This window comes from Amphibalanus amphitrite, unplaced genomic scaffold (assembly GCF_019059575.1).
Source record: "Amphibalanus amphitrite isolate SeventyFive unplaced genomic scaffold, NRLGWU_Aamphi_draft 000298F_arrow, whole genome shotgun sequence".
Taxonomy (NCBI): Eukaryota; Metazoa; Arthropoda; class Thecostraca; order Balanomorpha; family Balanidae; genus Amphibalanus; species Amphibalanus amphitrite.
Window position 1 is genome coordinate 306,801 of NW_024881793.1, and position 285,546 is coordinate 592,346.

The window sequence follows — 285,546 nt, forward strand, 5'->3', positions numbered from 1 at the left end:
ATACCAAGTGCCTGCAATTGCATATTGCATAAGCCATAACGCCTTTACAAATCAATATATTATGCATCAGTGGCAGATCCAAGGGGGGCCACATGGGTCATGACCCCCTTGGTGCCCGGGGGCACCACAGGCCTGTCAGGGGCACCACCGGCCTAGTAGGGGCACCACCAGCCCGCCAGGGGCACCACAGGCCTAGCAAGGGCACCACGGGCCTGTGAGGGGCCCCACAGGCTTGTCAGGGGCACCCCAGGTCTGTCAGGGACACCAGAGACCTGCCAGGGGCGCCGCCGGCCTCGCAGGGGCACCATGGGCCTGTCAGGGACACCAGAGGCCTAGCAGGGGTACCACAGGCCTTACAGGGGCACCACCGGCCTTGCAGGGGCACCTTGGGCCTGTCAGGGGCACCACAGTCCTGTCAGGGCCCAGGGGCACCAGCGGCCTAGCAGGGGCACCACAGGCCTGCCAGGGGCACCACCGGTCTAGCAGGGGCACCATGGGCCTGTCAGGGGCCCCACCGGCCTCGCAGGGGGCACCACCGGCCTCGCAGGGATCACGGCATCACGCAGGGGCACCTTGGGCCTGTCGGGGGCATCACGGGCCTGTTGGGGGCACTTTAGGCTTGTCAGGGGCACCACAGTCCTGTCAGGTCCCAGGGGCATCAGCAGCCTAGCAGGGGCACCCTAGGCCCGCCAGAGGTACAGCCCACCGCTAAAGTAATGTAGGGTTTTACCAAACTCAACGGTTGGCTTTGACTGGCGATTGTTTAATGCGAAGTGATTGAAAAGAAGATGTCAATAGCTAAAGTTGCAGCTGCAAGGGTGACGATACATATAAGCTACATTCAAAGATTCATTGTAGTCTGGCTAATCGTTCCTAAGCTTCAGAAGCAGAACATACCCATGACTGAAACCCCACATTACTTCTGCTGTGGACTGTACCACAGGCCTGCCAGGGTCCAGGGGCACCACAGGCCTATAAGCAAGGGCACCACGGGCCTGTCAGGGGCACCTCAGGCTCCCGTGCCCCCCCCCCCCTCCCCCCCCCCAGATCCGCCAGTGATGCCACACCACGCGAAACACCGCCAACTACCAGCTGCCGCGCCATAAACACGTGCCAACAACAGTCTTTTTTTTAAGGTCGACTCCGCTCGCGCAACTTTTGACTGACCCTCACTGCTACTATATTGCTTCCATATTATGCTGTGGAAAGCTTTACTTCACCAAGTGGCTAAAAACCTCCATCAAGGTATATTTTCTTAGCAATTTTTCTGGCGTTTTGGGGGGGGCCAAACAGGCCACTTTAGGCCTTTGGGGGGGGCCATGGCCCCCGTGGCCCCCCCTGGATCCGCCAGTGGAGGTTAGGTCAGGTTAGTCAGGTATGATCAGCCCTCAGGTCACATTTTTATGGACACTAGGCAATTTAAAAACTAACAACCTAATCTCAGAGCACCCAACTAAACCTACACAACTACTAGCTAATAGCTATATGAATAAGTACCTACCTAGTACCTACTTGTGCCTACATCTCATACCAAGTCAAAATAAACTATAAAGCTCCTTGCTGGAAGATTACCCTCAGTGCCTACTTTTTACCCAAGCCCTGTGAAGAAAACTAATACTTCTAAGTTCTGAGTCATTTCTGGCCATCCACAGAAAGAAATGCTGACAGCTTTGCTATTGTATATTGGACCAATAATCACTCATGACTATGAACACATCATACGATCACATTGTTGCATGGATTGTATGTCATATTGACAATTCTTCTTATATCCTTTTTTCAAGAAATGCAAAGTAATGATGAACATCAAAGTAAACATTAAGCTGATTAAGTGATCCAAGCAGCAAGCTGTCTCCTCCAGTAGCAATGGAATGATTGTGTGTTTCATTTGCCAGACACTGAGTAATGCACATTACGACATTACCATTCTGCAAAGTAAAGCTGCCCGAGTTCATTCATTCTAGATTTTTCACTTGATAGTTAGCACAAATTAATCTTGCTGTTTTAAGTTATAATTCAATATTCACACCAATACATCAATATGCGTTCATCAGCCAGCATTTTCTGGCTTGATATTGCTCAGCGTGCTCTTCGATCAGTATCAGTATTGATCTCCTGCAATAGTATACCTTGTTTTTGGCCAATAAGCTCTTTCAATTTTACTTTTTCTTGCTGATAAGTGAGCCAGACCAACTTGCGTTTATCAACCAACATTTCCTAAATTCAACTTGATATTGCTCAGGGCTCAAGAGTCAGGACTCTGGAGTCTGGAGCCTTAGCCTCCTGGATACTTGGAATTGTTTTCAGTCAACATGTTTCTTTAATATGATATAATTCAATCACAAGGGATCCGAAACTTCCAACAAAACGACGTACACGAGTACGAAAACACCAGATGAACTTGAAAAAGGCCTTGGAACGGAACCACGCGGTGCTCCATTTGTTTGTTTACAATAATTGTAGTGCTGATGTATTGTTTTATGACTCTAGCGGTCGGCTTATAAAAATGAAACAATTTAACCAAATCTATTAGGCAAGTAATATTTTCCTGAGAGAACTGAAATATTTAAAAGCTAAACACTATGAAATACAGGAATCGGAACGAAAAAGTAACCTAAAAATCCAGCCTAATCACCGGATCCTAAAACTGCGACAAAATCAGCACTTTTCCCCGCAACTCGTTGTCCAGACGTAAATATGCACGACGTACACGAGTACGAAAACACCAGATGAACTTGAAAAAGGCCTTGGAACGGAACCACGCGGTGCTCCATTTGTTTGTTTACAATAATTGTAGTGCTGATGTATTGTTTTATGACTCTAGCGGTCGGCTTATAAAAATGAAACAATTTAACCAAATCTATTAGGCAAGTAATATTTTCCTGAGAGAACTGAAATATTTAAAAGCTAAACACTATGAAATACAGGAATCGGAACGAAAAAGTAACCTAAAAATCCAGCCTAATCACCGGATCCTAAAACTGCGACAAAATCAGCACTTTTCCCCGCAACTCGTTGTCCAGACGTAAATATGCCACCATGAACTCAAAGGCGTAACTTTATCTTTTGGATCTTTTCAGTTATCGACTCATGGCAGTAAAAATGAGTAAATAATGGAAAAATGATTTATTTAGACCAAGCATGCTGTTTCAATTTCAATGTGATTGCATTTTGTTCGAGATCTTGATTTATGGGATGGGTAATGACGTCATCAAATAATGACCCTTTTGCTACCATATCTGACCAAACAGTTTGTTATTGTAAATCGTTGTGAATCATGCTGGTGCTGTTACTGTGCTGCGCCATTTTGGATTGGGAGGCCTACATGTGGTAAAGGGGGAATTGGTTCGGGGAAGCGGCCGGGAAGGGACAATGGAGAACTCCTATGGCATAGGAGTCACCAACAAGTATTCCATCTTTTTAGAAGATGAGACGGATCCGTTTGAAACATTGGAAAATGTGAAGAAAGAAAAAGAAGAGAAAAAGGCGAAGGTGCCCGGCAAGGAAAATAAAAGTGCTAAAGCTTCTTCAGAGAAGGGCACCAAGAAGCCACCAGCAAAGGAAAATGTCTCTAAAACAGATCAACGCCAAGGTATGTTAAGTACAATAACTCAATCATTATTCTTGCTTTTCACAATGCGATTGTTGTGTAATGTGTTTGCCGCAACTCGCATTGAAACTTCAAAGGGCATTGAAAACTTGCATGAAATACTGCAAATAGGGTTGTCCTCACAATTTTGATACTGATGCTGCTTTTGGATATTTTTATAATCATGCTTTCAGCAGTTATTTTCGGTATATTGTCAAGATAAGGTCAGAACTACAATTGTGACGCCTATGATACAAATAGGTATGCAACAGCAGAAATTTTAGGTTTAAAGGGATTCCCGGGCAATGCACGTGGCATTGCCGCTACCTGACCGCTTGGAACAGCGTGAGAGTTCCGGTTAGCACCTTGGTCCACTGGATGTGGTGCTTAACCCAAACCAACCAACCAACCAACCTTAGGTTTAAAGGGACCCTCCCACCTTCAAAAAAGTTTATGAATTGGCATGAAAGTGATGTCGCTCGGTTCAGAAAGATCGAAAACGAATGTCTACCAAATTTCACCGAAAAATATTCACCGGTTTTCAAGATATTATACTTTTACTTTTGTTTACTTTTTTGGGATCTCCGCTGTTTCTAGCGACTTTATTTTAGAAGTGTGGCGTTTGCGGCAGATGTTGCGCGCAAATAGCATATACCACCACGTGCTACAAAATGTTTTAGTCAAACATTTAAAAATCGTTGGATATCTGCGCTGACGTCACACATTCAGAGGGGTATTCCTAAGCATTAGCCCCTCTGAATCAAAATGCTGCAATTTTGAAATTCAATATTTCCTATTTAAGGCATTTCTCGATGTTGTGAGTGCCGAAACCGGTAATTGTGAGCCAGGGACCCCATTTTGGCTATCCCAACTCAAATCTAATGTTAAGGTGGGAGGGTCCCTTTAAGGTCAGGTTAGGTTGAAGGTTTGTAGGCCTATATATGGCCTTGTGTTTTAGGTTGTAGGTTGGTAGGTTGTTAGGTTGTAGTAGGTTGTAGGTAAGGTTTGATTATCTTTTTTTTCTTTTATTTGTGAGACATGTAAGTATCAGTATCACTTTTGGATTCAGGATTTCAAATAATGTAAGAATATTAAAAAATTAGCCTTGAAATCTTCTTAGGATTTTATCTTGACATTTACTTTGATTTCTTGACATTTCATTGTTTCTGAAAGCTAAAACATAATGGTTCTGTTGTCTGTTAAAATATCAGAGATGTCTCTTCCACTAATGCTTCTTCAGCCTGAGCTGATACCTATGTGCCTACCTCTGATCCAAAGTATTGTTACTTATTTTTCTTATTTAATTTATTAAATCACTAAATTTTAACCTTTACCTATTTATGCAGGTGCTATGATATCTTTTCACTTATTGCACAATGCAATTTGCTTTGGTTGAAGAGAACAGGAAGGGATTGGTAACCATGCACCCATGGGAACTGAGCCAGTGCTACATTTTTGCTGACACTGTGATAGTCCTGAGTCATGAAATGCACACATCTGTTTTTTTTAACCATCTAATGTTTTCATCAGTATTTTGTCAAAGTTAATTAAGTTAACCTAGCAATTCTTGCAATCTGGAAAAAAACATTACTTTGGGACAAGGTGAGTTGACAAGGGACTATGTGATGGTAGTTTGCAACCCTGTCTAGAGAGGCTTTACTTTCACACTGCCTCTTCTTGATTTTCTCCATGTAAAAGGACTTCAATCAATTGCATATTGCATATTGTGCACAATTGCATATTGTGCTTGCAGTGAAATCAAAATGCTTTTTCAGAATGATTTTTTTTTCATTTTCCCTCAGAATGTAATGGATGTTTCATGGTCACAATCTGCCCAGCTCACAGTACCTATCCATCCCATCATTTCTACCATACTGACTAAGCAACCTTTTTTGTTGGTAAATTTGGAGCTCCACCAACTAAGTCTGATGTCCCATTCATGAAGTTTGATCCACAGATATCTGTCATTTCTCCATTCCCTCATTATCCTGAAGCATGATGACCCAGTCGTCGATGCTTCCTGTGACCCTATCTTTCCCCCCAGCGGCGTCAGGCGGCAGCGAGGCGGTGCGTGGCCGAGGCGGGCCACGACGGGGCGGCTCCGGCCCGCCCGGCGAGAGCCGCGAGGAGCGCAACAACCGGCGCAACTGGGACGACAGCCGGGCCGACAACGCCAGGTGAGCGGCCTGGTGGCAGATGACATTAGATGAGGTCTGATCTTAGATACAACACTGAGTGATATTTTACTGCCATTTTTTTTTGATCAGACAGTTATATTCCATCTGATGCTCTGAGGTGTTGGATAGAAAATGTGTAAAAATACCTTCTGAATTCTAAATGATTATCCCTCTGTCTTTCCAAAGCCAATCAAGGGACGTGAAGAAAACTGGAAACAGGTGATTTGTTAAAGTATTTTTAGTGATTACTTACATGTGTGCATTTCTGCATGAATTGGATATTTGTAGCTCAAGTTACCTTTCCTCTAAGCAAGCTTCATTTTCCGTCAACTAGCTGCGGCTGCTTCCACCAACTGCTTACCATTCCCCTCATTAGCGATTAGTCTCATAACGGGCGCTGGGGCGACTTGAGCCCGGTCATTTACCACGGGAATTTCAATACTCTTCCAACCTAGCCACGGACTGGTGATTATTCGATTTACTTTGTCACTCGATTCGGTGGCTTATTTTGAACGTATTTGTGCCTTAAGTGACTCGATGACATTCATCTAGATTGACGAAAGACGCTGCTCACCTCAAACGACCTCAGTTACGTCTTACATAGCGTGTTTGACTGAGCTACTCGCACTTTGCTATAGTAGCGGTTTGAATACTGACATCATCAGGCATTCCCTATCAAGTACCTATCACCGTGACATAGCCGTCAAATAATCGGAGTTGTTTGAGCCCATGCATGCAAGTTGCTTGTCATAGACATGATGCACGCACATTCTTTGTTTGCACATCTTGTTTGTTGCATACTAATAATGTTTTCGGTGTACTAACGCTTAATTACCATCCTATCCTGCAATGTCTTGTGTTGTACAATGTGTTTAGCCGACATCTTATGCATTTTCTGTTGAGTCGCATGCTACACAGTGTTCGTTTCGAGTTTACTTGGATTGATTCGAAATACCCTGTAAGTTTGGTAGATTTGGGTTTCACTGAAACGTGTTCTACAGTTACTGATTTAACCCTATTCCTGGCGGGGGGGGGGGGGGGGGCCTCAGGAGCCCCCCCCCTGAGGTTTTTTGGTTATTTCTCCCAAACGCGTTGAGCTAGGAAGCTCAAATTTTCTGACTTTTCCTATAAGGCTTCTACGCAACATGTCTGAAAATTTTGAGTTGATCTGACCTCAGGTCAGGTCACCAGAGGGACCCTACCTCAGAAAAGTTTGCAATCACGCCAGAGCTAGAGTTTTTGACCGGTCAATTTCTTCTCTTCAGGCTTTAGTTAGGGTACCAGTATGTGCAATTTGTATATCTCGGAACTTTGATATCGGTGACCTAAGGTCAGGTCAGTTTCGCGACCTCCCCATTATAAGTCAATGGGGGAAAAATCAACTCCCTGTTTTTACCACTAAAACGGGTCGGAATGGCCCCATATACCATACATGACTTCATATACGATCAACCTTCACTACCTTGAGGTCTGTTTTGCTGTTGGGCAGCTGTGAGGTCATGTGACGTCATCAAAGGTCACCAAAGGTTTTTGGCCAATAACTCCGTACAGGAACAAGATACAGACGCGTGGATGGTCTCATTGTGTTCAGCTCGTCAAGACGCATCGAATGATATACATGATGACCTCGAGGTCACGTGACCTGAGGTCAACCTTTGACCTTGACCTTTCGAGGTCAACATATATATCATTCGATGTGGATTGACGAGAGGATCACGATGATGCCCTTAGTTTGTTCCTATCTTGACTAATTAGAAAGTTATTCGAGAAAAACTCTCTCCATATCTAGCGCCGCCATTTTGACTTTTTCGACCCCTGTGACGTCATCTTTGACCTGACCTGAAAATGACCTAAGTAAAAATTGTAGACCTTGTCCATGCGTATCCGATGCCGTTTACCGCTTGTCGCTATCTTGCTTCGTTCTCGAGATCTCAGGGGGGGGGGGCGAATCGGCCCCCCCCCCGCCAGTTTCTTGTCCCGGCGGAGCCCGCCAGGAATAGGGTTAAGTTCCTAACGTAATCGTTCTTGTTTACTTACGCCCGTCGCTCGATCATATTCTGCTTCGATGCTTCGATAAGTCGTCAATGTTGTGTGGTTCAGCAGATGCGTTGATTCCTATGATTATATCCCGCAATGATTCAGCGGCTGATATCCAATTGCGGAACACTACGTCGTATAACTAATTTACTTTCTTGCGTTCCTTACCTCCACATTTCCACAATGCAGTCCTGAGTGTGGACATACTAACTATGAACTCTTGGATACCAATATTGTCGTGCCTTTGCTGAGTTGCTCACATGACCAGTACCGTAAGGTACTGGTCATGGGGACAGTGGGGACTATTTGAGACAGTGGGGCTATTTGAGACAGTATTTAAAATCGCTATAAAATAAAAACCACTTAAAATTTATGCTTAATTTTTTGCTCAGGCGATTTACTGCTCGATTCCACACCTCCCTGAGCAAAAATATCACACAAAAATCAAACAATCTTCATTTTATAGCTATTTTAAATACTGTCTCAAATAGCCCCACTGTCTCAAATAGCCCCACTTTAGGGTACATATTTCGCCGCTGTGCAGTTTGCACCTTCCGCCAGTCTATGTTACCGTTCCCCTTTCCTCTCCATATGACGTCCCGGCCCGAGAGCAGGCAGCCGTCTCTGTCCTCTCCACCTATCTGACGTCCCGCTCGTATCTCACAGAGAGGGCGCTCCGCCGGCTATCCGTCATTCCCGTGCCGCTAATGTATGTAGCCGTCCCCGCTCCAGCTGACGTCCCGCTCGTATCTCACAGAGAGGGCAGATCGCCGCTATCCGTCTTTTCCGTACCGCTAGAGTGTGTAGCCGTCCCCCTCTCCATCTGACGTCCCTCTCTCATTTACAGAGAGGGCGGCCCGCCGCGGTTCGGCGAGGGAGGAGAGCGGGGCCGTGGACGCGGTCGCGGCGGACCCGGTGGACGAGGCCGGGGCCGCGGCCGCGGAGGGTACCGCGAGTTCGACCGCCACTCGGGCAGCGACCGCAGGTAGGCCGTGGTTGATGGACATGGAGGGGTGATAGGGAATCGCTTGCAGGGATGTGGCTGCTGTTGTTCATATGATTCATCATTTCAGCTTTATCCTTGCAAAAGTGCAATTCACTTTTTATGTCTTCCCTCATTGATACAATGTGAAATATTTTGCGTTACGAAATGTCACAGCCAAACCTACCATGCGTAATGCATGTAGTTATTTACGTGTAGTGTTGTTCAGTGTTCGTCTCCGGTGTGCTGTCTCTGTGCTGCCTATCGTCTCTGACCCCTCCCCTCCCTATCTCCAGCGGCGTGAGGGCGCACGACAAGCGCGACGGTTTCGGCCGCGGCAACTGGGGCACGGTGCAGGACGAGGTAGCTGCCACGCTGGAGGCGCCCGCCGAGCAGCCGGCCGAACCGGAGCCTACCTCCACCGGCTGGGGAGACGACCCGACCCCGGCCGCCGGCGCCGGCGCTGACTCGCAGTCCGCGCCGGCCGACGCCGCAGCCGAGGAGCCCGCCGAGCCGGCCGAGCCGGAGGGCCCGCAGGAGCTGACGCTCGACGAGTGGAAGCGCCAGCAGGAGCCCCGCTCCAAGCCGCAGTTCCAGCTGCGCCGCGCCGGCGAGGGCGAGAACACTGCCCAGTGGAAGAACATGTACGAGCTGAAAAAGAAACGCGGCGAGGACGAGGAGAGTGACGACGAAGAGGATGCCGATGACGAGGTACGTGGTAGGATGGGATGATGATACGATGTTTTGTTATCGGGTGAGATAGAGGGTTGGGTGGAGGATATCGTGCCGGACTGGATAAACTGGGAATCCTGTGATTCTTGGTAGACTTTTGCATCCAGTTTTGTGCTGTAAGAGTAGAATCGTGGTGTTTTGCTTCGCAGGCTACGTGCGAATGTATGTGGGCCATGGTTTGGGTAGGATATTCGCTCGTCGTTCACCCTCGGTGTTTCAAGTCTAAGTTACGGCGTTTTAAAGTTCAAATCCATTACCTACACTACATCGTGTACTACATCGTTATGTCTAGAATCTCACGCGAAAGCAGACAGTGTAATACACTAGAAACAGACAGACAGTTCGTTACACATTTTAGGACACATAGCTTGGATAGCCTGCCGACTGCAGTGTCCGTGCATGGCTGAACGGGCAGAATGCGGCGGTCGGTGCACGCCGCTATCGTGGCTCGCTTTCCACGGCCGGCCGGCCGTCGCTTCCGTCCGCCGGCGACCAACTGCGCCACGGGGTGACACCCGTGACTCACTGCTCCGTATATTGTCGTTCGGCTCCGGTCCCTCGTACCTGAAGATTATGTTTGTGTTTGTCAACTTTTAGTTTGTTTTTCTTCATTAGTTCTCTCCCGTGCTGGCCTTTATCTTGGTTCGCCGTTCCTAACGATTCTATACGACTACGTGTTTGTTAATTTCTTTTTTTTTCTTCTCCGCGAATTAAACACATTACTCGATGGTATTGTGCAACACTTACCCGATCATTTCTGAACGCTCCTCGTCACAGTGTGCGCCGGGTCCGTTTACTGACTTTCCCTCTCCCTTTCCCGACAGGAAGAGGAGGAAGAGGTCCGTCACGGACGACCCAAGCACTTCGTTAAGGACATTGAGTTCACCTTCTCCGACGGCGGCCGGCGCGGCGGCGGACGGGGACGCGGGCGCGGCCGCGGCGGTTTCCGTGACGGCGAGGAGGGCGGAGGCTACCGTGGCGGCTACCGCGGAGGGCGCGGCGGTTTCCGTGACGGCGAGGAGGGCGGAGGCTACCGTGGCGGCTACCGCGGAGGGCGCGGCGGTTTCCGTGACGGCGAGGAGGGAGGAGGAAGCTACCGCGGCGGTTACCGCGGAGGGCGCGGCGGTTTCCGTGACGGCGAGGAGGGAGGAGGAAGCTACCGCGGCGGTTACCGCGGAGGGCGCGGCGGATTCCGCGACGGCGACAACGAGGAGGGCGGCTACCGCGGAGGCCGTGGTGGCTACCGTGGAGGTCGCGGCGGCTACGGCGACAGCGAGGAGGGCGGCTACCGCGGCCGGGGCGGCTACCGCGGCGGCCGCGGAGGCTCCTGGGGCGGTCGTGGCCAGGAGTCGAGCGATGACGGCGAGGATCGCGGCTACCGTGGCTACGGCGGCTACCGCGGCGGCGGCGGCAGTGGCGGGTACCGCGGCCGCGGCCGTGCGGCCCCTCGGCAGCAACACGCTCCCAAAGTGGACGACGAGAATGACTTCCCGTCGCTGGGCTAAAGCCCTCGCCACGCCGCTGCCGCCGCCGCCGTGAGCCGGCCGGCCGGGCCTCTGAAGCTGCAGGAGTTCTCCATGGTCCCAACCTGGCACGTAGTCCGAACCGGCCCCCACCGGGCCCCGGTCCCAATCGAATAACGAGAGGAAGACGGAGTGAGTGAGAGACGGTGTGCAGAGCGAGTGAGCGCCAGCCGCGGTCGGTGTGAGTGAGAGTGAGAGTGTCGGTGAGCGGGGTGCGGGCGGCGCCGTTCCGCCGAGCCGTGTCGGCTCCGCGGGATACGGGCCGCCCAGCACCGATACACATGATGGTCTCATTGTACGCGGAGGTGGGAACAGTTACAAAAATCCACGGCAATAACCGGTCCTCCCGCCGTCCCGCTCGCCAGTCTTCGCAAACAAACTGGAGCCAACGCATTACCGGTAGGGCCCGGTAGAAGTTCCCGCCCCTGCCGCTCGTTACGGTAGGATTCGGTAGAAGTTCCCGACCCTGTCGCTCGTTAGCTGCTGCTAGTCTGAAGGCCTTTTCTAGAGGGATAGTTGTGTGCGGAGTCGGAGGACTGATTTGCGACACGTTTTCGGGACTGATGCCGCGCATTTCTGTGACTGCTCCCAGGTCAGGGGCGGCAGGGATTGCTCGCCGCTCGGGCGGATTTTGAGCGTATCGGGTCGCATCAGGTCGCGTTTGTTGGCTGAGGCCGTGACGTTGTGAACTAACGTCTGCCAGTGGAGGCCATTTTTCGTCTTTCTGTGCGTGGGACGTGCGGCGCGGGCCTGTCGCTCCACCACCACCACGACTTTGTCCCACGGCAGAGCGCGCCCGCTGGTCTGATTGTGTTGGCGTGCCTGGCTCGGTCGGGGGCCGAGACCGAGTTTTGTATGGTGGAACATGCAGCGTACAATACAGTTCCAAACGATATCCAATGTGTATAGCGTAGGTGATAGGGAAGACGTTGAGCGGCCGCCCCTGGTCGAGAGGTGTTGCGAGAGGACGGCCCTCGGCCGTAAAAAATGTAATTAATCTAGTGGTGAAGTCATGGCGGCTGGCAGGCATGTACTAGCATTAAGCAATTGCAAATGAATGGGACCGTCTAGTCTTACAAAGCCTTGGCATAGTCACCACAGCCTTGCGTAATGCGTATAGTATGGTTTGCGTTTCCCATGGCTTGAACGTTTCTTATAGGTCAAGGTAGGTGCTCTTAGTTCTCTATATACCGTGGTGCTCTTTTGGCTTGACCATTGACCTCGGTAATAGGCAAGATCTGGGCAAGATCAAGGCCCGGCAAGATAGTAATAGCTGGTAATAGCTGAGTAATAGGCTTGAAACGCTACAATTCTAGCGCAGCAGAGATACAACTCTGTTTTATGATTCTGCTGCTAGTTTTCGGTCTAGTGACGTCAAACTGTTTTGCAGTGTTTGATACGTAATTATTATGAAATTATGCAAAATGCTGTTGACTTGCAAAGCGTCTAAGCACTTCTAGTGTGGCTGGTTTTACTTTTGTGCGGAACAACTGAATTCCAAAACAAAAACGACTGTTCGGATACGTGCGAGCTGGTATCCGTCGTGCTTGAGTACGCCATGAGTCAAAGAGCATTGAAAAGATAGAAATAAAAAATAGATAAATAACGAAACATATAAGCTACTCAATGTGTAAATTGTATATTCATTTATAATTTTTTATCCATACCTTTTGTTCAGAACAAATATATTTTTTTCCAATTGTTTCTTGTCTTCAAAATTTCTATGACGTCATCAAAACTAACTGTTTCAAACAGCTGATCAACTTGACCTACCTTGTTAAAAAATTAAAATCTTTTTGTTTATGGGCGGTTTCATGCAGAATGGGCGGGTTGCGAACGAATTTGGTGAAATGGATGGCCGTTTGATACTTATAGGCATAAAAGTTGTGAAAGTGTGCGCTTTGTTGTGCATACTGAAGCAGTTTCTGAAGTAGCTGCTCATGCTGACGTTGACATTATGATTAGGCATTAACCGAGAAGCTGGCATACCAGTGCTGTGTCAGTGTGTCGTGGTGATAAGTGGCTGGGACTCGCTGGATGACTAAGTGAAATTAGTATCATATCCTCCCGGTCATTATCATCATATGCAGCAGACATTGGTTTTGAATGTGACTGATAATTGCCAAGGTAAGTTCTAAACTCTAAGCCAGTGGTCGGCAGGCCCTCCGGGGTCGTGCCCCCTTTTCGGGCGCCAGGCAGGGCCATTACAGTCGGTGACACACCAGGGAAATAAGCTAAAATTAGAGCGCTCTATTTATTGCTCCCGCTACTTCACCGTCTCCCATAGGGTCCTGTGTTGAGCTGGTGTCGAGGCTCTAAAAATGACGCCGATTTTTGCACCCTTCTCACGAAAACCGCTCGGACCGCCTGGAAACTAATTGTTCCGCTCTAAAAATTTCATGATCGACGGGAAAATGAATGAGGAAAAGATTGGTCCTGAAATAATTCTGAACTCCCTGTAGAACATATCGAAATATGGCTGCAAACTAGGAGCATGTCAAAATCGACAAAACGATACAAATAAACTTACCGGGATTTTTTTATTTTCCATGCATCTGTGTATGAAATCAGTCGGTTTTTCGGAAAGATAATCTTCTGTTTAATAAATAATTCCACAATTGCAATCGAGAAAAAAAACATTTCTGCTGTGACGGCAGTTTTGGCATTGTACCAGTAGTGTGGCGTGCGCGGTGCTGCGTGGTCGTCGGGACGGAGTTGTGAGTATTTTCGGTGTTTTAAATGGTTGATGGCCATTTGAACCAGCTTTATATTATTTCCTACAAATTTTTGCATCAAATTATTGCTTTGAAAGACCATTGAAACCCCTTATCTCTTCATGAAACACGATCATATTTATCGTCGACGAAGATGGCGCGGGACCCAATGTGCGTTCCGATCGAAATAAATCGTAAATTAAATAATATTCGATGATAAGTATCATATTCTAGTGACACATTTTCATAAAATAAGGCATAAACTTTGCAAGGAAGTCAACATTGGATGATTGGATTCTTATTTTGCTCACATATCCTTGTGTAGTCAAATGGCTCAATTGTTAGATAAATGTAAGCATATGTTTTGCCTTGATGTTTGCTGTGAAACCACCCAGCCACTTGCTGGTTGAGTGGTTTTTGATAATAACCTGATAATCATTTCTCCTTTTCCTTAAAAGAAACTAAAATTCTTTTCAAAGTAATCCATTTTTAGGAAAGGCGGCTTGCTCATTGACATTTCATGTTCTTGTTTTGTTATTGCTGGCAGTATTTTGATACAATAATGCAATATGAATTTTTTGCAATAATAAAACCTAAGACAAACCTAGTTAATGTGTCAATCAAACACCCAACAGAAAGATTGTGAGTCCTTGTGAGTGTGACGTGAAGTAGAACATTCTATGAATGTGTTATATAGAATATCCCTAATTTTAAATTAATTTATTATTTGATACTGATAGCTGAGCATGTGAATTATGCCACAATATAATTTCATTTTCTGGTTTTGAAATAGCCGGCAGTATTTTACTTCAACAAATGTAATATACATGGAATACATGTTGTTATGTTATGTTAAAAGTAGCAAACAGAAGGGGCTGTTTCAGCAGATAATGTTTGTACCTTATGCATTACCTTTCTTTTCTGCAGGACCATGCTTCCGCTGGGTGGTCGACATTTGCCTCCTGAAGAAGTTGAGCAACATGAAGACCACCAGATGAGGTGTCTGCAGTTTATGTGGAACTCTGCAGACTACAAGTGTTATGCCAACCACAACCAGTGCTGTGATCATGGAGGCATGAACCTCATGACAACACTTCAGATTTGCAGTTGTACCAAAGTGTGATTCAAACCACCTGTGGCATCTCACTCAATGTGTGAACAGTGTGATCATTGTGCAGTGTTCAGCTGCAACTAAGACATTTATTAGTGACTTGTTTTGCAATTAGCCACCAAAAGCATTTTTGGGCTGGCTGCTGTAATTTGTTGTGCACTGCGCAATAGTGGTAGTGTTTTGTCACTTGTCAAGTTGTCAGTTGTGCATGTTGCATGTTTCTCTCCCCTCGGCCTTCATTATCAGTTAAGTTGTGAATTGGCATCACTCAGTCTCCCCAGATCTCCATTGACTGTCTGTCAACCACCTAACTTGAGATGGTATTTGCTAATAGTGTCAGAAAAGAAGTGATTGTAGACATTTTTAGGAATATGAGCTCCGTTTCATGCGTGTTGCAGTGGTCATTTTGTCACTTGTCCCATAGTGTAATAAATGGAAACTGTTGTTCCCTTTTCAAGGTACTCGCGGATGCAGAAAGCGTTGGGCCTAATTATTAAACGCACCCTTCTATCAGCGACGCACGAAATCGACAAATATCATCCTTTTTAGAGCAGGAGGAAACGAAAACTTGTGAACATAGCTGTACCTACAACAGTGCATAAGGAATTGGAATTCTGGGAGTTTTTGAAATTCGGAGAAACTCAAGTTGTCGACAGGTATGCCCCCTTGTACGTCAAAGACCGCCTAAAAAACAAACGTCTACAAATGAAGGCAGTATTCGTATGTTCGTTGTAATTGCAGCAGCCTAGCAACATGCATTGCGGTCCGATGGCGAATTACACTCGTGCTAAAAAAAACTATGCCGGTAACTGCCAACGTACTTGGTCGTAGGTGAGGAGAGGAAGGGTTATGTCAAATGTCAACATCAAAGAAATGGCTTCATCTGAGCTGTGCCTATTGTACATAATTCAACCAATCTATGCATTTTGTTTCTTGCTAGCTACTCATGCTTTCACTCCTGCTTCAGAGTAATCATCCCATATTGTACGTCTTAAGATATTGATTTCTATGGCAGTTCGCAATTGCTAGCCACGTCTCACCTCAGTTTGGTGGCCCCGCATCGGCCCACTCGGCCGCTCTAAAATTGACTTACGGAGGAGGATGGTGGCTTTTATTTTAGCTTCTCCGCTGACTGCGGGGAGCGCCGTCGCCGAGGTAGGAGCAATAATTAGCTTAAGTTTGGGACTAATTTCCACGCTTAATTAAGATTTTAATGTTATTTTAATTAATTCATGTTAATCTTTGACGCATTCTCTTTCTATTGATACCATCCACCGGCCTGAGAAGTACTGCCTTGCTGCGTAAGGGCCGATAAAAGATCACGCTTTTAGGGGTATCTCTTCAACATGGGGCAGGAGCAATAAATAGAGCACTCTAATTTTAGCTTATTTCCCTGGTATGTCACCAACTGATTACCCCCACCCTACCAGACACCATTGCATACACAACCGAGCTCACTGAAATGTCATACCTTTCCGTGACTCTTTGGGTATTTCGGGTATTATTATGTAAAAACGTCGGATCACGACACAATTTTACCCTCGAGCCGATCATTTTTTTTTTATCTGCCATAAAACATGTCATACATTGACAGAAATAACTGTTGACTTGTTAGGCAGTTGTTTCTTGAGATCATGGAAGGTCATAAAATTTCAATTCTAGAAGGTACAGCGGGTTCTGATCTGCTACACAATTGTCATTGACCCTTTGAAAGTCTTAAGTCACCCAATGGCCAAGGAAGTTAACCGTCACCCGTATTGGTGTTTTGCCAGCCGCTAATTTATGGGGGGGGGGGGAGAAATTCGTTGGACCCCTCTTTGTCGTTCGGCCCCTGATCAAGCATGAGCTTCGCGGAAAAAACGAGCGTGTTGCCCGTGACGAGAGGAAGCCGATGATACGCGATTTTAACCCGCGCCGGGCCGGTGCTCTGAGATTCCACGCCGGGCCGGGGGGGGGTGTCTGAACACTCCCTTCTAACTCGGCTCCTGGGCCACGTAGCGACACGCAGTAAGCGGCAATCGAAAGAATGTCCAAAATAAGGACGAGAACACTTCGGTCATTTTTGGGGTCAGGTCAAAGGTCAGGTCACCAGAGGTCACCAAAGGTAAAATGTTGACAACATTTTGGAACATTTTGGAAACTGCCAACGGCTATCTCGGGAACCGATAGAGCTACAGCGCCGCGGAAAAGCGCATTCGATAGCCCTTTTACAGGCCTTTCTGAATAATATCTCAGATTTGACCTCAGGTCAACGGTTTAGCCTCCAGAAGGCAAAAACTCCAAAAATAGCCGTTTTTACGAAAAGCGTTTTTTTCGGCGATAACTTTTGACTCAAAAGAGCCATGACATTACTTTTGCCAGCATCGTGTTCCTCTTGTCGAGACGCGTCGAATGAACTATAATTTGACCTTGAAAGGTCAACTTGAAAATTTGACCTCAGGTCAAGGTCATGACCTGACCGGAAAAGGTCATGTCGCATATCAGTCGATCCGCAACGTCGAGCCGAACACATCTAAAGCGTTTTCAGCGCTCTAGCACGCCTCTATCAGAAGTTATTAGCGAAAAACTGTTAGATTCTGTTCGTGACCTGAGATGACCTCGGGGATATAACAAGGGGTCACAGTTGCCATTTTCCGGTTCAGTGTGTCAATTTTACCTACATCTCGATGTTTGAGAGTGTCTAGAATGGCGTTCGTGCAAAACAGACGCTTTTCAATTTTCTCCCATTGACTTATAATGGAGATGCCGCAAAATGGACCTGACCTTAGGTCACCGATATCAAAATTCCCCGAGATATACATTTTATAGATACTGTTGCTCTTATGAATCGCTGAAAGTTTCAAGGCAATCGATCAATCGGTGTAGCTATGACGAACATTCTTATTTTTTCTGAGGTGAGGTCATTTGGCGTGACCTGGTGACCTGACCTAAGGAGACCTGGGTCTGAAATTTTCACAACATGTGCGGAAAAGATGCACAAACAGGTGTGACAAAAACGTTTTGAGATATCTGCGAAAAACCGCAGGGGGGGTGTTCAAACACCCCCCCCCCCCGCCCGGCGCAGGTTAAGGTCCTAGCTAGGTCATTGATTGACCTTCCAGGTCGGCTCAATGACCCAAAAAGTAGGAAAATCGAGACCTGTCAGAACTTCGTAAAGTGAGGATGTTGTGGAGCTTGTCGGGGTACTGATCACGAATTTTATCTAAGTTTTGACCACAGATGTCTTCGTGCATTTAGGCCAGGTCGGGTCAGGTCAGGTCAACCAATAGGCGTCCTGTCGGGTATTTATAGTAGGCATCAACAACCACTGACAGCTTCGTAACATGTTACGAAGCCACCAAAATTACTTGGTATATGTTCAAATGGTTGCGAAATTCTAGCTACAATGTATAAAAATGATAAACCTGTATTGAAAATGTCATCGCGATCGGCCGCTTTTTGCGCGGGTTATTCGCGAAAACCCGAGGAAAAGGGGGTCCCCTATAACTGCAAAGGTTAAAATTGGGTAGCAGCGTCTTCCTATCGTCACGGGTAGCACGTTCATTTTTCTATCGCAAAGCTCCAGTTCAGATTTCAGAGGCCGAGAGGCTGGGGTCCGACCGGCCCCTCCCCGTTTACGTTAGCTGTTATGAAAACGCCAATAGAGGGGCGACGGTTAGCGTTCGATCTTTGAACCCTGAGACCAAACAGGCGTGATGTATGTCCCATCAAGGGAGACATTAATTCTAAGATAAGGCTTTCTCAGAGGCCCCCATTACCCCCCGCCGAGGGGCTCCATTACCCCCAAAGGGGGCATGCCCCACCATTTGCCGACCCCTGCTCTAAGCCATCAGCTGTTGTTGATGCGTCTTCCGTTGACTCATTCAATGCTAGACTCGACAATCATTATTCACTGGGAACACTTCATGCATAGGCGGCGGAACGGGGAGGGCACCGGGGCACCATGCCCCCCTTTGATTTTGGCATTTTAACATAAGCCCTATGGGCGTTGCATGGAAAGAATGGGACCAAAAGTCGGCAGTGCCCCCCTCTTAATTGAAGGTGTTCTGCCGCTACTGACTTCATACACATGACCTGGACCCACCCTTATGACTGAAACACTTAACTCTACCCAACACAAGTCACAAACACTTGACAAGTCCGGATCCTAGAGACCAAGTGGCCTCTCTTAATTGCGTGCTTTATCAGCATAATTAAGTATAAGTAAGTGCTCCATAATTGATTAAGATCAAGATAAGGCAGGGTAAACCCAGGATTTTGGTACATGTGAAGATGAAGTCTAAGTGTTACCTGTGTAGTAGGTAGTGTAGTAGGTAGTTTGTAGACTGACTCAGTGTGCTTTATGTCTGTCTAGTGTCTGATGTGCCCATTATTGTTTTTTCACAACACTGGTGGTGCCCGGTGTGCCCTTCATTGCAATTTTGCAAGGCATGTTCTTACATTTTTCTCCAACCTTTTGCTGCAGGCAAAAATCATTTTCATTTCCATGCAAGTCCCTGGTAGAAGCAAGGCATATTTTGATTTCATCAATTTTCATGATGGTCAATATTCCTGGGCATAGATTTGCACCTCAGTAGGCACCTCATCCCAGTCACCTTCTAGTAAGGCACCTCATAGACTAGACCTAGAGCTAAAATGGTGTGCAAGCTTGACAAATCATTTTATAAACATTACAATATGTGGTTATTGGTGATCACCTGTGACAATTTGACAAAATATCATGTTGTGCTTGCTCTTACCTCATGCTCTTACCTCATTGGGTTCCATCAAGTCTGTAAGTAGGCAGGGAAGGATAGGCTAGAGGATAGACAGAACCCTACACATATAAGACGCGCCAGCCAGAAATTAAGCCGGTCATATGGTAATGTCATGCAAGACTTGACTGGAATCATGCTCCTAACAGGTTACACAGTGCTAACAAGTTTTGCTAGAATCGATAAGAATTTCCGATAAGTATATATAAGATAATACAGTGTACACCTATTTCCATGCTCATAGAGTTCATTCTGTGAAAGTCTACTGCACGTTTGAGCGCTGTGAGATAATACACGGATAATACAGTGAATACCTATTCTATGAACTTATAGAGTTCATTTTGCAAATGAGTGTTTATTGCACGCTTGAACGCTCTGAGATTGGGTGCGCAAACGGCATCCGGCGGTAAAGAGTTCCATAGCGGAATACATCGGACAGAGAAAAATCGCTTCCGGGTATCAGTGACGGTGGAGGGAATATGTATCTTATGACGATGGCCCCTGGTTCTAGAGCATGGAGGTGTGTGAAATAAGTCATTGGGGTGGATGCAGGACTGAGCATTAAATATTTTCCAATACAGGATCAGGTCAGCCCGCAGAAGCCTACCATACACTGAATATAGTTCCAACTTTTTTAGGCGTGTTCCATAGTCAAGGCCCGCCATGCCGTCAATATGTTTTGTCCACCTTCGTTGGACTCCTTCAAGCGCACGAAGATCTTGCACATACCCAGTGTTCCACAAGCATGACGCATATTCAAGAATCGGTCGGATATGAGACAAAAATAGAAAAAGCATAAAGTTAGCGGATCGACAAACTGTGGATTTTAAAAGACTTTCAGCCAGCCCCCCTGCCTTATGGACGGTAGCCTGTATATGATCGTGAAATTTAAGCTTGACATCGACAAGAACACCCAAGTCCTTTGCCTTTACTTCTACTGGTATCCGTTTTCCGTCTAGAAAGTATGAGGGTTGGTCCAGTCCTGCAGAAGATCTAGCAAAACGGAGTGCTACACACTTATCTGCATTAAAGTTAAGACCCCAAGACAAGGCTGTTGCATGAAGAATGTTAATGTCTTCCTGTACGTCTTGGCATGCAAGAACATTTACATCTGATCGACCATTGGAGTCTGTACAAGAATAGATTTTTAAATCGTCGGCAAACAGTTTGTAGTTGCTCTTTAGCTGGGATGCAATGCTGTTAATATAAATAAGAAAAAGGATGGGTCCAAGAACAGATCCCTGTGGGACACCACTCAGCACTGCTTTAGGCTGACTTGATTGGCCCTTGATACACACTCTCATAACTCGATCTTTAAGAAAGGAGGTTATCCACTCTAGTAATCTACTGCGAATCCCAAGGCTGAACAGCTTATCGATAATAAGGTCGTGCACCACCACATCAAACGCTTTGCTAAAATCAAATAGAATCACATCATTAACTGCACCTAAATCAGTCTGTCTTGACACCATGTCATAAACCAGGAGAAGCTGATCAACAGTAGATCTACCTGATCTAAAGCCAAACTGGTGAGGGTTCAGAAGTTCTTGGGATTCGAGGTAGGACATTAATTCTTTGCAAACTATCCTCTCCATTAGCTTGGATGGAACAGACGTAAGGCTTATAGGGCGGTAGTTGAGAGGGTTGTATCTCGCCCCTTTCTTAAATATTGGTACAACCAGAGAGGTTTTCCAGGCAGATGGCAAGGACCCATTCTGGAGGGATCGGTTGAGTATGAGAGTCAGAGGGTATGCTAGGTGAGTGGCACAGTTCTTCAGGAGAAGGGGGTGGATTTCATCAGGCCCCATGGATGAACTGCCATCAAGGTGGAGAAGACCTTGAAGAACTTGGTCTTGAGTCAAGGTGATGTTATCAAGCAATCCATCTGATTGCTGGTGAGGATGTGGATGCCTTGGGACGGACCTACTATACACAGAGGAGAAACAGTCTGCAAATTGGTCTGCCATGGATTTAGGGTCGTCACTGAGTTGGCCCGATTGCAAGGTGAGTGGGCCCACAGTGGGTCGGCCTGTCTTTTTCTTTCGAAGGTAGGAGTGAAGGAGCTTCGGGTGATCCTGGGATCTCAGGATAAGACTTTCTTCATACTGAGCTTGGGCTTTGACTGCATATGTTTTGCACTGCTGGTTAAGATTGGCAAAAGTGGCGTAGCTACTACGGGCCAGTCCAGAGTGGCGGCCAAGCTGCTTCCTAGCCGACTTATACTTAGACCAAGCAAGATGTCTCCGGTTAATAAGGCTAGTAGGAGGTCTGGTAGACCAAGGTGGCGTACAGGTTCTTGGGGGTTTAAGAGGGACACATTCAGTTGTCACCTGCTTGAGGATCATGGAAAATTTATTGTAGGATGCATCAACATCACAGTAAGCCAGTTCGAAGTCCCAGTTGACTTCGCTCAACAGTTGGTTGGCTAATCTAAACTTTCCTTTGTGCCAATCTCTCTGGTTAGGCAACTGAGTTTGTGGCATCGTGTCAGATAAGGCAGCGCTGTCAAATATGTAGTCAAAGGACACTGGGCAATGATCACAGCCTGGTAGAGGAGCCATAACACTGATGGATCCAATCCGATCAGGCTCAGTGGTGAGGACTAAGTCGAGGATATTGCCCGACCTGGGATAGGTTGCTTCGGTAACCCACTGGTGGAGGCCAAGGGAGAGACAAGTGTTGAGGAACATTTGTTCGAGGGGGGGACAGTGGAGAGACAGGCTGGACCAATCAACTGCAGGTAAGTTAAAATCGCCTAACAAGATGACCTCTTTGCCACTACAGAAGTTAAGAATGTACTCATTTAGCACTTGGTTTGATTCCATCGAATTTGATGGGGCTCTGTACACAATTAGTACATAGATATTCAGTAAAGTAATACGAAAGGAAAGAACATTTGCAAGGGGATGAGACACTGTGTCAAAAGTATGTTTATTATGAATATAGCAGCATACCCCATGCTTATATACATGCCCACTTGTATCATGGCGAATGAGTGAGTACTCAGGAAGTTCAACAATGGAACTGAGAAGATGAGGAAGCAGATGGGTCTCTGTAACACAAATAATGTCCCAACTATGCTTTGTGGCATCTTCCCTAAGCAAGTTGAATTTTGAAGGCAACCCATTGATGTTTGTCAACATAAACTTCATAACACTAGTATTTTGAAGGTTGCCAGTACAGTCTGGGATGGGCACTAGTTTCCCTGAGCATCTTGTGGGGGAGCTCCCCCAGAAGCAGAGGGCCGGGGGCCAGTTCTATTCTGGGGACCATCCCCGGCTGGATCCTGGGTCTGTGCAAGCTCCTCCCGCCTGGCCTTCCGACGGGCAAAAAGTTCTGCCCTTTGGGCATATGTGAGATCTCTGGAGATGTAAACGTCATTGTACTCTGTGTTCCGTAAGGTTTTTGCCTTCTCCAGCACAGTCCTGCGGAGTTCATCATCAGTGATTTTTGCTCGGTAGATACCGGTGTGACCTGAGATGGCAGAAATGTCAGAGAGACTGACCTTTCTGCCCATCTGCTGCTCTGTCAGTTGTTCAAACTTTACAGCAAGGTCACTACCAGAGGTTGCCTTTAGCCCTTTGATAATCACAGATTGTTTGCGTTTGTCTCGCTCCTTCATTTCTTTCAGCTCCTCGTGGACAATAGAACGGTAGTTAACAGCAGGCTGTTGCGGTCTGGGTTCTGTGGGTTGGAACGTGGACAGGGGGACCGAGGTGGGGCCCTGGCCAGTGGCTGCGGAGAGTGTCAGTGCCTTCACCTGATCAACCAGGTCTTTCACTGTACTACAGATGCCCTTGATCTGCTGAAAAAGCTGAGAAAGCACCTCACTGGCAGGGAGCTGGTCCACAGATGGTGACCTGCCCCTATTCATTCGACAGGTGGTACAGATAAATGAATAATGGATTGCTTAAATTCCTACCTATTTGTGACAGCTAAAAGTCATGGCCTTCTGTCATTAAAGAATATGATCATAAACACACCATTTCAGCAGGCACAAGCTAGTTTCAAACGCTTATCATTAGCTACTACCCATGGGTGGCTGCAGCAACACTAGACACCAGAGCCATGGCCTTGTCATGGCCCAGATTTGGCCAACACTCTGTCAGACTTTTAACTCTGGCAGTTTTAAATTGACATTGTGAAGAGCATGTCTGTCTGCACCTGAGTGGTGGGCAGTGATTGCCCAGCACCCAGCACTTTGTCTTTGTGGCAGGAATGCTGCTGCTGGTGTGGCTCCTCATGAGTGGCTAACTGACCACACACAGCCACAAGACATCGTCTCCAGATGACAATTTCAGATGCAGGCCAGGCCAGGGTCAGACATGGTGTATGTATAGTCAAGCCAGGTCTGGACTCTGGTCTGTTAGGCACTTCTGCCTAACTCTTCCACTCTCCACTTAGTCATCTACATTGTCTTTCTTCTGTTATATAACTGTCATCCATGAATCAAGTGTCACTGTCATTCAAGCCACCATTTGTTGGTGTTCCACAGGTGTAGCAAAGGCAGGCGCAGAAGCGATTCCAGTGGGCGCCATGTCTACACTAGTCACTAATGTGTCATCAGAATGGACACTACTGAATGTTGAATCATGAAAAATCATGCCACTCTCGAGTATACTTGCCAGAGTTCCAAGGAAAATGCTGCACTGCCAGTGTGCTAACTCTGGTGACCCCAGTTCTGGACATTAAAAAAACAAAAAAACAGATAGGCTCTGACTCTGACAGCAGCTCTGGCAGCTGGCTTCTCAAATCTCAGGTCTCACACGTCCCAATCTTGCCCATCAATTCATCAACCATTCATTCAATAATTGTCATGTCTGCCTGGTGGCTTAGTAGTATGTTGGACCATTGATAGTGAAGGGTAGTCACTTTGAGTCACTCCGGCGCCATACAATAATGAGACTCCTGACAGTTGTGTTCTGTTGTCAGTGTTAGCAGCCGTAGCCTTTGAAGGAGATGGATGGGGCACACTGAACTATTGTTCCTATCTAAATCCTCCCCAGCTCACACCTCACGGTATTTCCCGATCAGACGATAGGGGCCGGAACCTTCGCTCTAGCCTCTACTTAACATAGGCTCTGGCTCATTCGAAGCATTTATTTGAACATTCGAGCTAAATTCATTCGAGAAATCCTCATATGAAAAAATAATACTCATTATTCGGTAAGTCAGTAATGCAACTGAACGATAGAGTCGTCGCGAATCGGAAACTGATTCGTGTAAAATGACCCCCGCTTTGTGCCGCTAAGAGGGAAGACTCGTACACTCATTGTAGCAGCCAGATGTGATTTATGAGACATTACTGTACGACTACTCTCACGGCAGGGATCCTCTTATCCCGCACTGTACGGAGCTGAACGACTCGTCGGAACGTCGAATGGCGCTGGGCAAACAGTCGCTGTCGGCTGGCGCCACGCCATTAAACTCGCTAATTGAGACTCGTCTCAGTGGGATGCTGCCTATTTACGAGCTGTTTTGTGGAAGTCGTCTTTAATGAGTTCGGACAATGCCTGATGAATTAGTGAAGTCGACAACTTTTGGGTGTCAGACACGTGGTTTGGCGTACTATTAGAATCTCTAGTCTAAGGTCAAGCTTCGAGAAGAGGTGAGCGAGCCGCAGCCTTCTATGATTGACAATGCATTCTCCCCATCATACCTACCCGCCCAAGGAGATATTGAACGGCGAATCGGCCCGGGTCCCCGTAAAGCTGTCGCATTTGGTGAGCTCCAAACCTTTCCGATGTCAAGTGCTCTGATGGCTTCAGAGGGAGCGAAATGATCATGCCAACACAAACAATCAATGTGCGTCGCCTCTAAGCCAACTACATGCCAATAATACACCGTATCAACACGCCATAAGTAAACGTTACGCAGGCGACCTCTTCCGCGACCGGCTTTCTGTGATCAACTGTGGATCAGTGGTAGTTGACTGCTGCTTTTGCTTAATATTGGCTCGCATCCAGGCTGTAACACATGGATAACATGGTTCTCTCCTGAATCATTTTGGCTGCTAGATGATTTACTTGAACTCAGCGGCAGTGCCGGACGATTAGAGCGTGGCTTCCAATAACATCGCATATTATCATTAATCATTTATTAGGCCTGTGCCTTGCCTACTTACGATGTACCTAAAAAGTCACGTAATGTGTGGGCTGGTCGTATAAGGAATTTGTTTTGCTTTACACTTCATTACTGGTAGACATCCTGTTTATTTTGAACGGCATTAAATTGGGGTATTAATCTATTGGCTTCGATGTATATTTAGCTTGGAAGATTGCTTGCTTTTTATCGAAGCGTCTATATGATTGTGCTGTTAACGTCGCTCATCATTGAAGTTTGATTGTTTTCTTGTCAATTATCAGATAATGAATAACATTGTGTCCCCCGCCCGTCTTAGCTCGGCTTGGTACCACATCAAATATTTTATTGTTCGTCGAAATATTGACGAGGCTCCCAGCAGTAGAGTCGATTTAGTAGGCAGGAAACCTTCCAAGCTCTGCCGCGTGCACTGCGCTTGTCTGTGCGTCGTGCACGGAGCATCCCTCTCCCTCCCCTCCCCCCCCCCGGAGTGATAATGGCGTGCTTTGTCGACACTCCGAGATCCAAGGTCACTACAATGACAATGACTGGCTGCGCGTATCGGAGCCAGCGAGACGTAAATAGGAGACTGGCCGTCTCCGCGCAAGCTTGCGTTTGGTGGGAAACAGAGGTGCAGAATTTACCGAAGCAAAACCGGCCCCGAGTATTACGTCTATTACTGAATCGGAACTATTGAATAGGTGTGTGGTGTAAATCGACGTGACTATTAAGCATCCAATACCTAGTTCGGGTAACAAATCTAGCGATTTATCTACAAAGTACAATGCATTCCCATCGCCGAGCTTGGACCCAGCCAGGCCTTTCTTGGATCCCACGAGCTCCGTCGGATCTGGACTTGGACCTTTCGGTCGCCAAACTCTTGCATCACCATAGCGAACCCTTTCACTGTTTATAAACATCGTCCCCAATGCCGCTGCGCTGTTTGCCAGCAGTGTGGAGCGGTTTACGCGGTAGTTTTGGTGCGATTCCAGCCACCCCCGACTCTCCCCACCATAGACCGTTTGCCTGTCAGTGTCGGCAGCTGTCATGGCTGGCCGCGTTCTCAGATAGTGACCACATGGCCTCACAAATTCAGTTCACACTGTCGGCTATCGTGAACTAATGTAACACAAGTATTGTCGGATGACGACGTGAATTAAACACAGCGACTATTGCGCTTCCCCGCAGGTGACTGACAGCGCCATCAGAAGCCACGATGAACGTGACCGTTGCGGACGATAGCCCGAACGCGGCTCGGTGGAACGCCAACACCACTGTGGGCGTCAAGGATCTGACGTTCGACAGCAACTTCGCCTTCCTCATCATCTCGCTGCTGGTCGTCGCCGTCTGGGTCATCTACATCACGTTCTACAACTCGCGGCTGTTCGGCCTCATCGTCACCAGCATCGTCAATAGGTTTATCGACCAGAATGCCTACTTCAAAGTCGGTAAGTGCTGTTGGTGCTGGATGAAAGGAAGGCGTGGATGTTGTATGTGGAGTTGCAGCCTGGTTGACATACATGAATACTGGTTCTCACAAATATTTAACCAGCCTCGTGTGATGCTTTTTGCTTAGCGAGTTTGTTTGTCTTGTTTTGTAAACGTAAACATTAGTATGTTGATGTGTGTGTTTTTCTTGTCACTATCATACTGTTTCGGAATATGGATCGGAAAGCTGATAAATCTGTCGCTGGCAGTAAGTGGACACCGGACTGGTGCATATCGCAAAAAAACATTGCTGCATGAACTATTGAAAAACGCTCACCCGTTAAACAATATCAAATCCCTCCCGCTCCCCGATTCTCTTGCTCACAATTCGTTCTGTGCCCACGGCGGCAGGCTCGTTTTCGTTCTCGGTGCTCTCGGGCAAGGTAATGTTCCGCGATCTGGCCTACATCACGACCGACAGCACGGTGCGCGTGCAGGACGGCTTCTTCATCTTCCGCTGGTGGCGCGTCTACGTGCCCAAGGAGGCCTCAGGTTCGTGACGGCGCGGGGAAGGGAAAACTAAGATTATCAATACCACCATTAGTTTGATATGAATATTACGAGTATTGTATGATTGTATGATATGAAAAAAAATCAACACCTAACATTGTATAATTTGTATTTGTTAAAGATTTGCGGCCATAGGAAATCGTTTGATATGCTAGGGATCGATCAATCATATTCCATAGGCAAGTTCGATCGTTCTATTCGCGTTTGGCTCCTCTTTCGTAGTTCTCTTGCATCTTTCCGTTTCGCGTAACATTCATCTGACGCTATTTTCCGCGAATGGGGCTGTACCCTTTTACCCTAATCATGGATCCGTTCCGTGTTGCGTTCGACTGACGCCATCATCCCTCCCGTTCAGATCTCTCCAGCCGTGACACGCGCCTGTTCGTGGTGCTGAACGGTCTGGAGCTGCACCTGTACAACCGCTCCTGGGTGTACTCTCGGCTGGAGCGGCTGTTCGGTCTCGAGCAGCTGCTGCTGGGCCCGGACGGGGACGGCGGTGACCCGGAGGAGCCGCCCGATAAGGGCGGAGGAGGCGCCGGCTCTCCGCCGCCCACAGACGCCGAGGTGGCTGCTCTGGATCCGTACCGCAGCTGGAGAGACCTGGTGCCAGTCATCAAGGCGGATATCTCAACGGTGAGCGATGGACAAGATATGATGAGTGAAGTAGGACGTTTTGATGGATATTTTACATGCATTTTGTATTATGCATAGTTACGCAGTTGCCGCTCAGTGAAGCGCTACAACGGACGTAAATTAGATCAGCAAGCTTCAATATCTCGTGGCTCATAACATGCATATTTTTTCCGTTCCTTCAGTAATTGGCGATTTACAGCCTCTGATCAAAATTTTCATGTGTGTATATTACAGGAAGTGTCAAGACGCGGTCCTGTTTGTAGCATCCCAGAGTAATCGGATTTCTGTCCGTTAGAAATGTCTCGTCATCTACATATGTGTTCGTATGTATGCCACTCACGGACCCGCCCGTCCATTCCCAGGGCCGAGTGGTGTTCGGTAACCGTCTGGTGCCCACCACTCTGATCGTGTCGGTGGAGGAGGCCAAGTGTCTCTACTCGACCAAACCCTCCGCCTCGCAGTACGACCTCTTCATGCACTACGTCAAAATGACGGCCGAAAACTTCAAGGCAAGTGGGATTCCTCTCTGGTCTGGGAACTGCCGATTGTCTGATTCACAACTTGGGTTGAATGTTCTCAGAGCTCATGCTTAGCAAGTCCAATGCAAACGATATTCAGCTCACAGTATGACAGCCCAAACTATTTCTAACATCAATAGTGAATTGAGTTTCCTTTCCCTGCCTGCAATGCACATGTCCCAGTATTTCTCCATGAAGACTTCCCTTCCTGGTCTTGCCCCAACAAATTGTTTTACAGCCGCTCCAACTGGCCTCTAATTAGTATTCCTCACGCCGCTGAAATATTCCGGCCTCGAATGAGCGGAGGCGGGTCCCCGCTGAACTTTCCCCGGGCCCTGGGAGAGGGGGGGAGGGGGAGGATGGAGTGCCAGCGGCGGTCTGGTGCCCCCCGTTCCGCCGGGGGGCCGGTATGTGGATCGATTTCAAAGCCACTCGTCAAACCCGGCTGGTATGCGTCCCAGACCACCTGTGCCCAGACCCTGCCCTGCCGAACGAACGCCGAGCGTCGCCATACAGCTGTGTTTGCGCTATGCTAATTAAATGGTACCGCGGTGTGATTTTGCACATGGTGAGCAGAGTTTGGGCATTATTTGTGAGGCAAGGCGCTCATATGAGCATGCCATGTGAATACTTTTACTGATATTGCGGATTATGTTATGGAAATCTCTTAACGATTAATCATTAAACGCATACGAAGTAAGTCTTTTAGTGGAGCGATGCTATGTTTGGGTCTTCCACCACGTCACTTATTATTTTTTTTTTTTCACTTACCACGCAATGCACACATATTAAGTTAGCACATATGCACACGCCTCCTTTCACCACATCACCGGCTAAACCCGCTCCTACCACCCGCATCGTCCCCGGCCGCTATGTCATGATATCGACCACACCCGCCGAGCCTGGGACGGTGGTCGCCTGCGGCTGTGCTGGCTGTGGTTCGCCCACTCCCAGATTCCATGGGCTCTATGAAACTCAACGGTGTACGATAAAGTTACCGACCGCAAGGCCCCAACTGGCTTCACTGGGACTGTAGAATTAGGGCGTGAATGGTCTTACTATTAAGATACCAGTTAAACTATTCACAATTTTGGTTGTGAATAGTACGGAAAAACATAACGTTGATCCTGCTCTTACTAACCAAATGCCCTAGTTACGGGCCATTTTTTATTTTGGGATTGTCGGGATTATGGGTACGTTATGCTCATGATAGCAGGTGGGTAATATGATACACATTTGCGTCATGTTTGACTTATGATTCAGCTGCTTATTTTCCTTATTGCTCCACCATAACACGATAACTACCCCACATCTGTCACTTTCACTCAGTTGCTGGTCCCATGTATCCGGCCGTACGAATAATTCACCGGTATGGGACGTCTGCCATCCCGATGTTTGTCGGTACCGGAGTGATACGATCGACCCAATGATTGCCTGTTGTTCACCAGCGAGGTATCGAATGGTCGATGGTGGCGGTCTCCAGACTAGGAGAACGATCGGCGGCGGCGATTGTCGGCGTCGTATTGTTACACCGCTGCTTTTAATTGGAAATGATGCTGTTTGGTTAGCGGCGACGTCGCGTTTATTTCGACACAAACTCGAATGATACGCTTCATGTGACTGTCCATGTGAACTGTGAAATTTGTCATGGAGCATTGCTCACTTATTCTTGTTAATGCATGAAGCGTTGTCCATTCCGATGTGAATTCGACCTGTGTTTTATCTATTCAATCTCATTACAACCACTTATCAGTCTAACTCTAGCCTTGCTTTCATCGATCCAACATGACCCTGTCCCGATATAGCGTGACTCCCGTCGGTCTTCCTAACCTTTCTTAGCTTTACTTCCCATCATTTACCGAGCCATGCCATGCACCATATTCACAATATATCTTCCTCGTCCCCATCTGACCCTCATTCTACCTTTCGTAACCCCTTACGACCAGACATAATTCAAAACCGACCTCACCCGACTTTTTAGCCCTCACCATAACCATATTCCTTTTCCCCCTGCAGGTGATCATGGCTCCGTCTCGCAGCTACACGGGCCGTCGGGATGACCCGCCGCGCTACATGGGCGAGGGCTTTGTGGTACTTCAGTCCAATAACGTGGACATTTACGCGTACATGGACGTACCCGGCTGGGTGCCCGATGGCGTGGAGGAGACGGAGACTGAGCGGCTGGCCAACGGTGACCCGTGCGAGTCGCCGCCGCCCGTCTGCGGTATTGAGGTCAAGGTGAGGTCAGAGGTGGACTAGGGATGGGGTCTAATCAGAGGTTGAGGAGATTTGAGCAAGCATCCGAGAACTGTCGCTTAGTCGGGAATTCTAACGATTTATTTCCTGTTCCCTGTTTGCAATCACTCGCACTTTATGTTTCTCCGCGGTACTGACTCTCTCCATTCCCATTCCGTTCTCGCAGTGCGGCCGCGGCACCGACTTCAGCTACGGACCGTGGGCAGACCGGCAGCGGGACTCGCTCTTCCGGTTCTTCTTTCCGACCTCGTACGAGCCGCAGCGGGTGACGCCGCCGGCCAGACCCGGTCAGCGTCGGCTCCACCAGGCGCTCGATGTCCGCGTCAGCACTCTCTTCGACGCCACCATGGATGTGCTGTTCACCAAGAACCAGGTAAGGACACGTGCGCACGATGCCTTGTTGAGTTGTGGGCGAGACGGAGTTAGATGAGACGACGTCCAGAGCATATGTATGTACTGAACATTTAATGACGACGAGCATGGTGTAGAGAATAGTTAGTTTTTAGGTTCCGGCTGATTAGAGCCCTTTTAGCGGGTTCCGGTTGTATCGATCCTGGCTCATGTTTCTGTTGAGTCCAATTAGCGTTGGTGCTTGGGCTGCCAGACATACCGATGAGTATCTGTCTAGTCTGGTATTAATGTTGTCGGCTGCCGTTATGAATACCGAGAATGGGAGGATTCGACTTCGTTTGTGGCGAATAACTGAGGCGTCTTTCCTTGCATCTTATTCAAGCATGGTTGGTGAGAGATTTTGTACGTAGTCTGATCTGACGGCATTACTTTCGCAAACAGCCAGCATATCTGTCAGCCAGTACCCTCTCGCCGGCAGTTCCTTCTGACTTATCCCCACTGACCTAGTTGTCACTGACCTGCCCCCACTGACCTGACCCCACTGACCCGCTCCACTTCTCTTTCTCAGGAGACGAGCGCGATCCACATGAACTTGGGCCCCGGCTCGTACATGGAGATTACCGTGCCGTGGGTGGTGGGCGAGACGGGCTGCTGTAACCGGGTTATCGGACAGCTGCTGCACCTGGACGCCACTACTAGTCTGACGGTAAGGAGACTAGTCAGACTCACAGTCTGACAGCAGACTAACCAGTCTGGTGGTGGGGGAGACGGGCTGCTTTAACCGAGTCATCGGACAGCTGCTGCATCTGGACGCCACTACTAGTCTGACGGTAAAGACGGATTCATCTGACTCACAGTCAGAACAGTAGTCTGACAGCAGACTATCAGTTTGTTGGTGCGAGACTAACTTGTCTGGCTGTGAACAGACTTCTCAGTATGACGGTTAGAGGTCTGACGATGAAAATAGGCTCAGTCGGATAATCAGAACACCAATCATGACCGCAGAATACCGTGAGAACACGAGTCTGGCTGATACAACTCCTGATAAGCAGTCAAAAAAGTCTGCAGAGGATAGCACCACGACTCGGATCGTCAAACCGATTCGGCCGGAAATTGGTTTGATTCGTGTGGCGTCTTCTCACATTTTATTTGTTAGGTTTCAAGTGCTACGGATCCGTCTAAGGGCATTGCAAACTGTGTTTTTCCTTTGCTCAGTTTTGGGTGTAGTAATTTTACGCGTCTGCTCATAAGTGCATATTTAGTCGCGTGTTTGATTCTTTGTTTCTCTTAGTACCGGAATCTGCTGGAATGCGAGAGTCTGGAGTTCAACGTGTCCATGCACTACCCGATCTACTGGAACGAAAAGTGCGACTGGACCTTCTCCTTGACCTTCTGCAAAACTACCGCCTACTTCGTCTACGCTCACAAATACTTCCTTACTGGTGAGTGCACTGAAGAACTGCTAGTATATCGAGCAAAAATGGCAATGTGTTTGAACATTGAGTTTGAACAATGTGTTTAAACACCCGGCCTTAGTAGCCTGTAAGGTGACTTAGAACCAGAACAGCACGAGTCACTCTGATTCTCGGATCCTACCTGACGCCCTTCTCGGCATCATTACAGATCTACTGGACGACTGGTCAAGCTCCCAGCCTCCCGACCTGCTGCGGTTCGCCCCGTGCACCTGGAGCTTCCAGATGTTGTTTAAGGAGTTCGAGCTGATCACGCTCACCAATGCTGGCAACTGGATCGATTGTTCGTCTCAGTCGCCAGAGAACGGTACGGCAATTGGCGGGAAGGGATGGAGGAAGAACGGGAAGGGGGACGGGGAATCGGTAAAGTAAAATGGAAACAAAAGAGGGGTGATGAGGTCGGCTCAGCTGCTGGACCACCTATGAAATGATCAGACAGCTTGAATTCACATGGTTCGACACCAGACGGTGAAGTCTACATTAGAGACACCACCCTAATTCTGCTCGAGAGAAGGCATCTTCCCTTCTGCCCGCTTCTGTGTCAGCGCTTGCAGAGCTGCACTGTTTGACAGTGTTCGCTGACCGTTCCTTCCCGTGTGTGTCTCTCAGCGCACCTGGCCGTATGCGGTGACATGCTGGACTTGGGCTTCGACCTGCCGTTCACCGACTTCCTGCCAGAAACGGTGCCGTTCCTCTTCAGAGTCGAGGTCAGTTTTCACTCGGCTTCGTATACTTCAGTAGCCAAACATGCGGTCCGATGGTTGTGTGTAGCGTGCGGCACCAAACGGAGGATCCTGACGTGTACCCTAACCGTTTTCACGATTTCATTACTTGACTTTGTCTCAGTGGGACGTTTCCTGTGATTTGTATTTACAAATATGTGTAATTGTCTGTAACAGCCGCGTTTTTTTGTAGTATATAGCCGGCCTATCATGCTTGCCTAACCCTTGTTGTTTTCTCGTCGACAGGCGGAGTGTCTGGAGCTGCTCATGTGGCTGCCGGAGGTCCGTGCCAGCCGAGCCGTGCTCCTCTCGCTGGCCTCAAACGGCCTGGTCAGCGGTCGGGACGGCGGTACCTACACGCCGGGCGCGCCGGCCGGTACCGCTGCCACCACCGTCACCAGCGCCTCCACTTCGGCTACCGGGGCGGCGGCGGCGGCGGACGCGGCTGGGACGCCCGGCTCCGCCCCCGGCTCGGACGGAGTTGAACAGACGACGGCCCGCTCAGAGGGGGGCACTGTCCGGTGGAAGAACCTCTGCAAACCCAGGTGAGAGGAGCGCCGGGTGGCACGGCTCTTCCGTATCATGGTGCTGTGGATTGTCGGTACATGCAGTGTCTTCCATCATCTCGTATGTGTGATTTCGGATTAAACGGTGTCACGCCACGGCTTGACTCATCAAGTGCCATGACTCCGCGGTGCAAATGTGTATTTTATCTGTAAATTTCGTGCTCAACCTGGCCAATCATGCATCGCTCTAACAGGCCTCTTTGCTCCCTACTTTCATCTCCATCCTTCAGCTCCGGGTGACTGGAATGCTTGGGGGTCCCCCTCACCCCTGACTAACACCCGCCTCTCTTTCCCCTACAGCTCGGGTTGGGTGGACTGCTGGCGGGTGCCGGTTCTCTCATTACGTATCGGCTACACCTACCACCCAATGCCGCCGTTCGGCCCGTCACCGCAGGCCGACATCCCCACACCGGACAAGGAGGCCATCCTGCTGTCGCCGCTGCGCGCGCCCAAACGGAAAATGTCGCCGCTGGATACCGGAGCGGTATGGAAACTGGGGGCTGGCTCAGGTGGTGGGCGAAATATATCATGAGAAATACATTCACGCTCGTCATGAGTTGTCCGTGGTTGGAGGATTGGGTATTGCTTGAATGCTTGTTTGATTGACCGTCAAAAGTTTCTTATGGATATCTATTGAAGCTGACGACAATCATATTAAGTAAACTGTCAAAGTTAGCTAGAAGACTTGGCACTTCCCAGTTCCCAATTCTTTTCAATGTTCAACCGAACTGTTCGATAGTCTTCCATAGTAGTATGTCGCCCAGTGCCAGCTCTTCAAGCCTGGATCTCTCCCCAGCCACTGTCTGACTCTCCGTGTCTCTCCCGTTCCGGCAGCCGGTTACACGGGACGACTTTTGTCCGGACAGCCTGGCCCCCGACCACATCAGTGTCGACCTGGAACTGGGGCCGTCCGAACTGTTCGTATACGGAGCGCTCGTCGATAACATCATCAACTTCAAGGTGACGTGTTCTGGCGCGGTTTGTTTACCTGGTGCTATTTGTATGCAGAATCACCATGGTGATTACCTGCATATCATAGCGTTTGTGTGGAAGTCTGGTCAGTGAGGATTCTGGATTGCTCCTCTAATTTTGGTGACTTTGTTATAATACTATTTTCCGTTATATTGTCATTGACCGCTCGATATTGAAATATAAGTACATACAAGTCAGAATACGATGCAAGTGTGGTGGGCTGTTCAATCATTCTGGCATGTGCTTTTGTGGCAGCTGATATGCGTATAAACCGTCGAACTTCCAGCCCGTCAATATTCTCTGGCCCTAATTTCATAAGACCCAACTCACCACGTCCTCCCTTTCACCGTCAACAGGACAACATATTCGGCGTGTACGAGGCGTTCACGGACATGGCGTGCTGGCGGGACGGTCCTCCGGCCGGCTCCGGCTCCGGCTCCGCCTCGGGCGAGTCGATGTCTCCGCCGGCCGCCCCCACCGGCTCGCCGCCCGACAAACTGCAGCCCTTCGACCCGCGCAAGTTCCGGCCGTTCAAAGTCACCGTGGCCGTCACCATGCATGATATTAGAGGGCACCTGATGAAGGTGAGACGCCGGAGAGGCTAGAAGCTTTGAAACTTGTCAGTGTGGATCGTAAGGTGGTGAATTTATGTGAGCGCTGAGTTGGGTAATCTGAAAGCCCTATGCGGCTGGGAGATATGCTGAGCTACTGATAGATACAGATACAGATACAGATGTATTCAAAAGAAATCCATAAAATATGGCTTTTCATTCTTCTACGTCAGTTACAATGCGGACACAATGAGGACACATTTACACTAAACACACAAACCCATCATACATACACCAACTGCTCACAGCGCGTCAGCCGATCTCACGAGCCGCCTGACAGTACGGCGGAACCCAGGCTCGCCGGGAACAGCTTGCACACTGTTCAGTAATCTCACTCCCCGAAAACACATTCTCCTCCTTCCAGCTTCGGTACGAATGTTGGGGCATGTGATTAGCCCCGACTGTCGTGTTGCATGGGCATGCCTTTGGTCCGCTCTCGGTCCAATGGTGTTGTACAGGTACTCAGGCTGTCCCGTCTCAATTATACGCGCTAGCGCACACACAGTGTGGTAGGCAGCAAGCTGCTCTGCGTTCAGCCAGCGGAGCTCCTGCAGCGCCCCGCTGACATGGTCAAAGCGTCGTTTGCCCGTCACGACTCGAACACAAAAGTGAACAACTTTCTGAATCCGGCCGAGCTGGGTCACACCACATGTGCCGTACACGGACAGGCAATATCGCACCACTGACATCGCCAGCGCCTCCACAATCACCTTCAATGTCTGTTTCGGTAGCACGTGACGCGCGTGTGACAGCCCTATCAGAATACCCGTACATTTCCGTGAGATGTATGTCACGTGAGCTTCGAAATTGAGGTGACGGTCGATGTACACACCGAGGTTCTTGACCTCTCTCGAGTCGGTAATCATGTCCCCACTGATCCTTTGGGCATAATAAATAATGTCATGTTTCACAGACAGTAAACAGTTCAAGGACTGTGGAGGACTGTGAATCTTCGGCGCATCTTGTGACAAATGCTTATTGAATCAAAATATTTTAACTGGAATGTAGTTCGTACTGTCACAGCAATCGCAAAAATAATAAAATGTTTTTGACCTACGAGTATGTGGCACCTCCGTTTTTCACTTCTCCAACTTAGTTCGCTGAAACCCGTGCTCATCACACGTCGGTTGCCGTTCATTTCCAGAACTGCGCGCCGGGCGACCCTCCGTGTCCGACGCTGACCCTGGAGCGGATCGGGTTCGAGATGTCCAAGTCGTACTGGGAGACGCGGCTGCAGCTGCTGCTGTCGCCCATCGTGGCTGTGGTTCAGGACACCGTGCCGCGGCCCGAGCCGCACAGACACCTGGGAGAGGGTCACCTGGTGCTCAGCGGACTGCAGGTAGGTGAACTGGGGTCACTGGCAGGTACTGGGGGAGGGAGACTCAGTGGGCTGCAGTGTGAGGGCTCAGCGGAGGGCTGCTCGTATTGGGTAGGGGCACTGGTCGAGGGCGGCTGATACTAGGCGAGGGCCTGGTGCTGGCAAGGTGCTCAGCGGACTGGTTCTGTAAAACGTTGAATGTTTTGATGTCCCAGTTTGAACATATAATCACCGTCAGAGTTTTTTTTTTTCGGAACAGTCTAGCTAAGCTCTTGGGATGTGGCTTAGGACTTGGAGGATACGGAACTCACATAGGTTCCACAGCTATGACTTCTGGATGCGTATTTTATCTACAGGTGCGCGGTCACGCCATGTTTAGTAACCGCGGCAGGAGTGTCGGAACTGTCGAGTACAGCTGACGTATGTTCTGTTTATAACAGGTGCGCGGTCACGCCATGTTCAGTAACCGCGGCAGGAGTGTCGAGGAGGACACGGTCGAGCACGGCTGACGTATGTTCTGTTTATGACAGGTGCGCGTCACGCCATGTTCAGTAACCGCGGCAGGAGTGTCGAGGAGGACACGGTCGAGTACGGCTGACGTATGATCTGTTTATAACAGGTGCGGGGACACGCCATGTTCAGTAACCGCGGCAGGAGTGTCGAGGAGGACACGGTCGAGTACGGCTGACGTATGTTCTGTTTATAACAGGTGCGCGGCCACGCGATGTTCAGTTATCGCGGCAGGAGTGTCGAGTACGGCTGACGTATGTTCTGTTTATAACAGGTGCGCGGTCACGCCATGTTCAGTAACCGCGGCAGGAGTGTCGAGGAGGACACGGTCGAGTACGACCGCTGACGTATGTTCTGTTTATAACAGGTGCGCGGTCACGCCATGTTCAATAACCGCGGCAGGAGTGTAGAGGAGGACACGGTCGAGTACGGCCGCTGACGTATGTTCTGTTTATAACAGGTGCGCGGTCACGCCATGTTCAGTAACCGCGGCAGGAGTGTAGAGGAGGACACGGTCGAGTACGGCCGCTGACGTATGTTCTGTTTATAACAGGTGCGCGGTCACGCCATGTTCAGTAACCGCGGCAGGAGTGTCGAGGAGGACACGGTCGAGTACGGCTGACGTATGTTCTGTTTATGACAGGTGCGCGGTCACGCCATGTTCAGTAACCGCGGCAGGAGTGTCGAGGAGGACACGGTCGAGTACGGCTGACGTATGTTCTGTTTATAACAGGTGCGCGGTCACGCCATGTTCAGTAACCGCGGCAGGAGTGTCGAGGAGGACACGGTCGAGTACGGCTGACGTATGTTATGTTTATAACAGGTGCGGGGACACGCCATGTTCAGTAACCGCGGCAGGAGTGTCGAGGAGGACACGGTCGAGTACGGCTGACGTATGTTCTGTTTATAACAGGTGCGGGGTCACGCCATGTTCAGTAACCGTGGTAGGAGTGTCGAGGAGGACACGGTCGAGTACAGCTGACGTAGGTTCTCTGTGTCTATAACAGGTGCGCGGACACGCCATGTTCAGTAACCGCGGCAGGAGTGTCGAGGAGGACACGGTCGAGTACGGCTGACGTATGTTCTGTTTATAACAGGTGCGGGGTCACGCCATGTTCAGTAACCGCGGCAGGAGTGTCGAGGAGGACACGGTCGAGTACAGCTGACGTATGTTCTGTTTATAACAGGTGCGGGGACACGCCATGTTCAGTAACCGCGGCAGGAGTGTCGAGTACGGCTGACGTATGTTCTGTTTATAACAGGTGCGGGGTCACGCCATGTTCAGTAACCGTGGTAGGAGTGTCGAGGAGGACACGGTCGAGTACAGCTGACGTATGTTCTGTTTATAACAGGTGCGGGGACACGCCATGTTCAGTAACCGCGGCAGGAGTGTCGAGTACGGCTGACGTATGTTCTGTTTATAACAGGTGCGCGGTCACGCCATGTTCAGTAACCGCGTCAGGAGTGTCGAGTACGGCTGACGTATGTTCTGTTTATAACAGGTGCGGGGACACGCCATGTTCAGTAACCGCGGCAGGAGTGTCGAGGAGGACACGGTCGTGTACGGCTGACGTATGTTCTGTTTATAACAGGTGCGCGGTCACGCCATGCTCAGTAACCGCGGCAGGAGTGTCGAGTACGGCTGACGTATGTTCTGTTTATAACAGGTGCGGGGACACGCCATGTTCAGTAACCGCGGCAGGAGTGTCGAGGAGGACACGGTCGAGTACGGCTGGCTGCTGGAGGTGCAGGCCGGCACGGTCACCGGACGGCTGACGGCGGCGCAGGTACGGCAGCGTAACCGGGACGGGGTGGAGATAGGACTGTCGACTGTATCATGGTTCAGAGATACTTATTTTGCTGTTGTTTTGAAACTTTAACCCTGAAAGTCCGGCCGCTTCTTGTCAGTAATTGTGAGCGGTTTTGGTCTTGATCATCTTCGAAAGGCCATGGATTACAACAATGCAAGGATAATGCTCAACTTCGTCTTCAAAAGTCTGATTGAATGTGTATGTATAATTTGTGGCAGGTTCGGTATGACTGTAATGCTTTGGCTTTTCTGTTCTACGACGATACATCTTGTCAAAATGGCGCATGCAACTGTAGTGACTATCTAGCATCGGTGATGTTATCTCACCCTTCATTCCTCCGTTCTCAGATGTACCAGACGGTGACGGGCCTCGAGTCGTTCCTGCAACTGCTTAATGACCACGAGTCGGAGCTGCCGCCGCCGCCGGCCACCCAGCTGTGCCACCACGACACGGATCAGGAGCTGTGTGAATACACCACGCCAGAGGATAGGTAAGGAGCGAGTATACCACGACACGGACCAGGAGCTGTGTGAATACACCACGCCAGAGGATAGGCCAGGGGCGAGTTCACCAGTACACCAGGAGTTGACGACCAGGAGTTGAGCGAGTTACTACACCATGACAGAGGACAGGTGAGGAACTATTACACCACGACACTGACCAAGATTTGTGCGAGCACACCACGCCAGAGGATAGGTGAGTTCCTGCTCCAGCACACCACACCCAAATATGATAGTTAGTTTACATTTCGCCCAATGCCAGGTGGGTCATCGTCTGTTACGCTGCCTGAGAGTAATAGGACATGAATAAAAGTCAAAGTACAAGAGCTGTAGCCGTTATTTAGCTGAGTGACATGTCACTATTTATATGAATCACGACTTTCGACTCACTCGTACCTGGTTGATGTTTATTTCGACACATCCTCGTTTCCTCCGTCAGATGTCCATCGGCGGACGACATCAAGTACAAGATGTTCCGGTTCAGTCTGGACGCCCTAGACCTTCATCTGGTGGAGTGCGGCACCTCGCTCAATCTGCAGGTAAGGGGCAGGGTTGTATACTGTACAGCCCTCAGTGGGGCACCTCGCGCAGTCCGCAGGTACGGGGCCTGAAGGGCTACCCCGCACAAACTTGTGTGACACCTCGCTCAATCTACATTACTGGTACGGAACAGCAGAGCTGTTGTGCCAATTAGTTCTGTGGCCTTTTTCGATGCATGGCTGTTCAATGGTTTGTGCATTTGCGACCGGCTTCTTATAAGTTGTTGACGGTTTGTAAATGATTGCTGAATTAACCAATGTTAAACTCTTTTAGTAAGTTGTTGTGTCGTGAGATTTGTCCGTGTTACTTCATAGCTGAGACTTTATCTTGGGTTAGAGCTTGTATTGCGCAGTCAGTCGCACTACGTCGGACACACAACCTTGACAACAACCAGCCATATATGGGCAACAGAGAGGCCCCGTGAAAAAGGAAGACAACAACTGACACGTCCTCTAAAACACTGCAATAGCTAAAGTCCTGCCGGCCAGCTTGGTCAAGGCAAATACACAACACTCCTCCCCACTAAATTAAGCTCCAGCTTTTGAAATCACACGAAACCAATTTTAAGAAGCCAGCACACAGATCACATACATACATCTACATAAGCTTCGGCTACAGGTTGAGGCGTTTCACTGGTACCCGTGTCCGGGTGGAGCGCCTCAGCACCACTTCAGGCTCCGGCGCCGGCTGTCGGGTTGATAGCGGCGCTGGACGTCTCGGCGAGTCAGCGGCCTGTTCAGCAGCAGCTCCTTCGCGCACGGGCGTCGGCTCGCGTGCTGGTTCTTGTTGAGCTTCCGGGGAAGATGACAATGGTTCCTGCTCTGCAGACAGCGACTCAGGGCGGGCCGTCTCAGGAACAACGATTTCCCGTCGGATGCCTTCGTCGTCGTCTTCTTGCATAGCCGGACGCGGATGACGAGGAGACGCCATTGGGATTTTCAGCAACTGGTCGATGTGGCGCTTCCAGACCTGGTCATGTACAGTGGATCTTATTAGGATCTCCAGACGTAACTAGATGGCGTTGAGCCTTAGTCGAGTCCATGTCAAATTCAAGGAGAGGTCACTACCGAGCTGGGCCCGATGGGGAGGTGGGCGGGGAGGGGGGGCGGGTGGCGAGGTCACGGTGCGGGTGACCTGTCAAACAGCCCCGGCGCGGTGGGGCACTGCCGTAGGCAAATGGCGCACTCCAGTGTTGTTCCATATCGCGGTGGTGGGCCGGGCGGCCGTTTAGCTTGGCAGCTTGGAAGGAAAGGATAATGAGGCATGGTTTTGCTGTGGCCGGTTCACCTACTGTTACTTATGATGCACCCAGAGTAATGCAAATGTGGCGTTGATAATGCAGCTGGCAATGGAATGCTACCGAATGCTCCGAGCGCCTAGCTATAAGGATTAAGATTATTTATGTCTCCTGAAATTTTCATTGAATATAATTCAAGCACTAGAGAGATCGTATTCGTTCGCCAGTTTTTTGACCGGCTGGTGTTTCTTGCGTAGAGCGCCCTTGGGCAAATATTTAGGTGTAATGCAGGTGATTTTTTCTTTTGCTGGTAAGACGCCTTTAGGGTCAAATCAAGCAGTGGCGGCGGAACACCTTTAAGCCTCGCCGGCCGAGGGGGGGGGGGGGCGGGTGCCGCCCCCCCCCCATAGGGTTTTTTCGCGATAGCTCCGAGCACGCTGGCGATAGAAAGCTGAAACTTGGCATACCTGACCTTTGGTTCAAGCCGGATCTTTTGACACCAACCGCATTTTTGGGTCAGGTCAGGTCACTGACCTATGACGTCATAAGTGAACCTCTGCACGGTCTTCAGATGTCGCAACTTCGCAACGACCTCACTGCCAGAGGAGATGTCACAGGGAAATGAAACTTGCAGGATCTAGTATCCATTATGAGTCTCACAACTTGTATATCTCGGATTTTTCCTAAAGGTCATATGAGGTCAGGTCATTTTCGTGACCTCACCATTATAAGTCAATGGGGAAAAATTCAAACTGCTATTCTGGCGCCGGGAACGATCTCCAACTGTCTCAAGCACACAGAATCGTGATTTGATGCACTCCTTGCAAGGTTAGATGCGTCACTTTTGCAATGTTGACCTTGCGTGACGTCATTTATGACGTCATCAAGGTCATATTAGTTTTTCGTCAATAACTCTTGATCAAATTGAGCTAGCGAGTCGGGAAAGCCACCAATGGACTCAGGAAGACCTGCCGAATCGAATGATATGCGACATGACCTCTTTCGGCCAACTTCGTGACCTGGGGGTGCTGACCTGACCTTGACCTGAGGTCAACACCCCAAGTTGACCTGACCCGGACAAAAAGTATATCATTCGACGCGCCTGAGCGAGACAAACACGATGCTGCCAAAATCGGCGCTCTGCGGCCGTTTTTTGCGAAGTTATTCACCAAAAACTGAACCGTACCTTGGGGCACTTGACCTGACCTCAGAGGTCACCGGTTGACCTAGGACCTTAAAATCGGGTACCAATCTCTGCGTCTCGTAACGGCGCACACGCTCGTTTTTTCCGCGACGCGCTAGCTCCACCAGGGGCGAAACGGCGAGGGGGGGGGTCGTACCCGCCCCCCCCCCCCTCGGCCGGCGCGTATGTAGAAAACCAATAGGTCCGGCGAGGGTTAATGAAGTGGGGGCACTGCCGACTTTTGGTCCCATTCTTTCCATGCAACGCCCATAGGGCTAATGTTAAAATGCCAAAATCAAACGGGGGCACGGTGCCCCGATGCCCCCCCCCCCCGTTCCGCCGCCACATGAAATCAAGTCGCTAAGAGACGATGAGGAAAAGTGGACGGACGCCACATTTCTGTGCATGAAGTCTCGAGTTATAAAAAGCTAAAAGTTATTTTACGTGTAAGCTAAAAAACAATAAGATCAGTTAATAAAAATATTTGACCCGAAATTAACTTCTGTTTTGTCTGACCATGATTGCATGTATGACCCCGGTCCAGCCTGGTTCAACTCGGTCCAACCTGGTTCGGCTCCCCCTTTTTTAATATAAATTTGTCCCGAACCTTTTGAATGGAAGGAATCACAAGGACAGAGTCCCCGCTAAGCTAAGCTTGTTAAGCGTTGAAACTTGCCATCTACCCACCGATCAAGCAATTCCTGGTCTATTGCAGGCTATGGTTTTGAGGTTTAGTCTATTGCAAAATGGTCTATGGTTTAGAGTCCAAATTTTAACGTGCGCACATAGCCGCGCACGGCCGGTCCCCACGCTGACTTCGCCTGGCAGCGGCCTGCCACCAACCACAACCATACCCGTCAGGAGGCTAAAAAACGTCAAGCACACGTCGCGTTTCGAACCCGGACTTTTGCAACCGGGACGTGCGCCTTCACCACATGGCACATGGAGTCCAACGCTCTACCGACCGAGCTACCGGGACGGACATTTACCCTGGGGTTTCGCCTCGTGATATTGACAGACGTCAGACACTTTGGCCGAACTTTAGCCGAAACACTGAGCAAGCTGCGCAGGGCGATAGGTGCTCGTAGCGTTGAGGTTGGGTAAGCTGTGAGCTGAAAGCGATGTCGTGAGTTCGAGCCCCACTCCCGGGTCTGGTTTTATCCAGACACAACCAAAACCTTTCCTTCTACTGCAACACAGCTAAGCACGATGACATCTTTCCCCAATATCTTTCCCCAATACCCTCCCCAAAAGTCAAAATTATCGCTTATAAACGTTTAGCTAACTTTCATTTTTTAGGAAAATATTTTTGGTCATTTGTCTGGAGCCATCTCAACTCTTTTTTCTTTTCTGATTCTTTTCGACCCGATAAAACCCACCAAAACTGAACGTGCCAAATGAAAAATATCTAACTCAAATAACAGTTTAGAAAAGCCTCATCATGCATCATGAAAAGCATCATGCAACTATCGACTGAAAAGTTGCATGCTATGAATACGTCCTAGATTTCAATTATCATTGTTCAACATTTTGGCTGGAACTGACGCTGCCTCTGGCTTGCCCGTTTGTTTGAGATAATGATTCCCTTTAGTCGCGTTCTTGCCGATTCCACATGAACAGGATACCACCATACCGGAGTGAACGCACCCGCAACCATCATCCCCTCCCCTCAGCCTCGGCGCAGTGGCGGGCGGCCCTGGGCGGCCCACTCCCGGCGCTACGCACGCCCCATGCGCCGTGATACTGCGTCACTCCCCCTCCCTCCTTCCCCCACAATGACCGGTGACCTCACTTCCCTCGGGAGTTGGACTCGCCCTACCCCGACCGTAGCGCCACGTGGTGGCTCTGGAGATCTTAAATAGACCCACTGTACCTGAATCAGGTAGTGCTTGGTCCCTACCACATCCATCACCTCTCCCTCCGCCCATTTTCCGCGACCGCGGTAGTCTCGGGCGAGGATCGCGTCACCGATGGCAACCTGTCGAGGTTGACCATGACGTCGCTCGACTTGCGTTTGTTGCTTGTCCTGGATTTGAGAGGTCAAATCAGGCTTCAGAAGATCTAGCCTCGTACGTAGCTGTCGTCCCAACATCAGTTCGGAGGGCGTTCTTCCTGTAGTAGCCTGTGGAGTGTTTCGATACGCCATCAGAAAGTTTGGCAGGTTCATCTTCTTTCCACTTGTGGCCTTCAGGTAGCCCTTGAGACAGCCAACAGCTCGCTCTGCTGCTCCGTTCGTTGCGGGTTTGAACGGTGCGGTTCGGACATGCCGAATTCCATTCCGCTTCAAGAATCCTTCGAATTCCTTGCTCACGAGTTGCGGTCCATTGTCTGTGACGATTTGGTGAGGTAGGCCAAACCGTGCAAACACATTCAGGAGATACTCGATAGTCTTTTCTGATGTGATGTGCTTCATTGAAGCGATTTCCATCCACTTCGAGAAACTGTCGATGAGGACAACGTACAGCTTCCCATAACTGGGCCAGCGAAATCCAGATGGATTCGCTGCCACGGACCCTTTGCAAACTCCCATGGATGTAGGTCCGTACATGGTGGTTCAGCTCTCTTTTGACAGCATCCTTGGCATCTTCGCACTTCTGCTTCAACTTCTTTGTCCATGTTTGGCCACCAGACGTGCATCCTGGCCAGCTGCTTCATTCTGACCATTCCTTGATGACCTTCATGTAGTTCTTCAAGAACTCTTTCCCTCAGGTTCGGTGGAACTACCACTCGACAGCCCCACATTAGGCATCCTTGCTCCACCGTCAGCTCTGTTTGTCTGACCTTGAACGCATGTAGAGATTCTCCGACTTTGTCTGGCCATCCTTTGTTTACGAAGTTGACCACTTTTGCGAGCAGCGGGTCTCTTGTCGTCTCACGCTGGATCGCTGCAGCAGTGACTGGGTTGAGAGAACTCAACTGGCCAATCAGGCACACGGTGCATTCATCTTCTGGCGCACTTGAATTCACCACGGAGGTTCCTTTAGGTAGACGTGATAGCCAGTCTGCTACCGGTATCTGTTCAGACCTCCTGACTTCCACGGTGAAGTCGTACTCTGCCATTTTCATCGTCCATCTCTGAATTCGGCTTGCTGCTAACGTTGGCAGTGGCGTTTTGGGACCGATCACCTGAGCCAGTGGCTTGTTATCGGTTACGAGTTTGAAGTGACGTCCGTACAGAAACTGCTTCAGCCTTTCGAATGCCCAAACTATGCAGAGTCCTTCTTTTTCGATTTGTGAGTACTTCTTTTCATGTTCACTGAGTGATCTCGACACGTACAGCACAGGTCTTTCGGGAACACCCTGCACCAGGACTGCCCCCAGACCATGTGGACTGGCATCGGTGATGACAGTCACCTGTTCCTTCACGTCAAAGTGTCGGAGCACTCCAGCAGATGCCAGGCGGGCTTTGATTCTCGTGAAACTTTCTTCACATTCCTTTGACCACTTCCATTCTTTGTCCTTCTTCAGGAGTTCATTTAGTGGTTTCGCCATCTTCGACAGATTTTCCAGGAACTTGCTGTAAAACGTTACAGCTCCCAAGAACTCACGTAGTTCTCTTTGATTTGTTGGCGCGTTTGCCTCCAGCACCGGCTTCACTCGCTCGGGATCAGGTCGGATTCCGTTTGCACCCAATCGCACTCCCAGATAGCGAACTTCCTTCGCCATGAACTGACACTTTTCCTTCTTGAGGCGCAGACCGTTTGTTTTCAGGATCTGCAGCACTTCATCCAACCGCTTCAAGGCTTCTTCTTCAGTTTTTCCTGTGATAAGGATGTCGTCCAGCAGACATTTGACACCTGGTACTTTCTTCAAGATTCGGTCCATCGCTCTCTGAAAGAGCATTGGAGCTGACGCGACTCCATAGGGGAGCCTCAGCATCCGTTTCAGTCCGAACGGCGTGTTCAGGTAGCACAGTTCCTGACTTTCTTTTGACAACTTCATTTGCAGATAGGCTTGCGACAGATCCACCACAGATACGAATTTCGCAGGTCCGATGGTTGCCAGCAAGTCTTCGGTCTTCGGCAGAGGATGCACCGGTACGTTCAGGTACTGGTTCAGCGTCACTTTGAAGTCGCCACAGAGGCGTACGCTTCCATCTGGTTTGGGCACCACAACCAGTGGTGTTGCCCACTTCGGCGTTGGTTCATCATCTCGGAGATCTTCGATTACTCCCAGCGTCTTCCATCTTTCCAACTCCTTTTCCACTGCATCAGTCAGACTGTAAGGTACTGACCTTGCTGGTTTGAAGACGGGCTCTGCGTCTTTCTTCAGTTCCAGATCAGCTTCCTGACCACTCATTGTTCCCAGTTCATCACTGAAGAGTTCTTCATGTTCCTTCAGCACTTCACTCAGCTTCTTTATATTCTTTTGTGGTTCAGGTTTTTCTTTCACTTGACCAACCAGACTTGACCAGTTCAGCTTGATTTCATGCAGCCAGTTCCTTCCGAGGAGGCATGGACCATTTCCTCCCACTACATATACTGGCATCTTCTTCTTCATTTGACCTTCATACTGCACATCCACATCTGTCATTCCTCTGACAGGTATTTCATGTCCTGTGTACGATGTGAGCTTACATCTGGTATACTTCAAGTTGAGGCCTTCAGCCTGCTCTTCTGGAATCATGGTTACCGGACAGCCAGTGTCCACAATGAACGTGACGTTCTTCTCGTTGACAGCCATGTTCACTTTGATGGCTTCCTTCCCTTTTGATGTGCTTTGGTACACACACAGATTTTCTTCAACTTCATCATCTTGGTCTTCTTTTTCCACATTCAGCGTTTTTCCATTTCTGCACGCTGCTTTTAGATGTCCTTGTTTCCCACAATTGTGGCATCTGACGTGGGGTGGTACCCTGCAGAACTTGATCAGGTGGTTCGTTTTCCCACACCTGAAGCAATGTCTCCTTTCAGTTTTCTCCAACTTCCACTTCCTGTTTTCTTCATTGTTTTCATTTTTCCATGTCTTCCCTTGACCATTTGCATTTTTCCATGGCCTCTTCTCTTCATGGCTCTTTCTTTCATTTACATTCCATGGTTTCCTTCTTTCCTTCAGTGATTCATTTCTTTCTTTGTTCTGCCACTTCACCTTGTTCACTGCTTCTTCTTCTGCACTTTTTCCCATTCTTCTTACTTGTTCATTCACTGTTGCGTCAGTTGACCATATCATAATGGCACGCGATAGGGTCAGCACTCTTTCCTTGAGCATTGACTCCTTGACCTTGGAGGATGGGCACGTTGCCAAGAGCTTGTCTCTGATCAGATTGTCCATTTCCGAAGCTTCAAAATTGCATTTCCTTGCTTGCGTTTTCAGTTTAGCTACATACTCCTCTACCCTACCTCCTTCATATTGCATCATGTTGAAGACATGACGCTCCACTACCGTGTTCACTTGAGGCTTGAAATGCTTTTCCAATTGTGCTCTCAGTTTGACGTATGGGTCGGTTACATCAGCTATATCAGGCAGCGTATCAACAATTTCTTGTACATCCGGGCCAAGAAGATGCAGCACGATGTTCACTTTTTGAGCAGATGATTCAATATTTTGAGCACCCATGTAAATTTCAACTGATTTGATCCATTTACCAAAATCCTCACCTTTTTGCATACCCGGTGGCGGTGGCAGACTCGTAGCCATTTTAATTTCTTTTTGAGAGTTCAAATACGGAATTTAACCACTTTCACTTGTTTTTCTGGTTCCTTTTTCGCTTTCTTTCCTTTGTTACAACTCCTTATATCTTCATTTGCATCGTAATTCAGCTTTTCTTTCCTTGCGACAATTGTTGCGCACTTGTGACATTCCTTTAATCTCCTTTTAGCTCTTATTCATTTTATCTCAGCTTGATCTCACTTTTTGATTTCTTTATCTCGTTCGTCGTCGCCAATTTTGTTGTGTCGTGAGATTTGTCCGTGTTACTTCATAGCTGAGACTTTATCTTGTGTTAGAGCTTGTATTGCGCAGTCAGTCGCACTACGTCGGACACACAACCTTGACAACAACCAGCCATATATGGGCAACAGAGAGGCCCCGTGAAAAAGGAAGACAACAACTGACACGTCCTCTAAAACACTGCAATAGCTAAAGTCCTGCCGGCCAGCTTGGTCAAGGCAAATACACAACATAAGTCTTGTCAGCTTTTCACATATCTCACGAGATAATAGCGCTGTCGATCGGAGTATGACGAGTGATCGCCGCTGCTCCAACCAGCTTCTTGTTATGACCCACGCCGATCCTGCCATTCTCAGGTGGCTCCTTGCCGCGTCTCTACCTGTAACCTGTACGGCGAGCACATCAAACAGGGTCTGACCGTGCTGATCCCCGGCGTGGAGCTCTACAACTTCATCTGCGCCAACGTGCCGCCGCCGGGCGCGCCCGAGGCGCCGCCACTCTGGGTGGAGGCCGGCGCCGTCCGCCTGGGACCCATCATTGTCGACCTGGCCCTCAGCTGCGAGGACAAGTGGGGAAACCTGCAGGTCGCCCAGGACAAGTGAGTAATTAGGGCTGGAGGGGAGCGCAGTGGCTGGGGAGAGCGTTTCTAGTGTTGGATTTTCGCTATCGAATGTTTTTTTGTTGTATTGTTTGCGAAATTTAATTTTCCATTGTGTATATTCATTCTCCATTCTCAAGGTGTCGATTCTCCTCTGGATGAATTTTTCTTTTCCGATAATCATTTTATTTTCACCATAAATCCGTTCACATAAAGGTTTTGGTGACATTATTCTGGTAAGCGAGCACCCTTCAGCCCAATCTCTCAGCTCTCGCTCATCCCCCTGTCCCCTCGTCCACAGGTTCCTCCGTTTGCACGACGAGTCCCAGCGTCGTCTGTGGTTCCTCTGGGAGGACGCCGGCGGCCCGTCCACCGCCCTGGCAGCCGGCGGTAGCCCTGCAGAGCGCTGCGGCTGCGTCGGCGGCTGCGCCTTCTTCGGCCGTAACGCCAACGGGGCGCGGTTCTTCCATCCGAGCAAGTCGGACGAGGTGGACGGCATGAACCGGGCAGAGTACAGGTCGGTGAGGGAAGAGGAGGGGTTGAGTTGTGGAGAACGGAGTGGTTAGGCAGATGGGTCGGTTGTTTGGCGAAACGTGACTGCTGCATTAGTCAATGTTCAGTGTGCTGATTGGTGCTAGATTACGGCGTTAGCAAATTTATATAGCTTTTTTTGGTAAATATGAATGGTTTATTTTTAATTGGTTTTGTTTCTAGAATATGTTTTTTTTAATTGGTTTTGTTTCTAGAAATAGAATATTCTCCATCATCATCTCTCTTGCTCCCGCAAGTAACGGTATGAATAGGCCAAAGTGAATATCAAATATTTATTTTCAGGTCGTCTCAGCTGCTAGTTGCCACACTCCCCATAATTTGGTTCTGTGAATTTTTTTCTCTTGTTCAGCGTTATGTGACCTGACGTGACGTGACCTGACCTGACCTGACCTGACCTGACCTGACCTGACCTCATCTCTGTTTCCAGGATCTCAGATGCGGACGACGACCTGGGTTATGGCCAGTCCCTGCTACACCCGGGCCGACTGATGTTCGACCTACCGGCTGGTAGTCCCCCGGCGGCCGAAATGCCCTGGAGCCAGCCCCCGCCGCCGCCTCCGTCCAGTCGCGGGCCGGTCGGATCCACCAGTGTCTCCCCTCCGAGGGAGTTTGGTGCGCTCAGTCCTCCGGCTGGGGTAGATGAGGTGAGGGTAGCTCTGGAGTGGGCGGTGAGCAATCTGCGAACCCGCGCGGTGTGATTATGCGTCTCAGTCAGGTCAGGGCATGACTCGCAGACCGAGTTTGGAACGTTTGCGTATGCTTTGGCTCTATCGGATGAGTTGACGGTTTTTCGCTTTGCTGCCACCTTGTGGAGGTGATTTTATCCCCGGTAGATGCCTGTCACCGCTCGGCTTCCCCAGCATGTGCCTCCTGTGTGAGTGACTGACGGGCGGCCGGCGAAGGCTGACGCAGTCCCACGCCGTCAGGTGGACGCGGGGCCTCGCCACCTGTCCGACTCGCGGCTGGCGCTGCCCACCGCGCGCGCCGGACAGTCGACTCTCTCGCTGCAGACCCTGCCGTCAGTGGCGTCTGCGCCAGCGGCGGCCGGCCGGCGCGGCTCGCGTCACTCTCTGGCCTCCGTGGGCGCGGCGTCGGCGGCTGCGGCTCCCGGCGGACCTCTACGAGCCATGGCCTCGCTGGGCTCTGAACAGAGCGAGTACTCAGAACTGTACTTCTCGGCCGACGAGGACGGTCTCTCGTCGCCGCTGCCGACGTTCCAGACGCCGCCGTCGACGCTGCAGAGGGCGGGAGGAGCTGGAGAGAGCGGCGGAGTGGAGGAGGCGGACCGGCCGGCGGCAAGGATGGAGAACAGACCGGAGACGAGCAGACAGGTGCCGATGATAGGACGGTGGGCGGAGCTCACTGCAGGGGTAATGGCGTCTGTATTGATGGCGACGAATGGGGGTAATGGCTGGGTAATTTGACATGCTTTGGTTATTTTGGGGGTATGCTAAATAGCTTCAGTCAAAAAACGGGTTTTGACAGATACTTTTTACAGTAACCACACTAGCCTCGCTTATGCCACACAGTTTGATAGATGCTGCTTTGGCATGGTGTGCCGTGGTGTGTTGGTGATACTGTTTTGTTTTCTGTAACATATTTGTTTTGACCCCCCCCCCACACTTCCTTGCTTTATGGATGTGACTCACGCGTAATGAGTTCCATCAGCTCATAATACTTGACAACATTTACATACTTATGAACTCTCTGTATTCCATTTGACAATAAATGTTTTCGTTTGATTGCCATGTTTGTGTGTTCTTGACAATCGCCTTACTAAATATGCGTCATCATCCACCAATAATATTCAGTTGAGCAGAACATTAAAGCTTTCTTTCTTTTTCGTTGACCGTTCATATCACCTCTATCTTTTCTCCCTGACCTCCTCCCCCCCTCAGGTATCGTTTGACGCGCTGCGTCCGCCCTCCTCGTCCTCCTCCGGCTCCAACATCAGCTCGGGCTCCTTCCTGTCGGCGGCCTCTGTGGCCAGCGGCGAGGAGACCCTGCTGCCCGACATCAACACGGTGGACCTGGTGGCGCAGGTGGATCGACCCATCACTGACAGTCCCCTTCTGATGGCCAGCTACATCTACCACCTGGATCAGGTAACGCACGGCTGCGGCTGGAAGGAGAGTGGTATGGGCTGGCCAAAGGTGACCTTGGTCAGTTTGACTTCTGGCGCGCCGCTAGGATAGGTTTTCTGTTTATGGGAAGCTGTTATGTTTTGTGCAACGACTGTGGATTATGCGTTTACCTACTCATCCGCTATTGAAACGACTCGTGACTATAGTTGCTTTTCAAGTTTTTGAAAAATACTTGAACGATGTTTGGAAAAATTTGAATGTCTTAGAATCCAGGATGCCTATGAAAAGCCTGTCCCTTCACTGGCTTCCTCTCTCGTATTTCAGGTGGAGTGCCACAGCTGGTCTCGTCCCACGCCGCGTCCCTCGGCCTCGGACGGCATCTCGCTGCGGCCGCTGGTGCGCCGGCCGGACGGCGGCGTGACGTTCGCCGGCCGCCTGTTCTCGCCGGCGTTCAGACGGGTGACGCGCGGCTTCTCCCACATCCGCCTGGCCGCCGCGCCCGACAGTCCGGGCAGCGCCAGCCCGTCCCCGCCGTCCCCGCCCCGGTCAGAGCCGGCCAACGACGAGCACAAACTGTGGGACGTGTGGGAGAATGGTGAGTAGATATTATGGACAGATACGTACTGGGAAGATACATGGAAGGTAAATTTATGGATATAGGCTAACCGTCAGATTGGTTGTTTGATCATCGAAAGCACGGAATCTTTAAGTTTATTCCCTGGAATGAATTATAATTTTAGTCTCTGTTGATTGAGTAACAAATGCTGAGTCTGGTGGCGTTGGTTTCATCGCTATCGGACTGAATCTTAAACAGCTCAATAGGCTCTAAGTATGAACAGTGACGTCGGGAATATTGACTGTGCGGTATAAAATGTTACTCGCCAGGGTCTATCCCTTCTCACCGCCCCACTCGCTCTCTTTCGTCTCCGTTTTCAGAGCGCGGAGAGCTGGGAGGCGTGGTGGGCAGCCACGGCCGGCGCGGCGCCTCGCACACCACTCTGATCGTGCGTCTGAGGGAGGAGACGGACCTGGCGCTGTCACCCATTCTGCTGGAGGCCGCCACTCGGTAAGGGGCGGCGGATTCATGGGGCTGATGGGTTAGGATTGTCGCTGAAAGACTGCTGGAGAGATGGGTGACATGAATTGGAATCGGATCATACCACGCTTTTTTGTTATTCCATTTTTGTATTTATGTTATTGCACATACGAAAAATTTCTTGTGCGGTCTTAATGGCTATGTGCTTCTGGCCGATCTGGAATGTTTTTTGACTTGTGATGCCCATTCGTCTAATCGTCCCCTTATTGTCCACAGGTTCGTGCAGACCCTGGTTCCGGCCCTGTCTCGGATGCACCCTCAAACAGTAGTCAGCCGTCACCGCCGCTCTGCCGTCTCCTCTGTACTGGGCGCTAACCGTCTGAAGCGCGACCCGAACGTGCGCCTCAGCCTGCGCCGGGAGTCGTCCCTGCGCCGTGAGCCGGTGATTCTACAGCAGACTCATCAGCAGCAGGTGCAGGCGTTCGTCTTTGTACCCAGGGTGAGTGACGGAGGAGGTGGTTGGGTGGGATGAAGTTGTTGGATGCAGGGTTTTGGAGGTGGTGGGTTATTTGGGATTGGGGATTGCTGAACAATGCGAGTGTGGCACGATTTTTGGGATTTTCCAGCTGATGCAAATACTAAAGCTTCAGTTACTTTCTGATGTTGATCTCATAGGTTGCAATCACCGTTGCATGCCATGAGCGCAGTTCCCATCATCTCTGGTCTCTCCCCGCTATTGTTTCACCACCAGCCGTTCTGATGGACCATGACTGATTATCCTAAGTACACGCAAGCTGTTGCGTTCGTGAACCCCGATGAACTAACACATCCCAACGCCTTCTTCGGCAGGTCAACATCACCTTCCTGCAAGCTTCCATCACCGAGGAGACCATCTCGTTCTCGGCCCTGGACGACGTCCGTGACCTGACCTGTGTCAGCCTGGCGGCGCTCAGCATCGAGCGGCTTCAGCTGCAACTGCTGCAGCAGAGGCGTACTCAGAGGTCGCTGCACGTGCTGGCCAGAAACATGAACACCAGCACCAAGAAGCAGCACGGCAAGAAGAAGGCCAAGGATGTCCAGGTCGGTCTGAGGGGAATGGCATTGTGAGATGCCAGATAAGAAGTTAAAGGATGGGAATGGTTGCGTTGTACGCCGGCGTGAGTCTTCGACCACTGCGGGTAGAATCAGAGTGCATTGAAAGAATGGACCCAAAATTCATTTTTACGGAATCACGCAAACACGCTATTGGCGAAGGAATATATGGTGGTGACGTTTATGCTACACTGCGATGTCTCTGACGGGGTCATAATGAAGTACGTACTTCATTATGTAAGGGAATGTGGAATGGCGCCATTCTAACGTCTACCATCCCCCAGGTGACATACGAGCCATCGCTGGTGGAGACGGTCGACTCGGACTCTCAGGAGACGATGATCTCCGTGGACGTGGGTCGGTCACATCTGCAGATGCGGAGACTGAAGAATGACAGCCAGCTGCTCAAAGACGCCGTCATCACATCTATCCCGACCAACAAGGGCAAGGTCAGCGAGATGAGGAGTGGTAGAGGTGGCATGAGACGCTAGTAGTCGGGACGCCTGTCTCAGGCTGTCCTGAAGAAAGCTTTTGGAGCATTCAGGGCTTTGATCTTGGCCCACTAAGGCGCCACAATACTAGTAATCAGACTAATCGTTTCCGAACGAAATTATAGCGATCCTTTTGTCCTTAGAATGATTTTTTTCTGCCATCTGCTTATCATGACTATATGCCAACGCAAGACATCTTATTGCCAAATATTGTCAAATATGTTTGTTACGCACTGAACACGTGTTAACCTCTGCCGACCTGAATGGTGCTGAATCATGTGACCGTTGCTGTCCCGTTCGTCAGGTGTTCTTCACATACACCAACGTGCCGGCGCCTTTGGATGGCGACTTTGGCCAGCCGGGTCTGGAGCCGGGCAGGGAGATGACTGGATACGGCGAGGAGAAACTCGGTTACAACATGATGGAGGTGGGTGCTGACTGCTGAGCGCGACGCCGTCAGCAACTGGGTGGGTTAGTAATCTGGGGATGCCAGGCGGTCAGGTGATGAACTTTGAGCGTGGTTGTGATGTGGAGATGGGTTCGATGTGAGGATTATGTCAAACTTTATCTCTTCTGTTTTATTTTTTTCTCTTGCACTACCTGCACTGACAGTATATCGTATTCTAACGGTCCGCAAACAGTTGTAGCGCGGCATTTGGGTAACTTCAACTTCATCATGTCATTTTTAGTCTTCGGCTCGGCTTCCTCAGGTTTTACTAAACGTTTCCGAGCAGCGCATACCACGTCCTATAGAATATAGAGCTTTTACCCTTCACCCCGGACGCAGCTCACCACCGTCATTTCACCACCGCACATAAATGTTGCATAGTCATTTCACCACTGCTCTCCGCCTTCCATTTTCCCAGCTCGGTGTGGAGCAACTGGAGCTGAAGACGGTCCTGAAGCGTGGCGGCGGTACGGGGGTGTCCGGTACCGCTGCCGGCCAGGGTACCGGTACCAGTACGGGCCCTGCCGGCGGTACGGGCCGCGGTACAGACGACGAGCCGTCCCGCTCGCCTCAGCCGCCGTCGGCCAACTCTCGTACAGACGAGTCTGCCGGCAGTGAGGGCAAGGAGCGCACCACGGCGCTCAATGTGGATGTGCGCGCTGTGTGGGTCAACTGCGCCGCGCCGCCCAAGACGGCCGTCATGAGGAAGACTGACTACACCAGGTCAGTCATGTGGAAAGGTGATGAATACGGGATGGAAGGGTCACGAGCCCTAAGGGTCGAGAGGGCTTTAGAGGTCTGGTAATGGTGTTTGTCTTCTCACGAATATTGAGGGGAGCTGTATCGGTGCCAAAAGACAAACATCGGTTAAGTAAGCAAAGTTTCTATATAGTTCATTCGAGGCTGGTGAGCGATGTAAAGTTTACATGAGTGTTGCTGTTTTGTTTTCTCTCTCATGGACATTGAATATTATTCGTATCCATAGACTAATATCTAGACATTCAATCTTCCTTTTTTCTGTAAGCTTTCGCCTTATCACTAATCAATCACCCAGCGATCACTTATTCTCCCCCCCCCCTCCCCCGCCACACAGATCTGACTGGAACATGCTGAGCACCTCCTCGCCGTCGATAAACGCCTGGCTGAACCCGGCCAACCGGATGACGGGCGCGGCGCTGCAGATGACGTCGGCCCACACGCGCCGCCAGCTGGCCGTGATGGCGTGTCTGATGACGGCCGCGCTCGACCACCCCAACATACACGCCACGCCCAAGGTGAGAAACGGGATGGTGGGAGTTGATGGGACTGTCATGGATGATGGAAGTTAGAGAGTTGATGCTTGATGGGAAGCTTTGGGGCCGTTGACGATGATGACTGTTGAGTGATGACTACGTATTACGAGTATGAGTGAGGGAGCGGTGGGATATATTTATACATGTAAGTGCGACGGGAACTTCATGGGTAAGCATTCGGCAGCTCGGCATTTGGTGGAGCGTGTGTGTTTGGTGGTGATGCTGTTCAGGGATTATCGAGCCGTCATGAGTGTCTGCTATGTATTTGGGAAAATTTGATGGTGCGGACGCGGTGAGTTCAACTGGCGGACTTCTCATTAAAGTACGTTGTGCAATGTGCATTTTGCTCATTTTTACATACCTCACGCAAAAAAGATCTCAATGCCATTGTTTTTGCATGACTGATGAGTGAATGACGCCACCTCTTCCATTGATTGTCCCGCCGCCTGTGGTTGGTAACCGACACCCCACACTGACACTGACCCCTTCCTGCCCACAGAGCAAGTACTCGTGCGTGACGAGCGTGGCGCAGACGCTGCAGGAGGACCCGAGCTGCCAGCTGTGCAGCGTGCTGGCGCGCTACATCCAGCAGACGCCTCTGGCGGAGCTGGAGACGGAGCTGCGCGCCCGCTTCCTGCCCGACACGACCACTCTCAAACAGGTGCGGCGGGGGGGCGGTCGGAGCAGGGTCTGACCTTCCTGGAATGGCACAATATAACTGTATGAGGAAGACGACATGCCTGTTTGTGTGGCGTGATGGCTAGAGGGGCGGGGGGGGGGGGGGGGTTGGAATTGGACTTGCGTTAGGTTAGGATTCATAACTAATATTGCTTGGACGTCAAGGAGGGCTTTCGCTGCTCCTTAGTCATGTCTGCGACAAAATATGTCGAGTACCCATCGATATTTGAGGACACGGCCTTAGTCTGGTTATTGCGGATAGTGGTATACTATTTCCTTCACGGTTCTGTCTGTACCCATTTCGTGCGGGTAGGCAGTTAGATATTGATGCGTCTGTCTCTTTGTTTGACTAACTCTTGTCTCTGTCTCCTCAGGGTGTGTTGGTGCTGAGCCGCCAGTGGAAGAACGTGCTGTGGATGCCCTTCCTGCTGGGACACAAGTTCAAGGACCCGCCGGCAGTGCCCACCTTTCTTCATCAGCCGGCTTCCCGGGTAAGCGGTCGGATGGAGGGAGGAAAAGTGGCTGTGATTGGTTGAAATATCTGAATTAGATAGTTATGCTTGGCGCTTCAAATTTCAGTGAAGTTATGGCTACACATTTTCATCACTTTGATATCAATTTTGCTACAAACTTGTGCATAATTATACGATACAATTAGTTGTATACCAGCTTCCTGATCTCCCAACCCCTGAATTACTCATTGGAACACTGGTAATAATACTCCGTACCCCTGATTCGTTTCTACGGCAGGCTCCTTCTGTGGACGGAGAGGCTCGGCCCGATGAGGAGATTGATGAGCGTACCTGCCTGCTGGACATCCCGCTTCACTCGAGCAAACGTGAGTGATGATTGGTCGGGGTTGAAGTTGAAGTTGAAGTGCTTCCGGCCCTTGGCTGAAGCCATACGGGGGACGCCTCACAGGCGGCCCAGCCGCCTCAGGAGCTCCACCGGGGTCGAATATGGCTACGATAATACAGGATGGATAGCCTGGCCTGGGGTCGGGGCGGTATTGGAAAATTGCTGTGGTAGTACAGACTACAGTCATGGCTGGTTGATCTCGAGTGGCATTCATATATCCCGTCATCATTTCTTAGGCGACATGTTTTCTCTTGCCATTATTTCTCTATTCCTCTTTATCTGGTGCGAGTTGTTAGGTGGCATTGTGGCAGTCCCGCTGCGTGCCCCCCAGTTTAACCAGTTGCTCTCTCCCCGTTCCGGCAGTGCCCCGCTCTCCGTCGCCGGCCTCGGGGCCCACGTCGCCCATCTCTCCGGTCGGCGAGCCGCGCCCGTCGCTGCCCCACCAGCCGCTCCGCTCGGGCCGACATTCAGTCATGTTCCCACTTCTGTCGGCACACCTCGAGTCACCAGTGCAGGCTCTGGGCCGGCTGAACCGCGGCTTCAGTCGGCAGCAGGCCGGGGAGAGCAACCAGAGTCTGTGCAGCCAGCAGGGCGGTCCCGGGGGCACCGGCGGGGGTGCAGGGACAGTGGGGACGGCGTCACGCGACAGCCTGGACCCGCTCCAGGCCAGCCGACACGGGTCACTGCGGCAGAAGGTGAGATACTAGCCGACGGAGGGGGAGTGTGATGGATTCAATTCAACTGGGATGATTGCATTGTGGAGTGCCGTGAATCATTGAATGTAATCATAAAAGAAGGTGAAGGTGAATCTAATCCTGTGTCCGGCTGCGGCGTCACTACGCTCTTCGTTCTCTCTAACCACCGTCCGGCGTTTCCCCAGCCGACCGACGACAGCTGCGAGGACCTGTACAGCTGGATGGCGCGGCAGCAGGCTAACGGCGGTGCCGCCGACCACCGCTGCCGTCTGCCGCTCTCACAGATCAGGGTACGGACGTGCACCTTATCGTGTTTATGTGCTCTATAGTCATACCATACTTAAATGTGAATAGCCTTAGCTTCAATGTTGTCACATATTGTTACATGCTATTGCCCTGTGATATCTGGGTTAATCACTAGTGCGTTCGGTGTGACCTGTGACATGTCAGCTGATCCCTGTAGCCTAGTCTGTGATTCGCTGACACTTCTGTGAAGCACCTCCCGCTCGCTATGACCTCTTAACTGACCCCTGTCCCTCTCACCGTGACCTCTCAGCTGACCTGCCCAGCGCTGTTACCTGTGACTTGTGACCTGACCTGCAGTGTTCTAAAATTGGATATTGGTTGGGTGTGCCGATGAAGAAAAAAAAATCCTAGGATGAGAAAAAAAAGTAAATAACTGCAGTATTTTTTGCAAAATGGTGAAATGCCAATTTTTATGCCAACTGATAAACCAGGATTTCATGTCAGGGTCTTGACAGGGTGTGGAACAAAAGGATGTGGGTGCATCAACTGTCAAGTGACATGTGAACTGGCTGTTGGGAATACATGAAACTCTTTTCAGAGATGAAGTAAAGTCGGCCATTCATATTTTAGGGATGAAAATATTTTCCCCATTAGGTGTGATTTGCCACCAAAAAGGCTGAAAAATGGAACACTGCAGTGACCTGTGACCTGTGACCTCGCCGTGTACAGGACCTGGCGGGCGCGGTGGTGGACTCTGAGCACCAGCCGCTACTCAGTGTCAGCAGTGACGAGGATGCCGAGGTGTCGTCCCAGCCGCCGCCGCCCTCTGGTCTGCAGGTGCTGGAGGCACACCAGATCTTCGAGCCGCTCCTGGCCTCCGCAGGTACGTGGAACGGGGTTAGACAGTAACACTGTAATCACTGGCATCAGAAGGTACAAGAACCCATCAAACAACAGACATTGGACAATTACAGGGCAGCGTCGCAAGAACACTATTGTTAGTGTAGTGCGTGCGCTGTTTCAGACTGAGAACACTAGGGAAACCACAGTTGACATGAACGAACAATTGCTCACAAAAAAAGACTAAACAGTAGACAGACAGTGACGGCATTCGTCTAACCAGTACACTCAGCTCATAGAGTTCCTGGCGGTAGGGTAATGCAGTCCTTCGGTTTCGTTAGCAGCACATCGCACAGTACCGAACTTAAGCTCTCATCTGCCACGCTAGCAGTCTCACTACGCCAGTAGCATGGCTGACAGCACGACGGCGCCGGCCGCCGCTGCCGCTACCCACATTTTCCGTTGCCCGTAAAGGCTAGTAGCCGTGTTATTCACCACCGGCGCTCTCACGATCTCAATCCTGCCGTCCAAGTAGGGGTGAAGCGGCGAGAAGCGACGTACATAGGTGAGGACGATGTCGAGACTGACATCGTGCCGCTGCTGCGACGAAAGCATCTCCTGCTTGAGCATGGTGAAGCCGTCGTTGCCCACGGCTAGGTACGTGAACATGGCGATGTGGTAGATGGCCGTATCGTTGAGCGGTTTGTACTCGGGTGACGCACAATCCTGGCATAAGATGCGCACTGATACGACTCTCTCGCCTAATGGTTTGGTCATGTTGTAACGCACGCGCATACCGGAAATTTGCAGGAAAATTCCTACTCTGGTTTCATCTAGACTGTGCTCGAGCATTTTCCGGACGGTGGAGCCTCTGACTTTGACGATGTTTAGAGTATCCGGGTAGGGCAGCGATGCTGTGATGTCGGCCATCTTAAGCTTGCCGGGCTTGATACCTCGCCAGATGGCTCCAGAGTTGATGACCGCCGCTAACGTATGCGACATGCGCGTGCCGTAGTGACGCACATGCCATAGCATGGCATCTGTCATTAGATTTCCCAGGTTACACTCGGCGTTTGTACATTCATTGTCGCTGCCGACCAGCTCGACCCGTGTGCTACCGATCACCTGCTGCTGCCGTCGGCGCATCTCCTGGCGGTACTTGTCGAGCGACTTTTCTGTCTCGGCGTCGGCCGGCATTTCGTCGGTGAGCAGCACGGGCCCCGTATAGAAGTCGGTCACCTCGTCATCGACGTTGAATGTGACGTTGAGCACGCCCAGGTACTTGCCGTGTTTGTACATTTGCGCGATGAGCACCACCCGGCCGCTGGGCTGGATGACCGTGGTCGGGTAGACGTCCTTGGCAAACTGCTGGTCGTGAGGGTCGTCCGGCACGCCTGCCACCTGCCTATTGCGGATGTTGGGCCACAGAAGGGTGTGCGAGTGCCCACCAATGATGACGTCCAGACTGGGCACGCGGTGGGCGATCTGCTTGTCACGCTCGTAGCCGGAGTGACCGAGTGCCACGAATATTTTGACCTCGGGTCTGGCAGCGCGCAGCTGCTTGATCTCACGCGTCAGCGCCTCCTCCTCGTTTTCGAAGTGAGCCCACTTGTCGAACATCAACTTCTGTGTCAGCGGGGTGGTGTAGACGAGTAAGCATACATGCCGCGGGCCAAGCAGGCTATCGTAGGAGACGATGCGGTGCCTGGGACAGAGGCGGCGCAGCTCCTCTTGTAGCGTCACGTTGGCGACACCGCTAAAGTTGATGTTGGTGCAGACGAATATCTCGCCGATGGCGTGCAGAAACGGTACCAAACCGTCGATACCGTCCGTGAACTCGGCGTCCCCCAGCGTGAGCGCTGTGTACGGCATGTGCTTGATCATGTCGACAATGAGTCGCCATTTAAACTCTGAGTAGTACTGGTTGCCCTTGAAGAAGTCGCCGGAGCTCACGATGAGAAGATTCTTTGTAAATTGATCGTTTTCGATTATGTCCTTCACGTAGTGCACTGCTCTTGAAAATCCTCCGTAGCAAGTTTCCCGTCCCGGGTCAACGCATTTGTAACCGTACCTACTTATCAGGCCAAAATGGCTGTGAATGTCGTTTTGATGCAATATGGTTAGGTAAAATGATTCGTTCCGTGTGTCAACGAGTTGATGAAGTCGGCTGCTTAGAGAGGTTAAGCTGAATGCTTTTTGGTAAAGCACCATTATCAAGAAAAATGATAAGCTTATGGAGCCCATTTCGCTCTAACTTCTTAGTGCAGCGCAAGGCCATATATAGTGCAGCGTAAAGGTGCAGCGTAAAGGGATAGGAAATTTCCCGTGATGAAAGAAGATAGAAAATTAATGCTCCCAAAAAACGTGATCTGTTGACATGCGATTGATTCCATGAAAAAGTCTTCCTTAAAGGGAATAGTTCACTTTTGCGAAAATATTTTTTTTTTGCAATGGATTTATGATTTTTTATGCTCAAAATGATCAACAAAGAAAATAAAACCTTTTTATACAAAAATATTTTCTATATTTTAATATAGGAAGAACTATACAGTTTTGCAGGAGGGAAATGACCCGTGCAAGGCACATATTCCTCAGCAAGGCATCTTTTTTCGCGACGAGAAATGGAATATCTTAGCCTAGGGTGATCGTTGGGCCGTAAAGGCTCCTGATTGCGGCCTGTTGGTGCTGGAGGCGCACCAGCTATTCGAGCCGCCCCTCGCCTCTGCAGATGGATTGGACTTCACGGAGATGGACAATAACACTGTAATTACTGCCGTGTGCAAGTCAAAAGAAACGATCAAACAACAGACATTGGACAACAGTGGCAGCACCGTAGGTGCACCTGAATAAGGTGGGCTGTTTCACTGAGAACACAAAGTGAATCGCATGCGACATGAACGAACAACTCACAGCTGAAGACTTGACAGCAGATTCGGCAGTCGCTTCGATTGCCTATCTAGGCACACCAAATACTCGCGGGCGATTTGGGCAAGTGGGCACACATCAGGCGAATCCTAACATAGCATAACACTACCCTTCGTCCTGGTCTCAGCGCACTGTGCATCATGCTGTACCGAGCTCTCACTGTTATACGAGTAGCATGGCCGAGAGCAGGGCGCCGCCGGCCGCGACCGCCACCACCCACATGGTCCGGGAGCTGTATTGCTGGGTAGCCGTGTTGTTCACCACCGGCTCTGTCACGATCTCAATCCTGCCGTCCAAGTAGGGGTAAAGCGGCGAGAAGCGACGTACGTAGGTGACGACGATGTCAGTACTAACGTCGTGCCGCTGCTGCGACGAAAGCATCTCTTGCTTGAGCATGGTGTAGCCGTCATTTCCTACAGCGAGGTACGTGAACGTGGCGATGTGGTAGATGGCCGTATCGTTGAGCGGTTCGTACTCTGGTGTCACACAAGTCTGGCACAAGATGCGCACTGATGCGACTCTCTCGCCTGGTGGCTTGGTCATGTTGTAAAGCACGCGCATCCCGGAAATCTGTAAGAAAATTCCCCTTTTGCTCTCATAGACACTGTGCTCGAGCATTTTCCGGACGGTGGAGCCTCTGACTTTGACGATGTTTAGAGTATCCGGGTAGGGCAGCGATGCTGTAATGTCGGCCATTTTGAACTTGCCCGGTTTGATGCTCCGCTTGATGGCGCCAGCGTTGATTACTGCTGCTAGCGTATGCGACATGCGTGTGCCGTAGTGACGCACATGCCATAGCATGGCATCTGTCATTAGGTTTCCCAGGGTACACTCTGTGTAGGTGCACTCCTGGACGCTGCCGACCAGCTCGACCCGTGTGCTACCGATCACCTGCTGCTGCCGTCGGCGCATCTCCTGGCGATACTTGTCGAGCGACTTTTCTGTCTCGGCGTCGGCAGGCATTTCGTCGGTGAGCAGCACGGGCCCCGTATAGAAGTCGGTCACCTCGTCATCAGCGTTGAATGTGACGTTGAGCACGCCCAGGTACTTGCCGTGCTTGTACATTTGCGCGATGAGCACCACTCGGCCGCTGGGCTGGATGACCGTGGTCGGGTAGACGTCCTTGGCAAACTGCTGGTCGTGAGGGTCGTCCGGCACGCCTGCCACCTGCCTATTGCGGATGTTGGGCCACAGAAGGGTGTGCGAGTGCCCGCCAATGATGACGTCCAGACTGGGCACGCGGTGGGCGATCTGCTTGTCACGCTCGTAACCGGAATGACCGAGTGCCACGAATATTTTGACCTCGGGTCTGGCAGCGCGCAGCTTCTTGATCTCACGCGTCAGCGCCTCCTCCTCGTTTTCGAAATGAGCCCACTTGTCGAACATCAACTTCTGTGTCAGCGGGGTGGTGTAGCCGAGTAAGCATACATGCCGCGGGCCAAGCAGGCTATCGTAGGAGACGATGCGGTGCCTGGGACAGAGGCGGCGCAACTCCTCTTGCAGCGTCACGTTGGCGACGCCGCTAAAGTCGATGTTGGTGCAGACGAATATCTCACCGATGGCGCGCAGAAACGGCACCAGACCGTCGATACCGTCCGTGAACTCGGCGTCCCCTAGCGTGAGCGCTGTGTACGGCATGTGCTGGATCATGTCTACAATGAGTTGCCATTTAAACTCTGAGTAGTACTGGTTACCCTTGAAGAAGTCGCCGGAGCTCACGATGAGAAGATTCTTTGTAAATTTGTCGTGCTCGATTATGTCCTTCACGTAATGCACTGCTCTTGAAAATCCACCGTAGCAGGTTTTTCGTTTGGGGTCAACGCATTTATACCCATACCTACTTATCAAATCAAAATGGCTGTGAATGTCGTTTTGGTGCATTATCGTAAGGTAAAATGATTCGTTTCGCATGTCAGCAAGTTGATAAAGTAGGCTGCTTAGAGAGGATAAGCTCGATGCTTTTTGGCAAAGCACCATTATCAAGGAAATTGAAACCACTATTGATAAGCTTATGGAGCCCATTTCGATCTAACTTCTTACAACTTAACCATTTACAATGCATAAATAATAAGAGAATCTCGTGTATGTTGGTGGTTCTTGTTGCAACGTTCTTTGTTCTTTGATCTTTGTTCTTCTTGTTCTTTGGAACCTAACAGAAGAGCACGACTTCTTGAGCTTGTTAAATCCTTTGTACACGTAACATATAATTTCAATTTTTAACCTTTCTATGCGAGCTTTCATCTGTTTGGTCTAGGCTCTGACAAGTTTGGACCTTGCACGGACAAAAAGTCTTTAGAACCACGTGAGGTTTAAGATTAGGGGCTTAACATAACTACTAGCCATGGATCCAAGAAAACATGTGACGGCAATCCGTATTGTTACATTCATGATACATGACAACACAAAGTACATTGTAAAGTCCAAAGTAATCCAGATTGTTTTATGGTACTAGCCAAGGTACTAGCCTGTACCAAGCCTGAACTGTGCAGTCAAAAGGGTCGGCAAATTTTCCTTGTTGATTGAAGGTGGATAATTTTTGATGCCAAAAAACGTGATTTGTTAGCATACGCTTGATTCCATGAAAGTCTTCCTTTATTGTTTAGGCTACTTCAAACACTTTCGGCATCAGGGCTTTATCCTATAGTCTCTTACTCTTCTATCCACGATGCTCGTTGATATGCCAGTGCGTGTAGGCAAAGGATTATCAGATTGACGAGTCGACGAAACGGTTCCTTAATCCTCGGACCGACAATATGCGATGGGCTGAAACGCGCAAGTACCTATTGTTCTGCATTTAATTGCTTTTTGCAGCTGAATTCAAGCCAGTGCTGCTGAGTCCACTGACCACTCTACGGCAAGACCAGTAAAACGCTTTTTGGGCGAAGAATGAGCGGGCGAGATAGTGAGCCCTGCACGTGCGGAAGGGCGAGAGGGTACCTACTTCCAACGGGGCTTGTGCAAAGCGCGCTTCTAACCGGTCGCTAGCGGTGAGCCAAATTTGAACGCAATCGACCCAGCCGTTCCTGAGATCTGGAAGCGGCATTCTGCACGTGTGCACGTTCAACCGGGGTCCAAAATGACTTTTGCACGGCACCCTACTAACCGGTCCCCAACCGTGTACCAAATTTGAGCGCAATTGGCCCAGCCGTTCTCGAGATCTGGAAGCGCCCCCTGCACGTGCGCACGTGCAGTAGCACCCTAACCGCAACACATGTGAATGCATTGCCTGGTGGGTGCCTACCTGTATGCCAAGTTTCAGCGAAATCGCCCCAGTAATTACAGAGTTATTGAAATGGGAACAAATTTGGCACCTCTTCTTTTTGTATTTTGCACGTGCAGTGGGGGTCACTCACATAGATCAAGAGTAACCGACCATTGGTAGAAGGGATGCAGCTACCCTACAAAAATTACCGCAAGACAATCGCTCAAGCGGCCGCTGCTGAGATATGAGCCTCTCAAAATCACTACTTTTGCATAACAGCTTGAACACCCTTGACTTTTCACATGGCACGTGCCACGACGGTCACTGAGATGTGTCAAGAGTAGTCAATTACGGGGTAGAAGGGATGGGGCTACCCAGCAAAAAAGACCTCAGGCCAATCGGTCCAGCGGTTGCTGAGATATAATCCTCTCAAAAGCGTTACAGGCCGGGCCGGGCCGGGCCGCTCATACTGAGATTTTTCCGTTATATTGAAAAGACTTCGCTTCGCTCGCTGCGCTCGCTCGCTCGTAATAAGGCTTTGGAGCCCAGACGGGTAGACGGACGTGGCACCATTCGACGCCGATGGGCAACACTGCCACGTGCCACGTGGTGCCGGAGAAAAAAATGCACGAAATCATTTGTCAGGGCGGGCGAGACGGCAGGCGACACAGTTGTGAAACTTGCAAGCTATTATTTAACGCAACCTTCCGTGAACCAATATCTTTTGTGGTTCCCGACCCCTACCTTTATGTGCCAACTGCGCATGCTTGGAGCGGAACCGTTTTTTGTGTGTGTTTTACAAGGATCCTCTAGCTTCTGCGAAAGTTGAATTTTCGGCCTGAAAATTGCCACATTGGTAGAACGGTAGCGCATTAGTCATCCCAGCCTCCGCCGCCTTCCGGCCTGGAGGTGCTGAAGGCGCACCAGCCCTTCGAGCCGCCCCTCGCCTCCGCAGGTGGATTTGACTTCACGGAGATGGACAATAACACTGTAATTACTGCCGTTTGCAAGCCAAAAGAAACGATCAAACAATAGACATTGGACAACAGTGGCAGCACCGAATGTACCTGAAGAATCGGACTGCCTCACTAAGAACACAAAGGAAACCGCATTCGACATGAACGAACAACTCACGGCTGAAGACTTAACATCAGATAGACAGTGTCTGCATTCGCCTCGATTGCCTATCAAGGCACACCAAATGCGCGCGGGCGATTTGGGCAAGTGGACACACATCAGGCGAATCCTAACATAGGATAACACCACCCTTCGTCCCGGTCTCATCGCACTGTGCAGTGTGCATCATGCTGTACCGAACTCTCACCGCTACACGAGTAGCATGGCCAAGAGCACGGCGCCGCCGGCCGCGACCGCCACCACCCACATGGTCCGGGAGCTGTATTGCTGGGTAGCCGTGTTGTTCAACACCGGCTCTGTCACGATCTCAATCCTGCCGTCCAAGTAGGGGTGAAGCGGCGAGAAGCGACGTACATAGGTGAGGACGATCTCGAGACTGACGTCATGCCGCCGCTGCGACGAAAGCATCTCTTGCTTGAGCATGGTGAAGCCGTCGTTGCCCACGGCTAGGAACGTGAACATGGCGATGTGGTAGATGGCCGTATCGTTGAGCGGCTCATATTCTGGTGTCACACAAGTCTGGCATAAGATGCGCACTGAAACGACTCTCTCGCCTAATGGTTTGGTCATGTTGTAACGCACGCGCATGCCGGAGATCTGTAGAAAAATGCCTTCCTTGTTCTCATCGAGACTGTGCTCGAGCATTTTCCGGACGGTGGAGCCTCTGACTTTGACGATGTTTAGAGTATCCGGGTAGGGCAGCGATGCTGTAATGTCGGCCATTTTAAACTTGCCCGGCTTGATACCTCGCTTGATGGCGCCGGCGTTTACGACCGCCGCTAACGTATGAGGCATGCCGGTGCCGTAGTGACGCACATGCCACAACATTGCGTCTGTCATTAGGTTTCCGAGGTTACACTCTGTGTAGGTGCATTCCTGGACGCTGCCGACCAGCTCGACCCGTGTGCTACCGATCACCTGCTGCTGCCGTCGGCGCATCTCCTGGCGATACTTGTCGAGCGACTTTTCTGTCTCGGCGTCGGCAGGCATTTCGTCGGTGAGCAGCACGGGCCCCGTATAGAAGTCGGTCACCTCGTCATCGGCGTTGAATGTGACGTTGAGCACGCCCAGGTACTTGCCGTGTTTGTACATTTGCGCGATGAGCACCACCCGGCCGCTGGGCTGGATGACCGTGGTCGGGTAGACGTCCTTGGCAAACTGCTGGTCGTGAGGGTCGTCCGGCACGCCTGCCACCTGCCTATTGCGGATGTTGGGCCACAGAAGGGTGTGCGAGTGCCCGCCAATGATGACGTCCAGACTGGGCACGCGGTGGGCGATCTGCTTGTCACGCTCGTAGCCGGAGTGACCGAGTGCTACGAATATTTTGACCTCGGGTCTGGCAGCGCGCAGCTGCTTGATCTCACGCGTCAGCGCCTCCTCCTCGTTTTCGAAGTGAGCCCACTTGTCGAACATCAACTTCTGTGTCAGCGGGGTGGTGTAGCCGAGTAGGCATACATGCCGCGGGCCAAGCAGGCTATCGTAGGAGACAATGCGGTGCCTGGGACAGAGGCGGCGCAGCTCCTCTTGCAGCGTCACGTTGGCGACGCCGCTAAAGTCAATGTTGGTGCAGACGAATATCTCGCCGATGGCGCGCAGAAACGGCACCAGACCGTCGATACCGTCCGTGAACTCGGCGTCCCCTAGCGTGAGCGCTGTGTACGGCATGTGCTGGATCATGTCTACAATGAGTTGCCATTTAAACTCTGAGTAGTACTGGTTACCCTTGAAAAAGTCGCCGGAGCTCACGATGAGGAGATTCTTCGAGAATTGATCGTTTTCGATTATGTCCTTCACGTAGTGCACCGCTCTTGAAAATCCACCGTAGCAGGTTTTCCGTTTGGGGTCAACGCATTTATAACCGTACCTACTTATCAAACCAAAATGGCTATGAATGTCGTTTTGATGCAATATCGTAAGGTAAAATGATTCGTTCCGCTTGTCAGAAAGTTGGTAAAGATAGCTCTCTAGGGTGGATAAGCTGGATGCTTTCCTAATCAGTACCGTTAGTAAGAAAAATGAAGTCATTCGCAAAAGGAGCGATTCCATCTTTTTGAAGGTTTTTACGCCTCTAACATTCACTATGAATATATCGCTAGGGAATTTCTTGTACGTTGATGATTCTTGTTGCAAATCCTTCTCAAGAACTTGAAAAGAACTTTGTTTACTTGGTGTAAGTACTTGGGGACTAGACCAACAATTCCATGTTTTCACGTTTCTTTAGGTACTTTGATTTGTCAGTTTTTAGCCCTTGCAAAATTTGTACTGTGCATTGGGCCCAATATCACTAGAACAATATGAGGTAATAAATTAGGACTACTTACAGGCTTGGGCCCATGTTACCGTGTGGCCAATAACCCATGTGGTGTTAGGTCATTGACCTTAATCGAGGATAGCAAGTCCTCATGATGAAAGAACGCGAAAAATGAAAATTAGGCCCTCCAAAGAACGTGATGTTTTTGTATGCGTTTAATTGTGAGGAGGACTTCATTACGAGCGAACGAGCGAAGAAAGCGATGCGACCTTTGTTTTGCTATAACGGAAACGTCTTAGCATGAACTTCTCGGCACGGCCTGTAAGGCTTTTGAGAGGCTTAGGTACAGGGTGCCCCGAAATTGATGCGCGGTTGCTTTATGGCTTATGCTTAATAAATTATAAACAACTGGAACTTATGTCATGATTTATTTACTATTATAGTCCTTCCTTAGCCGCATACAATGCCTTAGGCGCTCTGGTATGTCACACATCAGGTTGTCGAGAGTCTCCTTCGAGACTCCACCATGCCGCTCACGCGTTCTGGAATAGTCCTAGCTGGCGGGCGGTAGCTTGCTGAGCTCTTGTTTGACCACCACTAAGAGGTTTTCGATCATGGACATGTCTGAACTATTGCCAGGCCATGTCCCCTCCTCTCAGAGGCTAAGATACCTACTTCGCTCAGCATCAGTCCTGGTCGTTCCTAGCGTGATGAGCCAGATATTTTTGTTGGAAAATGTCTCTGGGCATGTCTGGCAAAAGTTTGGCTTTGGTTTGTGAACTATTTTCCTTTCCCTGCTGCACCGTAGTTGTGTCAGTGTTCTCCATCACCTCGCTGACAAGTTATCGGCGATCACGGCCTGTCCCTGCGGCACCCGGTGAACCACAGAGAGGTCTCTGTAGCCCATCGTATTGTATTGTATTGTATTGTATTGTATATGCCCCAAACGAGAATCCCGAGCGGATTCATCACCGTCTCGACAGTGCGGCACCTCCGAGCTGATGTTGGGCCAGAACTGGGCATCGGGACAGTTAGGGACTTAGGAGAGCTCCAAGGGCGCCTCGTCACTAGAAACGTCATTTGCGACCAACATATCATAGCCTCCAGAAATTTTTTGTTCACAATGTGTAAAATTAATGCCCGGAGGGGTCCAGAAAGTTTGGTGACGATATCTGCAGTAGTTTAGGAGATGTCAACGGAAAAGGACAGGGGGAGGGGAGGGGGCGTTTTGGCTCCCCCTACCAGGCGCGGGTTAATGCTACAACGTGGATTATAACTTTTCCTGATGTAAGGTCACTGGACGTAGTCTGGTGACCTGAATCTGAAAGACCTGAATCTGAAGTTTTCATTTGTGCAGAAAAGACACATGGATTCTGAGATCTGTGTTCTGAGATCGAAATACCCCAGAGGAGTGTTCAAACATCCCTCCCCAGCAGAGCGCCGGTTAAAGAATTCGAGATCTACGTTTGAGGCACCCTGTCTTCCGTATCCAATTTCTGGAAACTTCAAACCCATTTTTAAGTAAGGCCGGGAGGCCACGATTCAGAGCCCTCTTTTGTGCAATACATTTAGTCAAAGCTTACTTGTATTCGTGTTTCCATACTGTTGATGTTGTCGTCACCGTTGACTCTGGCCGCGTTCGTCAGGTGTTCTTAGCGAGGTGCTCGGCGGTGACACGATTCTTCGTCAGCTGGGCAACTCTGTGAACCTGGTCTCCAGCCTGCAGTCTCTGAGGATCGACATATCGGAGAGCAGCAACGGAGCCAAGCCGCGCCGAGGTGGGGAACGCAGCTGATCGGCCGGCCAATGTTCGGCGTAAAGTTCAGCGCTCAGTTGTGATTTAGGTGTAAAGTTTTACATCAATGTTTGGGGCGAGCTGCAGAATTAAGCTTTGAGCTCTACTTCGCTCGTGCTGAATGCTCATGGAGTCATGAACTGCTTGGGGAAGAGGAAATATGCTCTTCGAGTTATTTCTTTGATCTCTTATCTCTCCCCCTCCTCACCTATTACTCCCATATCTCTCTCTCTCTCTTCTCTCTCTCTCTCTCTCTCTCTCTTTCTCTCTCTCTCTCTCTCTCTCTCTCTCTCTCTCTCTCTCTCTCTCTCTCTCTCTCTCTCTCTCTCCCTCCCCCTCTCTCTCCCTCCCTCCCTCCCTCCCCTCCCCCTTTTCCTATCCCTCCCTCCCTCCCCCTCTCTGAGCCACCTAACCCCGCTCGCTCCGCTCTCCAGGCCGGGCGCCGGCGCAGCTGTCCACCGAGCCGGCGTTTATCCTGCGCGGCGGACGGGTGGAACTGGACCTCAGACATGTGGCCGACACGGCTGTCGGCGAGTGGATCCAGCGACAGCCGAACGCCTTCGTCACCCGCCGGCAACTCAAACGGCACACCCAGGCCGTGGTCAACTTCACCGTGTGTGCCGACTCACTGGCGCTCAAGGTGTGTTGGGCTGGGGAGCGGGAGAGGAGGCTCTGCTGGTTTCATGGAAGTTGACGAACAAGGGACGGCTGTTCAGCTGAGTTCGTCTACCTTATAGTGATGTAAGACGCATGTGTCAGCCCATACAGTTTCATCGTGTCAGAGCACAAGCTTGCCGTCACATTCTATCATGGACACTTCTCGATCGGTCATGCCATGCCGCTTTTCTATTGTTTAAGCCTATTTTTCTATCGCCCACCATTCTTAACCCACCAATCACCCGTCTTAGACCATCGTTCCCTCAGCTGTTCCTTTCGTTCACCCTTTTCCACTCTTCCCTGACGAGCAGGTGAACATGCCACTGCTGCGCCTGGTGAACCAGATGGCCAGTGTCTACTGGAACGCCCGAGAGACCCAGCACGGTCTGCGCGCCGAGCGTCTGAGAAAGGCCAGTCGGCGTGGAAGGCACCGCAAGAATGACTCGTCCTCAGGTGAGAGGGCTCCTCAGGACATCCCGCCTGGCATGTACCAATCGGCTCCACCTTCCAAAAGTGCGTCTGTCTATGACACAACGATCTTTCCCGTACCGAGCCGCAACTGAATGGAATCGACTTCCAATAGAAACTACACAAACAGCGTCAGAAAAAGAATTCAGGAAAAAACTTAGGTGCAAAAACGCGTGAACCATACCAGCTCACTTGCTCAGGGATAGTATCACGGATCGCGTATACTGTGTAATGTGTAGTGTGTACTCTGTGCCTTGCTGTGCGCCATGTAGTGTATGTTACCGTACGTTGGCACCTTGCCGTGTACATCTGTGTGAGAATTTGTGTTTACATTACTGCCGTGTACAACTCTACTATGTTTAAAATGTCCTGAAAAACTGTTGGAACACGGACGGACATTTAATGTTAATACAATAATACGACATCTCACCTCTGGTAAAAGCACCCGAGGTTCTTTCATCCTCAGCTCAGGGTGTAAGAGAGTTAACCTGTCTAGATGAGGAATAATATTATTATTATTATTATTGTTTATTCAGCATCGTCATGCGACAAAAAGATACATACCCCCCCCCCCCCCACCCCACCCACCCACCCACACAGTTAATCAGCACTCAGGAGGTTAGTAGTCTTAACAGGCGCCGCGAGGCGCCTGTAGTTATGTAGTCGAGGAATGGGGAGACAAGTGTGCAGCAAGGTGTTTTCCTTGAGAGCACGGAAGTGTGGCATGTGCCTTTGCTTGAATATGCGAGTGACTCCTGCTTTTTTGGACTCCATACTAAATTGTTTCTTATTTACGATTACTTCGAGTATTGCAGTGGGGGTCTGTTCCTTTTTCGTTCTTTTTTCAGGCTCCTGGCTCGGCTTATAATTTTTTACTAAACAGACCCTGGACATTCTGTAGACGTTACCGTCGCGCCAGTTCCCTCACCGTCCGTGCCCTCTCCCACTCTCCGCAGGCTCGGAGGTGCCCGACCTCAAGTCGCCGGAGCTGCACGATGACCCGCTGGCTGTGCCCCTCTCTGCCGGAGGTCACAGCGGTTCGGACGGCTCGCTATTCAAGTTTCCACCGGCGCCGCTGCAGCTGCACGCCCGCTCCTCGGCCGAGCAGGGGTCGGCTAGGGACAGTCACGGTCAAGGTAAGAGGAAACAGCAACAGGCAAGGGCAGGGCAGCTGGGTGGTGGAGACTATAGGGCAGCAACGGTCAGAGTATTGGGTTGTCAGGAACATCAATGAATATGGTAAGAAGGCTATCATGGACAGATATGGACTTAACCCTCGCCCGCACATGGGGGGGGGGGGGTGGTTGCCACCCCCCCCCCCCAGGTAGTCTTTCTGCTCTGCACTCTACATTTTTAGAGCTAGAAGGCTGATTTTTCGTATAGCTGCTCCTCTATCCTTTCTTGAGGTCCACTGAAAATTTCAAGTTTCTGTGATTTTTGGTTTCGGAGATATGACCTTGTTTTTCAGGTCATGTCATGACCCAAATGGCCAATTCTCAACATCTTGCGCCTGCCATGGGCCTTGTGAGCTTTTGACACCCTGATTTCGGCCTTTTTTGCCAGTCTTACCTCCCACCTATCATGGAACATGTTGTTCGACGATGTACAGGGGTCAAGGTCAGGGTCAAGGTCAACCTAGGTCATCTAAGATAATTGCGTTTTAGGCAAGCTGAATTTACTTTTTGTGAAGTTTTTTGACTGCATTTTTGGTAAAAGCTTCTCAGATCATGATTTCATGTAATATGGACCCAAAACAATCGGTGCACACATCAGTATACACACAGACACACACAGACATACAAACACATATAATTGACCTTGACCTAACTTGACCTGAAATGACCTCAGCAGCAAAATTCTGGTCGGGTAGTGTGACAAAGAGGTTCTAGCTGGCTTGGCACCAGAAAACAGCATCGTCATCGGTATTTGATAAGCAGCGCACTTGATATCCAACGGTGACCCAAAACAGCAACATTTTTTAGTTTGACCTGACCTGGAAGGTCAATGACTGACCTGAGAAGGTAAAACTGGGTATCATTGGATTCGTCTCTTCCCAAAGAATCTTTTTGGTCTTTACCGCTAAGCTCTATCTCCAACAGGAACGAAATGGCGCGGGGGGGGTGGCAACCACCCCCCCCCCCCCCATGTGCGTTCTAGGATGGGAAAATGGCATGTGCGGGCGAGGGTTAATTAGTCCGTCCCAGCTCCCATGGCTGCAATATCGTTTGCTGATTGTTTCCTTCTGACCTCATTCCCCACTCATTGCCTCGCTCCCAGCAATCTCAAATTTCCCGCCTTCACCTTAACCCGCTCTGATCTCAGGTCAGAGCTCGCTGAAGACGGGTCACAGTTCGTCCTCCCCGGACGAACCCCAGACACTCACCCCGCCCTCCCCTGTGCTCAGGTCAGAGCTCGTTGGAGACGGGTCACAGCTCGTCCTCCCCGGACCGGCCGGAGGAGCGACCCGAGACGCCGCGCTGCTGGCGCACCGTCTATCACCTGCTCAAACTGTACGCCATCGTACCGGAGACCAAGACCGTCCGCAACAGGTGAGGAGACGAGAGGGAGGGAGGGTAGCGGCTGAAAGACAGGACATGTCAGGTGAAATACTCGGAGTCTGGGTGTAAGAGAGCTGCAGTGTTGCGCTTGTTATTTACCAGTGTTCTGGTTTTATTTGTCGGTGGCTCTTGGGGACTTTGTCCTGAGGCCTAATTCATGGTAGACTATGGTTCATTTGCAAGTTTTTTATTTTTATTTTGCTAATAAACGTGATCCGTGATTTATGATGATAGTTGTCAACCTATATCCTGCCCTCGAAATGATTTAGGGAATGTGACCAGCTGCACTGACTCACGCACACCGTTTCTCTCTCATCGCGTTTCTTCCAGCTGCCGCCTGGCCACCATCCACGAGCACTCGCCGGACCCGTACCGCGGCACTGGCAAGTACGAGGTGCTCAGAGAGTCGGCCGCCGATGACGCCGAGGCGGGTCTGCAGGACTCAGCAGACATGCCGCGACCCCAGTCGGCACCCACGCCGCCGCTGCAGCCCGGCCAGCCGCCCCCGCCACCGCCGCCGCCTCCGCCGCCGCCCAACACGGCGAGGAAGACCACCGATCAGCGTACGTGGATTGGGACAGATAGATGATATTCAGGGGATGTGCTGCGGTTTGGTGACGAAAGACTCTTGTTTTATCGATCAATAGTGTTCAGCTGTGCGTCTCAACATGTTTTCATTGACAAGTAGCTTTCACTTGTTAACCCTCGCACGACCAGGCCATTTCTCATAACACGAACGACCGGGGGGGGGGGGGGGGGGGGTTGTTACGACCCCCCCCTGGCGTTTCGAAACGGAAGGTCGTAGAGCTTAGCGGAAAAAAACCAACGGATTGCTCTCAACGAGATCTCGCGATTGGTGGTATATTTTTTGGTCCTAGGTCAACATTTGACCTACTTATGACCGGTCAAAGGTCAAATTTTCCGAAAAAAATCAAACTTTTTCAACTTTCCGCGGCGATTGCGGCAAAACGGTGGGAGATATCGACTTGAAACCTTCACTATCGTGTTCCTTGATCAATTCTCTATCGTTTGGTATGTATTTCGTTTCCCTAGCTCTAAAAATGGCGCGTTGGGAGCGCCGGAAGTCGGCAAGGTCACAGTCGGCGGCAGAAATTCGAAAAATCAAAATTTAATTTTTTGAAATCTGATTGTATTTTTGGATTTGGGAGGTCCATTTGCTCCCTATAGAAGCTAATATTGCTGCATATTCCCATTGAGGTGACAAGAATTAGCAAAATAGTGGTTCGGGCGCTTTTCAAAAATAGTACCGGACGCTGTTCCTCTTGTGACGTCATAGCTCCGTGACCTGACCTGACCCGGTCAATTTTCTTGCACCACACGATAGCCAATGCTTGCCCCAACATGCATGGGAAGTTTCATCATGATCCATCAAACAATGTGGGTATCACCGGCAGAAAACCTAGGGATTCGGCGCACACGTTTGGTAACTGTCGGCCGGAGGCTGTACCTCTTATGACGTCATAACTCCGTGACCTGACATGACCCGATCAATTTTTTTCGGCAAAAGATGCGCAAAGGTTGCCCCAGAGGGTATTGAAAATTTCGGCCCGCTACGACAAGCCGTTTAGCGTGCACTTCGAAAAAACCTCAGGGGGGGGGGGGGGTTGATAACCCCCCCCCCCCTAGGCGTTCTAGGGTTAAGTTGCGAACAATAACCTGACTAGTCTCATTCAACCATATCCTTTGAAAAAGCTGACGTCATTCCATGGATCTTAAGTTTCCAGCGATCTTACCTTACCAGCTCTCGCCGTTGTCTTATGCTGCCCTTCTCGCTCTATCATATTGCCCGTTCTCTCCACACAGGCCTGTCTAGCCGAGAGCTCACCCCTCTGCTAGTGTTCGGGGTCGCCAAGGTGCGCCGAACCCTAGTGGAGGCCTCTCTGAGCGGTCTGAGATTGGAGGCCGAGGTGCGAGAGGTGCAGGCGTCACTCACGGGCCGACACTACAGCCGGGCCGGCCGGCGCGGCCACCAGACCTCACTGACGGGACACCTGGGAGGGGTGCAGGTGGCGCTGCAGGAGCAGCTCGCCAGGGCGTCACAGTGAGTGAGAGAGGGAAGAGGAAGAGGAGGGGGAGAGGCCGGGTACTGCAGGAGCAGCTCGCCAGGGCGTCACAGTGAGTGAGAGAGGGAAGGCCGGGGATTAGGGTGGGGAGAGGGAGGAAGGGGAGAGGGATACTGCAGCCGGAGCAGCTCGCCAGGACGTTACAGTGAGTGAGGGAGGGAGGAGAGTGGAAAGAGGAAGGGGAGAGGAGGGGAGAGGGGCACTGCAGGAGCAGCTCGCCAGGGCGTCAGAGTGAGTGGAAGGGCAGGAAGGGGAGAGGGATAGGGAGGAAAGGCGATAGGGAGGAAAGGGAGAAGGGTACTGCAGGAGCAACTCGTCAGGACCTCCCAGTGAGTGAGAGAGGCATGATGTTGGGATGGGAGAGGTGTGAACATTTTGCGTGATTTATTTACAAAAAAAAATCATTTCTGACGGTGGTATTAAACCTATGATTGCGATGTCCGGCTAAAAATTAGTTTCACCAGCTTAGGTGGCTTTCCTCATGCAATCCTGCAATCACGTTTCTGTCGCTGGCTACGTCATGCCGTAATGTGAACTCAACCATTTTTTTTTCATGCCTCCATTTCGATCAGCTCTTGTGATCTCCTGCCCTTTTCTCGCAGGACGGTGGTCAGTATGACGGTGGCCAAGTCTCAGTGTCTCTACTCTACCGAGGCGCAGAAGAGGGCGGCGCGCGAGCGAAACTCAGCCCTGGTGACCATCGGTAACATCACCATCGACATCCCACAGCACCCTGTGGCGCTGCACAGCATGGTCACCCGCAGCAGTGCCCACCTCTCCAACACGCTCAAGGTCAGGCGGGTTGGTGTGTGTGGGATCAAGGGGGTGGCTCAGTGAGGAAGTCTGTGCTGCAGGGAGAGGATGATGGCCTTGTGGTCTTTGTTAGCTTTTGAAGCTGACCTTCAAGGGCTGACCTACCTTTTTTGACGATACTTATGGTATACTGTGTGGTCTTCAGTATTTTCTCCCGTCAGTATTTTTTTTAACAGTGCTAGTTCTGTCAACCTGCGACTCCGTCCCTCTGCTTCCGCCTCATTTCCGTCTCATGTGATTACAACCCTGTCTGAAGCCTTCCAACCAACGAACTCTCGCCCTCTCTGTCTGATCTGGTCGCTCGCTCGTCGCCCTCTCGAGTCCGCTCTCAAATCTGACCCTCCCCATCCTACCACAGGAGCTGCGCCACAGCCGCTCGGGCCGTCTGGTCCGCGCCAGCACGTTCACAATCGAGGACCTGGACACTCCGCCGTCGCAGCTGGGTAGACACAGGGATCGGCTGGCGCGGGACCTCACCGGCGGCTCGGTGCCGCCCGCCGAGCGGCTACTGCACCCGCTGGCGGTCCATTTCAGCATCGTGCTGCAGGTGGGGAAATTGAAGTGGAGTTGCAGGTGCTCAGGGGGAGGGTCAGTGGGTTTCCGTACCTTCTGGTGGTCCATGAAGGAAGGCTTTGCGGAGTGACTGGGGATAATATGGAGGGTGGAATCACGGGAGGCCGAAGAAGTGGTAAGGCTGCTTGGTTTTAAGTGATATTCAGAATGAGTGTGACAGTCGGCCTGTCTTGAACTATAAGCCGTTGAAGTATGTGCCTGGGTTTTACAATGACGAGTTTTATTATCGAATGGCAGATTTGAACGTCTTGGTCTAACGTCTCGGGGGTTACAAAGAGTATGCATCACAGTGCTGTGGATAGCGCCCATCTGCCCACACCCGTTCCGTATCTAACCTTTCTCTCCCGTCACCCTGGCAGAGTCTGTCCATCACGGCGGCGCTGCTGCCATCGCTGCAGGCCCAGTACAAGATGGACACGGTCACCAGTATGGGCGTCACCGGCTCCAAGGCCAAGTTCACCATCGACCTGGCTAAACACGACCTGAGTTTCCGAACCAGGGTGGAGGATCAGAATCTGCCGTCGTCGGCCTCCGTGGCGCTGCCGCGGGTGAGAACTGGGTGGCACGAATGATGGGATCGTGTTGGGGGAGGGGTGTTGCGAGTTCTGTGCCAGGTGGCGCTCGAGTTAGTTTGGTTTTGTGGGTCGAGTGGCGCTGCGACAAGCATTACTTCCCTTCTCCCCAACGGGGCTAGCTTCGTGATGAGCAGTTCGAAGCATTCAGACACTAGAGTTTGACTATTTTGTGAAGGGGAGGAATGCTATAGTAACTGGTTTGTGGAGTGGTTTGCGTAGAAAAATGAGCAAACCAAAATCATCTGTCAGAAGTGGGGTTCGAACCCACGCCCGCATTCGCGGACCAGAATGCTCGCCCGCTACCGGCGGGAAGGTGAACCTTGAGTCTGGCGCCTTAGACCACTCGGCCATTCTGACATGGAGGTGGGTGAGGCGATTAAATGCTACTGACTGATAGTGGCCTCGATGCTGATGCTGATGTTGCATGAATGACGTCAGACTCATTTATATGTTGCATTATTCATCATGCATGCAGCAATGCAAATTGCAGAGCATGAATGGCCTCAGGCGGCCCACGGCAGGAGACAGGGATAGCCTCTACCATATTCTGACTCTGTCCCTCTCTCATGCGCACATAACCATAGGCGGCGGAACGGGGAGGGCACCGGGACACCGTGCCCCCCTTTGATTTTGGCATTTTAACATTAGCCCTATGGGCGTTGCAGGGAAAGAATGGGACCAAAAGTCGGCAGTGCCCCCCCCCCCCCTCCCCCCTTAATTGAAGGTGCTCCGCCGCTACTGCACATAACGGCGGACTACATGAACTCTAGTCCTTCGTCAATCGTCAGCCTTTACTTACCGGCCTTTCCTGACACTCTTCTCCCGTCCCTCCAGGTGCACATATCGGCCGACTACATGCAGGAGGAGGTGGAACCGGGGCCGGTGCCGGATGGTGTCGAGGTCTGTCAGGGCAGCTACTTCAGCACCGAGGCAGAGATCGGCGCCCTCGAACACACGCTCTCGACCGACCTGCTCAACCACCTCGTCTTTGTACAGAAGGTGTTCATGATGGTGAGTCGCGCGGGCTTGTAAACTGAGAGGACGGTCGTCCTAGTTTACGTCATCCGATCGTGGTGATCGGGAAACGTGTTCCGTTCCGAGCACTCCCCAGCTACCAGGACTCTTCATCTCGCCCTCGCTTCCACACTCTTCTACTCATCGCTGCAAGACTCTGGAAGAAGACGAGGAAGCGAGGGCGAGATGAAGAGCCCTGATAGCTGAGGAGTGCTCGGAACGGAACACGTTTCCCGATCACCACGATCGGATGACGTAAACTGGGACGACTGTCCTCTCAGTTTGCTCTCCTCCGTCGAGCTCTCTTCAAGCTTTCTCGTCGTTTCCGTATTCTCGTCGTCGTCACCCCTCATGACCTTTCCTCCTCCCGTCTCTCCTTCCACAGGAGGTGAACGACGTGGTCCAGAAGATGGCCGGCCTGGACAAGTTCAAGTCGCAGCTGCTGGGGGAGGATGACGCGCCCGAGGAGCGCCCGCCGCCGCCGCCCTCCAAGCGGCCGGTGCTCTACAGCCTGCGGCTGACGTTCCGCGGCATACAGATCACGGCCACCACGCCGACAAACTACGCCGTCAGACTGGAGACGGGACTGACCGAGCTGAGACTGAGCAACAGGTCAGCTGAAAAGAGGGATGGTTGATGGGGTGTGGTGGGACAGCAGTGGCTAGTCAGCATAGGACTAGGGATGATACAGGGCAGGGAGAAGGTAGACCTTTTGGGTGAAGAAACGGAAGCATAGTCTTGCTGTTTAGCAGTCAGGGTGATGGGAACCAGAAACTTGTCTAATATGTGTTTGTAGTTTCTTTTACCGCTCCGAAATACAAGATCAGCTTTTATATACGATGTGTTATCGGTTGCAGTTAAATTATGTTCAACCCTCTCATACATTTTACATACTAGTAAAAGTTGTAACCTCTCTGATGTTTGCATGGGTCCTAAGTGTTTGCTCATGCTAGACATAATATTCAAGTGCCTATTCGCCAGTTCCACTGGGCCGATCTCCCTCTGTATAGGTTGTATGACCTGCTGACCGTTTCCTGCGCCTCCGTCCAGGTACCAGCGTCTGGGCACGGAGCAGGCCCGCGCCGTGCCGCTCTCACGTCTGTACGGCCGAGCGGAGCTGAGGCTGAACGTCAGTCTCGGACAGCTCATCCGGAACGTGGTGTTCGAGGAGGCCGACCCCGAGTTTCACCAGTACGCCTACTTCAAAACGCAAATCGGTGAGTTAAAGCGCTACGAGTGACAGGGTTCGGTGGCTGCCGTATTGTGTGGTGGTAAAGTTTGTACTCCGGGTCGGAGGTTTCGTAGTGTCCCAGTCGCTGCTCACCAACATAAACTAGAAGTGTTTTATAGTTATTTGCAATGTTTGTACTGATATGTAGCACATTCAGATGCTAATCCAAGCTGCCTTTTGTGTTCACAAATAGACAGCAATATACCGCAAGCCGCAAGGTCTAATGACGCTGATCTTTACTCTCATGGTAACCTTGTAAAGTAAAATAAGATGAAAATTACGCTCTGATTAGCTCTGAGGAAGCCGGCCCGTCATTAAAATAATATAGCACCCTCTTACTCCTCCCTGACCCCTCTCCGGTCTGACTAGCCCCACCCACTCCGCGTGTTTCGGCAGGTCTGAGTAACTCGTTTCACGCGGACGGGCCGGCGCCGGTCACCCAGGCCGACAAGGAGGTGGTACTAATCGCCCTGCGCCGGCCGCTCGTCTACGTACAGCCGATGGCTGTCGATAAGGCCATTCTGGTGTGGCTCAACTACAGAAACGCGTACGATTACTGGAGCGAGCAGAGACGGACGCTGAACCGGGAGGTGCTCACCGCGACTCAACAGGTTAGTGCATGAAGGCACTTATAGCCTGGTGGGTCGGTGGGAAACAGGGTAGTGTGTGAGTGTGGTAAGTGGAGTCTGTGGTAAGTGGAGTCTGTGGTAAGTGGAAGATCAATGTCGAATGTCGAATGATGTCTCATTTGGGGTTTCTATAGGTGGAATGAAATATTTCATGCTGATTATGAGAAATTCGCTTCTCAAATGTGATTTCCTACCCTAGCATACGCCACCATGCCCCTGATATAACCGGCGAAGGGTGAAGAAAAACGGGCGTTCGGATTAGGCAATATAGAAGAGACTAATGTGGACTTGGTGACGGAACATGATGCTCTGAGCCTCTGACGTTCGCCCTTCTCTCTTGGCCGGCAGGTGCTGGACAAGGTGCCCCACATCAGTCACATCAACGTCAACACGCTGCGTTCGACGCTGTTCCTGCAGGTCACTGTGGACGACCTCGGCATCTGCCTGCCCATCAACACACACTCAATGGTTAGTGGGGAGACAAAATTGTTAAACATAACTGTCTTCAAACAGAGCTGCAAATAGAAACGTTCCGAGATAAATATGTTTCTTCACCAGCTATCTCGCCTGCCTAGATTGAATCACCAGTTACGTGGCTTGCGAACTGTCATCAACCTTACAAACTTCTCACCCTGAACTTCTGCCAACACCCTTTTTCCTTCCAAAAGCTGTCACTTACCTTCTTCTCCTTGACTCATACAGATGGGCGGCGGCCAGATGGTGACTGACGCCGATTCCCCTGACGCCCATCACCACCCCTCTCTCCCTCTCTCTTACACAGATGGGCGGTGGCCAGATGGTGACTGACGCCGATTCCCATGACGCCCATGACCACCCTTCTCTCTCGTACAGATGGGCGGCGGCCAGATGGTGACTGACGCCAACTCTTGTGACGCCCATCACCCCCTCTCCCCCTCTCTTCGACAGATGGGCGGCGGCCAGATGGTCACTGACGCCGACTCTCGGGACGCCCTGGTGCTCACGCTCGAAGAAACGGCCGTCTCGGCCATGACCTGTGACTCGCTCATCTGCAGCGGAAGGTTCACCGGATTCTGTTTGCGCTTCGCCACCGACTTTGAGACGAGTCTGGACGACTGGAAGCCAGGTGAGTGACGAGTGAAGGGCTGGGAAGCTCTAACCGGTCGAGCCAGGCGGGTTAGGAGTTGGGTTTTCAGTTAAATGTGGTGGAGGTCACTGGCTCGCACAACGTTTTCGGATGCCTGTGTGGTTGAAGGCGTGAATACTCTAATTAGTAGTTACTCTAAAGTTATGTGCGAAAACCTACTGGAATGTCGCGAACTTTTTCATTTACGTGGCCAATAAAATGTGGTTTTGGTGTGCAATTCTCAAAATTATCGCGTTCCTTGGCTTTTTCAAGCCGACAATTTTTACGTGAAGCCAGTTGTTGCAAGACTGGCATTCTAGAAGCTAAAACTGTCTTATGACAATGGACGCGGTTGTTGGCAGAGGGCTTATATCAGCCGGCTCAGAGTGGTATGTACTGGAAAAGTCTCAGCTGTTGTGTGTGAGAGCATCCGTGTCGTCTCCCCGCACTGCATGCTTGTGTGCCGTGCGTACTCGCCAGCGCTGATGCCATGCCTATTTGAACATCACTTTCGCTAAAATGTGATCGTGCATTAACTGCAACCCCTCTTACTTTGCTTTGATACAATTGTTCACAGTACATTGTAATAATATTGTTCACAGGAAATTATTTACGATCTACGAAGCTGTGCATACCTTTGCACAGCGACCGCTTTATCATGTTTTCTCGCTGAATCGATGCTATCACTTTTTTCGTCTATTTTATCGAATTTATTCCGGGCACGTCACACTGAAATCGGTTCAGTTGATTTTGACATGCCTTTCGCCCTAAATGCAAATCTTCGGCTTGTTCAACGTCAACTTCTAGCAAAAAGTGGTCAGGCTTTTACCTGGCATCTAGCATGACGGTCTGAAAATGTGTCCGATTTGTTTAGCGAAATATTTGACATCGCTAGTGGACACGTTAGTCTGTAACCACTACTATCCATTGTATGATGCGCTAACACGATGTAGTTGAGTAGGTGTTGTGGTTAGTTATCAGTCTAAACCATCCGACATCCGTGTGCCTCCCACTGATCACTCTCAAATGCTGTGCTCAGACCAAGTCAGTGTTTCTCCGTTTCGTGATCCTGTGTTAAAACATCGCTATTCTCAGTCCAAGTCAGTGTTTCTCCGTTTCGTGATCCTGTGTTAAAACATGGCTATTTCATATCGCCATCCACAAAAAAAGCTAAAGCATCACCTCTCCCAGATCCAGTTATGTTTAGCATGACGTGACTGCCCAGTAGGGTTGTTAAAAAAAAAACGATTTTTGGAAAAGTATATGGGCTCATGGCTCATGTGGTGCGGTATTCTTTTCTCAGTCCAATGATACCCTTTTTTCCGAAAAGTCTTACTGCTAGGCGCTGCTCAAACGGCTTAAAGAGGACCATGTTACGCCCGCCGACCGGCCGGTGTCAATAAGGGCGAGAACTCGACGCCGCGCGCCGGCGGCAGCGCCTTATCGGCACCGCGCGCCACGGCATCTGCCGGGCGGCCGGCTGGGCAGGGGGAAGTTACAAGCGCGTGGTCTTATTGCACACGATCGGGGTGAGCTATCCCATGTTTTCGGGGCGGAAAGTTTCAGTGCAGCATCGGTGCGGCTGCTGCGGTGGTCTGTGTCGATGGTACAGAAAATAACTCAAACAGAGCTCAGAAAAGACTGAACGATTCAGGATAGTTGCCTCGAAACAATCCGTTTCAAGAATACAGCTGCCTTCTTAACGTACTGTATCACTTTTTAATTCTTCAAAAAGCAAGCTCTGAGCAATAACAGACTTCTTTGCATTGCTGTTGACAATTTAAGTTGCTTTTGGACGGTGGCTCGCAGCTCCAATATGCTGCCGCGTAACTCTATTCCAACGACGAAACGGCAACTTAGCGAGAATCGAAAATTTAACGTAGTAGGTACAACAGGAGCTGGCAAGGCTCCTGCATTGGTCTATCCGTCATGAGTGACATACCGGGGTAATGTGTCACGTCAGGGCAGAGCTGTGTTCTATGCCGGGTCTGGATTCGGGTCTTGATCGGCATCGGTGGGCACGGCCGCCCTGGCCGGACTGCCGGCGTCGCTTATGCTCGAAGGATTGGATAAACGGCGCTTTATAGGTACTCCGGCTAATGTCTCTACTCATGTCTCACTTCGTCACACTGTCAGGGTGGCCACCTGTCATTCCCGGACATGCTATGTTTTATTTCGGCCTGCTAATCTAAGTTAAACCTGGCGTCGATTCTGTTGCTTCAGCATTTGACATCAACGTATCTGCATAATGACATTGGTGACGCCCATGCTCGTCAAACCCACCCCCAAACTTGGACCGATGACTTCCGGGTCTCCATATTCTGTTCTTGTGCATTGCCAGGCTGCTCTTGCTGTACGTAAATCGTGAATTTTCGATTCTCGCACAGTTGCGCGTTTCGCCGTTAGATTTAAGATGCGTGGCAGCATATTGGGCGTGCGAGCCACCGTCCAAAAGTAACGTGAATTGTCAACAGCAATGCAAAGAAGTCTGTTATTGCTCAGAGTTTGCTTTTTAAGGAATTAACAAGTGATACGGTACGTTAAGAAGGCAAATGTATTCTTGAAATGGATTGTTTCGAGGCAACTAACCGGAATCATTCAGTCTTTTCTCAGCTATGTTTGACTTATTTTCTGTACCATCGACACAGACCACCGCAGCAGCCGCACCGATGCTGCACTGAAACTTTCCGCCCCGAAAACATGGGATAGCTCACCCCGATCGTGTGCAATAAGACCACGCGCTTGTAACTTCCCCCTGCCCAGCCGGCCGCCCGGCAGATGCCGTGGCGCGCGGTGCCGATAAGGCGCTGCCGCCGGCGCGCGGCGTCGAGTTCTCGCCCTTATTGACACCGGCCGGTCGGCGGGCGTAACATGGTCCTCTTTAAGCCGTTTGAGCAGCGCCTAGCAGTAAGACTTTTCGGAAAAAAGGGCATCATTGGACTGAGAAAAGAATACCGCACCACATGAGCCATGAGCCCGTATACTTTTCCAAAATTCGGTTTTTTTGAACAAGCCTACTGCCCAGTGCCCACCATTATGTTGCTCATTACAAGCAAGCCCAGACTTATCACTGACATGGCAGTCGGCGTAGTACTGTGCCGCACAAATTGGGACTATCCCTGTCTATAGAGCCTGCAGCTGTCTCTTCTGGCTGTGTTCTTTGGCTGTGTGCGTGCCTCGTTCGATACCCCTTCACTGACCTCTGCATACCTCCACTGTTGTACAGACACCGCGGACCCGGCCATCATGAACCTGTGCGTGGTCTCCGAGGGGACGTACGAGGTCTGCAGCCACACCGTCGGCATGAACCGAGCGTCGGCAGGTCAGTGATGGAGGGCGACTAACTGCCTTAGGCACTGTCACTAACATATAGCCACTGACACAGCATATCGTCGGCATGAACCGAGCCTCGGCAGGTCAGTTACGGAGAGAGGCTACCGCCATAGTCATTGGTCAGTGTCACTATTATACAGCAGAGCTACTGACACAGCCACGCCGTCGGCATGAACCGAGCCTCGGCAGGTCAGTGACCTCAGCGGCAGTCATCATCGGGATGTTCATATGTTGCTTAGCGATCTGCAGCTTTTGTCACAGACGCAGTCGCATCTCATGAAGTATCACTATCATTAACTCGTTATATTCAGTAGCGTCACATTTTTACGCTAACGTTTTTGTCTTTGTGATAAATGAAGAAAAAATCATCTTCGCAATCGTCGGAGTTAGTTCAGCTGTGGTAAGAAAACGCAGCTCTTCTACCTATCGGTATGCCGCCGTACACTAACAACCCCCCGCCCCCCCCCCCCTCCCTCCGTCCTTCAACAGAAGACGCCAAATGGGTGTTGAACGTCTCGTGGCAGATGGAGGGCGTGGACATCAACGTGGACATCAACATCGGTCGCCACCTCTCCGCGCTGGCCAACACGCTCACCACGTTCACTGACGTAGACGGCGAGGAAGAGGAAGAGGCTGCCGGCATCGGCTTCTCCGAGATCGACGGGCCCAGCAGCGCGCAGGTGAGGAGATAGTGACTGGGGAGAGAGAATGAGGTAAGAATTAGGGGTTGCATATTGTGACCTGAGGATCAACAGGCGGTAGGAAGACCGAGAGCTTGACGTGAATTGATGCGTTGACGGGGGCGTCGGGCTGTTTTGTGCATAAATATGTTTTCGTATTCTGGCGAGGTGTTCTTAGATGCAGCCGGTGACTGGGTTCCGCCTGATTATCTTTTACAACTTTGTCGGTGCTGATTTGACCTTTTCTGGCTCGATTAAACCATTTGTCATTAGATTTACCCGTCTCTTGTGTCCTCAATAATTACTGACCGATCGTCGTGTTCTCCTGACCACGGTAGCACCCGACGCTGACCCGGCGGCGCACCGTCTCCTCGACGGAGCACCTGCACTCGGAGCACCTGCTGGGCGATACCAGCGACCCGCGCAAACGCGCCAAACTGCTCGAAATGAGGATGAACGAACAGGCTAAGGTCAGTATCTACCCTCCAATCTGCTGGTATGATTATTTGTGATTCTGCGGCCAGTCAGGAGTGGTAGACACGCAGTTTCTCCTGTGTTTGCCGTGACAAAAATATTTAAGCAGTGATAACTGATAAGACTTATTAACCCGCGCCGGGCCGGGGGGGGGGGGGGGGGTTGAACACGGTTTTCTCCTGCGGTTTTTCGCAGATATCTCAAAAACGGCGCCACCTGGTCGGGCATCTTTTCCGCACATGTTGTGCAAATTTCAGACCCAGGTCGCCCTAGGTCAGGTCACCAGGTCACGCCAAGTGACCTCACCTCAGAAAAAATAATGTAGCTCGCCATAGCTACACCGATTGATCGATTGCCTTGAAACTTTCTGCGGTTGATAAGAGCAACATTATCTATAAAATGTATATCTCGGAATTTTTATATCGGTGACCTAAGGTCAGGTCAATTTTGCGACCTCTCCATTATAAGTCAATGGGAGAAAATTGAAAAGCGTCTGTTTTGTACGAACGATATTCTAGACACTCTCAAACATCGAGATGTAGGTAAAATTGACACACTGAACCGGAAAATGGTAACTGTGTCCCCTGGTTATGTCCCCGAGGTCATCTCAGCTCACGAACAGAATCTAACAGTTTTTCGCTAATAATTTCTTATAGAGGCGTGCTAGAGCGCTGAAAACGCCTTAGATGTGTTCGGCTCGACGTTGCGGATCGACTGATATGCAACATGACCTTTTTCGGTCAGGTCATGACCTTGACCTGAGGTCAAATTTTCAAGTTGACCTTTCAAGGTCAAATTATAGTTCATTCGACGCGCCTCGACAAGAGGAACACGATGCTGGCAAAAGTAATGTCATAGCTCTTTTGAGTCAAAAGTTATTGCCGAAAAAACGCTTTTCGTAAAAACGGCTATTTTTGGAGTTTTTGCCCTCTGGAGGCTAAACCGTTGACCTGAGGTCAAATCTGAGAACATTACTCAGAAAGGGCTGTAAAAGGGCTATCGAATGCGCTTTTCCGTGGCGCTGTAGCTCTATCGGTTCCCGAGATAGTCGCTGGCAGTTTCCAAAATGTTGAAATAGTCAACATTTTACCTTCGGTGACCTCTGGTGACCTGACCTTTGACCTGACCCAAAAAATGGCTGGTGTTTTCGTCCTTATTTTGGACGTTCTTTCGATTGCCGCTTACCGCGTGTCGCTACGTGGCCCAGGAGCCGAGTTAGAAGGGGGGGGTGTTCAGACACCCCCCCCCCCCCGGCCCGGCGCGGAATCTCAGAGCACCGGTCCGGCGCGGGTTAAATTGTCGGTCTTCGCCTAGCGTGATTTCAATAATCTTATGTGGGTAACTTTACCGAGCATTCTATAAGCCTGTGCCTAATGTTGTTCGGTCAAGCGCAGCCTTCCTCTTTCCCCCGTATCCTCGACGTCCAGTGACCAAAACATCGAGCAGGCAGACAAGATTGGCCCAAGTGAAATGGAACTGACACAGAAGAACATGTGATTTAAAAAGGAAGTGGGCTACAACATACAGACATCTATGTCTTCTTCTAGAGCCCAAACAACCTTGATTCTTGATTCAATGTGTCGCTGTATCTTTCAAATGATCTCTCCCGTCAGGTGGTGCACGAGCTGATGCTACACGGCGCCTCCAGGAAGGTTCTGGAAGAGGAAACGCGCAAACTGGAAGCGTTCGAGTCGGTCGTTTTCAAGGTACGATCCCGAATATCGTCCGACGATATTACTGTTTTGTCTGTGGGCGCACTGCTCTTTGGTAACAGGGCTGGGTGTAGTTCATAATGTGCATAATTATGTGACTAACTGCGCGTTGCGATCCTCTAAGCTCTCCTTCCCGTCGTTTTCAGGACTTCCGTCGTGACATGATGAAGCGGCTGCGACGCCAGAGTATCCGCGCCGGCACGGTCGGCAATAAGCTGTCTCTGGGCAGCTCTGCGCCTCCGGTAGCCGCCAGCCGAAGTCGTTCGACGCACGGCCGGCGCGCGGCCCGCTCCATGCAACTGCCCGGAGAGCGGCGGCCGGGGACCGCCGACCTGGCCAGCAGGTGCGGCGGAGGAAGGGGATGCGGGTGGCTGGGGAGGGATGCTTTTTATAAGGCTGGGATGTCACGTCACGGCAGGAAGGATTAGGGTGCTTAGTGGTTCCTATGGAATACCTAATACCTAGCTATTTATTTGGTATTTATTTGGTAGCTATTTATCTATTTAGTCACGATTGGAAGTCTGCTGTCTTGGATTTAACTAATGGCGCAAGACCGTTCTGGGTAAGTATGCACTGGTGTTCTGTCCTATTCTAACAAACTGATCAGACCCAAATTTCTTATTACAATTTTTGCGTGACTTGTGCTTCAATTTTGGATTTCCTGACTCTCATTGCCGGTTGTCTTATCGTCTTTTTATCCTAAGTGTCGTTTGCTTTAACATGCCCTTTGCGATATTTACTGCGTGCTGTCCTAGCATAACATCTCACCAATTTGGGGGCCGGTGACGTCTGGCTGCCCGAGGGGCTATTGCTGCTTGTCGTCCGTCACGCTGTCACTCATTGGTCGCACTCTGACGGGTTTGGGGTTTGGCTCTGGCACTTATTGGGTTACTAACGTGCCTGCAGTGTCCCTCGTCCAGTCTGCTTACGTCGTGAAGGGCCGAGCGGGAACGGTGCGCCAGCGTTAGGAACGACGGAATGATTCAGAACATTATTCTCCTCTGGCCAGAAAGTTTCTCTACTGATCGGATTATTTGGTTCCCTGATTACCTAATATGTAAATCGGTCTCTGGTATATTTTAATATATAAAAAACTATTCGGATTTCAGTCAAACAGCAGACGTCATTGCTTTCTTTAGTGTATCCAAGGTGTGCGGTGAATACATCCCCAACTTAAATTGAGAGAGCTCGCTGTCGCCGGCGCACCGTCCCCGCCTCCCACACGGGTACCACCGCCGCCGTCACCCCACTAACCTCTCCGCGCGGCCGTGTTGTCCTAGCGAGGAGAGCATGGTGCCGGAGCTGGGTGAGGAGGACTCGGGCTCGCCGCCAGCCCGCGTCACCTTCAGCGACACCCAGATCCTGCTGAGGTCAGACGACGCCGGATCGCCGCGAACGGCCCAGAGCTGACAGTAGTTGGACGGATTTCAGTGTAGTAGTCACTAGACAGATGTGCACATTGGTGGGAGGAGGGAGGAAGTAATGCTCTGTTATTGCTCAGGAAAACATGTGATTGAGACTGCTTGACCTCTTGTTTTCCTTTTTCTCTCGTTAGTGGAACAGTATTTTTTATGTAATTAGCTATTTGCTGCTGCGGATCGCGAAACACATTTTCGTTTCATTCCTACTTTGTTGATAAGCAAGCGTGTATCTACACATAGACTCGCATTTTAGTACGAAGTACATTTACACATGTAGCCTTAGAGTTAGAATATCCTTAGTCCACAGCATGGCCCTCATACCAAGCCTAAGAACATTTACCAAAAGCATGCTGCATGCCGGGTGTCCAACATGGCGTCACTTACAACCGCGACCCATCTTGCAGCGGGTCTGCTGGGTTTGCTAGCATTTGGCTTGCCATAACTTTCCCGTGGTTGGCGTGAACCATCGCTGGCAGTCCTGGCACATGCTCGTTTCTTCTTTTTTATGTCACACAGGCTTAATTGTTTTCGTGTGTTCATTTGCTGTTTTTTTTTTTTCGTCGTCGCCCGTGATGGCTGTTCAATTGTTCGTATATTTTTTTATTGGAACCCCAATTTACCTTCATACTGTAATTCGTTTGAGTGACCTGATTTACCGGCTTTACTATACAGATGTGTTGAATGTTTAATTTATTGTTCGTAAACTACCCTGCTTCTCATGCTAGAGGGTGACTTTACTTACACCACAAGCTCGTAAAATAACAAATAGATAGTGCGCGTTAATAACAACATTCCTTGTCAGTTGGCTAGTAGTAATCAAAGTCCCGACCGATAAAGCCGTCTTTCTGAACTGGGTACACCATGTTCAGCAAAATTCACATATGTCCCCCTTCCACTACCCTACCCCATTTCTCTGTTCAGCACTCATATCCTCCGCCTCTCCCGCCTTTCTTCTGGAGACTCGCCCGTTTCTCCCTCCGGCTCGCCCACCTCTTTCTCTTTCCCCTGTCGTCACTCCGCCCCCTTCTGACCCGTGACCTATCCCTTTCAGCCGTCACGCCTCCATTGACGAGTCGGACGAGCCGGTCCAGCCGGGCCCGTGGAGCCGCCGGCCGCAGCGCTCCACAGATAGTGTGGACGGACCGTCCCAATCAGCGGCCCACGGCTCAGATGGAGGGAGAGTCGGGGTCGAGGTCAACAGCGTCCCGCTCAGCGCCAGGTCAGTGACGGCGCGGCAAGAGCCGAGGGTAGGGATGCCTGCAATTATAAGGCTGAGTGATAGGGGAGGGTGGTGTGGCTCTTATTTTGTCACTCTCTGTGTAGTGAGAGCTTTTAGATGATTCGTGATATGTTATGGAATTGTCTCACCTTTCATCTAAATCGTGCCAAGCGGGTTTGATGTTAATGTTGCGCTATCATTGTCAAACGTTGGTCATGCCCGTGCGATCTTTCTTTGCTAGTAGGTGTAAAAGATATTCCAGATTGTAGCTGGATATTCCAGTGTTCTCTCCCCTTCCCACAACTCTCACGTAACCATCACCATTTTTCCTTCCCAGTGAGCTGGACGGCGTTGAGCTGCGCCGGCCTCCGCCGCCCGGTCTCGCCTCTCCGACCACACCCAAACAGGCGCCGGTCGAGCCCAACATCCACTTTGAGCTGGACGTGAAGGTGTTTGTCAGCTCGGGACAGTGCGCGCTGCATACCCGCGACCCGGCGCATCTGAGGACCGACACGGACGACCAGCTCAACAGGGATCAGTACAAACGGTAAGGGATCAGTACGAACGAGAGCCGCGGCCATAACGGGAAACGGTATAGCATTGGAGGCTTAATGCGTGGTCCGGCGGGTGGTCGTGAACTTATATACAATACATAATTATTGGCCTGTGTGCCCGGGAAGCCCAACCAGCAAAAGGAAGCGCGATATTTTGTTGATTCTCTTTTCCCCTATTTTGTTTCTATCTATTTTGTACATTTTTATCGGTCCCTGAGAACTGACCGCCCTCCTCGTCTTGTCCAGGCGCGGTCGGCAGCACTCTGGCTTCTCGGACGAGAGCACGCCGTCGTCGTCCCGTCGGCGCGGTGCCATGCTCCACAGTAGCTCACAGACGCGACTGAAGAAGGCCGGCACCACGCTCTCGGCCTCCATCGTCGACCTAACCATCTTCCACATACCGGGACTCGACGTCAAGGTGAGTACAACAGCCGGACCGATGTCGGTGGCTGCGTAGTTCAAGAGAGAGTGGCCGAGCTGCGATCGTCTTGAATGACGATTGGTAACAGCTCGAATCGCCTTGTTGAAATGTGCAATCAGCGTCTAGTGATGTTCGTTCGTTTTGATGACTAGTGATGGCTCGAATCGACCTGTTGAAGTGTCCTACGTCTGATGATGAAGGGTGGTGTTGACAGTCTTTTCTCTCCGCCAGCTTCACTACGACTCCAAAATGGTGAACGAGGCGCCGTCCCAGCGCTCGGCGGCGTTCGTCCCACCGACTCCGGAGTCCCCTCGCAGCGGCCCGGGGCTCAGTCCGGGCCTGATGCCCAGCGCCAGCTCTACACCAGGCCCCGGCTACAGCCCCGGCCCCGGACACGGCTCGGCTACCTCCGGCTACGGCTCCGGCACGCCCGGCTACGGCCCGAGCCCGCCGGCCGGCCGCGGCCGTACCCCGGGCCTGGAGCGGAGCGGCACGACGCCGAGCTTCGAGCGCAGCTCCAGCGCCGGCTCAGGAATGGGCTCGATAGGCGGCTCGGGCCGCCGGCCGCCGCTCTCCAAACGGGCCAGTCTGTTCGTGTGGGTGACCCTGCAGAGCATCCCGACCGAGACGGTTGTGTCGCCGCACATACTCGACTTCCTGGACCAGCTGTTCGAGTTGCTGCCGATGACGCGGGGTCTGAGCCTGCCACCGCCCTCGCCGGAGGGTGAGTGACGGAGCGAGACGCATGCGGAGGGACGGGGCTGATATGGAAGGAAAATGTCTGTTTGGTAGCATTGCATTCTTGCATCCTCTGGTTGTCATCAGCTGTGTCTGTCCGGCCAACAAAATGTGTTAGATACCTCCCCAAATCCCAATTGGATTATTGTTATGCTGTCCGATGTAGCGAAGGATTAAAGTTCGACAAGCGGATATTTTATTTGAGCATGTTCTGCTTTCTCGAATGACCAATTGATTTCTTATTTTGGATTATCTGGTAGGAATTTCGCTCGTGCTGACGCCCTATGCTCTTTGCAGAGGACACGACCGAGGACCCGTTGGCCGGGGCGCCGGGCAGCTCGGCCGGCTCCTTCCCCGTGGACGTCATCGTCTTCTTCCACATGCAGCCGTCCACGTTCCGCTTCTCGTGTCTGCCCGTCTCCAAAGTGGAGTGTCTGCTGCGACTGCCCAGCCTCGACCTGGTGTTCTCGTCGAAACGCTCCGACCTAGAGCTGATGTAAGTGGGATGCGAGGATCAACGCTGGATGTTTTCAATCGCAACGGTGGATTGGTTCTTTTAACATGGGAATCTAATTCATTTGTGAATAACCGGACGGCGATATGGTAGTCTTCTTTAGCTCTGTGTAGAAAAGCAGGTGATTTGTTCTTCTGATGGTTTCCCTGTTAATTATTTTTTGTTGTAGTTTTAATCTTCATGCCATGACAAGAGCGTTTCTTTGGCGTCTCCTCATGACAGTTCGCCTCACGCCATATTCTCTCCCCACCACAGGGAGCAGCCGCCGGCGACGCCGGCCCCTCCGCCGCCGTCCGCTCGGCGCCGGACCGGCTCCCGCACCGCCCGCGAGTCGGGCCAGACGGAGACCCCAGCCGGCGGCCTGAGCGTGACCGGCGTCCTGGCCGACTTCTCCCTATACGTGTTCCACCCGTACGGCAACAAGTACTCGGGAAAGGACCACGTGACCAGTCCGCTCAACGACACAGACCGCAAGGACTCGCTCAGCGTCAAGGTGGAGTTTGTCCAGTTCATCCTGTCGCGATCCAGGAAACTGGACATGGAGAGCGGCGGCGCCGACTCCAGCAAGGCGATTGTGAGATTCTCCAGTGAGTTCCACTTTGCCTGTTTGGTGGATGGTGATGCTTTTGATGATGATGGTCATTCGTAGCCATGCAGTCAAAATCGTAACTACTCCAAACACGTTCCACATATTTGTTGTATGTAACATAGGACTTGAGATTCTTTGTGCTTCATTTTTGCTATTCAGATTCATCAGTTGTTGCCACACCGCCGAAATAAATTTAGGCGCCTAGTTAATTTGACCACCCGCTTTGACCACGCTTTGCCTGTTCGCAGCCGTGATCGACCTGGGCTCAGCGTCGTTCAAGTACGACATGCGCCGTCTGACCGAGATCCTGGCCTTCCCCAAGGCCTGGTACCGACGCACCATCGTCCGCAGGATGTTCCTCGGTCAGTGATGGTGTGGGAGAGCGATCACTGATCATTGATCACCTTTGGTAAACCAGGCGGTTTTTGGCGCAGTCGTGAGCGTGTCTGCTTAGTTCGTATGAATAATGAAAACCTGTTCCGTTTATTCGACTCATATTGTTGGTACTAGCGGGAGCGTTTTGACATTTCTGAAAATAAATTGTCGCTGTTGCTACATAATATTCCAGTGCAGGCTAGCAGCCTGATAATGCTGTCAAAAAGTATGTTTGCATGTTGTCGCTGGTTTGGGATCTAAGGTACTTGATATCTGCATTGTGTAATGTGTAACCACTTACTACCAGACTGTGTATCTTCCACCCCTGCCGTCTGACCGCCGCCACTCCATGCCGCCACAGGTGACCTGGGTGACACGACGATCCCGGCCGAGTCGGACCGGTCACACTCGCCCGACAAACCTCCCGCGGCCGGCGGCGGCGGCGGCGGCTCGGCCTCCTCCCCTGCCGCCCCCGCCCCCGCCCAGGGCTCGGCGGCCGCCCGCTCACCCAGCGGCGCCGAGGTCCGGCCCAGACCCAGCAAACTACACGGTGAGTCGTGCTGCGGGCTAGTAGTACCGCAGCAGCTTGATTTTGTGATTCGGCTAATAGTTTGAGTCTGAAGGAAAGGCTCGTATGATTCAAAATGGACGTCATGATTTAGTGATTGCACTTATTTGTATTTTGATAAATTTAGGGAGTTCTTCAACTCAAATAAGGCCATCTTTGGAGCTTGTCTCATGCGCAGCTCTGCTTACCATCCCAAAACAACATGTCAAGACTTCAAGGCCAAGTTTGTAAACGGAAATAGCCACATTATTCAGTACCAGAGTACGTCCTTCTGTATCGGCTTACCCTGCAACCCTTACCCCCGCCTAACCCACAGTGCTGCAGCGTCGGCTGAGTCTGGACCCGGTGCCTCCAACACCCCAGGCCGGCGGCGCCGTGGTCTCCTCCTCCTGGGAGACACTCGTCCTGTTCGCCGTCAACTTCACCAAGCTCAACGTCCACATGAACATGGGCAACGTCATGGGAAACGTCACGTGAGTTAAGAGTTTGGGTACTCCGAGTGACGAAATAATAACGTACAGCCCTCTGCAAACTGCGTGGTAGGTATTCTTTTTTCGACAAAACCGAGAATAACGCGAATACTATGCTATCGGTCACTTAAAAATCGTAACAGCAAGACGCGCGAGACTCCGCACCTTAGATTTGCATAATCATCGTGTTCATTTTCCATCCAGTTTGGCAACAAAACCCAAAAGTTTATATTTGCCCCCAATACAAACTTTTGCATTTTGTTGTCAAACAAGGCGTATACCTTGTTTAGTGATAAACCCATTCGAAGGAGTAGAGCATGGCGCATCTATTTGCAGTGAGTTCCGACCGACTGATAGCATAGCCTTTGAGCTATTATCGGTTTTGTCGAAAAAAGAATACCTACCACGCAGTCTGCTGAGGGCTGTACATACAGGGTGGAAAGTAATTACGCGAACATACTTTTTCGTCTTCTAGTAATGAAAAAAACGGCGGTGACATAAACAATATATGTTTTACTTTATCCTTATCTAGTTGCGATGCATTGACATAGGCGTTCCGGCATGATTTACATCAGCATGTGAAGATCTGTTGGCTAAAGCTCAGCCCACACCTTATGGAGCTGTCCAGTGAGGTAATTGGTATTGGTGGCTCCTTGCAGCTTTTAGACGGTCTCCTGAGGAGTCATCTGGAGATTTTTAATCGAATTGAGGCCCAGGCGTTTCCCAGATCAGCTTTTGTATGTCCTGAAGAAAAACAGGTTCTCACAGCACCAGTATTGCGTTTTGTTGGCCGTGAAAGTAAGGATTTCACCAATCACGAAGAGCAGTTTCTTTGCGTCAGGCACAAAAGTGCGCTCAGTCATTTTGCCCCTTTCGTTGCACGGTGGATTAGACAGAGACACTCGTCTAGGAGGATGTTCCACCGGTTGTATACTTTATTTTTAGTGACCTTTTTTAGCGCTACACGCAATTCTGACACCACCCGGGGGCTCGTGACCCACTGATGTGTTCCTTTGCCGGATGTTTGAAGGTTGGGACGGACGGGACATAGGACGCAACAGCAGCCCTCAGAGCAGTTGTTCTGCAGGTTTGACGGATGAAACAGTTTCACAGATGTCTCACCCAACCACAAATCCAGCTGCCTGTCCTCCTCTGTCCATCTTTGATTGTCTTTGAAAAGCTTCAATTAACAATTCTGCTGTTAATTCGTGAATTTTGGTCATCCCGAGGGTTTGTACGACTTAATTTTCGAATTTTTTGCGTATTAATGTGCGAATCGTGATATCCTAGATCGGGTACCCGGCCAGAGTAAGCTATTTTGCCAGTTTTCGGGTCGACTGGCGTCGTTTTGTCGCCGACATGGTGACCACCCGCCCGGCGACAGAATTCGCCGAGGGGCTGCTGCCGCGGACGGCTTTGCTTTTTAAGTCCTCTCAAGTGTTATTATGTTAAAAAAAAAACGTATAATCGTGCAATGCTGGTGCTGAGACCGCTACGAATCCCTTCTCCGCCAGTCCAGCGAAAATAATCACAAACGCTTTCCCTGGCAGCTGCTCCAAATTGAGCTCTTTGCCCATTTCGGTCTTGTGCAGCGTATGGTGTCTGCACCATTTTAAGTCGAGAGGTGTTTAAGACCTTCCAGGTCATTGTTCAAAGTTAGGTCACTTTTGGTAGATGAGGCGACAACAAACACGACCAATTATGTTCCATGACAGCCCGTACTCATAAAAATGCTCCACTGACGGTCAAAATTGTAAGAAAATACATGTTCGCGTAATTACTTTCCACCCTGTACAAGAACTGAGCTCTGTTGTATTTTGGATGTATGACGTAAGGAATTGTGTAGATGCGTTGGAGTCAAGGAAGGTAGAACGTGCTTGACAATATTTTCGTCTATCCTTGCCTTTTGAACGTGAAGCTGAAGTGAAGTTACCCGAAGAGTACAAATTCGCTGTGGCCAGTAATCCTCTGGCAGACTCAATGCACCTACCTTGTGAGGATGCATTTCCGCCTTCAGTCAGTTGAATATCCTGTGTCGAGAGCTATCAACGTCCCTATCTGACTCACCATCCCGCTCCTCTCGACACACAGTTGGCAGACGAACGGTTTCACGTCCGAGGGCCGGCTGTCTATCGGAAGCACCGGCCACAAGAACATGTTCATCTCGCTCGGCCTCGGGGGCTCCTCGCTCGAGGCCAAGAGTGGCATAGTGGGTGGCAACGTTGAGGTCGGCAAGATCGACACCTACCGTGAGTCAGGAGCGGGACGTGGGGCTTTGGTTGGGTTGATGGGTAGAGACTAGAGAGGACGCTGGATGATGTCGCATGTGTCTGTGCACCTCTTAGTTGTTGACGCAGATTGGCTCCAAGTATAGTAAAGCATATATAAATTATGAAAGATAGTTTTTGTCGAATGAACGCCGATCACCACCATCATGTTCAAACTTATATTAAGCATCACATCCTGCCTGACTTCTCCACCTCCGGCTCCACCCCTACTCCGCTGCCACTGCAACCCTTACAACCTCTCCCCTCCCTCAGTGCACATTCTCGAGGACCCTGGAGTCGAGCCAAGCCACACGGTGGGCCTGAAGCTGCAGACGGTCGAGCTGCGCCTCGACTACATGGGCACCTCGGTGCTGATGGGCCGTGTGTCAGCGCTGGACGCCACTCTCCGGGACGAGTGGAGGATCACGCCGCAGATGGACGCTCTTCAGGAGGACGCCACCAAACGGTTAGAGTAGACGATCGCGCGAGCTTCGGGATTCTCCAAACGGAAGGGGTTGTGGAGGTTTAGTTGGGAGCCATTTTTCTTCTCTCCTTTCTTCAACATTTTGTTTTGCCTTCGTTATCTCGTCCTTGTCTTCGTTTCGTCATCAGAATAATGGGAGATATTTTCTACATTTTGTTATTTCTTTAGTCATTTTTTACTCTGTCGTCTTCTACCTCATCAATTTCACTATGCACATTTCTTCTATCTGAAAACCGAAAGACGCCTTCTGACCTGTTTCTCCCCCGTCCCGCTCACCAGGCCGGCAATGATTTTCATCCACTGCGAGGTGTCGTGGGACCAGCTCCAACTGATGATCTCCAAGTCAACCACCACCGACCTGATCAAGATGTACAGCAAGCTGGAGGAATTCTTCCTGCAGCAGTTCCAGAGCTCGCGGCGCGTCCTGATCGGACTGAACGAGCGGCCCAGCTCGGGCAAATCGTCCAGCCTGCGCGGACGCACCGGAAAACAGCGCAGACTCACAGAAGGTGGGCCGGGGGATTTACAGTGATGGGTCTAAATTAAACGGCCTACTGGGTCCAACGCTGGGTTTCCTGAAGACATTCGTGTTTTAAATGCGACCGAGTCAAGCCCATATTTTCTGCGAGGCTTATGAGTTTATGAGCTTCTCTGTTTTCACTCCTTCGACATTCTTCGAGATGCCAGAACGCCCATTTTTATACTTTCGCTGTAATTATAAATTTGCTGTCTAGTCTCCCACTGGCTTGCTAATTGCTATATCCACTTAGCCTCCTCACACCCTTCATCTCCTTCCCCAACTGTATGTCCCGCAGTGCTCCAGGAGACGGCCCAGCAGCAGAGCGACACGCGTCACCACCGGCACTGGCACCAGGCGCTGCGAATGGTGGCCGCTCTCAAACTGAAGACCTTCACCACCCGCCTGCCGCCGTCCGGCACCGTACTGGGCGGTACAATCGACATGCGTGGACAGACCATCTCATTGGCCTGCTTCCACGGGCTCAACTTCAAGTCCAAGAGCTGGGCGCTGTTCAGTCTGCGAGAGCCGAGCATCAACTTCTCGACTGAGAGCCAGGAGATCGAGACGGGAGGTGAGTGGGGCGGTGGTGGTTGGAACTTGGAAGAGTGACATAACTGACTTCGAAGTAGCCCCCGGTAGGATATATGGATGGTCGATTATATTCTTAATTTGTCGGTCGTTTTTTAAAATTTTCATTCGATATCATGGACTGGTATTTAATTTCTTAGAATTATGATCAGAAGGACTGAAAAAACGTACTTTAATTTGCTGTTTTAATGTATAGCTTTCTACTTTTTTTATAAATTTAGCTCGAATGTTTGAATGGACGGATTGACAGAGCCGGAGCCCACGCTAAGCAGAGCTTGTTGCGTAGACCCCTACCCCTACCGTCCGATCGCGCAATTCCGGGTAACGGGAGAATTTAGATGCCAAAGTTTAACGTGCCCTTCAAAGCCGGACACGGCCTGTCCCACTCAACTGACTTCAACTGGCTGCGGCTGCTCCCACCAACCGCAGACCATCCCCGTCAGGAGTCTCAAATATCGAGCGCCGGAGCGTCTCGAACCCGGGCTCTCACTACCGGGAGTCCGATGCTCTACCAACTGAGCTACGGGACAGGCATCTACAAATCTGGGTTCGATTCAGTGGAACGTCCCGTGAATAGCAGTGCTTAATAATGTCGTATCGGGCGGGTTCATGTATGTCTTCGTATCGTGATAACGTATTCTGAGTCGAATGGTTCCACCACCAGCTGTGTTGTTTACATTAAGTTATGTGTTATGCGTACCCTCCCCCCCCCCCCCCCACACACACCTGACTCTAACATCACCTCTCTCCCTCCCCCCCCCCACACATTCAGCGCCTCCTGACGTGCACGTGGTGGAGACGCTGTCCATCAGTCTGGGCCTGCTGTCACATCAGCCGACGGCCCGGCACGTCAGTATGGCCACGGTGACGCGCGTCACTCGAACCATCCTGTTCCCGCCGCAGTTCCGCACCATGCAGGTACGGGGACGGGGAGCGGGACGAGGCGGAAGGTGGGAAGGGAGAGTGACGGAGCTTCAAGGGACAGGAGTCGAAATGGGTGCTGTTTAAAACTAAGATGTTGATAGGCATAATTTATGTGAAAGAGAAGGTTTTACGATGATGGTGTTTGCATTGGCAGTGTGGTGATGATGGAGGCAAAGACTAACTAGATGAGCATCACTATTTGTGATAGTATGCAATTATAACCTCACCATTCTTTCACTCCCTGGGTCGCTCTGTAGACTGCACGTCCCACTGCCGCCCACTATTCTCTGACCGCTCTGCCTTCCCCACCATCCAGGAGTGGTTCCACTACACGTTCAGCACCAGCGAGCTGGACGAGGTGGAGCGCTTCCCGAGCCTGGAGCGGCCGCACTGGGACGGCGCCGGCAGCGGGGAGCGGCGCCAGTCGCGCGGCCAGGCCAGCCCACCGCCGCAGCCGCTTCGGCTGCATGACCACAACCACACGGCCGAGATCGTGTTCGCCCTGCCGCCCATGCAGATGCACCTGAAGACGGAGCATACGCAGAGCGGCGCAGAGCCGGATATGACCGGTACGTCAGTAGCGTTTTGGGCTGGATTTGATCGGTTTGGGGCGGCATGTAGGGATGAATCTGGTACATTGTGGGATACAGTCAGGTGCGCCGCACTATAATGTTTTGGGAGATTGTATCTGTAAAGAGGCTGTGTTCCGATTGAATTACTCCAGATGAGTTTCTGGCTATCTTCGAGCTAAAGCCATGCGAATGGCGAATCCGCTTTGTCAGCGTAACGCTAAGACTTGAGCCTGAGAGCGATATGCTATAGGGCTATTAAATGTTCTTTTCTGTGCTTTTTGTACGATTCATCAAACCTGTCTTAGATTGAATTATTCGGTTATATTTGTAGGCTGCTTCTAGTTTCTAGTTTCATGGCATTACCATAACTTCGTTCCCTTTTTCGTCTTTTCTGCAGCTCCCAAACCGGTGGTTGTGTGCAGTTTCGTCACCGAGTTTGAGGACCACATCTTCGTGACGACGGACGCGGAGAACTTTTTCTTCCTGCACGACCTGATTGACACCTACATCAGTCGCCAGCCGGAAGGCGGCGCCGGCGCCGGTGCGGGTGCCGGTGGCCGGCCGCGCACCGCCGACAAATCGGTACGTGGCCCAGCTCTGTCCGAGCGGAGGGACTCCCGGGGTATACGGGGTTTCAGACTGATACCTTTAACAAAACGTGACCCTGCCTACTCAAATGGTCTCCGTGGTGCGTTTGGTGCTCTTATAGTGGTGCAGGGGATATCGGGAAGAGAACATAGATAACGGCGAGGTTGACATGCCATTGAATGCATAGATTAGAACGTTTTAGTGCTGCTTATGGCGTGCTAAGTGCTGGATGCGTCCTATGTGCAGTTCGTCGATGTCGGTATTATTCCACTGTCCACTCTTGTGTGCCGACGGACATTCTTTACTACCTCCGCTCTGGCGAGTTGTCAGACTGTCCAGTCCACCCCATGTGTCTCCTTTATCCTCACCGAGCTCGCCGTTGCCGTTCATTTCTCATCTTTCCTAAATCTTACGTACTATCCAGTCACATTAGGCAAAAAGCCGTGCGATTTTTACATATTTTATTGTGCACTTTTCCACACTCCTTTCCATCACATGGCATGCACGTTGTACATCTGTGTTACAAAACATTACAAAACACCAATCGGTGAGATCACAAGTTTGACGATGCCGTTTCGTTTGGCAACAACGCAGTGCGAGTAGAAAACCGTCACAAAACGACACAACCCAATGGTAAACGTTGGCAATGCACCCGGTCCTCGGTACATGCGCGAGATCATTACACGATTGTCTGTGCGAAGTTCGCTCACCAGTCCCCGCCTGCGCTGACTCTACGCTGCTACTCACCTCATGAAGAAGGTGTAACTAGAGATCAGAATCTCAGCCTCGCAGCTGATAGAAGCCTGGCGGGGATAGAAGGCGCCAACACAATGCTCTATCCTCTGTATGCTATATCCTCTATTAAACATGTTCTATCTACGCACGCTAATCACAAAAGCTACAGTCACACACATCTTCATGTGATTGAGGCATTCTGGGCGAGTACAAACGAGATCAATATCGTTACATCGCAACTCCAGTACAAAGATACGTCTTGATGAAACAGCACACTAGTCTATGAGTGATTAGCAATAATGCTTTGCTCACACCAGCAAAATACGCATTGGGTAAAACGGTCTACCAACAATATTTTACTAACACTAAATGCGTTCTAAAAATGAGGGTGAATGTGCAAAAATAAATGATACATGCTTGATGTGGAGTGATGAAATCACAAGCCATGGTGAGATTTGAGCGACAATGAACACAATGGGCAGCCTCGGCTGTCACAGACTGACCCCCGATTAGGAGACTACAGCTCGGGCACCCCTGTCCGCTAACCCGGCTCAGAAGACGCGGTCCTGGTAGCTGGAGATGTTGTCCACCACAGCGCGCTGCTGCTGCGGCGGCTGCACGGCCGGCCGAGCCGGCATACCCCGCCGCGGCGGTGCCAGGAACTCAAACATGCTCTGTTTGTGCTGCTCCAGCATGCGGCCCAGCTCAGTCGGCATCGGGTCCGTCCAGAAAAAGTCGTGGTTCAGCGCCGTATCCGCGTCGATCCGCTTGGCCGGGTCGAGCGTCAGCATCCTGTCGAGGAGGTTGCACGCGTACGCGTCGCGCACGTACGGCTTCAGGCGCTCCTTGACGCGACGTTTCTGCTGTTTGGAGAGCTGCAGCTTGTTGTAGAGGTCGAGCTCGTCCACGCCCGGCCACACCTCGGGGCAGATGGAGCCGCACAGCTGCGAGATGAGCGTCAGCTGGTGCTGCTCCGAGCTGCCCTGCATGATGGGCGAGCGCGTCCACATCTCGGCCATGATGCAGCCGGCGCCCCAGACGTCCACCGGCGGGCCGTAGTTGCGCTCGCCGAGCAGCAGCTCCGGCGGCCGGTACCACAGCGTCACCACCCGGTTCGTGTAGCGGTTCCGCGTCCCGGAGATCTTGCTGAAGGCGCGTGCCAGACCGAAGTCGGCCAGCTTCAGCACGCCGTTCTTGGTGATGAGCACGTTGGCCGCCTTCATGTCCCTGTGCAGAATGTTGTTGAGGTGGATGTAGTAGAGTCCGTTCAGCAGCTGCTGCATCACCTTCTTGATCTCGCCCAGGTTGAATTTGACGTTGATGTTGGAGAGGAGGCCGGCCAGGTCGTGCTCGCAGAACTCGAACACCAGGTAGAAGGTGGACCGGTGCTTGTTGGACGCTTTGGCCTGGCCGCGGCAGATCTCCAGCAGCGAGACCACGTTCTCGTTCTTGAGCAGCTGCAGGATGCGGATCTCGCGCAGCGCCGTGATCGGGAACCCCTCCTTCTCGTTCTCCATCAGCACCTTTTTGAGCGCCACGATACGCGAGCGGTCCGTCTTGAGGCGCGCCTTGAACACCTCACCGAAGGTGCCCTGGCCAATCTTGGCCATAGTCTCGTATTTGGTGACGTCGTGGCAGAAGGGGTAGCGCATCGACTCGATGTACGAGTCGAGCTCGCGACTGCTGCCGCCGCCCATTCCGCCAAAGGTGGGCTGAGACATGGCGGTGCGCCGGATCGCCTGAGGGTGGAGAATTCCCGCTATTAGTGACGCATTTGGAGAGCAGGATGTGAGTTACACAGATATAGAACAATGGGTGTTCCCAGCCTAGATGATAGTGGTGTACGTTTTGATGACGTTGTTCAAGCATCCCTGGGTAGTTTTGAGGGCGCCGGAACGAAATTGACCATGACCATTGACCAATGTTCGTGGGTACGCGGGACGTTGTCGTCCGACGGGTGTTTGCCTTCAGAAGTTGACAAATGGGCATATATTTATGTTCGTCGTGCTAGCCGTAGCGACGATTAGCCAGACCGAACAAGGTGCTCGGTACGTCTGAATTTAACTGTATTCATATTTAGAAATATTTCCTGCTATATAATTTTCACCATTGCTGATGTTGGCAAAGTGTAGGTACCTTAGTTTTCGGATATAAATGATAATATTATTGTGATGAAAAATGACCTTATGCTCATAGTCATGATATAATATGATTTAGTTGAATTGAAATAAGACCAATAGAATCATTGAAATTGATGAAACAATGATTCTGTTGGTTTTATTTCAATTCAACTTAATCATATTATATCATTAGCATAAGGTCATTTTTCATCACAATAATATTACTAACGATGCTCAAACATACCATTGCTTACATCCAATAAATGATAATAATTGCAAAAACTGCACATCCAAAACATGTGCATTCAGTCTAAATAGTAACTGCATCAGTTTTCCTGGAAATGATAAAACTGGCATGCTTTCTGAAAACATGCAAAGAGGTCGACTTCAGCTAGAGCCAGGAGTCCATTCATGACACGGTTCACACGTGGTAAATTTTATCGTATTGGCAACAATCATATGGGTAGCATAGGCAGGTAGGTACTTATTTCTATGTTCCTTTTGGTGTGCAGTTACTGGCCTTTGTCAGGGATGTAGATTTCATATGTAGTTATGGTTAGGTACCTATTGTATAACACATTAGTCTCACACTGGTTCCAAAGGGCTTGTCATGCACAACGCACACTCATTACTTGAATCATTTGAATTTTTTTTTTTTGTTCATTGTTCAATGAATTTAAATGATATACACAATTAAATTCTATTGAGAAATCTGCATGGATGGAAGTATTGGTCATTACACATTACCTGATGCCTGATTATGACACATCAGTCTCACAGTGCACTGGTTCCAAAGGACTTGCCATTTCCAGTGCGGAGTGAAGACTCATTGGGTACAACGTTATCTCTAATCCATGGTACAACCTAGTAACACCTAGTGTACCTACCTACACCAGTTGGGGGAGGTTTGGTCAATGGTTGTCATTTTTAGCACATGCCATTTTTGGCAACCATGTGCTAAAAATGACAACGCTATCAGCTATTTTTAGCAACGATGAAGCCGATTTCACTCCTCAGCGAGGAAATCACGATTTTGGAAATACAAGCACTGATTTTGGAAAAGAAGTGCTGCCACCTGGTGCAAGAAGAAGAAACCAGCTTTAATATGGCCGTTGTTTGTATGGTAGTCCAGCATATTTACGTCTGGACAACGAGTTGCGTTGGAGAGGCCGGAAATAGTGGCGATTTCAGGACCGCAAGAATGGACCGTCATTGGAATGATTCTTTTTTAAACCGTGGATTGTTTTCAGCCGGAATTTAATAGTTACTACAAAATATTTTGTAATTACGTTTCCACCAAGAATGAATGCCATCAGTGCTAAATTTTTACTTGTATTGCATTTTGTCAAGAAGTATATAGTGCTGTTATATTGCAGTTTTAGCGCGTTTGTTACAAAATATGAAGCGAATAAACGTCAGTGTAATTCATTAGTGCCAGAAGTTAACTTGAGGGGAAGGGAAGCTATGCTAATTGCTCTTGTCCATCCACTAAAATTTATTAAATATTTTGCTTTGTGTATTCCAAAAGGAGAGGGAACTATTTCATTTGTGCCTTCATGTCAGAATTGATGGTGGATCATTAAATTTTCAACGCAGTTTACAAACAAGCATTTGGTCTTTCTCGTATATAAGCATTGGCTAAGAAAAGGTTGATCAATCCTGAAGTTCAGTCATCGTACCTCAACTTGGCAGCAAGATCCCCCAAGGACAGATGATATATTGTATACATGTCCTGTAAATCAAAGAAACAAGCATTTGGTCTTTCTCGTATATAAGCAGTGGCTAAGAAAAGGTTGATCAATCCTGAAGTTAAGTCATCGTACCTCAACTTGGCAGCAAGATCCCCCAAGGACAGAGGATATATTGTATACCTGTCCTGTTTATCAAAACATTTTTGTGCCTGCAAAGGCTTAAGTTATCTGGGGTGTGTTCGGAGTTAGGCCATATGGCCGTTTTTGTTGTATGTTTATGTGGAGATTGAATATAACTGTGACCCTGTGCTTGCTTGTATACTTACTAATTACTATGGTCAAACAGGGAACAGCACATTCACATAACATACTCACCTAGCACCTAACTCATAGCTGTACCCTGCAGGATCTGTACTTGTTCATGTCTCGAGCATTAACAAAGCACTAAAGTAGCTAAGTAATCATTTCCCACATTTCTGAGCATCTAACATGACATACAGCAGTGCAGAGCAGCTTCAAAGAAGAAACACTTTAAATGCACAGACTCGCACCAGCCACCCAATGAGCCAGTTCCTCAGTTGACTGTTTCCCTGGATGCAGCTTGGCAATGTGAGCTAACTTTTGGCAAGTTGAAGGTTAGCAGGTAAGATTGAGTTAGGGTGAGTACCTACCTATAACTGGGTGCTACTGCTATGCAGGTCTTGGGTAGGCTGCAAATATGTGTGATGATTGAGGCTAGGTCAGCTGTCAGGCTAGTCAGGAGTCTGCTCATTGCTCAGGTCACATTTTTATGGACACTTGGCAAATTAAAGGGATTATCAGGGTTTAAAAATTGAAAGGAATCGGCATAAATTTCCAATCAATGAACTCCCCAGACTCTGCCGATTCTAAATATATGCATAAAATGTAAATCGGTACCAAAATTTGCGAGATATAGCCGTTTCAAAATTGACAAAATTGTACTTACTCACGCAAAACAAGTACTTGGGCGGCCAAGTTGGCCCATCGCTAAAATGTAAACAAAGAGCAGCCTTGGGAAATTTCGCCAAGGCCGCCGCACCGCACTGGCGATTTCCGCAAGACTGTTTTGTTTTTGTCTGTTGTTTTTAGGGCCTTGCAACAAGATTTCAGTGCTTGGCATTGGATTTGGATATGAACAAATTGAAGATTTGCTTTTCAATAAGACAGCAAGAGTTATCAACATTGCCAAAGTTATTATATGGGTGTGATTTGAATAGCTTGTTTGCTGATCATCAAAATCTTGATGTTAATATCATTTAAATGTGAACAATTTTCAAGGGTAAATTTGAGTGTTTTATTTCAATAAATTGAAATGTAAGTGCATCAGGCACAAGAGCTAAGTTTCAATCTGATTATTTTGTCAAGAGTGTTGAATCTAATGTAACGTCTTGCGAGAAAGCTTACCTAAGTGACTGAAGAAAGCGCTACAGTTTTTCAAAATCAATGTTGATCTGTTTTTTTTTTTTTCTAAACAGGTTGTACAACATGATGTGACATGACCTCTGTGCCCTGTACGTCACCCCTGCTGCTGCAGCAGAGCCCCGGCTTCAACTATAGTTTGTTATGGGTGGGCTCTCCGTGAACGTCTTGGTGCGTTTCTACATATTGTTGCTGTGAAAGGACGGTACATGAAAAAAATATGTAACTTGTATGTTTTTTATTGCCCTGGTACCTACTTAGTGTATATTTTTGTTGTTTATGAGTGATAAATGAATATATTTTGAGGAAAATTGAGTCATTTCAGTTTTAGTTTGTGGAACAGAACAGAAGAAGCTGCTGAGTGCGGATCATGCTTCAATTGAGAGAATCATCCTCAGTTATCTACATATAAGCATACTTTGTAAGCTCCATGCATTTTGCCAGCTTCTACTTGCTAGTCAAAGTTGTAAGAAGGGTTAGGGAGAACAATTGGTACACATGCCACCATGTGCAATCACCAATCGAATGAACGTGAGGGCCAAGTCCTTCACACAGCATGGATACTTATGTATAGGTACTGCACTAATGTATAATGTTCATTATGTTCATATTAGCAACTCACCCAGGCAGCCTGCCTTGTGGTATTTCTGAGTTTAAGATTTTGCAAGACTCACACTAATCAATAAGGTAAATTATATTGATATGTATGGATGAACAATGTGCAAAGGGGTCGCACGTGCCTGCTCAGTGCTCAGCCATGGATGCACGTGCCTTCTCAACAATGGTCGTGCTTGCAGACATCTCCATGGACGAACAATGTGCAAAGGGGGGGGGCGGAGGGGGCGTGCCTTGCCTCCGCGGCCGCCTGTTGGCTCAGCCGCTGCTGCTGCTTGGCGCCGCTGCTGAGCGCTGCCGGAGACGCCGCTCGCTGCCGGAGCTGCCGGAACAGTCACCGGAGCTGCCGCCCGCTGCCGGAGCTGCGGGAGCCGGGCCCGCCGCCCATCTGTCAGGACCGCCGACGGCAGCACGCCCGTCTGTCAGTGCCGGCAGTGGACGCGCGCGGGTGCGCGCCGGCTATGGACGCGCGCGCGCTTGCGTGCCGACGATGGGCGCGCGCGCGCGCTTGCGTACCGACGAGGGGCGCGCGCGCGTGTATGCCGACCATGGCTGCCGCCCGCTGCCGGAGCTGCGGGAACCGGGCCCGCCGCCCATCTGTCAGGACCGCCGACGGCAGCACGCCCGTCGGTCAGGGTCTGTCAGTGCCGGCTGTGGACGCGCGCGGGTGCGCGCCGGGTACGGACGCGGCGTTCTCGCCGGGTAAGGACGCGGCGCGCGCGCCGGCTATGGACGCGCGCGCGCTTGCGTGCCGACGATGGGCGCGCGCGCGTGCATGCCGGCCATGGCCGCGCGCGTGCGCCCCAGCCATGGACGCGCGCTAATGCGCGCCGGCGATGGGCACGCACGTGCCTGCTCGGCAATGGATGAGCGACGAGCGTGCCTTCTCGGAAATGAGTATACATGCAGACATCTTCATGGATGGACGCTTTCAATATGTTCAATGTGTTGAGACGGATCTGAGTAAATTGGAGAGAAACTAGGATAGTTTTAGTCCTGCTCAACTGGTTCTGCCAATAAGTACAAACACCACCTTGCTGCCAACTGCTTACCAAATACCGCATCTGTTGTACCCTTGCATGATGCATATGTACATACAGAAACAATTACAGTCTGTTGAAATCTGAAAACATGCACTGCTGAGCACTGTGGATGAATCTGTATGAACCGTGTGGCCCAGCGAAACCTTCTGGACCAGGTTATAATTGACAGTGAATTAGTAATCAATCCTTGCGAAGAGAAAATAGATGATTGTGCCTTAGATGAGCATAATGAAGAAGCGTTCCTGAAGTTGAGTTAGTGCCTTTCCATCATCCATGCCAGATTGCCAAAACACACCATTTCAATACTGTCCCAAAAATATATTTCAAAACACTTATTGCATGGCTATACGCACCAGCTTACTCGGTCACCACACTCAAACCAAGGCCATATAAGGGTAGTTAAGTAGACTCAAACACAGTCTACTGATACAAACGTCACTGGTCTCAAGTCTGTGCTCAATGCACCAGCTTTTCACTACTCACAATACGTAAGGACTCAACGTCAGCCACCAATTTTCTACATCAAATTCACATCAGGTTTTCAAAGTAACAATGTATGTGCCACTTCTGTACTTTGTGCTACAAACACAGAATAAATGATATCAGTCAGCAATGCATTGCTCATTGTCAGCCAGTCTGCAAAGTCAGTCCGCAGGCTTTGCAAGTAAGTGCAAAGTCTGCGGAGATCAGTTGCTTTACACACCACCAATATCATGCTGCAATGTGCTCAAAATATGCCCATACACCAACCACAAAGCACAACCATGAAGCACCACTGATAACACTTATGATAATTTATTTATTTTGAGTACCTACCTACAGAAACAGAATGTCTCAAGGCCACTCGTGATCACTCCGAAATCTGCCAGTCGCTCAGCCTTGAACATTGACATTATTTCATCTGAAATATATTTTCTTCACTTGATCAAAGTTGATCTGCGTCATACATCTTTCAACGGATGTCTCGAATTATTAGTAACGTTCAGCACTTAGCATTAACATTACAATTTACAAATGATAGGTAACTTTGATTCAACGTTCCATCCAAGCTTCTTCATTGCTGGAGCTATATCACTTTCAAGTTTAATTGCTTGAACTAAGACATTCTTGAATTACACTCGGGATGAGCTTAGTTTGAAAGCACACAACATAATTTTTTAATTATTTTGATAACCCACAGGATATCCAGAAGCTACACGCACTTCAACTTGCACTGGCTACAAAGGCCACAAGTCTTGAACATTCAAATATGAATAGGAACAGCTTTGTTTCGCACAGATCTCGCACATGGCGGGATGGCGCCATTCCGTCCAACTCATACAGCCTCAGAAATTACAACAACACACTCAACTTACGGAATATCCGTCAAACAAATCTTATTTACGACGACACGAGCCAATGCTAACAACGCTTGCCAGTTGCGCTAGAGATATTGGAGTGGAGACGTCAGAGAAAAAAAGTCTTTAGATTTCTCCCATTTCCCCACGTAACGTTGAACGGCCATTGCGGCCTTATCTGGTATGCGACGGCCTTATCTGGCATAAAAAATATCTCTAGAAGTCTCTAGCTAGTGTTAAGCCTATGGACTTATAGGGAAATGTATCCGAGTACTTGGTACTGCCTCCTCCAGGTACTGGCTGGCAGACGGATCAACTTTGGAGGCCCACCATTTGGAAATTAGGCAATTTTGAGACGAATGACTTCGGATTGGGGCCTCAGCCACCTTCTTCTACACGTTTCACTGAGTAACTCCGAAATTTCGGAAAAAACCCTGATAATACCTTTAAAAAACTAACAATCTAATCTAAGCTAACCCGACTAAACATACACAACTACTGACTATAGGAACTAAGCACCTACCTACTTGTGCATACATCTCATACCATGTCAAAGTAGAGTTCCTTGGTGGAAGATTACCCTCAGTACTTTTTATCCCAGCCCTGTGAAGAAAACTAATACTTCAAAGCTCTGAGTCACTGCTGGCCATCCACAGGAAGAAACGCTGAGACTGAGAGCTTTGCCATTGTATATTGGACCAATAATCACTATCACGAATGACTATGAACACATTATATGATCACATCGTAGCATGGATTGTCACATTGACAATTCTACTATAATCCTTTTTCAAGAAATACAGTGATGACTAACATCAAAATCAACATAAAGTGGATTTAGTGATCCAAGCTTTCTCCTCCAGTAGCAATAGAATGATCGCATGTTTCATTTGCCAGACACTGAGTACCCGATGCACATTACAATCTGCATAGCATGAAGCATCTAAGCTGCCCAAGTCCATTCATTCTAGATTTTTAACTTGAAAGTTAGCACTAATTTATCATGCTGTTGTAAGTTATCATTCAATATCCATACCAATACATCAATATGCGCTCACCAGTCAACATTTTCTGGCATGATCCTGCTCAGCGTGCTCTTCAGTAGGTATTGCTCCAAGGTCTGCAATATTATAGCTTGTTTTTTGGCCAATAAGCTCTTTTAATTTTACTTTTTCTTGCTGATATATGAGCCCGATCACCTTGCGTTTATCAACCAAAATTTCATAACTTGTTCGAATCAACTTGATATTGATATTGCTCAGGAGTCAGGACCTCTGTCAGCCTCCTGGATACTTCGGATTGTAGTTCAGTCAACATGCTTCTTAAATATGATATAAGTCAATATTCAAAACATCCAACAAAACGACGCACAAGAGTAAGAAAACCACCAGATAAACTAAAAAATGGCTTTGGAAGAGAGCCAAGTGGTGTGCTCCATTTGTTTGTTTACAATGATTGTAGTGCTGATGTATTTTTAGGACTCTGAACGTCGGCTTATAAAAAATGAAACGTATTACGAAAGTTGTAAGGCAAGTAATATTTATCTGAAAGAACTAAAATATTCAAAAGCCAAACACTATGAAATACATGAATCGGAACGAAAAAGTAACCCAAAAATCCAGCCTAATCACCGGCTCCTAAAACTGCAACAAAATCAGCACTTTTCCCCGCAACTCGTTGTCCAGACGTAAATATGCGGTAGTCCAACGTTGAAGTATACCCTTTTTTGTGGCCCGAAGTTGGAACTTTAAATTGAAGCATCCGAAAATGATCGATATTGATCGAAATCATGATGTTGATGAAAAAAATAATATGTTAAAGGGACCCTCCCACCTTAACATTAGTTTTGAGTTGAGATAGCCAAGTTTGCGGCCAGGCTCAGAAACCACCATTTATCCTGGTCGCAACCCCCGCAGCTTTATGGTGTTCAAGAAATTTCTTCCCTTTACTTGCAGGGTGGGACCAGCGTGGTCCCTATCTCTTAACCATTACGGGAATCTGATGACGTCATCAGGCTTTCGAACGTCCGTTAAATGTTTGACTAAAACGTTTTGTAGCACGCGGTGGTATATGCTGCTTTGCGCGTAACAAATGCCGCACTTTCAAATAAAGTCGCTAGGAACAGCGGAGATCCCAAAAAGTAAACAAAAGTAAAAGTCTAATATCTTGAAAACCGATGAATATTTTTCGATGAAATTTGGTAGATATTCGTTTTTGCTCTTTCTGAACCGAGCGACATCACTTTCATGCCAATTCATTAACTTTTTTGAAGGTGGGAGGGTCCCTTTAAGTTGAGAGAGGAGGCCATTTTATCCAGATGCGGTGGTTTACTTCTTGAAATTATTTTTGCTTACGACGACTGCCATGTAATGAGGGATAATTAGCAGCCGTCATTAGCAAAAATAATTTCAAGAAGTAAACTACTGCATCTGGATAAAATGGCCTCCTCTCTCAACTTAAAATATTATTTTTTTCATCAACATCATGTTTTCGATCAATATCGATCATTTTCGGATGCTTCAATTTTAAGTTCCAACTTCAGGCCACAAAACAAACTACCATACAAATAGGATGGTAATTTTCTCAGCACTAAAAACCGGTCATTTTGTGGTATTTTCGGCAAAGCTAGGCATCTCCAGTTAATTTGAGGTATAACAGGGTCATTTAGCACCTAACCAGTTATAACACCTATTTAAGGGACTTAAGCACTACTTTTAGTCTAATTCGCAGTACTTTTAGTTTGAATGGCACCTAATGGTAGTCATTTCGCACTATTTTTGGTAGATGTTTAGGCATCCCTACTAAATCTAGAAAGATTTTAGTATATTATGGAGAAATAAACTACAATACTAGTCTGTACTAGCTACAGATTGCTTGTTGCCAGGTCGATTAGCGTCTGTTTCGGCGCATGCGTTTTGAGAGGACCGATAGGACGCAAGGCGCGCTTCTTGGACGGATTTGGCAAGGAATTTGGATAGATTGATTTACGTACAGCCTCAGCGTGTGCCGATCATCCTGCCTTTTCTTGTCCAAGAGTGAACTGAGCGAGGTTCTTAGCATGGAGATTGGAGAGTGATGACGATTTCCGCGAGGATGTTGGGTCCTACCGTCCGCCCAAGCGTACTGGTCCGCCAGTGCTGCTGTCTTTATCCTGTCAGGTTATCTAACGGCGCTATGGGCATGTAGATTGTAGCAGCTGTAGGTACAGCATTGCAGTAGCAAATGCTTATAATGTGCGGTGGCATTTTCCCATGCTTAGTAGGAAGCGCTCGACGTCCCTTCCGTACGTGTCGTGGAAGGGACGTGTCTGTCATTGACGCACATCAACTAGATGGATCTTGATTGTAGCATTTCGCAGCAGCGTTTTATCGTTCAGCGGCCTAACGCCTAGCCAGCTCTCATTTCGAGGGGTGGTACTTTGCTGAGGAGCATGAGTGGTCACGCTGCATCGTGAGCCAGATGAAGCCGGTGGGCAGACCGTGTACCGTACATTTGCGTACAGTACATGATTTTGTCCCACGAACCTAACCGATGCGCATTTTTGTCCACAAATTTACCTAATATATACCCAGCATGCCTATTAGTCGTTAGGGGGCAGCACCGGGCGTGGTGTATTGCGTAGAGGGCAGGACCTATGCAACAAAACTTGCTCCAATTCAGTTTTCATCGTGGAAGTAATACGCTGAATGGAGAATCATACTTTGATGTCTAACTTACGTACAACATAAAAAATAAATACCTCAAAGCTCAAGAATACTGTGGTCATAGCAGTAGCTCGTGCTCGGCAGTGAAATCATGAATAGTGCTCACATACCGGATTTAGTGCAAAATGAGCTACGACACACCCATTTATTATGCCAGATCTGGCATCGCCTCTATACTAACTAAAATAGTGCAGAATGACCGGATATACCTGTGTTTGACAGGAATTGCCTGCGAAAAGACGATAGTGCAAACTGAACTTATGATAGTGCAAAATAACTGAAATTTAGGTACTGAAAAAATTATCCCCCATACAAATAACAGGCATATTAAAGCTGGATTCTTCGTCTTGCACCAGGTGGCAGCACTTCTTTTCCAAAATCAGTGTTTATCTTTCCAAAATCTTCATTTCCTCGCTGAGGAGTGAAATCGGCCTCATCGTTGTCAAAAATAGCAGAATCGTTGTCATTTTTAGCACGTGTGACAAAAATAGCACGTGCTAAAAATGACAACGATTGACCAAACCTCCCCCGACTGACACTTATGGTTCAGTGAGTTATTGCTAAAAACTAGCCGCTGTTCCATTGTGTTGTTTATTTGAAATACTGCACAGTTGTCAGTTGCCATTTTGATTTCAACCAATTTATATGATATGCCCCATTAAATTGGGAAAATCTGCATGAAATTCCTGATCACAAATTAACAATAATATTCACTCATGATTCATGAAGATTGTATGAGAGGAATTAACTGGTTTAACTGGTGTTCAGGGTTTGTACAGGCTCAAGGTAAGGCAAAATTACAACTAATAAAAGAAAGTTAATTTATAAATGTACAGCAAGCTACTGAACGATCATATCATTTTTTAAATGTAGGAACATTGAATTGGGGCAAACTCGGCGCACTGGAATTTTTCACTTGTTCCTTTTTCACATAGTATTTTATTGAGTTATTCTTTAAATAACATATGATGCTTTTGCATGGCATCTTTTCTTAGTCAACATTATAAAAGTCATCAATTCATAATAAAAACTCACCACCGGCCAGCCGCGCAAACTAAACGCGCGCCACTTTCGGACGTAAACACCAAGCATGTGATAAACAACGGCGTCCTTGTTTGGCGCGCAACAAAATGACGTTACAGGTCCTAATTGGAAAAGCTTGGAATGTCAACTTTGAATGTGAATCAGTGCGATATTTCCCATTAATGACATTTTGGACAGCAAAAATGTCTGGATATTCCATGTATTCATTAGCCTGGTTTTGTATCCGCCCTTCTCATAAGGCAAGCCCAGTGGCGTCAGGCGTGGAGTGATTCGTACTTACGACCTCAAACTTTGTTATTGTTCCGTGGCCGTGGCCCTACATATTTTTCTATTCATCAGCATTATTTTTATTCCCGTCTGTCCCTTTTCACAGACGCCCCACCGCCGATCCGAGGGCCCGGTGTCTGCCTCGTCGACGCCGTCGACATCGGCGCGCTCCCCGACATCGGCCGACGGCGAGCACAAGGTCAACGACCCGACCCAGATGCTGCAGCAGGACTGGCGCGAGTTTGAGTGCCGCACCTGGCACCTGGAGCCTACGGTCAGGTGAGCTGACCTCGCCTTAAAAAGCCTTGATGTTGACCGGTCTGTACGTGGGTGTAGAAGTCTACTGTAGAAGTCTACCGTGACATTGACAATCTACAGTCCTGTAGATTGTAAATGTCACGGTAAGGGCTATTCAGTGTCGGATGGGTAGAAGAGTTGGGGTACCAATGTGTTTCTTCCGTGAATGCCGTGATGATGTCAGTTCTGTCGCTACCGCAGGCTGCTGTCATGGGCGGGCCGGCGCATTGAGCCGTACGGCGTGGACTTCATCCTGAACAAGCTGGGCTTCCGCCACGCGCGCAGTACGATCCCCAAGTGGCTGCAGCGCGGCTCCATGGACCCGCTGGACAAGGTGCTGGCCGTGCTCGTGGAGAGGACCGTCCAGGTGACCCGCGAAGGTCACTGACCTCGGCCAGGTCACCCTACTGACGGCGATCCTGGGCGCTGATTGGAGGCGAGGGTGTCTTGAACTCTTCACTGAAGGAGACGGGTGCTACCGTCGTGATGAGCTTTAGAAATGTCGTTGTGAAATCCGGACTTCAACTGTTGTGGTTCTTCCATTGGACACTGACAGAAGGACAGTGACTTGGTTAAAACGGACGCTAGTTGCGCCGCCGGAGAGTGGAGGGTGGTGCTAGGCTGTGCTGACGACCAACTGAGATTGATGAAAATAACATTTGTGTCGTCCGGTTCGGCTTCATTCGCCACTGTGATCGGCCCGCGCGACTCAGAGGCAGTGGTATGTTGAATCGCCGCGAGATACTTAATTAGCCGTTATGTTTGCAGAGGCCGCTAGTTATTATTGGTGCTTAAATATTATACCAACCGGAGTCATCATGTGAGGTTGTGATGGGGGGCCGCTCTCTGCGCGCGGCGCCGAATGTGATTGATCTTTTTACGAGATTATACTCGTGTGAGTGTCGCGCACAAGTCCAGTGTACAACGTCAGCCGCCGTGCTGTGCCGTGGTGCGTTCGCTCGCCGCCACCGCGTATGTTTCGCCGCCCGTAGCCGTCCCATGTATGTCCCGTGTCGATCAGTGATCCTATACCAGATTCCCGTCTCGTGACGACTGTATGTACCGCTAGTGCGCGGCGAAGGTGCTAGGTCGCCGGGCCGGCCTGTCCACTGGTTTTGTGTGTTGTCCGATTGATCTTAATGTCTGTATCCTGTGACCCGTTCCTGATCTTCGTAGGCCGACCGATGCGTCGATATTGAACCTCGCTCGGCGTCCGACGCCGGCTCTAGGAGCGAGCGATATTGTGTCTAGTCGCAAACCCTGCTCATCGTGTGTGATTTTGTCAGAGCTGCTAGAGGATAGTGATCGGGATGCTGATAGAAGCTTGGTTGTGGTGTTTGTGGAACCCGCGCCACTCCGAAAGTGCCGTAACAAAGGCACACAACTCACGGCGGGTATGTTTGTCACACGCGGTAATCCGCATCTGCTGTTGTTGAAATGGAAATGTGAACACATATAAACATTATTAACATGCTGTGCCTGGCAGTTTTACGAGGAACGAGTCTGAGTGCAAATGTACCGCCTCCGGCCTCCGTCATTCATCCGTCCTCGCCATCTTTCAGACAAACCATCCTCCCTCACGCTCTCTTTCCGGGCTGGCGGTCACCCCACCTGACTGAACCGGTGGATGAGGTCGAGTCCACGCCAGTACCCGTAAAAATCCTCATCCGGTGGTGACCGTTTTGGAGGCAGGCGAACTGTCCCAAGTCCCAACGGGGCAATCCGGTCCCTCCTGGGCCAATCCGGGAAGGATAGGGCACAACCCAATGTCTACGCCCAATCCTAGTATGTCCCAATATATACGGCCTATCCTAACATTCCATAGCCCTGCAATGGTCTTTTTTAGGCCGAAAGAGCTTCCTCTAAACAAAACAAATACCGGTTGGCGCTAGCGTATAGCTACGTATAGGTATTGATATGGACATGGTGTTGATTTCGCTCCACACGGGGCCGCGACGAAAGGCACTTCCTGCGAGAACCCATGGGGAGTGATCCAATGCCCAGCAAAGCCATGAATATCGATTCTTTTCTAGAGAATTTTGTGCGGATCTAAGCTCTTCCCCTCACTCCTCTCGGCTCTCTCCTCAGTGGCTGAGCTCCTGGACCTGGTTGCATGGGTTTGACGGAAATTCTACAACCCGAACCAAAAAGATTTATTATGTATAAATAGAAGATAAACGGCATATCTTAAAGTAGATAATGCCGTTATGACAAAATTGGTTAGGGTTTGGAATTTGGTAGCGGATTTTCTTTTTCTCATTCCTTTTCTCCCTAAGATATGCTTCTAAAAGAGTACCGAAATGAGTTGATTGCATTTAAGAGTGTTGATTACATCGTTAAACTATCAAGCAAAGCCTTTTTGGTGTGAAAATCTGAGGAAAATCGTTATTAATTCTGATACTACTTATATTCCGCTTGTCATTGATGTTCGTTGCCGATTTCCCAAAGATCGCAATCAGCTGACTGCGTGGCAGTTTGTGTGTTCTTGCGCCCTGCATGTTTGGTACGTCCGCAAATATTTGAAACGGTGAGTTTTGGGTATTTATTTGTAGTAGTTTTCGGTTTATCACTTTTTTCAATTTGCAGGTACAGCTCAGCTTCAAGACATCAGTTTTTGATTCGTTTTGTAGGCGCTAGAGCGTGAATCTATCCTGTTTGTGTGTGCCGGGTGGTCTGAAGCGCGCCATTATGGCCGTATTTTCGCTATCCCGTTTATCAAGGCGTATTTCTGCATTTTACAGTCATTTATGACTTTATTGATTTGAGCAGCACCTGAAAATTACTGATTGTGTCAATCCATTTCAAGTTATGATGGTTTCCTTCATATTTTTCCTATCATATATTGATCCGAAGCCCCCTGGTCCAGGGGGCTTCGGGTCAGTGCAGCTTAACTCCACATTCGATGTGTCTCGAAAGACAAAGATTCTATGTCGTTTGGCCAATACGTCGTTCAGCGGCCAGAGTGGAAAAAATACACGTTATGCCGAATATGTCCGGCGTAGTGGCGGGATTGCACCAAAAGTTTCAGTGCACGTCCCGCGTAGCTTCGCATGCGCCGAATTCAGCGCATGGCGGCGGACGAATTTTTCGGCGCAGGGCGGTCACATAATTTTTTGGTGAAAGACGGTGACCAAATTTATGCGGTACGCTGGTCAATCTAGCAGCAGATTCGCCCCCGGGCGGCTCTGGTGAGGTTTCGGGATGAGACCTCCCCGCCCCGGTCGTCGCGTGCTCGAACTGGTGAGCCGCTCGAAGTCAGCGGAGAAGCGGCTGCCCAGGGAGGCCTCAACCCTCAGCGTGGAGATAGCCGGTATCGAAGACCTTGTTGAACATCGCCAAGCGTCGTTAACCCGCGTCCTGCTGGGGGGGGGGGGTGTTTGAACACCCCCTTGTGGTTTTTCGCGAATATCTCAAAAACGGTGGCGCCTCCGCGCCGCCGTTTTCGGTACAACTTATCATACATCAATTCTACACATGTTGTGAAAATTTCAGACCAAGGTCATTCAAGGTCAGGTCACCAGGTCACTTGAAGTGACCTCACCTCATAAAAAGTTTCAATGTCTGTCATAGCTACACCGAGTGACCGATCGCTTTGAAACTTTCAGCGATCGCTAAGAGCAATAGCATGTACAAAATGTATATCTCAGAATTTTGATATTGATGACCTCAGGCCAGGTCAATTTTTCGACCTCCCCATTATAAGTCAATGGGAGAAAATTGAAATGCGCCTTTTTTGGACGAAAGACATTATAAACACTCCCAAACACCGAATTACAAGTGGTTTAGACACACTGAACATAAAAATGGTGTCCGTGACCCTTGTTTATGCCCTGAGGTCATCTTAGGTTACGAATGGTATCTAACAGTTTTTCGCAAATAACTTTTGATAGAGGCATGCTAGAGCGATGAAAACGCCTTAGATGTGTTCAGCTCGACGATGCGGATCGACTGATATGCAACATGACCCTTTCCGGTCAGGTCATGACCTTGACCTGAGGTCAAATTTTCAAGTTGACCTTTCAAGGTCAAGTTATAGTTCATTCGATGCGTCTTGACGAGAGGAACACGATGCCGGTGAAAGTAAGCTCGTACAAGGCTTGGGTCAAAAGTTATTGCAGAAAAACTGTTTCCGAAAAAAATCGGCTATTTTTGCAGTTTTTGCCCCCTGCAGGCAAAACCGTTGACGTTAGGTCAAATCTGAGGGAATAACTCAGAAAGGGCGTTAATAGGGCTATCGAATGCGCTTTTCCGCGGCGCTGTAGCTCTATTGGTTCCCGAGTTATGCGTTGGCTTCTTGGAAATTTTCGACATTTTGCCTGGAAATCGACGAAATTTTGCGTTCAATGACCTCTGGTGACCTGACCTTTGACCTGAACAAAAAATTGACCGAAGTGATTTCGTCATTATTTTTGATGCTCTTTCGAACGCCGCTTTCCGCGTATCGCTACGTGGCCCAGGAGCCGAGTTACAAGGGGAGGTGTTCAAACACCCCCCCCCCCCCAGCAGGGCGTGGAAATCCAGGACCCCCAGCCGGGCGCGGGTTAAGCAATGCTGCAGTGGGTTCCTGCCCACTGCGGTATCGAGGGGAATAAGAGCGCGGACGACCTGGCAAAACAGGCGGCCGTCCTGCCCTCAAACACCCACTCGCTGACCAGGGCGGTTCACTGTGCGGCCTCGCATCAATGGCGCGACAACTGCAGCTCAGAATCACTATTCAAGCCACTCCTCGGGAGCACGTCGCCGCTCCCTATCCCCGGAGCGGACCGAGAGGATGCCGTTTCGGTGCATCAGATGAGGGCGGGCCACTGGGGCCGCTCGCTCCAATACGGCACCGAATCGGCTGTCTCCACTCCGCTTGTTTATTGGGGCTTTTGGGAACCGAAGTGGAGACAGCCGATTCTCCGCGGTGTGCCAGCAGTGTCCAGACAAGCGGTGCCCCGCGGCGCTCTGCGCCGTGTGCCGAGAAGAGGGTGATGTGCCGGAGCACATGCTGCTCCGCTGCCCGGCCCTCGCTGCCACTCTCACCAGCCTCGAACACACTGCTCCGCCGATATTAACATCGGCACAAATTTGTGGTCCCGGAACTCACGGCTCCAGCTTTGTTTCACGGCATGAAGCTAGAGTGCGCTAAGACTATTGAGGTACTGGGTTTCTGTGGAAATGAAAAACTCATTCGGACGCTCAAACATGGGAGAGCATACAAGGCCCCGGAACACTCTGTCTGGTTCATATAGCCTTGATCAGTACATGTGCACATGTGCTTTATATAAAAAGGGCTTAATTTTCGCACAAATAGGCACCTAATTTTTGGCGCAAATCACACAGAAATTTCAGCGCAAAATCGCTTGCTCCGAATTTCGGCGCAAGAGGGTCTCACGGGCGTCCGGCGTAGTGTATGGATGTTTTCCAGTCTGCGTCAGCGGGGGCTCGGCTGCGGTTATGGAACGGTGATTGGCCGGACGACGCATAATCTTCGTTGTCCGAGAGACATCAAACGTCGGGTAAATCTGTGCTGCGTGCGTCATACTTTGGTAATGTCAACCACCTGGCTCTGCCCACTTTGCCAGCGCACATGGGCCGAGAGCTGCTGCAGCCTAATCCATGTTCCGTAAAATCTGCATGGGTAGGGGTACCTAGCCTCTAGATCAAGCCAGACCTGCCGCTAACTGCTAATTCAGGGCGGGGCATGTCCCTGCCCTATGCCGTCGTCCAGGACTCCAGGAGCCTGTGCAAGTGTATTTTTTATTTTGCTTAGAGAAAGCAAAGGCTAGTCTGACTTCCTCAATTTGTCAGATGTGTTGACTAGCCTTAATATCTAATTACAATTTACTTTTTCAGCGGAGTGAACCCAAAACAGCAGCAATGGCCACCCGCAACTGGAATCTGGAGTGCAAGGTGTATGTTGGAAATCTGGGCAACAGCGCTGCCAAGAATGAGATTGAAGATGCCTTCAGCAAGTACGGTAATCTGCGCAACGTGTGGATCGCGCGCAACCCACCTGGCTTTGCATTTGTGGAGTTTGAGGACCCACGGGATGCTGAGGACGCTGTGCGAGGACTGGACGGAACGTGAGTGCCTGTCATATATGTTTCGCATGCTGTGGCTTCATATGGGCCGTATGAAGCAGTGGGCATAATACTTACAATAAGGTTTTGCTTGTGTATGCAGGTTTGCTCCTCTGCTATTTTTGACATTGAACAAACATGTTTCATGGTTATGTTCTCTATTGTTCTCTATTGATGTTATGATGTATGTGTATCCTGATCGCCTCTGGCCTTATCCAGTCGGCTGTGCGGCGAGCGGGTCCGTGTGGAGATGTCGTCCGGCAAGAGCCGCAGCCGCGGTGGTATGCGCGGCGGCGGCGGCGGCTACGGCGGTGGTGGTTTCGGCGGCAGGAGGTGAGTGCGGACAGGGACGGCTGCCGTCGGTCGGTCCGTGAATGGCGTGTGTGGACGAGAGAGAGACGAGAGCTGGTTACCGAGACACGGAGAGAGTAGTGTGAGAGTGTCGGACCTGGCCGAGCCGTCTCAAGTGTGTCGCTGTGCTGTGTTGAGGACGTGGTGCCGGCTGAAAGTCTGACGCCACGTTGCCGTCTTACAGATTTCCATCACACCACCACCCCTTGCCTCCGTCCATCACACTTCACGGCCTAGCGTGGGTCACGTGACGCGGTCAGGTGACCCCTGACCCGCGACGTGACCCGGCCCATCAAGGGACTCTCGGCTCACCCCCATCTTGCGTCTCACACATCGCCTCTTCGCGTCGTGTCACTCGTTTGCGTTAATGGCCGCATTAGCTACGTACTTGCTTCGTGGGCCCACCATTCTCCGCTCCTCTGCGCTTCGCTCCCTCCGCTTATGTCGAAGCAAGTAAGTGAGCACACCACCAGCGACGTAGATGGGGATGCTCAATATCGTTCGATCAATTCTCAGGTTATACTGCACAAACAGTTCTAATGATTCAAATGTTATATTTTATTTTCGATGTTATAATTTATAATCATATTATTATTCATATTGACGCAGATGGAGCGGATTTCTATGACCAATCATTCTCTTCCTGACAGGATAAATGTGACGTAAAGGAGCTGAGTATAACAGATATCGAAACGCTGTGTTTCGTTAACTTTCCACCCTTTCAGAGATATCGGTGCCTTTTCCGTTCATGGGATGGGGCCCGGTGCCTGGAGGCAGACTGTGGTTCCATGCTAACACGGTCAGTGGGCCAGTGCTCCGGCCCATACCGGAGCCGTGTGTGTATGTCTGTGTGCGCTGTCTGACACTGTGCTGTGTGCGTGTGTTGGTGCAGGTCGCCAGGCCGTCGCTCCATCTCGCCGCGGCGCCGGTCACGCAGCCGCAGCCCGCGTGGTTCGCCCGTCTACGACCGCTACAGGAGGTGAGTGCCGTCGGCCGACCCGCGGGGCGCGGCGAACGAGAATGGTTTGTTGGCCGGTAGTTATTTGGTTGTCCGTTTGGGTTGAGCGGAACGTATGCTTTGTGGTGTGTGGATTATGATAAATTCTACTCGTGAGAGCACCTCTCTGCGTCGTGCGTTGGGTGTTTTGAAAAGTCTGGGTGTGTAAGTAGTGTGATTGGTACCGGGATGTTCACTGTTCAGCAGCTTGCCCTCAGCTAATGAATTGCAAACTAGTTCCAACCAATAACACATGGCCGACTTTTGGATGGATGGCAATGTCTGGTTTTGGGTGTGGCAGCTTGTGTGTCATATGCAATGCATGTCCATTCATCATGTAAGTTTGTTCACTGTGCCAATTTCTCTCCCGGACCATGGCAGCTAAGCGTTGCCGCTCACAAGCTGCCACCTGGGATGGCGCCAGCCACGACTTCACTTCAGAACCTTGGTACAAACTTGGTCCAGTCGCTGATGCCCACAGATGCTAATGTTGTCGCACGCGGATATTAACCGTCTGGTTATTGAGACAACCGCTAAAATCTCTCGACTCTTGGTTATTTTTAATGTAGCTCTTCTTGGTCCTTCCCATCTGCCATCCATCCCTTTATGCATGGTGCTTTCCCTGGTTTGGTAGTCATTTACGTTTTTGCGCAAATTTTTTATTTGGTAGCTTCACAGACAACTGTTTTCGCTAGTCATTCCGCGTTTCTGTTTTTTTTTTCATCGAGGCTAGGCATTGCCCGTAAAGCGTGTTATTTTTTTCTGAATTCTACTGGCGCTTTTTTGTGTGCTTGTAACTGCCTCATCGCTTGATGTGTTTGCGTTCACACGTTGTGCTGTGTCGGCTCTGATCACTGCCCTGCTCGGTGCAGGGCTTCTGCACCGCTCAGAAGCCGGTGAGCGGCAGCTGTGTGCGCCCGCCCTCTGTCCGTCTCCTCCCTCTGATCGACCCTCCCCCTCTGTCCCCCGGCAGGTCCAGGAGCCGCGACTGAAGAGGTCCGCCGCCACCGACACTGACCGCTGTTGTCACCGTTTGACGCCCCCGGATGACGCCGGCACCCCCTTACCCCTCCCCAGCGCCGCCCATATCCCCTTCCCGCTTCTGAAGCGTGCGCGCTCAGAGGCCGGCCACGAGCCCCGCAGAATATCAGCTGTCTATGATCTGGCTGGTGGTGTAATTTGCATGACTGATGAGTTCAGCTCACGGTAGCGGTTTGTGGCATTCCATTATTTCATCTGAGTTCGTGACGTCGGTGTGTAAACGTCAGAAATACACGTCATCTTCCGAATGCTGTGTTTGCGTGTGGGAAGTTGATCGGTCCAGCCTCCGATGTAGTGGATATAACCTGTCGGCTAATTTCACTCAGATGAATACGCGTTAATAACGTACATCTGTAAGCATTTTTGAATTGAACGTACGCTGTCCTCGAGTTGGGCTCTAGTATAGACTGCAATATGTATGTATGTATGTATTGACACCAAAAGCCTTCCACATATGGCGTGGCGATTACGGCTTCCATCCCTTTAAAGGGACCCTCCCAGTTCCCACCTTAACATTACTATGGACGTCAAACCCTTTGAGACCCCACTTTTTTGCGATAATTTTTAAATGCGTCAACTCTCGTTGACAATATTCTGGCAATGTGTGTTTCAGAACCTGCCGAAACTTTTATTACTAAGGTATTTTGACGCCAAACGATTATGAAAGGTACTTCTCATTCACTCGTAATGTTAAATTTCACGGAACGAATCTGCTGTTTGGGTAGAGGCTACGCGCTCATGGGGCGGAGCCACGTAATGACGTCAGCGCTAAGCTCCGCCCTACCCCTCCGGCGCTCCTTGCCCGGCGACCGGTCACTCGCGTCTCTCGCTCCATTCAGGCTTGATGGTGGGCGGTAGCTGGTAGCGGTAGCGGGCGCTGGTAGATGGCATTTAGAGCAGATGGCGCTGGTGGCGGGGCTCGAGTGTGGCCAAGCGCAAGCCTCTGCCCGGGCCTGAATTGACCTTAACATTACGAGTGAATGAGAAGTACCTTCCATAATCGTTTGGCGTCAAAATACCTGAGTAATAAAAGTTTCGGCAGGTTCTGAAACATGCATTGCCAGAATATTGTCAACGAAAGTTGAAGCATTTAAAAATTATCGCAAAAAAGTGGGGTCTCAAGGGGTTTGACGTTCATAGTAGTTTTGAGTTGAGATAGCCAAGTTTGCGACCAGGCTCAGAAACCACCATTTATCCTGGGCCCTGTTTCACCGGTGATAGCAGCAAGCTGCTATCACGTTTCGCGAGCTGACGTCATGTCGTGACGCCATACTGTTGTCGTAATGGGTAGTTCCGGCGCACGATTGCCGCGACCTTGGCGGCGGCATTAAGTGACGTATGAGCCTAAAAGTAAGAGTTTACGCAGTCATGATAGTATATATATTTTTGATATATATTTTTTCAATATGATGTATTTAAAAGAAGTTGGGTTTAGGAAAAATTTGGACATTAACTTCGAACATTTAGCTGATGACGTAAAACAATATTGCGGCAATCGTGCGCCAGAATTGCCCCTTACGTCAGCAGTATGACGTCATCACATTACGTCAGCTCGCGCAATTTGATAGTAGCTTGCTGCTATCACCGGTGAAACAGGGGCCCTGTTTCACCGGTGATAGCAGCAAGCTGCTATCACGTTTCGCGAGCTGACGTCATGTCGTGACGCCATACTGTTGTCGTAATGGGTAGTTCCGGCGCACGATTGCCGCGACCTTGGCGGCGGCATTAAGTGACGTATGAGCCTCTAAAAGTAAGAGTTTACGCAGTCATGATGGTATATTTATTTTTAATATATATTTTTTAATATAATGTATTTAAAATAAGTTGGGTTTAAGGAAAATTTTGACATTAGCTTCGAACATTTAGTTGATGACGTAAAACAATATTGCGGCAATCGTGCGCCAGAATTGCCCCTTACGTCAGCAGTATGACGTCATCACATTACGTCAGCTCGCGCAATTTGATAGTAGCTTGCTGCTATCACCGGTGAAACAGGGCCACGGCCCCGGTCGCAACCCCCGCAGCTTTATGGTGTTCAAGAAATTTCTTCCCTTTACTTGCAGGGTGGGACCAGCGTGGTCCCTATCTCTTAACCATTACGGGAATCTGATGACGTCATCAGGCTTTCGAACGTCCGTTAAATGTTTGACTAAAACGTTTTGTAGCACGCGGTGGTATATGCTGCTTTGCGCGCAACAAATGCCGCACTTTCAAATAAAATCGCTAGGAACAGCGGAGATCCCAAAAAGTAAACAAAAGTTAAAGTCTAATATCTTGAAAACCGGTGAATATTTTTCGATGAAATTTGGTGGATATTTCGTTTTTGCTCTTTCTGAACCGAGCGACATCACTTTCATGCCAATTCATTAACTTTTTTGAAGGTGGGAGGGTCCCTTTAAAATACTGTGCCGTCGAAGTTTTCCGTATAATTAAAGTTGCATTTGAATGTCCGCTTACCACAAAATAGACCAGTTTGGTGAATTAAAGACCTCATGAGAGCTCATTGTGAAGTGTGAACTATTGCATGATGCTACTACGAGTACGGTTAGCTGAGATCTACTTGCTGGGTACTGGAGGTGTGCAGTATCCGTTTTATTCCCAGTAGCCTATCCGAGCGAACCCGTGCCTGTCCCTCTCAGCATATGCCGGCAGGCCTGACCGCTGACCAGCGGGAGGGATTGGTGGTCGCTGGGTGCCGCTTTTGCGGTGATTGCCGCCCACTGGAGTGCGCCAGGCGGCACGGGTGAAAGCAGAAGCGGACGGTTGACCTCAGACTGCCAGTGCCAGAGCCCTGTTTCACGGCACTGCGCTACGGGTATCGGTGTATTGGGTTTCCATGGAAATGTCAACAAACTCGGACGCTCGCAAGTCGCAGCACTGGAGCGTCGAGGCGAATTCGCCTCAAACGCAGCACCAATACAACAGCGTAGCGCAGCGCACTGTACCGCCGTACCGCGAAACAGGGCCCAGGTGGGACGTGACGTCTTCCGGTCCGGCGAATGTTCCACGTGTGTGTTGTAGTTAGTGATTGGGCAACGGGGGAGGCCAGCTGGCTTTGGAAGCTAGGACGCCGCCGCCCCGGCCTGGTGGGTGTAGCGTCTCGCTGTGTGGGTCTGTCCCGGCTCCGGCAAGGTTGCCGGTCCCCCTCTGTCACCCCTGGCCAGGCCGGCGGTGCTGCGTCTCGCTGTTGGGGATCGGTCCCGGATCCGGCGGGGGTGACTGCCCCTCGCCCGTCCCGTCCCGGCAGTGCCGCGTCTCGCTGTGAGGGGGGGGGGGGGTGTCTGTCCCGGGTCCACCGGGGCTGCGCCCCCCTCCTACATGACGCCGGGAATTTCGCCACATGTGGTGGGATTAGGCGCTGGCGCATGACCACGCTGCCGTCCTGGCCCCTTACAGACACCCCCTTCCCGCCGGCGGTAAGGAGCCGGTCTTGATGGAAGCCTGGTGTGGTGTGCACGTGCGAGTGAATAGACTGGTACACACAGCGCATGATTTATGATTGCGTTTGGTAGGAAGTAGGAACAGAGGTCAGAACAGATAACTCACAATGGGTAAACGGTCTCGTTCTGCTATCGCTGGGAGCAACTACCACACAGTACGATCTAAGGGTGTTGCGGCTTGCCCTCTGCCTCTGCCAAGATCAGTGGATTTGTCGGCAATCGGGGGCGTTCTTTCAAACCGGGCTTCACCGCGAAAACAAATAACACTCAAGTCTCATGACAAGAAATGTCACCATATTCAGCCCACCAATCATTTTTTTTCAGTTAATCATAGCTATCGGATCTGTCACCACGATGCCCGGACACCGTACGCATCAGTGTGGCTGTCGACGGCTAATATCCTAAGTGAAGCTATTTGAGGCATAATTGTTCCAGTAAAATCACTACAAAATGAAAACCGTTTGATAATTTTTATCATTTTGCTCAGCTTGGTGTGGAATCGAACGGTAATTGCCTGAGCGAAAATGACGAAAACCACACGCTTTTCATTTTATGGCAATTTTACCACACCACTACATAGGTACTGTTAAAATAAAATAGCCCCATCTTACGGTAATCCAAAACGTTTCTACCAATTCTCTTTAAATCAAGTCACTACGACGCAATCTCTGGTCATGACAACACACACAAACAACAAACTTCAATTCATTCAACTTCTTCAAACATCATAAAAATCGCTGAACGTGTATTTCTGACGTTCATACACCGACGTCACGATCTCAGATGAAATAATGGAATGCCACAAACCGCTACCGTGAGCTGAACTCCTCAGTCATGCAAATTACACCACCAGCCAGATCATAGACAGCTGATATTCTGCAGGGCTCGTGGCCGGCCTCTGAGCGCACACGTTTCAGAAGCGAGGGAGGGGGGTATGGGCGGCGCTGGGGAGGGGGGGGGGGTGCCGGCGTCATCCGGGGGCGTCAAACGCTGACAACAGTGGCCAGTGTCGGTGGCGGCGGACCTCTTCAGTCGCGGCTCCTGGACCTGCCGGGGGACAGAGGGGGAGGGTCGGTCAGAGGGAGGAGACTGGCAGAGGGCGAGGAAGGAGGTGGGGGCACACACAGCTGCCTGTCACACAACACTGACTCCTGAGCAGAGCGGCGAGGTGACAAAACTGCTAAGTAGTCAAGCTAACGTAACTCCTCGATCCATATGAACACGAGAAGAAAATTATTCGTTCGTTCATTGGGGTTTACGGGCGCGTCGACTGCGGTGGTCATTTTGCGCCCAAGAAGAAAATTATTGTCACGGAATATCGAATGAGCAAGAACTAAACAATAATTGCGCCTACCCGGGTACCCACAATATTCACACAGTAAAGTTGCTGCCCAAGAACTGTTCTTTCTAGGCACCCTACGACGCGCGGCGGGATGATTACAGGCATGCAAGGCAAGGAGATGTGACACATTAGCTTTAACGACGAATAGGAACCGTGCAATTATTGCACCTAAACTGGAAACTACAGGAATTGTTAGTAGGTAACTGTTCGCATTCTAAATTTATTTGTGAGCGACAAAGAATGTACTAATCTGTACCAAGGTTCTGAAGTGAAGTCGCGGCGCCATCGCAGGTGGCAGGTTGTGGGCGGCAACGCTTATCTGCCATAGTCCCAGAAAGAAATGCATGTAGTAAATAAACATACGCACAGTGTATGCCAACTGCCACATCCTTCACGAAACGATTATCCATTTGCCGTCTTTGACAAATTCTTCACAATATGAGAAGAGCATACGCGAGCTGATTCCACCGCCTAACGCATCGCCAACTCCAAAGCACCCACAGCAGCCAAGTCACAGTTCTCTTACAAGCAGGAGCACCACGAGCAAGGACACGGGTAATCCACGACATCCTGTGTCTCCCCAGCACCACCACCGGACAATCACCCCACGCGGACTTCCCCGTGACCAAACCATCCTCTTCGCCGCGCCCCGGTCGGCCGACGTCACTCACCTCCTGTAGCGGTCGTAGACGGGCGAACCACGCGGGCTGCGGCTGCGTGACCGGCGCCGCGGCGAGATGGAGCGGCGGCCCGGCGACCTGCACCAACACACGCACACGGCACAGTGTCAGACAGCGCACACAGACATACACACACGGCTCCGGTATGGGCCGGAGCACTGGCTCACTGACCGTGTTAGCATGGAACCACAGTCTGTCTCCTGGCACCGGGCCCCGTCCCATGAACGGAAAAGGCACCGATATCTCTGAAAGGGCGGAAAGTTAACGAAACACACAGTTTCGACAGTTATATCCAGCTCCTCAACGTCATATAAACCCTGCCAGGAAAAGTAATTGGTCAAGTTATGCTCCGTCCATGCCGAATGCTTGCAATGAAAACACTCTGCTTTGTCACGAGCTCTCAACAGCATAACAAAAACATGACGTTTATCATTCATATCAGGCAGTCAATGCCTCAAAATCAGAAACGAGTTTCAAGTGCTTTGAGCAATGAGCATCCCATCTACGTCGCTGGTGGTGTGCTCACTTACTTGCTTCGACATAAGCGGAGGGAGCGAAGCGCAGAGGAGCGGAGAATGGTGGGCCCACGAAGCAAGTACGTAGCTAATGCGGCCATTAACGCAAACGAGTGACACGACGCGAAGAGGCGATGTGTGAGACGCAAGATGGGGGTGAGCCGAGAGTCCCTTGACGGGCCGGGTCACGTCGCGGGTCAGGGGTCACCTGACCGCGTCACGTGACCCACGCTAGGCCGTGAAGTGTGATGGACGGAGGCAAGGGGTGGTGGTATGATGGAAATCTGTAAGACGACAACGTGGCGTCAGACTTTCAGCCGGCACCACGTCCTCAACACAGCACAGCGACACACTTGAGACTGCTCGGCCAGGTCCGACACTCTCACACTACTCTCTCCGTGTCTCGGTAACCAGCTCTCCTCTCTCTCTCTCTCTCTCTCTCGTGCACACACGCCATTCACGGACCGACCGACGGCAGCCAGCTCTGTCCGCACTCACCTCCTGCCGCCGAAACCACCACCGCCGTAGCCGCCGCCGCCGCGCATACCACCGCGGCTGCGGCTCTTGCCGGACGACATCTCCACACGGACCCGCTCGCCGCACAGCCGACTGGAGAAGGCCAGAGATGATCAGATTACACATACATAAATGAGAACTCAAAATAGTTACACACATAACATACAATATACAAGACTTAAAGAAGCAGAGCTGTATAAATTCGCAAAGCCTTATCAGCTTTGTCCCCAGATTCATATAACCCACATGAATTCACAAAAATAACCTATGTGACAGTCAGGCACTCACGTTCCATCCAGTCCTCGCACTGCGTCCTCAGCATCCCGTGGGTCCTCAAACTCCACAAATGCAAAGCCGGGAGGGTTGCGCGCAATCCACACGTTGCGCAGATTCCCGTACTTGCTGAAGGCATCTTCAATCTCATTCTTGGCAGCACTGTTGCCAAGATTTCCGACATATACCTTGCACTCCAGATTCCAGTTGCGGGTGGCCATCGTTGCTGTTTAGGGTTTACACAGCTGAAAAAGTAGAACATGATAATAAACTGCCAAGTCAACATTCTGTGCAGTGTGCATTTGATAGCCAGTTGTCACTTGAAAAGTAATTTAACCCTCGCCCGTATTAGTGTGTGGTAAAAACTGAAGTATCGCCTGGTGTTTTGCTAGCCGCGAACGTAAAGGGGGCCGGGGGAAGCCGGAGAAGGGACCCCTTACCGATTGGCCCCTGATCGAGCTAGAGCTTCGCGGAAAAAAAACGCGCCTGGTGTCCGTGACCGACCAAAGCAACCTACCTACCAGGGTATATAGAAGAATGAGAACTGCGGCTACAGACGGCGAACGGACGGGGAGAAAAAGGCAAGCACGGTATAGAGAACTGAAGGCAAGGAATAAAGAGAACATCCAAGAAGAAGGAACGCCGGTATAGAAACAATATGGCGGCTATCGGCATATGGTTGCATAAAATTCAACTTTATCTACTTTGTAGCTTTGCATGACGTCATAAGAAATAGATTGTGAATGTTCTCAAAATGACTAAACATAAATTTTTGGGCGTTTCTGAGAAAAACAGATGATGAACAACAATTTTTAATAGCATTTGGAAGTTTTGATAAATCTATTTTACTTAGTTAAATTATTTTGTTTTCAATTCTAATCTGTACTTATTATTTACCTATGATGTCATACAAATCACAAAAGTAATTTTTATAGTTGGAAGCATTTAAGAATTTCTGGTGAAGGAAAACTTTATTTTAACAAGTAGTATAGGGCACTTATTTTATAGATGTTCCATTGAATGACGAAAGTAGTTTGATCTTTGACCTCGTTTTGAAACAAAAAGTTCAAAAAAATGATTTGAAATGCTTTGACTGCAATGCACTCTAACTAGAAATAATTAAAATAATGCTTTTTCTCAATGCTTTTTACTCATGAAGCAAAGAAATACTTCATTTGGTATCTTTTTTGACGCGTCAACATTTCATATGTCTTAGCTGCGCCGTACCCGTCGATGTTTTATAAAGCCCGAGATACCTGCCATACACAATAAACACATTTTCATCTAGATCATCTACCAGCCTATGCCAGCCCGATATTAATTTTTGGAATTCGTAATTGCTAATTGGATCGTACTCAATTACGAATTTGTAGAGTTAATGATGGACAAAAAGAACGAGGAAGACGGTAAGCTTTACTTTTGTACTGGTACGCTGTGTCGGGCAATAATCACCATACGGAATTGGGAAATAATAGGTACAGGTTTCGCGGGTTTTAGCGGTAGGTTTTGCATCTAGAAAATTTAGTGTATTTCAGGCTATATCTTAGTTGTCTTACGCTTCTAAGTGTTGAAGATGCAATTGACTTGTTGGATAACAAGCCGGCCATGATTGTGTAAAATGGACATACATTGATAAGTTTCTTAGATATAACCAGAAACGTATAAGTGCAAAACCTATCGCTTAATCTCGCGAGAGCCGTACCTAAACATCCATGCGAATGATGATGCAGATGATGGCTGAGACTTGAGAGCGATCATCATGAACTTGAACTCACGGCTTTAATTCATAGGTAGTCCAAGCTGCTTGTGTTCTCATAGCTGCATTAATTGTGCCAATGACCGCCACAGTCAGCCAGACTGCAAAGTATGGCTGGCAGGTCAATGAGGTGCACCAGCTCAAGTTCAAAATCTGCAACAATCCCTCCTACATAGTCGGAAAATCTGCACCGAAGCCGGCTGAGAGTACAAAAATATGCACCCAACCCGCACAAGTGACCAATTGAAAGCTGCATTGAGCTCAATTATTGGTGTGAGCCACAAACCTGCCGTCTCAGTAGTATGGAAACAAAACGAGAAATACACAATGCAAGACTAGAACAAAAAGCATGTCACACCAATACAAGAACCCTATGAGGTACCTGTCCCTGGCAATTCACCCAGGGTGATTATTGGTAAAAGGTAAAAGTATACATTAAGTCCGAGTGACTGTTTAAAGATAAAGTTTTTATATTCTTACATTATTTGACATCCTGAATCCAAAAATGATACTTATATGTCCTGGAAATAAAAGAAAAACATAATCAAACCTGACCTAACCTTACCTATTTACCTACAACTTACCAACCTACAACCTACAAACCTACAACCTAACAACCTAAAACATACAAACCTACCAACCTAAAACCTAAAACCTACAACCTACAACCTAACCTACCCTAAAACCTAAAATTTTTGCTGTTACATATTTGTATCAACAGCGTCACAGTTCAGTAGGTGGAACTATGGTCATGAGTACCCAAATATAGGAACGTTCCCATTTTTGGGAACGGAGTTCCCAAATATGGGAACGGGCGTTCCCATTTATGGGAACGGAAGGTAATTTTTCGGCCGTTCGCCCACTAAAACTCATTAGTGCATCACGTCTCAAAAAAGTGCACGCTAATTTAAGTATCTACTAAGTCTCTATAAAATTATCTTTAATCTGACCGTTGCACAAGGAAATTGACCGTCGAATGATATTTTTAATGATTTTTTGAAATGACGGAATGGTCAAAACATGGGTTATACTACATTTAACTTGCAATTTTAAGGAAAATGAAGCGTTTTTTACATTTCGAGGTCAAGTATAATAATTTTCGCCTGGTTATGAAGTTTCATACTAGCGACACCAGATGCTGACATATGCAAGCGAACACGCGGACAGTCCGGGGGTAATATTGGTGACATTTGGTGTCGGGGCGCACGACCGCATGGAACGTCAGTGATTTTACCGAACTACTGTTGTAAACTCATTTTCAGTGGTTTAAAATTATTCAGCTGTATTTTATCATCCCAGAAAGACATATTTTATTTGGATGCTAGCTGTTTAGAGTTGTTTTATAAGGAGCGTCATGAGCGTGGTTTTTGTCTTCCGTGTTTCTAAGCGTGATCGTTTTGGGGGAATTTCTCTTAAATAGGTCGCTCTGTGTGGCTTATTTATAATTTTTATGCTGATTTCGATCATTCCTCGTGCCCATCCTAGTTCCTACCAGGCCTTTTGCCACTTACACTCATCAAGAAAGGAAAAACTAGATTTTCATTGGGACTAGGTGTTTTGAGGGTGTAGCATATTCAGCGTTCCCATTTTTGGATACTTCCTTGTGCTCGTCAACTATCGGTGATAAACAGACAGGTGCTTGACATGTCTCCACCCTCGGCGCGGACGGTGGATATAGGTATGGAAGACCTTGTTGAACATCGCTGAGCGTTGTGAATTACGTAATCCTGCAGAGGGGGGCGTGCCCGCTGCGAGATCGACGGGAATAAAAGCGCAGAAGACCGGGCGAAACATGCGACGGTCTTGCCGGAAAGGTTATCTGATGATTGTTGCGTTAACAATAATTTGCGGCGTTGGACGTGATGCTTGTTAATGAAAAGAGCCCCTGAAAGGCGTCGGTGAAATCGTTCCCAATTTTGGGTACGCCGTTCCCATAATAAGGAACGCTTGCAGCGCCAGTGTACGAGAGCGTTCCCAAATTTGGGCTCGCGGCCCGGATGATGGACTGCTTTAGAAATAGGGGAACGATTTGAAACTACGATGGGCCTTACAATATCAAACTCTTTCCCAACAATATTGAGACAAATATCAGCCGGTTCACGATCGCTTTATATTTTTTGGACGTCATTTAACGGTTCTTTTTCTTGTTTTAAATAATGCCTACATGGCGTTCCCATATTTGGGTTTATCGTTCCCAAACATGGGAACGAAAATGCGTTCCCGAAAATGGGTACGCTTGACCATAGTTCCGCCTACTGAGTTGTCCACTCAGACCTAATAGGTATATACTAATACCGATTATTGTGCAATGTACCATGGTTACCCCAATGGTGTTGACACTGCCATTTAGCTAACTGGCTTGACACCTGTCACCTTGTGAAGGCCCCAGTTACAAAAATAGAAATATGAACGGCAAAAAGTGGGCCCATGGCATGCATGTGCTTTCTGTATTTCTCGTTAGTTTACTAGCTGCATTGAACAACAAATCTAATATGCAAGTCATCCATATTCAAGGAATAAATTGTCAGCTGAAAGTGTGGCACTTGTGGCGCGCAAAGCAGCATATACCACTGCATGCTACCAAACATTTAAGTAAAAGATTTAAAACGTTAGATCTGCACTGACGTCACACATTCAGAGGGGGCATTCTAATGCATTAGCCCCTCTGAATCAAAGTGCTGCAACTTTGAAATTATATATATTTTCGATTTGAGGCATTTCTTGATCTTGTGAGTGCTCAAACCGGTAAATGCAAGCCAGGGACCCCATTTTGGCTATCTCAACTCAAAACTAATGTTAAGGTGGGGTGGTCACGAACCACCCGGGTCAGCGAGTGGGCGTCCGAGGGCAGGGCGGCCGCTTGTTTCATCAGGTCGTCCACGCTCTCATTCCCCCCAATTCCGTAGTGGGCAGGAACCCACTGCAGGATTACTTCGCGACGCCCGGCAATGTTTAACAAGATATTCCATACCTATCTCCGCGCCGAGGGTGAAGGCCTCGCCTGGGCCGCCGCTCCTCCGCTCAGTAGACTCAAGGCGGCTCGTGAGTCTGATCGCGCGACAACAGGGGCGGGGGACGTGGCTTGTCCCGAATCCTCTACAGAGCCACCCGCAGGGCGAATCTGCTGCTAGATTGGCTAGCGTGTCGAAAATTTCGGTAACCATCACTCGTCGAAAAATTCTGCGGCCGCCGTGCACCGACAAATTCAGCGGCCGCCATGCGCTGAATTCGGCGCATGCGAAGACGAAGTTACGCCGGGCGTGCACTGAAATTTTCGGCCCAATCCCGCCACTACGCCGGACATATCCGGCATACGTGTATTTTTTCCAGTCTGGTAAGTGGTACAACTCATTGTAATTGCTATATTGGTCTAGTCAGGTTCCGCTCATTTTCTTGTACTCTTAAGGACATGATTTAGAGTTTGTTGAGGTGATAAATGAATGAAGACCTAACTCCACAAGAAATCGTTTGGGTCAGAGCTTTCAGATTGTATTTACAAAACTTTGTCAGCGAATCTTACTAAAGCTCTGGGGTATCGGTCGCAATTTTGCCACCGATACCCCCGAACCAGATAACAAATCACTGATGATGTTTTGTAATTACCATTTGAAAGCTTGTACCCGAACTATTCCTTGTGAAGTAAAGTCCTCATTCACTTATTACATTTTCTTGTAGGTAGTTAGTTATTTTTCATCTTCACTTGTGACTGACCCCATCTGTGGTTTCCAAAATTGACTCCGACTCTGGCTGGGGTCAGAATTATCGACTTTGACCATTTCATACTCAGACTCTGGCTCTGCAGCCCTGACCATACATTTCGAAGACTTTTTGCAGATGGTGTAAAACACGGTGGCACTGAGAAACCGATCAACATTTTTGCATTATACACCTTGAACCCCTCTAAATATTGATATACAGTCACCAAATTTGCATAGGGGAGATTTCTTATGGGTTCACCTATCCTGGAAATTTGGTGATTCTACGTGGTGCACTCCAGAAGTTTTGAGACTTTTTCAGTAGAGACAGTTGTCTGTTTTAGAGAAGCATGAAACTTGTATGACTCTCGAAATGAAACCTCCCGAGTCCAATGCACCTGCTTTAGCGCTCCTGCCACTGCCTGAAGGCCTGCTGATAGACCTTCAAAGTGAAGGTGCCCAGGGCCTCTGTCACAGCCTCACTCATCTCCTCCACATCCTACGAAAGACGGCCCCTGATCTTCCCTGTCAGTCTGGGGAACATCCAGAAGCCATGGGGGCCAGATCAGGACTGTGGGAAGGGTTACGGACGGTTTTGACTCACATCTGTCTCAGATAGTTCGTCTCCATGGTGGACTTGTGGGTGTGTGCGCTGCCCTGGTGCAGGAGCCCCTGGGCACAGTTGAAGAGTTCCGACCTCTTGCGGCGAAATATCTTTCTCAACTCCCTCAGAACCTTCACGAATCATACCTTGTTGACCATCTGACCGTAGGAGACCCAGGTTATGAAGTTTTTGCCTTTTTGTTCTAAGTAAGGGATTAATTTGAGCTTCCCAGTGGACCTGCGCTGTCTGTCTTTATTGGGTCTGAAGGAGTCAGTGTGTTTTCATTGGACCTTCTGTCTCCTGGTCTCCTGATGTTAAAAGTACATCCAGCTTTCGTCTTAATTAAGTCACTTGAGAGTCAATTTGCTATGTATCTCTGGCATTTTTGCCAAGCTAATCCCAAAATGTTATTGCACAGCGACCCTCCAAGTTGTCTTCACATGAACAACCTGACTGTGCTCTACACTGGTCACTGTGACAAGCCGCGTGCGACTTGCCATGTTCAGGGTGACACCATTGCCGTCTTTTGCAACGTAGAAAAACAAAATTACGCAAGTACGTTTATGACAGCTGTGGTAAGGACTTGTGAGAACAACAAGTATCTAGCAGTGTTCATATGGATTTTACGAGGCCAGTCTCAAAACTTCTGGAGTGGACGACGTATATATGTTACACCACTACAATTTCTTTGCTACTGTTTGCAGGAAGTGGAAACCCTTTCTCTAATCTTGAGAAGACGTCAGTCCTCCAGGAAGCTCGTACTTTCAACGAAACGCCTGTGAACCCGCGGAAATGCATCCACATTTTGAGCAAAATTCTCTACATGCTCAATCAAGTAAGTAGGTGAATGTTGCTGTCAAGTCAAATGGGTTGATATTTTCTGAAATTTGTAGGTATGGAGTGGATGCTGGCTAACCAAAATGTTTAATATGATATTGATGCTTATTACTTAACTTACATTCTTTATTGTGCCCATTCTGTTTCATTGTTTTGCTTTTGTGTTGGTTCTCAGCATGACTGTTTCTCATTTGTTCCTTGATGTCAGTGGCCGATCGCCCATGTTAAGTCGTCCGTCTTCATTAGAAGCATTTATACTCTGCATGTGTCTATTTCACGTAGTGATTTCCCTGCCCAGTCAATTCTGGTGTGACTTAATCTCTGACCAGTCAATGTTCTGGTACTATTGTCTGACCAATCAGTATCCTTGTGTGCTGTTACCTGACCAGTGAGCATCCTTGTGTGCTGTTACCTGACCAATCAGTATCCTTGTGTGCTGTTAGCTGACCAACCAGCATCCCTCTTGTACCGTTACCTGATCAATCCGCGCGTCGCTGTGACCGACAGGGCGAGCAGCTCGGCTCCACCGAGGCCACCGAGGCGTTTTTCGCCATGACCAAACTGTTCCAGTCCAAGGATGTGACCCTCCGCCGGCTCGTCTACCTGGGCATCAAGGAGCTGGCCGGTGTGGCCGATGACGTCATCATTGTGACGTCATCACTGACCAAGGACATGACGGGCAAGGAGGATCTGTACCGGGCGGCCGCCATCCGAGCACTCTGCTGCATCACGGACGTACGTCACACACTGAGACATAGAGTCGTAGCCTGGTGTGACGCCGGAATAATTGGCGGCCGGGCGTGATCAGTACCATATCACATGCGTTGGACAGACATTTGTTTGTAGCCTAATGAACCTGTTAGTTGTATTGAGTGTATCAGGAGGAGTCCGTTGAACGCCGTGATGTACAATCTGGCGCCTTAACTGGGGGTGTCTGGTTAATTTGCTTTGCGGCGTTTTCCTTCAGAACACCAGTCAGTGCTGCCCTCTGGAAGTTCTCTAGCCATCTATCCGTCTCTGGCCACCGTCCGCCACTTGTTTTCGCATTGGCTGACTTACCCATTTCTCACTCGCTCTCATATTCTCCCAGCGGTCTAGCTAGCACTACCTCCCGTCCGTCGCTGGCCGACTCTCTCCATCCACCCCTCTCTAAGCTCTCTCTCTCTCTCTCTCTCTCTCTCTCTCTCTCTCTCTCTCTCTCTCTCTCTCTCTCTCTCTCTCTCTCTCTCTCTCTCTCTCTCTCTCTCTCTCTCTCTCTCTCTCTCTCTCTCTCTCCCTCTCTGACCTCTCCCTCCCCTGTCCTCCACAGACCACCATGCTACAGGCCATCGAGCGCTACATGAAGCAGGCCATCGTGGACCGCTCGTCAAGCGTCAGCAGCGCCGCACTCGTGTCCGCCCTGCACCTGATGCGCTCCTCACCTGACGTTGTCAAACGCTGGAGCAACGAGGCGCAGGAGGCACTCAACTCGGACAAGTGAGTTAGCATGGGGTGTGGGGAGGCTGTGCGGTCTAAATGGGAGGGAGGTGTGGGAGTTGTCATCTTCTGACTGGACATTTTGGAAGACACCAGGGCGAGAGCTTGAGCCGCCTGAAGTCGAGTAACAGCTGTAGTAGCAGCAAACAGTGACAACAGCACATATATTTAGGACATATAAGGTCAGCTGTCCAGCATGAATAGTTGGCGCTGTTGGTGCCAAGTGGTCCACATTCGAGAGATTTTCTTTTTGGATTCGTCTCCGTACAAACATCGCGGGTTAATTTGCCGTTACCATCGACACACTTTTCCTATCGCACTACATGGGATCGCTTCTGCCCACGATATGTGGTCCCATTTCGCCGCTTCCTACATGCTCCGTCTTCCCGTTCCCATTGACGTCGGGGCGTCTTTGATCGTACCGCCCTGACAAAAACGTCCCCCGTCTGACCGATTCGCCGTCGCTCCGCCGCCGCTGTCCGTGCCCGGGCAAAAATCACCGGCCGTTCCTCAGTTACACCAATAGCTGGTATTGACACCAACGAGGCGTTGTCTGAAGGAGCCGATAGCTAGACTGTTCCGCTGGGGTTTGTAAGGCCGTCAGTGAAGGCCGATAGCTAAACTGTTCCTCGGGGGGCGTGAAACTGCCTCGCACGACTCGGGTGGGCCAGGGATAAATGGGTTATGCAAAGTGGAGGGTGATATGCTATGGGAGTAAATCAGAACAATGCGAAACATCGACGGGGCTTTGCGGAGAGGTTTTCACACTGCCTTCACTAGGGCATTGTTTGGTCGTGTCTTGCGGTGATTAAAAAGCCTGTGAAATATGCCGCAATTTGATAATGCTTGATTTTTGTGCTGAATTTCTTCCTGTCCCCTAAGTACCGACCTTGTCTCTGCATCTGGTCTCCGGACGGCCGCTCCTGCCGAATGGAACAGGTATGCAGATGTGACAGCCTCGGGCTGCAGTTTCTCGTCATCTGCAATGGTCGTACGTTCCTCTGACGTCAGAGGGCCGCCGGTCTGCCGCTCCTGAGTGTTATCGCCGGCGGTAGATGGACGGGAAGTGCGGCTCGGCACCCCGGGGTCAGCCCAGACGCGATCGGCGGATTTGTCAGCCCGACACCGCCACACCAGGCGGGCTGCTGATAGTGACCTCAGACGATCGCCCAGACATTTGGGCGGTACGTGCCCGGGCAGCGGAGAAACTGGAACGTAGTCGGTCCATAGAGAAACCGGAGCTCGTTTGAAACGCAAAAAGTAGCAGCGCTGATACTACATAGTTATATCAAGTCGAAAACTAGACAAGTAGTTTCTGGGAAGAAGTTTCTGTGCAATTAAGCCTCCTTTTTGTGCAAGGCTTTGTTTTCTTTTATCTGGTTAACCCTTTAATAACACAAAATCTGCTTAATTGCGTTTTTATAACTGCAACTAGAGGCTGGATGGAATGTTGATTGCGTTTTTTTTTTTGCAAGAAACTTGTTAAAGCAAACTTTCTACGCTGGTTTCTAGAACATGCTGCATTAGCTTTTGGAACTTGAATTTAACTACAATCTAGAGCCAGCCAAATATGTCAACGTCCTATCCATCCATTTGGCAGTGTTTGAATCAACACTCGATATTTTGTTTCGTACATATTTTACAGTTAGGTACTACACCAACTGCAGTTGACCTCAATTGAAGCTACCTTCCCTCAAATACACTTTATGGGGTCATTCAAGATAGGAAATACTTAAAACCTCGACAAACATGCATTATATCCCTCGCAACTGCGTTTTCACCTTTAACATGCTTCATAATGTGAAGTTATAATGGCATGGCAATTTTGGAACAGCCTGTCAGTGTACGTGCCCCTATCCAATATCCATGTTCTTACTTCTACTGTTTGTCTGAGTTCCAAATCGCTAACAAAACATCCGAACCAATCAAAGTTGCAAGCGATTGTGATCGATTTCTTGATGGGTTGACTTTCTATCTGATGAATCTTTTTCAAATCCTATCAATTTATCAACACATTAAAAAACGGGACTTACCTCCGACCGCAATGCATTTCAAGTACCCGTACGGTAATGTCTCCAGCGTCGGGGTTTCCTTCTCCTCATGTTGACGTCATTTCCTATTAAAAGTGCCTATAATGCCTACATTTCAGCCAGCGACTTTGCACCGTGAAATCCCATCAGTGCTGCACTACTGAATCACTCGGAACAAGGCGAGAGGTTACAGCTTAGCTCAATCCCTGGTGGTAGAGTCGGGACTGGGAGACCCGAAAGGAGAAATGAAATGAGACTGGCGAGTATTATCCCCTTCTCACGCCCAAACGCGTGACTCTGGCTCGTTAATGGCTTTGGGGCACGTAATGATGCTGCATTTGGAAGGCAACTATCTTTGCCAGACGGTTTTAAATGTTAGCAGACGTTTATTCTTAGCACGGTGCGTTTGGCAGTGGTGTAAAGCATGCTTGAATGGCCGATTGAACGTCGTTGGCTGATGTCTTGGAAACTTCGCTCTTTGAGGAAAGCAAAATGAGAAGGCATTGAAAGTTTGAGAATAGTTTTTTTTTAGCATTTCTCGAGCCGATCGTTTCCCGTCTCTTTGATCGGCCTCATAATCACTTTTCAGGTCACCTTTGAAGGATTACGAATATGACTTCATAAGAAGATCAAATGGTACGGATTTTAAACCTCAGCGAATGGCTAGCGAAGCAACGCCTCAATGCAGGGTATTGGCCAGTCGTTCAATAACCTGTATTTGAGTTGAAGCGGTTTTAAATGTGACGTGTAAATGATTTAAAAACGATTTAGTCGACTTGTTCAAGATCTTCATCGAACTTTTTTACCTTTTCCTCGCCGTGTTCTGTTTTAGCGAGTACGATCAAATGCGGCGTGGTGGACGGTGGTCAGCGTCTTTACGAACAACTGTATTCGGCTCACCGATATAATAAATAACTACATCGGTTAATGAAATAATGTTTTCAATTATTGCTACGTTAACCGTTTAGATAACGAATGCTATACACCGAATTATTTAATGTTTTTAATAGCAATGTTGCAACACTTCCCGCCGTGCCTGATCAGTAGTGCCCGTGTCTCCGCTCTGATTACGCTGTTCGGCCGTGTGTTAGACGCTGCTGGGCTCGACCTGTGCCGCCGTCGGCCGTACCGCGCTCGGCTGCTGATCCGCCCTTTGTGCCGGCCTGTTCAATTTGCCGCGTCGGCCCGTTGCCAGGCGGCCGGTGCGTTGGTGCGTTGGTCCCCGGACACTAATCTCTCCATCTGACGGTACTGGTGGCATCCCGGCGGCTGCCGACGCGTCGGCTCGCGCCACGCGGCCCGGAGTGACACGCTCTGTTCAGTTTGACTCGCGCCGGCCGCCGCCGCTCGTGTAAGCTCAGCGGAGAACAAAGTAGGGTGATATAGCAGGTCCGGGAGAGTTGTTGCAGTTTGTTGGAAACATAGACTGGCAACTGTGCCGCTGGCTTAGGGAAATGGAAACGTGTTGTGTTGTAGGCTCTTTTGGGCGTTCGCAAAAATGTTGCACGAGCTGAGAAAAGGGGTGTTGCTGGGCAAGGAGAATGATAGAATGATTTTAGTGTCCGTCTTTGTTCAACAAACAAAAGTCGAATGAAAAATAGGTTCTGGCTTTGTGTTATCTCATTGGCCTGGAATGAATACGTTTCTTCGAAGGTATCCCTGTTATGCTCTTGAAAAGTCAGTTTGCAATCGACAGTTTCTTTATAGTCGTAAATTGATAGAATTACCTTTTTGTAATTCATGTCGCATGCCTAAACGTACTATCGATGCGCCCAACGAATATCACGGAAGACACATACCCTACATATCGACACCTTTTTTTAAACCCCACATCTGTTCTCCGGTGAATTTCCGGGAAGCACGAAAGATCTCTTTTTAGAAGTGTCCAATCGTCCGATCCTGATCAAATTTGTGTGTTCGTAAGCTTGCTCTGGCATTGCTTGATCTGCCAAGACAGACAAACTTGAGAAAAATCGACTGACTGTACCTTTTTTTGAAGGTTTCTAGACAACTTGTCTGAACTTCACGGGAGAACAAATGTGGGGTTTAAAAAAAGGTGTCGATATTGGCACCATCATCTTCCTCACTCTCCCTTCCCGTTCCGCGGGGAATCGATCATGGCCTTCCTCTTCCACCGGTCGTGCCGCCCAGCACGGGCCTTTGACTGTGGCGGAGATGAGCCACGTCCATGGTTTTACGGCATCGACACTGCCAGTCGGGACCATCGGAGAGCGCCGATAGTCGCCGGCGTCGCCGCCACGACCGCCAGGGGACGCTTCAAAAGCCGCCGGCCAAAGTGGTCCAAATTAGAGCACAAATTGAACGGGCCGCACCACCCTCATGAATTGGGCGGACAGTGTGAAATCGATAGGGATGGCGGCGGATTCGCTGATTAGGCGCAGCGAAATTATCGTCACTAGTTTGCGGAAAGTACCTCATCGGAACAAGCGGTAATGTTTTGAATTAATTAATTGTTTTGTCCGTGGTTGGTATGTTTTTACAGCGTAGTTTCACAGCCAAATACTTAATGACATCATGCATTTTTGATACTACATTGTTGCTTTTATTATTTTTTTTTTTATACTGGCATGGTGCCGTGTGTTCTGGTTTGGGCCTCGCCTGCCGGGCCGCCCCGTACCGGTTCGTACCGGCTCGATGTGACCGGGTGCTGGGTCACCCCACCTTGGTACGATGTGGGCGCCTGTCATTGGTCGGTGGCTGGGTGGCGTGATCAGGCCACACCACCCGAGTTATGTGTCAGTGTGTGATCGGTCGGCCGAGATGTAGCGAGGCGATGTGTGTGCTGGATCGAAGAGAAAGGGGAGTCTGGTTTTGGTCGGTGATAGTGCAATACACCTCCACAGCTCAGCCGGCTTGTGAACTCTACATGGCGCAGCCGACATCTACGGACCTGCTGCAAGTAAGCTGAGGTGTCGCCACCGGTGCCTATCCAGCTGGCCGGCGACGCATGCCGTACAGCTTACGCTCCAAGTGCAAGATGGACGGCTCCGACGACCAAGACAGCAGTTCGGCACCACCGTGGCTGGCTCAGCTCCAGCAGCAGCTACAACAGCAGCTTCAACAACAGCACGAACAACATCAGCAAGACATCGAGCTTCTCCGCAAGGAACTACAAGAACACCGTCTGACGGCAACAACGGCACCTGACAAGAAGCCAATAGCTGCAGCGGTAGATCCTGCGGCTCTCGCTGAACCGACAACGGACGGCGCTGTGGAATCGGCGAATCCTGTTACTTCACCACAGGCGGCTGGAGAGCTGGCAACGACACGACCGTCTACTGCAACCGGTGCTGTAGCATCTCTAGCTCCTGCTTCAGCTTCTGCGCCGCTTCATACAGACAGCGGGGCCAGGCGGCCACCGGTATCTCCTCCAGTGAAGCTGTCGTCGTCTGCCACTCTCCGTGAGTTTCGCTTCTGGAGGTCATCCTGGAATGACTACTACCGCTTGGGGAGCATCTTTACTCTTAGTCAAGAGGACCAGCTCGCCTACCTGCGAGCGTGCTTCACTGAAGACATGCGTGCCGCCAGTCTGCACGCCGTCGGGATCTGCCCGCACTCGGACAATGTGAGCTCATCGCTGGACAAGATCGAGCAGTATCTGCGGCTTCAGCACAACGTCGCCATCGACCGGGTAAAGTTTGAAGAACGACACCAAGAAGAGGGAGAGTCATTCGACTCGTTCCTGATCGCGATCAAGGAGCTAGCAGCCGACGCCGAGCTGTGCTCCTCCTGCATGGACGACCGCATCACCACGCGCATCATGTCCGGGGTACGCGACGCGGATACACGTCGAAAGCTGCTGTCACTCCGGCCATTCCCGTCGCTGCTGTGCGCAATCGACATCTGTCGATCGGAGGAGGCCTCTCAAGCCAACAACCAGCTTCTGCAGGACATCACTCAAGGCCATCAGAGCGTCTTCCGGGTGTCATCACGCCAGAATCAGCGGAGCCCATCACGAGAACGGCCATGTGAGGGCTGCGGCGGCACTGGCCATCCCAGGAGGTCATGTCCTGCTGCAAATCTCACCTGCTACTCCTGCGGCACCAAGGGCCATCTGGCGGCGGTATGCCGCAAACGGCAGCAGGCTCACCAGCCACCAGAGGCACAGCGATCTCGGAGCAGAAACCGGCACTCGAACCAAGTCTCCATTCCACAAGTCGTGGTCGGCAGTCTACACAAGACTCAGCAGGCACCGAAGATTGCTGTTCAGCTTCGGCGTGCTGACGGCACCCTCCTTGGTACTGTCGATGCCACGCCTGACTCAGGCGCAGAGATCTCTGTGATGAGTGCTGGGCTGGCGCGCCAGCTCGGTGTGCGGCAGGAAGATCTGTCGCCACCGCCGAGTATCCAGATCTCCGCTGCCAACCTGCAACCCATGCGCTGCACTGGCACCTTCGAGGTCTTCATCAGCCTTCAAGACAGGCTGATCCGAGACACTGTGTACGTCTTCACGGAATCTCGCGGCATGCTGTTGGCCTGGTACACCGCCAAGTCTCTGGCCATCCTACCAGACCACTACCCCCAGCCTGGAAGTCAGCGACCTGCTATTGACAGCATCGTCACGACCGGTTCAGATGGAGAAGGGAGGACGTCGCCAACGGATCCGAAGTCTGCTGTTCGGCAGCATGGCAAGCTGCGACAAGAGCTTGTCAAGGAATACCGTGATGTCTTCACGGCGGACGGCAAGAACTCACTCCAACCGATGTCCGGTGAATCAATGGTCATCCACGTCACTGAGGAAGTCACGCCGTTTGCGGTCCGCACGGCTCGGCAGGTTCCCTTCGCCTGGAGGGACGAGGTCAAAACGCAGCTGGACCAGATGGTTCTGCAAGGCATCATCGCACCACTCGGCGCAGAACCTACAGATTGGTGTCATCCTCTCGTGCTGGTTGCCAAGGACACTGGTGTACGCATCTGCATAGACCTCACCAAGCTGAACAAGTTTGTCAAGCGGCCACTACATCCCCTCATCACGCCTCGTGAAGCCATCTCACAGGTACCCACGGATGCGAGGTTCTTCTCAACACTGGACGCGAAGTCTGGATACTGGCAGCTGCCTCTGCATCCTGAGAGCCAACATCTGACGACCTTCATAACTCCCTGGGGCCGCTACAAGTTTCTCAGAGCTCCGATGGGCCTGATCTCGACTGGTGATGAGTATTGCCGACGGAGTGACATCGCTCTTCAGGGACTCAACAACTTCGTCAAAGTCGTCGACGACATCCTGGTGTATAGCAAGACCCTGGAAGAGCACGAGCGTCATCTCCGAGCTCTTCTCGACCGCTGTCGGGAGCACAGCATCACCCTCAATGAGAAGAAGTTCTTCTGCGCCGTGGAAGAGGTGTCTTTCTGCGGCTTCACGCTGTCACTTGCTGGGAAGCAAGTCCAGCCAGGCAAGGTCTCTGCCATCACCGAATTCCCGCCGCCTACCAACATCACGGAGCTGCGATCCTTCATGGGCCTCGTCCAGCAGCTCGGCGACTTCTCCAAAGAGATCTCCTCGACAGCCGAGCCTCTGCGTGGTCTACTGAAGCCAAGCAACAGTTTCATCTGGACTCCAGACCATCAGGCCGCATTCGACGCGATGAAAGCGGCTCTGGCAGCGCCACCTGTGCTGGCGCACTTCGACCCATCTTTGCCTACGATGCTGCAGACAGATGCGGCAAGACGGAAAGGCCTCGGATACGCCCTGCTTCAGCGCCACGGCAACCACTGGCGTCTGGTGCAATGCGGATCTCGTTTCCTTTCGGACACGGAAACCCGATATTGGGTATTTGGGTAGTCAGGGTATTGGAACTTAATCTTTACTGTCGGCAGGTACGTACACTTCTTCATTGGGGGTTGCCCAATCAGCAATAATTGACCCATCTTACAAATCATTCAGCTCATTCATCTTCTTTGGGATGTTCAAAGAAGCTTTTCGAAGACTGAGGCATCTGCTTGCCTTGTATTCATTTGTGAGTGGCTGCCTCAGGAGACTGAGAAGTGGGATACACGAGCCTCGTTCTTACTGGACCTAATGCTCTAGTGCATTTGCTATATACGCGGCTAAATACATGAATGGCATTCGTTGACATTTACTGTACATTACCTAGCATGCCATTTAATCCTACGAATATCCGACCTCTTCGTACCTGCTTCCGGTGTGGCTTTGACAATTGTTGCCGAGCGAATCTTGCGCTTATGTCACTAAAGAGAGATGGAATTATCGCGCTTTCTGTCTCGAACACTTGGATTTGCTGGCTTGTGTTTCAAATGGAGCGTCGTCGATTAGCTGCCTGGAGTCTTTTGATAGTGCCGGCTGCTCTTCGTTCTCTCTGAGTCTGTTGTTTTTTGTGTCGTCTGTATTTTTCTGGTTTGGCGTGCGTGTTGTGGCGGCCCCCAATAACTCTGCCTGTCGGTGTGGCGAACGGCGAATCCATCATAATTGACGGCGGGACGTGTTCAAGGTTAGTTCGACCGTACCCGGATGTTGAGGAAGAGAGAAGACGGTTAACATAGGCGTTAAATATCCTATCAATGATGCTGGGACATTGTTGATGAAAGGATCCATGACCAAAGAAATTTTGCATTGCGAACGTTTTGCGTCCGAACTGATGCTCAATCCAAAATATATTTGCAATGCGTATCGACTTACTCAAATGCTCATGTGTCTACGGCTTACGGGCATTTTGACTCCAAAAGCCAAGACGATTGCAGCGATGAGCAATAGCACCTTCCAGGTGTAAACGATGATCCCCTTCTCTTGGAATCAGCTCACTGCTCGCGCGAACGTAGTACAGTGCCGTGTCTTGCTGAGGTCGGACAACCGAAAAGGGAAGCCAGGGAGGGTGAGGAGGGTTTTCTGGCGTTTCCGGCCGGCCAAAAGCGCCAGCCGTGTGCCAGAGATAATGGAACCAGTCTCAATTTGGAGATTAAAGCTGTCGGCAGGCCGTGCTATTTGTTTCCATAAAGCCTTCTTTACTTGGTTAGCCTTATTTATGGTTCACACTCTGTGATAGATTGCCAGGATAGATTGCCAGGTTTTAATACCACCTCGAATTTTTGTAATGTGATTATTTGTTTTGTGTTATTGACATTTGTACTTTTGGGCTCGGCTTTAAGCCTGATAACGGTATCAGGCTTTTGGTAAATTACCTACATTTTCTTTCAAGTTTTCCATTGAACGTTTCAGTCTTCTGTATTGGCATGGTCTTATCTAATGTCTTTTATGTGTTTCATCGTGTAGAATTTCGTCGTCGTCTTTTTCCCTTTGTGTTGATATAGCCATTCATTCAAAGCATTCGGTACATCTCGAGTTTCACTTAAGGCGGCGAACTAAAATGTCTCAGCAAAGAAAACCAGGCTTTCACTCTAGAGCGCACCTTTCTCTTGCGAAAAATCATGTTCCTCTCTTCTTTTAGCTCCGATGTTTTCGAATAACCAGTCGCCGCTTTAAAACCTGCCGCGGGGCAGGGTTGGCAAACAAAGCGTGCCGGTGGCAGCGCGCTTTGATGTCGCTCGGGATTGAACCCTTGCCGGTGATCCTCTGCGTCCTCTCCAGCGATCTGCGCCCACGAAAGACACACAACCGAGCGAATATCAAATGATCGTCAACGACAACTGACTGCGACCGGAGACTCGGCGTAGACAGTAGCTTAGGACGGCACGGCGCCGACCAAACGAAAACAGAACACGAACGTGCCCCAGGAGACCGCTGCGGGTGCCACCCGCGCAGATTGCCGCGGCACCGGCCACCCCGGCACGGAGCAAGGTGGCCTGTTTTTGCTGAGACGGCCGATCCCGCTGTTATTAAATCGGGGATTGGTGGCGACACGGTTCGGCCATTCACAGCACGCGTGCGACTCCGGTCATATTTTTGCCGCCGCGGTAAATCAGTGATGAGGCTGGCCGCTGGGGCGACCCCAGGCCAATGAAGAGGTCCGGTTTGATTCTGGTCGCGTCGGCGGCGGGGACGGCTCGAGCAGACCCGGCCGCGCTGACTGCCCTCCTCTCCGGGCTTGTCTGCATGGCTGACAGCCGGAGACGTTGGATTATTCAGAACCCCGGTTCGTGCGCATTGTCTCAATGTGCGTCGACCGGCGATGTTAGTAGGTAGCGGCGCCAGGTCACGAACCGTCCTGCTTGGGAGTGGAAGGGGTCTGGAGGCAGGTTTTATATCATTTTATTATTTTCTCGGAAGTGTTACGTAACGCTGAATGCGAACCCTTGCGAACTTGACCTTACATCCCGATCATATTTGGACAGGCAGTAGACGCCATTATCATCGATTTAATTTGGTTGGAAGGAAAGTAATCGCACACGAAAAAGTTGCAACAATTTCTGTGTTGATGTCTGTAGCTTCAGGCAATTTACCTCATCTTTGCCGCCATCTTGATCTCCGTATTGACCATCGCTCCTCTCCCCCTTCCACAGCGTGATGGTGCAGTACCACGCCCTGGGCCTGCTGTACAACATCAAAAAGTCGGACAGGCTGGCCGTCACCAAGCTGGTAGCCAAGCTGACCCGCTCGGCGCCGCGCTCCCCGTACGCCGTCTGCATGCTGGTGAGTTGTGACGTCATTTATGACATCATGGTGACGTCACAGTGACCCCGCGCTCCCCGTACGCCGTCTGCATGCTGGTAAGTGGTGACGTCATCGTGACGTCATATTTATCCCGCTAAAGTGATGTAAAAAGATGAATGTGGTCCACAGCCGCAGTTATTATGGTCGCATGAGTGTTCCAAAAACTGAAATTTACGGGAGTATGCATGCGGAAAATAATTGGTCAAGCTGGAAAGCGGTGGGACAAAAAAAAAACATCCCACACCCAACACCCTCCGCTATGACGCTGTGGCTGCATCTTCTCGCGGGACGGGCTTATGACACAATGCCCGGGGGAGAAAAATAGCCACTCTGGTGGCTCGTCTAAAGCCGCCGGCATTACAATGTCATCAGCGGCGGTGCGGCGCTGGCGTCGGAAGTTCCGCGGCCTCGGGAGAGTGCCGCCGCCGCCGCGGGCCCATTTTCATCAGCTCCTCGGCGAGGGCGGCACGACGACCTCCGACGGGCTGTCAGTGGCCGATATTGCATGAAACCGTAGCACTGACACTAGTGTAATCTTTGATGGCAATATCGACGAGTGACACTGAAGGAGTTGTTTATTTGATTTCAAAATAGCATAACCGGTGACATTCTTATGTTCAGGGATATTCAATCGGCTAAAAGGTTTATGAGGTGCCTAGCTTGGAAGTTCAAATTGCCAAAGTTTAGCATATTCTGGAACTTTTTACGAACTCATTTATTCTACCCCAGTTACCGATGTCGCTCAGTTCGATGAATGCCCAATTTAAATCCGTCTAACAAACTTGGTGACGCACGCACTCCAATCTAAATCAGCGCCGCAGGGTATTTTTCAACTTTCTTCATTCATCGTAGCGTATGAAGTTCGCACTTCGCTGATCAGCACATCGATCCCTCTAACCACCATTCCACCCGCTCTAACCGTTCTCCCACTCTCGCCGCAGATCCGCACGGCGTGTAAGCTGATGGAGGAGGAGGACGCTGGCACCGAGTCGCCCCTGTTCGACTTTGTTGATTCGTGTCTGCGCCACAAGTCTGAGATGGTGGTTTATGAGGCGGCGCACGCCATCGTAAACATGCCTCGCACCTCGCCTCGCGAGCTGGCGCCCGCCGTCAGCGTGCTGCAGCTCTTCCTGAGCTCGCCCAAACCGACGCTGCGCTTCGCCGCCGTGCGCACGCTAAACCAGGTTGGTGACATATTGATGGAAGGGATGGAGGCTTTGTTTTGATGGTTTGATGTGAGACTAGCTTACCGAAATACTTCCCAAAATATAGCAGAGAACCGTGAGAATCACCAATTTCACGTCACTGGCCAGTTGATATCTATAATCGGTGCAAGTGGTCTCTCTCCTGACCTCAATAACCTGACCTGTGATCTCTGAATTCTGTGACATCTGACCTCCGTCCACAGGTGGCCATGACGCACCCGGCAGTGGTGACCGCTTGTAACCTGGACCTGGAGAGCCTCATCTCGGATGTAAACCGCTCCATCGCCACCCTGGCCATCACCACGCTGCTCAAGACGGGCGCCGAGTCTTCGGTCGACCGGCTCATGAAGCAGATCTCCAGCTTCGTCAACGAGATCAGCGACGAGTTCAAGATTGTCGTCGTACAGGTATGCTGCTGATCGGGGGAGGAGGATGGGTGGGGCTGATAGGTGGAAGGACATTGCAGTAGATTTGTGCGTGAGTGAGAGGCCGTATGGCTCGTGGAAGAGAGCGCCAAAAAGGCAAAATTGAGAGGCATGCTTTGTGGAGAAAGAAAAGCTTAGTCTCCGGCTCAGAGTTTATCCTTTTTAGGGAACGTTGAAAACTACTTGTAGCGGATATAGGTGTCAAGAACGGTTCACGGTACTTCCAGTTCACTGACATCTCACTAGCACGTGACTCGTCACGTGCAAGGCTCGAGGGTACTGTCCAGTATCACAGCCCGGCTCGAATTTTCCGCGTCGGTTCAGTGGATATCACGACGATCGCAATTACTGGGATTGGTGTAAGATTCTTCAGAAAAGGAAAAAAACTTGAACAAGGTGCTTCATGCGAGCGTCCCAGTCGTATGAAGTCGTCACAAAACATACTGTTTTTCGCACTCCGAGCGTTAAGTGCCAATAATTGCACTTTTGAAACGGCGCAGCCCAGCTATCGGAAGGCTAGATCGGACATTGCCCGTGCTCCCTTCAATCACCCAGTTCCACGAACAGTCCCGCGCTTTGTCTCTCAGTGATCAGTCATCAGGTACCTGAAGTGTTCAATCAGTCACACTGGAGACTGCCGGCCAGCTAATTAGCCCTCACCTGGCGCAGCGACCGTCCCTCGCACCCGGTGACGCCGCTCGCTATTAGCTGTCGTCGTCGACAGGGCCGCGTCGTCGGCGCGTCGAGTCCGTCGGCGGCTAATTTGTGTCCACTCAGGTCGGACTGGCCCGCTGCGCGCTGCCGACGACGCGCCACCGCCGACAGTGACGATAATTGGACGCGACTAGTGGCCTCTTCCGACGGAGATGGGACGGCCCGACCGGTGTGGGAGGCCGGGCTATAGGGGAATAGGAGGAGGAAGGGGACCACCCTGTGGAGGTTTTTGCTCGCCAGGTGTCAAACTGTGAGATGAATGCCAAGATGAGTTAGTAAGAGGAGACGCACTGTGCGTAGATGGAGTTCGGGTATAGGCTAAGGTGCTGTGATTGAATTATGTGGAAAGTGGTTTGCTAACTTAAACCGGAAAGTTATTGCGGCAAGGCAGTTGCGCGTTGCTAATTAATTGGTGGGTGCTAGTTGTAAGCCACTCGGGAATAAGTTTGCCAGCTGATCGAAGTTTGGTAATCTCAAGTGGTTCGGTACGTCATCGTGACTGTTATGAAGTCTTATATAACTTCACAACAGTTAGTTAGCAGAATTATCAAACAGACACCTTAGAGACCAGAATAGCTGAACATTTCGGCTGTTACGTCATCCAGGGAGTACAGCATATTACCTTTCTGGCTTGCGGTAAACAGATCTCAATACGATTTGCCGAACTCTTGACCCACGCAGCACCAAATATAAATGAGCGTCGAAATGCCAAGCTAACTATAATCGTCTCCTGGTGACCCTGAGGGAAATATCTACACAGCTGTGTACTGGGAAAAGCCCACGTGTGTCTTCATCAGGCGGTGTTAATTACAATGTCATAGTTTCGCTGAACGAGTTCAGAAATAGGACATTTTGATTAGCTCAGTGTATGCACAGGTGCGGGCTTGGGTACGGATCAGAATTGTCTTCATCCTGATTTCAAATTGCTACCTGCTCAGATGATCTGACGTTCGAATCTTTCATGCTTTTTCTGTCCCATACCCACGTCGCTTACTGCTTAGATTCTCATTCGTTGTCCAATCTCCTCTCTGACTAAAATCTTTGCCTCCTCTGAACCTTTCCTGTCCTTTGAAACCCGATGGTGTTCTCCAATGAAAGCCATGAATGTCCCCTTCTCTGACCACGTCCTCCCTTCTCAGGCCATCAAGGCGCTGTGCCTCAAGTTCCCGCGCAAGCATGGCGTGCTGATGAACTTCCTGTCGTCGATGCTGCGCGACGAGGGCGGTCTGGAGTACAAGGCCTCCATCGCAGACACCATCATCACCATCATCGAGGAGAACCCAGAGGCCAAGGAGGCGGGTGAGTGAGGCGGGAAGGGCGGGGGGGGGGTGAGGGAGGACAAGGAGACGGGTGAGCACGGGTGGAACTTTGTGCGGAGCTGGGAGGGCCCAGGCGCAGCAAATCCGCCGCCGCCCTAGCGGTGACCTTGACCTCCGCGGTCTGTTGCGGCTCCAAAGCCAAGCCGGCGTCGAATTTGGATAGCTCGCCCCCCCCCCTCCCCCCAGCTCGGCACAAAGTTCCACTTATGCGGGTGAGTGAGGCTGAGGGGGGGGGGGCTGCCTGGGGAGCCCGGTGAATTAATTTTGAAGCTTTCGGTACAGAGCCACTGAAGAAAAACTGGGAAATTCAGGTAGGGAGGGAGGGTATGGAGGCGATAACCAGAGTAAAGAGAGGTGCTGGACGCTGGTGAGATAAGTGTGTAAAGTGTAGGGGTTGAGAAAGTCTCGACAACTTGAGTCATTGTCTGATGAAGATCAGGCAATAGGTACCGGTATTATTACCAGCATTCTGGTATTGTTATTAGATGAACGGCTTTTCTATGATGCAGGGTGGCGAGGAATAAGTACAAGTAAGACTAGAATGTAGGTGAGTGGTCAGACTGGACGACAGAAAAAGACAAAAGAGGGAAAATAAGCAAAGAAAAAGAAGCAAATAATGAGAAACTGTAGCGGCGGCACGGCAAAGAAACACAGATAAATGGGCGGCTTAGCGTGCCTCTTCGCACATGAAGAGTGATGAGCGCTGCAGAGTTAGCAAATAACGACACATGGGCTGTGCTCGTCTGCTGAGCGGCGGGAGACGCCCCATAATCACCGTATCAGCAGCTCGGATCAGGATCGGTGTGACCGATAGATTTTCATTATGGTGGTTCCTGGTATTCTGTTGTGACGTGGAATTTCATATATTAGATGGGAAATTGGCTGGTAAGCTGGTTGTTGCTGCACAGAGCACAACATGGTCATCACTGGACAATGCGTGACCTCACGCGGCGAAGGCGATGAGTCCTGGATACGGCTTGTGTAAGATATTTCTTGTATTTATCTGTAGTGGGTAATTTGACCTGAATTAGAGTCTCGAAGATAACACCATCAACCGGCTAGGTTAAAGAGAAATACATGATTGTTTCCAACAAGTTTTGCTGTTGATTTAACAATTGTCGACATAGTCGTTATTGCTAGATCGCTTGCTCGTGTGTTGATACACGATAAATTTGCCGCATAAGCTCTGACTTGAGATGGGGGGGGGGCACTTTGAAAGGTCTCCTGGTAGAACCAAGCTCCAAGTACCGAAAGCACACGAAGAGAATCGCCGCTGGCTGTTGTCAGCAGGAGTTTGACAAAGGAACGGAATAATTTGATCAACTCGGTGGCAAGACGCGATCGATCGAAATAGCTGTGCTTCTTTGTGAACAGATGTGTCTCGTAGCGTTAAATTCATCAGTCATTGGGACGGCCGAATGCGGAATGAACCGCGAGCATTGCATCTTGCTCTTTGGATGAATCTTTTTTTTTTTTTTGCTTGTTACATGCATCTCCAGCCCTTCTGCAATTAAGGCACCAGATCTCATTTGCAACGTTCGAAATTACATTCAGGGTATTATGCAGAGCTTCTGACTGGTGATGCAGCCGCCGGAAGAAACCAGCTATTTCAGGATCTGTGTGCTGTAATCTAATTTGGGAAGCGTGTGTCTTCGATTGTCATTGTGTCTCAATGCTGCAACAGGCTGTTTCTGTGTGTTAAGCCCAATGGTGACCGCTCTGCACCTAACTAGGATATCCAACATTGTGGTTATTATACCCCGGTGTTCCCCATTTTAATTTGAGCTCTCATTACTGTACAGGGGTTCATTGAAATACCATCGTGGTTTATATTTCTAGCTGAGAGATGTGCAAAACTGATTATTTGCGACCACTTTGCCTCACATTGGTAATATGGGGAACTGACCTATCAAATGTCGTCGGTTTGTTAAGGCTGGAATCGTTTCCTGGTGTTACTACGAGATCATTCTGCCGGTACCCTTTTGATCATTCTGCCGGTACCCTTCTCAAAGCTGTTATATTTTCATTCAGAACGTGGTTTCTAGCTTACACCTCACAATACCCATGGTGAATGAACAGTGAGCGTCCCAACCTTAAAGCACATCACATTGTCTCACTGCTTTTGCCACTGCACACCAATAGGCATAGGATCCCCTCTCACCCTCACCGGTGTCTCTCCGCAGGTCTGTCTCACCTCTGTGAATTTATCGAGGACTGTGAGCACACCAGCCTGGCCGTGCGTATCCTGCACCTGCTGGGCCGCGAGGGGCCCAAGACCAAGCAGCCATCCAAGTACATCCGGTTTATCTACAACCGCGTCATCCTGGAGAGCGCTGCTGTTCGTGCAGCGGCCGTCTCCTCGCTGGCACGGTTCGGGGCGCTCTGCGACGACATGCTGCCCAACATCCTGGTGCTGCTGCAGGTCGGTAGGGCGGGGAGGGAGGGAGGGAGGGAGGGAGGGAGGGAGGGAGAGAGAGAGAGAGAGAGAGAGAGAGAGAGAGAGAGAGAGAGAGAGAGAGAGAGAGAGAGAGAGAGAGAGAGAGAGAGAGAGAGAGAGAGAGAGAGAGGGAAGGAGAAAAGAGAAAGGAGGAGACTCAAACGAAAAAGATGAAGGGATTGGAATATAAAGTATGGAATAGGTTAGGACGCGTCGTGTTGTATCATTGTTTACCTTATAGGACTGCAATGTGAGCAGCCTCTTATCGTGGTCAAGCTATTAGGTTTAGATGAAATACGTTCAGTGTTTATAAGGTTTTCCCCTCGTGAATGGAATTTGTTTTTTTCCGTAAAGGAACTTATAAGCAGGGACTTCTATTATATCAATATTCTCGAATTTGTGTCGTGCTTTTTCTTTCGCTTACGCTAGAATGATATTATTATTTGATATTCTTCCATTGAGCACAAACACGTGGATGGACAGAGCGAACAACGGGTCGCCCGTATTCGGTATTGTCCATTGAGGTGACTGTGACAGCAGGCGCCAGTATCATTCGCTCGCTGCACCAGCCGGGCTCCCCCGCCTTACATGCCCGGCGCGTGCACCAGACAGCCGCTGCGCGCCCTCTCGGAACCGGAGACCGACAGCTGAGACCGACACTGAGCCGACCTGTGCTCAGGCGACCTTCTGTTCATCCTCCCGCTTAGCGCCGCGGGGAAACCCTTTGTGGTGTGGGCGGATACAGGATGGAGTCCCACTCAGCGCGGCGCCAGAGTCGGCTGCCATCGACGGCCAGATTCCGATCGTCGCCGACGCTTATCGATGGCTGTTTGGACCGAATGGCCCCCGGGACATGTTGACTGTATGCATGGCTGAGTGCGCCGCTCGACTCGAGTATTTATAGTTGTATAAATTCTGACCCATTCAGAGCGCTCGCTACCGAAGTAGCCATCCATTTGGGCTTTGACGTAGATTCGTCTGGCTGTGATCCGGCGTTTCAGGAAGGGTGTGTTAACCAGTCTATTTCTGGCACCGGCTAATAGGAGCGTCTCAAGATTATTCGTCAGTTAACTTCGATCCAATGAGGAAAAGCCTACGCTTACGACTCGTGTGCGTTATCGGAAATGCGGGTGGGTAGCTGCACCACGTATGCTGAAGCCGCTGCAGCGATTGAATGACGCTTGCCCAGAGATCCTTTTCGTCAATGTTTTTTTTTTTGTAAAACCAGCACGGTTTTCAGCTAGTCACGAACATAGAGAGCATAGACTACAGGGGTGGATTTTTATATTAAGTTGGGGTTGCACGTGCAACCCCAACTTTGAATTGTGCAACCCCAACATCGGTTTGTGCAACCCCAACTTTACAACTGAAATGAATCGGCGGGCGACTCGAATGGTGCCGCCCCCATAACCCTGAGCCATCCCAAAACTCTATGCCACCCGTTGACTTGGCACCATCTTTCAAAAGAGCCCTACCCATCATGTAGGCAATAGTCACCCCTCAACTATCTAGTGTAGTTGCCGCCTCCTCAGACCTCAAATGTAGGTGCCGCTCCCTCGAATGTAAGTACCGCCCCCCGAATGTAGGACTAGGTGCCGCCCCCTCGAAGGTAGGTGCCGCCCCCTCGAATGTAGGTGCCGCCCCCTCGAATGTAGGCGCCGCCCTTCAAATGTAGGCGCCATCCCCTCGAATGTAGGTGCCACCCCCTCGAAAGTTGGTGCCGCCCCTCAAATGTACCTAAATGCCGCCCCTCGAATGTAGGTGCCGCCCCCTCGAATGTAAGTGCCGCCTCCTCAAATGTTAGTGCCACCCCCTCCCTCGAATGTAGATGCCGGCCCTCCTCGAATGTAAGTGCCGCCCCCTCGAATGTTGGTGTCGCCCCTTCAAATGTAGGTGCCGCCCCCTCAAATGTAAATGTCGCCCCTCGAATGTAGGCGCTGTCTCCTCGAATGTAGGTGCCGCCCTCTCAAATGTTAGTGCCGCCCCCTCGAATGTAGGTGCCGACCCTCCTCGAATGCAGGTGCCGCCCCCTCAAATGTTAGTGCCGCCCCCTCGGATGTAGATGCCGGCCCTCCTCGAATGTTGGTGCCGCCCCCTCAAATGTACCTAAACGCCGCCCCTCGAATGTAGGTGCCGCCCCCTCGAATGTAGGTGCCGCCCCCTCGAATGTAAGTGCCGCCCCCTCAAATGTTAGTGCCGCCCCCTCGAATGTAGATGCCGGCCCTCCTCAAATGTAGGCGCCGCCCCCTCATATGTTAGTGCCACCCCCTCGAATGTAGGTGCCGGCCCTCCTCGAATGCAGGTGCCGCCCCCTCAAATGTTAGTGCCGCCCCCTCGAATGTAGATGCCGGCCCTCCTCGAATGTTGGTGCCGCCCCCTCAAATGTACCTAAATGCCGCCCCTCGAATGTAGGTGCCGCCCCCTCAAATGCTAGTGCCGCCCCCTCGAATGTAGATGCCGGCCCTCCTCGAATGTAGGTGCCGCCCCCTCAAATGTTAGTGCCGCCCCCTCGAATGTAGATGCCGGCCCTCTTCGAATGTAGGTGCCGCCCCCTCAAATGTTAGCTCCGCCCCCTCGAATGTAGGTGCCGGCCCTCCTTGAATGCAGGTGCCGCCCCCTCAAATGTTAGTGCTGCCCCCTCGAATGTAGGTGCCGGTCCTCCTCGAATGCAGGTGCCGCCCCCTCGAATGAAGGTGCCGCGCCGCCCCCTCAAATGTTGGCCCCGGCCACTTATGCATAGGTGTCATCGGTCATCACATAAAATGTAGATGACACCCCTAGGTTGCCGCCCCCTAAGGCCTAGTTGCAGTGCAGCCCCCTCAAATGTAGGTGCCACCCCCTAAGTGTAGGTGCCACCCCTTGAAATGAAGGTGCCTTTCCCTCACATGTAGATAGCTGCCGCCCCCCCCCCCCCACCCCCATGCGTGGGTGCCGCCCCTCAAGTTAGAGTGCTGCCCATGAAATGTAGGTGCCGCCCCCTCTAAGTGTAGGCGCTGCCGCCTCAAGTGCAAATGCCATCGCCGCCCCCTCTAATGTAGGTACTACCCTCCTCTCAAGAGCTTGAGCTGTCACAAGGCCGTATAGAGCTGTCGGACATGCAAAAATGACCAGTTAAAAAATCGTGGATTTCGATTCCTGGTGCGCCGCTCACCGCTCAGTGGGCGGTGGGGGTGGTGCCCAGTGGAGGTCGCAGGGGGGCATCAGGGCCATGACCCCCCAAAGACAAATCAGGGGCCATCATATAATTTGCTCCCTTAAACAACCGATGGGCCCCGAAGGGCGTAGGGGCCCTGGCTCTTACCCGATTGTCACGAGGCTCAAGAAACCAACGCCAGGTATTATGTAACAGCCCCCATACCGGTCTTTGAGTATCCTGACTTCTGAGGGCGCTTCAGTGGCCTTCAAGGGCCAACCCTGACCGATGAGGGCCCACATCGACCGATGAGCGCCCACATCGACCTCTCAGGGCCCTCCACTGGCCCTAAAGCGGCATCAGGAGTCCCCCAACCGGCCTTTGAGGGCCCCACACTGATCTCTTGATGGCATTTCTGTCTCTGGGTTTCAGTACTGACCTTTGGGTGCCGGTCACTAAGAGCCCGCATCGACCTCTGAGGGCCCCAAACTGGCCTTTGAGGGCCCTGTACTGGTTTCGAGGGCTCCCAAACTGGTCTCTGGGGGTCCACGCCTCTAATGGCCTCATTTCTTTTTCTGGGGGCCCAAGACTGGCCTTTGGGTGTCCCCGAGGGCCCGTACTGACTTCTGAAGGCCCGATGCCGGTCTCTAAGGGTCCACATCGGCCTCTGAGGGCCCCATGCTGACCTCTGGGGTCCAACACCGACCCATGCTGGTCTTTTAGGGCCCACACTGACCTCTGAGGGCTCCACGCTGGCCTGTAAGATACCACACCGGCACGTGAGGGCCCACGTCGGCCTCTGATGGTTCCAAACTGCCCTTTGAAGGCTCTGTACTGGTCTCTGAGGGCCTCACACTGCCGGTACGGACCCACGCTGGTCTTTTTAGGGTCCAAACTGGTCTCTGACGGCCCAAACTGACCTCCTAGGGCCCAACACCGTGGCTTCGGATGGCCCAATTTCTGTCTCTGGCGGACAAAGACTAACCCTTGGGCACTTCTAAGGGCCCGTACTGGCTTCTGAAGGCCCGATGCCGGTCTCTTAGGACCAACATTGGCCTCTGAGGGCCCATCCTGGCTTTTGAGGACGCTCTGTCCGGTCTTTTAGGGCCCCATACTGACCTCTGAGGGCTCCACGTTGGCCTGTAGAAATCACACTGGCCTCTGAAGACCCACGTCGGCCTCTAATGGTTCCAAACTGACCTTTGAAGGCCCTGTACTGGTCTCAGAGCCCAGAGGGCCCTAAACTGGCTTCTTAGGGTCCAAACTGGCCTCTGAGGGTCCCAAACCGGCCTCTAAATGTCTCACACCGGCTGCTGATAACCCCATTTCTGTCACTGACACCCTAGGCTGGCCCTTGTCCCTTGGGTGCCTCTGAGGGCCCCGTACTGGCTTCTGAAGGCTCTATGCCGGCCTCTGAGGACCCATGACGGTCTTTAGGGGCCCTGTGGTAGTGTGCTCCTCGATTGTCTCCCTGGAGCCGCCTCTGCGATGACTTGCCCGCCGGCGCATGGGCCGACGGCTGGGGTCAGCGGGCGCGGTTGGAATGTGGACCAGTCTTGTTCGAGACACAATGCAAGCGGGAGCCCTACTGTCGCTTATAACAGGCCCCACACTGGACTCTGAGGGCCCCAAACTGGCCTCAATGGGCCCCAGCCGGTCTATGGGGTCTCTACACCGCCACTGATGGCCCTATTATGGTCTCTGGGGTGCCAGGCTAGTCTGGTCCCTGAGGGCCCACATCGGCCTCTGAGCCTAGGGGCCCCATACAGGCCTTTGAGGGCCAATACTGGTCTTTGAGGTCCCTACACCGACCTCTGAGGGCCCCGAATCGGGCTCCTCTGAGGGACCCACACTAGCCTCTGATGAACCCACTCCGGTCGCTGGGGGCTCAAGATTGAACTTTGGGTGCCTCGCACTGGGCTCTGAGGGCCCACATTGACCTCCGAGAGCTCCACACTGGCCTGTAAGGGATCATATTGGGCTGGCCTGTGATGACCAACTGGTTTTGGAGGGCCAGTACTGGCCAGTGGCCACTCAGGGTCCCAAACCGGCTTTTGAGGGCCATAACCGGCATCTGATGGACCGAACCGGACCCTGGTGGCCCAAAACAGGCCTCAGAGGGCCCCGCACCAGACTCTGAGAGTCCCATCTTTAGTCTCTGGGGTCCAAGGAAGAACTTTTGGCGTTTCCTGCCGTCCTCCAAGGTTCCCTGTCAGTCTCTGTTAGTCCCCATGTCGGAATTTCGGAATTTGAGGGCCGTTATCTCGTCGCAGCGGGCCGGCATTAAGGTCTATTACCATATCGGTGTCACATCGGTTTCTGAGGGCCCATGTCTGCTGCCAAGGGTCCCTGGTCTCTGATAGTTCCATTTAGGTCTTTGAGAGCCCGGGCCTGCCCATCATAGGCGCCTCACGCTATCTTCTTATTCTCTGCCGATCTCGGAGGGCCCCTGTCGATCTGTTTGGCCCGTGCAGGTTTTTAAGGGCCGCTGCTAGTCTCTGAGAGCCCCATGTCGTTAGTTGTGTCTGTTTTGGGTCGCATTGGCACCACACATGTCTCTTAGGGCCCATACCAGTCAAGGGGTCCCACATTGACCTCTCAAGGACCAACGCTGGCCTCAAGGGCTCACACCACCTCAGAGGTTCCGAACTGGCCTTTGACGACCCCGCACTGGCCTTTGATGACCTCGGGCCCGCACTGGCCTCTGATGGCTCAGGCAGGTCTCGTAAGACCCACGTTGGAGTTCAATGACCCATACTGCTGTGCGAGGTCTCACCCGGTTTGTGAGGGTCAATCTCAATACTGGCCTTAAATGATCTTACGCCGGGCTTATATAAGGGTCTCATACTGGTTTCAGAAGTTTTCCGCTACTTACGAAAAACTTCAGGGGGAGGTGGGCAGATATTCGCCCCCCCCCTCCGCGGTACGCGGGTTAAACTAACACACCGCCCCCAGCGAGGGTCTACAGGGACCCCTTTGCCAATTCGCCCCCCCCCCCAACGCCAAGTTTACGACCGTACCTGGTGGCGCCCACTTCCGGACTATTGCGCCCCTCGGAACCGCTTTGGGCGCCCTTTCAGGGTTGTGCAACCCCAATAAAAAACAAATAAATCCACCCCTGATAGACTATAGTCAAACTCGATTAGGTGGTACAGGGTGTCCGGATAGTTCTGGCGCTTTTCAACATTTTCTAAAACAAATGCCATTGGTTCATAGATACTAATCAATGGATCAAAACAATGACCAGGGACACCAAGCCACATGCTTCCGCTACGTGCTCATTCAATGTAACCATCGTCGGCGCCGACGACGGCCTCGACGTAGGGGAGGAAGCGTCTGCGGGTTTTGACGATGCGGGGCATTTCCAGGTCCTCCCATGCTGTCATGATGCGAGTCTTCAGCGACTCCAGGTTGGGGTGAGAAATGGCCTAGATCCTGTTCTACAAAACGCGTAGCACGCCTTAGTCGAGCGGGTCAGGTTAGGAGAATAAGGCGGCCTGATCTCATTTCGCCACGGTGATCTGGCCCGGCAAGCTCCTCTGTCAGTTTAGCTTGAATGGCAGCGGCGTTGTTGGAGGGTGCTCTGTGCTGTTGAAATGCGAAGTGACCCTTAGGGCATGTCGTCTTGACCCTCGGGTTGATGTGGCTGTCCAGGAACCCCTCGTGGGCCAGCCTGTTATTCATTTATTCGACATTGACGAAGATGATGGGACATTTTTGTCCATCAGACCCCCGCACTTTCTTCGATTGCCGCGCTGAAATGCTGCTCCGTTCCCATATCGCGTTCGAAACGGTCTGAGGATATTTTCTAAGGAATTCCCGAGTCGAAATAAACCTTTACCTGCTAAACCATTCATCGAAAAACGCCGCATCGCGCTGCAGCTCGAGCCTCGTTCAAGTCGCACCCGGCCGCCGCGCGCAGGCATTCAGCGACAAGGCGCATCTTCGCCCATCTACCCATCACTGAAAACGATTTCAAGGTCATATTTACACGACCTCTGGCTGAGCAATCAACGAGGGGTCATGTCTGTGATGATTGGCTGAATGTCCAATAATCACAGCGCGCGTTACACGGCGTCCAAAAGAAGCGCCAGGACTTTCCGGACACCCTGTAGACCTGCTTCGGAGTGGACTGCCGCTATTTACCAGGCTCCAGAGCCATCCCTTTTGGTGACTGCATCCGGGACTGGCCGGCTACAGGCTGGCCAACTTGGAGCGTTTTCTGGTGCGGCTTTTTGGGTACTGCCAGCACTAATAGTCAACAAACCCGACTCCAAACATCTGTACATGTAGTTTGCGGTCTATACAATAGATAAGATGGTTACAACTCTGTTGCTTCACATCAGGATTTTAGGTAACTATGTGGCGTGAAGCACGTAGATGCAGCAGAGATCATCGATTCACCGTTGGCATCACTTAGGTTACACCTGGGCTAGAAGTCGCTAGACGATGACATATTCAAGCTCAGCTGTTCGCGCTGTGAATTACCAGAATCTCTGACAAAATCTATCTACCAAATTATAGTTATTGATCTTCAGCGTGTTTTTTTTTTTTTTTTACTTACGTAACTTGGCATTAACATACGACACTGCGAGGCATGTCTGGCTAATGAAACTTCTTGCCCTGCGCTATCCAACATCCTAGTTCGCAGTTGAGTGCCACTTGCGCGGAGACGCGCTTGTTAGCAGTAACGTTACATAACTTTTTGGAAACAATGCGTGTTTTTGACGATGAAAAACGTTGGAAGTGACTTTCAGTTGCGATGAGGAGAGACTGGATTTGAATGACTTATTGGATGCGTACGTACTATGCATTTCAAACCCTCTGGAACAGTCCTTTTTGGCTCTTTCTCGTTACCTATACGCTTGATTTCAACCAAACTTTGACACAATGAGTTTCAAGGCCCTACCTAATTTTTACTAATATGGTCTTTTAACAAAATATCAAAATGAAAGGCACATGTCATTGACTTGTAATGGTAAAAATTGATCGGAAAACTCTGCGCCGGGGTAGAGGCTAGCACGGCGTAGCAGCGTCAGCTGTTGCGCCGCAGCTAAGCTCCGCCCACTGCGCCGCGACACCAAGACCGGTCATTCGCCGCTCGGGGTCAGAGCAGTGCGGAGCTCTGACGGATTGGAACAAGACGCACGCTAACGCAGGCATCCTTGCGTGAATATCGTATCTCGCGCGGAGAGAATAAGGATGAAAAATGCAATGCAGATCGATGTATATATATATATATATATATATATATATATATATATATATATATATATATATATATATATATATATATATATATATATATATATATATATATATATATATATATATATATATATATATATATATATATATAAAACGGTAAGCACTCCTTCTAGTTACAGATTAAGCTCCAGAATGTTATTCCTACAAAATTAAAGAGTCATTTTCAATAATTTATAGCGAGCTTCTCCGCTGCCCTGTTTTCCTACAGACTATGGCGCATTTAAAGAGCAACGAGACAGAATCTGCGTGCGTAGGGTGACATTCAAAGGCCTTATTTAATTGAGGATATCCACATATGTAGGTATGTACTCGTAGTTTTTTTTTTTTTTGAATACAATTTAATTATTTTTTGGGCAAAAAATATTCAATTTCTCCATAATATTTCCACAATGCTTTAAGGATATTGTTGATAGATCTTAAGGCCGAAAAACAATAAAACAGGGAGAAGATAGGATGACTCAATCTGAAAATGTAGATATGCAATATCGAGAGTTAATGATCTCCCATCCTTCATGCCCCCTTGTCAGTCTCTCGTCTATAATCTCTACCTCTGTCACTTATCTCTGGTCTACCATCTTTGTCTCTGTCATTCGCGTCTGCCGTCTTCGTCTCCTGTCTCTGCTCTAGAGTTTATGCATACTGTTTGCTGTCCACGAGCCACCGTCTACCGTTCGTCTCATTGTTACTTTGTCTCCTCTTCCTTTTTCTTCCTTCCTTCGTCCTTATTAGTCGTTGAACAGCTGATTTTAAAGTTCATGACACGCAAACAAGTGTGCCACTCCGCTGCGCCGCGCGCACGGCCCGCACGCCGGCCGGCCAGACTGCGACTGCCGCCGACATGACCCGAGGCTGGACCGCAGGTGGGCGGAGCCTAGCCGCAGTGTGCTAGTGCGTCACGACCAATCAGAGGGGAGACGGCGCCCAGTCTGTATCAGCCTCTAAGCAGGCCTCTGACGACCTTAACATTATCATTCAATGACAAGTGCCCTTATTTTTCATTTTTTGTTAATAGACCATATTGATAAAATTAGGTAGGGATCTCAAACTACCAATGCCAAAATTTGGTTATAATCAAACGCATATACAACGAGAAATAGCCGAAAAGGACTGTTCCACAGGGTCTGAAATGCATAATAGTTCACTAGCATTCGCCTAACTTGGTGGTTGCGGTTATTGCTATCGATGCGCTGTTCCTCCGTATTGCCTGTTTCAAAGATCCGTGTCCCGTTTTCGAGATCCGTGAGGATCGATTACGTCACCGGTCGGCGGTTATCTGCTCAGATTTGCAGCAGCTCGTGTTCACTTTTGTATTTATTTTTTCTTCTATGTTGAAAAAATTAGTTGAGGTGAGCTAGCAGTCTCCATTGCGTAGCTGCTTAAGCCTGCTCAGCTAAACTGGATGTGTTTTGTTTACCCCTGCGTCTTGCTGTGTGCGTCTGGTCTGCCATGTCTGTGCCAAGACTGTATCTGACACCGTGTATGGTGTATATTGATATCGCCTGCGACGATGTATACCCTCTTCAACCGTCATCCTCCCTAACCCCCGGCTCGGTTCCCACAGCGCTGCCAGATGGACTCTGATGACGAGGTTCGTGACCGGGCCACCTACTACTACAACATCCTGGACCAGCAGCAGGCGGCGCTCAACAACCAGTACATCCTCAACTCGCTACAGGTCAGTGCTCAGCGTAATGCGTGGATGTGGATATGTAACACGGAGCTATCGCACCTTGCGAGGAAACTGACTAAAATATCTGACAGTATATATTACTGTTGGTAAGGTGGTCTTATGGTTTTGTATTCGACAGGTAAACTGGAGGCTTTAGTAGGAATTGCTATCGAAATTCTGCCTAGCTGCTGTGGTGACCGAGTTGGACGTCGTCATAAATAGAAATGTCGGCCAGGTGATGAAAATGATCAGCTACGCGCCTCGGAAACTGTCAACCTGGAATTCGGTTGATATAGCAGTGTATAATATCACTGAAATTTAGACCCGAGCTTCCACAGTGCGGGTTCGGATTCTAGTAATTCCCCTGGTATCTGGCCTAACAACAGAGCCATCGCAACAGACGACGCATATAGGCCGATGAGTGGACCGCCACTGTAGTCCGTCGACCTCTCCCATCGCTATGTGTTTTGTCATACACCACTGGCTTAGACACCGACTCGCCGGGCAGACCACCCTGGGCACCGGGGCCGAACGCAGACACGGGCGCGGCGCGCTGCCACGTGTCGTTTAAGGCGCGACTAACGAACCCGAATTAGGAGCTACGGCGACGAAATGAGATGGCGCCGGAAGGACTGGCAGCGGCGGCCCGGAGAATAGAGCTTAACGCCCTGCGCCCGTGGATGGGGAGGGAGATTGAGAGAGGGCTGGTCTGGCCTTTGTGATGTTTCACTGGCCCAGTTTATTAAGGATCTTGGATCCAGGTCCGGTTTGGTCCAGGTCCGTATAGGAGCGTATGGTAGCAGTCCAAACACATTTTAATGAAATTTACTCGGTTTTGGTACTGTCTGTCAACGCTTGGTTGCAATACATCTCTTTGCATTTAATTTTTCATTGCTCTGTTCGGATTTGTCTACTATCTGACTACCGTGTCGCGTGGCCTGACCGTCACTCCCACCGCCCGCAGGTCTCTCTGGTCGGCCTGGAGAAGGCGCTGCAGGCGTACTCTCAGGGCCCGGCCGATCAGCCGTTCGACCTGCGCTCCGTGCCGGTGGCCGAGGCGGCTCCGACCGACAGTCGTGCTGCCGCCCCGGAGGGCTCGATCGCTTCCAGCAGGAAACCCGAGGAGAAGGTGAGAGTCGCATTGGTGTCCCGGCAGGGAGGGGAGGTAGGATAGAAGAGAGACAGGGGAGGGACGAGAGAGAGAGAGAGAGAGAGGGGGGGGGGGTACACGGAAGAGCGGGAGGGAAGGATGGGCGGGAGAGAGTGAATGTGACGGGCTGGTGGGAGAGCGAGAGGTTATTTGCTGGCTGCCTCGGGTCATGTCGAGTTTGTGTTTGACTTGTTTAGATGAACAGTTATTAGCATGCTGCCTCCTTTGTTTCAACGGCCTCACATTTTGTTTGTCTTGCTTACGCCAAATTCTGAGACGTGCCGCAGCAGAGCTTAAATTGTTTTTCGTCTGAACATCTATTTTTTATGCTGGATTATTTTATTTCATTTAATAACATCGGGGCTCAAGAAAGGCTGCTTTCATGTTTCGACGGAGGTAATCTCTTCGGCTTCTTTGTGTGGCACAAATAAGCTTTGTTATTTCCTGACCTGTTTTCTTGCTTGCTTTACATGGACTGACTACATTTTCACATTTTTTCTCGAAAATAAGTACCTAGACACTGTGGTGATTATGATTTGGATGTCCGTTTTCGCGCACTCCTGAGTATCGGAATCTTGCCCCCTCCTTTTCCTGCCCGGTCCCAACCTGTTCTCTTCTGACCTAACCTGAGTGAGAATAGCCGTGTAGCTATCGTCCCACAAAAGGTTGGTAACTGTGGGCGGCGTGGCGACCAACACTGACCCGCGCCACACAAAGCTCTGCTGATCGCCTGGTTATTGGCGACACTGACCAGGCCAAAGTCGCGACGGGTCGATGGTGTTTTCGGAGCTATATAAATCTTACTCGGCGCTACGAGCTATCGGCGGAAATAGATAGGGTGGGAAGCGGTGGGTGCGTGTGGCTACTGGGGGATTTGCCAACTGCGACTATACTGTCTCGGAGACTTCGTGGAACAGCCAACGCCTAGAAAAAGTGGGAGGCTGCGGGGTTCCAAGCCTGCAAATGGACAAGGTGAAACTTATGTCTGTGCCGTAACGCAGTTGTTCTCGTCCCTTGCGAAGAGCGGGGAAATATTCTCGAAGAGCGGCGCTCAACCGGTCGAGATTTCGCTCATATATAACCTTAATCGTTTAAGACATCGCCGCGGGGGGGATCTTATTATAAGCGCGTGACCCGTGATGAATATCTGTCTATTTGAAGTGCGCGCCTGACTCGATTATACTGCTGCCCGGGGCAGATTAGGAAGGCACGCTGGCAGCTCAATTCGCCAGCTTCCCCGGAGGCGTTTGAGATGCATCGACTCGCCTCAGTAGGGTGGCCGGTTGGCGCCCGGATTTGCGCCGCGCGGGGCTGTTTTTGGCCCCGGGGTCACAGCCCCCGCGCTGGTGGCAGATAAAACGGGTCACTCTCAGAACCTTCCGAACTGAACGCCACTTCAAGGACCGACTGGAATGGACGGGTGATTGAAACGCATGTACGCCGTTTGAAGACGAAAATCCCCAGATAGACTTTGATTCGTCGTCGATCGGGCGTGAGCGACTCGGCAAGGAGGTGCTGGTCAGCACACATTCCATACTATGATTTGACAGTACCTAATGCCCAACTCACTGGTTTCTGACAGCTCTGCTCCTGAATTATCCTTATTATAACACTATTACGATGTTAAAAGAACAAGCGGCTTTTATCTGGGGAACTACGGCGTTTAAAGCAAAGCGCACTAGGCACCGCTTTACAGTCCAAGGTTTGGCGAAAAGTAGGGATCAAAGTACGATGGTGCCTGTTACCCGAAAGTTCGTGGTTCATACGAAGGAAACGTTTTAGATCGGTACCTTTTGACTCCTAATGTCGTATGTCGGCTCCAGCTTGACGCGATCTGCCAGCCTACATACGCACTCGATCAACGCCTTCTGGAAATCGGTTAATCGGATTCCAGTGCGTTTTAGTCTCATCCAATGTCAGGTCAATTACACCTTACATTTTTGTCATTTTGTGAATCCACCATTTCTTATCTGCAATGCGGTCTTGTTTTGAGTCGATTTTCGGATGACGCTCTAACCCGCTCCTTGCCTTGCCGTTCACTCCCTTGCCGTTACCTGCCTTGCTCTCCCCTGCCCTGCCCTGCCCTGTCATGCCCTGACTTCTCTGTCTTGCGCTACCCGGCTCAGCCCTCTGACCCACCTTACCCGTCCCCGCAGGTAACGGCCACGCGCCAGGACGTGTTCGCCGAGCAGCTCTCCAAGATCCCCGAGTTCCAGCAGCTGGGACCGCTGTTCAAGTCCTCGCAGCCCGTGGAGCTGACAGAGTCCGAGACGGAGTACGTGGTTCAGTGCATCAAACACGTCTTTGCACACCATGTCGTACTGCAGGTGAGTTCTCGAGAATGGAGGCTGTCCGCTGCTCTCGCGCAAGCTAACGCGGCACTGGTGGGTGGGTTCGTAGGTCCGCGTCGGCAATTTTCGTCCCGTCTGGTCCGTGGCAGGGGTGTAATTGGGCGACTATTTGTTGTGGGCTTGGCGAGACAAGTTTTCACAAGGGAGCGCGGTATTTGTGGTGGCGATATTGTCTGGGTGTGTTGGGGTGAGACCCCTGCAGCTTGACGGAGGTGTAGGTAGGGTATAACAACGCGTATCTAAGCTTTGCAACATCCGTGGCGTCTCGTATATTGCCGTATCGTTTCGTGTAGTTTCGTTACTGAGACTAGCTGAGTGGTCTGTTTGAAGTGAACGTCTGCTGATCCAGTAGAAATTGGACGGGTGCAGGCAAATGATGCCGGGACGTTTTCGCCAAGTGGTCCGCATAAATTCGCGGCGCCGGGGAACGTTCATCTGAGAGACGGAGCCATGTTGATCGGCGTGCTGACTCGCTAATGCGGGGCTCAGGATATCGCTGGCCAGAAGTGGGAGGAGGGGCAGCTGTCATAGGGGTGGGCCGGGGCTGTCGCAGGGATGCTGGCACAGCTTATACAGCCCTCTAATGGCGACTTAATCGGATCGATGACGCGTAAAGAATATATTTCGGTGATGCCAAAGCCGATTATAAACAGATAACCGTTTCTTGCTAGACGTGTCCATTATTGTGACGGTTGGTCAACGTGAGCTCATTTTTTAGTTTTTTTTTTTAATGATTTTGGTCGCGACAGTTCAGGGATGTTGAATATTGCGTAGTTTCTGACAAGGTTAATTACTAAAATTGTATGTTTTCATGTAAAAAAGGTAAAAATGTCACCTTGACGCAGGTCAGTTCTTAAAACCATAAGCCATGCTGCGTTTTAGTTATATCCACGTTCAGTTGCAGCGGCTTTCCCGTTTTATTTAGTTTACCTTCACCAGCTCTAGTCTAGGAATGTCGAGAACAGTCGCAAACTTGCTAGGAGAGAGCTGCAAAACAATCAAATTAGACGACGCAAAACATGGCTAATTCAAGTTATTGGCCATTTGTTTGGACATATATCGTTCTGGCAAAACTTAGGAGCGCCGGTAATTGACGCAGTTTCTATAGTCACCCTTAAAACTTAAATGATATCACCTCACTGCTGAAACCCCCTAATCCGTGCCTACTCTCACTGTCAGTACATTTTTAATTTCCCGGATTACCGCGATGCATCACCCTGCCGATGTAATGCTGGATTTATCTTACCAAGTCCTGTTGACTTTCCACCCAAACCGCGCAGTCGCCTCTCGTTGACCGCTCTAAATTCTCCATTGTCAGCAGCTCATTAGTGAAGTTCAATTAGGAATTGATTGCAATCGGTTCGCTGGGTCCTTTTGTGCCTAATTTGCTGCTGGCTTAGCCGGACATAGATGCAACAACAGGCATTGTTCGTCAATAATGTTGTGACTGCTGTTTGTTAATTCAGCCGAGAGAACATTATCGGAATTAGTAACGAGTCGGTTTGAACGGACGGCTGGCGAGGGATAATGAGATAAATGGTTGGCGGTTCGTATCATTATGGGCTGGATGGAACTAAACAGGAGAATGCTGACGGAACGTGGTGAACGGTGGTGGAGCGGTGGTCGCCGTTGGAAGCCTAGTGTTTGGAGTCGGATGAGCTGGCTGATCTGGCGTCTTTCGGAACGGGGCCCTTTCGTTGACGAGACTGGACGGAGTCTGGATTCATCGGGCCGAAGTGAGAGATTGCTATGTCGCGGTTAGCAGTGCAGAAACAGGACGTGGACATTCGTATGCAAGTTGGACTATCGGAGTTAGCTCGGCGGCGTGTGGCCGGCGCTACCTCAGAGTGGGTGTGGAAAGTTTGTGCGAGGCGTAGACCCGGACGTGCTCCTCACGCTGACCTTTTGGGACTCGTGGGTAAAGAGTAGATTACGGCGGTGCCTGTGCGCTGTAGTGGCATTGTAAGTCCCTGTCGTAAACTTTCTAGTCTATTTCTCTGAGTTAGGAAGATTGTGAGAGCTTTGCACACACCAGGGAGGAAAGGTATGCGTGGCCTGCACGCGATGGCTGAACTCAGCGGGCGGTGAGGTGTCTCAGGTTCTACCCAGCCGCGCTGTGAGATCAGATTTGGGCCGAAATCCGGGCGGTTCAACCTGTCGTCTTTGGACAGTTTGACGTCAGCCCGGAAATGAAAGGCGAGCCGGGACGGAAGCCTGACTGCACTTCAATGGCAACTTTAGGTCGTCAGCGATCGCCTTTCAGCGGTGAACGACGACAGCATCGGGTTTCCGAATGCTAGTGTTGTAGTTGTATAGAGTTGAGATTTGTGGCAATAGATAGCTCTGGAAAGGCTACTGTGATAGTTCTTATACGACCGCTGTAGGTGAGATGTTTTACACTATAAGTCTGTTTTTCGTATCTTCTACCTTCACTCAAAGATGTTTTGCCCCTCCAGCACGTTTTTTGGGTATAGTTTTCAAATCTTGACCGCATGGCCCACCACTCATTGCAAGAGTTTGTTGCTCGTGTTGGAGTTCGCCTTTGCTGCGCAGATAAAGTCGGAAAAGAAACCTTTAAGCTAGAGTATCGCTTGTATTATCGTTACCACGGTTTATTGGTACTGACTACCGACCTATACACAAGGACGTTTTGCTGTTCATAGGTACTTGCATTGTGCGAAGCGCTCTTGCTTAAAGTTTAAACCTTGCACTTCCTTTTCATTGGGTAAAAGAAGCTAAATGTGTTTTATGCTCTGCCATATTTTTTTCAAATGCTTTATTTATGTTTTGCTTTATTAACGTTGCGATAACTTTTACACCGACGAATAACAAAATTGTCTTAGCCCACGCCCGCTTGGGGGTCCCCAGGCAGATTTGCTTCATCTTAGTTTTCCTATCTGCCTCACGCGATCATCCCGAAAAGTAAAAAAGATACGAAGACGCGGGCAAGAATCGATAGAGCTCTCAACAATTACTTTCAGCAGTATACGTATATAGTATATACCGCATTTTGCTGAGGTCAATAGTGAAGGCCACTGAAGGTCATAAATTCAAAAAACTCCCGAGCTTAACATGTTTGGACAAATCTGACCAAACCTTGTCAACCGATTGAACTACAGCGCCGTCGAAACATTTTTAGTTCTAGCAGCTATTAGGTATTGTCGAAAGCTGCTGGTGATCTTTATCATCTGACATGACTTTTTGACCACTGGCAATCACCAACGCCTTAGGGCTTATATTATGATTGCAGGTAATAGCAACAATAACACCATATTTCGTATAGCAGGCGCGCCTACAGCCAGAAACAGACCGTCAGGTTCAGTCAGCACGCCCCGGGGGACCTCGTCATGGTGTCAAACCTGAACAGGAAGGTAGGCGTCAGTCCGAAGCTGTCCAACAAGTGGATAGGACCGTTCGAGGTTCTCCAGTTGAAGAGCGAAGTGACCTACCGAGTGAGGGAAGTAGACGGCAGGAGGCGGTCGCGCGCGCACAGTGAGGGGAGGCCGAAGTGTGACCGCCACAATATTGCGCTGAAAGCATGACGGAGTTGAACTGTGCCAACACCGTCGGTGTATCTCCGCGCCTTCAACACTTTTCTTTCTGATATCCAAGGAAGTAAGTTCGTTATTCTGGCGATATTCGTTGGTTGTGCTCCTTCTTCCCCGCCTTATTTCAGTCACCTAACCCACATTTCTTTTGCTTTGAAACGTTGAAAGAAAACGTTACGATCATTTTGTCTTGTCTGAGACCAAGGCCATTGCCCTTCTGTTGTTTGAAAACATAATGAAATTAGAAAGGGATAATTTTGCCAGAATGAAAATATGATGACACCTTTTTATGCAAATGCATTTCACTTGACAAAGAACATTGCATTTTGATTAACGAGATAGGCCAAGGGGACAGACGTTCGATCTTGCGTTCGAGATAAAAATTGACTTTGCAGCGGTGTTGATTTAATTAGATGTTCGCTGGAGCACGTGATTAGAGAGTTTACCGTCTTTGAGTGAAGGTAGAAGATACGAAAAACAGACTATAGTTGTAATCGGTGCCATGCTATTTCTTGAACGGCAACGTTTGTCAGCTTTCTCCTTGGTTAATGCCGGGCTTATTGGTTCGACGAACCAATAGTACGCTTTGCACTCTGTTCGATTATCTTATCCAGGCTAATTGGACTCGCATTACATAGACGTTTTTCCCAAGGCTCCCGGTAATCGCAGTGACGTAGGTTCAAAAGCACAACCAAATATCACAACCTCCCGGCTTATCTCCGTTGGGTGTTTTACCGCTGCTGAATCTTTACCGTCTGGACGTCTTGACCTTTGTGCTCAGTGGCCGCCGCTGGTCCCGCGGCGGCTGAGTCTGCAGTTGTCCGTTCCGCGGTGAGCGGGCCCGTCCCCGTTCGGTCGGTTGGTGACGTCAGCGGTCCGTCGGCGCCGTTCAGAGGCGACTGGTGTCGGTCCGTCGCTGCCGGTCCGTCGCGCAGACGGTGTTATTGGACGGGAGCGCGTCAGCCTGACCTGATGACCATCGGCGGCGGTCGGCGCCACCTGACGTCAGTCATGGCGGCACGGCGCACATCCTGTGACCCTCCGTCGAGACCGGCCCATGACCCTGGCCTTGGCTGGGTACCCTGGCGCGTATGAGCAACCGGCACCTTTGTAGCCTGATTGAAAGTTGTTTGGATTCCAGCTATTCACCTTTGGTATCACTGCATCCGTTTATTGGAGCAAAATTCACCATCTAAACAAATGTTCAAGGCTGAGATGGAGAACGCATGCCGATCTTAAAATGCCTGTCTGTGTAGGAAACTTTGATCTTCCCGTGACATTATTTATTTGCCTTTTTACTCTCTGAGCAAGATCGGCTTGGTCGCATGGTTCTGTTAACCGATACAGGGCTCAACTGATGGCGACGCTTTTAGTGACTATCTTTATGCTCCAAATAGGCGAACGAGTAAATTCCCCGCCACATGACTTACTGCGTCTGAATAATACTGAGTGTTGTTGACCTGATGGTGCGGCTGTGTCGCATTGTGTGTGGAAGATTTGCTGGCTTTGTTGCTGTCAATTGACAGCCGGCTGCGACCGATCGGCATCCGATGTACCGGTCTTTTCAGCGGTACGATCGTAAGAAAACGTCCCGATAATACAGACATTCCGCTCCAAACCCGATTACGGTCCGTTCTGAAAACGACTGTGTCTGCAATGGCGACGCTGGCAGGACGGGGCTTGTCGATGGTTGTCGGTATCTCGATCTCCGTAAATGGTGCATCTTGTGTATGTATTACCCGGCATTGTTTGTGTTTAGTATTTTCTGTGAAAGATTCCTAGCAAAGGATCGGATCGGGGTGTTGTAGTCTGATTGAAAGTTGTTTGGATTCCAGATATTCAAATCCCTCATTATCTGTAAATATCCATGTTTGGATTCACATGTAACTTTGCTGTCATTCGATAGCTACAAGATTTGCTCTATAATTGATGAGGATACTTGCCGTCTCTCGATTGACTGACATAGCTGCTTAGTGCTCAATTACCGTTATCAATTCACAACGCTGCCCAATATTGTGCTGTGGACAATAGGCAGGTCATTCGTGACCCAGGCCGATCGGTGAAGGTAGGCCAGGATCAGAATTGGTCAGGATCATCCTTGAGTAGTACACAATGGTCAATATGCATCCGGAGGTATTCATGATTTGCACGACCTTTAAATATCCTGAAGCAGCGTTTGGAATGATGTGATTGGACTGGCTCTTTGTCCTCTATCGAATGCGGGTCAATATGAATTTTGCAGCTTTTAAAACATTCTCCATTTGCCTTCCACACCAGTGCAATTCATGGAGTATTGCAGATCAATTTTTTATTGTATATATGCAGGTCGGTTGCACATTTTTTATGAATGGCTTTATTTGGGATATGGCATTTCGTGACAGATATTGCGGTGTTATGTTCCTGACGTTTCGATTGAAGTGAACCCATAATAACGATGCATTTTGTATAAAGCTTGGAACAATGCTCTTTTCTCTTTTCGACCTCAATCTTTTCATCTTTTTATTTGCTTCGTTTTTACCCCGTGTTTTATCAATGTAACAGCGCGCTCTTTGTGGTCGCTGTCGGTCACATACAATGTTGGACCACATCTTTTTGTGTGTTTTTGTCGCATGGCGTTCTTTCCGTGCCGTTGACCATATGCACTTGTGTGCTTGCCTCTTTGTGGATCAAGTTTCTTTTTCACCCGATTGGCTATTATTTGTAAACGGAACTGGGCCACGTTGAGTGCTGATGCGTCTGACACGTAACTATGATATTTTTGGGAAGATGACTGAAACGACCGTTCTATCTTTCATATTTGTTGATATGGCGGTGCAATCGGGTTCTGCTTCAAAATATTTATTCCGCCATTTCACAGATGTCGAAAATGACACGTGACACGTCGGCGAAAAATAGTGATGCCGTTCACCGTCATCCGTTGAAGGCCATGGCTCCTGGCTCAGCTCTTATCTCGGTACTAAGAACGGCACCGGAATCCGGATACAGCAGTGTGCAGTGCTCATTTCCATTTCCAGCTGTCTTCGCCGGATGCAGGCAAGACCGACAAGAGTCATTGTTCGGCTTCCACCATTCCATATATGGTCTCGTGTCCTAAAATAATCGGACGGTAGTCCTGTTCTATCGCGACGTTTCCGGAGACGTTTTCCCGCGTATTTACCTCTCCGGCTTCTATCATCAGTGCGCTCGGTCCCAGCACGGGGGCAGTGGCCGTTTTGAATTACAACGAACGCATCTCCACTTCGCCATCCCACTCTTCCAACTCGGCAAACTAGGGCGGGCCTGTTTGACTGGGACAACACGTTGGCTGCCCGTGCCTGAACTATTGATTGAATTGGTGTGCTAACTGGCGACATTGGGCCTAGTACAGGTGATTAATCAGCATAGTGTGCTCAATGCGGAGTTGGCGGCTCCGAGTATCCATGTGCTGGTTCCATTCTGGCACTCTGACATCACTTTTCAGGCGTGATCATTGTGCTGGTTTCATCACTTGTTTTTCTTGTGCTTCTTCAAGCAATTTTTATTCCAAGTAGCTTCCTTCGTATTTTGATGATGACCTTTGCGTAGCTACTAATTTGATAGTGTTGTCACTCGCCCGTTTTTGCGCCTCTTATTTCGTATCGTCTATCATACCTTTGCTTCGTTCTTCTGACACGTCTGACCGGCTGCCCTCCGCTGTATTTCAGTTCGACTGCAAGAACACGCTGAACGACCAGCTGCTGGAGGACGTGACCGTCCAACTGGAGGCCGCTGACGGCTTCGAGGTGGTGGCCACCCTGCCGTGCGCGCGGCTCGAGTACAACGTCACCAACACCTGCTACACGCTCATCAAGCTGCCCGACGACCTAATGGCCACCGTCGGTAAGACGCTGAGGGGTGGGGGGGGGAGCGGGGGCTCGGGGGACGGGGGTGGGATATTGTGGGGATGGAGAATGGAAGGGGTTAGAAGATCGAAGGAATGAACCAACATCGAGATCCGGGCGGATCTAATACGTGAATAAGTATTCTTATTTTATTTCTTATCCTTCCTCTTAGTAGAAGAACTCTTTAACAGTAGCAAAGCTTTTATACATTATTATGCGTTTCAAACACGTCTCCGACTCCGACGTCATTCTTCGCATTGTCATCGCCATAAAGAAGCCTAACGAGCAATATACATAGTGCGCATACACCATTAGCGCGTTTGACGCTGCGGAGACTTCTTAGTAAAGTTCCCTGATATGTTATCCATACCTAGCGAATGCGTTTACTCCCGGCACGTGCTGTATCGCAGAGATGTATTGATCAGTAAATTACAATCATGATTGATCACGCGAATTCGCGGTTCTTGCTCTTCCTACCCACCATTTTTCCTTTTTTGTCAGTTTTGACTGCCACGCTTCTACGCCGGTACATCGCTTCTGAAATCGCAAGGTAGTAACACTCGGTGGTGTGGCGGTTTATACGCCCTCAGGCAAAATCCGGTCGATTAATTAAGACAGCAAGTTTTGTCGGTCCGACTATGCCCCGAATAGGGTTCGGAAAGTCATGGCTATTTTGAGATGATGTCGCGGATCTTCGTTAGCAATATCCTCCCTCGCTAACAAGGATCCGTAAGCTTTCTGCATTTGGAGAGGCTGGAAGGTTGTTACTATTTTAAGGATCTATCGGCCTATTTCGTCCGTCTCTAATTAGTTCTCTGGTAGTTGTGCTCAGTTGGGAAGTGATTGGACTGAATGATTGATAGGAATTGCGAAAGTTCGTAGAAATATTGAAATACTAGCTAAATTTGTCTGCACGCTTCTTGGGGATCTCAAGTTGAGTCTGCGTGAATTCGCAAGCAGTGCTCAAATCATCAGTCGGTAAACGTAAAGCAATCGCCGTCTCCGGTACCCAAGCTCTCCGGTACCTAAGGACGGGGTAGTTAACCATTCAATTGCATCTGATGGTCATGCTCAACAATCTCGTCACCCACGCTGTCTCGCCTCCCCGTCCTCCGCGCGGCCTTGTTCCCAGTTTGGTTGCGCTCGGCACCACCTGAGCTGTGATTTAGACGGCGGGCCGTGACCCGGCCATTCCTCACTGTTTCGGCCTCGTTTGTCATGGCCGGCTACATGACAGCGACAGGCCGGGGGCTATTAGCCGCCGCGGACAATTAGCCGGGACCGCCGGTCGGCCGCAGCCCGGCCCACGCCAGTCGACCGGTCAAATCTCAGCCGCCCCCAGCTGAGGTTCGGTCAAATATGGGCCGCCCCCGGCCCATCGGTCAAATGTCCGTCGTCCGGAGCTGAGAAGCGGTCGAGGCTCAGCTGGCCGGAACCGAAGATCGATCTAACCATCCGGGTCAAGTCCTCTACCTATAGCTATCCTTAGCTGCAGACAGGTCAGCGACCCGCTTCCTGCAGTAGTGCATTGTTCAAATACCAGCCGCCCACATCAGAAGATCGGTCAGAGGCCCGCCGCCCGCAGCCGCCAGCTCAACTGCTTTCAGAATGAGGGAACTTTGAGGTCGCACTTGTTGTTGGCAAATAATAAGCAGCTGTTGGTCTCATTCCGCTGTCAATTGCAAGAGTAATGTGCCGCGTTTTGTGCACACGGAAAGCTCAAAGCAGATAAAGTGGGCTGGTGTTTACGACAAGCTCTATTTAATTTCAGCTACTTGCTGTATTTGTTCTGTATAAATTAGTTTACATGCATCTTAATTGTCTCCTTACAGAAACTAGTAGAATTGTATGCACTGTGTCGAATGAGCTAATATCAGTAAGGCCTAGTGAGTCCAGGATGTACCTTATGAAATATCTTCGGTAATGACTAAGTTACTAGCAACGTCCCTGCTTGGTTGCAGTTCGGCCGAGTACAATTCCCAAAGCCGGCCAACTTCGCGTGTTCTTTCTCTCGTAGTTTTCCGTCGCGTTCGTAAATAAAGTTCTTGTCTAAAGTCGTCAGGAAAAATGCCGCAGGGTAGGTGAAAGTACAACAGGAGTTGAGCTGCAGATGGGCTGCTACTTGGCTGAAAAGTAGTTTCACACCAGTTGACGGGGAGATACACTATCCTGTCAAATCTTACCGTTGCTTGGTATTTCAATTTAATATTGCTCCGTAACCTTGAGTCATTTTTAGAGGGCACTAGGCTAGTGAAAGTCATGCCACGTTCGCTGTACTACTCTCAGAGAGGTGAGAAGGCATTAAATATGTTACCGAGAGGAGGTGTAATTGACAATTTAGCTAGCCAAGTGGGGACAGCCAAAGTATGTCTAAACGGCAAAAACAAAACTCATCCGTGGCAGAGAATCACGCTCCGCCTGTCCTGTCCATTATTGGACACTCATTCTGCCACCTCACGTATCGATAGTCCTCCCCGTTCTCCAACTCACCATTATTACCTGTTGCGTGTTTTCCGGCGCTGCCACCAGCTTACGTACCCCGCTCTCACGGCGCGAGGCGGCCGCTGATTGGTGCCTATCGTGCGCTCGCTACAATACTCTGAAGAAGTGATCTCCAGATGGCGTGATGTTCTGCCTGACCATGGCTAGCCCTCAGACCAACTAATTTCGCCTTTGTTCCGCCTTTGTTCCCATTTTTTAAATTATATTGTATTTCGTAGGCGGCGGAACGGGTAGGGCACCGGGGCACCGTGCCCCCCTTTGATTTTGGCATTTTAACATTAGCCCTATGTATGGGCGTTGCATGGAAAGAATGGGACCAAAAGTTGGCAGTGCCCCCCCCCCCCCTTAATTGAAGGTGTTCCGCCGCTACTGTTGTATTTTGGTTAGTTGTGCATTATTACCCATAAATTCAACGCTTAATTAAATTGTGAAATTAAATTAAACATATACTTAATTGAACATGCTCGTTATTAAAAAAGAACGACAGGATAAAATGCTATATGTCATCAAGAATCCCAATGTTTTTTTTATTCACTTTTCCTGCCTCTGATCCATCTATCTACCCTTTTTCTATTAATGCCATCTTTCAGCCGGTGCCACCCACTCAAAAGATCCTTTTAACTTGCTGAAGCGCCCGCACTTGGCCATCCGACACGCTCCACGGCTGCTCTCTCCCATCGTTTCCTCTTTCCTCGGCCTCTCTCTTTCTCTTTCTCGGCGCGAGCAAACTTTCTACGGCGTGACAGCGCGGTGGCTCTCTTCCGAATGGTTTTCCTGAAACATTCAACGCTTTTGTTAGACTGGCGAACGTTTTCTCTGCGACGAGTTAGTGGGACTTTTGTAATAGCTTTGATGGTTAAGTGGATGAGATGAAGTTTGTTTTCTTGTGGAAGTCTTGTTAGCACAGCGTGGAAATGTGGCCTGACAATTCCGAACGATGCTCTGGAGGATGAAGCTATCGCTCTCCGATCACCTACCAGGGAAATTGTTCGAAGCGGAGTGAGATAGGCAGAAATGCAATACAACGCCAAATCATCTAGGATTTCGCCGTGTAAACTGAATAGCGGTGATGTTTGCTGACCTGATTTTTATCTGAAGCTCCATCTCTCTAAAAACTCCCGCTAGGATTTATCGTGCTCTTTAACGTTCAAGCTCAACTAGCCATGACAAAGGATAAATCGATAAGCACATCGGGACTTTTTCCTCGGCTCCCGGGCGCTGTCGTTTCTTGTCGGCCATTCGCTGATGGCTTCCTCGACCTCCTGTGCCCCGCTGGTTGCGGACCGTTCCCAGCGGTCCCGCGGCGGGTGCCGGCCCACCGAATGGACGGTGATCACCACTAATTGTCGGCCCCCCACGGCCCCTGGTGGCGGTCTGTCCCTGCCTCTCCGCGGGCGGTCCCTGGAGGTCGGTCCCCCGGGACCGGGGGGGGGGGGAGGTCAGTCGTCAGGAGATGCTACTCACGCTGATGTGTTGTGCTGCGGCATGGGGATCCATCAAGGAAATGGATCATTTTGACAGATGTTCGACGCCGATGTGCTGGATGTTTTTTTATTATTCTTCTCAGGATTACTTATCGATTTTACTTTTTGAGAACTACTGAAACTAAAACCTAGTTATAACAATTTGGCTGAATGGTGAGGTTGTACAGACTTTTTACAAATTGCCCAGGCTCGCACCTACGAGTCACGATTCCATTCAGTCAAGTTCGGTGATGATTTCCTTGTCTGTGATGATTTCCTTGTCCACTTTGAGTAGCAGCACCTGAACTCCTGAACTCGTCCTGTCCTTGGGCACGCCTGTTGAGCGGCCGTTTTGGGGTGTTCAGAGGCCACCAGGGGTCGAGTGCCGGGCTCTGCGGCGGCATGCGAGCAGTGTCCATTTCAGGGCTCCATAATGGTCGCCGTAAGAGGCATCCGGCCAGGCGGCTCCCGCACAGACGCCGTTAGCCGGGCCGTAACTCAGCGCCGCTCGAGCCAACATTTGTGCTCTATATTCATTATTCACTGAAGTGGGCGGCGCCCGGCTGACAGATACCGGACCCGCCGCCCGAGCTGGTCCTCCGAGTCACGCGAGTCTGCGGCTGAGAAGGCGTCTTTTACCCGACCTTCGTGACCCCCTGAGGGTGGGAGGGAGACGGAGCGGTCCCGGCGGGATGTAAGGAAAGAGCATGGTTCAAAGGGGGCAGGATCTCTCGGCTGTGTGGTTGGGAATCGGTATTTTGGGAGAAGAGATGCTGGGTGTTATAGCGCACAACATCCAGGTGATTGTTGTAGTGCTCTTCCATCAAGCGTAGACTTTGTAAACTGCACCCACCCATCCCGCCAAGTAAGCTTGGCTGTTTATTGTTTGCTGACTGTGAGTGCTTTGTGAAGTCGCACGCTCACTGCTGACTGTTGATATCACCGGATGACGGCATTAGGTGTGTATCGATCCAGTCCGCCCCAGCCAGTCACCGACTGTCACCACAGCTGTCAGATTATGGGCGGTATCCGCCTGTCAGTAGCTGCCGCCCACGGCTGGTCACCGCTAGCGGCGTAACGCCGAGTCGCCGGCTGCAGATGGGTCACCTGGGGAGGGGCCAGTGCTGGAGTTTAGCCACCAATCACCAACAGTTGGACTAGCTGGGCTAACCTCTGAGACCAGGCAACGCTCGTAGTGTGGTGGAATGGCGCAACAGTCTCAGAACTTTGAGACTAGGCCCAGTATGGGAATATAAAGGAATTTTGAAATTATTTAAAAGAGTTTTCAGTGAATTGGTTTCCTCAAGTCAGTGATAACGATGAATAGATCAACACTGCGACGGAGTCTGATGTGATTCAGTCTTGTCTTCCTGCACAGCTGTTCTGATAAGTAGTGAGGCAGTAATGCATTTGTAACGTTTCTTCTGTATTTTCACTTTCACACAATACTATGTACACACACATCGGCAGCCCCGCGTCCCCGTCCTCTCGGCTCGCGGCCCGCCAGCCGACTGCCTGCCGCAGGGTATATTGAGTGAAGGGTAGGACGAACTTTGGTAGGAATTTCTAGTATAACTACTAGAAAACCTACTATATGTGGTCGGGACTAGCAAAAAGTTAGTTCAAACTAGAATATGGTAGCGCTTATGGTTGGCAGTCGTGACGCGCACGTGACATTCATTTATTAAATTCCTTAAATAACAGGTTTTAGGGGCCGATTAGTGCGCAGATACTTTCAATTAGCTATCAATAATTGACTACGTAAACATTCAAGATTCTACATCATTCAATTCTAGCCGAAATCACACGGCGCTCCCAGGATTCGAACTCACGACCCTCGGATCCGTAGCCCGATACGCTACCGACTGCGCTACCGAGGACCGCGCGCCGACGATCGGAGAGGCGGATCGCGGGTGCTGGCGTGCAGAGAAATCTTTACCCTGTACGCCGTAGAAGATCGGCTGGGTTTCGTGAAAAATGGTAGAGGAATTGTCGAAAGAAAATTCATCAATCTATCATTTGAGACTAAGAACCATTGATTCCTTCAAAGGTTGACCGAGATATCGCTCGCCGAAAACAGGCCATTTAACATGTAAACCCTATGGGCTGGTAGGAAATGTACGCCGTGGAGCAGCAGTGCTACCAACTAACTTCGGCGGGGGCCGGCCTGCCGCGCCGGCCGCGCCGGCGCGCGCCGACAACTTCCGGGCCGTGCCGCTAGGTGGCAGCAGCTGCCGGCCGCTACAAACCTCTACACCCTTCCCCCCTTGACAGGGAAAGTACCTACCTACATCTGTACGTAACGGCAACCCGGGTGACACCACTCAACCGTTCCCCTGCGGCACACTATCACATGAATGACGAACAGATCTACGCCACGGTAAGCACTCGACAAACCAACCTCATACCCTGCTCACCCGCCCCGGCCTCAGCCTCACGCGCAGACCTACAATCGCGCACACATCTACGAATAAATCATAGCGAAAATGGCAGCACGGGTGCCTGGCGCCACGCCCGGCTGAGCGTCACGATGATACGCAAACCAAGTCCGCACTCCGGTGCCCCTCGGGTCAGCGGCGAGCAATCACGATACACAACACAATACAATACAATTTGTGTTCGTCGAACACAAATTCACACCGCGCCGGGGCGAATCTCCAGCGAATTCGCCACAGACCGGGACAGCCAGAGCCTAATATATATGTTGCAGGCACTTTAGAAAATCAGTCATTTTGTAAAATGCCTAGGCATTTTGCAAAATGCCTGATTTTCCAGGCTTTTTGCAAAAAGCCTAGGCATTTTACAAAATGACTGACTCTCCAGTCATTTTGCAAAATGCCTAGTCATTTTACAAAATACCTAGCCATTTTACAAAATGACTGAGCAGCGTGTTGTAGATACGAGTACCTAATTATATACGTTTTGGTAGCGTGTAGGTGGACCGAGGAGTCCAGCATTATGACCAGAGGAGTCCAGCAGTGGGAAGTCCATACCTACCTCTCTCTATTTTGAGAAGTGCAGGCCCGCGACATTTCCAACCCCCACGTCAGCGACGCTGCTGGATTTAAAATGATCGATCTGGAGCGTCAACAAACGACTGGCCCTATGCCGGCCTGTATCTGTAAAACCATTAGAGGTCGCGAGGATTCGATCCCACACACTTAGGCGTTAGTGTCTTCTGAAACCAACGCTCTCGTCCTACGCCAAGCGACCTGATGATTCTCCCGATGTGGAGCTTGATATTTTTAACTGAGACCATGCATTAATCCATTATTATCTCATCCATGATATTACTAAATCTCCCTTACTCTCATGACAAGTAGGTACTCAAAGCTGTCAAAGACACAATCAAAGACTACACTCATTCGTTTACATGTAATTGTACACCAACCGGGCCTGCCTATTGACTAGGGCCGGTCTCCGGCTGGTTTTGTTAGGTCTAGTTTCAGGCAGAACATGAACGGCGTTGATGTACTTGGGAGTTTTTACAGCGTTAACTAAACAATGCTTTATGGTACAGCCGAGTCTGCAACTCAACCTCGTCGTTACTCAGCATTGTCGTCATCACAGAGCATCAAATCGATCAGCTACAGGCTGAACACGTACCTATAGGGTATAGGAAGACGTCCAAAAACTGTTGGCCATAGGATCTGTAGTGGGATCTACGTTCCATGCTGGTCAGGCATTTTGCAAAATGCCTAGTCATTTTGTAAAATGGCTAGCCATTTTGAAAAAAGCCTGGTTGCGTTCAGTCATTTTTCAAACAGCCGTCTTTTTGTAAAATGCCTAGGCATTTTACAAAATGACTGATTTTCTAAAGTGCCTGCAACATATACACAGTGCCGCCCTTGGGCGTCCGCCCGCTCAGGTAATTAGTCGCATATCACCACGCAGCCGCGCGACACGCCCTCAGGTCCGTGTTACCAAGTGTGCTCGTTGCAGCGGTGGAGCAGCGCCACCACTCCGCTATCCAGCACACATATCCCTCCCGCTCACTGCCGCGGGGCCATCCACGGCGGCAGCCGTGCGGCTATCTTCCGATATCCGGCCGCAGTCAGGTGGATGCCGTCGGACTGGAAGTAGTTCGCGGCCGCGGCCGCTGTCAGGAGGTACTCTGACTCTCTCCCGCGGCGACGACGCTCGGTCAGGCATCGCCCAACACACGTCACCGACACGTTGCCGTTCAACTCCCGGGTCCAGCGTACCATTTTTCTCTCCAGGTCGAACGCAGCCGTGTTTTCCCACTTGGCCGCCCCGCACTCGGCAGTCAACCCATCCCGCGAGGGCCGCGGCGTCGGACCCACCAGAATGACGGGTGCAATGGTGGCCACTTCTGACACCTGGGCGGTCACTGCCGACCACAGCTCCTGGCTCATTTCTCTGGGTGGTCCATTGCGGGGGTAAACATCGTTACCCCCGAGCCACAGTGCTATGGCTGCCGGGTACACTTCATTGGTATTAGCCCATGCACGAACCACGTCGATCAATGCCCCGCTGCTCAGGCATCCTGCCCAATGCTTGCCGATGTTAGCGGGCGGCACCCATACTGCCACTCGCCAGTTACGGGCATTAGTGGCAAATTCGGCATGCCGCACAATAGAATCGCCGATTATGAGACCGGAGGGCCGCCCCGTATCATCCAACGGTCTCATTGGGTGTTCCAGCGGAGAGGGGATCGGCGACCCGCCATTCCCCCTCGGCGGACCATCGCGGGCCGCGGTCCCGTCGGCGACCTTCCGCCTTGGAGGGCTCTCCGACCCTTCCTGTTCCACCGGAGAGGGGATTGGCGACCCGCCATTCCCCCTCGGCGGACCATCGCGGACCGCGGTCCCGTCGGCAACCTTCCGCCTTGGAGAGCTCTCCGACCCTTCTATTGCCTTCCTCTTGTGCGGCGGCGACGCCGGAGCATCGCCCTGATCTCCTGGGGCCATGTTGAAGGAAAAAAGGATGGTCTCCCACTCGTCCTCCCCCAAGATCTGCTGCAGGATGTCGTCCCCCTCGGCCATGGGATCAGGTTACGAGTACGGATGTTTCCCGCAGGTCTGAAATCAAACGACGCGTTATTGGCGAATATATACAAAATACACCGCGGACATTTAGGCGATACTGCACACCCCTTAGAAAGCGGAACCCGCCTGATATGGTACGACCGGCCGCGACATACGGCCAGCCCGCGTGAAACGCGGAGTGGGTGGGCCGTAGATAGGAGGCTCGTCTGCTCTCCCCTCCCCCACTCCCCCAGGAGCTCCTGCCGCCGGAGGACGACACTGGAAGAGCAGCAGATGCTGAGGAATTCCACTCCGCTCGTCGTCCGCGAACCGACCTCCGCCCTGCTCATCTGCTGGTCGGGGCGTAGGGGCGGCCTGGCGGACTCTTGTCGCCTCTCTGTCTTGCCCGGTCCTCTCGCCGCCGGTCCGCTGCCGTTTCTCTTTAAACGGCTTCAGGTGGTTGTGGTGAAGCACCCGGGTCTTCCCATCGCTCCCCACAACCCTGTAGACCACCCCGCTGTTCCGCTCGTCGATGTGACCAACAACCGTCCACGGTCCCTTGTAAGGCAGGCCCAGCTTTGGCTTCCCGCCTGCTGAAGCTGTGAAGTCGCGCACCAGGACCTTGTCTCCCACCTGATAGGCATGTGCTCGCCCTTTCTGGTTGTACCTCTTGCAGGCTTCTTGTGACGCGCGTGCAGAGTTGCTCCGTACTCGCTCATACGCGGCGCGAATGACCCGCAGCCGATCTTCCAAGTAGCTCCGCACTGGCACCGCTTCAGGAGGTGGACCGTATGCTGCATCCAGGGGCATCCGGGGTTCAAACCCGTGCACTAGGAAGTACGGTGTGTAGCCCGTGGTGCTGTGCACCGAGGAGTTGTACGCCATCGCATACGCCTTTACTTCCTCGTCCCAGTGCAGCCCCTCTTTGTCGATGTACTTGCTGATCATATCCTTGAGTGTGCGGTTGAACCTCTCAACCATGCCGTCACTCTCGGGGTGGTACGGAGTAGTGCGTGTCTTTTTGATGCCCAGTCTCTCGCACATCGCTTGGAAAAGTCGGGACTCGAATTGGCTGCCTTGGTCGGAGTGGAGCCTTTCCGGGACCCCGAAGTCGTGGACCCAGTCAAGGAGGCCCTCCAAGACGGTCTCTGTTTTCTGGTTGGCCATTGGGTAAATCCGAACGTACTTGGAAAAATAATCCATTATGACTAGGGCACACTTATTTCCTCTGAGTGACGTCGGCATCTCAGTGATATCCGCTGCAATTCTTTCGAATGGTTTGGAGGTCAACTCTGTCACCATCGGGGCCCGTTTGGCCGGGGCTGGCCGCTGCCTCCTCTGGCAGAGGGTACAGCCCTCACAGAACGCACGGATCTCTCCGTACATGCCGGGCCAGATAAACCGGCGTCTGACACGGAACGAGGTGCGTTGACGCCCCAAGTGCCCGCTCGTGACGTGGTCGTGTGCCATTGCCATGACATCATGCCGCAGCTTCTTTGGCACAGCCGCCCGAAACGTGTCCCCAGACGTGATTCCGACCACCCCATCGACGACCTTTACTTCGGCCCATCGGGAGTTGAGCACCTGCTTCCACTCTCCCATCTCGGCCGGCTTTGGTTGCTCGCCGCGACTCAACCAACCGCGTATCTTTTGCAGCACGCCGTCGTTTTCCTGTGCGCGACGAATGTCCTGTCCCGTGTCCATTCTGTCTCCGATGGGATCTGCTCCACCCTCGATCGTCTGCTCAACAGCATTGACCGCCCCTGTGCGTGACGCATCCCCGGTGCCACCGTCGGGACTGGGCGGCCCGCCCTCGACCCGACTGATGCCCGAGGAGCCGTCATCACGCGCGGTTCGCCGCATGACTGCTGCAGATCCGTCATCTTGCCTGTCCTCGGCCGGGGTGAGAGCGGCTTTCGCGATCACCATGGTGATGGCCATAACGAGGGCACAGAGCCACGACGCGACGGCCGTGTCAGCGGCTCGGGTGCTGTCCACGCCAGCATCTTCGCTTGAGATGAGGGCAGTTACCGCTGTTGCTGTGTCTGGAAGCGCCTCCTTGAGCCCCGTTGGGCGTCTCGACAGCGCGTCCGCATTCCCGTGGTCGACTCCCGGTTTCAGGGCCACTTCGAAGTCGAATGTGCTCAATTCCACTGCCCATCTCCCCCGTCTGCCGGTCCCGTCCCTTTCCACTGCGATGGACTGTGGGATGTTTGCGAGGGGTTTGTGGTCTGTCACGATTAGGAATTTAGCACCCACGGTGTACTGTCGGAATCTCCGAATCGCGTGCACTATGGCCCACAGCTCCTTATCATAGGTCGGCCATTTCATTTGGGACTTCGTCAGCGCCTTGCTGTCGTACGCAACGACCCGTTCGGTCTCACCGACCCGCTCTGCCAGTACTGATCCCACAGAGCCATTGCAGGCATCGGTATACAGCACGAATGTCCCTTTGAACGACGGCAGCGACAGTACCGGAGGTGACGCCAGCACACTTTTGAGTTGGTTGAAGGCGTGAGTCATCTCGGCTGTCCAGTCCAATCGCCCCGGAGACAGTGCAGCGCTCCTCAGAGGCCGGCTGACCTCGGCGTAGTTTTCGATAAATTTTGCGTAATAACCGCACAAGCCGAGGAAACTTTTCATTTCATCATCGGTTACTGGGGCCGGCCATGTGAGCACTTTCTCGACGTTCCTTAGGTCGGGACGGATGCCCTCCTCCGACACCTGATGGCCGAGGAATGTCACCTCCTTCTTGGCTAGGTGACACTTGCTTGGCTTCAGCTTGAGGCCTGCACGCCGGATCCGCCCGAAGACCTCCTCCAGTGTATCCAGGTGTTCGCTCTCAGTTCTGTTGAATAGAACGACATCATCCAGGTAAACTAGACACGTTTTCGTATCTAGCCCTGCCAGCACCAGCTCCATTAGGCGCTGAAACGTCGCACTGGCGTTTTTTAGGCCGAACGGCATCACGCGGAACTGTTGCAGACCCCGTCCCGTCGTGAAGGCCGTCTTCTCTCTGTCTTCCGGGCTCATGCCAACCTGCCAATAACCAGCGGCCATATCCAGGGTGGTGAACCATTGCGCACCGGCCATTGAGTCCAACGCGTCATCAACTCGAGGGAGAGGGTATGCCACTCCTTTCGTGACTCCATTCACCGCCCTCATGTCTACACAGAAGCGAAAAGAGCCGTCCTTCTTCCGCACCAGGACGACGGGGGAACACCATGGACTGGTGCTCTCCTCTATCACCCCGTCCCTCAGCATCTGCTCCTTCTGCAGCTCCACTTGGTCTCGTATTGACGTCGGTATCCTGCGGGCCGGCTGCCGGATCGGAGTGGCATCGCCTGTGTCAATCCGATGCTGCACCAAGTGGGTGCGTCCAATGTCTCCTGGGTGCTGACTGAATATGTCCCGGTACTCCGACACCAGGCTTCTTAGCCGGGACTTGCCATCCTCAGACATGTCGGAGCCGTCCACGTCGACTGCTGTGACTGGTGCCGGAACATCATCATCATCGCCTTGGTCGCCGTCGCTGCCCCGCGGCGACCCGCCACCGGTGACAGCGCCGGCGTGAAGACCATCATCCTCACTCAGATCGAATTCGTTGTCACCTCCCGGCAGAATCGTGTACAGCGTCCCGATATCGCTGCCCTTAAGAAATCTGGCCTCGTGGGAACCGACATTAGTCAGCTGTATCGGAACAGTGCCATTACCATCCACAGTCACCACCTCCCTCGGAATCAGGAGGTCCTCCCTCAGCGCCGTGTGACTGGGCTCGATCACTCCCTGCAGCGCACACGGGTTACTCACCTTCCCGTTGACTGGTACCACAGAAGCTCTGACGACGATGACTGACCGCGCCGGCACCACCGTCGTGGCGGCCAACAGAACTCTCGCCCGACTGGGTCGAATGGCGCTGTACGGAGGCAGACGAATTGACATCCCGGCCAGTCTGATCACTCCCGCCTCGTCATCGATAACAGTGCCATGACGGCAGCAAAAATCACGCCCCAGGACCAGCTCGTACATCAGTCCCTTGACCACTGCCGCGCTGGGAGTAGCGAATGTCTTTCCCTGGATTTCGATTGTCAGGTCTTGAACAACCCCCGTGATGTGAAGCGGCTCACCGCCCGCCCCTCGTGCCGTCTGGGATGGCGTCGTTAGCCGACACCCCAGCTCCCGCTGGACATGCTCCTGCAGACCATCGCGAATCATCGTGAAGTCCGCCCCGGAATCCACCAGGGCCCAGACTCGCCGTGTTCCCAACTGCACCTCGACCACCGACGCCGTGATCTGGGACCCTGATGGACGCCGGGCCGATGCTTGTCCCTCAGCACCGGCCGCCATCAGTTTTCCTGACCGGTGTACTGGGGCTCGTGGCGGCTGCTTTGCACTGGTCCGGTATGCGACCGCTGGTCCATCGGGACTGGGAGCATGCGGCAGTCCGCCAGCCAATGCCCGTCCCTACCGCAGCCGAGACAGAACGGAAGTCTCTGTGGTGTAGCAGACTGCCGAGCCGAGCGCGGGCAGTTACGCACCATGTGCCCAGCCTCACCGCATCCAAAGCAACGGCCTACGTTTTCGGTGGACTGGCGGCCTCTACCTGCGGTTCCCTGCACCGTACACGCGCGCCGCGTGTGACCGATCTGGCCGCAGTTATAACAGCGCAGGTTGACCGGGGTCGCGGCTGTCGTTAGAGCCACCGCTGACTGATCATAGGCGAGCTGACTAGACTGTCTGCCCCCCAGCTGCCCGCCGTGGTGGCCAGACGTGTCGAGCTCGTGCAGCCTTTGCTGCATTTCCATCATGCGGCGCTCCAGCGCCCGCACCCGATCCGTCTCCGTCTCATCGCCGCCTCGTCCCGCGGCAGGTAAGTCACCGGCGACTGATACCACTTCCCGACCGCGCGGCAGCGCCGTCACGGGACCCGCGACTGCGCCCTCCTGTGAGTTAGCAGCAGGAGCCGCCACTGCAACGGCGCCAGCCGCCGCCGCAGCCGATTGCCGGACTGCCAGCATCGCATCGTGACGTGTCTGCAGCTCTCGGGCTGCAGAAATTGCAGCTGACAGCGTTTTCAGATTTTTGCTGCACAGCTGATTCTGAAGCTGCTCGTTACGCAGTCCGCACAGAAAACGGCTCGTCAAATGGAACTCGACCGGGGCGTCTCCCACGCCCTCGTCTGGATACGCGGCGCGTCCCAGATGACGGATACGATCGGCAAAATCGGCTACTGTCTCCCCAGGTGTCTGCATCGCGCGTGCCAGTTCCGCCTGTGCCTGCAGTGGACCAACCTCAGAGCCGTAACGCACACTCAGCGCCTCGACAACCTGTGCATAATCGGCCTGGGCAGCCGCCGACAACGACGCATATAGGTCCAGAGCCCCATCTTCCAGCAGGGCCGGCAAACACTGCAGACGTTCCGCGGCAGACCAGGTAACAGTTTGTGCCTCGAAACGGTTCAGCCAGCGGCGCCATTCCTGCCCATTTGCACCGGTAAAGGGTTTAGCCTTTGACATAAAAATCAACCTGGGATCCATTTCTCCCTCAAACTGACAAAAACCGACCGTAATATTTACACTACACGATATCCTATTCCGCCGAAAACATCGATCAAAATGCCGGTCGCAGCTACCTTACCGTGATTCTGGCTCACCAGCTGGGGTTCCCTATGGCTGGCTGGGGGAAGGGGTTTGGCGGACTCCTCGGGGCTTTGGATGACCTGGGAGTAGTTTATCTTGTCGCTGGGGTCGGGGTCGTTTTTGGCTACTCAGGTTTTTATTTAGCTTTGGGTGAGCTGGGATAACTTGAGCTAGTTTGGGGCGTCCGGCATAGGCGGCGGAACGGGGAGGGCACCGGGGCACCGTGCCCCTTTTGATTTTGGCATTTTAACCCTCGCATGTGTGCGGCGTTTGCCAGCTTCTAATGTGTAGGGGGGTGGGGTCGGTTGGACCCCCCCCCCTTGCCGTTTGGCCCCTGATCGAGCTAGAGCTTCGCGGAAAAAACGAGCGTGTTGCCCGTGACGAGAGGAAGCCGATGATACCCAATTTTAAGGTCCTAGGTCATTGGTTGACCTTCCAGGTCAGGTCAATGACCCAAAGTCGGGAAAATCGGGACCTGTTAGAAAGTCGTAAAGTGTGGCTGCTAAGGGGTTTTTCGGGGTGCTGATCACGAATATCGTGTTAGTTTTGATCACAGATGGTGTCTTGAAGCATTTAGACCAGGTCGGGTCAGGTCAGGTCAGGTCAACCAGTAGGCGTCGTGACGGGTATTCGTAGTACGTGTCAAACGCCTCTGACAGCTTCGTAACATGTTACGAAGTCACCAAAACTACTTCGTAAATGTTCAAATGGTTGCTAAATTCGAATTCAGCTCCAAAAACTAGCCTAGAAACATGTAAAACTCGAAAAAGTGACCCGAGGTCACCCGAGGTCACCAAAGGTCAATGACCTGACCTGACCTTCAGGTGACCTTGACACACACGGGAGTAACATCAAATCACATGTTTGAACGTTTGAAACCACGAAAAGCTTGCAAACACGCGGCTAGTGCGAGCCGACATACGCGAAATCGCGATTCCGGCCAAACATGGTCTCGGAAAAGAGGTCACAGGTCAAAGGTCATTTGGGTCAGGGTCATGAAATTTTCAGGGTAGGTGTAAAATTGATCAATGCGAGGGTACTGAAAGTTTCGTCGCGATCAGCCGCTTTTTACGCGAGTTATTCGCGAAAAACAATGGGGGGTCCATCCGACCCCCCCCCCCCTACACATGCGAGGGTTAACATTAGCCCTATGGGCGTTGCATGGAAAGAATGGGACCAAAAGTCGGCAGTGCCCCCCCCCCCCCTTAATTGAAGGTGTTCCGCCTCTACTGGCATCCGGAGGTAGTCGGTCGGGGAATCCCTGGGCCGTGGGCGTCTTGGTGGTTCTGGGTAGCATTGGATTACCTGCAATCGGTCGGTTTCACTGAAGATCAGTTTAAGTCGTTCATTTGACCTGAGCTCTCTCGGACTGTTAGGGATAACTCTGGCTATCCCAAAGACATCTGGACTCTACCTCGGCAGTTCATGATAGCTGAGGTCAGCTGGGTTGACCGGATGCCGCCGCAGGTCCTGACCCCGATATCGGTGCAGCGGTCCAGTCGAATGTGCTAATGAAGCGGGCAGTTTGGGGCCACTGCGCGGCGCGCGCGGCAGCCGACGCCGGAGATAATGGAAAACTGAGGATGATAGGTGGTGCCGCTCGCCGCGGCGCTCCGCTCTGGATTTCGGCTGGCTGAAATCGCCGGCGCACGAATGAAAATAGAAAACTTGTTCGAGCGCTAAGATGTGTGCACAATGCTTTTAGTCTTCCAACGTGGATATAATTAGTTGTTTTCATTTTCATCTGTTTGCTTACAACATCGCAGTTACTTACCGTGGACATTTTTAACAAAGAAAAGTTGTGGAACAGTTTGTATACCAGATGTTGTAATCAGTACGGTGGTTTGCTGTGACATTTATATGCAACGTCCCACCCATAAATTTTACGCCCAGTGTTTCCGTGAAAAACGACACTACTATCTATGCTGAACGCCGCTCTGGGTCGGGCTGCCTGTGCTGTCGGTGGTATCTATAAGATAGGTGGACCGGAGATGATCTCTTCTTTCGGTGTGGGTGACTTTGGCCGTGCAATTTGTATTGCGTCTGTTTCGTATTGGGATGCGTGTCCGAAGTAGTGATACCCATTTATAGCGATACAAATCTTAGGATCACGGATCCAACTCTAAACTCAAATTCAGGCCTGACAGAGGAGTTTCCATTATGAGCTCAGACAGGCCATATGCCGGACTTGGCAAGGGTGCACTTGCATCAGAATTTGCAGCGACATTTCCACGTCACGCTCTACCAGCGTATGCTGAATAATGTGTGGCATTTTATGAAAATGTGCTACAACATCAAAACATGCCCTCAGGCTTTATCTGTCACACTGTAGAATAGAAATAACGCCTGTTACTATGTGCTAAAGATTCAGTAAAGATTCTTGGAAGTCCAACATTCACCCTCTCAACCCTGATTCCTCCCTTTGGAGGACTCCCACCACTATACCCCCGGACTACTCCATCCAATACCTGATCTCGTCTGCTACTGTTCCCACAGGCTCGTGCGGCGCCACGCTGCGGTACGTGGTGAAGGACTGTGACCCGGCCACCGGCCTGCCCGACACGGACGAGGGCTATGAGGACGAGTATCTGCTGGAGGAGGTCGAGCTGACAGTCGCAGACCATGTGCAGCGCGTGCTCAAAGCCAACTTCGCCGCCGCCTGGGATGAGATCGGTGAGTGGAGGCGGGAGGAGAGGGGATGGGAGGATGGGGGAAGGAATGGGTGGGAGGATAGAGGAGGACATGGTGGTTAAGTGATGAAATGGGATGTAAGGAATGGGTGAGAAGGAAGGGGAGCTTGGCGAACGGAAAGGAAGTGAAAATAGAGAATCAGTTAGGAGACAAGGTAATGAAGCGATTTCTGGAGAAAAAAAAAATTGGAAGGGAAGGGGAAAGATGCGAAGGGAGTCTGAGAGTAAGGAGAGCGAGGGACGGCGGGAAGTGGCGTCTGTGTGCGTTCCCGATGGACGCTGATGGGCGGCCTCTGTGCGGATACGGATGGGTATTGATGTAGCGGTCACTGACGGATGGCCTCACGGATGACCGCTGTGATTTTGCTGGCCGGCGCATATCCGGTTTCGGGAAAGGTGATGGACGTTTGAGAAATGGATGGGCCGGTCAGGTTGATATTAAAACGAAAATGCATCCTGAAACAAAATATTATGCCGCAGCTTTTCCTTTTTTTGCATGTTTTTATCGTCCAATATTTTATAGTGTAATCTCCAGCAGAAGTCTCTTTTGGATGTTATTGTTAGTTGTTACCATCCACAGCCTCTCTCATTGTGGCACGCTCTAATTCGGTACCAGCGTGTGTTGTGAGACCGCCACGTTGACTTATTGGCCATTGTATTAGCTATTCAGAGCATCATACGATGTGGCTATTTGTTATGCCCAGCGAAACTGCCTGGATTGATCCGGTAGGAATAATACATTATCCCAATGCCACTTGGAACTATCGTGGATGTCATTTACTTCACAATAGTAATGCGCCCGCCGTGCTGTGGGCGAATGCAAAACAGCTCTCAGTGTCAATATGGGCTCAGAAATGTTGACAGTAACGCAGTAAAAGCACAATATTGTTACTTTCTTACCTGTCCTTTGAAATCCAATGAATGGATAAGTCCGATTCTGTTTTTGCTTACATTTGTGGTCACTGGTCTGCGTCATTGTTGTTCGGATGAAGACCAATATGTGAAGACTGCACTGTGTTAGGGCCCACATAGTTACATTATTTCACCACGGCAAAAAAACAGACGTCTTATGCTGGCCAATGGTTGCTTTGTTCTTGCTTCTATTTCGCCATGGAAAGTTGTGCCGAGCGTAGTTGCTCCGATACGGTAACTTTTCCACTCGGATCGACGCAAAGCTAACGAAGATAACGAGCTTATGTGACGGTAGCACGATCTTAGCTGGGCTGGTGTCAAATAATCCAATTTTTCTTCAGCTTTTGGCGACTGTGCTATCATAGACTGGAGTCCGCGTTCCAGAACAGCTTGATATAGGTGTGTCCCGCATGTGTCCTCAACTAGGACCAATTATAAGTCACATATATGATATACGCCCTGTCGCCTGCACTGCGCAGTTTCAGCAACAGCGACTAGCAGGCTGCGCGCTTCAGGCTGAGTTTCCGACTAGCCACTACGAACGCTGACGCACTGCAGTCGCAAAGTGTCCTTGAATGCAGCGTGATTGCCACTTGAAGCGGCGATTGCTGCCGGGGCGGCAAAGAGTGTCGGTGACAGCGGCCTACCCTGGAAGACCCGCGACTTCAGCGGCAGGCCAGTATTGACCACCGCATCCGTTCGACAGAACAAGTATAGGAAAAACAGCTGACGTCAGTCGCGCAACGTTTCGTACGAAGCTTGTTAAGAGAGCATGCGTCTGGGTTTTGAGAAAATTGTCTGCCATAGACCACACGTCCACACATGTGATTGTTCCTGTCACAGCTTTAATTACTTGCCGATGATTTTTCTGGCAAACATGATGCCATCCTCCAAACATCTAAAAATATGTGGCATGCAGACTTCCGACTGCATGTGAATGCTGTTCTGGGATTTCTCTGCCTCGGAGTTTAGGAGCTGCTCAGTATGCATCGGTAGTGTTGGCCAGCAACCAGCCTGCCTCACAATCACACTGGCTGGCCTTCTCTCACTCGAGGAGAGAATCGTGCTGCGGGCAAAGTCCGGTCGCGATAGTTATCGCGGAAACGAATTCATATATTTTAGTACCAGTCCACGGTCCAGTTATAAAAGGGAAGATGTTTAGTGAAGATATTGTGAGGATATTGCATATATCATGCTAAGGTAAATCCGTTAGATCCGCTGGTCTATTCTTGTAAAATTATCACAGCACATTTCACAGGAGAATCCGTAATATCTCACTTGTTCCCAAATCCTGGGATGTCCTCGAAATCCGTTTCTCGAATACATTATCATGGCGGGAGCGCCGCTAAGCGTCCGGTGGCCGGTAGTCTGCCGTGGTCTGATCCGGCGGCTGTCTCTTTGTCTCGTCCTGGGTGATCGACAGGTCGCCTACCGTGATGATGCTTGTCATGGTGCTGCCCGGCGTACACCATCGGGCACGGCTGGAGGTATATGGCTGAACAGGTGTCGGACGGAATTCAAGACCGACTGAGATCAGCCATTATGCTTTTGCATATGTTGTGTATTGAAAGTCGTCTGCCCAAAAGTGCACGAACCGCGCGCGACAAATAATGTGAAATTGAAGATCAGCGAGTTTGTGGATTGAAATTGGATTTTGTAATCTGAGCTATTCGTATTGTTTGTATCTTGATTGTTGCTTCGGCAATATAAATGAATTTGTTGAAGTTGTCTTAGTCCTCGATTTATAACATGGTGCCGAAACCCGGGAACTTTTATTGCCGAAGTTAAAATAGGTCGTCATATCTTGTGTTTAAGAATGACGACAATCGCTGAATTAAGGCGTGGACGAGCAGCGTCTCGAACCTGGCTCAAACGATCCATTGCGAAAATAGAGAAGCTCATCGACATTGAATGTGAAGAAGAAGAACTTCGAAGTGCTCTTACAGAGCTGGACAAGCGAACGTCAAATGTGGACGCGTTCCAAGAGAAGATCGAACTTGTGATTAACGACACCGAACTTGAAGCCGATGTAGAAGAGGCTGCCGAAGTGAGAGACGGTGCTATGGAGGCGCGCTGGAAAGCAGTTCGGATACTGAAAAGGATGTCCATTTGTGATCGAGATTCGACAGAAAGTGGTGGTTCACCGAGTGGTCAGTCGACGACGGCCAGTACCACCTCGTCAAACGGTTCTGCAGGTCAAAATGCAAGACTTCCGAAGCTAGAGCTGCCCAAGTTTGGTGGAGCGATCCTGGAATGGGACTCCTTTTGGGATCAGTTTCAGGCAGGGATAGATTCCTCTGAGATACCAGAAGTGACAAAACTTGTGTATCTGAAGTCATTGCTATTTGGAGAGGCAAAGCAGGCCATTGAAGGACTACCAGTTGTCAGCGCTAACTACAAAGTAGCTTGCGAAATATTGAAGGAGCGGTTTGCGAGGCCAGCAAAGATAATATTCGCTCACGTAGAGAAGTTACTGGTGCTGGGTACAGAGCGACGAGACATGACTCTAAAAGCCGTCCAAGATTCACTCCTGCTCCACATCCGCAGCCTCGAGCGGCTTGGAATAGGAGGCGACAGATATGGGGTCATCCTAACACCCCTCGTGCTGAGCCGCCTGCCAGAATCCTTTAGGCTGGAGTGGGCTCGTGGAAGTGAAGGTCGAGAAAGTGATCTCAGCTATCTTCTAAGCTGTCTCAGAAGCGAAATCGACCGCATCGACAGATCGATTACTATCGATAACAGCAGCAAAACAAAACGAGACGTCAGAGAACGCGGCCGGGAGCAGAGAACCGGACACACGACTTCCTCGGCCACGGCTCTGCACTCAGCCGCTGATCAGGATGGCCGCGGAGGACCGGAAACTGGCGGCGCGACAGCTCACACTGGCAGGTGTGGGCTCTGTGATGGACGCCACGCGACAGCAAAGTGCCCTGACCTGAATGGGGCTTCAATTGGCGACCGTCACGGTAAGATTAAAGCTGCCAGATTGTGTTTTGTTTGTCTAAAAAGGGGACATGTAGCTGCGAACTGTCGTGCAAGGTGCACGGTGTGTAAAGGGAAACATCATGCCGTGTGCTGCTTTAAAAAGCACGGAATTCCTGATAGTGTCAAAACGCAGGTGTCGCCTAACAACAACGAGCCCGGCTGTGATGATGCGCGTGAAAACTCTGAAAACCCTGAGGCTTCACTGTCGTGTGCTCTGACCAAACAGTGTACTGTTCTGCCCACGGCTCGAGTATGGGTGCAAGGGGAAAAAGGGCCCGTCCAAGCCACCTTGCTGTTTGATAGTGGCTCTGACAGAAGCTATGTCACCTCTTCTCTAGCTAAACGAGTAGGTTCTAAGTGGCTAGGTGAGCAGAGTAGCTCGTATGCGGTCTTTGGGGGAGGTAAATCAGTCACGTGCAGGCGGAACTTGGTCCAGATAACGGTGTCAGGGGCTAATCAGTCTAGTGTCTCAATGGAGACTATCAGTGCTCTAGAGGTTCCTGTGATATGCGCCCCCTTACAGCGTCCCTCGGTACCTTCTGAAGCTCTACAAATGTTCAGAGACCTAGAGCTAGCAGAGCTGCACGACTCAGATGAAACACTGTCCATAGACATCCTTGTGGGCCTTGACGCATACTGGCGCTTCATGAAGGACGGAATAGTTCGCTGTCCAGGCAGCTTAGTCGCTCAGGAGACCTCCTTCGGATGGGTAGTCTCAGGCGCGGCGACGTGTGACCAGTCCCAGCCGGCATCCTGTCAGCTTCTGCTAATGAATGACATGTCGGAGTCGGCCCTTCGTAACTTGTGGGATCTGGACGTCATTGGAGTGAAGGAAGATCGAGATGATGACGCCAAAGCCGTGTTGGATGATTTTTCTTCCAAAGTAGTGTACAAGGACAGCAGGTATGAGGTGGCTCTCCCTTGGAAGTCAGGTGTGAGCCCAGGTCAGTTGCAGGATAACCGAGCGGGTGCAGAGAGCCGTCTAAGTAGTCTGTCTCGGAAACTGACCCGAGACCAGTCGCTGGCTCATTCATATAACGAGGCACTCGGAGACATGGAAAACGGAGGCATAATTGAGGAAGTGCCAGTAAACGAGCTGAAAGGGCCATATCCTACATTTTACATGCCTCATCTCCCAGTAGTCCGTCCAGACAGTGCATCAACGAAGGTTCGGCCGGTGTTTGATGCCTCAGCACGTGGGCCTAATGGTGTGTCTCTAAACGACTGTCTCGAGGCCGGCCCTTCTTTGATTCCGAGTCTGACAGACGTTCTGCTGAGATTTCGCAGGCATAAGTACGCCGTTACAGGTGACATCACAAAGGCCTTCCTCCAAGTCTCCGTTCAACCAAAGGATCGAGACTGTCTGAGATTCTTGTGGGACGTCAATGGAAGGGAGAGAGTGATGCGCTTCTGTCGGGTTCCCTTCGGCGTCACATCGTCCCCGTTTCTGCTTAACGCTACCATCCAGCACCACCTCGGTCTCCAGCCACAAAGCAGGACTGTGGCCGAGCTTCAGGACAACCTGTACGTGGATGATTGGCTCACCGGAGCCGACAGTGAGGCAGAGGCGAGAGCGATGTTCTGGGAGGGGAGTGATATTCTCTCTCAGGCAGGTATGACACTGAGCAAGTGTCATTCGAATAGTGAACTCGTACTTGACAGGAACGGCGCAGCCTCAGACACAGACAGACTAAAGATTCTTGGAGTTCGATGGGATCCATCAGAAGATGTCCTAAAATATGACGGTGTCTCTGTGCCGACTAATATAGTGCCGACAAAACGTGTCGTGCTCAGCTTTGTTGCAAGGCTATTCGATCCTCTGGGCTTTTTGGTCCCATTTGTGATGACAGCAAAAATCCTTTTCCAGCGGTTCTGGCTAAAGGGACTGGAGTGGGACGATCCTATCCCGAGCGACGAGGCGAGCATTTTTCTGAAATGGCTGTTGTTGTTGTTGATTTTCCCTCCGGCCGCGGGTGGCCCCGCGGCGTAGCCTCATCGGCTCTGGAGGGCCCTGAAGGCGGCCACCAGGGCCGCCACCACGTCACTGCGCCAGACCTCGTCGGGTGTTGGTAGGATGTTCCCTACGGCCGGGATTTTGAGGCGAACACCCATCAGGCCCGGGCACGTGAGCAGGATGTGCCGGGGGGTGTCCGCCTCTTCGCCGCACAGCGGGCACCGGGCGGCCTCGCATAGCAGGTCCCGGCATTGGGCGCAGGCGGCTGAGGGGCTCCGGCCGATGGAGTGCAGGAACTGGGTCGATCCACTCCAGTGGCCAGTCCGGATCTGGTGGACATCGATGGCTGTCCGCCGATCCAGGCCGGAGACCGGGGGCGGGTATCTCGTACCCATCAGCTCCCGGTACCAGCCGGTCGCCGCTCTGCGTGTCGGGTCTGGGTATGACGGTCTGTCCCTGGCCGCCTGGTCCCTGGCTAGACGGGCCGCAGCCTTGTAGACGGTGTTGACGTCGATGGAGGCGATTTCTTGATCCAGCGCCGCCGCCTCCCCCGCCAGCACGTCCGCCGCCTCGTTGCCTGGGATCCCACAATGCGATGGGACCCACTGCAGCGTCACGTGGCGGTCCGGTGTGGCGATTTCCAGCAGGCGGCTCCATATCTCCGCCCCCTGGACCGTCCTCTGGGCCGAAGGCCCCTCTCTCAGTGCAGCCAGGGCAGACTGTGAGTCGGTACAGATTATTATTGGCAATGTGTCGTCACGAGGGTGTGTCGCCAGATGTTCCAGGGTCATTGCGATGGCCAGCATCTCCGCCCTGAAGCTGGAACAGAGCGCTCCTGCGGGCCTCTTCAGCTCAGTGCGGTCATCATCGGCGTGGACGACCAGCGCGCCGGCCCCTCCACAGAGAACGCCTCCAGTCGCCGACCCGTCGGTCCACACCCAGGTCGCACATTGGGTCAGGGACGCCAGGTGGTGTAGGGCGGCTTCCTTCTTCGTGGAGGCGGCAGCTCCGGCTGGGAGCCCCGCTCCGATGTCCAGGTTAAAGCTGATCGTGCCGGTCGGTTGCCAGGGCGGGGGGCGCACGGGGAGCAACGGCTCCACCGGTGGCTCCACTCCAAGGGTCCGCCACACCTCCCGACCCAACTGGCGCCATCCGCAGACGGTCTTGAGGCGCCGCGGCGGGTCCGCCACGGCCAGTCGGTGTAGCGGGTCCTCCTCGGGCAGTGCCATGGCCTTCGTCAGCATCCTCGCCGCCAGTGCTGTGCGGCGCGCCGCGACCGGGGCCACGCCGGCTTCGGCCATTACTCCGTGGATGGGGGCCGACCCGATGCAGCCCGTTATGACTCGGGCCGCGGCACGCATCTCGCGTTCCAGAACTTCAATGTTAGTCCTGGCGGCCGCCGGCATCCAGGCGGCCGCCGCATGTTCGATGGCTCCCCTAACGTAGCCGTTGGCGACGGCTCGGAGTTGTCTCTCCTCCAGGCCCCAGCTGCGACCGGTGATTCGTCGTAGTTGAGAGATGCGAGGGCGGACGCGGCGGCGGAGGTTCCTGCAGTGGGGGCCGAACCCCAGAGTCCTGTCCAGCGTTACGCCGAGTAACTTCAGTTCAGGGCCTCCTTCCACCGTCTGGCCCGCCACACGGATGCGGCAACCGACGGCGTCCCGGTGGCTCTGAGACAGAACTAGAAGCTGGGTTTTCTGGCCCGCCACCTCCATCTTGTTCTCCCGGGCCCACTTGACCAGGGTATCGGCCGCTCGTTGTGCCCGCTCCCGCGCGACTTCAATCGTGTTACCCGAGCACAGTGTGGAGGTGTCGTCCGCAAACATGTACGGAGTAGTGCCCGGCAGGGCTCGGAGGGTTGACGCTAGTGGAGCCGACCACAACAAAAACAAGGTCGGGGACAGAACACTGCCCTGGGGCAGCCCTGCCCTGTAGACGCGCTCGCCGCTCCTTGCTCCGTTGATCTCGACACAAGCCCGCCGGTCTCTGAGGAAGCTCCACACCCAGGAGTTGAAGCACGCCGGTACTCCCATCTCAGCGAGCCGGGCACGCAGGAGGCGATGGTCCACCTTATCGTACGCTCGTGCGAAGTCGTACGCAACGAGGACGAATCTCTGCGCCGACTCACCGTCCGGCAGCTGTCTCCGGGATGGGGGGCACGGCTTCAGCTGCCATCCGTCCTGAACTTGTTGGGTTAGACGAGCGATGGCATCCTCCACACCCCGCTTCTCTCTGAAGCCAACCTGTTCAGGCGGGATCATGCTTCGGGTTGCGATGATGTGGTTTAATCGAGTCGCGACGAGTCGTTCAGCCAGTTTGGCGATGTGGGATGTCAGGGCAATCGGGCGGTAACTTGCTATGAGCCGTTGGTCCTTCCCGGGCTTGGGAATGGGCACGATGACGGCACGCCGCCATTGCCACGGGACCAGTCCGGTAAGCCACGAGGCGTTGATGAGACGGAGCAGAGCTCTGCGAGCCACCGGGCCCAGATGTCTGAGGTGCTCGTTGCACAGGTCATCGGGTCCTGGCGACTTCTTCAGTTGGGCGCTGGAGATTTGACGCAGCAGTTCTTCCTCCGTGAACGGTGAGCAGCAACCCGTTCTGTTACCCCTGCACTCTACGCAGGTGCGGACTTCGGCTTCTTTCAGCTGTTTCTTGGCCCGGCGATCGATGGACTTGGCTCGCACCTGTCTGGAAACGTAGGCGTACGTGCGGTTGAACGCCGTTGCCTTGTCCCTGTCCGTCACCAGGGTGCGGCCGTTGTCTTCCATGGTTTCTTGTTTTCTGTGGTTGTCATCTGACGCTCCCTCCCACATCTTCAATATCTTGTGGACCCGCCCGAGGCTCTGGTGTTTGTTGAGGTCCTTCGACACGAAGTCTCTGAAGTGTCGTTGAGAGACGCGGCGCTCGATGGAAGCGGCGCGTCTCTTGGCCTCGATCCAACGTGCCTTGGCCTGGGGGTCCCTGTTACTGTTTTGCATGGCTCTTCTCGCCGCTCTTCTGTCTTCGATTGCCTCCTCCAGCTCCGGGTCCAGAGCCCAGGGTTTGGCGTCGGCTCGTGCCCCTCTTGGTACGTGGGCAACACTAGCCTGTTGGAGGATCGAGTGGAACCTGGTAGCCATCTTCTGAACTGGTTCGTGTTCCGGTTCCGCTCCTTGGAAGGCGGCTTCACACATCTCTTGGAAGGCCAGCCAGGCGGCTTTCTTGAATGACCACTTGGTTTTCCGGATCCTCTTGGGGGCCGACTGTCCAGTCTGCAGCTCCAGGAGCATCGGGAGGTGGTCACTGCCCATGTCTGGGCCTGTGTCCCACTTGCACCTCCTCGCCAGGGACGGGCTGCAGAAGGCGGCGTCCGGGGCCGACTGCCCGCCAGATCGGTAGCTGGTGAAGGTAGGGCGGCCGTCGTTGAGGGTCACCCAGCCGGTCCTGTCCAGCCACGCAGCGATCTTCTCGCCCGTCTCATCCGGGCCTTCGCAGTCCGCGTCCCACAGCGGGTGGTGAGCGTTGATATCGCCGGCGACGATGGTGTTGTCGCTAGTGGGGAGGTAGTCGGGATCGAAGTTGTCTTGTCTCTCGTCTGCCTCATCTGAGCGGATGGGCGGGCGGTAGATGTTGATGATGTCCAGATCGGGATTACCAGGTAGGCGAACGCCACAGATCTCGGTGGTGTCGTCTGCTCCGGGCTTGAAGGGGCCGCTCAGTACTGTGAAGTGACGACCGTCACGCATGTAGATGGCGACGTCGCCTCCCTTCACAGGGCCACCAGCTCTACGGCCTCTGGAGCGTCGAGTCACGACTGGGGGCTGGAAGCCAGGTATCCTTGGTGCCGTCTTAGGGAATTGGCCCTCTTGTACCGCGAGTACGTCGACGTTGGCCTCAAGAAGCCAGGGGGACAGCTCCGCAATCTTCGGGCGGAGGCCCTCCGCGTTCCACACCACAAGGGTGAGGAGACTTCTCCGGGCTCTGTTACGGCGATATCGTCGGTTGCGGGCTCTGCGACGGTGTCGGGTACCCGGTCTCACAGCTGGCGCCTCCCCGCCGTCGTCGGTCCCGGCGGGGGGCGCTGACCCGTCGTTAATCATTTAGCAGGCCGAGCCGCGCGAGCGCGGCTCCAGGCCTGCCGATGGGCGTACGCCGCCCCCGGGCGTTGAGTGTCGGTCGCTGAGGTGGCGCAGCAACGCAGCGGTAGCCGGGTGGCCACCGCCAGGGCCCTCGCTGGAGAGGGCAGGTTGAGCCCGTTTGGCTTCCTCCGCAGGTCGCCCCAGCAGAGGCGGGTCCGGGTGGACCCACACCTCCCACCACTTGAAGGCGGGCTCGATCGGGAGGTTCTGAAATGGCTCGGTGGCATTTCGCAGTCGCAGGAGCTCAGAATACCTCGCTGCTACATGCAAAACGGTGTGTGCTGGTCCGATATGCCAGATCTCGAGGTGCATATTTTCGGAGACGCTAGTCAGAGCGCTTATGGCTGCGTGAGTTACCTCAGATATCGTACGCCCAGCGGTGACTTTGATGTGTCCTTTCTATTAGCACGAGCGCGAGTGGCACCGGTGAAGACCGTCACCCTTCCTCGATTGGAGCTGTTAGCATGCTTACTAGCAGCTCGCACGGCAGACTATGTCTGCAAAGCTCTGAAACTGTCTTCAGAAGTACGCGTTCGCTGTTGGACAGACTCTACCATAGCGTTGGCATGGATAAAGAGCGAGCCTACCAAATGGAAACAGTTCGTCAGGAACCGTGTGGTGGAGATCCACACATTGACTGAGCCGTCCGTATGGAGTCATACGGCGGGTGTGGACAACCCAGCTGACGCTGCTTCGAGGGGACTGCTTGCAGACGAGCTGGTTGGCTCTGAGCTATGGGCCCGCGGGCCTGAGTGGCTTCGCTCCCCTCTAGAGTCAGCCGGATGTGGACTCTTCGTGACCAGCGAGGAGCTAGCCGAGACGGAGGAGTCCGTGGCGGCATGCGAGTCTCCAGACGGACCAGATGTTCTGCGGGAAAGTTTGGGCGAGTCGGGATCCGAACAGGATGCTATGATGCTGCGCACTGACTCGATCGTCTCAGAGAGTGTGCTCCCATTGAGTCACTGGAGCTCTTTTGTGACGGCTGTCCGTGTTACAGCATGGGTGAAGCGTTTCATTCACAACGCGAGAAACCCTGACAGTCGAATCACGGCTGCCGACTTGTCTTACGGAGAGATACGTGAGGCCAAAATGACTCTCATCGGCCAGACTCAGCGATCACTGTACCATGCGGAGTACACTTCGCTGGCTCAGGGCCAGGCTGTGGCGAAGTCATCATCCATCTACAAACTGGGCCCCTTTTTGTCTGATGATGGTTTGATTCGCATGAAGGGCCGTCTCCAAATGGCAGAAATGTCAACAGATGAAAAGCACCCCATCATCCTCCCAAAATCTCATCTCTCTATGCTGATAGTCCGCTTTCAGCATACACTGATGTCTCACGCAGGCGTCAACACCATGCTGACTGCTTTGCGAAGCTCATATTGGATTGTTGGCGCCCGCCGCATAGCAAAGACGGTGAAACGAGAGTGTGTTTCATGTCAGAGACAGGACGCACAGCCCTGCTGTGAACCGGCTGGTCCTCTCCCACGTCTCAGAGTGACTGAGTCTAGCCCGTTCTCCGTGACCGGAATAGACTTCACGGGACCTCTGTTCTCAGTCGATCGGCCGCGGCACAAGCTATACGTTTGTCTTTTCACGTGTGCCACAACGCGAGCGGTCCACTTGGAGCTAACAGAGTCCATGTCGCTGTCGTGCCTTTTGCTGGCCTTGCGGAGTTTTGTGGCCAGACGAGGCTGGCCAGTAGTGATCTACTCGGACAACGCAAAGACCTTCAAGGCGTGCTCGACTCATCTACAGTCGAGCATCGGACACGCGGCTCCCGAGTGGAGGTTCTCAGTGCCCTACGCGCCGTGGCATGGTGGCTGGTGGGAGAGACTGATTCGATCAGTCAAAGTCGGACTGAGGAAGTCAGTAGGGCAGCGGCATCTGGCACAACGTGAGCTAGAAACGATCCTACATGAAGTTGAGGCGTGCGTCAATTCCAGACCTCTGACATTTGTCAGTGATGATAGTGGATGCCCTGGTCCACTCACTCCCAATCACTTTCTCATTGGTCGTGCCTCAGTCTTGAGTCTGGAGAGGTCAGAAGGTATCGAGGGTGCGTCAGGGGAGGCATTAGGCCGACTGAACTCAGTTCGTAGCGAGCGATTAGAGCGGTTCTGGCGTGTGTGGCGTGACGAGTATGTACGAAACCTGCCAGCTATCGTTCCCAAGTTTGGAACCAGAGGCAATGTAAAGCTCGGCAGTGTAGTGATTATCAGGCGGGACAATGCTCCGCGTTTGACATGGCCTATGGCAACGGTTGAAAAACTGTATCATGGACCGGATGGTGTGGTTCGGTCCGTGCAGGTCCGCACCAGTGATGGGCGCCGCACATGCTGTGCGGTTCAGCGACTACACAACCTGGAACTGGTGTAGGAGAGCAGAGCGATAGCAGCACCGGCAGCGCTCGGTAGCCCGACTGTTACAACCGAGTGCTAGAGCGGAGGTGGAAAGACAGTGTTTGTTGATTGTGACATGTGCTCTGTAAACTGTATCAGTTTTGCATCTAGGGACTGACATGTGTTGCAGTAGGTAGGTATGTGATTGGTCCACTCAAACCTTCTGCAACGGGGGGAGTATGTTGTGTATTGAAAGTCGTCTGCCCAAAAGTGCACGAACCGCGCGCGACAAATAATGTGAAATTGAAGATCAGCGAGTTTGTGGATTGAAATTGGATTTTGTAATCTGAGCTATTCGTATTGTTTGTATCTTGATTGTTGCTTCGGCAATATAAATGAATTTGTTGAAGTTGTCTTAGTCCTCGATTTATAACAACGACTAACGACTACGACTGGAGCTTGCGACTAACGACTTGCATATATGGCTCTGTGAAAGACTGGTGTGGTGTATTACTCCGAGAGGGAGGCAGAGCCACTGGCGATGTTTCTTCTTCTTCGTTTCGATTGTCTTGTTGAAGTTTCGATGATGCTCATTTTATGATTTCGTTTACAATTCAAACGCTTTGCTCGTCGTTTCTTTTTCCATTTCCGAACACACATCCCCACGGCGCCGGGCCATTCGTCTCCGAAATCTCCGCCGTTGTTCGGTGGCGACGATTCGGAGATCTCCTTTCCCGGCCTGATGGCGCTCGTTCGGTGGTTGTTCGGGATTTTAACCGTTCGGTTTTCGATTGGTGCTGCCATGGAGGCGCGCTCTGCCCAGTTCTGCGGTGCTGTGGTCTGGCTCTCTCAGACAACCGGTATTCCCCCTAACAGCAGTCGGAGTCGAGCGGTGGCAGCAGATTGTAGAACATTCTGTACTTGCCTAATTAGCACTTAGGCAAAATACCTGTGATGCAATTCAGGCCACTTCAGACAGCTGCGTGTTGCCCACATGCTGCCTGCGAGTTGCCATGATTGTTGTTGTAAGTATTTAACTTAAAGACATTTTAACATACATCTTTTATCAACCTAGCCCAGTGCAACAGCTCATCTAATCAACACTGGTTGGTTCGCTGGCTACCTGACGATCTGTCCCTTCTTTTTCAGCCGCTTTTTGTTTTACAGTCGACAAGTCGCAGGTGTCACCCGTCCTGTGCTCCCACTGTTCCACCGCTGGCCTAGGTGTCACATTGCAGCTGTACTCACCAAACCACCATCGCCTCATTCACCTGGCTGTCACACGACTGTCATCTGTCAACCTCCGTCATCTGTCACCCCGCTGTCATCTCCCTGTCACCCGCTGTCACGCGGCCGCCCCCGGGACGGCACCATCGATTCCGCATTATTGACACGTCTTGTCATCGGGCATGAGCGTCGGTTCGCTGAACTGGGCCGGGCACCGCCCCCGAGAGCCGAAATGGGAGCGGTTCTACCGATCAGGAAAGGCGACGCCTTGGCTTTCAATTGAATCGCTTAAGGGAGAGTGATTTAGATCTATTTCTACCGGGGCGTGATATCTGCTTAACGTGATGCAGGTTCATTTTAGATGTAGTTTCCAATGCATTCCTTTTTCTTGTCGCACTGTTATCGCGCAGTCGAAGAAAAATTGGATGTTTTTGTACGGGGCTTACGCCAACAGAGGTGGAAAGTCTAGTAAACACGTCTAGTCGTCCAGCGTTATTGGTGGTCTTGCTGAGTTTTCCTTCCGCAGCTCGGTTTCTGATCCTCTGGTGAGAGGCGAAAAGGCGGGGTATTCGTGTGGTCGACGGTAGTCACATGCATTATTGGAGACCTGGAAATGCCACAGTCATACATACATACTCGTATGTGATATCGCTTGTTCCGGCTTGAGGATCCCCGATGTTGGCCAATCAACGGATCGTGTTTTTCTGCGGCGTTTATTGACATGCATTGCGCTTAGCAATTGCGATACCGCTAAAAGTGCGATGTGCGTTCAGTTTGCGCGCAACCCTTACCGTTCTGAACAGACATCCGGGTGCGCGCCTGTAACCATAGTGATGTAAATGAAGACACACCAGCGACTCGAACAGTCTTCGGTGTCGTTCTAACGAGATTGGCCTGTTGATTGTTGTCTGACCGCTGGCGACTTTTCGGCTGAAGTCTTCCACTGTCTGGCAGTCTTCGGTTCGGTCGTTACATCTGTCTCGGAACGCGAACTGGAGCCATTTACTGATGACAAAAACTGCGGAGGGTCTCGGTCGGCGCTTTTTGACATCCTTTCGGGTCACCAGACGGTCACGATTTATGAGACTCACTGACCAACCTCTCTGATCCTTCAGGTGACCAGAACGAACTGGAGGATACCTACGCCCTCTCGGCAATGAAGACCCTGGAGCAAGCCGTCAAGCAGATCAGCCAGTTCATGGGCATGCAGGCGTGCGAGCGCTCGGATAAGGTTCCTGACGGCAAGTCAAGTCACACCTTGCTGCTATCCGGTGAGTACTGTGACCTCCGCTGCCCTTCGCAGTCCGAGCGTAGCTCTTCTGGCTTCCCTGACCACTGTATTGCTGAGTGTCTGGTATGTGTGTGTGGTCGTGCTTTGGCGACTGTGTTCTGTTGTTGCTGTTGTTTTTGTTGTGGCAGTTGATTTGGGAAGGCTGTGTCTGACTCGTTCCTGGCGGAACGGCTGTGATAGCATAATCGGATTAGAGGGTGTTGGTTCATTGGATAAGTTGGCTGGTGTTTTGTGACTGTAAGTTGGTTGATGTTTTGGGAATATTCTGTGCCACATTTGGCGTTGATAAAGTTAACGGTGATGTGGTTTGTTCCTAATTCAATATACCCTGGTTTGGTTGGAGTAATTGGTATTTCAGATGACAGAGAACAGACATGACCTCATCTTGGTTACACGCTTACTACGTGCTTCCTATCCGTTTTCGCGACATTCGCCATTACCTTTCCCTGGAGACCAACAACGTCGTAGCCAAGTCATCGCTGATCAATTCTAGGGAAGCCAAGCGACGGAATTTGGAAATGGCCGTCGGTTTCTTTCCCATTACTGGCAGGCAAATGGTACAACTTGACAAAGGCGAGAGCCGCGTGGCATGTTGAAGTTTCGAACTTGTTTCCCAGCGTGATGACAAACTGGACAGAGCAAACTGAAAAGCCGCGTTTTCAACTTCCTGATGAATCCTCAAAAAGCATGATTAAACCTCTCCAGATGGCATGCTCATCATGTCAAAGCTGTTAATTAAAACTGTCTTGCCAGCCTACCGGCCTTTTCATTAGGATTACTATGACATCATTGTAACATGACGCAATACCTTGCGAATTACGAATGCGATTAGCGGGTAAGCAGGTATCATAGCATTTCGTTACAAGCATTTCCACTAACAGGAAAATACGTCAAGTTCCAAATATTTTTCGAATGTTTCCACTGCAGAAGTAAAAAGTCTAGCTCAATTGAATATTTCAGGGCGTGTGTGAGTGTTGTTTTCTATTTGACGTGACGGCCCCATATTATGGGCTGAGGCGACGCGGCGTAATGACATTTTCTGGGCAGGAGGCGCGTACTCTGCAGAAAGCAGGCACTGGGCTGCAGTGTCGCGCCAACACTGAGTGCGTCGGCCCAGCTGCGGTACACACCCAGGGGCTGATTGGCGCTGTTAGCTGGTTGCCTCAGCATATGGTGTTCAGTGCGAGAGAATGGACGTGTTTGCGGCCGGGAAGGGCCGGTAATAGGTTCTCTCAGAAGCGCCGGTGTTGTTGAAAACGGTGTGGCGCGGCCTCAGGTTGGTCAGAAGGGTTTCCGATCACCGAGCAATCGCCTATGCGCTCCTCCCGTTCCTCTCCCTTCTCCACTCTCCCTCGCTATACGACGCTGCGTGTTTACCGTCGGCGCGTGACAAGCAGTGCCGTTAGATTCCCATGACCTGTCCCATGTCCCGGTGAACCAGAGGCCGTCGGTCGTCCGTTGGCCGTCTGTTGGTTTTACTGCGGTCAGAGCTCGCCCGGCAGACCAGCCGATCGGGCCAGTAGTGCCCGGGCTCTGATCTGCCTCTAATTAGCCTGATTGCGCTGGTGGCAATAAGCCGCTCCAGTCTCCGGGTGGTCTGATCTCAGTACAACGTGCAGGGCGCTGCCGTCTAGCTACCGAGCCGCACGTACGCCGGTTTCCGTGAAGCCGGACTGATTGCGTTGGGCTTGTCGGGAGGTCTGCTGACGAACTACCGCCGTTATGAGGCCGCCAGGGAACTGAAATGGTGACTGATCTAACTGAGATGACGTTTCTGCGAAGCGGCTGAGTGCTAAAAGTCATTTGCATGCGTTTGTAAGATAAGTGACCAACTTGCTTTCAGACACGTGTAGTGTGTGCCGCCAATGTTTGCGCTGTGGATATCTTGATTCGAGTAAGTACTTAGCTGTTTGGGCTGGGGTACGTGTCTGTAAGTCAGTCAGCTGGTGTCAAAAGAATTTGAGTAGCTAGATCGGAAGGCTTTCTGCTCATTTGCATATACAACTTCGCTAACTCGCTTACGTCCCAGTATGTGTCGAGTAAAGACGCCAGCGGACAAACACATAATTTGCCTTGAGCAAATCGTCCGATAATGCTGAATTATATTACGCCGTCAGGTTCAACATCAAGCCTCCTCGTTCCCTTTGAACTGGGAAGCAATGAAGAGTTCCCGGGTCACGGAGCCTAATAACTGACTCCAGCCGGGGATGGGGTGGCGCCCGGCAGCTCAGTCGGGCTGGACGGCTCCGTGCCTGCCGGGCCGGGGCGCGTTCAACCCCATGCAATCAGGCTGGCCGGCGGAGCGGGGTCGTTGTGTCGGCGCGATGGTGGTGCGCAGTGCGTGCTGCTCGGCTGCGTCTGTCATGGAGCGATGACCGTGGTCAGAGACGGGGGCAGGCTGGCCTCCGACCCGGAGCGCGGTCACCGCGGCGGCCTGCTGCTGATGTGTGATAGATCTCAGACTGCGCCGCTGTTGGTAGCGGCGTGGGGACGGTGACGGTGACAGCCGTGGTTACAGCGGTGGTGAGAGGGAACTATCCGCATGTCGGTGCCAGGTGTCAAAGTTTCTTTCAATGACAAAGGATATACACAAAGGTTCCGTGGCATGCATGCATACTCAATAGCCCAGAGTTCAGTTGGTCCCATAGCCCCGAATGGGTACCTTTGGGTTACATAACTCCCATCAGATGCCGGTCAGCCAGAGCTCATCTACGCCAAAATAATCATCGTATTTAAAATCTTCGTAGTCCAATATATTTGCTTTGCAATATTAGTTCCCATGCTCCCATGGGACTCATAGCTAACTAGTTTCCTTGACATGTACGGCTCGATCGCTGGTGTCCCTCTTGCACCAGACCCTAGTTGCAAGCAGCGGCGGCGAAACACCTTCAATTAGGGGGGGGGGGGCACTGCCGACTTTTGGTCCATTCTTTCCATGCAACGCCCGTCGCCCATAGAACTAATGTTAAAATGCTAAAATCAAAGGGGGCTACGGTGCCCCGGTGCCCGCGTCGTTCTGCCGCCTATAGTTGCAAGGAGGTTTGACGAGCGGGAATATTCATGTCGCCGTGGGCGGCAGGAGTTCAGCAGACGTGCGTGTCCAGATGACGGAGATGTCACATCTCCAGCTCCCGGCCTAAGGTGCCGACTGCCCAGCGTCGTGTCGGCGCGGTGGGACGGGCAGAGGGTCGCTCGGTGGGTCGGGCGGTGGGAGGGTGCTGTCGACCGCCGTCGGCGACGACTCGCTCCCGGCGCCGCTCGCTCACTGTCGCTGGGAGGCCGCTGGACCGTCGGCGGTGCGCCCAATGCCGGCCCATCTGCCACTGTCGGCAGCGATGGACGAGCGACGCCGGCGATGGGGCGACGAGACGAGGCTCCTCGGAACCCATCACCGTCGGCAGAGACCCCGCCGCGTGAAAACGGATCAGTCTGAGATAATCCCATCAGGCAATGTCGAGACTGAACACACTGGTGACCTTGGTTCAACGATCAGCCGGCCGGTTTTCCAACTCACTTCTGCTGGCCGATAGGTGCCACTGGTAGCAGCGCGGCAGTAGTCCACGGCCGTCGGCCCCTGAGGCCGGGGTCCTGCCGTCTACGAGGTCGGGTCATCCGCCCCACGCTCCCCCGGGGCACGGCCTGGCGCGGTCTTGACGTCATTGGTACACGTGATTGGCATGGAAGATTAGCACGGTGCGTGCGCTGGCTCCACTTGCTTCTCCTGTCCTGTGCTCTCCGCTCTCCGCTCTCTGCTCTCTCACTCTCTCACCTTCACACACTCTCTCTCCCTCCTCTCCCTCTCCCTCTCCCTCTCCCCCTCCCCGTCTCTCTCTCTCTCTCTCTCTCTCTCTCTCTCTCTCTCTCTCTCTCTCTCTCTCTCTCTCTCTCTCTCTCTCTCTCTCTCTCTCTCTCTCTCTCTCTCTCTCTCTCTCTCTCTCTCTCTCTCTCTCTCTCTCTCTCTCTCTCTCTCTCACCTTCTCCCTCTCCCTCTCTCTCTCTCTCTTCTCTCCCCCGCGGCTGGTCTCATCTGTGCCCACCGGACACCGTTGGCTTCCGGTCAATAGAGCACCGTTAGGGACATACATATATAAATATGGAAAAAGGCGCCGGCCGCGCTGGTGTCCGGATGGCCTCTCGCCCAGTGGCAACCAGCCGTCCGGGTTCACGTGCAATGTGCATACGTGTATGCGTGTTCACCTTTGCCTGCATTCTAAACGTCTACAGACATAAGAGTGTAAAAGGAATGGATGAAAACAGCGAAATAGCTAATGATTTATGATGGCTGAATTTATGCTTTATCGAGCATGGATAAGAAAGAAAACAAAATCAACCAAATACACGTTTGATCCGTCGCCGTTAGAATCTCGTCGCTTGGCCTTGAAGTATGTGGCTGATGTATAGATCGCCTGTCTGAAAGTGGTTCATCTAGTAAAAGCAGCGGTTTTCTTTGTCTGCGACAGCTCAGTCTGCAAGGTTGAATGCGTGGAAGTAATCTGCTGGACACATTTCAACTACATTTGTTCTCAGAAGCGGTTTGCTGGCAGGTATGAGATTGCAGTTACATCTGTATTTGTTCACTGCTGTCACACTCAGCAGTGTGCCCATTTCAAAACGCCTGTGTAACTGGCGTGTGCCCGCGGGACTCCCTCTGTAGTGGCCCGCCGCTGGCTTTTCGTCGAGTACGGGCTGTTACTGCCCGCCCGCCGGGCAGCGACGGCTGTGTGGCTGCGTTTTGTGGTACTGAGCCGGCACAGCTTTTGGCCCAACCAGCAGGCACAGCGTGGGCTAACAGGAGGCGCCTGGTGAAACCTCCTGCTCCGGCCTCGGTTTGTAGCCGGCCTCGGATTATCGGTAGTTAAGGAGACCCTCTGACGTTCGTGATCCTCCGGGAAATGGGCCGATCTGATTATTCTGGCCATTGCTAAGGTGTGCGCTGCGGCTGTACCTGTTGATTATATGAGTTATTGTATGTTGCGCACTGTGTAGTTCAGCGTTATTACAGGACCGCAAGGCGGCGTGGCTGCATAAAACACATATCGTTCATACTTCATACGTGTCGACTACAAAGCTCGAAGTCGAGTGTAGGTGTGGCGTTGTCAATACCACTGAGCTGGTCCCAGATGCGATTCCACCCTCAGCTTGTTTTCTGTCCCGTTTAAACTTAACTGTTGAGCTTCTCCTTGGCCAGTAGCGTAGCACCAATGGTGTTCGTTTAGCGGTTGCTAGCTGTGTGGCTCTGCGTCGGACGTCTCACAGGACTGTCACGATACTGGTTAGGCTTTATATGGGACAAATCGGCTCATATGTGACGGTGGTAGCAACGATACTCCAGCTTTTCATTTATATTTGCTATTGTCGGTGATTCTAGAAGCTTTTTTTCCTTTTTGTATCCTGTTCTCGGTTCCGTACAATTCTTTGTAATGCTAAGCTTGAACAGTTAATTTTATTAACATATATCGATACAGTGTTTTGCTCAGAGCGAACATGTTCATCTGTTTTATTTATTTCCTAGCTTTCCTAACTAGTTGTGTTTTAAGGAACACTTTTGTTATGGAAACGGCTGTCAACCGCTGGCATTTGGTAAACGTATTCAGTTTCACCTCCGCTGCACAACTCTTGCGGCAACCTTATATTTTGAACGCTGAATTGCTCTAGCGTCTTGCAAGAAATGAACTTGAATGGTATTTCATTGACATTCTCATTGCGTCAATATGAGAACATTTTGAATATGCGCTTGATGGTTATTGAAGTCTTAGCAAGGTATATGTCCGTTTCGTTGACGTGGCTTTTTGACCGACGTCACCGACTGCACTGAAAATATTTTACTTCGAATTGAGATGCTTTTCATACTTAGCCAGCTAGTTATGACGTTCAAAGTCCGAATTCCATAACGCCAAAGTCTAAGCGCTTCCGTCGTTTCAGGATGGTTTAGGAAGAAGTGGAATATATTGAAAATACTATTATTCCTGCTTACGGCGCGGCGAATCCCAGTTCATTCTCGGGTGTGTTCCGCACGTCACCGGTGTATTGCGGGCCAGCCTACCGCCGCAGGTACCGGCCTCTCAGTCGCTGCACGGCGTGTTGGTGTGCGCTGTACCAACGGCGGGCGGCGGCCCGTGGCTAGGCAACGGAAAAAACTTGTGTCCTTTTTTATTGCGTCACTTATTATTTTGTCTTTTCTTGTAAAAAAGGTGATCAAAACCACCTATGATCATCAGGAATTAAAATCATTGCTGGGTTGTCGCCTGTCGGTTATACTCAGACTTTGTGTATTTGTGAGGCTTTATCGTTGTCAAAATAATCTGGTGACCTCGTCTTATATTCGCCATCGGAAGGGTTAAAAATAATGCGTCATGTGCGCTTGAGTAAACATCTTCGCTGGTGTGTAACAGTGCCGCGTCGAAGAGCCGGTGTCTGATTCCGAAGCCGTCTGGCAGCTTTCCGACTGACACGACTAATGCTGAAATTAATTTGACCTCGTTCAACCGCTCAGATCTAATTTATTGCCTTAGCTGGTCTGCTTGGAACGCGAGTCACTCTCTTCAGAAACACTGTCGAATTTCACGTGGAATGTCAATGCCCAATCTGGGCGCACATCCCGTCCGACTCTGCTCCAGCTGTGGCATTTCACATCATCAGTCATAACCCGAGTGTGGGCTGACGAGCGGAAGTGAGGGCGATTTCACGCGCCTGTCTGTCTCTCGGCGGCGCTGGTCTGCCGGCCGGCCGGGCCGGGCCTCTGTTGATGCCATAAGTTGCCGACTGCTCTCGGTCGACCTCTCAGCAATAACTCCGGGTATCGCTGCCGGTGCAGTCCAGTTCGTTTGAAAAGTGCTGCCGTTTCGCTGACAGACGACTGGAGAAACCAATCTGAGTAGCGCTCTCCGGTCGGGAGAACGGACCGGCCTCGCCAGCCGCGGTCTATCGGGCGAACGGGACTCTGTCTCGGCCCCTGGTACCCGGCGAAACAGGCGAGGCTGTGGTTATGAGGTGTCGCGGACAGGTGTTTCGTCTGTGTGCCTCTCTCATAGCGTGCAGCCCGTGTGTGGTTGGTAGCAGATTAGCTCGCGTGTAGCGCTGCGCTTGTTCGTGCAGCTGCCCCCGGATGTGTCGGCGCTCGGTGCCGCGATGACGCATGGCCGCGTGTCGTCCGCGCCTGGCCGACAGACACAGTGACAACAGGTCCCGCCGGCGGCCGGCACGGCTCCGGGGGCGCGTCATCGACCGTCACCGGCGCCGGCTGGCGACCCCCGCCATCAGCGCGACCCCCCGCCGCGGCCGGCGCTGTCGGGCTGTCGCCGACGGCACCCGCCCTGCCGGATGCGTTTTTGCAGCGGCTGCCGTCCAGCACATGGGACGACGACATCCCGGCGACGACTACCGTCCGTCGCTCCATGCCGCTGACTTCTCACATCCCACTGCGGGCCGTTCGAGCGGCACCGCTGGCTGCTAGACGCTCCTCTCTCGGCCGCTATGCAAATACGCCTGTTGTCCGCAGATGGTGGGACGGCCTCGTTAGCCATAAATGTCTGCGCCTCGTCGGCAGGAGGTAAGCGGCGCTCTGACAGGCCTGGGAGCCTGTCGCTGCTGTCACGTCGGAGCTCGCTGCTAACGTCGGAGACGTCAGCCTCAAGTCGCCAGGCTATTAGCGCCGAGACATAATCGAGCATACGGCTGCGGTTTTTTTGTGAGACTGTCAAACCGTGTCCGGAAAGGTGGCCTGGGTATAAGCCGCAACGGGGACGACGGGGCTTAGCGGTCGCAGATCCGATTATTTCAATCAACAAGCCGATATGGTGATATCCATTAGCTTGTCCAGAGATATGTTTCGTTTCTTTACATTGGATATAAATTGCATTGACGTCATTGCATTTGTTGAATTGAATGCTCAATTCAATACGACTTCAAAAAATGTAACTCTGTGATGCATACGAGTACCTACTATTTTCCTTTGATAATTTTGCCTTAAACGTAACATCTACGGCAAGCATTATAAGAAGTACATTATCTGTATCTATTCTCATGACCGTTTCAGTTTCTTTGCTTGCATCAGTGATCATTCCCACCTAAAAGGTTATTCTGACTCAGCATTCCAAGATGTCAATGAGTGAATCATGGGCGCTGAGCGGTCCATTGTCCCTGGTCAGTAGTGGCCGCTGCTCTAGTGAAATGAATGGGGCGCTGCTCTGTGGCAGAGTTCCTGCTGCTCAGCCACTGCAGGCTGAGGTGACAATAGTAGTTTTTTCACAATAATTGCATTATTATTGCAACATGTGAGCCGTATAGAAACATCCTTCTTTGTTGCGTTGTAAGGAGTCACAAAGCACCGGTTGAGGTCTCTGAAAACCTTTCCCACCTTGAGATCCTTTAACGTGGTTTCAGAAAATATTCAGTATTCACTCACGTAAAAGAGTCGTTAACGAAATCAGTAGCGAATTCAATTTCAGAAAATGGGAATTGTGCGCGGGGCAACACGTCGAGGGACGCATTGTCGCGTGGACTTGATGGCTCCTTAGCGCCTTTTAGGAAAGCCAGTGGGGTGTCGTATTTTCTGTAGTGTCGTGCACGACGAGTTCCATTCTGCGCGTGTGTTTTCCTTACAGGGCGACGTTGGCTCGCAGGGCGGTAGGTATGTGGAATGTCAATGTTACAAGTTTGCAAAGTAAATAGATGACGAGCTCTGCGGCGGTGAGCTTATTCCGTACCATTTCGCTCCGCTCACTGGGATTCTCGCGAAGCCTGTTCCGGTTTCTCAACTTCCTGGTCACCCTCTCACACAGAGCGCGGTGTTTTGCATACAGTAAAAGACCGCGGGCCATTGCGATTCGGCAACGGTGTCCGTCTATCACTGGGATTCGGTGTGAACTCTCAGTCGGACATAGAGGCGCGGCCATTTGGCTCCGGACCGGGACCCGATTCTGCGGCGATGCGCAATAACTCGAGTGTTGTCACCACCTTGTCTGGATCATACGGCCTCGGAGGCGCCCGCGCCGCCCGCCCGGAGCGCCCAGAGGAGCCATCTGGCCCCATTTGAAGTCGCCACGCTGCCAGGCTGAGTGCATCAAGTCGGGTGCCGGAGTCGTGGCGGACGCAGATTCGGCCCATCGCCATCTCGCCTTGGCTGACTTGCGGAGCGGGCTTACGCCGCCCGAGTGTGTGAGGTGGCGACAACGGTCCCAGCGGTCGAATGTAGCGTGCAGACACGGACATGGTTGGTGAACGGGCCGGGCAGGACGGGACGGTCGCGCACGGTGTGACAGCGACCGGCAAACTCCGGTCCGCCGAGCCCGCACCGCCAGCCGATGAAAGTTGCGGGCCGGAAAAGTTTGCCGAGTAAAGTTGTGCCGTGCCCGCGGGCGACGCATAATTGGGTACGCACAGTTTCGGAAGCTGTATATTCGATGCATCGTAGGATGTGTGAAGTTGACCAAACTCTCGAGTTGTGGAATGCATCGTGACTTATCTTCTTGCATCGCTGAACAAATTACTCATTAACGTGTTTCAAGGTAACCGTCGAAAATGAAGCAGATCCATCCTTCGCAAATTATTTTTATTTTTTAGATATTGTGTTTTATTGCAGTTGTGATTGTTTGATATAAGCGACATATCTGTACCAGTTTCACGAATAAACGAGGTGTAATTTTTCACATTGATTTGACGAATTGTTGTCTTCTTCTGTCTTATAAAATATAGATCCTGTCTTGCACTCCTGATACACGAATGTTGTCTAAGGTCCTGATAGGCGTCCGACCCACCCACTGAGCGCCTGGACTGCTGCCTGCCGCCGCTGCTGACAGTGCGTCTGTCCATGTGTCCCGGCGCGGTACCGAGACCGTGTACCGCCTTGCGTGCCCCGGGGGCCAGCGCTACCGGCGGCGGGCCGTGCCAATCGCGGCCGGGCTGATTGCGCGCAGCTCATCGCTCGGCGGGCTACCACGGCGGACGGCACGGCGACCCCGCCCCTGTCTGCCCGCACGGCCGCCGCTGATTCGGCCGGCGTGGGCTGGACAGCGGCCAGCCGTAGTCCGAATCTGTCTGCGCAGTTGTATTGGGTCTGGACGCGCGTCGTATGCGTGGGTGGATGTGTTTGTCCCAGTCGCAGCTCTCTTGTAAGCTGCGTGTGCTACGCATGATAGACATCTTACAAACTGACTCGCGTTGAGCGAGCGAGCTCTGTTTGTCTCGTAGAGTTGAGTTTGATCTGGTGGTTTAATTAGGAACTGTTATACACACAGAAGGCCCAGGCTGCATTTTTATTATATATTTGCTACTTGTTATCCACCTTTACGAACTTCAGCCCTCCGGAGGCTCTGGTAAGTTTCTCCCTGCATATTTGTTTTCGCATCTCATATTTCGAGCCAGGTCCTTCTATCCGCTGTGTCTTAGCCGTTACCGATTCTGAGTGTGGCTGCTGACAAATACTGGAATGGATTGTCGCTTATTTTTTCTTTTCTTTTCAGAATAATATTTAGATAGTAATAATAATAGAATAATACTACTACTAACTACGTGTTACTACGCAGTGTTGAATAACACCAATATTTCCTTCTCCGTACTTCCAAATGGAAACCACCATAGTTCTATCACCATTGTTCGTCGTTTTTATTAGAAAAGTTGCTCCTTTGTGTGGCCCGGATTGGCTCCCATCGGAGGTGAACTTGTGCGGCTGCCGAGGCGCCGTGTCGGCTGCTATGTACGGGCACGCCCGGTCGGCCGTTGGATTCACTCTCGGCCCCATTCGAGTCCCGTGGGGACCATCAGTCAAGTGCTGGGACGTTCTGAATTTTCAGTGCAGTGCTAGGTGTCCCAGCTGCGCCGGGGAGTGCTCTCAGACCTGTTAATGGGAATTATAGGGCGTCCATTGGTTTTGTAGACTTCCAATTAACTGCAGGAAAGGGAGTTGTCTTTTTAGTGTGCGAGTGACTTTTCATTTGCTGGAAGTGACGTTTCACATTTGGCTTTTCTTGACACTGCATTTTGTGCCGCCTCTTCGTCCTCTATTTTGCGTCAGACATTGTTTCAAATGTTTCTGGTATTTTACGAGAGTCGTGAAGCCTTTCTGGCCGGCACGTCTGTCAGCAGCAGGGGCCATAACCTTTCCGGCTGTTTTACGGCGTCTATCTATCTCGGCACACCTGTGATCCGGGTACGGTCCGGGTGAGGCCGGCAGGGCGCCGTACTGGACGTTCCCGTCTGGGGCCGGTCGGGACTCGGTCGGCCGTGCTGTCTGGCGGCCCCGATACTGGCCCTCGGTCGGTGTTACGACCGTCTACATCACGGCCGACCGGGCCGCGGGTCGTAACCGGACGGCACGGGACAGCCGGACGGCCCCGGGCACCTGGGGAACGGGTGCCGGGCCCCTACGGCGAACATCGGCCGCCAGGTCTGCGGAAATTGATACATGGCGGTCAGACCGGAATGACACGTCTGGGTGCCGACGGCCAGACGGGGTCGATGGGGCGAGGGAGAGGGAGAGGGAGAGCGGGAGAAGGAGAGGGTGAGCGGAAGACGGCGAGCGGGCGGGAGAGAGAGGCGGAGTCTGGAGTCGGCGTGGTTGTTATAACCGGTTCGCAGATGAAATGAGTCTTTGTGAGACTCCTGAATGCGTTGTCTGGCGTATCCTTCTGCTTTTAATTTGTTGAATCGTTCCGATTTATATTGGCAGTAACTTCGGAACATGCTTATTGAACTTTCGTGAGGGCTCCTTTGTGGCGCTCATTTCATTGCATGCTTTTAGAAAACTCTGAATGCGGGTAATTGGTCTATAAAGACAGCTTTATCGGTCAGCCCTTCAGTATACCCTAATAGCGACCGTCTGCCAGGGCGCCCCACCATTTGGGCGTGGGCTGCAGCGCCGGTTCCGTGGCGGTGGCTATCTCGGGCCCTGTGGCCGTCAATTGGCCGTCAATAGGGGCCTATCAGGCCGTGGATGGCGATCGGAGAGCACCGCTGAAAGGTCCCCCCCCCCACCCCACCTTCCCCGCGGCCCCCGCGCCGAGGGCACCCGCGTGGCCGGCGCCGATTGCCCGGTCGGTGGTGGGGAGGGGGAGGGGGGGGGGAAGGCCACTCTGCCGGCTGTCTCGTAGGTCGGCCGCCATCAGCACTCATTTGTTGGGGCTTCTGGTGGATCGGTGGGGCTGCTGAGATGGGCTTTTTGCAAGGTCAGGTCACGAGATCACCGGAGACATTACGAGGCCGCCTGAAACATGTCTTTTGATTTCATGGCTTGCAAAATATTGAAGCTTATCTTATGACGATTTTAACAATTTGTAAATTTTTCGCCATTCTTTGAGCGGCTTTGCTATTAAAGTATCTCCACTAGATTCTTTTGATGTTATGATTTTTTGACTGATAAAGGCTTCTGTTTTGTTTTGTATGTGTCAGCATTGCATGATAGGGGCCTTCTAGTTCAAAGTTCAATACTCTTAATCAGATTTGAACCGACTGTTTGCAACTAGTATGACGCTGATCTTGTGATGTCGGCAAACTTGTGCCTTGTGACGTAGTTGGCCCGATTATTGGCGGCGCTGCGACGGCGCCGGCTCCGCGGCCGGCAGCGCCATGGCCGGCCCGGCGATGTGACAACTTAAGAGCCGGCGAGATTGCTGGCGCGATTTACGCCCGGGGCTGACGCGGCGATTCGCCGTGGATCATCCGCGGGCTGAGCCGACCGTGGGCGGCGGAGAGCGGTGCCGGCCGGCTCTGAAACGCAGTCGACCGCGCTCCGCCCGACTTCACAGCTGAATAGTCAGAGGGATGGATGTAGTATATGGTTGGTGTGGGAGGAAGGCTAGTGGCTGACATACGTGGTCTGTGGTGCTTATGTTAAAATATTGACACCTCGTACCAACGTTATGATTTTGAAGACCTAACGCTGCGCTGACTGATTCCGACCGTGACTGGTCCCGCCGGTGGGAGCAAAGTCTGGAGCCGCGGTCGCTCAGCACCGTGCCTCTCCTCTACATTCTCTGCTGGTGCCCTGGCAGTATCTAAGTCTCGAGCCGCGGCCACTGCACGCCGTGCCTCTCCTCTACATTCTCTGCCGGTCACTCCCGCGCCGGTCCGTCGCCTGCATTGTCCGGCTCTCTTACATTCCCAGCGGGTGGCGGCGCCGATGGCAGCGGCAGAGGCAGATGGCGTGGGCTGAGTGGCTGCCTTGGGGAGGGGGAGGGGGCGGAGGGGGAATCTTGGCGGCGGCGGCAGCGGCCATGCGTCTTCCGTCGTTATGAAAGTGCCTCCGCGGCGGCCGCGATGGGACATGAGCGTCGGGTGCGTTGGTCGGTCGGGGCTGCCGTTGGTGGGTAGGGTATCCGTCTGCGGTGGGGCAGTCAGATCCGGCAAAGGCTGGCCAAGGAGGAGTAAAGGAGGGCACGAGTGGGAGGAAAGCCTAGGTAACAAAAGATGTGAATGAAAACGTGTGGTGAATGGAATAGTAGCCGGGACTTCCTGCTGATCCTAAGATGATGTCAAAACGTGTAGGCGTTGCCTTGAATGGGGGCTCAAGCCTCGAATGGAATCGAGCGCGAGTAAGTCATTTCAAAACCTGACGCCTCACTGGACGATATTACACTACGTTCCTCGGTGCCCAGCTCCCTCCACGGCCGGCACAGCGGAATGGCTCACGTAATCGCCCCAGGTCGGGAGGATTGGTCGACGTTTCGGATCTGCACGGGTCAAATTTACCCGGCGATTCACCTCGCCGGGAATGCCTGCTATGCGGCTATTGCTGCCAGGCTCTATGGCCTTTACCGCGGTGTGTAGCGACGAGTGATGATTGTGAAACTACGATGATTCTACTCAGGTGTCTCAGACGTGTGTTGAATGGCTTTCACCCGTCAGTTGGGAATGAAACCAACGGCATTTCCTCGCCTACTGTGATTCATAGAACAGTCGTTGCTGGGCTGTCGGCTCTGCGATCATTGACCAGACCTAGAGCTCTATCATATCCTCCTGTAACTGGTTATATCAGGATGGGTTCAGTCGACAGTTTGAATCATTTACTGCGTGAATGTTGAGCTCTGTGGTGTTCAATGTCATCTTGTGTACGCTAAACGGAGGGCGATTGCGTGGAAGTGGGTGTGTACTCGCTGGAAGGCTACGTGCAGCGGTTGTCTCGTTATTGTGTCGTCTCTGACTCGTCTATGTGTGACCGCTGACCCGTTTGTATGAGCTGTCTGTACTGCCGATGACCTTTTTATCCGTCACATACTGTCGACTAGTCAATCTTTGTGTGTCGTTTGCCGATGACATCTGCTTGCACTGTGCTCCGTATTTCACCGACCCGCCGTCCGGCCTCACCCGCAGGTGTGTATGTCACCAACCCGTCAACATCATTGTGTTGTTTGCGGCTGTGTGCGCTGCGTTTCACTAAATTCCTCCATCTACCCTCGCCCCCAGGCGTGTACCGAGGCGGCGCCGAGGTGCTGGTGCGCGCTCGTCTGGCCCTCTCTGACGGCGTTACCATGCAGCTAACGGTACGCTCCACGGACCCAGCCGTCTCGGAGGTGATCGCATCGGCCGTCGGCTAGCCGCCCCCGCCCCCGCCCCCGCCCCGCCCCCGCCCGGATGGCGGGCTAGCACCGGGCGGTAGTGGCTGACGCGTCATATTGCTGTTGCTTTGGGAGTGGAAAGTCCTATCTGCTATGCGCTCTAGCGCCTCCGTGATTCCTTATTCGGTTATGCTGTATTAGTAATACGCAGTTGTGTTTCTGGATGAATACAATTATATATCTGGCTGAAATCGGTTGTGTTTTTGTCTTTAGAAAGTGACGTTTTTCGGAACATCTTTCGAGCGTTCAGCTCGTAACAAGCTGGGTATCTTTATGTAATAACCCATCGCCGGCAGATTCAGAAAGCCAGCCTCGTGGAGGTATTTACAATCTACTAGTACCTATAGTTCCCAGCTCCTTTCTGTTCAAAAACTATGACAATGATAAAAGGTGAGGGAACCCACATGGAATACCGGATAAACTCTTATAGCGGTGGTCGTTGACCCTCCTCTGCATTTTGAATAATTCACCCATTTTTGCGAGCATTATGGGAATTTCGGGACCTGTGAGCGGCTCTGCCATCATGCATATGTTGACGAACATGCTCATGGTGGATTGCTAACTACTATGGACGTCAAACCCCTTGAGACCCCACTTTTTTGCGATAATTTTTAAATGCGTCAACTCTCGTTGACAATATTCTGGCAATGTGTGTTTCAGAACCTGCCGAAACTTTTATTACTAAGGTATTTTGACGCCAAACGATTATGAAAGGTACTTCTCATTCACTCGTAATCCTAAGGTCAATTCAGGCCCAGGCAGAGGCTTGCGCTCGGCCACACTCGAGCCCCGCCACCAGCGCCATCTGCTCTTAATGTCATTTACCAGCGCCCGCTACCGCTACCAGCTACCGCCCACCATCAAGCCTGAATGGGGCGCGAGACGCGAGTGACCGGTCGCCAGGCAAGGAGCGCCGAAGGGGTAGGGCGGAGCTTAGCGCTGACGTCATTACGTGGCTCCGCCCCATAAGTGCGTAGCCTCTACACAAACAGCAGATTCATTCCGTGAAATTTATCATTACGAGTGAATGAGAAGTACCTTTCATAATCGTTTGATGTCAAAATACCTTAGTAATAAAAGTTTCGGCAGGTTCTGAAACACACATTGCCAAAATATTGTCAACGAGAGTTGACGCATTTAAAAATTATCGCAAAAAAGTGGGGTCTCAAGGGGTTTGACGTCCATAGTAGTTTCCTGAACAGACTGCCCAAGCCTCCACTGACATTACCAGACAGTGTGATGTTTCGTCGAATTTGACATTTGCCAGACTGAGTTACAGATGTGATTTGACTTTTAAGGAAGTTGATGTAGGTAGGCAGTAGGCACTCACTCCGCTAAGGGCTGTGTGTGGCCAAATTTTACTAGTGGTATCCGATTATCAATTGATAGATTTTGAAGCTTGAGATCTGACGAGAACGGAAATACGCCCGGAGGGACGCGTACAATAGTTATTATAACATCCTCTCCATGTTTGTATTCTGGCTCATTTTTAGACGCTCGTAGCTCTGCGCCTGGGGGCGGGGAAGGCTCGGCTCTCTTTGTTGCCACGTCAGCTGCACCTGGGCGTTCCCAATGGCTTGTTTTCCAAACCATTATGTCCATCGATGCGTCGCCTTCTGGACAAAGGGGAGTGGGCTCGTGCAACGCCCTCACTTCCTTCCTGTCGTTTTCACTCGGGGTAGATTAATAGGTAGCACATAGATATGATAGGATTAGCGGCAGATATTTATCATTTTTCACAAGTTGTACGAGGGCCTGCAGAGGAGATCAAGCCAGGAAAAAAATCATTCTATCTCGTTCGCCAGACGGGAGGATGTAAGAGCCGCACGGCCACGCTGAAAGGAATCTGTGTTCGGAGAGGAACGCCGGGGCTCCAAAAGGACAGCGGTGGAAAGGAATGGAGCTGGGCGGTGGATGTGAAGTAGCATTTTATTGCGAACCACAACACGAGACTGAGCAATGCAAAAAGTCGAATGCCCGACCCGTCTAAATTAAAACACAAGTGTGCACACGATTGTGCCCGCGAGTGTCTCACGCAGCACTCTGTTAGCTGAAACTGGGTCATACCGTCATACCAGACACGACTTGAGGATCTTCAAGGAAGCTGATCAAGATTTTCATTCTCTCCAGGCGCCCAAAAACCCCAATTCATCATCATCATCATTTTCATTCTCAATTAACAATGAAAATTCAGAATTATATGAGCTCAACGGGCGTACAAATCTGGAAATGGCGCCTAGCTGAGAAGTTTAACAAACACTTGTCAGACTGCTGCAAAGTTTTGTTTCTCTTAACTCAGATCTAGCAGACACGGTCGAGACCAGCATTGCCTAATAAAGGAGTGTATGTCATCAAACCGTCTAAATTTCCAGAGAAATGTGCGCGTTAAAGCACATGAAGTGCTGCAATTTTAACTGTACTCCTTTGCTCTTACAAATAAGACGTTTTATGCAACAGCTTTGATCCACATTGGATGTTTTATGTTGGTTCCAATGCTGTGCACCCTGTGTTAAATTCATAGTGACGCTCTGACTTACTTAGAGGCAATTATAACATTCATCTGATGTTTATTTTGATCGCATTTCTGGCAGGGTGAAGTTAATGTCATCGCGATTTAATGCACCAGTCGACGATTGAGTGCAGGGTACGGAAGGCGTAAATATGGAAATGATAAATTTAGATCGAGGCTAGAGATCAAATGCGACCGCAAATGAAATCTGTCAAGCCGCATCCAAGGAGCCGCATTCATGGACGAATCACGTAAGACGGCGTCTGCCGGTTTTTAACTAGGTATTACTGTGAATTTCCATTTCCAGTTGGCATTCAGAATCACCAATAACATCGGCATACGATTCAGAGCGCTACATACGACTTATGTTATGCAAATCTTCACGCCATATTACCGTCATCTGGCGAGCAGAGGTTCGATATTGCTCAATGCTCATACCTACAACTCCTTTTCTTATTTTCGCTAAACGTTGTGCGATTCATAAAAGCAGTGTGTGCTCAAGTGGTGTCACCGACGTATGTACATACCACCAAACGCCTGAATCTAGCAGGCCTCAACGCTTCTGCCGTCGCACAAGAGCTTTGGATGAGATTTTGGATGACAGCGATGACTTTCCACTTCAGTTTAGTGTCTGTTGTGCCGAATTCCCTCTCAATGTCACTGCACTCAGCAGCGGTCCACGAATCCATGAGATAATGGTGTACCGGGTCTACTGGTATTTCGGCAATCCGTTTCTCGCATTTGATATTGTGACCCTTGGTGACCTGACCTCTGTGACCTGTCCTGGTATCAGTGACCTCGATTAGCAAAACATGTGTTAGATAAACAATTCTCCATCGATGATTTTCAATAACATGCCTTTTACTCGATGTTACAAAACATTGCTCAGAATGCCTGCAAAGTGCAAACAGTAAAAAGTCAAAAACGCAACCTTTGACATCACCCCTGACGTCATCTATTGGTTCTACGTCACTGAAATTGGGTCACAAAGTAGTTCCCTGGTAGGGCTATCGAACGCCTTGTGAACTTCGAAAATCCGTCGGTAGCTTTCCGAGTTCTTTGGGGGGGGGGGGGGGCGAAACGACCCCCTATGGGTGGCAGAGTCCGCCGATAGCCCTAGGGTTTTCGATCCGATCAGTTTAGACAAGTCACAGTATACTTTACAGAGGTTTGTTTGTGTGCTTCATATTTTTTCAAGTAAATTTGATTGCTCTGTAACTTGTTGGTATACGGACGAAATTATTAAGCATTGAAAGCTTATCTTATTATCGCATTGCTGAATATCACGAAACATGATTGGGTAAAGTATATTAGGTAACATGACATGACCAATGACCATACCATTCCTTGCGTGTTTGCTAGATGTGTCATGCTCTCGTACGAATATCACATTCTAGGAGCATATATACGCTTTTACCTTCAATCTCTGCCATAGAAAATAGAAAATCACCTTACCATCCATGTATCGAAGTAGTTCTCGGGAAACCACTCCAGAATGCAGCAGATATCGGCTGCTATACGCCCACGCAAGTCGTGCCAATGCCACTATCCTATCCTATGGGCTATGCGATGCTGGATGTTGGCTCATTGGAACAGGGACGTTTCCAGGGAGAGGGCAGCAGGGCCATCCATAACCTTCCTAAACGATGTTAGGTACGCCTAACTAAAAAAGGTATAAATTGCTCTTGTCTAGCATTTTGCTATGCTTCCATTGACTTGCCAGATGACCATTTGTAGCATCTAATCTAATATTCTCTATTTTATCCGAATGAAGCTGAGACCTTGAAAAAAACCCTAAAATACCCTTCATGGCTGTAATTTTTGGCTACGTGTCTGCAGCTGCATTGCGTCACATCTAATGGAAGTGCCAGCCTATGTTCCTTAGCAGCTGATCCCGGTATAGAGCTTTTCACCCGTATGATTGGCACTTAGCATGTGCACTTCAGTGCCTGGCGATCGACCCTGAACGGATTATGATTGGTTCCTTGCACGCAGCCGCATTAGTAGCTAAGCTGCTACTCGGAGGGCTTTTGAATTACTATCACGCACGTGTTTCGGACTTTGAAGAACATTTTAGCAATGGGCAAACGAAGTACTAGCGTTCAAATTACAATGATCACATCGACATCATGCCCGCTTTACTGCAGCGTTCATTTGCAGGCGAGCTGCTTTCATAGGCCTATCCGTCCGTCCTAGCCGTCCCTCAGATGCTTCATTTTTCTTATCCTGCCTTTGGACGGGCTGTCGAAGGTCCGATGGATGACTTCCTCTGCAAGGAGAGGTCGGAACGGTGCCGGAAGGGCTTTCCATCGATACAGCGGCCCGTCCAGCTCCGATAAAACGTACATGCAGCATGTGACTAGTCCACATATGGCTGGTAACACCATGGGGACTTCAAACGCAGCGCTACCCTGTCACTTAAAGGGAATAGTTCACTTTCCTCAAATTAGTTTTTTTTGCAATGGATTTGATTTTTTTTGTAGTTAAAATGATCAGAAAATGAAATACAACCTCTTTATTAACCCGCGCCCTGCTGGGGGGGGGTGTTTGAACACCCCCCTTGTGGTTTTTCGCGAATATCTCAAAAACGGCGGCGCGGAGCGCCGCCGTTTTTGGTACACCTTATCATACATCAATTCTACACATGTTGTGAAAATTTCAGACCAAGGTCATTCAAGGTCAGGTCACCAGGTCACTTGAAGTGACCTCACCTCATAAAAAGTTTCAATGTCTGTCATAGCTACACCGAGTGACCGATCGCTTTGAAACTTTCAGCGATTGCTAAGAGCAATAGCATGTACAAAATGTATATCTCAGAATTTTGAAATCGATGACCTAAGGTCAGGTCAATTTTGCGACCTCCCCATTATAAGTCAATGGGAGAAAATTTAAATGCGCCTCTTTTGGACGAACGACATTATAAACACTCCCAAACACCGAATTACAAGTGGCTTAGACACACTGAACATGAAAATGGTGTCCGTGACCCTTGTTTATGCCCTGAGGTCATCTTAGGTCACGAATGGTATCTAACAGTTTTTCGTAAATAACTTTTGATAGAGGCATGCTAGAGCGATGAAAACGCCTTAGATGTGTTCAGCTCGACGATACGGATCGACTGATATGCAACATGACCCTTTCCGGTCAGGTCATGACCTTGACCTGAGGTCAAATTTTCAAGTTGACCTTTCAAGGTCAAGTTATAGTTCATTCGATGCGTCTTGACGAGAGGAACACGATGCCGGTAAAAGTAAGCTCGTACAGGGCTTGGGTCAAAAGTTATTGCAGAAAAACTGTTTCCGAAAAAATCGGTTATTTTTGCAGTTTTTGCCCCTTGCAGGCAAAACCGTTGAAGTTAGGTCAAATCTGAGAGAATTACTCAGAAAGGGCGTTAATAGGGCTATCGAATGCGCTTTTCCGCGGCGCTGTAGCTCTATTGGTTCCCGAGTTATGCGTTGGCTTCTTGGAAATTTTCGACATTTGACCTGGAAATCGGCGAAATTTTGCCTTCAATGACCTCTGGTGACCTGACCTTTGACCTGACCAAAAAATTGACCGAAGTGATTTCGTCTTTATTTTTGACGCTCTTTCGAACGCCGCCTTCCGCGTATCGCTACGTGGCCCAGGAGCCGAGTTACAAGGGGGGGTGTTCAAACACCCCCCCCCCCCAGCAGGGCGTGGAAATCCAGGACACCCAGCCGGGCGCGGGTTAAAAGGATTATTTTCTATATTTTAATGTGAGAAGAACAATATTCTAAATAAGATAATGTTTGACGCAGAACTTTAGTACGCGTTGACCAATCATATTGCGTAGTCCCTGTTCAAACCTACCTGCGCATGCAGCATTGGCTGCAAGCAGCAAGCTGCCTTGCGCATTCCTCTGCAAGGCACTTTTTACGGAACGGGAAATGGAATATCTTCGTCGAGGGTGATCGTTGGGCCGTATAAGCTCCTGATTTGTGCTTACCTCAGCTCAAGCTGCGAAACTGTTATTCCAGTTCAAAAACCCATGTTAAAAGTGAACCATTTCATTTTAACCCTCGCCCATGTAGGGGGGGGGGGGGGTTGGTGCAACCCCCCCCCCTGAGGTTTTTCGGAAATAGTGCAAAAACGGCGGCGCGCAGCGCCGCCAAATTTTCGGTACCTTATGGGGCAAACCTTGCGCATCTTTTGATAAAAAAATTTGACCGGGTCATGTCAGGTCACGGAGTTATGACGTCACAAAGGGAACAGCCTCCGGCCGGATTTTCACAAACTGAGTGCCAACGCCCGAGGTTTCCTGCCGGTGGTACGGACATCGGTTGATGGATCGTGATGAAACTTCCCATGCATGTTGGGGCAAGTATTGGCTATCATATGGTATAAGAAACTTGACCGGGTCAGGTCAGGTCACGGAGCTATGACGTCACAAGAGGAACAGCGTCCGGTACTATTTTTGAAAAGCGCCCGAACCACTATTTTGCTAATTCTTGTCACCTCGATGGGAATATGCAGCAATATTAGCTTCTAAAGGGAGCAAATGGACCTCCCAAATCCAAAAATACAATCAGATTTCAAAAATTTAAATTTTGATTTTTCGAATTTCTGCCGCCTACTGTGACCTTGCCGACTTCCGGCGCTCCCAACGCGCCATTTTTAGAGCTAGGGAAACGAAATACATACCAAACGATAGAGAATTGATCAAGGAACACGATAGTGAAGGTTTCAAGTCGATATCTCCCACCGTTTTGCCGCAATCGCCGCGGAAAGTTGAAAAAGTCTATTTTTCCGAAAAATTTGACCTTTGACCGGTCAAAAGTAGGTCAAATGTTGACCTAGGACCAAAAAATATACCACCAATCGCGAGATCTCGGCGAGAGCAATCCGTTGGTCTTTTCCGCTAAGCTCTACGACGCTCCGTTTTCAAACGCCAAGGGGGGGTCGCACCAACCCCCCCCCCCCCCCCCTGCATGGGCGAAGGTGGCAGATCGCCGTTTACGGGCGAGGGTTGCAAGCTTCATGGCTACGGTTAGCTTATTCATTAACCCGCGCCCCGTTGGGCTCTGCCGAGCAACGCGCCCCGTTGGGGGGGGGGGGCAATTTGTCCCCCCCCCCTAAGATCTCGAGAACCACGCAACCTAGCGACAAGCGGCAAACGGTGTTGGATAGCCCTATCAGGGAACTACCTTGTGACCCAATTTTATTGACCTAGGTCAAACCGATGACGTCACAGGTCAGGTCAAAGGTCGAATTTTCACCGTTTACAGGCATTTCAAGAAATGCGTTGTAAAATCGAGTAAAATGCATTTCATTGAAAATCATCGATGGGGAAATGTTCTTCAAACACATATTTTGCTATTTGAGGTCACTGATACCAGGTCAGGTCACAGAGGTCAGGTCACTGGGGGTCACAATATGAAAGTGTCGTGTGATACATGTTTTATGGTCCATTTTACATGACAAATGCGATTATGTGGGTCAGGCAGACTTTTGGGCCAGCTTAGGTCACGTTTTGGTCAAGGTCAGGTCAAGGTCAGGTCAAATTAGATCAACTTTCAATGTTGATATTTTTGCATAAAATGGGTATTGATTCGATGCAGCTTGTCACGGGGAGTTCAATGGTGGTCTTTGTTTTGCCCTACGTGATCTAGAATCGCTAAAAATTGAGTTCAAAAATTTGACGTCATCATTTTTGAACAGTTTATTCGCTATAACTTGGCCAAAAAACCAGATATCGATCTGAAATTTGGTATGTATATAGAAGAGCACAGGGAATATCATATATATTCCGTTTTTGTTTCGAACTTCGGAAAAATTCTTGGATTTTTTTTTGAGTTTTTCTGAAAAAAAAAATCATTTTTTTTTTTAATTTTTGGGGTCAAAAGCCCAAAATTTTGAAAATCTGAGATAGCAGTTTTGTAGCGCCGCTTTTTGCCTACTAGACCATGTAAAGAACTTTGAAATTGCTTGGTAACTGTAAATTTGGTGAGCGTTTCAAGATTGCATGTTTTTTGCTCATTTTTGCTCGAACATGACCTCAGTTTGACCTCAATAACTCCTGACCTAAGGTGACCTAAGACTTCAAATTCGGTGTGGAGGTGTCAAATTGATGCCCGGGAAGGTACTGAAAATTTGGCGGCGCTGCGCGCCGCCGTTTTCTAGCTATTCAGGAAAAACCACAGGGGGGGCCAAAATGGCCCCTCCCCAACGGGCGAGGGTTAATTAAGTATTTGACGGCGCTTTAATGCACAATATTTTTTTATTTGCACAAGATGCCTCATAAATTGCAAAACACTATATCGGAACTTTATTGATGTTTTCAGAACTGTGGCTTAGGTAGTTTAGGTGCAAATTCGTCGTAATGGGCTCTGGTATCGTGAATGTCGAATGGCGTGCAGCACGATATTTTCAAGGATAAAATCATGGCTAGATTATCATATCTCCATCGTCCAAGGTCAGCTGTAGCTGTTCTGGATTGATGACTTATCTCTCGTCTCTTCTGCATAGATACTCTTCTCGCACAATGTGCTAGATTTATGAGGGTCAATTTTGAGATATAGTACTGGTCATCCTATACCTCATCTCTAGTCTGACGTTCGGAAATTTTCATTCGGTTCATATCGAACTGAATTGGCTCCATTCGTATCCTGAATGAGGTTCTTACATTTTGGACAGGATGTCTTAGTCACTCCGCACTTCGAACGCAGGCAATATTTTTTTTTTCAAAATGGTCTTATCTTCGGGTTATTGGCCATCATTCGTCTTATTCAGCACACCATTCGTCACTGCTGGATTCAACGTTGTGCAAAGTGTGTAAGTGTGGAATATCAGGCGATTGCGTGCGCAATTTTGGCCAGCATCACTCGCCTTAGCTTCGGCATGTCCCGTTATTCCCGGTTACAATACGGAAAAAACACGAACTTCTGAATGAGGGGCTACGCGAAGCGAAGTATGTAGGCAGGCCCTGCCCTCTTACTATGAAATTGCTTAGTGTACATTTGTGCATGAATTTGTGATGTCTCGCAATCGTCACAAACGACGAACTATCTCGTATAATGTAAACGCAGACATGCGGGAGCCGCGAGCATGTCTGTCCATCTCAGGCGTGTCTTGCGGTACAGTATGTATTCAGGCGCCGACCACCAGCGCCATCTATGAACAGTACTGCAAGTAGCCGCTGGTAATGGTTTGGCAAGCGCTACGTGATGTCATCTAATGATATGAGACTTGAGAGAGAATAAATAAAGCATATCTCCTTAGAAGATATGTTCATCGATAAGAATAGTCAGGTCAGAAAAAGCCGATGATGGACGGCTATAAGGTATTATCTGGCGTCGGATGGCCGTTTGACCGTCTATCGCTCGCCCGATGTCCGACCAGTACAGAATATGACACTGACCTGACTATGACTATAACTGCATGTGTTAGGTAGAAGATACTTCGCGGACTTTTGGCATTCGTTTGTGCACTTGTTTACCTCGTCTGTAGGTAATCTGGATGTGGAAAATTGTGTTTTGTCGTGTTCCTGATTTTGGTGATGATTATCGATTAATTACATTCAGCAGCAGCACTATCCTGGACCCTGGTATAATATGTCCAGCAGGGTCCAGAATCAGTACGACAAACGTAGGCGTCTTTGGTCTTTCAGCTTTACTGTTATATGCGTTCGTGTACTCCACCTGTGTTAGGTACCTGGGAGTCACCCGGGTCTCAGTTTAGACAATCAATAACATATCTGTATTTCTGCACCAAACAGCTCACATATGGGTGATACGATGATCCAAAACGGACCACAATATGAACATCGCTTGAAGAATCAGCAACTCTCGACAACATTTGGTGTACACGCCTGTTTTCTTTCACGCGACAATGTCCGTGCCTCGATGCCTCCTGGCCGACATTCGCAAGTCGCACAAACAATGTTCGTGATGCAATCAATGTCCATGATGAGATCGGTAATAGCATTGACCCTGTTTCGCCAGGCATGCGCTACGTTGCTTGTAGACACCGCACTGCACACAGCAACAGCAAATAACCACTTCGAATGATTACCTATATCGGGCCGACGCCCACGAACGATTCAAAGGCGTCCTTGAGCGCATCACGTTGGCACCAGCGCACTTCCCGCGCGTTTCGCCTCACGAGCTAAAAGTCCGTCTCTCGGTACACCCTCCCAGTCGTCCTTTCCACCACACTGCCATCACAGGCCTCGACATCCACGTCTGTCGTGATCTCGTCCAGTGATGACACCTGGCGGCCGTTCTGCCTCGCACCACCCGCCGACGGCCGCTCACTAGCGCCACGCAGCGGCGCCGGCGACACTTCAGGTTCGTGCACCACCACCTGGGGCGCTGCGCGCGGCGCCTCGTCAGTCCGCCGCCTCCGCAGCGAGGCCGTCCGGTTGATGATGGCCTGGTAGAGCACGGCCAGCCGCGGCTGGTTCTCGGCCCGCCGGAAGTGGCGTGTCAGCAGCACGGACATGCCGACCGTGTAGCAGACGAGCACGATGGACACGTAGATGACGGCGTAGACGCGAGACTCCTCGTGAACGGCCAGTAGGTAGGCCGTCTTGGCGGCCGAGGCATTGAGCGTGACATTCGGCGGTGGCGGCACCGAGGAGCTCAGGAGACCGCTCATGCTGCTCAGACTGCCGGCAGAGAATGGGTGACCGTCAGAGGTGCTGGGTGATGGATGATTGAGTGGGCTAGCCGTGTGGTAGCCGGCAGGACCGACCGAAGTCTGATGGTCATTGCCAACGGTCATTAGTCATTGTCGGGTCAGTTTCAATTTACGAGCGTGGCTTCTATTATTAACGATGTTTTGTGCTATCACTCCGTTATTAAAGTTTTGTTATTTTCTATAAGGTAGACCTCAGTTCTACTTTGGCTTGTCTCTGAGTAGCGGTGCTGCGGTTTATCGAAATGGTAATGGAATAGGCAGGTAGCGTGACTCTAGAATCTCTTGCATGCCTTTAAAGACACGCCGTTCAGTATCCGGGTTGGTGAGCTCCTACTCCTAGCTTTCCTGGCCAGAGGTCCTGCATGGGCCTCTCCTGAGGGCGTCGCCCTCAGACGGCAGACAACACGCTCTCATTTGTCGACAGACGTCGCCGTCTAAATTGGCTCCCGTCGGACACGATGTTTCATCACTGACACCAGCTGATGTGCCATCGTCAGGCCTAGATTGAGCCGGCCGCATTACTCTCCTAGCTAAGAGAATGCATAACCCACGTTTTGCCAGTCCCAGTGGAGCATTTTGTACAAGCATCCCTACTCTAGTTGCACTCATTGGTGCCATTTCGCCACGAAGTCTCGGCTCATTTTGTGTAACACCTCGAGAGAGGAGATTGACCCAGACAGGCAGGACGTCCAGCTGACGCGTTTCGCAATTCATAACACACTGCCCTCGTGCTCAGATATTTCATCTGCACTCGTCCCCAGTGACCCCATACACACACACGTCTCATCTGCATTCGCAGTGTCCTGGCGAGCGTCCTTGACCCCGCGTCTATCATCTCGACCCAATCTGAAAATGAGCGACGCTCGATCGGGCGAGCCGGCCGGCGGCGGCTCCGAGCAAACAGAGTTTGTTTGCGGTCGTCCCGGGAACGGACCATATTGGTGGGACGGTCTCCGGGTGACGGGAACGGAGCTGCCTCCGGCGATTCGGCGGCGAAACGAGCGCCCCCGGGACCTGGCAACGAGGGCAATGTCCGGAGACGGCGACGGGCGCGAATGGAGACAGGATGCGTCGCGGTCAGCTGTTCTTGCAGCGGGAGAAGTTTGGTTACAATGAGTGCATGGGAGTGCTTTTTCTCTTTTTTTTCAGCTTAGTGATAACAAACTTTCACTAAGCTGGCTAGAGAAACCTCTGGAATTTAGCCGTCGTTAATGTAATAATTTAAATGTAGCACCAGTCCAGAGCTAAGCTAAATCTTCGATTCAGCACACGTCTAGCATAAGAGATGACGGTCGATCGCTTTAAATATGGCACTTATGGTTAAAAGTAATCCAGTAGTGGGGTAGGCACTCAAGGTAGAACTGAATGCTTACTTCGTCTATGCGATCAATCTATTGGTGTACATAGGCAAACACGCACTGATGACCCGCCCATTTGGGCCTATTTAGCCATTCTGAGGCATTCTCTTTGATGCTCGGCCTCGTGTATGCATCAGTATACCTCCTTAGATTGGATACACCATGCGCGCAATGACGCCCACGCAGATACCGGTAAGTACCTGCGCCCACGCGCTGAATGCAGCACATTTCGCCAAACAGAGAGGTGGGACGGCGGCCGTTCTATTGGCATCCCGATACGTTATCGGCTGCCGCGGCCCCATCCGACTGTCATTAGGCCTGGCCCTCCGGCCATCGGGCGACTATGGACGTCGACAGGGGTCCGGGGGAGGGGGAGCCACCCCCTTGGTCCAGTCCAGAGAGACCACAGTGGGGGCGGGAAGGGGGGGGGGAGTTGGAACCGGTAACGAGGCCGGTCGTAAACAAACGGACAATTACCCACTGATGGGCCGGGAATGGGCCACCGTGAGCGGACGCAGTGCCATCGGCGGGAAGGGGTACAGGAATAGATACTTAGATGCGAGTTCGGGATACGAGTTCGTGTCCCGGCTCCTGATTTGTGATACATTATCCCTGAATCCTAACTGTCGTACATACACCGCGTGCCAGTTTTAAATGTTTTACATATTTAGTGGGCCCGGCACAGACAAGTTAGAGATATTTGCAGTCACATAAAATCTTAAAAACTTTTGGAAACTTCTCGAGACTTCTGTTGCTCTTTGTTTCTGAGTTGGCCTATAAGCTGTATTCGAATGAATTGTCAGAATTCGGCATGGTAACATCGGTGAAGATAATCGGAATTCGGAACATAAGATGCCGGTGTTACGTAACTTCTCGCAAAAAAGTTTAAAAACTCACCACCAGCAGCGCTTTGAAATGCTCGCAACTGAGGAGTAGGGTTAAATTGGCAAAGACAAATCTCAGTTCGGTGCTATGCCAGCTTAGGAAGCACCATGCATTTAGCTCTTTTAGCATGGTTCGCCAATGCTTAATTAAGTTACCATACCAACTCAAACATGACGCAAATTTTTTGAAATGCCGGAAATGGCCGGAAGAAAAAGATACCATGTTGAATGACTTTAAACGAGGTGAACATTAGTTCGACTACCTATATAAAAAATTGGGTGATTTTGCCTACATCACTCGTAGTTGAGCTCCGCAACGCTTGGATGCCATGCGGAAGGTCTACCGTTGCATTTGTGCTGGTCGGTTCACACATGCACGGGATCTGAAACTGAATTGGAAAGATTCCTCCGCATTCCCACGCCTTCACCACACTCCAAACGTCCCCCCTAAATTCCTTCCCTCTTCTCGTCGGAGGTCGAGGGAAGTGAGGTGTTTGTGGTAGCGGGGCCGGGGCTGGCTGAGTGAGGGGGAGGGGGGACGCCAGACCCCTGCACGGCACATTAGCTCAGCATGGCTGGCCGCAGACGGCGCCTTGGGACAAATTACGCCTGAAGCACGGGACAGCTCCGCACGAGCGGAGGTCAGGGAGAAGTCGCGGTAGCTGCGCAGTATCGCCGGCCAGCCGCGGGAATATTGTATGACAAAATCGCTACTTATGAGCGTTTTCTGTGGATTGACTATTTGCCAAGCGATTTAGGATGCTGAAAATCCAGCCGCTTGTGTGTTAAATTGCTTTCATACGAAACCATTTTTACCAGAGTGAATAAAAAGTCAATGAATGCAATAGCAGGGAGAAAATGGCTGTTTGAGATCAGACCACTTGTTCCTTTTCAAACCCGAATATTTGTATATTGGATATGATGACTGGCGAATAAACCACATTGCCCCTATCAATAACCATCCAGTCGTGGCCTGTAGATTGAAAGTAAGATACTCTTCCGTAAGACTTAAACTGTGCAGTATGCACTGCGACAGTGACTGAATGTGCACCGTGACGTGAACAGCTTTCATGGCCCGGTTCCGGTTGCCACTAACGACAGTACGACACGAAAAGACCTTTAATTCGTAATTCGTATAATAATTAACCTTTGCTGTAAAAGCCGATTGGCTAAAGCAACGCGCAAGGCAGCAATTTTCGAAGAAAAAGTGGAAATTTAAAATATCCTGGGTATGCGGCCACAACGTCCGTCGTGCCACCTTGCCAAGAAATCGGAAATGCCAATTTATGCAAATTGTTTTTTTTTTTCGTTTTCCGAGATTACCTCCAGTTAGCGTCTTCAAACTGTCATTACCTACCATTGCTTTCCCATTATGCGTAACATTTTGGGAAAATGAAGAGTTCACAGAACAGAAATAATTTGTTAACGAGAAAAATGTCTACCAAACAAGTAAGACAAAAAAGTAACAGACGTGATGATCTCTGCTTGCATTATTACGGCTTTGAAACTTGGCTCATCCGAATACATACAGGGTGATTCATAGCCATGTGACCTATTTAGTTGATCTCTCTTGAGAAGAGGATTGCATATTTCCGCGTGAAATTTCACGTGCTAGTAGAAAATTTTATGAAGTTTTGTTCTATCTTGGTCTGGTTTGTGTGTATCGCTCAAGATGTACACAACACAGCAAAAAGTAAAAATGTGTAATTTGTATAGGTTAACGCAGTCCGTCAAGCAAACACAAAGATGTTTCTGCACGTCTGAAGGCTTTCACCCAAGGGAAACTCCAAAGAAGATAACAATTCGTAGAATCGTTAATCAATTCAAAGCAGAGGGCACGGTTCAGTGATAAACACGGCACAAAAAAAAATGGTAAGCGAACCCCGGAAAGTTGATTTCAAAGAGCGCTGAGGTCAGGTGGGCGCCACACTCGCCGGAGCTCAACGTCGTGGAATTCTTCCTCTGGGGCTGTGCAAAGTCCGAGGTCTATGATGAGAGTCCCCAGGATATTCTGGGGCTGAAGGATGCCATTGGAAGCTGCTTTGGTTCTATTTCCTTAGAAATGTTGTGCGTCCGCGCCAGCGCCAACTGTAGGCTCTGGCGCTGGAGTGCATCCGTCACCGAGGTGGCCATTTTGATCATCTTGTCTAAAAGAAGTGTGAGAGTCGAAGGAAAAGTATTTGTGACTGATGCTATACATGGATCAAAACTTCAGATTTGGCTGTTTAATATGGTACTTGGCAATGGCATGTAACACGAATGCATTTCCTGTAGTTTTCATTTATTTTCGGTCACACGGCTATGAATCACCCTGTATATGAAGGACCAAAACAACGCTGCCTTTGGAATAGGAGAACCGATGCTGCCAGACTAGACTATCTTAGCACGGCTGAAAGCAGGCTTATTTCCGAAATGTTTAGCTTTAATCTTCTTGGGCAGTGGGGTTTTCTTTGAAAATCATAAGGTTTTACACTGTGAAAAGCTGTGAAAACTTTGAAGGCATTCACGTAATGTTTCAGCAAGCCTAAAAAGGGCAACATCGGGATATGCAGTGCAATAAAGTGCAATTAAGAACAACGTCTAAATGAAAGCCACTGAAAATATAGTCATAGCAAAAGCACTATGATTTTAACTGAAAGACGACCCAGTTTTCTTTGCTTCGAAACTTCGTTGCTGCCGTCTGCGTGTGGTCCCTGGGGTAGCATTTCCAGCTCACATTAGATCCAACGAGACTGCCTCCATCTCAAGTTACCTTCATAATACCACTCCGCACTGACGGAGTTTGAAAGAGAGTTCCCGACTTCTTGGTAGATATCTCTGATTGAAACATTCGAATTTGGGTTTGTATTGCGATAAGAGATGAGTTGTTTGTACCAAATGCAGTTTGTGTGCCATATCACGATAGCGGCTGGTATTTGACGTCCGTTTAGTTGAAAAATGAAGACATTGGATTAAATTACTTTCCTCGTGATCTGAATATTTGTGTGGTTCCTCAACGCTTTGGAAGTTTCTTGCAATAGGTATTAGAAAAACGGACAAGGAAACAGAAGTGAGAGTGAGTGAGCCTGAGAGAAAGAGAGAGAGAGAGGGAGAGGAAGAGAGAGAAAGAGAGAGAGGGAGAGAGAAAGAGAAAGAGAGAGAGAGAGAGAGAGAGAGAGAGAGAGAGAGAGAGAGAGAGAGAGAGAGATAGAGAGAGAGAGAGAGAGAGAGAGAGAGAGAGAGAGAGAGAGAGAGAGAGAGAGAGAGAGAGAGAGAGAGAGAGAGAGAGAGAGAGAGAGAGAGAGAGAGAGAGAGAGAGAGAGAGAGAGAGAGAGAGAGAGAGAGAGAGAGAGAGAGAGAGAGAGAGAGAGAGAGAGAGAGAGAGAGAGAGAGAGAGAGAGAGAGAGAGAGAGAGAGAGAGAGAGAGAGAGAGAGAGAGAGAGAGAGAGAAGCATGATTGAAATGAGGCTTGATTATTGCAGAATCCGTATCTTTTAAAATAAACTTGACCTTAGCTCAACAAAATGTAATGATGCAAGGAACTTGTCATGTCTGGATGTGATGCCCTCTGCGGATGAACACATATGTGTATCAGGGACTCGAATATTTCCAATTTTAGGAACAATGTATCAATCACGAGTACGTCAGTTGGTAATATTGCATGCACTACAGGGCCTCGTTTCATAAAGCGAGTCCGTAAATTACGGCGGTTTTTAGTCTTGTATTGCAAGTGCATGTGAAGCGATGACGGTAGTTTGAATCGTTGATTTTATTTAGCTTGCAAGCAAGAACAGAAGGGAGAAGGGGAAATAAATTTATCGCTTCACATGCACTTGCAATACGAGACCAAAAACCGACGTAAGTTACGGACTCGCTTTATGAAACGAAGCCCAGGTGGGATGTCTCGAAGATATATTGAATAATTTTATCATCGTCACGTCACGTCATCGTCACCAATCACACGGTGACACCGCAGCTCCATCTCTCGCCCAGTCGGCGGCGGCAGGCCATGAGGGCCGTCACCATCCCCGAGCGTGCCACTCTGCCAGCCGAGGGCGACCGACACCTCTGCCAACTTCATCTCAGCACGGCGGCCGCGCCCGCCGGCCGACCGGTCACGGCTCGGGCCGTGTCGCCGAGCCGCGCCGCGCGGCCGCCGGTCGCGCTCTGTCTCGCCGGTGCCAACTTCATCTTCATCGGATGCCGCCCACTGACGTCAGACGTGTACTCAGCGGCGATGAGCGCAACCGGCCATCTCTCTGCACAATCGGCGGCCACTACATAAATCCTTTGGGCGTCGGCACCGCGCGCCCGACGGAGCCCGGAAGTCGACGCAGCGGATCGCTCGCCGGGCCAGTTTCTAGGCCAGCGCCGGCGACCGAGACGTGGCCCTGAGGCGAGCTGCAGGGGTGTTGGAAAAGGTCGGTTTTGGCGACGGCTCAGAAGCGGCCGCTGAGCCGTTGGGTGGGCGGTAAAGCTGACTGACAGCTCTGCTGGTGCCGTGAATTGCAGGCAGCGTGGGAGTCTGAAGTGGGGCCGGACGTGTGCGCATGACAGCCGATAGACCACGTGTCAGGCGAAGACAGAAGGTCGGAGGGTCGGAGTGGTCGGGTCACAAACGGCCCAGATCTCTTCCACTTCACGGCTGGCTTCTTCTGGCTGATGCATGGTTAGAGCAGCCAGGGCGGGCACTAAAACCGAGAGTGGGCATCTTTATGGCATCCCCTTTCCATCACATTACGGCCCAGCTCGCTGGTTTCACGAGGTATCGACTGACTCGCGGGAAAATGAATTCCACTTCGGCGAACAGGCCGCAAACCTCTGCGAAAAATCATACAGAGGATTTCCGTGTCATCGATCATATCAGGTGGATGGGATATCTTCGTCACCAATCTTATTTTAATGCTGAAAACCACAGCTGTTTGTTTGATGAATATAGATAAACAAGAGTTTTATTTATTGCTAAATATTGCCGATTTGATGATCGCCGCTGCCCATAATTAACCTTCCGGCGGTGGCGTGATGTACGATGTTTACAAACTTCCTGACCTTTCATTGATGCATGAGATAATTCTCCATCAACCATTCGGTGGGGTTAATGCGGAGCTTTCAGCTTAATTTAAATGACTAGATAAATAAAACAACAAACTTTCCATGAGTTTGATTTAAGGCGTTGCTATCAAGTTCCATAATTCACGAAAATATTTCGATCGGTAAAATACAACGCCAAGCTTACTGTATACGCCATCCTTTCCAAACCTAATTTTTCATCGGCGTATACGGCATTTGCATATTTATTTTGACTATCCAACTATCCCACATGCAGATTCACAGACTGCTAATAGATAGCGATAAATTCAACAACCTCGGATGGTTTATTATTTCAAATATCAACGGTGGTGAGCGGACGTTTGCTCGGGCAAACAAACCATTTATAAATAGCTGTCTTCCTACCGACATCCTAGAGCTGAAGTGGACGGTTAGCAATGGGCCACCTGGCCAACCCAGCTGGCATGCATAAACTGCCGGGCCGGGGGCGGGGGCAGGGGCGGGGGCGGGGGCGGCCCCCTGCACGCCCGACCCGTGTCACGCCTGCCGCCCATTTGGCCACCGTCTCGTACCGGCATTTCGAGAGGACTCGGGGTGACGCGAACGGTGTCAACACGTGGAGCCGTGATATAGAGGTCACACGGAGTCGTGATAGAGGTCACACGGAGCCGTGATATAGAGGTCACACAGAGCCGTGTGTATAGAGGTCACGCGAAGCCAGGATAGAGGTCACATGGGACCGTAGTATAGAGGTCACCGAAACCGTGAATGTGAGTATTTTCTGTCAATGACCACAGCTCAGTGATGTCAAAGAGGTCAGACAGGGCCATGATGGAAGCCAGTCTCACTGACTTATAGAGACATGAGCCAGGACAGTCTGAACGGCTATGGGCGATGTCCTCCTCTTCGATCATGACTCAGGCCTCAGAGACGTGAAAAAGGTCAACCTTGTTGCCTGTTTCCTGTGCCTCAGAGCACTGCAATGTCAGGCTCTTCAGCTCTGACACAGACAGTGACAGCGTTCGCCCCCGCCGCTCACTCATTGCCAGGTGTGTGGTCCTGTTTTCATTTCTTGTCTGGGAATGTTTTGTCTTTCTCCACTAACAGCGTACTACAGTAACAAGGAAAACAGAGTGTGAGTGAAAACGTATGTATAGGCATAAGCCAAATCAATCCAGAAGTTCAAACAGCACTGCTTGACGCTAGAATATCAAACATTGCTGACGCAAGGCAGCATGTCCAGTGATTTTTATAGTGTCCTTGATTCTGAGAATGTTTGTAGCGAAAACACAACCATAGCAACATACTTACGAAAAAATGTAGCCAGGTACTGGTGCACTTACATACGTACTGAATGCAAGACTGCACAGCGGGCAGATTGAATAGATCGGAGCTTGATTTGAAAATTAAATGTGGTGTTATGGAAGACATGAATGTTCATCAAGATATTTTTGAATGATAAATGCAATGCATAAGGTGTGAAGAAATATTTGCGAAGGTTACAAATATTCTATCCTATTTGGATCAATGAATAAAGTACACTGCGGTGGCTCCACAGTTCAGTTGGATCCATTAATAGGTAATTCGAAGCGAAAGATCCCAGTACAGATGCGACGGCTCCACACACTGGCGGGTCCCGCGGGGCTGGGGGTGGGGGTGGGGGCATTTGGGGCAAGTCCCTCCCGCAGCGCCCAAAATCGACGAAAATTTACTGTTTTTTTTTTTAATCAAACGAAAACTTAAAAACTTTTATGAAAAAGTTTGGCTTAAACTGCACAGTAGTGCGGAAGGAAATAAAATCCGATGATTTTTCTTTTCAATTTTGATTTTTTTTTAGAGGTATGCCCCTGTAGCGTCCAAGGCCGCCTTTCTGGATTCCTCAAAGGTTCCTCACTCCACAGTCCATACACCATCGAGTTCATACGTCACGTCACTCCCACATGAATCCAGTCTGGCTCGCGGACCGCTGCCGTGTCCCCACCTTTCAACCATCGAATCCACACCGTATCCACGCGCCTGAGCCATGCCAAGGCGTCGTGCTGAGGCGTCATTCAGTCGTCATGGCGAATTCAGTCATTCACCGCGCCTACAGCACGTCGAAACTATGCCAGCATCGAGCCGCTACCCAGCCGAGCTATTGAACTTCTTTTTGAGTCGCCCTCCAGCTAACGACCGGCCTGGGTCACGGGCCATTTGAGTGGGATCAATTTATGGCCGCTCCTATCTTAAAGAGGGTATTAAACCATATGAAATATGATCTCATAATGTTCGTGCTAGCGCAGGGTTATGCTCAATATGTCATGTTCATTTATATTCCATTATTTGCAATATCAATTGAATCGCGGTACTAATGTTCGTCATGGACTCTAAAAGTGGCTTAGATAAGGAAGCCGCATTTCTACTCTGATCTGCTTAATGGCAATGGTTTTGATGGCTACACAAAATAAGAATATAATATGATATTTTAAGAGTGCATGGGATACCTAATGTGCGCCGCCTGTAGGCAAACGAAGCCCCCCCCCCCCCACACCAAAAAATACAGAGTACTTTGATGTCTTCAACGCAATTGAAAGCTACGCTGAGCATGCAAAATAACATGGATGAATGGTAAACTGAAATAATTTTGATATTAATGAGGATTTGCTCCACAAGGAATCAAGGCTGTTCGGAACTTAAATATATATTCCATCACTTCGTCAGCTTATATTCATCGGGGTGATGGGGGTCGAGCGAAGTGATTGCTAAATTTTGCAACAGTTTCCCTTGAAGCAGCCCTCGGAGTGCAAAATGTTTCCCAAATCTACATTATGCCATAGTGCCATGCAATTAAATACCTAACTGCTAATGGGACCGCAATTTTCTTCTGTTTTATTTTCCATATAGATTTATTGCTCGATATCTGCTTCTTGTTCGTTTCTAAGCCTTTCCTGCTTTTGTTACGATTTGTTCATGCCCATTTATTATCTGTCCCTGCTTTGGTAGTGACTTCACCCTTGGCTATTTTCTTTCGAAATTTCTACCTCCATACGTGTTCCGTTTTCAGCTGTCCCTTTATTTCAGCTACGCTTCCAGCTCTCCTCGTCTCCTGCTCCATCCATCACCTCTTTGCACCTTGAACAGGACACGGTGGGATGAAGCAGGAATCGTGCTCCACGATCTCCCCTAATTTTGCTCTATCTGCATCTCTCCCCATCTTCCAGTTACGCCCACAGTGTGTCTCTGTTCTTGTTACACACAGATCTCCCTTCTCAGCCACATCTCCCTCTGTTTCGGTTACTCCCTCTGTGTCCATGATGCTCCCCCCATCTCTGCCCGTGTCCCTGTTCCGCTACATTGGGCTCACAGTCCCCATAGACTCCCCTCGCCGCGTGGCGCCGACTCGGCTGCGAATGACACCCGTGTCCAGTGATGACCTCCGGGGCGACTGTGACCCGGCGAAGAGCGTCTGGTCATCAGTACCGACCACCATCGACCGCCGCCCATGAGAGCGTCGGCTGCGGAGCGACGAACGTAGACACGGAGGTCCGCGTTCGGCCAGCGATATCTGCGGAGACCGCCGATATCTGCAATTCTATAGGTACTGGAGATAATTATTCCATTCCGTGAACCTCTACAGATAGTTTGTAGATTATTTTCTGTAGATTCTACAGAGATTTCTCATAACCATCGAAAGCTACAGAGGTTGAGCAAATCCCGCAAAGCAACACTGAACACACGAAAGGTATAACAAATCAATGAGAGCCGTCAAAATGCACGTGACTATCCAAACCGATGAATGATCACGTATAGAGCCGCTTGAGATATCCGAGATCCATATAAGACAATCCAATCTCACCAAAGGCTAGGTGCCCTTGGAAGTGCATAATGTAAGTATTTACTTTCTGCCGGCAGAAATATGGGCAGTGGAGGCTCCATGAAGCAGTGAGCAAGACAAGGCTGAAATAATAGCCACTTTTCTTCCCTTTAAACGAATGTTTTCATGACACGAAATTGGCGGATCCAGAAAGGTGGCATAAGGCTGGAATAATAGCCTGCTTGCTCTCATTCAAGTTACGTTTTCATGAATCATGTTCGCGGATTCAGAAAGCTGGTATGGAACATTGGGAAGGCTATGCGATTCAAAAAGTTTGTCTAGGAACGTCACAAATTCCTTGGATTCGCTAACGTGTTGTTGTACAATTAAAAACGAACTTTTGGAATGAAATTTGTGACATTCTCATTTTGTGCGCGAAATATGGCATGTTTTTGGCCTTGGAGCATGTGGGGGGGGGGGGGTGGGGGGAGGAAATCTCCAAACTACACCTTGGAAGGGGCACTGAGGTATGTGGAAATACAGCTAGCCTAGCATCGGCCAAAAGCATGTTAGCGATAATGGATGAGCATGCATGGCCTCAGTGTATAGACAAGGACACAGCGGGTCAGGAAATAGTGGTTTGGAAAAATAGACGTAAGCGTTGTGTGTATGCAGTGAGGCAGAATGACATGGTGCATGGTACGGTGCCGCATGAGCGAGAGTGGCAGTGAAATCGAAACGAGGGATAGCAAAAGATAGAAAAAATCCGAAATGATAGAAAAAGGTAGTTGAAAATGATAGATAAAAAAGATAGACGGGCATTCTACGGACACCATGGACTGGTCGTTTTTCTATCCTGCTTACGGTATATAAAAAGTAATATTAATAGGTAATAGATCATCCTCCATTATTCAATATACCAATTATGTGTGATGCTCCGGGTGGCCGGCCTGCTTCCCTACCACAAATCTGCTAAAACTAAAAGAAAAAAACGACGAAGAAAGACAATTTAATTGTGGGCGGTATAAACTAATCAGGAAGATATAGTGACGCACGTCAAATTCTATAAGTTTTTGAGTACCTAATTGCAGATCATTACCAGGTATCTCAACGGACTCCAACCTTTCAGCATTTATCGGACCAGCGGTGTACCTACAGCCTTGTCGTCGGCAGCTGTTTCACCAAACCATTGTGTCAGCACCAAACAATTGACAAGTGGCGCCAATTGATGACCAAAACAAGAAATCTTCACGGACACAGACTCCAGTAAACGTCGTGATATATCGATAACTGTCGCCACGAAAACTTCGGTCAGACAGCATTTCAGTTATCTACTGGCAAAGTTGAGCTGCCAAAACAGCTTTGTTGATGCCTCGGTCTCACGCTAGCAGTGCATGGTCTTTGAACATGTCGGTCGGCCGAAGCTAAAGGTCTAAATACTTGCAAAGCTGCCTGGCGTATGTTGATCTCTTTACGTTGCTTGCGAGATAGACTAGTAGATAGACTAGTACTCGCAAGAGGGTATACTAGTAGGGAGTCTATCTATCATGGCTGAAGCTATGCCGTTGATGTTAGATCGTACCTACAAATAAGTTTTGCACAAAGGACCGCCAAAACATTTTATTAAGCTTAACCCGCGCACCGACGGGGGTCTGCGCCAACTTAGTACCGACGGGGGGGGGGGGGCGGATGACCGCCCCCCCCCTGAGATCTCGAGAACGAAGCAAGATAGCGACAAGCGGTAAACGGCATCGGATACGCACGGACAAGGTCTACAATTTTTACTAAGGTCATTTTCAGGTCAGGTCAAAGATGACGCCACAGGGGTCGAAAAAGTCAAAATGGCGGCGCTAGATATGGAGAGGGTTTTTCTCGAATAACTTTCGAAGTCGTCAAGATAGGAACAAACTAAGGGCATCATCGTGATCCTCTCGTCAATCCGCATCGAATGATATATATGTTGACCTCGAAAGGTCAAGGTCAAAGGTTGACCTCAGGTCACGTGACCTCGAGGTCATCATGTATATCATTCGATGCGTCTTGACGAGCTGAACACAATGAGACCATCCGCGCGGCTGTATCTTGTTCCTGTAAGGAGTTATTGGCAAAAAACCTTTGGTGACCTTTGATGACGTCACATGACCTTACAGCTGCCCAACAGCAAAACAGACCTCAAGGTAGTGAAGGTTGATCGTATGTGAAGTCATGTATGGTATATGGGGCCATTCTGACCCGTTTTAGTGGTAAAAACAGGGAGTTGATTTTTCCCCCATTGACTTATAATGGGGAGGTCACGAAATTGACCTGACCTTAGGTCACCGACATCGAAATTCCGAGATATACAAATTGTAGCTACTAATGACCTAATAACATCCTGCGACTTTCAAAGGCCTCCGACATCTACTGTAGCTCTGGCACGGTGACAAAGTTGCAAAAAAGTGACTTGAGGTTGGGTCATTCAAAGTGACCTGGTGACCTGACCTTAAAAGTTAGGAGGTTCAAACTTGCACACCATGTGTAAAATTGATTAGAGAATAGTCATACCAAATTTCGCGGCGCTACGCGCCGCGGTTTTCCCGCTATCCGTGAAAAACCTCAGGGGGGGGGCGGATATCCGCCCCCCCGTCGGTGCGCGGGTTAAAACAATTGATAATATATTTCGCTTCCAGCGTCCGTGAAATTAAAACAATGCATACAGAATTTAGACGACTTTCTATACGTCACTTTTATTTCTCTTTTGATAAAGAGTAGTACCACAGACATAACATCAATCGTGTGTTATTGGGGCCATTTTCCATTGAATGGCTTTATTCTACATCTGCATACGGTAATCGAGGCATTCAGGAATAATGTTCAACAAAGGCCGCATTCAGAGCCGGACGTATGCGCGTCCAACGATGCATTCAGTAGACCATGGCTCATAATTATCGCAACAACTCGCCTCGTTAGCATTTCATTAAGCAAGCTCTGTAGAGTTTCGACACAAACACTTCACTGAAATCACAAACAGTCCTACCAAACTGAGAGGCGTTTGGCAGAATAACAGCGAACGAATAGGAAAACCACTACCAACCAACTAACTATAACGCCGCTGATGTGCCATCTGAGCACCTAATCGCAGTGATGACACCAAACGACCTCAGTCGCGCAGCCATCTCGCAGATCGCCCAATTAAGGTAAGTTATGTCGTCAAGTATGAGCGCTATGGGCGGCGGTTTATACACCGTGGCCCATAACTTGCCGAGGGGCCGCGGAGCCGACCGACAAATGGCCCTAGACTGCCCGTGGCGCGCAGTTCGGAACAGGGCGCGCCCTCAGCGCTCTCGCACGGAAGCCCGACATGACGAGGGAAACGAAAACGTGCATTGATGTGGTGTGAAGGGTTTCAGTTTGAGCGTGCCGGGAAAATAGGCAGCGCGGTGATTTGCCGGCCTGGCTTTCCTAAGTCTGTAGAACGTTCTCGCTTCCTGGGATATTTTGATGCGAGTTTTTAGCATATATTTTTAACCTATTTGTGTGGATGCGTCTGAACGAATACTAAATATAGCAGCCGACCCAGCCGACCCCCATATTCTATCCGGAAGTCGAAACTATAATGCATAATTCAGCTATACTTTTTATTTAATTCAAATAACTCGTCATGATACAGAAGCTGTGGCCTCAAACTAAGCCCACATCGATCTTCGCGAGATGTTTCACAAACGTCCAGGTAATAAAGATAATAATTCCACATCTTTGGGTCGCCGATGGCATTCACCAGTTTTGCAATCAGTATTGTTTCATAGGTTTTTGCAGGCTTCCACAAAAGCAGATTGACAAATATAAATGTTTGTGACACGTGTCATCTGCTCAAATATGTAGATATGTGCTTCATAGCACTGCCACTCATTTAATTGAGTCAGTCAAGGATATTGAAAGCAACAATAACACTTCCAGCATCTCTTACTGACCGTTCCTGGTCCAGACCTCCATAAATTTCAATACTGTGTTTCCAATACATAAATTTCCTTAATGTGCTTGTTGTCCGATAAGGGTAGAATGGGAATCAAACAGCAACGCAAAATAAGGGTTCAATTGGGTCCATAATATGATATCTGATGAGAGTTCATTTGGATTCTCTCGCGTCTTCTGACGAAGGTTCGAGTCCTACCTATCGTCTTCCTTCACATGTCCAATGGGTTGCCCTGGTCCAAAACCACCGTCGTCTGCCAAAGGTCCAGAGTGGTCCACCTACCGTCTTCCGACGCCAGTCCAGCGGCGCCCACTGGCCGTCTGCCGAGGAGACGCGCCGCTCCGGCCGCCCGCCGCCACCCGCACCGCCACCGCCGCGTCCACCACCGCCGTCGGAGCCGGCGGGCCGACGACTGAGACGCGCCGCGCGGCCATCGGCATCGACACGGTCCGCGCCGGCCCGCTTTGTTACCCCAACTGGCAGGAGAATAATGGCGCGCATGATGAATGGAGGCGACGATCGCTGGCCAGGCCGGTGATAATTCGTCAGGACAGGCACTCCCGTGTGATTGTGCGCCGGTCCTCACATAGATCCCACCCCCGCCCCCACCCCGTGCCAGAGAGCACGCAGGGGGGCGGCCGAGAGGAGGATGGAGACAGCTGAGGTGGTTTCGCCTTTCGGCACGGATGGTATAACCTACCTATCTTACAGCGGACGGCAGAAGGGCAGTAGCGATTCGGACAAATTCGGACTGTGATCGGCGGAAGTGGCCGACTCCCGTGGGGCGTCTGCTGAGGTTGGCAGGCACGCATATCATCTGTCAAGAATCTGACGTGGATTTGATGCGTGAAGTTTGAAAGTCGTATCAGAAGCTAGTGTGCTGACGTTCAGACTGATACGATTGATTCTTTGAGGTGGAAGCCGTGGAGGCAGAGATCTTGTAGTTGTCACGATCGAAAACGCCATTTTGTAGTTCCTGTTTATTGTTGGCACCTCTCTATCGCTTTAGCTCTTGAGAGCTCCTTCAAACCACACAAATCTCTTATCTAAGTTGACCTTAGATGGCGAAGGGTGACCTCGATATAGACCCTCGCGATGAAGCTATATTTCTTATCTTATCGCAAGTTTCCTATCGCATCGCAAATTTACCGTGCATCCTCACATTAAATCACCTCCTTTGATCAAAGATCATTAGGTCGGTATTTCCAGCTATCGCCACCAATCACCTGTCCATCGCTTCATGAGTTTCAATCTGATCTGAACACCGGCAGCCGTAGTGATTCCCAGTAGAGGATGATCTGACTATCGCTGAGACAAAGCAGAACGGCACGTGAGATCCATTAGCATACACGGCAAGTCCATTAATGGAATTGCCGTATTATGGAGAACATAGATTGACGGATGGATTTCCAGGCTGCAAGGTGAGAGACCAGTGGCATTGCTTTGAAAGTTGGTTTTGAAGTATTGATGAAGTATCACCTGAAATGCCTACCGGACCATCTAAGATCTTTTGCGGCCTGCTGCAGATATGAAGAGTTGCAATCTGCTTAATCTAGTCATGTGTTCAGAAGATCGGACATTGGAAGTGTGGAAAGAACGATGTTGCTCACGCCTCTGCGACTGGGTATGAAGGCTTTTGGTACGGAACAGTCGCCTAGTGGATGTGAAGCGAACTATTCCAATATTACTTTACGACAGTGGTTTCCGCATGCGATAAGATGAGCGATAAACGATAAACGATAAATATTGCTGTTAGGTAAATCGGTTATCGTTATTGTTTATCGCGAAATTTTCAAAATTATCGCTCATCCACTTGTCGCAAGTTACAAAAATTATGAACGATAACGATAAAATGTAAACCGGGATGATGGAAAAATGGGAGACGATCGACAGTGTATGTTGCGCGACAGTATGTGGTGCGCAACCTGTTGCCATCTGCTAAGTGTATAGATCTGCAAATAAACTTAAAGTACGCTTATTTAAGCTGTATTTCTTATCGCTTTTGTTATCGCTGTTAAAAAAACGAGTATCGTTATCGTTGTATCGTTTATCGTTTCGTTATCGCTGTTACAAATAATTATCGTTATCGTTTTATCGTTTATCGTTTCGTTATCGCTGTTAAAAAAAACAATTGCCGTTATAGTTTTATCGTTTTATCGCCATCGCTGTTAATTTTTTGAAAATTATTATCGTTTATCGTTTATCGTTATCGCAAACCTTACTTATCGTTTTATCGTTATCGCAGGTACGAAAATTAGTTATCGCGGAAAGCACTGTTTTACGAATAGCTGTTCTGTGGTAACTAACGCCACGGATGCGGTGGCTGCTGCTGCTGCTGCTGCTCTTACCAGGCACTGAGACTGCTGCTGAGCGTCGGAGCTAGGTCGTCATGGGTGACTGCTGCCTCAGATGCTGTGCGGTGCACAACTGCACACTGAGAGCATGCTCTAAATGACACTCTGATTGTCAGTGGAGAAATGCACTACGCAGCTGCCAGCTTTAGCCCTAGAACGCCTAGGGGGGGGGGGGGGTTGTATCAACCCCCCCTGAGGTTTTTCGAAGTGCACGCTAAACGGCTTGTCGTAGCGGGCTGAAATTTTCAATACCCTCTGGAGCAACCTTTGCGCATCTTTTGCCGAAAAAAATTGATCGGGTCATGTCAGGTCACGGAGTTATGACGTCATAAGAGGTACAGCCTCCGGCCGACAGTTACCAAACGTGTGCGCCGAATCCCTAGGTTTTCTGCCGGTGATGCCCACATTGTTTGATGGATCATGATGAAACTTCCCATGCATGTTGGGGCAAGCATTGTCTATCGTGTGGTGCAAGAAAATTGACCGGGTCAGGTCAGGTCACGGAGTTATGACGTCATAAGAGGCACAGCCTCCGGCCGGATTTTCACGAAGTGTGTACCGAGTCCCGAGGTTTTCTGCTGATGCTATCCACATTGCAGTGGATATCCACATATCTTTTCTGAGTCGTTACCTACAGTATTTATAGCGGAGCAGTGGTCAACAGCCGACGAATCGGGACAAACACCGGAGGGTGATGTGACACCATATCACTCATCAGCAATAGGCCTCTTACTTTTATAGGGTAAATACACCAAAAACACCATATATGATGCAGAATTGAGTGGGGAATACGTTGTTGAAGGTTTGAAGTTAATATCTCTCACCGTTTTGCCGCAATCGTTGCGCAAAGTTGAAAAAGTTTGATTTTTTCGGAAAATTTGACCTTTGACCGGTCATAAGTAGGTCAAATGTTGACCTAGGACCAAAAAATATACCACCAATCGCGAGATCTCGTTGAGAGCAATCCGTTGGTTTTTCCGCTAAGCTCTACGACCTTCCGTTTCGAAACGCCAGGGGGGGGGGGTCGTAACAACCCCCCCCCATGGTCGTTCGTGTTATGAGAAATGGCCTGGTCGTGCGAGGGTTAGTACTTCACATGCATTTATGCATTTTTCCATTAGTTGGATTAAAATCATTTCGGTTTCTTCAAATTCATTACTGTTGGAACAGTGGTAGAGGCTCGGCAAAGCCAGTGGTGGAGGTTACATCCACGATTAACGTCACCGATTAGCCCTGCGATTCGGCTGTCGGCACTAAATGCTTCAATTAGGATCGGGTAGGAAGGTCCGACGCGGCTGCAATCAAATTAACAGCCGGCGCTCACTACATCTCCGAATTCCAAGAACCGGCTATTGCTTGTCCACTTGGCTCGGTGCCACCGTAAAGGATTGGGTGCATGCTCGGTGTGCATGCTTCTTGCTTTCGCGTATTATTTTGTCATTTTGGCCCAGATGCAGCTTAGACATTAGATTCAAATTAAACAGGCTGCATAAGTTACGGTTATCACCGATCATGCGTCGTACACTTTCCTATCACGTGTTATCGAACCCTCGACAATGCCTCTGAATAAATCGCAGTCAGGAAGGCTTGAAAAGGATATAAAATAAAATGCTAAAAAGTTGATAATTACCCATTGATAATCAAATCGCTAATGCAAATGCCTGTAGTAAAGGCGGCTTATACCTTCCGTGAAAATAAATTTCATTACTGAGTTATTTAAAAGTTTTCCTTGTTGGATGTAATGCCCCGTGCTGTAGATAAATTGGTTTGAACGAGATGTTTTCGGAACACTGTTCCAATATGAGTCAACTAATGGACGATGGTCCCAGGGGCGAGGCGCATCATCAATTGTGATAGAAGAAAAGAAAAACAAATGAACGCCCAGCTCCCCACGTTTGTCATGCAGACTAATAATTGGTAGATGCTCTTTAAAAAAGAGAACAGATAGAAATGATAAATAATAAAAAGAGGGATGAAACCCACACACACTCACGTCCAAAAATCAACATTATTAGATGAGAAACTTTATTTAAAGTAGACCCTTACTTTAGGAGTTTCTCTTTACATTGAACCGCTACATGCAATGCAAATTTAAAAGTAATCAACGTATCATCAAGATGGGTCTTGATGTTGATTGGAAGCCTCACTGAGTCGCATTATGTGTGAGTCTCTCGCTGAAATATTTAGAGCGTGAGGTCGCCTGGTGTTTGTTTTCTGTTGAAAAAAAAAATGACGACAGATGATGCTGAAAACGAAAAGTCAAGCACGTCCTCTCCAATCTCTAAATCTCAAACATCTAATATTGTAAGCCCTGTCTAGCATCAAAAGTCACAGCACTATGCGCTTTCGTGTGCCACTGTACGACCGATACAGAGCCGATGAGGCAATTTGCCCTTGTCATATCAATGACAACCCCGACTGAGGGTAAAGTCCCTTAACTCATGAAACCAAACGAGACCATTACTTGAAATCTATGCAGATACCCATCGCTCCCTTTCCGGCTGTCTTAGCTTAATCAAATTCGAATCTAGCTCTGCTATTTAAATGTCCAAAAGACTCCCTGCTCTCGCTCTTGATAACGCTTCCACGAAGCACAATCGATGATCAGATACATGTGCGCCTGCAGAGACCCATGGGGACACATTCAAATTCGTCTGCGAATTCACGGCGCACTGGCCATAAATCACACGTCTTCTTTCACGCCGAGATTGGAGCTGGGACCGATTGATTGTCGACCTAGGGCGGCGAAATTAGACGGCCCTTTGTTATGCCACGTGTTTCAGATGAGGTGCCAGCATGAGCGATGGATGGTGGGTCTTGGTCTGGGCAGCTGGCGAAGGGCTCAGCGTTAGCTGTAGACTGCCTCAAGCGAAACACGGGTTGTCGGCTAGGGTGTTTTGTTCTGGCGCGGTGTGAGGTATGATGTATAACGTTGGGGGCATCCCCAATTTCCCCTTCAGCCCATAAACCTAGGTTAGGCTTCGGGATAGGAGTCTTCCATGAACATGAAATTTCTCGGCCTTGTCATGCAAGCGCGCGAGCGGCGAGCGCATAATACCAGCTGACCAATGACCATGGAGTGGTGCAGAGGTGAGAGACGATCATGCCCCCCCCCCCCCCCGAGGCCTGAAATAGCTCTCATTCACATCAGGAAGTCCCTCACGCCGTCGATCATCCTGAGCCGGGTCAGATGAGTGAGAAAACTGCCCTGGGTCACGGGGAACGCGAAGATTACAGGAGTTGGCAGCGTGCTGCGAGGAAGATTGCATTTGTTGACCGTGGGTGAAGGTTAGTCTCTCAGAAACCTGCTGGGAATGGTTTTGGTAGTCGGCAGTCACAGCGCACAGTTACGCTTATTGGATCGGATACCTGTCACAGTGCTCGAATCATTTTCATCCCAGCATATGTCTACGTAATTTGAACAATGATTTATGACTTGTTCATGGTACGAGGAGACCAGACACCGAAGTGCCGGCTCCGTAAAACCAACTTCTTTGTGATTTGTCACAGCTTCAAACAACATTAGGAAATGGCTCTTTTGGAGTTCCATTGCTTGCCGTTCCTGTGTGCATATTTTGTAGTTTATTTTTGCAATGAACTTTCAAAATAAACAATGAAATGAACTCATGAATTACACCTGGTACACAAATGGGCCTCCCTCACCATTGTCTTTATCGAATTGAACATTTGCCGCGGGATGCGCGGCGCCAGTAGCCATGCCGTCAGCTCCATCGTTACCGCCCTCCGGACTCGGGCACTGGGGCTGTTCAGCTCGCCAGTCCTCGTCCCTCTTTGTGTGCTTCGAGTTCTGCCTTTGTCATCGTCATCCACTCAGTCGCCGGTCCCATTTTCGGTCCCCTCTCCACCCTCTCTCCATTAGTTGGACCAGCGGCGGCCATTTGCACCGTCCACTCCAAGTCAACGGCGGCTCTTCAAACACACTGGCGCAGTTCGACAGGGTGAAGGATGATGAAGAGCGTTGCCCTAGACCTAGATCTTTAAAGGTGGAGGTATGCGCATCTATCTCTTCCCTCTCTTCCTCTCTCTCTCTCTCTCTCTCTCTCTCTCTCTCTCTCTCTCTCTCTCTCTCTCTCTCTCTCTCTCTCTCTCTCTCTCTCTCTCTCTCTCTCTCTCTCTCTGCTCTCTCTCTCTCTCTCATTCTTCCTTTTTTCTCTCTCTCTATTTCCTCTCTCTCTCTCTCTCTCTCTCTCTCTCTCTCTCTCTCTCTCTCTCTCTCTCTCTCTCTCTCTCTCTCTCTTTCTCTCTCTAACTCTCTCTCATTCTTCCTTTTTTTCTCTCTATTTCCTCTCTCTCTCTCTCTCTCTCTCTCTCTCTCTCTCTCTCTCTCTCTCTCTCTCTCTCTCTCTCTCTAACTCTCTCTCATTCTTCCTTTTTTTCTCTCTCTATTTCCTCTCTCTCTCTCTCTCTCTCTCTCTCTCTCTCTCTCTCTCTCTCTCTCTCTCTCTCTCTCTCTCTCTCTCTCTCTCTCGTTCTTCACCCTCATGTCATTAGTTACTTTTGTTTAGCACAAGGAGACGCAAACGCACCAACATTAACACAGTCAATACAAGGAAGCTTTCACAGCACGACTACGTGAGGTTCGTGTTTACACCACACTGTAACCAAACGACCCGGTGTTAACCGTACCTTACCTTATAGTGCCTAGCCTACCTACCTATGACTGACAATTATACTTGATTGATGTGCAAGTGAATGTAACTATGCATTGACCTATATATAGTGCATGTGCCACCAAACATTTCAGAAAGAAGATTTATGCCCATTTGAAATACCTAAAAATTACACATTCATAGGTGATTTAATAGCTATGCAGACAGATATTACGTAGGCATTAGCATAGCACACTCAGAACAGACCTTATATGAATAAAAGCATGCTAATAAATTCAGCACCGGTAAGCTGCAGCCTTGATCAGAGATAGTCAATTCCTCGGCACCAGAAAAGTCTAGCTGGAAGCTATCTCCGGGGAGTGCTTCCGGGGGCTAGAAGTATCACCATTTCACGTTCCATGACATGAGCAATCATCTTCTTGCACCTAGCGATCCGGAGGTCAGACCCGGCTAATCCGAGTTCAATCTCCGCCGGGACGGACGCAGTTTCATGCCTTTCAGTTTCCCGACAATGGCCTCGTTTCGCTGCTCTCAGAGACGAGACAACGGCACTCTTCCTGAGATCTCCCAGCAGACAGCACAATCAAGCCAACTAAGGCCAGGAGGTGTAGATATTTTTGTTCAGTTTAATTTTCTCTCACCGGAAACAGTGTGTTCATTTTCAGTGTTTCACCTTTGACGTTTGGATGTGATTAGGTAGCAACATAATGTGGAAAAATAGCTAAGAGCGAGCTCAAAGCCAAGAGAAAACTAATAACTTGCTTGCTAATTTCCGGTTCTAATAATCTGAAGGCCTCAGTAGAGCACAAAACATTTACGCGAATGACCATCTCCGATTTCTTACTACATTCTAACGCACAGCATTGAATGCTGCGAGTGAAAACTATCAACTATGTAATTACGAGCGAGCGAGCGCAGCGAGCGAAGTGAGTCTTTTCAATATAACGGAAAAATCTCAGTATGAGCGGCCCGGCCCGGCCCGGCCTGTAACGCTTTTGAGAGGCTTATATCTCAGCAACCGCTGGACCGATTGGCCTGCGGTCTTTTTTGTTGGGTAGCCCCATCCCTTCTACCCCGTAATTGACGACTTTTGATACATCTCAGTGACCGTCGTGGCACGTGCCACGTGAAAAGTCAAGGGTGTTCAAGCTGTTTTGCAAAAGTAGTGATTTTGAGAGGCTCATATCTCAGCAGCCGCTTGGGCGATTGACTTGCGGTAATTTTTATAGGGTAGCAGCATCCCTTCTACCCAAAATAGGATACTCTCGATGCATGTGGGTCACCCCCAGTGCACGTGCAAAATACAACAATAAGAGGTGCCAAATTTGTTCCCATTTCAGTAACTCGGTAATTACTGGGGCGATTTCGCTAAAACTTGGCATATATGTAGGCACCCACCAGGCAATGCATTCCCATGTGTTGCGGTTTGGGTGCTACTGCACGTGCGCACGTGCAGGGGGCGTTTCCAGATCTCGAGAACGGCTGGGCCGATTGCGCTCAAATTTGGTACACGGTTGGGGACCAGTAAGTAGGGTGCCGTGCAACAGGCGCGGATACAAGGGGGGGGCCATGGGGGCCATGGCCCCCCCCTTGGCCGATTTTTTTCAAAAATAAAATAAAAAGTTAAAAAGTTAAAAAGCTGAAAAGGGGGCCTCCTGAAAATAAAGTGGCCGAAATCCGATGAGTTTTTTTTTTTAACCTACCCACTTAGTTATTTCTTAGAAGACTAGCTGAGAAGACTTCTTTGTTAGAAGATTGGTAAAGCTTTTCATAACTTGGAGGTCTCTTATACTCACAGAGATGACCACTTTTACAGGGCCTCCTAACCTGCACAGAGGGCCTCCAAGCCTGCACAGATGTTGAGATGTTGCCTGAACAGCTAGATAAGCTCAATAGACGCAGTTTTTTTTTTGGGGGGCCCAACAAGTGGGAAGATGGGGCCTCCAACAGGTGGGATTATGGGGGGGGCCTCCTGGTTTCTAATGGCCCCTCCCTTGGAGATTTTCTGGATCCGCCCCTGCCGTGCAAAAGTCATTTTGGACCCCGTTTGCACGTGCGCACGTGCAGAATGCCGCTTCCAGATCTCAGGAACGGCTGGGCCGATTGCGTTCAAATTTGGCACACCGCTAGCGACCAGCTAGAAGGGTGCTTTGCGCAAGCCCGTTGGAAGCACCCTCTCGCCCCTCCGCACGTGCAGGGCTCACTATCTCGCTCGCTCGTTCTTCGCCCAAAAGGCGTTTTACTGGTATACTAATTCAGTGTTCGTTAAACTAACATTTACGATTTGCTGCATCGCGTTGTAACCATACTTTGCTCAATGCTCACTGCTCAGCCCCGAAAGGCTTCGACCTGCTCACGGCATGTCACCTGCACTGCGCACTATAGCGACGCCCGACAAACGTGGCTGGGCTATGGTCGTGCCGATAATGACAATGCTGGCCACGGCAGACGCTTTATTACCAGCACTTCAGTCAGTTTACGAAGCGGGGCCAACGAGCCCTCGGCCGTACCATGAGATTTATTTCACATGTGAAATTTATCGGCGACGGTAGCACGATATGGTAGCGGACTGCATAAAAAGGCCAGTACGCATCAGTTGAGTCGTAGCGAGATTGACTTCATGAAATAAATGCCGTGGCGTATGCCATGGCGCGTATGGCGTTAGTCAAAGGTGAGCTTAATTGCGCTATTAAGTCCGTCTTATGGTACTTACATATATGACCTGCATTATTCGTCACAGACATGCCAAACATGAACGTATCTCGATAAAAAATATCGTAGTGGAAAGTGCTGATTCCTAGCCACCTACACGGCCAAGACACGCGCGACCTTCAATCTTCGACCTTCCTTCCACGGACCATCTTCTGGTCCTCCCGCCCGTGGCACTTTTATTCCTGACATTATGCCGGTGGCTTTGGCGATGGGCGATGGCAGAAGCATTGATTCCTGGTCCACCGTCCACGGACCGCCGCGGTCTGTCCGATCGGGCGGGGGCGGGGGCGGGGGCGGGGGCGGTGGCCGCCGGCCAATGCACACAGGAAGGGCGTTTGTCCACTCAGCACATCGCGTGGGTCGTCTCGGCCGTCTCGGCCGCGGAAAGGAGCGTCTCTGGTCGGCGACTCCCAGACAGACCGGCGCGAGCCGCAGGAGCGGTTTATGGGCCGGCAAGGAGGGTCACGGCCGGCGCCGGTATTGAGTGGTGCGTTATCAGACGGCGAAGCCCGTGGTCAATGAAGCCCGGCGCTGTCGGTAGCTGAGAAAAGGTCAAACGGTAAATGGTGCAGGCGTTTCAGAGCTAGGGGCCGCGAGATGTTAGTGAGCTACTCAGCATAGCGTCAAGCTATGTAAGGAGGGAAGCTGTAAGGGAGGGAAGATGCCTACTGTAAAAGGTAGGGGGGGGGGGGTGGTCAGGTCGCTGTTGAAGTCAGAATAATAGCGTCACTACAGGAGCTAGGCTTGATGACGGGTCACGTCAGATCCAGCAGAAAAACCAAACGTGATGATGGAGTCTGGAGAATACCAACCATGTACAAGCCAGCCACAATTTGACAGGGTCATGACAGACCTTCACGCCAGGGCCAACTGTGATGACGAGGTCACGTCATCACAGTCTGGTCCCGCCGGGGGCGATGACAGGCCGCTGACGCTGATTATGATGGCACCTCACCGTGGCAGAGGCTGCCGCCGTTCCTCACGTCACGGCCGTCCTCGCGGCCAACTCCCACGCCCGTAGATGAATACAGTTGACAGCGAGTTGTCTGAGAAAACAAGTCGTCACTTTGGCCCGCCTAGCGCCCATGCGGGACACTTGCCCTCAGACGTGAAGGATGTCACACATTATTGGACGTCCTTCCCAGAAAGGACGTGACCGTCCTTCCTTGAAGGACGGCTGTAGCCGAGGAGCGTGCCGTGTTGTGTTGAATGAAGCTTTGCCCAGCTGTGACTGTGTTTTCAGTGGATTAGTGTGGTTTGGTCAGTGTCATAAGATGTCATCCAATATTAACCATGATCATCGTCAGTTTCCAAAGCCTAGTTCGTAAGGAAAAGCTGTCACACTCGAACTGTGTAAGCCTAAATGCCAAGGCCATTTGATGACTAACTACTGTAAAGCACGGAAGTCTATGGAGGTAGGTAGGTAAGTCTATGTTATGTTAGGTAAGTTTATGTTAGTACCGCTTAAGTCTGTTGTCAGCGGGGCCTTTAGCCCTTACCTTCAGCAAAGACGTCTGCTGGTGAACTGGATTGTATTGGCGTCAGATACAGGACTTTATATATGATGAAACACACGTGTACGAAAATGGGACGCTGACCGACACGCGTGAATGTAGGACGCAGGGCGGCCGGCTGGGCACTGCAAAGCGCAGCGTCAATCAACTTTATTATTGAACATGCGTGCGGGCCGGGCCGCCCGTCCGTCACACGATGAGCGTGGCGAATAGGATTTTGCAAGGTTTCAATTAGTGTAAACTGTGAGGGTGCAGGATGGAGCAAGGCTGTGCGACATTATCTCACCCTCCCCGGGAGCCGACAATAGGAGGCGTCAATGAACACTTGCAACAAGACATGATAGTATGATGCACAGGTATGCATTGTTGGAGATCGACATCGAAAGCAGCATCAGGTAGAGATCCCATCGGTTCGCCAGGCATCATGGTGTGCAGCAGAAATATTCTCGGACGCCGTAGAATGTAGATGGACCGTAGGTACTCGTATGTGCGCCTCTGGAGTGGCCAGCGCTTGGTGCTGGAGTACAGCGGCGGCCGGCTGGTATCCTGATATCGCCCGAGATGGTGATAGTGAGGTCACCAGAGAGGTGACGGCGACGTCAGGTGATGTTGTAGCCGGATGCCTGCAGGAAGGCGCTGCCACGAGTGTGGTGACGTGGCGCAGAGAGTTCAGTCCACCGGTACACCGTGCCGTGTTGATGAGGCGGGTGTGTAGACGGCGTCGGCGTTAGAAGACTGCTGCTTGATGTGGCTGGAGAACCAACAGGGGAATCTCGATGGCAGGAACAGACGGATGTCGACCAGTGCAGGTCTTCGCGGCTGGACTGGGCCCTTGTCCAGATGGATACGCGAAGATGGAAACCTGTGACCATAACTGACACATCGTTGTGCAAAGCGGCTGACAACCTATATTGTGACTCGAGAGGTGTTGAGATAAATGGTTAGGTAGTGAAATGTTGGGAACTTGGAAGAAGTGGTAATGCCTGTATCCGACTTTTTACGTTTGGACAAATCTACAAACTATAGTGAAGCAAAATATACAAGAACAATTGGCCAGCGATACAAGTACATACTATTTACAAGTAATACAAGGATACACATTTGACAAGCAAGACAAGTACATACCATCATATTTGCATATAGGTATGTGGACGGCACTTGGCCGTGTCTTTTTTATGAACCATGGTGTGTGACGTTCAAGTGACAATAAGCATCATGTGACACAAGCAACCAAAATGTACAATCAAAAACGTGAGGCTTAGCAGAGAGCAAAAAATTTTGGCCTCACCATGTTGCACTTCCGCTTACATGATAATGTGAAGATCCTCGAAGTTGTAGATGTATCGGGGCGCCGGCCGGGCGTGGCACGGTCGCACTGTGGTACATTGTATATAATCAGGCTTGAAGAGCCTGGCGGAAGCGAAACATGATAACGGGGAAGTTTGAAAAAGTGAACGTTTAAAAAGAGTTATTACGAAAGAGAGGGTAAAAATACCAGCCAGAATGGCTAAAAACGAGATAACGTAGTTTTTAATAGATGTGCCAATGGAGGTTGTGGTCATAGAAATAGAGTCGAAAAGACCACGGGAGTGTGTAAGAGCTGTGTGTTGAACAGAGGTTTCATTACGTTGCGTAAGGTTCAAGATGGGAGCATCTAAACAAAAAGAAATGGGTTCACAGCTTTTTATTGATCGATGAGATAGACAAATTCTCTCTTTGTGGCATTGTTGGGAAGTAATAAATTCGATGGTAATGAGGGAGTCTTCAGTAGTGAGTGAAACGGTTCTAGTGGACAGCGGGATAGCGTTGAAGGAAACGGATGCGGGTCCTGACGAACAAAGGGATTTGGCACGTAGGACGATTTTTTTGCAGCCAACGGACATGAGTGACATCCGTCGACCGATACTACGGATTCTATCCTAGGACATATTTTGGATGTGGAGAGGGATAGGTACGTATCGTTGGTGGTGAAAGGGGCGCTAATATGCAAATAATTTTGATTTACTTACTCGGTTACCTTTCTGTTGGCGGGTACAATCAGAGGCAGCGTCCGATGTCGTTCTCTTTGGTGCCACAAGAATGAGCAGCACGTATTTGTGATCAAAAGTATGAATTGGGTGGGAGGGGGAATATAAAGTTTCCTACCGAGCCACTATCGTTATCGTTCGGGTGTGTAGCAGTTAAGTATAATAACAAAGCTTATGCTTTTGGCGGAGTCCGGTAGGTAGTTGTTTGGTTTTATGTATGTTCATTGATCCAAAATCAGACGAGGTGCATAATTGTACCCGCAATCTCGAAGATTGGTATCTGTGGACAGAACAAGGCTGAAGTGTTAAGTAACGCCATAAGGAGCTAGATTTCCAAATGTCAAAATGATGTCACAAAAAATGCGAAGAACATTGTCACACAAAACATTATATTCAAGACATTGCATGTCATTTCATGTCATTTCATCTCATTTCATTGCATGTCTTTGCATTGCAATTCTTAACTATACTTATAACTAAAGGGATATATACAAAAGGGAAGCGCTTCCATATGTACAGGTACCTACAACAATCTTTGTCCTTGGCTATTCTTGAGCTCTATCTGAGACTTTCTCTCTTTCTCTCTTACGGTACCGGAGCTCTATAATATATTCTTTCTCAATTCTCACTTTTTTTTAGCACAAGGACGAGAGCTCTTTTTCGATGTAACTGGCAGTTACTTTACTGTCCATATCTTGGAGGTGCCCGTAAGTTGGCTCTTGGCCTTAAATTATAATGCGGTGGAGCTTGTTCCATCGCTGGTCCTTGGGCATTGTAAATTTCCTCCATTTCTGCCAATTCAAACCGTCGCTGCGGCGGCATTCTATCTCGGACCTCTCTCTGTTCCTGTGGTCTCTCGGGTTGAGCGTCTGCATGGGTCCCTGGGTCGGCCAGCAGCGTAATGGGAGGGTTCTCGCCAGTATTGCTGCCTGGGGTAGCTTCGCCTACGGAACGTGTAGCAGATTCACCACTGTGAGCCACAGGAGGTTTCTGAGCATTGAAGGGGTTGTCCTCGGTGAATTTTTTTAATCGGTTGACGTGCACGAGTTGCACGTCACCGGGATTTTCCAGATGCTGGATGCGTGCATTGACGGGACTAGTCAAATGCAGCACTCTGTATGGACCTTTGTTTAACTTTTGAAGCTTGCGGGTGAGTCCAGGTTTGAATTGAGGATTGTGAAGGTACACCAGCATGCCTTCATGGATGGACGGAGGATTGGATTGGGTTGGATGGGATCGTTCTTGCGCCAAGATGGCGGCCTCATTGTTGTCGCGCACCACTTCATGAAGTGCCGACAAATGTTTATGGAGCAAGTCACGGTAGGAATCAATGGAGGCAAAAGGATCAAAGGGCAGTTGAGCATCGACGTCCAATGGAAGAAGTACATCACGACCAGTGAATATCTGAGCGGGAGTTTCACCGGTAGAACGGTTGATGGAAGACCGAATGGCTAAAAGAGCCATGGGCAGAACTTCGTCCCAATTCTTTTGGGATGGATCGACGAAATGAGATAAGATATTTGCTATAGTAGCATGCAGTCGTTCCACACGGCCGTTGGCCTGTGGATGACGAGGAGATGAAAGGATGCGTTTGACACCCAGAAGCTTACAAATGGATTGCATGAGTTTTGAAGTGAAATTGGATCCACGATCACTAAGAAGAATTTTACTGATGCCGTACCTTGAAATGATGTTTTCAACAAATGCTTTTGCGACAGCTTCGGTCGTGGTTTCGGCTAAAGGAATGGCTTCCGGAAATCGACTAAAATGATCAATCCAGCTAAGGTAATGGGTGTTTCCACGATAGGAAGTTTTGAGGGGACCTACAATGTCAAAAGACGAAATATGCATTGGATATGCTGGTGTGAGCGTTCGTTGTAGTGGTGCTTTTTTGATGGTTTTGTGAGCGTTGCGTTCCATACACTGCTGACATGAGTTGACGTATTTCTGTACGTCTGTGTACATGTGTTTCCAGAAGAACAACAAACGAATTTTTTGAACAGTTTTGTCTAACTTGAGGTGACCAGACCAAAGAGTATCATGATATTGTTGTACGATTGTCTTTTTCATTGGTTCTGGTACTACAAGTTGATCGACGAAAGGACGGGTCTTGCTATTTTGAGATGAGACATGATAAAGCAAGCCGTCTGAGCTGAGGAAGTAATTTGACAATGGCTCATGAAGCTGTAAATCCATGCGAGCAGTTGAATGGCCAGATAACTGGTTGATAATGGGAATGAGGTTGGGGTCTTTTCGTTGCTCGGCTTTTATCTTTTCTCTTGTCCAACCTTCATGTTCAAACGAAGTGGCAGAAACAAACCCTAGGAAAGTATCCTTTGACTGGGAATCAATTTTAACGCGAGACAGAACGTCAGGTTTCACGTTCAGACGACCAGGTAAGTAAGTAACATCAAAGTCATAACCGGAAAGTTTGAGTGACCATCTGGTCAGACGGCCACCTGGATTGGTAGCTTTGAACACACCTCGCAGAGGGAGGTGGTCGGTGATGACATGTGTAAAATGACCTACAAGGTAACAACGAAGGCTGTCAAATGCCCAATAGATGGCTAAACATTCTTTTTCAGTAGTTGAATAATTTCGTTCTGCTTTGTTCAGCTGTCGGCTGATGAATGCTACGGGATGAAGTTCTTCACCGTGCTGTTGTTCCAAAACAGCAGAGATCGCAAAATCACTTGCGTCTGTAGACAAGAAGAAGTCTTTTGTAAAATCTGGAAATCTAAGAACTGGGTAATGAACTAACGCATCTTTGATGGATTGGAATCCATTTTCACATTCTTCAGACCATATAAACTCTACATCTTTCTTGGTCAGAGCGATCAGGGGCGCAGCTAATTGAGACATTCGCGGGATGTGACGGCGGTAGTAGTTCGCGAATCCTATAAATGAACGAATTTCTTTGACTGAACTTGGTCTGGGGAAGTCTCGAATCGCTTGAATTTTGGATGGGTCTGGACGTACGCCATGCTCATCCACAATGTGACCGAGATATTTAATTTGACGTTGCATGAAAGAACACTTAGATGGACGTAGGACGAATCTAGTTTCTTCGAGTCGGGTGAGAACCCTATCAAGCTTTTCTAAATGGTCATCGTAACTTCTACTAGCAATCAGAATGTCGTCGACGTAAAGAAATGCATCGATACCTTGTAAACCAGAGAGAGCAATTTGTAACGCACGATTCAGTGCGGCGGAAGCTGATTTCAATCCAAAAGGTATAGAGGCATATTGGAAATGCTGGTTTTTGGCTGTGAATGCGGTATATGGTCTCGACGACAACGAGAGAGGGACTTGGTGAAAAGAGCTAAGCAAATCCAATGTCGAGAAAACAGTACAACCAGAAAGTTGATCAATCGCATCCGAAGCAAATGAGTTGGGATACCTATCATCTTTGATCTTTTCGTTGAGAACACGGAGATCAGAAACAAGGCGGTAACCACCTGATGACTTTTTGACTAAAATGATGGGTGCATTGTACGGTGAAACAGCGGGTTCTATGATACCACTAGCAAGTAGTTTGTCGATTTCAGACTTAACTATATCGCGATGGGCAAACGGGAGTCGATACGGGTTTTTGTATGCAGGGGTTGGATCTGAGAGTTCAATGTGATGTTCATACACATTTGTGATTTTGATATCATCTAACGTATTACCAAACGTACCGACATGTTTCATGAGCATATCGCGCAGTTGCGATCGGTATGGCTCTGGGATGTGATCGAGCTGAAAGTCGTTTGGAGACACTTTGTCATCTTTGTCAGGTTGAGTGGATGCTGAATAAGTTTGTCCTGACGAGTTTTCATCGTTCCTGTCAGTTTCTGATTTGGGAGCAGCAGGGTTGAGCTGTGCTATGCGCAAGTTCTTCCGAAGTAGAATTGGACGAGCCGTAACGTTTGCTACACGAACTAAAACGTACGACTTGGTCAAGAACGCTATTGAGCGAGCGACCTGTATACCTGCCGTTGATTGATCGACGTGACCCTGGATAAAGTATGGGGCCTCAGAAGGTACCAAGTAGCGGGGTAATTTCATTTGAACGAACATTTCTGAAAAGGCTGGAATTTCGACTGATCTGGACAAAAATAAAGGGTGATTTTTCCCTTCATCGATGGTGAAAGCATCGTTTTCGTCGTAAGAGATCAACGGGTTATCAATGTCGCGCGGTGAGTCAGTGGTGCCAAGTAAGAAGCGGACACGTTTTCGTCGCCTCGGGCTGAGCCGTTGCGGCGTCTGTCGCTGGGTGGATGTTGCGGCGCTAGGCTGCAGGAAGGACACACTTTTTGTGTCCGGATTGAACAGTAGCTGGTGGCGGATGATGAAATCTATGCCGAGAATGATGTCGCAACCGAAGGAAAGTGACTTATCGGTCACATAAACAGTATGCTGAATAGTACGGTCAGACACGTGGATGGGTATTTGACAATGACCTAAAATCTGAATTGGGGTACCGGTAACTCCTAAAATAGATAATGACGACTTCTCCAGAGGACTGGAAATGCTGCACGACTGGAAAAACTTGTGACTGGTTAGACAAATGCTGGATCCGGTGTCGTACAAGGCTGAACCAGGTTGGTCCTTAACAGAGATTTCCAGGATTGGTGGACGAGGGCGTGTACCTGAATTATCAGCTGCCACGCTCGCGAACGCTGTAGTCCCATTTAGCGTCGCGAGCGGTTGCCGTTTGGGGATGGACTCCGTCGGGAGTGACTCGATCCCCTCCGATCCGGAGATCGGGATTGCGACCTTGAATAAGATCGGTACCGTCGGTCCCGAGAGTGAGACCTTGATGAGCGGCGATAACGATCATAGCGGTCCCTCGATGAGTGACAGTGATCTGAACAGCATTGTTGGTGCTGTGAATACGAGGGAGGACGATAGGAAGAATGACTTTGGCGAGCTGGGTATGCGTTTCGCTGGTGAGTATATGACGGTGGCGTTGAATAGCCACGGCCACGATTGGGAAACGACCCACGTTGGCGAAAGTTTCGCCGGAAGGGCTGTCGTCCTCTCCCACGCTGAGGGTTTTGGGAGTCGGCGAGCTCGAGGCTGGCCACACGGTGCTGCAACTGCTGAACCACGTCCGAGTTTAACTCCGCAGCCGACACAGAATGTGTAGCAGATGTGTCCGAAGATGGAAGGAACACGCAATTTAATTCTTGGGTTCTTGCCAAAGCTATGGCGGCATCAAAATCGGATGGGTTTTGTGGCAACACCAGCTGGCGTAGGCTTGGTTTTAAGCCTTTGACGAAAGCTGCTGCTGCGGTTCGGTTTTTGAGCTGTTTGGTTTCGGGGGTAGCGTCCCATTCGGTCAAACATTTGGTTTTGTTTCTGAGTCGGAATGCATACGCATCGACTGACTCTTGCGGATGTTGTGTGCAAGTCATTAGATCTTGTAAACGGGATGATACGGGGCGATCAGAGTTGATCGCGGATGTCAGGCGAGTAGCGAATTCTTCAAAGGTGGGAGCATGATTCAAGTCATGACGGTTTCGGACCAGTTCGGCCACTTTACTGTCCAGTTTTGTTTTAGCTACTTTGAGGGTGACGCTGTCGGGCCAGGAACCCATGGTTTGAGCGTCACGGACTTCTTGCAAAAAATCTTGAATCGGGAATGAACCGTCATAAATTGGTATGAATGTCGAAATTTGGTGAATGTTAAGGCTAGAAACCGCTGGGGTACGATCGACCGACATGGTGGAACCAGAGAGAGATCCTTTAAGTATTAAACCAAATATGAGAAGAGAGATTTCTATACGACAAAAATAACAGAATTTAAGACCTTTCTACCTAAAAAAAAAAAATAACTATACACAACGGGACATGGGTCCGGGTTGGGGGGGGGGGGGGGTAATAGATACCCCAGCCACCGCTGCCACCAAATGTCAGCGGGGCCTTTAGCCCTTACCTTCAGCAAAGACGTCTGCTGGTGAACTGGATTGTATTGGCGTCAGATACAGGACTTTATATATGATGAAACACACGTGTACGAAAATGGGACGCTGACCGACACGCGTGAATGTAGGACGCAGGGCGGCCGGCTGGGCACTGCAAAGCGCAGCGTCAATCAACTTTATTATTGAACATGCGTGCGGGCCGGGCCGCCCGTCCGTCACACGATGAGCGTGGCGAATAGGATTTTGCAAGGTTTCAATTAGTGTAAACTGTGAGGGTGCAGGATGGAGCAAGGCTGTGCGACACTGTTATGAGTCACTCTCAAATATTAATTCACGCCATGCCACTCATATAGCGGTTGTCACGGCTCCTGAAAATGCAATTTGACAGATTCTTTTTGTGGACATGTCCAGACCAGGGGTTTCAATTATTTATTGCGTACCATGCGCCTCATCTTATATTTTACACAATCCACAAACATGATGTTCTCATACCGTTTCGACTTTCGATGAATTTCGATCGCCGACTTAGCCTGGCACTGTTTATATTTCATAGACACAGGCAGGTATAAAAGACATAATCTGTAGCGTCAGCGACAACACATTTTCTTCCCTTATTTGCAGGTGCACCATATAGACGGCTATTTATTACAGCTAATCGTCAGCTGAGCAGACCGGCGCGGCAGTTCGTTGGCCAAATGGCCGCACCCCTGGGAACGGCGAGCCGTTTTCATTTTCTGAGCGAGCGTGTCGTTTTGTCGGTGGCTGGATAATCTGGACACACGGCTGAGCTCTTTTGAAATGCAAAGTCCCCTAAACGAGCGTCTCCATTTGGCTGGAGGCCGACGCCTGTCAGTGCGCACGCCTCCTTTGCAAATACCGGATCGTATTTGCAGGCAGTCAGATTGCATTCAACTGCACTTCAAACCAGTACCTACAGGAACTTCATGATTTAATCGGTCGCTGTTGTCATTGAACCATAGCCAATAGCCATTTATCACAAGTTGTGATTTTAATGAAGCAAACTCTGCGTGATGCACATGATGTTCAAAGAACAGGTAAAAGTTCAGCTATGTTTACAATTAACAGTTGGGATATCAGGCATTTGACCATGAGTTCAATTGGCTTTTGAAATGCTCAAGATCCCATGTTGAAAAGATGATGGAACTGCAGTAGCGCAGACGGCAGAACTACGCATCTCAGCGTATAAAGGACGACATACGTTTACAACCCTCGGTGCAGAAACGGCGCATAACTCACATGCCCTCAGGACAAGCGGCGTAAATTTACTCTTCTCCCGCTAGTGTGGAACTTCCATATATCATCATATATTTCACAATCGCATGCAACCTCGCCCGCTCGCAGAATACAGAGACGGAGATTCATTATATAGTGGAAAAGTGGCTCTGTTACTATGGAGGGCAGCATAGTAATCCACAACAAGCGGGGTATTGTTTTCCATTAAAGGGACTATCCCACATGTCCATAAAGTTAGTGTCGTATTCGTATTCGGATTCAAATTCGAGTAATGATTTCGCTCAAAATTGGCATACAGATAGCCCATGGCACACTGAGTTCGGAAATGGTGACCTTTTTTCCGTTTGACCTTGAGAGGTCAAAATACTGCGTACCCTGTAGAATCTTTGTTTATGGTCCGATTTAAAAAATTCGACCACCGGTGTGTTCGTCTCATCGAGAAGCAGTAGCACATTCACAAAAAATCCGAGGTCAAGGTCATAGGTCAAGGTCAAGGTCACTTTAAAAATCGCCGTACCCTATAAAATCTTCATTTTTGGAGCTATCGGAAAATTATGGCCACCACTGTGTTCGTCTCATCGAGAAGCAGTAGCACATTCGAAAAAAAATCCGAGGTCAAGGTCATAGGTCAAGGGCAAGGTCACTTTAAACGTTAATTTTAGTCCCCGTACCCTGTAGAATCTTTGTTTATGGTCCGATTTAAAAATTTCGGCCACCACTGTGTTCGTCTCATCGAGAAGCAGTAGCACATTTGAAAAAATCCGAGGTCAAGGTCATAGGTCAAGGTCAAGGTCACTTTAAACGTTAATTTTAGTCCCCGTACCCTGTAGAATCTTTGTTTATGGTCCGATTTGAAAATTTCGGCCATCACTGTGTTCGTCTCATCGAGAAGCAGTAGCACATTTGAAAAAATCCGAGGTCAAGGTCATAGGTCAAGGTCAAGGTCACTTTAAACGTTAATTTTAGTCCCCGTACCCTGTAGAATCTTTGTTTATGGTCCGATTTGAAAATTTCGGCCACCACTGTGTTCGTCTCGTCGAGAAGCAGTAGCACATTCGAAAAAATCCGAGGTCAAGGTCATAGGTCAAGGTCAAGGTCACTTTAAACGTTAATTTTAGTCCCCGTACCCTGTAGAATCTTTGTTTATGGCCCGATTTGAAAATTTCGGCCACCACTTTGTTCGTCTCATCGAGAAGCAGTAGCACATTCGAAAAAATCCGAGGTCAAGGTCATAGGCCAAGGTCAAGGTCACTTTAAACGTTAATTTTAGTCCCCGTACCCTGTAGAATATTTGTTTATGGTCCGATTTGAAAATTTCGGCCACCACTGTGTTCGTCTCATCGAGAAGCAGTAGCACATTCGAAAAAATCCGAGGTCAAGGTCATAGGTCAAGGTCAAGGTCACTTTAAACGTTAATTTTAGTCCCCGTACCCTATAAAATCTTCATTTTTGGAGCTATCGGAAAATTTCGGCCACCACTGTGTTCGTCTCATCGAGAAGCAGTAGCACATTTAAAAAAATCCGAGGTCAAGGTCATAGGTCAAGGTCAAGGTCACTTTAAACGTTAATTTTAGTCCCCGTACCCTATAAAATCTTCATTGTTGGAGCTATCGGAAAATTTCGGCCACCACTGTGTTCGTCTCATCGAGAAGCAGTAGCACATTCGAAAAAATCCGAGGTCAAGGTCATAGGTCAAGGTCAAGGTCACTTTAAACGTTAATTTTAGTCCCCGTACCCTGTAGAATCTTTGTTTATGGTCCGATTTGAAAATTTCGGCCACCACTGTGTTCGTCTCGTCGAGAAGCAGTAGCACATTCGAAAAAATCCGAGGTCAAGGTCATAGGTCAAGGTCAAGGTCACTTTAAACGTTAATTTTAGTCCTCGTACCCTGTAGAATCTTTGTTTATGATCCGATTAAAAAATTTCGGCCACCACTGTGTTCGTCTCATCGAGAAGCAGTAGCACATTTGAAAAAATCCGAGGTCAAGGTCATAGGTCAAGGTCAAGGGCACTTTAAACGTTAATTTTAGTCCCCGTACCCTGTAGAATCTTTGTTTATGGTCCGATTTGAAAATTTCGGCCACCACTGTGTTCGTCTCATCGAGAAGCAGTAGCACATTTGAAAAAATCCGAGGTCAAGGTCATAGGTCAAGGTCAAGGTCACTTTAAACATTAATTTTAGTCCCCGTACCCTATAAAATCTTCATTTTTGGAGCTATCGGAAAAATTCGGCCACCACTGTGTTCATCTCATCAAGAAGCAGTAGCACATTCGAAAGCATCCGAGGTCAAGGTCATAGGTCAAGGTCAAGGTCACTTTAAACGTTAATTTTAGACCCCGTACCCTGTAGAATCTTTGTTTATGGTCCGATTTGAAAATTTCGGCCACCACTGTGTTCGTCTCATCGAGAAGCAGTAGCACATTCGAAAAAAATCCGAGGTCAAGGTCATAGGTCAAGGTCAAGGTCACTTTAAACGTTAATTTTAGTCCCCGTACCCTATAAAATCTTCATTTTTGGAGCTATCGGAAAATTTTGGCCACCTTTGTGTTCGTCTCATCGAGAAGCAGTAGCACATTTGAAAAAATCCGAGGTCAAGGTCATAGGTCAAGGTCAAGGTCACTTTAAACGTTAAAATTCGGATTCAAATTCGAGTAATGATTTCGCTCAAAACTGGCATACAGATAGCCCATGGCACGCTGAGTTCGAAAATGGTGACTTTTTTTCCTAGGTCAAACCGTTTGACCTTGAGAGGTCAAAATACTGCGTACCCTGTAGAGTCTTTGTTTATGGTCCGATTTGAAAACTTCGACCACCAGTGTGTTCGTGTCATAGGGAAGCAGTAGCACATTCGAAAAAATCCGAGGTCAAGGTCATAGGTCAAGGTCAAGGTACCTTTAAACTTTAATTTTAGTCCCCGTACCCTGTAGAATCTTTGTTTATGGTCCGATTTAAAAATTTCGGCCACCACTGTGTTCGTCTCATCGAGAAGCAGTAGCACATTTGAAAACATCCGAGGTCTAGGTCATAGGTCAAGGTCAAGGTCACTTTAAACGTTAATTTTAGTCCCCGTACCCTGTAGAATCTTTGTTTATGGTCCGATTTGAAAATTTCGGCCACCACTGTGTTCGTCTCATCGAGAAGCAGTAGCACATTTGAAAAAATCCGAGGTCAAGGTTATAGGTCAAGGTCAAGGTCACTTTAAACGTTAATTTTAGTCCCCGTACCCTGTAGAATATTTGTTTATGGTCCGATTTGAAAATTTAGGCCACCACTGTGTTCGTCTCATCGAGAAGCAGTAGCACATTCGAAAAAATCCGAGCTCAAGGTAATAGGTCAAGGTCAAGGTCACTTTAAACGTTAATTTTAGTCCCCGTACCCTATAAAATCTTCATTTCTGGAGCTATTGGAAAATTTCGGCCACCACTGTGTTCGTCTCATCGAGAAGCAGTAGCACATTCAAAAAAAATTCGAGGTCAAGGTCATAGGTCAAGGTCAAGGTCACTTTGAACGTTAATTCTAGTCCCCGTACCCTGTAGAATCTTTGTTTATGGTCCGATTTGAAATTTTCGGCCACCAATGTGTTCATCTCATTGAGAAGCAGTAGCACATTCGAAAAAATCCGAGGTCAAGGTCATAGGTCAAGGTCAAGGTCACTTTAAACGTTAATTTTAGTCCCCGTACCCTGTAGAATCTTTGTTTATGATCCGATTTGAAAATTTCGGCCACCACCACTGTGTTCGTCTCATCGAGAAGCAGTAGCACATTTGAAAAAATCCGAGGTCAAGGTCATAGGTCAAGGTCAAGGTCACTTTAAACGTTAATTTTAGTCCCCGTACCCTGTAGAATCTTTATTTATGGTCCGATTTGAAAATTTCGGCCACCACTGTGTTCGTCTCATCGAGAAGCAGTAGCACATTTGAAAAAATCCGAGGTCAAGGTCATATGTCAAGGTCAAGGTCACTTTAAACGTTAATTTTAGTCCCCGTACCCTGTAGAATATTTGTTTATGGTCTGATTTGAAAATTTAGGCCACCACTGTGTTCGTCTCATCAGGAAGCAGTAGCACATTCGAAAAAATCCGAGGTCAAGGTCATAGGTCAAGGTCAAGGTCACTTTAAACGTTAATTTTAGTCCCCGTACCCTGTAGAATCTTTGTCTATGGTCCGATTTGAAAATTTCGGCCACCACTGTGTTCGTCTCATCGAGAAGCAGTAGCACATTCGAAAAAGTCCGAGGTCAAGGTCATAGGTCAAGGTCAAGGTCACTTTAAACGTTAATTTTAGTCCCCGTACCCTGTAGAATTTTTGTTTATGGTCCGATTTGAAAATTTCGGCCACCACTGTGTTCGTCTCATCGAGAAGCAGTAGCACATTCGAAAAAAATCCGAGGTCAAGGTCATAGGTCAAGGTCAAGGTCACTTTAAACGTTAATTTTAGTCCCCGTACCTTGTAGAATATTTGTTTATGGTCCAATTGGAAAATTTCGGCCACCACTGTGTTCGTCTCATCGAGAAGCAGTAGCATATTTGAAAAAATCCGAGGTCAAGGTCATAGGTCAAGGTCAAGGTCACTTTAAACGTTAATTTTAGTCCCCGTACCCTGTAGAATCTTCGAATGTGCTACTGCTTCTCGATGAAACGAACACAGTGGTGGCCGAAATTTTGAAATCGGACCATAAACAAATATTCTACAGGGTACGGGGACTAAAATTAACGTTTAAAGTGACCTTGACCTTGACCTATGACCTTGACCTTGGATTTTTTTCAAATGTGCTACTGCTTCTCGATGAGACGAACACAGTGGTGGCCGAATTTTTCAAATCGGACCATAAACAAAGATTCTACAGGGTACGGGGATTAAAATTAACGTTTAAAGTGACCTTGACCTTGACCTATGACCTTGACCTCGGATTTTTTCGAATGTGCTACTTTTTCTCGATGAGACGAACACAGTGGTGGCCGAAATTTTCAAATCGGACCATAAACAAAGATTCTACAGGGTACGGGGACTAAAATTAACGTTTAAAGTGACCTTGACCTTGACCTATGACCTTGACCTCGGATTTTTTTCGAATGTTCTACTGCTTCTCGATGAGATGAACACAGTGGTGGCCGAAAATTTCAAATCGGACCATAAACAAAGATTCTACAGGGTACGGGGACTAAAATTAACGTTTAAAGTGACCTTGACCTTGACCTATGACCTTGACCTCTGATTTGTTCGAATGTGCTACTGCTTCTCGATGAGACAAACACAGTGGTGGCCGAATTTTTTAAATCGGACCATAAACAAAGATTCTACAGGGTACGGGGACTAAAATTAACGTTTAAAGTGACCTTGACCTTGACCTATGACCTTGACCTCGGATTTTTTCGAATGTGCTACTGCTTCTCGATGAGACGAACACAGTGGTGGCCGAAATTTTCCAATAGCTTAAAAAATGAAGATTTTATAGGGTACGGCGATTTTTAAAGTGACCTTGACCTTGACCTATGACCTTGACCTCGGATTTTTTAATGTGCTACTACTTCTCGATGAGACGAACACACTGGTGGTCGAATTTTTCAAATCGGACCATAAACAAAGATTCTACAGGGTACGCAGTATTTTGACCTCTCAAGGTCAAACGGTTTGACCTAGGAAAAAAAGGTCACCATTTCCGAACTCAGCGTGCCATGGGCTATCTGTATGCCAATTTTGAGCGAAATCATTACTCGAATTTGAATCCGAATACGAATACGACGCTAACTTTATGGACATCTATCCCACCTTTAACATGGGGTTTGAGTTGAGATAGCCAAGTTTGCGGCGAGGTTCAAAAACCACTATCTATCTAGGTTGCAACCCCCGCGGCCTCTTGGTGTTGAAGAAATTCGTTCCATTCATTTGAAAATGGGCCTTGTACAAGGCCCTATCTTCAACATGGAGCGACCGTTAGTGTGACGTCACCTCGTTTAGTCATTCTGATTTAAATGGGTTTGTTCGTTGAAAAATCGCTTAAAACTTGGTCTGAACTTTGTTGTGGTGCCTACAGAGTAAAAAGAATCAGCTTTATGACAGTAATGTGGCCTGGGGAAGGAGGTAATTTTGGGCTGTGACGTCACATATTTGAATGTTTGTGTTTGGAATATGGGAAGCCTAAGATGTTTAATGAAAAATAAATGCCAGAACCGTGTTCCTGGTCATCCAATCTATAAAGTCGGGCACAATTTAACCCTCGCACGACCAGGCCATTTCTCATAACACGAACGACCAGGGGGGGGGGGGGGTTGTTACGACCCCCCCTGGCGTTTCGAAAAGGAAGGTCGTAGAGCTTAGCGGAAAAACCAACGGATTGCTCTCAACGAGATCTCGCGATTGGTGGTATATTTTTTGGTCCTAGGTCAACATTTGACCTACTTATGACCGGTCAAAGGTCAAATGTTCCGAAAAAATCAAACTTTTTCAACTTTCCGCGGCGATTGCGGCAAAACGGTGGGAGATATCGACTTGAAACCTTCACTATCGTGTTCCTTGATCAATTCTCTATCGTTTGGTATGTATTTCGTTTCCCTAGCTCTAAAAATGGCGCGTTGGGAGCGCCGGAAGTCGGCAAGGTCACAGTCGGCGGCAGAAATTCGAAAAATCAAAATTTAAATTTTTGAAATCTGATTGTATTTTTGGATTTGGGAGGTCCATTTGCTCCCTATAGAAGCTAATATTGCTGCATATTCCCATTGAGGTGACAAGAATTAGCAAAATAGTGGTTCGGGCGCTTTTCAAAAATAGTACCGGACGCTGTTCCTCTTGTGACGTCATAGCTCCGTGACCTGACCTGACCCGGTCAATTTTCTTGCACTACACGATAGCCAATGCTTGCCCCAACATGCATGGGAAGTTTCATCATGATCCATCAAACAATGTGGGTATCACCGGCAGAAAACCTAGGGATTCGGCGCACACGTTTGGTAACTGTCGGCCGGAGGCTGTACCTCTTATGACGTCATAACTCCGTGACCTGACATGACCCGATCAATTTTTTTTCGGCAAAAGATGCGCAAAGGTTGCCCCAGAGGGTATTGAAAATTTCAGCCCGCTACGACAAGCCGTTTAGCGTGCACTTCGAAAAAACCTCAGGGGGGGGGTTGATACAACCCCCCCCCCCTAGGCGTTCTAGGGTTAACTGGTTTTAACAACATTTTAGAAGGTGGGATAGTCCCTTTAACCAAATTATTGGTGTTGTGCAACTGCAAGCAGGCAATATGACCGGATCGCCAACCAAGCTACCGACATTATAATTGATCCAAATCCTGTCAACAGATCCCAGTTCCCACCACTCGCGACTCAGATAGCATTAAACGCGAAGAAAACTGTAAGTCTACTCTTATCTTACATCTGTGTCGAGACTATGCGTCGTCTGCAAGGGCATGCATTGTCTCAGTACACAAAAGGGACGACACGTAGGTACGCAAATGCCCCCCCCCCCCTAGAGCGGTAGCTTAGATTGAGATTTTCAATAGAAAATCACACTTCTAAAGAATAGTGATTTTTTTCTATTGAAAAGTCCCAAACCTTCAATTATCCTCAATAGACCCCCCCCCCTGAATTCCTGTTACTAAATGAGTGGTCGGTCACACCACGACATTTACAAATCCAGGTTGCACGTCTCTGTAATTCCATGACTTTCACATAGGCTGAAGAATAATATCAACGGAAAAAATACTGGCCCCGGGAACCCGTTCCGATGTGTATTTATTTCCCAACATATTGCATTCCTGAGCGGTATTGTATTTGTTTTGTCGCACTAGAAAGTGTATAAACAACAAACACTCTCGATGAGATATAGGAAAGTGATTGCTTCTTCATAGCTCTTCAAATCAGACCAAAACACTTGAGGCTTTCTCGGTCCAATTAATTTCCCAAGCCTGTAAAAACGTTGGGATGAAAATACTGGGAGCCTTGAAAAAAACCGATTTAATTCTTACCTAAGTCCTATAAATGTGACTGCTCAGAAATTTTCCATACGTTCTATGATTATTTTTCTTAACCGACAACCAATTAAAATTCAGAAAAAGGTACATAATCAAATTAAGCAGCTTCAATAAATCGTCTAATCTTATTTCGTGCGGCCCATGTGAAGCATGCTTTCCGCAGGAACTGGTTCTAGCCGTGGCCTCGGAACTTTTTCGAAATACCTAAATGCAAGGAATTGAAAAAAACGATAGGTGCTTTTAACATTCTTAGATGCACAATTTTCATTGCCATTAACTTGCATTAAGTCTTGGGAGCTAAAGCGGACTTTGCATGGAACCGAATTCACATAAACTTATCATTTCAGACCATTAGTTTGGTCAGACCTTACTTATTGGCAACCAATGGGTTAATGGGTAAACCAATTAAATTGGGTAATAACAAATTCCAACAGATTACAATGGGTAAATGGGTAATTGAATGGGTAAACCAATTAAAGCAATGGGTTAATCAAGTGTTCTTAGCATCCTCACAAAGTGATCCATTAGTTACAACTCATTCTTTGACATAAGAAGCAATTCCATTCCGAATGCAGAGATGTTGATAACCAATATACATCACTATTCACTACCATTTTTCAAATTCATGCAATCAATGGAACCTGATATCCCTCTTGCTTACTAAAAAACGTGTACCTGCCTAGGTATTCTGATAATCCCCTCAACCTCCTGGGCTCCAGCCATATATAGCCATATAGGTTTACACAGCCTTGGCTCCAGCTAGGGATCTATATAGCTCGAGCGTCATCTATAGCTGCTGAATCTCAGACGCCAGTTCCACCTACAGCGGCATCGAGCAACCAGTTTGGAGGCTGGCACAGGCGTGCAGTAGGCTGTATACGTGGTGCACTCCAGAAGTTTTGAGACTTTTTCAGTAGAGACAGTTGTCTGTTTCAGAGAAGCATGAAACTTCGATGACTCTCGAAATGGAACCTCCCGAGTCCAATGCACCCGCTTTAGCGCCCCTGTCACTGCCTGGAAGCCTTCTGATAGGCCTTCAAAGTGAAGGTGCCCAGGGCCTCTGTCACATCCTCACTCATCCAGTGGCGTATCTAGGATTTCTCTCAGGGGGGATCCGCAGTCAAAAGGGCCCTTGACTGACTGGGTTGAAAGGGCCCTTAAGTGGCAAAAGGGCCCTTGTAGCCTGAGTTGAAAGGGCGTTCAACCCGCGTCCCGTGGGGGGGGGGGGGCAAACGGCCCCCTGTCCTCTTCCGTAGCTATCTCCTAAATGACTGCAGATATCCCCACCAAACTTTCAGGACCTCTACGGGTATCCATTTTACACATTATGACCAATTTTTTCCAGAGGCTATGATAGGTTGGCCGCAAATGGCGTCATGTTCTGCCATTTTCGACCCAAAAAAGGTTTCGAAGGAAGAGCTGTCAGCCCTACAGAGCTGTAGATACATAAAAATGTTCCGAGATAAAAGGTGTACAATTAACAGGCCTAGGTCAAATCTGAGCACAGTTTAGCCCCGCCTTGGGTTGGGCCCAGGCTGGAGCGTTGACCCTAGGTCAAATCTGAGCACAAATTACAGAAAGAATGTCAAAAGATTAAAGAGTTTTGTTTGTTTTGTTGGGCTATGCCCTTTCGGTCTGACCAGACCATTTCAGGGCCGGAAGGATGATAGGAATTGAGGGAGACATTGGTCTGGGCGGGCACCTTGTTGAGTCACCGGGGCTGAGCCTGTCCAATAGGACAGGCCGACCAGCCCCCCAAGTGCTCACTGCACCCGGTTACGAGTGTGCTTCCTTAGGAGCTGCAGTGCGCTCCAATGGGAGCCGCCCGCATGGTATAAAGTTGCCCGTCCAGGTCCAGCCTGGATCATGGGTTGCGGCATGGAGGAGAAGGATTTGAATGTCCTGAGGATGGAAACGGCGAAACGGGTGTTAACCCGCTCCGGGCCGAGGGGTGTTTGAACACCCCCCTGCGGTTTTTCGCAGATATCTCAAAAACGGCGGCGCCCGTTTTTGGCACACCTGTTTGTGCATCTTTTCCGCACATGTTGTGAAAATTTCAGACCCAGGTCGCCTTAGGTCAGGTCACCAGGTCACGCCAAGTGACCTCACCTCAGAAAAAATAAGAATGCTCGTCATAGCTACACCGATTGATCGATTGCCTTGAAACTTTCAGCGATTGATAAGAGCAACATTATCTATAAAATGTTTATCTCGGAATTTTGATATCGGTGACCTAAGGTCAGGTCAATATCGCGGCCTCTCCATTACCTATCAGTCAATGGGAGAAAATTGAAAAGCGTCTGTTTTGCACGAACGCTATTCTAGACACTCTCTAACATCGAGATGTAAGTAAAATTGGCACCCTGAATCGGAAAATGGTAACTGTGACCCCTCGTTATGTCCCCGAGGTCATCTCAGGTCACGAACAGAATCTAACAGTTTTTCGCCAATAACTTCTGATAGAGGCGTGCTAGAGCGCTGAAAACGCCTTAGATGTGTTCGACTCGACGTTGCGGATCGACTGATATGCAACATGACCTTTTCCGGTCAGGTCATGACCTTGACCTGAGGTCAAATTTTCAAGTTGACCTTTCAAGGTCCAATTATAGTTCATTCGACGCGTCTCGACGAGAGGAACACGATGCTGGCAAAATTAATGTCATGACTCTTTTGAGTCAAAAGTTATTTCCAAAAAAAAACGCTTTTCGTAAAAACGGCTATTTTTGGAGTTTTTGCCCTCTGGAGGCTAAACCGTTGACCTGAGGTCAAATCTCAGAACATTAGTCAGAAAGGTCTGTAAAAGGGCTATTGAATGCCTTTTTCTCTGGCGCTGTAGCTCTATCGGTTCCCGAGATAGTCGTTGGCAGTTTCCAAAATGTTGAAATAGTCAACATTTTACCTTTGGTGACCCCTGGTGACCTGACCTTTGACCTGAACAAACAAAAAAATGACCTTAGTGTTTTCGTCCTTATTTTGGACGTTCTTTCGATTGCCGCTTTTCGCGTGTCGCTACGTGGCCCAGGAGCCGAGTTAGAAGGGGGGGGGGGTGTTCAAACACACCCCCTTCCGGCCCGTCGCGGAATCTCAGAGCACCGGCCCGGCGCGGGTTAAAAGAGCTATTAACTACGCTTTTCCCCGGCACGGCATTCATTTCCGAGTGATGCGGTGGCTTGTCGAAAATTGTCGAAATTGGACCAGAAAATTGGCGAAATTTAGCCTTGGATGACCTATGTGAACTGACCTTTGACCTGATCTAAAAAGTGACCAGAGTAATTTCGTCATTATTGTTTGCGTCCTTTCGAACGCTGCCTTTGGCGTGCTGGTAGTACGTGGCTCAGAAGCCGAGTTAGAAGCAGGGATGTGGAGCCGGAGCTGGAGCCCGAGCCGCCGGAGCCGGCATATTTTGCCCGGAGCCGGAGCCGGAGCGGAGCCGTCCAAAAAGGCGGCGACTCCGGCTGCTTTTTTGAAGAGGAAAAAATTATTGACCTACATAGTTCGGTTTGACAGTACAAGGCAGTAAAACATGTGGTATTCAAAATAGCCTTGTTATGCAAATACAGAAGCAACGTGAACGAATCCTTCATCTTTTCTCTTCCACCCGTATTTAATTGTATAGAGGATGTACTGAGTACATATTGGAGCCGGAGCCGCCGGAGCCGGACCATTTTACTCGGAGCCGGAGCCGGAGCCGAATCCGATTTTTTCTCCAGAGCTGGAGCCGGAGACGTCTGAAATTTCCACGGCTCCGCATCCCTGGTTAGAAGGACCCTGGCCAGCCGAGTGGGAGGGTGGGTGCCACCACATCGTTTTTTTTTTTTTTTTGCGACAGCTCGGAACACGTCGGCAACAGAGAGCAAAAACTGGGCATAGCTACCTAACCTTTGATGCAAACCGGGCCTTGTGACACCTGCATTTTCAAGGGGGGCCTCTTGGTCGTCTTAAGGACCCTCTGTTACCCTCAGAGGGACCCTCTGATGGCCTCTGCAGACCATCAATGGCCTCAAAGGGCACTCTATTGGCCTCCATGGAACTTCTGGGTACCTGAAAGCATAGGTGGGCATCGTTCCCCAAAATTGTAACTTCGTTACTCGTTCCTCCGTTCCCTCAAAACGTGACTTCCGTTACTCGTTCCTCCGTTCCTATGCATATAATGTAACGGAAGTTCTTTTAGTCCGTTACTCCGTTACAGCAAAATAAAAAACGTTAAAATGTGGTGTATTTCACACATTTTTGAGACCATTCTGACACAAACTAAACCTACCGAGAAAGCGGAATGCCCACCAAATCTGCCAAGACAGTGGGCCCTGATTGGACACTAAACCTTGGAACGTCTGGTGGTACTGATGCGCATCACTTGTCCCCGGCCAGATGCCGGTTGCCCTTCACGAATACCTACTGGACGTTCCAGGTTGGCAGCTGAGAGCATAGGCGGCGGAACGGGGGGGGGGGGGGGCACCGGCGCACCGTGCCCCCTTTGATTTTGGCATTTTAACTTTAGCCCTATGTTCGTTGCATGGAAAGAATGGGACCAAAAGTCGGCAGTGCCCCCCCCCTCCCTTAATTGGTGGGATAGTCCCTTTTATGTCTGTGGGTTACTGAAAGATCAACCCGCTCGGACAACGAAAAGTAACGGAGGAACGAAGGAACGGACTAAACTGTTAACTTGTAACGGAGGAACGAACAACCAATGTAACGGAAGTTACTTGGTCCGTTACCCTTTTTAAAATGTAACGAGTCCGTTCCTCCGTTCCTAAAAATTGTAACGGCGTTCCGGAACGGAGGAACGGAGGAACGGATCGTGCCCACCTATGCCTGAAAGGGCCCTTTGTTTTCTCTCCAGGAGCCCTTGTTTACCTCAAAAGGTCCTCTTTTACTTTAGATGGCCGTATGTTTGTCTAATACATGAGGCCCCTGGTGGCCTGAGAGGCCCTGTTTGTGTCCCAAAGGGCCCTTTGTTGACCTCTTAAGGCCCCTAGTTGACCTAAAAAGTCCTCTGATTGTCCTAAAGGGCCCTCTGTTCCCCTCAGAGGGCCAGTCTTTTCCTCAGAGTGCCTGCTGACCTCATAGAGCCCATAGTGGCCTGACATAGCCTTCATATCACCTCAGAGGGCCCTCTGGTGTAAGGCTCAAGTGACCTTCTCAGAGGGCTCCGGCTGCCCTGTGACTGACAATTGTCCACCCTTATCCCCCTTTTGGGTGACCTATTTCCCCCTCTGACACCCAAGCCAAAATACAATTTTGGGACACTGACTCCGAGGGCCAGTTGATTTTCAGAGGGCCCTCTTTAAAGTGGATGTGAGGACCCGCTATTCGCCTCAGAGGGCCCTCTGGTGGCTTCAGACTTCAGAGGACCCTATTTTGGTATCAGCGGGCGCCTCTCTGTGGCATCAGAGGGCCCTCAAAGGCTCAAATGGCCCTATTACATCTCAGAGAGCTGACTTTGAACTCAGAGGGATCTTTTTTACTTCTTTGTGGTGTCTAAGGGGGCCCTCTGGCCTTTGTTCGCCTCAAGGGGCCTCAAGGGGTCCTCCGATGACTTCCAAGGACCCTCTTTGATCTCAGAGGGCCTGATGACCTCATAGGGCTCATGGTGGTCTGACATAGCATCATATCACCTCAGAAGGCCCTCCAGTGGCCTGAGAGAGCACTTTGTGGCCTTTGAAGGCCCTCCATTCGCCTTAGAGGGCCCTCTTTGATCTCTTTGATCTCTTCGATCTCAGAGGGCCCTCTTTGAGGTGGCTGTGAGGGCCCTTTGTTCACCTCAGAGGGCCCTCTGGTGACCTCCAGGGACCATCTTTGATCTAAGAGGGCCGTCTGGTGGCCTCATAGGATATCTTGTGGCCTGAAATTGACCCTCGTAACTCAGAGGTCCTTCTGTTCGTCTTAACAGGCCCTCTGCTGGTCTTAGCGGACCCTTTGTGTGCCTGGGAGGGCCCCCTGAGTACCTGAGAGGGCCCTCTGTGTGTTTGAGAGGGGCCCTCTGTGTAGTTTGCCTGAGAGGGCCCTCTGTGTGTCTCAGAGGACCATATGTGTACCTGAGAGGGCCCTCTGTGTGTCTGAGAGGGCCCTTTGTGTGTCTCAGAGGGCCTTTGTGTGCCTGAGAGGGCCTCCTGTGTGCCTGAGAGGGCCCTCTGTGTGTTTGAGAGGGCCCTCTATGTGCCTGAAAGGGCCCTCTGTGTAGCTGAGAGGGCCCTCCGTGTGTTTTAGAGGGCCCTCTGTGTGCCTGAAAGGGCCCTCTGTGTACCTGAGAGGGCCTCTGTTTGCCTGAGAGGGCCCTCTGTTTGCCTGAGAGGGCCCTCTGTGTGCCTGAGGGGGCCCTATGTGTGCCTGAGAGGGCCCTCTGTGAGCCTGAGAGGGCCCTCTGTGTACCTGAGAGGACCCTCTGTGTGTCTCAGAGGACCATATGTGTACCTGAGAGGGCTCTATGTGTGCCTGAGAGGGCCCTCTGTGAGCCTGAGAGGGCCCTCTGTGTGCCTGAGAGGGCCCTCTGAGTGCCTGAGAGGGCCCTCTGGGCTCTGGCCCCCGTTCGTCTCAGAGGGTCCCTTTATTCGCCCCTTCAGAGGGCCCTCTGTTTGCCTCAAAGGGCCCTCTGTTTGCCTAAAAGGACCCCCTATTCGCCTCAGAGGGCCCTTTGGTGACCACAGGGGGCTCTATTGTTGCATTGGAGGGCCCTCTGTTGCCTCCGAGGGCCCTTTTTTATCTCAGAGGACCCTCTTTGACATCAGAGGGCTCTTTTCGACCTATTCGAGATGTCTGAGAGGGCCCTCGGGGCCTGAGAGGGCCCTCTGAGTGCCTGAGAGGGCCCTCTGAGTGCTTGAGAGGGCCCTCTGAGTGCCTGAGAGGGCCCTCTGAGTGCCTGAGAGGGCCCTCTGAGTGCCTGAGAGAGCCCTCTGAGTGCCTGAGAGGGCCCTCTGAGTGCTTGAGAGGGCCCTCTGAGTGCCTGAGAGGGCCCTCTGAGTGTCTGAGAGGGCCCTCTGGGCTCTGGCCCCCGTTCGTCTCAGAGGGTCCCTTTATTCGCCCCTTCA

At 50.2% G+C, this 285,546-nt stretch overlaps 7 protein-coding genes, 1 long non-coding RNA gene and 1 other non-coding gene across 23 annotated transcripts; 4 read left to right on the forward strand and 5 right to left on the reverse strand.

The window, feature by feature from the left end:
• The first annotated feature begins 1,668 nt into the window (after positions 1-1,668).
• On the forward strand, positions 1,669-11,935 carry LOC122387775 (plasminogen activator inhibitor 1 RNA-binding protein-like). 3 transcript variants are annotated; one of them, XM_043378223.1, is made up of 7 exons: positions 1,669-3,592; positions 5,634-5,766; positions 5,953-5,985; positions 8,651-8,788; positions 9,082-9,496; positions 10,342-10,728; positions 10,795-11,935. In XM_043378223.1, the coding sequence occupies exons 1-7, from the start codon at positions 3,373-3,375 to the stop codon at positions 11,020-11,022; spliced, it is 1,554 nt and encodes a 517-aa protein (XP_043234158.1). In that variant the 5' UTR covers positions 1,669-3,372; the 3' UTR covers positions 11,023-11,935. The 3 variants fall into 3 exon arrangements, with proteins under 3 accessions (XP_043234158.1, XP_043234156.1, XP_043234157.1); XM_043378221.1 differs by having other exon boundaries at positions 10,342-11,935; XM_043378222.1 differs by lacking the exon at positions 5,953-5,985 and having other exon boundaries at positions 10,342-11,935.
• Positions 11,936-12,862: 927 nt separating this feature from the next.
• LOC122387776 (transmembrane protein KIAA1109-like) lies at positions 12,863-117,495 on the forward strand. 2 transcript variants are annotated; one of them, XM_043378226.1, is made up of 78 exons: positions 12,863-13,167; positions 26,889-27,148; positions 27,540-27,680; positions 28,054-28,331; positions 28,694-28,840; positions 30,866-31,087; positions 31,272-31,478; positions 32,025-32,162; positions 32,748-32,898; positions 33,080-33,235; positions 33,538-33,635; positions 33,897-34,195; positions 34,517-34,700; positions 35,051-35,176; positions 35,545-35,772; positions 36,944-37,138; positions 39,295-39,414; positions 39,786-39,928; positions 40,378-40,477; positions 49,144-49,385; positions 49,687-49,902; positions 50,365-50,581; positions 50,864-51,268; positions 51,836-52,042; positions 52,346-52,616; positions 52,958-53,087; positions 53,334-53,556; positions 53,907-54,137; positions 54,434-54,598; positions 54,945-55,067; positions 55,507-55,811; positions 56,182-56,362; positions 56,880-57,041; positions 57,433-57,549; positions 57,809-57,896; positions 58,280-58,611; positions 58,797-58,901; positions 59,587-59,740; positions 70,859-70,990; positions 71,442-71,647; positions 71,976-72,117; positions 73,089-73,268; positions 74,537-74,681; positions 75,021-75,253; positions 76,515-76,752; positions 77,377-77,566; positions 77,946-78,134; positions 78,520-78,708; positions 79,570-79,746; positions 80,135-80,361; positions 80,800-80,966; positions 81,377-81,591; positions 81,958-82,077; positions 82,537-82,714; positions 85,941-86,036; positions 86,537-86,727; positions 87,066-87,197; positions 88,815-88,907; positions 89,060-89,256; positions 90,194-90,283; positions 91,386-91,553; positions 91,891-92,100; positions 92,354-92,525; positions 92,760-93,252; positions 93,564-93,762; positions 94,036-94,367; positions 94,618-94,731; positions 95,106-95,294; positions 95,629-95,785; positions 97,874-98,031; positions 98,323-98,515; positions 98,813-99,042; positions 99,349-99,624; positions 100,414-100,559; positions 100,882-101,134; positions 101,535-101,719; positions 115,828-116,000; positions 116,220-117,495. In XM_043378226.1, the coding sequence occupies exons 2-78, from the start codon at positions 26,917-26,919 to the stop codon at positions 116,404-116,406; spliced, it is 14,601 nt and encodes a 4,866-aa protein (XP_043234161.1). In that variant the 5' UTR covers positions 12,863-13,167; positions 26,889-26,916; the 3' UTR covers positions 116,407-117,495. The 2 variants fall into 2 exon arrangements, with proteins under 2 accessions (XP_043234161.1, XP_043234160.1); XM_043378225.1 differs by lacking the exons at positions 12,863-13,167; positions 26,889-27,148; positions 27,540-27,680; ... (12 more) ...; positions 36,944-37,138; positions 90,194-90,283 and having other exon boundaries at positions 39,298-39,414.
• LOC122387778 lies at positions 35,905-49,013 on the reverse strand. The gene is made up of 3 exons (XR_006257671.1): positions 48,496-49,013; positions 40,335-40,471; positions 35,905-37,102 (listed from the first exon to the last, which is right to left on the reverse strand). It is a non-coding gene; the product is annotated as an uncharacterized LOC122387778 (long non-coding RNA).
• On the reverse strand, positions 78,979-79,092 carry Trnal-caa. The gene is made up of 2 exons: positions 79,055-79,092; positions 78,979-79,024 (listed from the first exon to the last, which is right to left on the reverse strand). It is a non-coding gene; the product is annotated as a tRNA-Leu (tRNA).
• On the reverse strand, positions 102,173-115,497 carry LOC122387777 (cyclin-dependent kinase 9-like). 3 transcript variants are annotated; one of them, XM_043378227.1, is made up of 3 exons: positions 105,630-105,643; positions 105,328-105,467; positions 102,173-104,199 (listed from the first exon to the last, which is right to left on the reverse strand). In XM_043378227.1, the coding sequence occupies exon 3, from the start codon at positions 104,179-104,181 to the stop codon at positions 103,012-103,014; it is 1,170 nt and encodes a 389-aa protein (XP_043234162.1). In that variant the 5' UTR covers positions 104,182-104,199; positions 105,328-105,467; positions 105,630-105,643; the 3' UTR covers positions 102,173-103,011. The 3 variants fall into 3 exon arrangements, with proteins under 3 accessions (XP_043234162.1, XP_043234164.1, XP_043234163.1); XM_043378229.1 differs by lacking the exons at positions 105,328-105,467; positions 105,630-105,643 and adding an exon at positions 115,446-115,497; XM_043378228.1 differs by lacking the exons at positions 105,328-105,467; positions 105,630-105,643 and adding an exon at positions 105,656-105,674.
• An 818-nt stretch (positions 117,496-118,313) lies between the features above and the next one.
• On the forward strand, positions 118,314-124,720 carry LOC122387779 (RNA-binding protein 1-like). Of its 6 annotated transcripts, none has more exons than XR_006257672.1 (6): positions 118,314-118,545; positions 121,857-122,086; positions 122,303-122,416; positions 123,327-123,413; positions 123,813-123,879; positions 124,405-124,720. XR_006257672.1 is itself a non-coding variant. In XM_043378230.1 (5 exons), exons 2-5 carry the CDS (start codon positions 121,881-121,883, stop codon positions 124,421-124,423), a joined length of 426 nt encoding a protein of 141 aa, XP_043234165.1. In that variant the 5' UTR covers positions 118,319-118,545; positions 121,857-121,880; the 3' UTR covers positions 124,424-124,720. The 6 variants fall into 6 exon arrangements, 2 of the variants coding, with proteins under 2 accessions (XP_043234165.1, XP_043234166.1); XR_006257674.1 differs by lacking the exon at positions 123,813-123,879 and adding an exon at positions 122,619-122,887 and having other exon boundaries at positions 118,315-118,545; XR_006257673.1 differs by having other exon boundaries at positions 118,326-118,545; positions 123,813-123,878; positions 124,400-124,720.
• Positions 124,721-128,642: 3,922 nt separating this feature from the next.
• On the reverse strand, positions 128,643-131,915 carry LOC122387780 (RNA-binding protein 1-like). Of its 5 annotated transcripts, none has more exons than XR_006257677.1 (6): positions 131,760-131,915; positions 131,254-131,483; positions 130,948-131,058; positions 129,926-130,012; positions 129,511-129,573; positions 128,643-128,959 (listed from the first exon to the last, which is right to left on the reverse strand). XR_006257677.1 is itself a non-coding variant. In XM_043378233.1 (5 exons), the coding sequence occupies exons 2-5, from the start codon at positions 131,457-131,459 to the stop codon at positions 128,941-128,943; spliced, it is 423 nt and encodes a 140-aa protein (XP_043234168.1). In that variant the 5' UTR covers positions 131,460-131,483; positions 131,760-131,915; the 3' UTR covers positions 128,643-128,940. The 5 variants fall into 5 exon arrangements, 2 of the variants coding, with proteins under 2 accessions (XP_043234168.1, XP_043234169.1); XR_006257676.1 differs by having other exon boundaries at positions 131,756-131,888; XR_006257678.1 differs by lacking the exon at positions 129,511-129,573 and having other exon boundaries at positions 129,926-130,733; positions 131,760-131,897.
• Positions 131,916-132,412: 497 nt separating this feature from the next.
• On the forward strand, positions 132,413-224,156 carry LOC122387781 (coatomer subunit gamma-2-like). Its single transcript, XM_043378235.1, has 16 exons — positions 132,413-132,644; positions 137,998-138,128; positions 138,638-138,865; positions 139,440-139,606; positions 150,073-150,202; positions 151,165-151,407; positions 151,632-151,835; positions 153,707-153,866; positions 156,070-156,308; positions 166,286-166,399; positions 167,358-167,522; positions 169,700-169,870; positions 177,126-177,300; positions 194,391-194,567; positions 209,241-209,396; positions 223,814-224,156. The coding sequence occupies exons 1-16, from the start codon at positions 132,617-132,619 to the stop codon at positions 223,942-223,944; spliced, it is 2,619 nt and encodes an 872-aa protein (XP_043234170.1). The 5' UTR covers positions 132,413-132,616; the 3' UTR covers positions 223,945-224,156.
• Positions 224,157-234,167: 10,011 nt separating this feature from the next.
• Positions 234,168-250,581, reverse strand: LOC122387771. The gene is made up of 2 exons (XM_043378220.1): positions 250,430-250,581; positions 234,168-235,100 (listed from the first exon to the last, which is right to left on the reverse strand). Exons 1-2 carry the CDS (start codon positions 250,579-250,581, stop codon positions 234,599-234,601), a joined length of 654 nt encoding a protein of 217 aa, XP_043234155.1. The 3' UTR covers positions 234,168-234,598.
• Between the last annotated feature and the right edge of the window lie 34,965 nt (positions 250,582-285,546).

Excerpts from the sequence above, each read along its gene's own strand:
- LOC122387775 (XM_043378221.1), top strand. The coding sequence starts at position 3,373 with ATGGAGAACTCCTATGGCATAGGAGTCACCAACAAGTATTCCATCTTT. Across the intron at positions 3,593-5,633 it reads TAAAACAGATCAACGCCAAG|CGGCGTCAGGCGGCAGCGAG; the intron begins GTATGTTAAGTA and ends CTTTCCCCCCAG. Across the intron at positions 5,767-5,952 it reads AGCCGGGCCGACAACGCCAG|CCAATCAAGGGACGTGAAGA; the intron begins GTGAGCGGCCTG and ends GTCTTTCCAAAG.
- LOC122387776 (XM_043378226.1), top strand. The coding sequence starts at position 26,917 with ATGAACGTGACCGTTGCGGACGATAGCCCGAACGCGGCTCGGTGGAAC. Across the intron at positions 49,386-49,686 it reads CTGCAGGTCGCCCAGGACAA|GTTCCTCCGTTTGCACGACG; the intron begins GTGAGTAATTAG and ends CCTCGTCCACAG. Across the intron at positions 92,526-92,759 it reads TACCGGGACTCGACGTCAAG|CTTCACTACGACTCCAAAAT; the intron begins GTGAGTACAACA and ends TCTCTCCGCCAG.
- LOC122387777 (XM_043378229.1), bottom strand. The coding sequence starts at position 104,181 with ATGTCTCAGCCCACCTTTGGCGGAATGGGCGGCGGCAGCAGTCGCGAG.
- LOC122387779 (XM_043378230.1), top strand. The coding sequence starts at position 121,881 with ATGGCCACCCGCAACTGGAATCTGGAGTGCAAGGTGTATGTTGGAAAT. Across the intron at positions 122,087-122,302 it reads GTGCGAGGACTGGACGGAAC|TCGGCTGTGCGGCGAGCGGG; the intron begins GTGAGTGCCTGT and ends GGCCTTATCCAG. Across the intron at positions 122,417-123,326 it reads GGTGGTTTCGGCGGCAGGAG|GTCGCCAGGCCGTCGCTCCA; the intron begins GTGAGTGCGGAC and ends GTGTTGGTGCAG.
- LOC122387780 (XM_043378233.1), bottom strand. The coding sequence starts at position 131,459 with ATGGCCACCCGCAACTGGAATCTGGAGTGCAAGGTATATGTCGGAAAT. Across the intron at positions 131,059-131,253 it reads GTGCGAGGACTGGATGGAAC|TCGGCTGTGCGGCGAGCGGG; the intron begins GTGAGTGCCTGA and ends GGCCTTCTCCAG. Across the intron at positions 130,013-130,947 it reads GGTGGTTTCGGCGGCAGGAG|GTCGCCGGGCCGCCGCTCCA; the intron begins GTGAGTGCGGAC and ends GTGTTGGTGCAG.
- LOC122387781 (XM_043378235.1), top strand. The coding sequence starts at position 132,617 with ATGATGGACAAAAAGAACGAGGAAGACG. Across the intron at positions 139,607-150,072 it reads GAGGCACTCAACTCGGACAA|CGTGATGGTGCAGTACCACG; the intron begins GTGAGTTAGCAT and ends CCCCTTCCACAG. Across the intron at positions 151,836-153,706 it reads TCAAGATTGTCGTCGTACAG|GCCATCAAGGCGCTGTGCCT; the intron begins GTATGCTGCTGA and ends CTCCCTTCTCAG.
- LOC122387771 (XM_043378220.1), bottom strand. The coding sequence starts at position 250,581 with ATGGCCGCGCGGCGCGTCTCAGTCGTCGGCCCGCCGGCTCCGACGGCG. Across the intron at positions 235,101-250,429 it reads TGGACTGGCGTCGGAAGACG|TCTGAGCAGCATGAGCGGTC; the intron begins GTAGGTGGACCA and ends CTCTGCCGGCAG.